General features: G+C 42.7%; 7 protein-coding genes and 1 long non-coding RNA gene across 13 annotated transcripts in view; 6 read left to right on the top strand and 2 right to left on the bottom strand.

Moving 5' to 3' along the window:
* Positions 1-17,359: 17,359 nt before the first annotated feature.
* Positions 17,360-24,686, top strand: LOC121539412 (heterogeneous nuclear ribonucleoprotein Q). Of its 3 annotated transcripts, none has more exons than XM_041847892.2 (12): positions 17,360-17,503; positions 19,054-19,213; positions 20,022-20,140; positions 20,507-20,614; positions 20,740-20,853; positions 21,103-21,279; positions 21,394-21,529; positions 22,353-22,558; positions 22,772-22,921; positions 23,023-23,144; positions 23,338-23,672; positions 24,459-24,686. In XM_041847892.2, the coding sequence occupies exons 2-12, from the start codon at positions 19,066-19,068 to the stop codon at positions 24,482-24,484; spliced, it is 1,641 nt and encodes a 546-aa protein (XP_041703826.1). In that variant the 5' UTR covers positions 17,360-17,503; positions 19,054-19,065; the 3' UTR covers positions 24,485-24,686. The 3 variants fall into 3 exon arrangements, with proteins under 3 accessions (XP_041703826.1, XP_041703828.1, XP_041703827.1); XM_041847893.2 differs by lacking the exon at positions 17,360-17,503 and adding an exon at positions 17,622-17,725; XM_041847894.2 differs by lacking the exon at positions 19,054-19,213.
* Positions 24,687-57,097: 32,411 nt separating this feature from the next.
* Positions 57,098-66,238, bottom strand: LOC121538837 (snake venom 5'-nucleotidase-like). Its single transcript, XM_041847007.1, has 9 exons — positions 65,893-66,238; positions 65,402-65,624; positions 65,081-65,269; positions 64,561-64,758; positions 63,874-64,028; positions 63,596-63,704; positions 63,226-63,375; positions 62,768-62,968; positions 57,098-57,708 (listed from the first exon to the last, which is right to left on the bottom strand). The coding sequence occupies exons 1-9, from the start codon at positions 66,232-66,234 to the stop codon at positions 57,542-57,544; spliced, it is 1,734 nt and encodes a 577-aa protein (XP_041702941.1). The 5' UTR covers positions 66,235-66,238; the 3' UTR covers positions 57,098-57,541.
* A 33,347-nt stretch (positions 66,239-99,585) lies between these two features.
* LOC121538836 (5-hydroxytryptamine receptor 1B-like) lies at positions 99,586-101,238 on the top strand. The gene has a single exon (XM_045207448.1). It carries the CDS (start codon positions 99,997-99,999, stop codon positions 101,149-101,151), a length of 1,155 nt encoding a protein of 384 aa, XP_045063383.1. The 5' UTR covers positions 99,586-99,996; the 3' UTR covers positions 101,152-101,238.
* Positions 101,239-131,289: 30,051 nt separating this feature from the next.
* impg1b (interphotoreceptor matrix proteoglycan 1b) lies at positions 131,290-154,286 on the top strand. The gene is made up of 16 exons (XM_045207423.1): positions 131,290-131,554; positions 134,560-134,781; positions 135,784-135,950; positions 136,080-136,114; positions 136,898-136,938; positions 137,023-137,072; positions 137,184-137,342; positions 138,475-138,548; positions 138,805-139,007; positions 139,084-140,703; positions 140,829-141,622; positions 148,323-148,542; positions 149,071-149,281; positions 149,565-149,750; positions 152,740-152,823; positions 153,892-154,286. Exons 1-15 carry the CDS (start codon positions 131,488-131,490, stop codon positions 152,777-152,779), a joined length of 4,089 nt encoding a protein of 1,362 aa, XP_045063358.1. The 5' UTR covers positions 131,290-131,487; the 3' UTR covers positions 152,780-152,823; positions 153,892-154,286.
* A 5,131-nt stretch (positions 154,287-159,417) lies between these two features.
* On the bottom strand, positions 159,418-256,939 carry LOC121539410 (unconventional myosin-VI-like). Its single transcript, XM_041847890.1, has 32 exons — positions 256,807-256,939; positions 240,894-241,036; positions 235,489-235,558; positions 235,102-235,175; positions 234,609-234,738; positions 234,336-234,441; positions 230,203-230,258; positions 230,003-230,100; positions 229,637-229,801; positions 227,906-227,986; positions 221,050-221,230; positions 215,856-216,000; positions 204,272-204,429; positions 203,975-204,066; positions 201,742-201,814; positions 196,190-196,317; positions 194,936-195,031; positions 194,460-194,630; positions 191,004-191,042; positions 190,809-190,902; positions 190,498-190,628; positions 190,308-190,385; positions 190,071-190,200; positions 189,092-189,182; positions 188,560-188,710; positions 183,642-183,850; positions 183,169-183,247; positions 175,392-175,552; positions 167,428-167,528; positions 162,760-162,891; positions 160,060-160,272; positions 159,418-159,783 (listed from the first exon to the last, which is right to left on the bottom strand). Exons 2-32 carry the CDS (start codon positions 241,008-241,010, stop codon positions 159,584-159,586), a joined length of 3,750 nt encoding a protein of 1,249 aa, XP_041703824.1. The 5' UTR covers positions 241,011-241,036; positions 256,807-256,939; the 3' UTR covers positions 159,418-159,583.
* LOC121539411 lies at positions 256,453-257,456 on the top strand. Its single transcript, XR_005995365.1, has 3 exons — positions 256,453-256,550; positions 256,933-257,052; positions 257,273-257,456. It is a non-coding gene; the product is annotated as an uncharacterized LOC121539411 (long non-coding RNA).
* Positions 257,457-272,969: 15,513 nt separating this feature from the next.
* On the top strand, positions 272,970-278,282 carry colec11 (collectin sub-family member 11). 2 transcript variants are annotated; one of them, XM_041847888.2, is made up of 7 exons: positions 272,970-273,148; positions 273,649-273,803; positions 275,240-275,311; positions 276,043-276,114; positions 276,209-276,262; positions 276,358-276,453; positions 276,659-278,282. In XM_041847888.2, exons 2-7 carry the CDS (start codon positions 273,674-273,676, stop codon positions 277,066-277,068), a joined length of 834 nt encoding a protein of 277 aa, XP_041703822.1. In that variant the 5' UTR covers positions 272,970-273,148; positions 273,649-273,673; the 3' UTR covers positions 277,069-278,282. The 2 variants fall into 2 exon arrangements, with proteins under 2 accessions (XP_041703822.1, XP_041703823.1); XM_041847889.2 differs by having other exon boundaries at positions 272,971-273,148; positions 276,677-278,282.
* Positions 278,283-283,507: 5,225 nt separating this feature from the next.
* LOC121538833 (doublecortin domain-containing protein 2C) overlaps positions 283,508-288,358 on the top strand; it is a 27,003-nt gene continuing 22,152 nt past the window's right edge. For all 3 annotated transcript variants that reach the window (XM_041847004.1, XM_041847005.1, XM_041847003.1), the window contains exons 1-6: positions 283,508-284,067; positions 284,259-284,307; positions 284,569-284,645; positions 285,126-285,257; positions 285,596-285,748; positions 285,870-285,927. In XM_041847004.1, coding sequence (XP_041702938.1) covers positions 283,772-284,067; positions 284,259-284,307; positions 284,569-284,645; positions 285,126-285,257; positions 285,596-285,748; positions 285,870-285,927 — 765 coding nt within the window. In that variant the 5' untranslated portion in view covers positions 283,508-283,771. The remainder of the gene's footprint in view (positions 284,068-284,258; positions 284,308-284,568; positions 284,646-285,125; positions 285,258-285,595; positions 285,749-285,869; positions 285,928-288,358) is intronic.

Raw genomic sequence — 288,358 nt, 5'->3', positions numbered from 1 at the left:
GAAACAAAGAAAGACTATTGGGGGAATGATTATTTTAATAGTTAAAGTCAGTTTAGGACAAGATGGGGGATTCAAGATACCATTCGACTTCTCCCATGAAGAGATAGGAGGTTTTGGGGGCTTTGGTAAGACGGGGGCATGTACAAGAAAGTTAGGTCCTAGAAGGTATGGTAAATACATTTGCACTGGGGAACGCTCATGTCCTTGGGCAAGGGTGTTTAAACATACCTGGGGAACATTCTATGAGAATGGAATGGATGCAGTACACCCGATGGGGAATTAAACAAACTGGTGATAACGGTAAAGTCAATTATGCAAGATGACATAGCAAGGAACTATTGGGTCTGTGTTGATGATGTCGGGGCAAATACATGTGTGAGGCTCATTTTTCAGGAGAGAAATGAATCTTCCACCACTGAGACAGAACAGCAGGTAGATCTAATGTTATCACCAGAGGTACCAAAAACTAGTCTAATACCCCTTGGAAGGCCCTCAGAAGGAATCCTAAATAGCACTAAACCACCAAGGGTAGAATATTTCCTCTTGCAGGAAATGAACCAAGGAGAAGTAGAAGGAATTTCAAATGAGAACTTCTGGGTAAGGTGGATGAACTACACAGCTAGTGTGTTGGGTCAAACTAATTGTTATGCCTGTTCAACAGGTAGGCCAACCCTTCTAACTGCACCTATGCCTCTGACCATGTTCTCTTGTGTGATAGATTTGGGATCAAACCAAACCTCACCTAATTGTTCTGATATTAAAATAACCACTCTTAAAAAGGATAATACTAAGGCACCCCAATTCACCATGAAACCCGGAGATTATCAGTGTTATAGACACCAAAGTAATGCGAATCACAGATCAAATTGGAGAAGGGTTTACAACAAAGTTTTTCTGGTGGGTTACAATTGATAAAAATGTTGACTGGATTAATTACATCTACAAATGTTTGTTAATTACACAAGGGATGCAGTGAAGAGAATCTCAGGCCAACTATCCGCCACCTCACTCATGACCTGCAGAATAGTTTGGTTCTTGAAATGCTTTTAGCAGAGAAGGGCGGATTTGCAAGATGGTGGGAGGTCATTGTTGTATGTTTATCCCCAACAATACAGCCACAGATGGTACAGTAACTAGAGCACTGGCAGGTCTCACTGCATTAAGTAAAGAATGGGCTGAGAACTGGAATGTGAATACATAAATGACTGGTTGGTTTGATCAAATGTTTGGTAAATGGAAAACTATTGTTGTAACTATTTTAGGCGCAGCAATCGCGTCTATGGGTATGCTTGTTCTTTGTGGATGTTGTCTTATTCCCTGTGTCCGAGGATTGGTGAACAAGGCGTTGGAGCATGCAATATCACAGCAGATGGTGAGCTACGTCCCAATCCCGAACTCCGACCAACCGAATGAAGAATTTGACCCACCAGGCTTGGTGGAGGATGACGACTATTCAGATAGTTTGAGACTGGATTAAACTTTTCTTAGTTCTAATGTGTGAAGGTTGCAGTGAAAATCTGACGAAGAACTGTGACTGGATGTTTTCCTAGAACTATAAATCTCTAGTTTAAAAGTTATTGTAATGATCTTTTGTGTATTAAAGTCTTGTTTTAAGTATGATGTACTAGTTAACCGATGTTGCAGGATGTGATGAAGCAAATGTTCTTCACTATAGGCTTAGATTGTTGTTTCCAGATAGTGGGTAAACAGGTTAGGTACCATTGCTAAAGAGTAACGTTACACTTTTAATCATGGGGTAACCCTGATTAACCTGTATTGAATGAAACCATTTTTAATGTTTTTATATGCAAATCAACTTATATGCTTCAATGTGTGTGATTCATTTCTATAACAACATATATTTTGTGAGTATGTGTGTAATATTTAGTCAAAGGGTGGATTGATAGATTAATTATTAATGACTAATTATTACACCCTGAAACTGTGTGAAATAGGTTAGAATGTGTGAGTGTAGGACCAGTAAAGACTATGACATTGAGCTACTATTTAGCAATGTGAGTAAGAGTTAGACCAGACAACAAAGGACAAGGAGAACTGTCTACAGACAACTGAGAAACCAAGATAAAGGGGCCTCCCAATTTATGGAGGAGAGAAACTGTTAGGCTTTTTAAGGAGTATGCAGGATATTGTGAGGACGGCGATAACTAAGGAATGCATGTGTGTGTGTGTATGTATGTGTGTGTGTATGCATGTGTGTGTGTGTGTATGTATGTGTGTGTGTATGTATGTGTGTGTATGCATGTGTGTGTGTGTGTATGTATGTGTGTGTATGTATGTATGTGTGTATGCATGTGTGTTTGTGTGTGTGTGTGTGTGTGTGTGTGTGTGTGTGTGTGTGTGTGTGTGTGTGTGTGTGTGTGTGTGTGTGTGTGTGTGTGTGTGTGTGTGTGTGTGTGTGTGTGTGTGTGTGTGTGTGTGTGTGTGTGTGTGAACTGATGGTCAGGAGAGCAGTTTTAAAGTGGAAAACTACAGCCCGCCTAAAGAGGGGAGGGATTTTTGTATGACGTATGAGTATAAAAGATGGACTCTGAAATTGTGATGGCAGAATTCTCAATGAATAAATCTCTGACTACGCAGACCGGGACTCTGTCCGTTCCTTCATTTTGTGAGACGCACAGAGACACTGAAATAGTTTGTTAAATAATTCCCATAACAGCTATCCTCAGACGATATCAGCACTATCCTCAGACAATATCAGCACCATCCTCAGACAATATCAGCACCATCCTCAGACGATATCAGCACTATCCTCAGACAATATCAGCACCATCCTCAGATAATATCAGCACCATCCTCAGATCATATCAGCACTATCCTCAGACGATATCAGCACTATCCTCAGACAATATCAGCACTATCCTCAGACAATATCAGCACCATCCTCAGATGATATAAGCACTATCCTCAGACGATATCAGCACTATCCTCAGATAATATAAGCACTATCCTCAGACGATATCAGCACTATCCTCAGATAATATCAGCACCATCCTCAGACGATATCAGCACTATCCTCAGACGATATCAGCGCTATCCTCAGACGATATGAGAGTTTGTCAATGGAGCCATGAGCGTACCTTGCCGGGAAATGATGCTGGAGTTAGTATTTTTATTGTAGGCAAGGCCTAAATAATTGAAATCAGAATTGTTTGTTATCATCGCTATTGAACACACCTGTCCAAGAAGTGGCAAACCTGATTTGGGAGATTCCAAGGACATTAGTAGGCTAGATGGGTTTCTGCTTACCTGCAGGGTTCAAAGTTCAAACCAAGTATGGTGGAGTATGGACTTAGGCCGTGTTTGTAACCAAGTGGGAGATGGCAGTTGGATGCATTCACATGCTTTGAACTCGTTGAGAAACGCCAATTGGCTAATGGCCAACAAGCTGCTTAAACCATTAACTAAAAGTACAGCTATCATGCTTGTAAACAAATTATAGTGTCCAAAAACCATATTAACAGATAGCTTTTTATAAATAATGTTTTGTTGTTGCATTTAACTGCCGAAAATACTGTTATCGAGGTCATTTCTTTATTAGGTGACGTCAGAGGTCAGCATGTGGGAGAAGTGTGAGCTCAGGATGATAGAGGAGTTTCCCACTAGTAATTACCAGTTGGAGCAGCCAGTTCAATTGGATTTTTCCCAGTCGTATGTGGTAAATTCCCACTTCCCACTTGGTAACAAACGCAGCACATTGCCGCTTTCATGTCATGTCAGAAACTCAGACCTCCGAGTTTAAATTGATCAAAAGTTATTTGAGTATAGCTTCCTATTGGTTGATTCTTCCCAAGTGGGAAACTCGGGTATCATCTTTTTACAACGAGTAAGCAAGTCGGAAATGTAGGGGTTTCTGACATGACCTGAACACGGTAGAACAGTTTGGAACTTATCGTATTTTACTATGAATTATTTTCATTATAATTTAGTTTGATTCATTTATGGTACCTTATATTATGTTTTGGAGTTTGGCTTGTCTTGGTATGAAGAGGCGGAGCTAAGGCTACAAAAGTACTCACGGTAGACCAGACCATGAGAAGAAACCCTGTGTGTGTCACGTCAACGGTTTTGGAATATACTGACAGTAGCATGCTACTGTATGGAAGTGTAATGGGCATAAGCATAGTTTAAGACAAAGTTCATGCCTAGCCTAATGTTTTTCAAGTTTGTAATGTTTCATTTTGTTTCATCCTGTAGTAATACCTGGAACTCCAAATTTTTTGGGGGGAAATAAACCAATGGTGACTTGCTTTTAAGCCTCCTACCTACTGGGCCAACCTTGCAGGCAACAAAAAAAACATCAAACTTTACATTTGAAATATTACAGATATTTTCCCCATCAAGTATGCATGCCATTATTTATAATGTATATGTAGGAGAGTTAAAATTGTTATTCCATCAAACTTCAAATTACTAGAATAGTACACAACGCAGAACAGAACATCCAGGTTCAGGGTCAGTGGCCCAAGCCTGCGAACAGGAATGTTCCAAGTTCAGACAGAAGGGGGGGAATCAGATCACTATGATCGCCAGGAACTTAACTTTTGGTTTATATTTTCATTTGTTGCGCTACTACTACTGCCTGTTGATGTTAAGGAGGCAGCTACAGTAGCTGGAAGATATTAACATCTTCAGGTTTTTTTTTCATTGAATGTATTTTATTTCATCTGGGTGCTTACATCACCTGCTAACACCCTGGTACTACGCATAGCTCCCGTTCTCCCCAGTCAGTGAAAACACTGAGAGAGAAAGGACAAATTGTCAGATGGTCAAATCAATTTTTATTTGCCACATGCGCCAAATACAACAGGTGTAGACCTTACAGTGAAATGCTTACTTACAAGCCCTTCACCAACAATGCAGTTTTAAGAAAAGAAAAAGAAAGTGTTAAGTAAAAAAATAGATAAGTAAAAAATAAAAATAGCAAATAATTAAAGAGCAGCAATAAAATAAAATAACAGTAGGGAGGCTATATACATGGGGTACCGGTACAGAGTCAATGTGCGGGGGCACTGGTTAGTCGAGGTAATTGAGGTAATATGTACATGTGGGTAGAGTTAAAGTGACTATGCATAGTCAGAGTAGCCATGCAAATAGTCTGGGTAGCCATGATTAGCTGTTCAGGAGTCTTATGGCTTGGGGTAGAAGCTATTAAGAAGTCTTTTGGACCTAGACTTGGTGCTCCGGTACCCAGTGGCGGCTCCTGAAAAAATTCTCAGGGGGGGCAATTTTTCTGATGATTTAGGTGACCTACACACATTTTAAAAAAGATATGTCCAGCAACAACATGAAGACAGGGGCAGCATATAAGTCAATACCAGAAGCATTTATTGACTGATCTCAAAAGTGTTGGCTTACCAGGGTTGGTGGAGCCCTCAGTTTCATCTTTGCCTCGCAAAGCTAACTCAAACACTCCGCAAAACTTCACACACTGGATTAGCCGGCTGAGGATGTGGCGGTTCTTGCTAATGTCGTAGTAAATATATTTGTTATAGTGAATATGGAATATGATATGTTGAGTAAAATGTTGTGCTAAGATCTATTTAGGTCAGGAGCTGGTTATAAGTTCTGTTCCTATCCAATAACAATGGACAAAAGGGTCCTATCTTGTCAGCCTTGTCAGCAGGTGGCCAAGGACAACACCCACGCCATAGGCCTCTCAGTTCTTCCAACTCACGAGTTCTTGCTCTGAGGACACACACACACACACACACAACACACACACACACACATCATCACTGTTAAACACACACACACACACACACACACACACACACATCATCACTGTTAAACACACACACACACACACAAAAATCCCCTCTCTTAGGCTGAACATTTGAAGACAGAGAACCCGACTCAGAGCCAATGCAACAGTGACAGTAGCCTGGAGGGGACCTCGCCCAACTCATCAGGACCAATCAGAAGATCAGAACTACTAGATTCAACCTACTTCATTTATTGCATAAAATGTCTGCACACAATGTTTCGGGGCTCTCTTCAGATAATAATAATAATAATAATAATAATAATAATAATAATAATAATGCCATTTAGCAGACGCTTTTATCCAAAGCGACTTACAGTCATGCGTGCATACATTTTTGTGTATGGGTGGTCCCGGGATCGAACCCACTACCTTGGCGTTACAAGCGCAGTGCTCTACCAGCTGAGCTACAGAAAGTGGATACTCATGGATGCGCATCGCAATTGTAAAATGTCAACACAATTGGAGACACCACGTCATTTTTGGAGACATGTTATTGACAGTAAACTATTGTAGATGCGACTGCTAACTAAATAAAACATTTTAGCTGGCTAGCTAATCATCTTAGCTAAATGTGGGGCAAACAATTCAGTTATTTACCGTTAATTTGAGGGATTGGGGTGAAAGAAATCGAGTTACATAGTGATACTTTACGATATACTGTATTGACAATATCGCAATATTTTAGCGCTAGTTGGCTGTACCTGCACCAAAACACCATTATTGTTCCTTCATAGCTTGTTCTCAATCTTTTCACATTGGGAGCCAATTTGTTTTCAGCACTTTTATTTCCATGACTGATCAAAACTCGTTCTCATGGCTTTCTGATCCCTCTGCAACAGACATATGGTGCGCAATAAAATCACAGTATCGAATCGCAATACGTATAGAATCATGAGACTCGCAATGCATATATCTTATCGTGAGGTCCCTGGCAATTCCCAGCCCAAGTTCATTTGCCACAACAAATCTCTTCGCTTAGCAAACGCGATGTCTTCTCCAAAACGGCAATGTGTCTCCAGCAATGTTTACTTTTTTGACGTTCTATGGCATCTCCACTTTCCAAGCATATATGACCACATGTAATATTTTGGTAAGTGATGCAAATAGTGAACTATGTAGGCCAGGATGTAAAATATATGTAGCTGCAGCAATTTCTCTTATCTGATATGGTAAGTAATGGGGCTTAATGTAAGAGTTTGACTTAACGGGTCCGTGCACGCGATTCCAGATATCTTTACCTCTGAATAAACTGCCTTTATTATACCATATCCACCCTGTCCAAAGTCTCTACTTGGTCTCAGTTCTCCAGTAAACTTGTGATTATCAACACTAACCTCATCGTTGTGGCGGCGGACAGCTAGCCTGTATCCCTCATCCAGTTGAGTGGCAATGTCTTTTTCGTTCGTACCAATTTTTGGAAAATCCTCGGGTGTAGGACTTTCCGCCTTTAGTAGAAACCTGTTGAATTATTAAATTTGGTCTGGGAGGTCCTAATTGTTTCGTTGCCAATTTATCTTCATTTGTTCGCCGACAAAAAAGGAACTTCTTTCAAAGACACAATCCGCTCTTTTCTTAGTTACGTTCATGGTTACGTTACGTATGACGAAAGCGCGTAAGTGCAAGCCCTCAGACACCCATAGAGATTGTATTGAAAGCTCTGAAATTTGAAAAAAATAGATTTTACATGGGAGTCTATGACAGACTTCTGGGCGATTTTCAACCTGACTGAAATCGCCCCAAAAGGGGGGGGAGCCATTTGAAGCACGACTTTAGCCTGATTCGACATTTAGTGGCAGTGTGGCACTGTGGCAGATCAGACGTATAGATTACAACACTGATAACTACTGTTGCCGTGATATAATTGATTAGAAAAAAAATCCCTTCCTTTTCCCGTTTGGCAGTGCGTCGCCCATATCGCCCTATTGAACAGGCCGCCCCTGCTCTAATGGTCAACCCTGTTACAGTCAACCCTGTAATGGTCAACCCTGTCACTTTATTGTCACTTTTATAGTCATTTTTCGTAATTTAACCTCTTGAGTTTGTTATTAAGTTGAACGTGCTCTTTATGACAGAATGTTCAAATTAAGTGAAATAAAGAATTACTAGCGGCACCCCGCCCTTCCGTGTGGTAAATAATTGGAAATGTATTATTTGATTAAATGTAATTCCCCCTCCTGCAAATCAAATATGTGTTTATCTGTTCAGCTTTTTGGTCTCTGGATAGGCTACCAACATTCCATATTTCCTGTGGGATCATGGCACCTCTGGATAGGCTACCAACATTCCATATTTCCTGTGGGATGATGGCACCTCTGGATAGGCTTCCAACATTCCATATTTCCTGTGGGATCATGGCACCTCTGGATAGGCTACCAACATTCCATATTTCCTGTGGGATCATGGCACCTCTGGATAGGCTTCCAACATTCCATATTTCCTGTGGGATCATGGCACCTCTGGATAGGCTACCAACATTCCATATTTCCTGTGGGATCATGGCACCTCTGGATAGGCTTCCAACATTCCATATTTCCTGTGGGATCATGGCACCTCTGGATAGGCTACCAACATTCCATATTTCCTGTGGGATCATGGCACCTCTGGATAGGCTTCCAACATTCCATATTTCCTGTGGGATCATGGCACTTTCTGGACCGTTACTAAGGTTAGCGAGATGTGTAATATCTCATGGACAGACTACGTAAACATAAATGGTACCGTAGATCTGTCGTGATGCATCAGGATGCGTGAGATAACGAGCAGCATTAGTTCCGGTGCATTGGACAAATCACGATTTCACAGGTGTTAGCATGTGGCCCCGTGTAGCTCAGTTGGTAGAGCATGGCGCTTGCAACGCCAGGCTTGTGTGTTTGATTCCCACGGGGGGCCAGTATGAAAAATGTATGCACTCACTAACTGTAAGTCGCTCTGGATAAGAGCAATTGCTAAATGACAAAAATGTAAAAAATAAGTACAGTTGTGGTTAATTCAATTAAGGGAAGCTTTTGTCCCCTATATCACAGCTTCCACTAAGCTCAATGATAGTGTCTACTCATGTTTCACCTCATTGGGTCTGAATGAAATTAGTAATTACATGTATGGATTATTGGTATTTGGCCCAAAGTCATGGAGAAGAAATACTCTATATCCTATAACTGTGAAGTGGATGTTAGCATGACCACACATCTTGTATCTTAAAAAGGCTTTCATCGCCTAACCGAGGTATGCTCTAACTTGGTTGCTTGCTAATGTTGTGCTTGGAGAAGGATACAAAGACAGCCCAACTCACAGGGACATCATCAGAGGTGTGAACGTAATGCTAGATGAATGGATCTGGTTTTGCTTCGTTCTGTTGAATACATGGGTCCCTAAATCCCAAATGTAAGTCTGAGTACTGGTGGAGGAGACACAGTATAGAGTTATGAGATGGCCTATCATTCTGCCAGCACATGGAGAGCCGCTTCAGATAAAGAAGAGAATATGCTTCCCTTGCTTGTTCCTGATGAAATCCAGTTTGAGTTGTGTTCGTACCGTAAAGTCAGGTGCCATTAATAGTGGATGGCAGTTGGCCATTACATCGACATCAAAGTTCCAGGAGCTTTCATTCGAAGGTCACCTGGGATGAAATTCGAAGGTCACCTGTGATTACCCAAGTGCCCCCCCTGGGACTCGCCATCAGCAAGGGTAAATGTCTGGTCCTGACATGGAGACAACAGCACTGCCTCTGGCTCTCAGACTTCCAAAGACTTTCTTTGATCAGTGAGGTACTGCCAGTATTAGGCAGGACAGGCTCTGTCATCCCTCAACTTAGTATGCCCACCAGTAGGCGGAGCTTTTTGAATTGCTGGAACTAAACCCTGATGTCTTTCGATCACCGTTAGAGGTCTTCTTTGCATCATTGACCATGGTCCAGGGTTCTTTCACCTTAGATAACTCCTCCTCCGTCGTGTTCCCAGTCTAACAGCTCTGTAATGTAAATGACCCCACGGAGCCTCAGAAGGCAGCAGACAGCTTGGGGTTGGTGATTCATACAACTGCCTTGTATCTGGTCCATAACACATGCAATGGGCTATATTCAGGGGTGGACTGGGACAAAAAATTGGCCCTACACCGGCTAATTTTTTTCCTTGAGGCCCCCACACAGCCCATTTATTTCCTTGAGACCCCCATTATTAGCCAGATAATGATCATTTTGCGCAAAAACCCAAGTTAGACAGGACCACTAGGCTTAAAATGGACCAACCCATCTGGCATTTGCCGAAATGTTGTCATTATGTTGTCATTATGCAAAATCCTAGATGCACTCTCCCCATAATTGCATGTGATTATTATTTTGCTCCAGACATTAATTCGTTTTCGACTGGTTGATACATTTCTATTCCAAATATATTCCATATTATAATCTCATGCTCCAAAAATGGGTTCCCCTTCCCTGGCCAAATGAACTCATGACTGGATTATGTTTTATCAGCCAGGCATTTAACTTCTCAATATTGGCCTACGTTTTGTTTATACACCAGGCATTCAGTGAGTTTGCCTCTGTGCCACAAATGTCCTCAGTATTGCCCTGGATCTCAGCTATTTCCTCAATAATGATGTTTGAAAGGAACACCATTTCAAAGGAGATTCACACATAAGAGGCTGGCATCAGGTGAAATTGAAAATTGATTAATATGGTTATCAAGACAGGTAAAGGAATTGTATTATTTGGGAGAGGACTGCACCACTAGAATGCATAAAATGTGAATGGACTAAGGTTTTGTGTAGTGTATTCATCATGAAGCCACGTCATGAAACAGAATCAGTGGTTATGATCAGCCTAATCTATGTCTGTGTCTTTTGACTAGCCCAGACTAGAGCTCAAATTCATGTGACCATTAACACGTAGCTAGTGACCTGAGACTGTAACTAGACCTAACACTTAGTCCCCTACAATGTAAAGGAAATTTTTATCACACAGAAGAAGAAAAAAGTTAACTTTCCTGAAATACGTAAAACATTAATGACACGAGTCAACAACATGCAAATTTTACTCCTTACTTGGATACATTTATGATATGTCATGCAGCATTAGGCCTAAGTATGGCCTGGGTGGTATCTGTGGGCTGTCCTTCAATGTTGTTTCTCAGTTGGATCTTATTGATTGGTAGAAAAACTGTGAATGTCAAATGGAATGCAAAAAAAATTGATGTTTTAAATGCAGCACAGTACATACAGTGCATTATAAAATGGGCCAAAAGGTAAAGCTGAAGTAATGCTTTTATCGGAGCCAGTGGTGTAAAGTACTTAAATAGTTTTTTGGGTTATCTGTACTTTACTTTACTATTTATGATTTGGACAACTTTTACTTCACTTCACAGAAAATAATGTACTTTTTGCTCCATACATTTTCCCTGACACTCAAAAGTACTTGTTACAGATGTAACGTAGACACAGGGGGTCAGGAAGGAGGTGCAGTTAGTGAGTTTAATAACAACTAACATGGAACGATACAAACCAAGAAATGCGTCTGACATGGAAACATAAGCAATACTACCTGATGACTGATAACAAAAGAGTGCTAAATAAAGGGTAGGTAATCAAGGGAGTAATGAAATCCAGGTGTGACTGATGATGAGACGCAGGTGTGCGTAAAGATGGGTTTCCAGGACCGGTGGTTAGTAGACCGGTGACGTCAAGCGCCGGAGCGAGGGAGCGGGAGTGGACGTGACAGAACCCCCCCGACGTGCGGCTCCAGCCGCAGGACAATACCGGCCAGGAGGACAGCCCCGAGAGCGAGGAGCGGGTCGGTCCGGACGACGAAGGTGGAAATCTCGGATGATGTTGGGATCTAGAACGTCGTCCACCGGAACCCAACACCGCTCCTCTGGACTGTATGACTCCCAGTCCACCAGGTACTGGAGCCGACCCCCACGACGTCGGGAGTCCAGGAGTGATCTGACGGCATAGGCGGGGCTCCCCTCGATGTCCAAGGGAGGTGGAGGGGTGTCGTGGGGGACGGCATCAGCCAGGGGACCAGGAACCACCGGCCTAAGGGAAACATGAGAATATGGTGAGATCCGGTAGTTAGTGGGGAGTTGTAATCTGCATGTTACCTCGTTGACCGTCCGGAGGACCTTGAACGGCCCCACAAACCGGGGACTCAGCTTCTTACAGGGAAGGCGGAACGGGAGGTTCCTGGTGGAGAGCCAGACGCGATCACCAGGATGGAACACGGGAGCTTCACTGCGGTGGCGATCTGCCTGCTCTTTCTGACAGCGGACGGCGTGCTGGAGTCTCACATTGGCATCGCTCCATGCCTCTTCTGCGCGCCTGAACCATTCGTCCACTGCAAGAGCTTCGGTCTGGCTCGGAGTCCACTGAGCCATGGCTGGCTGATAACCCAGAACACACTGCAAGGGAGTCAGCCCGGTGGAGGAGTGTCACAATGAATTCTGGGTGTATTCAGTGGCAATGTCAATGGACAGATGAGACCAGGAACGCTGAGGAACGGGAAGGGGAAGGAGTTTCCCTGCTGAATGGAGCGTTCCGGGGGGATTGGGCACATACGGAACAGGAGTTGACATATCGAGTGACGTCCTGCACCAAGGTGGGCCACCAGTACTTTCCAAAGATGGACTGAATGATGCGGGTAATCCCTGGATGTCCAGCGACGACAGCTGTGTGCGCCCAGGTCAATAGCCGATCCCTTATCCCTGTGGGAACATAGGTGCGCTCAGGAGAACAGGTGGCATGTGCGGATTCCCTCTCCAGGGCATGGCGAATGTCCACATCTACGTCCTAGAGCACGGGGGCTATGACTCGAGAGGGCGGGATTATGGGTGCACTCAAGACAATAACCTCTCCCGAATCGTTGATGTTTTTTTAACCTGCCGATATGTATGAAATCTATTCTGGTGAAGAAAAGGGCCCGCTTGTTGCGGGCTCAGTCGCCTCGCTGTCCTTATGTTTCCAGGATGAGAAATGGGTCCTGGGCGCCCTCCAGCCAGTGTCTCCACTCCTCTAATGCCAACTTCACCGCCAGGAGCTCCTGATTGCCAACATCATAGTTCCTCTCTGCAGGAGACAGCTTTTTTGAGTAATATGCACATGTATACAATTTCTGTGGATTACCTTGACATTACAACAGGAAAATGTTCTAACACACTTATCAAAAGAATATCCCTGGTCATCCCTACTGCCTCTTATCTGGCGGACTCACTAAACACAAATGTTTAATTTGTTATTTATGTCTGAGTGTTGGAGTGTGGCCATGGCTATCTGTAAATAAAAATAAATTTAAAATGGTGCCGTCTGGTTGGCTTAATATAAGCAATTTCAAATTATTTATACTTTTACTTTTACTTTTGATCCTTAAGTATATTTTTGCAATTACATTTACTTTTGATACTTAAGTATATTTAAAACCAAATACTTTTCGACATTTACCAAAGTATTATTTTACTGGGTGACTTTCACTTTTACTTGAGTCACGGGGGGCCAGTATGAAAAATGTATGCACTCACTAACTGTAAGTCGCTCTGGATAAGAGCGTCTGCTAAATGACTAAAATGTAAAATGTACTTTTCCTCAAGTATGACTTTTGGGTACTTTTTCCACCACTGATCAGAGCCAACACATTCATTCAACATAATAGAGCTGAGCTCTTTTACTTTTATGCTATTATGATTTTGAATGTAATGTAAAAGTTCAAAGGGCACTTGAACAGAAACCAAAAGAACTAGCTAGATCCCTTCTTCCAAATATTCATTTAATTTACAAATGCACAGCCTAATCTGTGGGAGAGTAATGATCTAGCTAGCCATTAGCACAGAATAGCATGTTTTTTGGAAGGAAACATATTAATCAAATCTACTTATCCTACAATACTTTAAAATAGTGAATCTCTCACTTTCTCTATACAAATGACTAGTTCATAGGTACCAATGATTTGTAATAACTAGAGTTTAAAACATTAGAAACTCCTTCCAAACACCCCTTCAAGCTACGCTAATTGATTATGAGAAATCCATGGGTGACATATGCAGAAAAAATAGCATATTTTACAATGATGGCTTGTTTAATTCATGCAGCATGTCCGGCTTCCGTCTGCCAAGTGAATTAATTAGTTGCAAACCTATCATTCTTAGGGTCCCGTCTTATGGTTAGCCTAGAGCTCATAAATGACAAGGGCCCTGCACAATTACATTGGTCATGCCCTTTGCTCAGGCTCCATACCTTTTGAATAAGCAAAGAGCATGCTCAAATGGCTCTGGCAAAATATGGAACTCTCTGGGCATTCAAGTCAACTCCTCATGGTTAGTGATCAGCTTGTGGTGGAGGATGTGATCATGACAGTATATAGAGGCTATGATAAAAATGTGATACAGCCAGCCATTAGCCTACTGAGAAAAGGTCTCAGCCAGAGGATTTAAAAGCATAAGTGTGCTCACAAGTGCCAGTTTAGCAGCACAATCTTAAAATAAATAAATAACACAAAAAAAAATGTATGCACGCATGACTGTAAGTCGCTTTGGATAAAAGCGTCTGCTAAATGGCATATTATTATTTATTATTACAAGTTGGCTTGATTGACTTGTGTCAGAAGAATAGCAACTTTTGTGTTTCCTATTTTTTAAGGGCCAATGACTATCACAGCTATTTATCAGCAAATCTAATTAAATAGTCAAACTATACAGGATTTCGTGATAAGAGTGGCGGTCTCTGGAGTGAACACTGTCTGCTCGCTTGTTTGGTTGAAGTTCTTTGTTCACATCAGATGTGTATGAGAACAAGCCAATGAAGAGGGTGACATGCAGTGGTGGAAAAGGGAATTTTCAAGGATGTTTTACTACTGTTCTCTCTCCTGTCAACCAAGGATGATTTCAACTCCTCCCTCGAAGCAGGATCATAATTCATTAGGCACCAAACAGAAGAAAACAGACTGAAACCAGGAGGTATCTACCTGAACTTGTCCAATAAGAATCACTTGTTTTTTATTTTCTGTTGCGAAACATTTTTGAAACGTTTCGCACTAGTGAATACAACGCCTCATTACCAGGACAGTTAGACTGAGACAACAACCTCGGCCTCTACACCTCAGAGGTTTGGACAAATCAGTCTGCCTGATTATTTTTCTGAAAAACATTGAGTGGAATTAAATAGGATCTGAACTGTGTAGCTTAAAAACATGACTGACACATACTAGTTGCTATGATGTCAAAACAATGGTCATGAAGGTGAAAATAGCACATCCCAATGGTCTCAAGCACAGCCAACTAGTTTTTAAAAGATATTGAAAAGGATTGAGGTTAATTCCATTTAAATTCAGGCATTTCAGGAATGGGATTGGTCAACATACTGTTGATAATCGGTCATGTCTAGATAACACACACACACACATACACAGACACACACACATACACACTATATATATGCTGCTGCTACTGTGTATTATCTATCCTGTTGCCTAGTTACCCATATCTATATGTACATAGCTACCTCAATTACCTCGTACCCCTGCACATCGACTCGGTATTGGTGCTCCCTGTATATAGCCATTTTATTTTTTACTCATTATTGTTATTTGTTATTCACTGTGTATTTGTTCCTAGCTCACTTTTTCAACTTTTTTCTATCTTTATCTTTAACTCTGCATGGTTGGAAAAGGACTTGTAAGTAAGCATTTCACTTTTCATCTACACCTATTGTTTACGAAGCATGTGACAAATAACATTTTATTTTATTTGGATTTGGGGTACAGATTTTGCCCAATTGACGTCAAAAGTAGATTATTTTGGCTTTTAGCTAACCCTAACCCTTTTCCTAACCTTAACCAAATCTGTTACGTTAATTCTCCTAACCTGCTGCGTAAATTCTCCTAAACCTGCTACGAAAAGTCAATTTTGACAAAAGCTGCATCCCTTTTAGACAAAACTATGGAAGCCCATTCCGCCACTCAAGGACCATGGTTGGGAAACACTGCTCTAAAGTATATGTATTGATTTCATATTTTTTTACTCAACAGAACAAAAGTGCCTTTCTTTGTGGAGTTATGAAGACATAAAGACAGAGGGAGAAACAGGGGACCAAAGTCTCAGACTCCAACAAAGGACCAGATGAGGCCAAAGTACGGTTTTAACAAACATTCTTGATATAAGCGATCGTAGAGATTTATAAAAGTATCATGCTTATATAATGTGCAGTTGTTCTCTGGAAGGTGTTTGATACGTGAGTCAAGATTTCGAGATACTATCTCAAAACGTTGAGATACTAAATTGAAATTTCGAGATCGTAGAACAGGGGTATTCAACTCTTACACTACCAGGGCCGGAGCCTGCTGGTTTTCTGTTTTACCTGATAATGAATTTCACCCACCTGTTGTCCCAGGTCTAAATCAGTCCCTGATTAGTGGGGTACAATGAAAAAAACCCAGTGGAACTGGTTTCGAGGTCCAGAGTTGAATTTGATGGTGGTAGAGCATACTTATAGGATATGTTTCTTCATTTGTAACATTGTGTGATTTCAGAGCTGGCACCACAGGTCCAAGATGTGGTGGGGTGGGGGAGGGGAGGCGGTATTTCAATAAACAGTCAGGATACATCATCTCACATTTCATAGTTCCCTGCAATATGTGTTGTGCAGACAGGGGGGTTCCTGGGGCCCAGAGTTTTTCCTGATCTGGTAGGCTAACCCAGTGGTTCTCAAACCTCTCCAGTCAATACTTTTGGATTGATAAGGTCTAGGTAGCCTAGCCACCCTAAGTTTGAATATAAACCAAATTTGATCACATTCACATTTTCTCTTAACACAAATAAATAGGCCGATTTTAGGCTATAAATACATCGTTTGGGCTATGAATACATGACGTTCCCGCTTTGTTTACCCTGGCCAGAGGCAATCAGAGCGCACCTGCAGCTTTGGTTGTTCTCAGTAGGCTACAGTTGATCAGACTGAAGCACAGATTAATTGTGCACGAGTTGACAAATCATTAGGCAAATCAGTCTAAACAACAGTACTTTGTCCCTATATTCAACGCTTGTCAATATTCTTTATTAAACCGAATCAAAAGTGTTGGGGCAAATGCCAGCTTGTTTGCTGGCAGCCTTGCTGTGCTGACCTCTGCAAAACGGATAGATGGTAATCGCCACATAATGCTACTTATTTAAAAAACTATCTCTAAATGTTAAGTTAGTATCTCGACATTTTGGCTTAGTATATCGAAATGTTTAGATAGTAGCTATCGACGTAAAAATTAATCGTGGCGGGAAAGGCCTTCCATACAAAACCTTGATCATCTGCCACTACTGTAAAGGCAAGCCCGTGCATGGGTGTCTAAGAAACCCCATCGATGAGACAAAACTCGCGGCGTGAACGGGTCGTCACTAGTTACCACTGCCACAAAGTCATAAACCCCGCCTATTTCTACAATTTATCTTCTTAAAATGTTATTTTAAACCTAAACGTAACCACACTACTAATCGGATGCCTAACCCTAACCTTAAATTAAGACCAAAAAGCAAAAATATGTTTTCATTAATGTTCACGATAGGCAATTTTGTGACTTTGTAGCTGTGGTAACTAGTGGAAACCGCATGAACGTGGCAGCCATTTTACATCCTCAAGAGTGAATGAGTGGAGCCGGACCAGTGCCGGGAGTTTTACACTTTTTCCTCTTTTAATTCTCACATTTTCCTTCCGAAATAATCAACACCATACAAGTTGGTGATCCATCGGCAGGTATGATGAATACTACTAACTGGTCACGTGATCATAGTACAATGTATAGCTAAAGTGTGTGAGCTTGTGGTGTTTCAAACAATGTGGAAACTGGTGGTTGGGACGGGTTCTCCAGACCGGCTTTTTGAAAATGGACTCTCCCTATGTGGCGGCACGTTGACAAACCACGAAGATAGCTAGTTAGCATACTACAAGAAGGCCTGTGTTCAACCAAAGATACTGGTAACATCAACCTATGAAATTCGAGCCAAATTATGTCAACCAGCAAGCTACATATGAGCTATCATTGTTTTAATGATGATGTCGCTAGTTAGCGAATTTAGCCAAGGGAGCTAATTCTGACAGATCAGGAATGACACATGTTCATTGTCACGGGCTAGCTAGCTAACCCAGCCAGCTAAGGAGCGATCAGCAGCGCGTGAACGTGTAAACTTCAAGAGTATTGCCTTTTGCCAGAGTTTTGACGCAACTCGTGAGCTAACGTAGTTATTTAGCTAACCAACGCTTGTTAATAAAACATGTATCATTCCGTTAACGTAGCACACTGGCATGCACAGCTAGTAAGGTTTGTTATTGCGACTTGACAGTGGGAGGACTATAATTACCTAACGAGTAACGCATGCTATTATTTGGCTAACGTTGAGTAGTTGGGCTATATATATGGATAACGCAGCTAGCTAGATGACGTTGGCTAACGTTAGGCCACAACACTAACTATGAGTATGTGGTTGATATAGGTAAGTAGTTAGCAACTCAGCTTTCATATCTAACTAATCAATTAAGCTAACTTGCTATGTTGGTTTTCAAGTTTTGCTTGAATTGGCTATTTTCGGTAGTTAGCAAACGTTCACGTTAGTTGGCTGCAATGAAGACTTGACGAAATGAAATAATGGGAGTTCAATTTGACTGCTACATTTACGCTCGCTAAGTTGGCTTACTAGTTAATACAATATCACTGTCTTGAGACAACGTATCAAACGTTTGTTATAACCATTGTTAGATGTAGGAGTTAGTCGACCACGTAGTTTGCTCCTGTACACATGCTTACTGACCGGCTTGCTAGCTACCGGAAACTGGTGGTAGTTACTCTCTGCCGAAGGAACACGTGTATCAACTATCTAGTTAGTTGGTGCTGAAGTCAGCAATCAGTAGGCTAATTTATAATTTAGCAGTCAGGCCAAGCCCTTTGTACATGTTAGCTAGCGTGTTGTGCAAAGGTGTTCTTCCAACCCAGACAAAGGCGGGAAATGTGTAATCGCGTGTACACATTTTACCATGTAGCCTAGCTAACTGTCCTCACAAGTTGCACATGTATACGAAATGTTAAGGTATGCAGTTATCATTAAAACGCATTGGTATTTATAAGTGTCAGCATTATCAAAATTGATACAGACATGCAAATTCAAATATTGTAATTAAAATGTGACATGATTAAACTGTAAGGGACCACATGGACCCACGTGTGTGCCTGTTGCACATGACACCCCCCAAAAGCTCTCAACAGCCTTGCACTTGATCCAGCATTAATTTGGCTCATTGCATTTGCACAGATTTCTGGAGACATGGCCACAGAACATATTAATGGAAATGGTCCAGAAGAACCAATGGATACCACTGCTGCAGTTACCCATTCTGAAAACTTCCAGACTTTATTAGAAGCTGGTTTACCACAGAAAGTTGCTGAAAAACTAGATGAAATTTACATAGCAGGTAAGGCACATTGAATATCCAGCATATTTGTACACACAATTTTAATTTTTGCTATTGCATGTGCTGTCATGTATTACATTACCTTTGAATGTGGGAATTGGGATCATCAAGCAACTTTTTGTGGTTTCCTACCAAAATGGGTACTGCAGTGTTATGGGGGGGGGAATAGAGAATTCAGACACCACCAATATTGGTGTGAAATAAATGTAATGTCTACATTTCCATTGTCTTAGAGGTACATCTGGGCTGAGACCACTGGCGACAGGGCCAGTGTTGTGTTCTTAAGAATTCAAGTGTAGCAGCACAGATGAGCGGAGAGTTAGGCCGCAGTTCAGCGGAGGTCTCTCTGTACAGTCTCAGGCAGAGAATGCAGCCAGATGGGCACATGCAGGAACAATGGCAGCAGCTGTCGGTGGCTGGGACAGGTGATGGGTCTTCCAAGAGCAGAATGTGGACAAGCTCATTAGGAGCACACCGTGCAGAGGACTGCCATATCAAGTTACATCACATCTGTTGTGATTAGTTCTGCAAAGGTTGAAGAAGGTGCTGTTACTCAATGCACTTTGTCAATTTTAAAATATTGGTCTCAGAGATGTTTTCTCTTATCTGAAGTATGATTGCAGTATTCCAATTTCAGAGATCCCCCAATGAAGTTATCGCCACAAAAATAAGAGAACTTTGATACCTCAACATGCGTTGTGGCTTGATCCGTTTGAGAAGATATCATCCTGTAGTTCTGTTCCTGCTAATAACAGATGTTTTCTCGTGTCCCTCCTAGTAACGGATGTTTTCTGGTGACCCTCCTCAGGTTTAGTATCTCACAGTGACTTAGATGATAGAGCGATCGAGGCTCTGAAAGAGTTCAACGAAGAAGGTGCTCTGCAAGTTCTGTTGCAGTTCAAGGACAGCGACCTCTCACATGTCCAGGTATGTATGGAGGGGGAGGTGTAGTAGAAGTTGGGTCAACGGCATGATTAGTATGACTAAAATGTAAATGATTAGACCGCATTGTGTGATGTGTCTTTAAATGAAATGCTACCATTTCACCCTCTAAAGCAGTGTTTCCCAACCCTGGTTCTTGAGTATCCCCAACGGTACACATTATTATTGTAACCCTGAAGTAGCACACCTCATTCAACTTGTCAGCTAATCATCAAGCCCTCAATGAGTTGAATGAGATGTTTGTACAGGGCTACAACAAAAATGTGTATTGTTGGGGGTACTGGAGGACCAGGGTTGGGAAGCACTGCTCTAAAGTATATGTATTGATTTCATTTTTTTCTTACTCAACAGAACAAAAGTGCCTTTCTTTGTGGAGTTATGAAGACATACAGACAGAGGGAGAAACAGGGGACCAAAGTCTCAGACTCCAACAAAGGACCAGATGAGGCCAAAATCAAAGTACGGCTTTAACAAACATTCTTGATATAAGTGATCGTAGAGATTTATAAAAGTATCATGCTTTTATAATGTGCAGTTGTTCTCTGGAAGGTGTTTGACCTGAATTCTGTTATTTAAATGAACAGGCCCTACTGGAGAGAACTGGCTACACGCTTGACGTGACAACAGGTCAGCGGAAGTATGGAGGCCCCCCTCCGGAGTCGGCTCACTCAGGGGCGCAGCCCACGATCGGTACAGAGGTATGTCTCTACAATAATTCAATGGTGTGTTTGATTAGTGTGTAATAGTTTTCCTCAGTGCGTGATGGTGTTTCTGCATTCTGTGTCCAAATGATGAAATCATGTACTTTTTCCTAGAGTGACTTCGGTTACACTGATGGTTTACCGCTAAGATCTGACTGGACACGCGTTAATTCTGTATTTTGGAGAATTATTTTGTAACAATGTTCCTTTCACACCAAGATAACCTCCATTTTGCTTTCATCTTAGATTTTTGTTGGCAAGATCCCCAGAGATCTATTTGAGGATGAGCTGGTCCCTCTGTTTGAGAAAGCTGGGCCCATTTGGGACCTGCGTCTGATGATGGACCCCCTCAGTGGCCTCAACAGAGGTTACGCCTTTGTCACTTTCTGCACTAAAGAGGCGGCGCAGGAGGCTGTCAAGCTGGTATGTACCACTTGTGGTAAACTTCTCTCCTGACAGAACAATAGGAATGGATAATTTAGCCTGCCTAACCATGACATGTCATGAACTCTGTTACCCGCTCCCCTCTCTCCACAGTGTAACAACAATGAAATTAGACCCGGCAAACACATTGGCGTGTGCATCTCCGTGGCCAATAATAGACTGTTCGTTGGTTCCATCCCCAAGAGTAAAACAAAAGATCAGATTGTGGAAGAGTTTGCTAAAGTCACAGGTAAGGTTGAACGATCCTCTGGGACAAATTGACATTTTGATGGGCCAGTCATATTCTGTCTTGACAGAGATTTATGTTCTGTCTTTGCAAAAGTGATCGTTTCCTTGGCTTGGCAGTAATTTTGACAACAGTGTGTAAACGTTGCTGTACTATTACTGAATGCAATAGTGCAGGGCTGCCCAATCCTGGTGCTGGAGGGCTGAAACACTTCTGTTTTTCGTCTCTACCTGGTAGTTAATTGCACTCACCTGGTGTCCCAGGTCTGAATCTGTCCCTGATTAGAAGGACAGGATGAAAAACAGTGTTTCGGCCCTCCCAGACCAGGATTGGCAACCCTGCACTACTAGTGTTCGATTGCATTTAGTCTGAGTTAAGGCTTATGTAAGGTATGCTTTTGTCATTTAATAGTTAATTCCCAATGTGAGGGTTCAGTGTCCAAATGATGAAATACATAAATTCTATCCTGGAGTAACTCTGGTTACGCTGATAGTTTACCGCTAAGATCTGACTGGACACTTAACTGGGCACAAATCAATGGTCTCTGGAGACTGATGTCCAAAGAGAAACAGCTGTGTCAAATAAAGGAGACACTACATGTTTTGAGTAAACCGAAGGGAACATTCCTTGATTGCATAAAATCTTGAATGTGAAATATTCTGTTCTGGTGCCAACTATGTTATCTGCATTTCAGTAAGGTACTCAAGAGTTCCATTCTTTTTAACTTCACGTTGCATATGGATCTAGAGCGAGCTGTCTAGTGCACTGCTCACTGTTCAGCCAGGATACCCTTTATGCCGTTCTCCTTCTGCCCCTCTTTCAACAGAGGGTCTTAACGATGTCATACTGTACCATCAGCCAGATGACAAGAAAAAGAACAGAGGCTTTTGCTTCTTGGAATACGAAGACCACAAAACTGCGGCTCAGGCCCGCCGCAGGCTGATGAGTGGCAAGGTCAAGGTGTGGGGGAACGTGGTGACGGTGGAGTGGGCCGACCCCATAGAAGATCCTGATCCTGAAGTCATGGCCAAGGTATGGGGAGCAAAGTTAACGGGACTCATTTTGCATGTGAATAAATTGTGATTTGGTCTTTGTTCTGTCTATCCATAAACTTGTAGAATAACACTGATTTGTGTTGGAGGCTGTTCACCAGGGAGTAAGAATAGAGGTAATCACCAGTGTCTGAGGGAGCCAGAAACAGAGATTTGTGGGATTGATAACCCGCCACTACTTTTCCCCTCCCAGGTGAAAGTGCTGTTTGTCCGGAACCTTGCAAGTACTGTAACGGAGGAAATACTTGAAAAGGCCTTCAGTCAGTTTGGCAAGTTGGAGCGGGTGAAGAAGCTGAAAGACTATGCCTTTATCCACTTTGAGGAGAGAGACGGAGCAGTCAAGGTACAGGCTGGAATCTTTATATTTCTCTAACGAGAGTATCACAAAATTGTGGTAACAATGGTCAATTTTTGTGTAGTTATTAAACTTGCCTCTTTTGACAGGCCTTGGCCGACCTGAATGGGAAAGACCTGGAGGGAGAGCACATTGAAATAGTCTTTGCCAAGCCACCTGATCAGAAGAGGAAAGAACGCAAAGCACAGAGGCAAGCGGCTAAAACACAAATGTAAGCAGACAATTGATATGCAGTTATTTGAGACCTTCATTATAGTTGCATTGTTGGGTGGCCTTTCATCATTGAGTTCTCTTGAATGATTGAACAGAGAAGTTAAAAACATGATATAACTAGAGCAAATTATCACGTGTCCTGTATGGTTACTAAACAAGTGCATATCCTCTCGCCTACCCATTATCCCCAGGTATGATGATTACTATTACTACGGCCCACCCCAGATGCCACCTCCCACAAGAGGCAGAGGACGAGGTGGTGGCCGTGGAGGCTATTCCTACCCCCCTGACTACTATGGCTATGAGGATTACTACGATTACTATGGCTACGACTACCACAACTACCGGGGCGGCTATGAGGATCCCTACTACGGCTATGAGGACTTCCAATCTCCCGGCCGAGGACGAGCCAGAGGCGGAGCCCGTGGTGGTGCCCTATCCTCCCGGGGCCGTGGAGCGGTCACGCCCAGGGGCAGACTAGGGGGTTTCTCCCAGCGAGGAGGAAGTGGCCCTGGATCAAGCAGAGGTGTGTAGGGGACCAAAGGGGCACTGGGTAAATAGGAACTAGCTGTGTAAGCAATGGTCAAAGCAAATGTCAGCTATACATTAAATGCAAACATATACTATTTGGACAGGTCTTTTCCCCCTTACTTGAATAACCTTTTTAAACAAATATTATTATTTTTAACCTGCATTTATGGCTACCTTATTTGGCATAAATTGACCCAAGTCCTGCATCCACCTTTTTTATAATATAAAGGCCCTAGAAAGTAAGGAATGGGTCATACAGATGGCCCCATTTTATTTTTACTTTTGAAAGCTGGGCTGATGTCCCTCATACATTGAACTGGTGATTTTTTTATGTAAGCAAATGTATTTAGCTTTGTGTCCAAATGATGAAATACATATATTCTATCCTGGAGTAACCCTGGTTACGCTGATAGTTTACCGCTAAGATCTGACTGGACATTTTAGGTTATTATATACATGACTTTATACTTCCATAAATTTGTGTCCAGTGATGGGAAAGTATGCTTATTCTCAACATTTGAAATGACAACTGCCTTTTAGCCTCAAGTCCTTGACCGGTGTCACCTTTCAGAGCACCAACTCTGAAAGGTCTGCTCCTCTGCAGATTTAGATTAGCATATATGTAGATTTAGATCTGCATATATGATATTAGGATCACCCTAAACTAGTTTTGTATCATGTTACATGATTGAATGTCATTAGTGATGTTTATATTCTGTCTCTGTTGCTGTTTTTGTTTTTGAATTCCATTCTAATTCTGTCTCTGTTGCTTGGCCAACAGGGAAAAGGGCTCGAGGCCGGTCCTGACCTGTCACTATGAAGACTGACCTACTGTGTTGGGTTACACCGGAAGCGGCAACGGATACAGATGGAAAAGTCAGCGAAATGGTCCAATATTCCAGCCTTACAGAAGCATCTCCCCCAAACTGCCACCTAAACAATCACCAGATTATTTAGATAAACTCGTCACCCCTGTATGCGCCCCCCTCCCCCTTACACCCAGTGTATTCCCCCAATGCCATTTTAGATAAATATTGAAGAATTTGCACTTTTTAAGTTTGTTAGTTTGAAGTGGCTCAAAGGAGCTTGATGCTATTGTATATTTTTGTGCTAATCGCAATTTTTATTGTCGGAATATCCATGTTAATCTTAATCGTTTGATTTGGATGTTTGAAGAGAACATCTGCAGGTTTTGGGTGTAACCACCAGGCATGGATAAGTCAGGCATTCCAGGAAAGTGGTTCTTTTCAGAACTTGTCTTTAAAGGGTTGGTTAACTACCTCAGTACAGAGGATTAAACTACCCTGCCTGTACTGTAAATAGGGAAACTATATTGATGAAAGCAGGGCTTGTTTCCTACAAAATATGCACAAGAGCAGCAGAACAACCGAAAGTACTTAATGTAATATAGTAATTTTGTTGCATTTCTGACACTGCAAACAGTCAAACTGGCCATGCAAAATAATCGCATATGATGAGTCTGAACAAGCCCTGCTTTTATCCTATTTTCAACTGAATTAGCCACCTTGCTTCTTCAGATTATTGTAGTGACTGGTTGTATAGTTTGGAAAATGTTACTTTTGTAAAGGCTTGAACATCAACAAAGGCATCAACTGCCTTTGAAAAAGCCCTGCAGTGTCCCTTTGCCACACCAATGGATTTTTTAAAAGAATGGAACATAATTATGTTCAGTACCACCCCCCCCCCCCCTTAGTGTAAAAGAAATGTCCCAATCATGTGAAATCTTGAATGGTCCCTCTAACTCTAAGCCAGCTACTATTTAGTCAAGCCTCTTGATTGAAATGAGTTGCCATAATGCCCAGCCAGCGAGCATGTGTGCCTGTAGCTGTTTCGAGGGGGGGAGGGATCGTGGTCTTAGTGGTTAAAGGGATACTAAAGCTATGATTTGTATTCCATGTATAGCAAAAAGGATACCGAACTATTCATCCGGTTTTGTACACAGTTTACTCCCTCTCAATAAAATCATTACAACCACCTTTTGAAAAGATGTTAGCCGTTTTAAACCATTGTTGGTGGCCAACAACGTTTTTTGCATTCCTGCAAATAAATTGTTTTATACTGTAAAATGGAGGTGAGTGTAACTTATTTTTGTAATAAAGTTTTTGATTTCTATCTGTCTTACTCTCTGTATGACTTCCTGTTGAACCATCTCACAAAGTTATGCACTGATTATAGCATTGAATTGTAACATGATATCCTTTCTGATTCACACCACACACAGTAAGCGCTACTTTCTCAATCCCAGGGAGTCTTCAACCAGAGGTGCATGTGTACTGTCCTGTGATTTCAATTGAATCATAACGTTCATCAGTACTTGGCATTGACTCACATTGCTTTTGTCGTCAGCCTGCTACAACATGAAATGAGCATTGTAGAGATATGATTTTCTTTTGGAATACTGTGTGTCTTCATCGTTATGATGGCAGGGCAGGTGATATCTACATATAGGCTATAAAAAATAAAATAACAGGCAACAATGTTGCATGATCCCATAATGAACCGGATGTGACAAGCCTGACGAAGACAGACCGTCCCGTTAAGTCAATGATGAAAACATGCAGGTTGGGTGTATGATTGATATTCATAAATATAAAGACAGTGAATGCATGGGAAGCCATTGTCGATGCAACCAAGTCTTCATTAAGACATTTAAGCATGTTAACCCCCGCGAGGCTGCCGGCCCAGACGGCATCCCTAGCTGCGTCCTCAGAGCATGTGCAGACCAGCTGGCTAGTGTGTTTACGGGACATATTCAATCTCCCTTTCCCAGTCTGCTGTTCCCACATGCTTCAGGATGACCACCATTGTTCCACACTGCCCTATCCCATCTGGACAAGAGGAATACCTATGTAAGAATGCTGTTAATTGACTATAGCTCAGCATTCAACACCATAGTACCCTCCAAGCTCATCATTAAGCTCGAGGCCCTGGGTCTGAACCCCGGCCTGTGCAACTGGGTCCTGGACTTCCTGACGGGCCGCCCCCAGGTGGTGAAGGTAGGAAACAACATCTCCACTTCGCTGATCCTCAACACTGGGGCCCCACAAGGGTGCGTGCTCAGCCCCCTCCTGTACTCCCTGTTCACCCATGACTGCGTTGCCAAGCACGCCTCCAACTCAATCATCAAGTTTGCAGACGACACAACAGTAGTAGGCTTGATTACCAACAATGACGAGATCGCCTACAGGGAGGAGGTGAGGGCTCTGTGAGTGTGGTGCCAGGAAAATAACCTCTCACTTAACGTCAACAAAACAAAGGAGATGATCGTGGACTTCAGGAAACAGCAGAGGGTGCACCCCCCTATCCACATCGACAGGACCGCAGTGGAGAAGGTGGAAAGCTACAAGTTCCTTGGCGTACACATCACTGACAAACTGAAATTGTATATATTCTTAAATTCCATTCCTTACTAGATTTGTGTGTATTGGGTATATGTTGTGAAATTGTTAGATATTACTTATTAGATATTACTGCACTGTCGGAGCTAGAAGCACAAGAATTTCGCTACACACGCAATAACATCTGCTAAACACCTGTATGTGACAAATATTTTGATTTGATTTATTTCTGCTAAGGGACAGATTTAAATGTAATATAGGGGGAGGGGTGTCAAAAAATGTTTTGCTTTGGGGAGGGTTGTCTTTTTTTGGGGTGGCAAAGGGGAGGGTTGTCTTTTTTTGGGGTGGCAGAGGGGAGGGTCGTGCGTTTTCCCCCTGGTTTAAATTTCACTCCTCTGCTCATATTTTCCCTTTAAACAATGGCTTCACTTACTTTTGATATTACCCTAATAAAGTTTAGAAACGTTTGTGAAGGTTTGGTGTGGTGTGGCTGTTTTTAAGCTCTCCAACTGACTCCGACAGTTGAACTTGAGGTGAGGAAGACTGTTGCAGGCCTGACAGAGTTACTCCTATAATCTAACAATATATAATGCTTATCTTTATACAAAATATTCGGATCAAAAGTTAACGAATTACCCTCCTTCTGTATGTCTATATCTGACAAGAAATGCATGTCGGTGTTGTAGCATGCCACTGGCGTATCTATATCTCTCTGGGGTTAGGCCTAAGCTTCTCTTCCTTATATATATATATATATTAAAATATGAATATCATACAGTGGACACCTAAGCCTGATACATTTAGTGCTTAAATCTCTGACCGCTGAACCGTGAGGTGGACAATTATTGTTTTAGGAAAATAGCCTCACCCCCCAAAAAAAAATAGGCTATAAAGTTTTGCATATGCTACACATTGAAACACAAGAAAAAGCGTTTTTGTAATTTGTTATAGGCTGTTTTTAAGGACACGTAAATGTGGCTCATTTGGCCAACATCCCGCGTTTATTGATGGTGCTGGCTGTGCCAGGTTGGATCTGTATGCATATGGATGTCCGTAGAATTTCTCAAATGTCCGGTAAATTAAAATCTTCCCTGTCATGTTGTCTGGTGCCACATTTTCCTAAAGGAAACTCTGAAATGGCATATCGTTTTAGAATATTCACATGAAAATCTGTCGCCATTTGGATGGAAACCTAGACACCCTAAAGACTGGCAAGTGCGCTAGTCCAGTGTCACTTTGATTATGCCTGCACATCATGGTTCACCAGCAGCCCCAAACATCTAAAGAATAAGCTACCAGCCAAACAAGGTTGGAAGAATTGTACTTAAACTCCCCCCTCGTACTCATCTGGAGGTTGAGCATTTTTTCCTCTCTATCTCTGTAATGTGTCTGTATCTATGTAATTGTATACTGAACAAAAATATAAATGCAACATGTAAAGTGTTGGTCCTATGTTTCATGAGCTGAAATAAAAGATCCCAGAAATGTTCCATATGCACAAAAAACGTATTTGTAAAAAATTGTTGTGCACAAATTTGGTTACATCCTTGTTAGTGAGCATTTTCTCCTTTGCCAAGATAATCCATCCACCTGCAACAGGTGTGGCATATCAAGAAGTTGATTAAACAGGACGATCATTACATCGATGCACCTTGTGCAGTTTTGTCACACAACACAATGCCACAGATGTCTCAAGTTTTGAGGGAGCATGCAATTGGCATGCTGACTAGAGGAATGTCCACCAGAGCTGTTGCCAGATAATTGAATGTTCATTTCTCTACCATAAGCTGCCTCCAAAGTCGTTTTAGAGAATTTGGTAGTACGTCCAACCGGCCTCACAACCGCAGACCACGTGTAACCACGCCAGCCCAGGACCTCCACATCATCCGGCTTCTTCACCTGTGGAATCGTCTGAGACCAGCCACCCGGACAGCTGATGAAACTGAGGAGTATTTCTGTCTGTAATAAAGCCCTTTTGTGGGGGAAAAAACTCATTCTGATTGGCTGGGCCTGCCTCCCCAGTGGGTGGGCCTATGCCCTCCCAGTCCCACCCATGGCTGCGCCCCTGCCCAGTCATGTGAAATCCATAGATTAGGACCTAATGAATTAATTTCAATTGACTGATTTCCTTATGTGAACTGTAATTCAGTAAAATTGTTGAAATTGTTGCATGTTGCGTTTATATTTTTGTTCAGTATATATGTTTTAAAAAATAGGGACCACAATGGAAATAAATCCCCAACTTTATTGTGCAATCTCAGTCACAGATTTCTTTTTTTGTGTATATATTTTTTTAAACTGACAAATAATCAATCAATCCATGCTGTGCAGCGGCCAATTGATGAATGGAAAGAGACATCTGTTACAAAACACCAAAAAGTTGAATGACATTCAGAGAATGTCAAGCCAAGCCTTCGATACTGGGTAAACCTATAACGTAGGGAGGGATGTATTTTCTGTTTGTCGAGATTGACATAGTCTATTTATTGTGGTGTTGAAAACGCAAACCATGATATTGTAGTGCCCAAAGTTGGTATGCTTTGTTTATTGGTTGTGTAGTGCACTGGCACAGAAACCTGTTAGTGGAAAACTTCTTGCATATATTTTATATAATTATAGATATCGTATCAAAATATTGAAAATCTGATTTCCCTCTAGCTGATCATTGTCTGCAGCCGGCTCTGATCATAGTGTAATAAAACAGGCAGGGAGAGTGAGCTTGTGGCATCAACTGTGCCACAAAAGCAAAGTGGCAAAGTCGATGTCCACGTTTATAAACACAGGGTCGCTAGACGTATTGTTATTTGTGGTCATAAACATTATTTTTAGTTAATTCTATGAGGGGAAGGGTGTTCAATTTATTTTACATTACAAGGGGAGGGTCATGTAAAAATATTTTTTACGTTGGAGAGGGGCGGTGCATTTTTTAAAATGACACCTTGAGTTGGATCAGCCCCTCTCCAAGTGAATTTTGATCTGTCCCTAATATTAATCAGACAGGCATAAGCCCGCAGACGTGCGCATATTCCATGATCGTGCTGCGTTTGTCTCCCTGTGTAAACAGGGGACAGACACACTCTTTCCACGCCACTTCGATACAAAGTGATTTTCGTAGCAGGTTGGGAGAGCATTTTTGCTAACTCTTTCCCTAACCTTAACCTCCTAACCTGCTAAGTTAATTATCCTAACCTGCAACAAAAAAGTCACTTCGGTATCGAAGCGGTGTGAAAATAAATCAAATCAAATCAAATGTTATTGGTCACATACACATATTTAGCAGATGTTATTGCTGGTGTAGCGAAATGCTTGTGTTCCTAGCTCCAACAGTGCAGTACTATCGAACAATTCACAACAATACACAAATCTAAAAGAATGGAATTAAGAAATATATAAATATTAGGACGAGCAATATCGGAGTGGCATTGACTAAAATACAGTAGAATAGAATACAGTATATACATATGAGATGAGTAAAGCAGTATGTAAATATTATTAAAGTGACTAGTGTTCCATTATTAAAGTGGCCAGTGATTCCATGTCTATGTACAGTTGAAGTCGGAAGTTTACATACACTTAGGTTGGAGTCATTAAAACTCGTTTTTCAACCACTCCACAAATGTATTGTTAACAACCTATAGTTTTGGCAAGTCGGTTAGGACATCTACTTTGTGCATGACACAAGTAATTTTTCTAACAATTGTTTACAGACAGATTATTTCACTTATTATTCACTGTATCACAATTCCAGTGGGTCAGAAGTTTACATACACTAAGTTGACTGTGCCTTTAAACAGCTTGGAAAATTCCAGAAAATGATGTCATGGCTTTAAAAGCTTCTGATAGGCTAATTGACATCATTTTAGTCAATTGGAGGTGTACCTGTGGATGTATTTCAAGGCCTACCTTTAAACTCAGTGTCTCTTTGCTTGACATCATGGGAAAATCAAAATAAATCAGCCAAGACCTCAGAAAAAACAATTGTAGACCTCCACATGTCTGGTTCACCCTTGGGAGCAATTTCCAAACGCCTGAAGGTCCCACGTTCATCTGTACAAACAATAGTACGCAAGTACACTGCTCAAAAAAATTAAGGGAACACTTAAACAACACAATGTAACTCCAAGTCAATCACACTTCTGTGAAATCAAACTGTCCACTTAGGAAGCAACACTGATTGACAATAAATTTCACATGCTGTTGTGCAAATGGAATAGACAACAGGTGGAAATTATAGGCAATTAGCAAGACACCCCCAATAAAGGACTGGTTTTGCAGGTGGTGACCACAGACCAATTCTCAGTTCCTATGCTTCCTGGCTGATGTTTTGGTCACTTTTGAATGCTGGCAGTGCTTTCACTCTAGTGGTAGCATGAGACGGAGTCTACAACCCACACAAGTGGCTCAGGTAGTGCAGCTCATCCAGGATGGCACATCAATGCGAGCTGTGGCAAGAAGGTTTGCTGTGTCTGTCAGCGTAGTGTCCAGAGCATGGAGGTGCTACCAGGAGACAGGCCAGTACATCAGGAGACGTGGAGGAGGCCGTAGGAGGGCAACAACCCAGCAGCAGGACTGCTACCTCCGCCTTTGTGCAAGGAGGAGCAGGAGGAGCACTGCCAGAGCCCTGCAAAATGACCTCCAGCAGGCCACAAATGTGCATGTGTCTGCTCAAACGGTCAGAAACAGACTCCATGAGGGTGGTATGAGGGCCCGACGTCCACAGGTGGGGGTTGTGCTTACAGCCCAACACCGTACAGGACGTTTGGCATTTGCCAGAGAACACCAAGATTGGCAAATTCGCCACTGGTGCCCTGTGCTCTTCACAGATGAAAGCAGGTTCACACTGAGCACATGTGACAGACGTGACAGAGTCTGGAGACGCCGTGGAGAACATTCTGCTGCCTGCAACATCCTCCAGCATGACCGGTTTGGCGGTGGGTCAGTCATGGTGTGGGGTGGCATTTCTTTGGGGGGCCGCACAGCCCTCCATGTGCTCGCCAGAGGTAGCCTGACTGCCATTAGGTACCGAGATGAGATCCTCAGACCCCTTGTGAGACCATATGCTGGTGCGGTTGGCCCTGGGTTCCTCCTAATGCAAGACAATGCTAGACCTCATGTGGCTGGAGTGTGTCAGCAGTTCCTGCAAGAGGAAGGCATTGATGCTATGGACTGGCCCGCCTGTTCCCCAGACCTGAATCCAATTGAGCACATCTGGGACATCATGTCTCGCTCCATCCACCAACGCCACGTTGCACCACAGACTGTCCAGGAGTTGGCAGATGCTTTAGTCCAGGTCTGGGAGGAGATTCCTCAGGAGAACATCCGCCACCTCATCAGGAGCATGCCCAGGCGTTGTAGGGAGGTCATACAGGCACGTGGAGGCCACACACACTACTGAGCCTCATTTTGACTTGTTTTAAGGTCATTACATCAAAGTTGGATCAGCCTATAGTGTGGTTTTCCACTTTAATTTTGAGGGTGACTCCAAATCCAGACCTCCATGGGTTGATACATTTGATTTCCATTGATAATTTTTGTGTGATTTTGTTGTCAGCACATTCAACTATGTAAAGAAAAAAGTATTTAATAAGATTATTTCATTCATTCCGATCTAGGATGTGTTATTTTAGTGTTCCCTTTATTTTTTTGAGCAGTGTATAAACACTATGGGACCATGCAGCCGTCATACCGCTCAGGAAGGAGACGCGTTCTGTCTCTGAGAGATGAACGTACTTTGGTTGCGAAAAGTGCAAATCAATCCCAGAACAACAGCAAAGGACCTTGTGAAGATGCTGGAGGAAACAGGTACAACATTATCTATATCCACAGTAGAACGAGTCCTATATCGACATAACCTGAAAGGCCGCTCAGCAAGGAAGAAGCCACTGCTCCAAAACCGCCATAAAAAGACAGATTACGGTTCGCAACTGCACATGGGGACAAAGATCATACTTTTTGGAGAAATGTCCTCTGGTCTGATGAAACAAAAATAGAACTGTTTGGCCATAATGACCATTGTTATGTTTGGAGGAAAAAGGGGGTTGTTTGCAAGCCGAAGAACACCATCCCAACCGTGAAGCACAGGGGTGGCAGCATCATGATGTGGGGGTGCTTTGCTGCAGGAGGGACTGGTGCACTTCACAAAATAGATGGCATCATGAGGAAGGAAAATTATGTGGATATATTGAAGCAACATCTCAAGACATCAGTCACGAAGTTAAAGCTTGATGGCAAATGGGTCTTCCAAATGGACAATGACCCCAAGCATACTTCCAAAATTGTGGAAAAATGGCTTAAGGACAACAAAGTCAAGGTATTGGAGTGGCCATCACAAAGCCCTGACCTCAATCCTATAGAACATTTGTGGGCAGAACTGAAAAAGCGTGTGCGAGCAAGGAGGCCTACAACCTGACTCAGTTACACCAGATCTGTCAGGAGGAATGGGCCAAAATTCACCCAACTTATTGTGGGAAGCTTGTGGAAGGCTACCCGAAACGTTTGACCCAAGTTAAACAATTTAAAGGCAATGCTACCAAATACTAATTGAGTTTATGTAAACTTCTGACCCACTGGGAATGTGATGAAAGAAATAAAAGCTGAAATAAATAATTCTCTCTACAATTATTCTGACATTTCACATTCTTAAAATAAAGTGGTGATCCTAACTGACCTAAGACAGGGAATATTTACAAGGATTAAATGTCAGGAATTGTGAAAAATTGAGTTTAAATGTATTTGGCTAAGGTGTATGTAAACTTCCGACTTCAACTGTATATAGGGCAGCAGCCTCTAAGGTGCAGGGTTGAGTAGCCGGGTGGTAGCCAGCTAGTGATGGCTATTTAACAGTCTGCTGGCCTTGAGATAGAAGCTATGTTTCAGTCTCTCGGTCCCAGCTTTGATGCACCTGTACTGACCTTGCCTTCTGGATGATAGCGGGGTGAACAGGCAGTGGCTCGGGTGGTTGATGTCCTTGATGATCTTTTGGCCTTCCTGTGACATCGGGTGGTGTAGGTGTCCTGGAGGGCAGGCAGTGTGCCCCCAGTGATGCGTTGGGCAGACCGCACCACCCTCTGGAGAGCCCTGCTGTGATACATGCTCTCAATTGTGCATCTATAAAAGTTTGTGAGGGTCTTAGGGGCCAAGCCAAATTTCTTCAGCCTCCTGAGGTTGAAGAGGCACCGTTACGCCTTCACCACACTGTCTATGTGGGTGGACCATTTCAGATTGTCAGTGATGTGTACGCCGAGGAACTTGAAGCTTTCCACCCTCTCCACTGCGGTCCAGTCGATGTGGATAGGGGCGTGCTCCTTCTGCTGTTTCCTGAAGTCCACGATCAGCTATAGTGTTTCCACGAGGGGATGTTGACATTTGGCTATCATGATAAGTAGGTATTCCTCCATCAACTAGCTTGACTCTTCCTGCAGCTTTAATTGTGGTAAGTATAGACAACAAATTATCAATTTGCACCTTTATCCTGCTTAACCTTGGGCTGCAACCTGATCTCAGAGCATTTCTTATTATTCTGTATGTAAATCCGAGACACTCCATTTAGTATGATATGTTATGTTTCGTATGGTATGTATTAATTTGTGGATGTCCATCAACCATTTCGTATCATATGTTATTACAATTCATATTATATGTTACTAATTTGCTAAACATATTATATGTTATGAATTCTAGCTAGGTGGCTAAAGTTAGCTAGCTGGCTAACGTTAGCTAGGCTAAGGGGTTAGGGGTTAAGGGTTAAGGTTAGGTTTAGGAGTTAGGTTAAAAATGAAGGTTAGGGTTAGGGGAAGGGTTAACTAACATGCTAAGTAGTTGCAAAGTAGATAAAATGTAGTAAGTAGAAGTGTGAGTGTGGTTTTCTATTTGTCTTTACAGCAGAACCAGCAGTTGTTTCCCTTGGGTCACAGCTGTGCAGTCTGCGGGAAAATATAGTGTAAAAGGCACAGGTGAGACCACTGCTACAAAAGTACTGTGTGAATGAATGTTTATTAGGATGTTGGTCATATTATATTTCTGTGAGTTTGAGAATGAAGAATGTACTGTTCCTACTCTTAGGCCTGTGAGTTTACGGTTCATTTGAATAGATTCTCACAATACAGTAATACATAAATAAAGATTCCCCAGTCTTATGTTTTACTGCCTCCCAATGGCCAAATAGTATACTGGCGCACTTCATGTCCCACATGAGCACTTTTAGTAATTTGGCTATATGTGACAACAGGGTGGACTAATGGTTTTATCAATATTTAACAGACTAATTAAAAAAACAGAAAGTAGAGTTAATTGGCATTATTTATCTAAATTATTATCTATTGACAGAACAACATGACTATTGGAGAACTATCAACCATGGCTGGACTTGAAAGTTCCCTCAAGTGGATGCCTCTCTTTCAGAGGTATGGGACATTGAAAAAAATCTCCTTTCTTTTGTGCATTCTTAAAAGTGCTTCTATCATTCTAAGATGTAATATGTTTTTGCTCTGTTTCAATGTTCTGGAACTGGTTCTTGAAAACGTTGCGTATCCCTGGTACAGAGGCGAGTTAAACAAGGCTTCTGTTTGCAGCGAATGAACATATTGCCAGAGTAACAGTTTCAGTTGAACGATTTGAATGAACATTCCAACATGTTAAGGTGAAACGTCAAACAGCTACTTTTTGTAAGGATTACTGTGGCTTTTTAGCGACAATATTCAAACTGAAAAACGACTTTAGCTATTGCTACAAAATATAGTAGAAAGTCTACATGGCCACTTTATTATTTTTAGCGGCAGTTTAGACCTGAAACAGACACTTAGGGTGTGTTCGTAAATTCACTCTGGCTATCTATTCCGATATCAGATGACTCAAGTCTGAGTGTGCAAGAGTGCAGAATAACTGATGAATTTACGAACATCAACACCCGTTGAATATGACCGGTGTCAGTAAACTTCGGCAAAAAAAAAGTAATGACATTGTTGCCAGCAGCACAGTTACAGTCACCAATGCATTAGATAACATGAAAACAGCCTAACCAGCTCTGCTAGGGAGAGAAAATGGTCAGAGTGAGGTGTTCTCATTTAACATGGTCAGAGTGAGGTGTTCTCTCATTTATGTCTGGAAGTAGCTAGCAAGCTAGCTAACTTTAGCCAGTTAACTTGGTTGCCGTTGTGAGGTCAGAACGCTCGGATCAACCCTACTCCTCCGCTAGAGGGTCCAGTGTGCATTCTGAACGCTCAGCGAACGAAACGCTCTGAATTTACGAACGGACAATCTGACAACGCTGTGAATTTCCGACCCCTCTGAATGTTATGTGACACTCCATAGTGAATTTACGAACACACCGTTATTTTGGCGCAGACTATCTTCTTCTCTGCACTTGAGACAGTTCGCTAACGTTAGCGACTAACACAAAACAAATGGAATATGTTAGCTAACGTTAGCGAACTATTTACCTTGTTGAACACCTCAGGTGTGTTACTGTATTCCTCGCAAATAGTGCTTCATGTTGCATTAAATACCTGTTGTGACATATGTATGTGCAGACATATGACCTGGTTGTTTTCTGCTGTGAAGGGATATTACAGATGAGGCGTTTGTGGATGAGCTGAGTGACACTGCGTTTCGGTTGCCGCTGTGCTTGTATGCCGAACTCAAAAGATAAAATAGGCTTTAGACTATTCTAGTCATCAGATCTTTGAAACCTTCATATTATTTAATATGTAAAATGTTTCATTGACACATCAGAGATCATTTATATTATGATTCATATAGAAAAATGTTGTTTTCAGTCTTGATTCGATTTGCTGTTTCTCCCAGGACATAAACAAGCCAAAATTGACATAGATGTTCAATTGTAAATCAATGCTCATTCCCATTTTAGGACACCGTGAACCGTTTGCTTCTCATATTCAACTCTCCTCCAGAGGCCGCTATGGAACCAAGCTCAACCTTGGTTCCCTTCCTGCACAAGTACTGTGACGTTTGCAACAAGAAGCCCTCTGTAAGTAGCCTAGTAACTTTCCCTCTTCTCCCTTATACTGCCCTTCCCTACAACTCATTTCCTCCTAGGTCTGATAACCCCCTCTCTCTCCCACTCAAGTGCTGAAGCTAGAGCTGAAGAAGATCAGGGAGCAGCAGGACATGCTCTTCTGCTTCATGAACTTCCTCACGCAGGAGGGGGCGGTGCATGTGCTTCAGTTCTGCCTCACTATGGGTAAGCAGGCTTTGGCCATTCACCATTATCCCAGATAAAGATACAATACAGACCGACAACTATGTCCTGTCCCAGAAACAACCCCCCTAGCCTCTATTCTTCCGTGTTTGGAAATCTGGAGGAAATGGATAAGTGTAAGTAATATGGCAGAAGCTCTCCAAAGTCAAATTGGAAGGCTTAAGATCTGCAATCACAGAAAGGGAAGGGGTTGTTTCTGGACCAGGTCCAGGTCTTGATTCCACTCCCCTCTGCCCTTCATTACACAGGAAATAAGGCAATGAGTCCACCTAGCCCTCTAATAGGCTAATTAAAGATGTATTTATTTCACACTGTATACACATTCCTTAATTAGCTATTACACTGGTTGTAGTTCCTCCCTCTCATTCACTACTCTTGTCTTCCTCTGTCTGTGGTGACTTACTTATCACCAAGTGACACTTATGGAAATGTAAATTGGTGTCAAGTGGCACTGCGAGCACGTCTGCGAAGTTGAATGGTTTACATGGTGCAAGAAGTCTGCTAGAGCAGCCTGTCTGCTGCTGGTGAAACCATGTTTATTTAAACTGTTATGCAACTGCTAGCAAAAAACAAGGGGTTTTGAAGTCCAGGTACTCATATGAACAGTTTTTTCTAAGCAGAATGTTCATTATTACAAATGGCAGCTTGGTTAAGTCATGCTGATATGATGTGTTTCTCTCCCCAGTTGCTGAGGGCCTCATGCCGGGGTGGTGAAGCTGCAGACCATGCGCTGCCTGTTCTTGTTCGAGGCCTTCGAGCACTTCCTGTTCCTGCTGGACAACGTCTTCACCCCCATGTTCTGCCACAGCGATGAGGTCAGGACACACACACCCTAGCACACAGCTGATTAAAATAATAAAAGTTTGATGATGAGTTGGTTAGTGCTAGGGCAAAAACCAAAACGTGCAGCCAGGGGTGGCCTCCGGGCCGAGTTTGGGAAACCCTGTTCTAGACCACCACCATGGAGGGAGAGGACGACATGGTGGGGTGTACAGTGTGTGGCCCTGGGTGGCAGTGTGGAGCCAAGATTAGTTAGGAAGGCACACTGTTGATGTACTGGCCTATACATTTGCTTATTCAATACCATGATTTGTTTCTTTCTTTGTACAAAGATTAATGGGGAAAATATTAAGAAATATCCATTCAAAGAGCCCTGAGCCTAACTCCTTTCAAGATCATTAGTGAACGTACAAAGTTGTCAAAGTTACTGGGTTTGCTGTTATTCATCTCAAGTAGGAATATCATTTAAGGGTATCTGCTAAGAAAATATGTAATGTTGAACTAGTGTAAAAATGGTTCATGATCATGTGTGATTCACTTGGAGAGACCACTGCCCTGCTTCCTCTGACTATGTATCATCATCATCATCATTCCCACAGCATTGCACAGCAGACTTGAATCTCAGTATGTTCCTCTTCTTCTTCTTCTTCTTCTCCCAGAGTCTTCCGTAGCTGACCCACTAGATACTTCCCACTCTGTATTTTACCCCTACTAGAGCTGCTGTCAGTGAATACATATCCTATGTTTGATCCTGTACTAGATTTCCTTTGTTTATTACAGTACTTCCTGTATATGTCACTCAATCACAGTGGACCTTTGCAGTGTGTTTCCCCTTTTACCTTCCTGCAGTTCTGTGCCGTTCCACACAAGCCTGGGCCTGTATTCACAAGAGTGTCGGAGTAGGAATGCTGATATAGGATCAGATTGTAATGATTAAGATTAAATGGAGAGGGTGAACCTGATCCTAGATCAGCACTCCTACTCTCGAGATCCTTTGTGAATACGGGCCCAGATTTCATTCTCTGTCAGATGGAAGAGGCCATGATAGTTCTGAAAGATTACTCCCCCATGGAGGCCGTCAGTAATCACCCCCCAACCTCTCAGCCTGGACCCCTACATAGACTTGTACGACGACGACATCAACAGGGAGAGGATCCCGTGTTCTGTATCGACTATGTGGTCTACAGGTGAAACCAGGCCCAGGGGCTTTACGAAGATGCTTTTAATGTCTTAACCAAATGTTGTTTTGTTTTTATGATGTGAAGCACATTGTTACTTGTATAGTTATACAAATAAAGTTATTATTATTAAGTATTACCTATAGGCTGCTCTGGGATCAGTGTGATTTACAGGTGAAACCAGGCCCAGGGGCTTAAGTATTACCTATAGCAGGGATGGGCAACTGGCGGCCGCGTCCCCCCTTTTGTAGGCCCAATCAAAGTTGCCCATCCCTGACCTACAGTATACAGTGGGGAAAAAAAGTATTTAGCCAGCCACCAATTGTGCAAGTTCTCCCACTTAAAAAGATGAGAGAGGCCTGTAATTTTCATCATAGGTACACGTCAACTATGACAGACAAATTGAGAAAAAAAAATCCAGAAAATCACATTGTAGGATTTTTTTAAAATTTATTTGCAAATTATGGTGGAAAATAAGTATTTGGTCACCTACAAACAAGCAAGATTTCTGGCTCTCACAGACCTGTAACTTTTTCTTTAAGAGGCTCCTCTGTCCTCCACTCGTTACCTGTATTAATGGCACCTGTTTGAACTTGTTATCAGTATAAAAGACACCTGTCCACAACCTCAAACAGTCACACTCCAAACTCCACTATGGCCAAGACCAAAGAGCTGTCAAAGGACACCAGAAACAAAATTGTAGACCTGCACCAGGCTGGGAAGACTGAATCTGCAATAGGTAAGCAGCTTGGTTTGAAGAAATCAACTGTGGGAGCAATTATTAGGAAATGGAAGACATACAAGACCACTGATAATCTCCCTCGATCTGGGGCTCCACGCAAGATCTCACCCCGTGGGGTCAAAATGATCACAAGAATGGTGAGCAAAAATCCCAGAACCACACGGGGGGACCTAGTGAATGACCTGCAGAGAGCTGGGACCAAAGTAACAAAGCCTACCATCAGTAACACACTACGCCGCCAGGGACTCAAATCCTGCAGTGACAGACGTGTCCCCCTGCTTAAGCCAGTACATGTCCAGGCCCATCTGAAGTTTGCTAAAATGCATTTGGATGATCCAGAAGAGGATTGGGAGAATGTCAGATGAAACCAAAATATAACTTTTTGGTAAAAACTCAACTTGTCGTGTTTGGAGGACAAAGAATGCTGAGTTGCATCCAAAGAACACCATACCTACTGTGAAGCATGGGGGTGGAAACATCATGCTTTGGAGCTGTTTTTCTGCAAAGGGACCAGGATGACTGATCCGTGTAAAGGAAAGAATGAATGGGGCCATGTATCGTGAGATTTTGAGTGAAAACCTCCTTCCATCAGCAAGGGCATTGAAGATGAAACGTGGCTGGGTCTTTCAGCATGACAATGATCCCAAACACACCGCCCGGGCAACGAAGGAGTGGCTTCGTAAGAAGCATTTCAAGGTCCTGGAGTGGCCTAGCCAGTCTCCAGATCTCAACCCCATAGAAAATCTTTGGAGGGAGTTGAAAGTCTGTGTTGCCCAGCGACAGCCCCAAAACATCACTGCTCTAGAGGAGATCTGCATGGAGGAATGGGCCAAAATACCAGCAACAGTGTGTGAAAACCTTGTGAAGACTTACAGAAAACGTTTGACCTGTGTCATTGCCAACAAAGGGTATATAACAAAGTATTGAGAAACTTTTGTTATTGACCAAATACTTATTTTCCACCATAAATTGCAAATAAATTCATTAAAAATCCTACAATGTGATTTTTCTGGATTTTTTTTCTCATTTTGTCTGTCATGGTTGACGTGTACCTATGATGAAAATTACAGGCCTCTCTCATCTTTTTAAGTGGGAGAACTTGCACAATTGGTGGCTGACTAAATACTTTTTTTCCCCACTGTAGGCTGCTCTGGGATCAGTGTGGTCTGCAGGTGAAACCAATACTACTAATACTGTATATGATGGTCTAAAATGCTTTTTTGAATAGGTTCAAATCTACAATAGGTAAACAAAGCTGTTCTTCACTCCATTAGTGCTGGATGAAATTCGTCTTCGTGATCTATTATCATGCTGACTGAGCTAAACGTCACATAATGACAATGCTTTGCTTCTCTTATCAGTGTTCTGTCAGGCTTTATTTCCATCAAATGGTTCAGATACCATATGCAGTGCCTTCAGAAAGCATTCACACTCATTTACTTTTTCCACATTTTGTTGTGTTACAGCCTGAATTTAAAATGGTTTACATTGAGATGTTTTGTCACTGGCCTACACACAATACCCCATAACGTCAAAGTGGAATTATGTAAAAAAAATGTTTTACTAATTCATTAAAAAGGAAAAACCGAAATGTCTTGTGTCAATAAGTATTCAATAAGTATTTAACCCCTTTGTTATGGCAAGCCTAAATAAGTTCAGGAGTAAAAATGTGCTTAAAAAGTCACATTAAGTTGCATGGACTGTGCAACTTAATGTTTAACAGGATTTTTTAATTACTGTCTCATCTCTGTACCTCAAACATACAGTTATCTCCAATTCAGATTCAACCACAAAGACCAGGCAGGTTTTCCAATGGCTCGCAAAGAAGTGCAGCTATTGGTAGATAAAACATTATACATTTGTTTTTTATGGCACTGAATATCCCTTTGAGCATGGTGAAGTTATTAATTACACTTTGGATGGTGTATCAATACACCCAGTCACTACAAAGATACAGGCGTCCTTCCTACCTTAGTTGCCGGAGAGGAAGAAACCGCTCAGGGATTTAACTGAGGCTAATGGTGACTTTAAAACAGTTACAGAGTTTAACCTCATGGTCATACCATGGATCATTTAGCTATTTGATTTTGAATTTTAGGACACCTTTACAGACGTTTTCGTGAGAAGACCGATTTTCGGGATGTCTCATGGTCTGAGAAGCACCGCTCTCACCATAGTTAACAGAACTGTGGGAAAACAGTGGCGACAGGCAGGGTCGAAGGACACTACGGGTGTGTACTAGCTATAACTAGCTACCGTTGTCGCCCCCGGCCTCTTCTTCTTCTGTGTGGTTTATCGGTGGTTGGCATCCAATATTATGGTGCATTACCGCCACCTACTGTACTGGAGCACCCCTGCCTCCCGCCTATGTTCTGGAGTCATAGTAAAAAAAAAAATGTACCAATAGAAGTATAAGGTACAGCAGATGCAGGAATGCCCACATGCAGTAACACCCCGAGTTGCGGGCTGCAGTTGCTTCTACTTCTCGCCAAGACAGGCCTTTCGCAATATTTCAAATACAATTGCGGGAAAACAAAGGTTGGAAAGCAAATGGCTCCTGCTGAAAAGGGAAGACTCTAATCTGTCTGTAGAGGCTACCAAAATATTCGATCAACTTTCAAATAGGTCTATTGAGCGAACAGCATTGTTTTATAAAGTAAAACAAGAGAGAGATAGGCTTTTGGCACCAGTGCACTGGGAATCGCCGGTGAGTGAGCTGCACATCATTGGGTGAGTCAGTGAAACTGGAAAGCTTTTCTAGGATTAATTTCCTCCTCATATTGTACAATATGTGTGTTTGCACACACCAAGACCTAGGCAATTGATGGATTCAAAACAAGGTCGTTTTTATTGATCTCAGTTTGTCAGCATCAAAGTAGCCAGTCATTTCGATCATTTGTGCGGTATAAAAAAATATTATGCTAAAGTCTCCAGTGATTTAAAATGACGTAGCATTGCATGAAGTACGTTTATAAAAGGCAACATTTTTCCCAGACCCTAGGCTACAAAAAGATTTCCCCATGTGTGCAACTTCTACAAGCACCTCTACTCTACTGCTGTATGCCACTACGCAAATGCGATGATATGCATGCAATACTTTATTATAGCGTTTTTTCTTTTTATGCGTTCTGGTACCTCAGAGCCCCCCAGCTCTTAGAGATTTACCCAGAAAGACTCACAGCTGTAATCGCTGCCTAATATGTTTCTACAAAGTATTTACTCAGGAGTGTGAATACTTATGTAAATTAAATATTTCTGTATTATATTTTCAATAAATTAGCAAAATGTTCTAAAAACATGTTTTCACTTTGTCATTAAGGGGTATTGTGTGTCAATGGGGGGAAAAATATATTTAATCCATTTTGAATTCAGGCTGTAACAAAGCAAAATGTGGAAAAAGTCATTTGGTATTAATACTTTCTGAAAGCACTGTATGCTTCCCACTTATATCAACACAGATACACGAGGGATGATTTTGCAGAGATATTCAGAGTATATACTGTATGTCCACTTTTAAATGTAATAGTGATGTATTTTTCCCCTTCCTATTTGGCAGTTGGTCATGAGACCGAGCACTGGTCTGTGTACAGAAGATATCAGGAATTTTTCCATGGTAAGTATTATGCTTTTGTGATTTCTTCATGTTTCAGTTCCTGTAACCACTCACCATCCATTGTATTTTGATAGCCAGAACATAAGAGAACATTAATCTCGTACATTGGCCAAATGGTTCTTCTCACAAATAGTAACAATTAATAATTCCACCCATGAGAGTTGGTGTTGTGTTCATTTCTAAGAATAGCTATAACCATATTTTCACATTGTTTGATTCATTGTCTGAGATCCTCCTCATCTAGGAAATGTTGTTTATTTGCTCTTCTGTCACAACAGGCCAGAAGCCCAGCTCCCTTACAAAATAATCCTCAACCCCAAGAACTATGTAGCTACACCCTAAGCCCTGTGTAGCTCAGTTGGTAGAGCATGGCGTTTGCAACACCAGGGTTGTGGGTTCGTTTCCCACGGGTGGCCAGTATGAAAAAATGTATGCACTCACTAACCGTAAGTCGCTCTGGATAAGAGCGTCTGATAAATGACTAAAATGTAAAATGTAAAAAATGTAACTATGAGCTCCTGACCTCCAAGCGGGAGGAGTTCCAGGAGTACCTCCAGGTAGTCATTATGGAGTAAACAAGCTCTGGGGTGAAGTTTCCCTTAGGTACAGATCTAGGATCAGCTTCCCTCCCCCAATCATAACCTTAACCATTAGTAAGGAAAATGCTAAACTGACCCAAGATCAGCTTCTAGGGGCAACTTCACCCTACACAAGTAAAACAACAGAGGTCTTACTTCAGAAATAGCTTTGTGGTCTGTCACCATATGAATACATGTCAGCTTATGTAGTGGCTGCAGTAAGTGTAGAGGTTAGAGAGGCGGATTAGTAACCAAAGGGTTGATGGTTCAAATCCTAGGGCTGGTGGGGTCAGAATCTACCACTGAACCCCAAATATAGGGTTACTGTGGTTTACCCTGCATTGCTTCCAGTCTCTCAAGTGTGTGTGCTGTCTCAAGGGGGTTGGGAGCCAAAGACACATTTCCATTGTTCTAAATAAATAACAAAAAGCTGTTCTGTCAGCCCTCTATGAATCTGTAAACAAAGTAAATATTGTTGGCTATCAGTCTATCTTCCAGAAACTGCTCCAGCACCCTGAGCTGAGCAACAGTCAGCTGCTGGCAGACTTCCCATCTCCTCGCGGTCTGGCCTCTCAGTTCGTGGACAAGATGCTGCCTGATGTCAATCTAGGTATGCAACACTGGCCAAGTAGCCTGGTCCCAGATCTGTTTGTGCTGTTCTATGTTAATAACATCTCACACAACCTGCTCTCCTGTTGAAGTCATTTGCGTTTTACATTGTTTATTTTCCCACATGGAAAATCATCAACTCAGTGCCCAGCAAACTGAGAAAATAAGTATGTCATGCTTTTTTGACTTGGGTGGGGAAAGAATGTTGTGGGGGCATCATGGTAAAATAATTCCTGCCACAGGCGGCCGGTGGCACCTTAATTGGGGAGGACGGGCTCATAGTAATGGCTGGAACAGAATTAATGGAATGGTATCGAACACATCAAACACATGGTTTCCATACGTTTGATACCATTCCATTTACTCCATTCCAGCCAATATTATGATCTGTCTGATCTCAGCAGCCTCCTGTGAATTCCGGGATAGTCCTTTAGGAATGTAAGCCCAACATGCCTGTGGAATCCACATATAACTCATGTCAGCTATGTTATTATTGTATGCCAGTTGAAATAAATGGGATCAGCAGGGATCCATTGTCTCCAATGTAACATAACTAATGTAACTGTTTCAGTTCAAACTATCTCAGTTTGAGAGTGCAGTTTATGTGGTACACCACCCCGTTCACGAAAATGGATTGCTCCTACAGACACGCACGACAGTGTCTAGGGTTTACCAAGAATGGTGCGACAAACTAAAATCATCCAGTCAGCGACAGTCCTGTTGGTGAAAACAGCTCGTTGATGAGAGAAATCGAAGGAAAATGGCAAGAATTGTGCAAGCTAACAGGTGGGCCACAAACAGACAAATAACGGCGAATTACAACAGTGGTGCGCAGAACGACATCTCGGAACACACAACTCATCGATCCTTGTCACTGATGGGCTATTGCAGCAGACGACCACACCGGGTTCCATTTCTATCAGCTAAAAACAAGAAGAAGCGGCTCCAGTGGGCACACGATCACCCACACTGGACAATTGAGGAGTGGAAAAAAATCGCCTGGAACATGACAGCGAGTTCAGTTTGAGTGGCCTGTGCAGTCCCCAGACCTCAACAAAATAGAGCATCTTTGGGATGAAATGGAACGGGCTGTTCGCAGCATCAATGTACCGCCGTCCAATCTGCAGCAACTGTGTGATGCCACCGCTTCAGCATGGACCAACATCCCTGTGGAACATTTCCGAATAAACTGGCAGGTGATGTATAAGGAATCTCCTCTATGTTTTTGCCATCTCAGAAAGTGCAGCATTTGGAGCCATTCCTCCAGTCCTTTGTGAATCGCCCAAGCCCCAAACCCAGCCAGCCAGAGCTGACCATCCTCAGTCCCACGTCAGAGAATGACAAGAAGGTGGTCACAGACACACACCACACCTGGATCTAAATGTATTTGTTTACTTTCAAATATTTTAGGTGCACTTGATTTGGCTTACCTAGCCTGCTAGGTTGGGGTGGGGGGCTGGGAGTTTTGACTTTGCACTATTCCATTGGTTCCATTAGACTGGGGAAGCTAAATCAAATGCACATTAAATATTTGAAAGAGAAACTAATACTTTTCCGACCTGTGTCTGGCACACACAGACTGCCACACTCTCACAGGCTTACCTCAGCTGACAAGTGTTTTTAGTTAGGAGAGCCTAGAAATATAACACCACTGCTGGAAGTGTTCTTTCATGTTGTTATGTTCTCTGCTGCATTTTAAAGTGATGTTGATATTTGTTTTGAACTCCCTAGCTCTTCAATGACCTGTTCAAGAACAACGCCAACCGACTGGAGAGCACAGAGAAGAAACACAACCAGAACTACTTCATGGAGATGATCACTGTGGAAGGGGTCTACATCCATGTACAGTTTGTGAAAAGTTAAAGACGCACAAATATCATACCCCCCCAAAAATGCTAACCTCCCCTGTTATTGTAATGGTGAGAGGTTAGCATGTCTTGGGGGTATGATATTTGTGCGTCTGTAACTTTCTCACTCATCATTATTCACGGTTACTTCAGGATTATCTGTAATCATAGTAGCATCCAAATTAATATAGAAGTGTTTAGAAACATATTATATTCTTATTTACAATAATAATGACTCCAGAAATGACACTACATTATTTACCATTAATTTCTATTTGGCACAAAATAATCCGAAACACAACCAAAACAAACAGCAAATGCATCCAACAAATTTGTAGTGTCACCCGCTTGATGTAGTCATTGCGTGCTATGAATATGTGACCAAATACTTAACCTTTTACTACTTTAGTACACATACAAGTGAATTTGTTCCAATACTTTTGGTCCCTTAAAATGGGGGGACTATGTACAAAAGTGCTGTAATTTCTCAACGGTTCACCCGATATGGATGAAAATACCCTAAAATTAAAGCTGACAATCTGCACTTTACCCTCACCAGTCATTGTATCATTTCAAATCCAAAGTGCTGGAATACAGAGCCAAAACAACAAAATATGTGTCACTGTCCCAATACTTTTGGAGCTCACTGTATTTTGTTATCATAGCTCAAGTTTTGAAATATAATATGGTCTGAGAAGAACAATATTGACAGGCCAAGCATATAGCCAATATGCTGTGATAATGTATTAGGCCTACTGCACAAACCTCATTCCAGAACTGTTTTTATTAGGTTAATGTTGCATAAGCTTAAATTTTTTAAATCATGTATTTTGTACAAGTTTTTTGGGTAGATCTCAGCTTGGCTTTTGACTCCAAAAGTGATCTTGACTCAGAAAAGGTTGGTGACCACTGCTCTAAGATGACATGAGTGTTTTCCCATCGGAATTCCTGGGCAAGTGTGTTGGAAAAGAGGTCAGGTTCGAGGGGGTCCGCCTGCTCTTCGATGGACTAAAAACAGTCTCCTTTAGACTCTCACAGGTGTCAGCATTTTAGTGGCTAAGAGAATCTCTTTTAGACTCTCACAAGAGAATCTCATTTAGACTCTCACAGGTGTCAGCATTTTAGTGGCTAAGAGAATCTCTTTCAGACTCTCACTGGTGTCAGCATTTTAGTGGCTAAAATAATCTCTTTCAGACTCTCACTGGTGTCAGCATTTTAGTGTCTAAGAGAATCTCTTTTAGACTCTCACAAGAGAATTTCTTTTAGACTCTCACAAGTGTCAGCATTTTAGTGGCTAAGAGAATCTCGTTCAGATATCGTTTTTACAGCTGTTTGATGCTGGTGGACCAAAACCGAAAGTAAAAGGCTCAATTCGCTCTTGGGGCTTTTACTTTCGGTTTTGGTCCACCAGCTTCAAACAGCTGTAAAAACGATATTTGTTGTTATTGAAAATATATTTCAGAGCGATTTAGATGGTACAATGATTCCCTACACTATTCAGTGCTCGTTTTCTCACATACATTGAAATTGAGCGAACAGTGTAGAATTTTAGCAACCACGAAATTACAGAGCAATTTCCACTAGATAACACAGCCACAATGTCAGAAGCGCTTTCCCATTTTGACAACAAATAATACAATATATAATAAAACATTTTGACAAGGGAATAAAAAAATGTTTTATTTAACCTTTATTTAACCAGGTAAGCCAGTTGAGAACAAATTCTCATTTAAAACTGCGACCTGGCCAAGATAAAGCAAAGCAGTGCGATTAGAACAACAACACAGAGTTACATATGGGGTAAACAAAACATAAAGTCAAAAATACAACAGAAAATATATATACAGTGTGTGCGAATGTAGTAAGTTATGGAGGTAAGGCAATAAATAAATAGGCCATAGTGCAAAAATAGTTACAATTTCGTAATTAACACTGGAATGATAGATGTGCAAAAGATGATGTGCAAATAGAGATACTGGGGTGCAAATTAGCAAAATAAATAACAATATGGGGATGAGGTAGTTGGGTGGGCTAATTTCAGAATGGCTGTGTACAGGTGCAGTGATCGGTAAGCTGCTCTGACAACTGACGCTTAAAGTTAATGAGGGAGATAAGAGACTCCAGCTTCAGAGATTTTTGTAGTTCGTTCCAGTCATTGGCAGCAGAGAACTGGAAGGAATGGCGGCCAAAGGAGGTGTTGGCTTTGGGGATGACCAGTGAGATATACCTGCTGGAGCGCATACTACGGGTGGGTGTTGCTATGGTGACCAGTGAGCTAAGATAAGACGGGGATTTGCCTAGCAGTGATTCATAGATGACCTGGAGCCAGTGGGTTTGGCGACGAATATGTAGTGAGGGCCAGCCAACAAGAGCGTACAGGTCACAATGATGGGTAGAATATGGGGCTTTGGTGACAAAACGGATGGCACTGTGATAGACTACATCCAATTTGCTGAGTAGAGGGTTGGAGGCTATTTTGTAAATGACATCGCCGAAGTCAAGGATCGGTAGGATAGTCAGTTTTACGAGGGCATGTTTGGCAGCATGAGTGAAGGAGGATTTGTTGCAAAATAGGAAGCCGATTCTAGATCTAACTTTTGATTGGAGATGCTTAATGTGAGTCTGGAAGGAGAGTTTACAGTCTAACCAGACACCTAGGTATTTGTAGTTGTCCACATACTCTAGGTCAGACCCGCCAAGAGTAGTGATTCTAGTCGGGTGGGCGGGTGCAAGCAGCGTTCGGTTGAAGAGCATGCATTTAGTTTTACTAGTGTTTAAGAGCAGTTGGAGGCTATGGAACGAGTGTTGTATGGCGTTGAAGCTCGTTTGGAGGTTTGTTAACACAGTGTCCAATGAAGGGCCAGATGTATACAAAATGGTGTCATCCGCATAGAGGTGGATCCGAGCGTCACCAGCAGCAAGAGCGACATCATTGATATACACAGAGAATAGAGTCGGCCCGAGAATTGAACCCTGTGGCACCCCCATAGAGACGGCCAGAGGTCCAGACAACAGGCCCTCCGATTTGACACATTGAACTCTATCTGAGAAGTAGTTGGTGAACCAGGTGAGGCAGTCATTAGAGAAACCAAGGCTATTTAGTCTGCCAATAAGAATGCGGTGGTTGACAAAGTCGAAAGCTTTGGCCATGTCGATGAAGATGGCTGCGCAGTACTGTCTTTTATCGATCGCAGTTATAATATCGTTTAGGACCTTGAGCGTGGCTGAGGTGCACCCATGACCAGCTCGGAAACCGGATTGCATAGCGGAAAAGGTACGGTGGGATTCGAAATGGTCGGTGATCTGTTTGTTAACTTGGCTTTCAAATACTTTCGAAAGGCAGGGCAGGATGGATATAGGTCTGTAACAGTTTGGATCTAGAGTGTCACCCCCTTTGAAGAGGGGGATGACCGCGGCAGCTTTCCAATCTCTGGGGATCTCAGACGTTACAAAAGAGAGGTTGAACAGGCTAGCAGTAGGGGTTGCGACAATTTCGACGGCTAATTTTAGAAAGAAAGGGTCCAGATTGTCTACCCCAGCTGATTTGTAGGGGTCCAGATTTTTCAGCTCTTTCAGAACATCAGCTGTCTGAATTTGTGTGAAGGAGAAGCGGGGGGCATGGGCAAGTTGCAGCGGAGGGTGCAGAGCTGGTGGCCGGAGTAGTGGTAGCCAGGTGGAAAGCATGGCCAGCCGTAGCAAAATGCTTGTTGAAATTCTCGATTATTGTAGATTTATCGGTGGTGACAGTGTTTCCTAGCCTCAGTGCAGTGGGCAGTTGGGAGGAGGTGCTCTTATTTTCCATGGACTTTACAGTGTCCCAAAACGTTTTGGAGTTAGTGCTACAGGATGCGAATAGGCGAATATCACAGCCAATCACAACACTGGCGGGTAAGTAATACTGTGAAACACGTCCATTCCGTCCACAGATATAGTATGGACATTTTCTGAAATTACAATGCAAAAAGTAAAAAAAAATCCTTTGTGTAGTACATTTAAGGGGAATCATAGAAAGGTTATGGAGGCACCTGTACTGGAAACTGAAATCATATCTGCCATTAGAGTCCTCTCCGCTGGAAAAACCCCAGGCGATGGGTACAGTATAGAATTTTACAAATGTTTCCAGAACACATTGTCTCCACTCCATGTTTTACCATACAATTACATAAATGATAATCAGTCAATGCCGGTGAGTATACGTTCTGCTACCAAAGCCAGGCAAGGATCATATGCAAATTAGCAAAAGTGAAAGTCACCCAGTAAAATACTACTTCAATAAAATTCTAAAAGTATTTGGTTTTAAATATAGTTAAGCATCAAAAGTAAATGTAATTGCTAAAATATACTTAAGTATCAAAGTAAAAGTATAAATCATGTCAAATTCCTTATATTAAGCAAACCAGACGACATAAAAGGTTATCTATCAATGGAACATCCTTCATGTCCAATATGGAATAACCCCTTGTTTACTGCAGGTGGTAAGACACTGGCTAATGGTACCTGGCAACGTCAAAACATCAGTCAGGTCGGGACGAAGATATCATTCCATTTAAAGAGTTGATAGCAGAGTTTGGCCTGAATTATATGGCATTTCTACTGTATTTGCAGCTCAAATCAATTTTTTAAAAGTATTTTCTCAAAGCGTATTGATGAGGAATCTAAAAGTGTGATGGACAACAAACTGAGGGGTGCTGCTAATGGGAAAGGAACAGTTTACACCTTATACAAGCTGGTTGGCCTCTCCTCCCCAAACAGCAACATTTCTACAGGATTGGGTGTGTCTCACCGCAGCACAGTGGGATGCAATATGGAAAAACACAACATCAATAGCCAACTGTGTAAGGTATCAAATTACACAGGGCTTGTATCACACCTCACAGGTTGAAAAAGACGGATCAAAGCCTTTCAGATTTGTGTTGGCATGGCTGCGGTGAGGTTGGCACACTAATGCATTTGTTCTGGAAATGTCCAGCCGTCAAAAGATTTTGGACTGAGGTAGATTATATTTTGTCTGGTATTTTGTATGTATGTATCCCACTTTGTCCTGTAGTGTGCCTGTTAGGAAGTAGGGTGAACAATATCCAACCTAGAACCACACAATGCATCATTGCATTGGCCTTCCTATCAGTCAAATCGACAATACTTATAAATTGGAAAGTGCGTAACCACAGTGCTTCAGCATGGACATTTGGTTAAGGGAATTCATGGACTTATTGACTATGGAACGAGCGGCATCGGCCCTCTAGGGCTATGCCAATGGACTAGAGCAGGGGTAGGCAACCCTGTTCCTGGAGTGCCGCAGGTACTGCAGGGTTTTGTTCCAACTAGGCACCACATCTGAGCAGCTGAGCTAATTGATCAGTTCAGGGATTGCCTAAATTCAACACACCTGGTCTTCCAGGTCAGTTAAACCAAACCCCTGGACTAGAGGGTATTTGGGGCTGTTAGACTGTGTGGCTGTACTGTATGATTTAAACAGAAGTAAACACATTTTAGATCAGTGATTAAAAGGCCAGGATGTGTCACAGAGTTTGTATTCATTTGCATCTATTTTTCTCAGTTGACTGGACCTGGTTCTTCTAGAACTGTTTCCTGAACTGAACAAGGTAAATTGATGAGTAATGTTATGTTTATTTCAATGTAACTTTTCCGGGCAATACTTGAAATGTTTAATTCACTTTATTGAAATGCTAATGTTTTGGTCTACCGACTGACAAAGCCGAACATTCATCCTATAATTGTTAATACAAACATAAAGGTGTAATGGGTCCGCAATCAAAAAGATGTTGCATAAAGCTTACTTCCTTATTCAATGTTTTTAATTATTTTCACTGCATCAGGGATAGCATACACAGACATTTCGGCTTCATAGCCTTCTTCAGTGTTTATACATACATTGAACACGTGGATTTGATGTATTTTTTCACCAGCAGTAGGGACAGCAGGAGACTGCTACTAACGTGGCTCCATGGACATAGCAAGCGGGTGGACTAGCTTTAGTCTCTGCTTCATCTGCTGCATGTTGTTGCAATAGACTGTACATACTGCACTTAATCCACTCATACCGCCGAACTTGTGATCATTTTTACTGATTCATAAAATAATTATACTGTAAAAGAGGATGTGACTGAATATACCCATGATTGTGATAATAAAATATTTGATAAAAGAAAAACGTCCTAATGTTTTATAATCAAGAAGACTTACTTTATTAATCCGACGACACTTGTCAAACTTGGTCACTGCTTTTGTAAACCTCCCCACATCGTTTTTCATTTCTTGTCTGGCCTATAATTATCATGAACTAAACATGTACATTTTCAGAACCATGACTCATTTTAGTCTGCACTCTGCCGCTGTCATTGGCAGCTTGCAGTCCTCCCTTCTCGGAAAGACTTGTAAATAATGAAGTTTCCAAATCTGATGCGGCTTGCCTTAAAGTTCAATGGTGAGGATTCTTTAGAGTCCTTCATCGGTCTGTCAACATTTCAGTGGAAACACAAAAGCTCCCCCGAACACACATACAGTGCCTTCAGAAAGTATTCATACCCCTTGACTTATTCCACATTTTGTTGTGTTACAACCTGAATTCAAAATGAATTAAATTGATTTTTTCTCTCTCACACATCTACACACAATACGCCATAATGACAAAGTCAAAACATGTTTTTAGAAATTTTAGCAAATTTTTTGAAAATAAAATACAGAAATATCTCATTTACATAAGTATTCACACCACTGAGTCAATACATGTTAGAATCACCTTTGTCAGCAATTACAGCTGTGAGTCTTTCTGGGTACGTTTCTAAGAGCTTTGCACACTTGGATTGTACAATATTTGCACATTATTATTTTTTAAATTCCTCAAGCTCTTTCAAGTTGGTTGTTGATCATTGCTAGACAGCCATTTTCAAGTCTTGCCATAGATTTTCAAGCCGATTTAAGTCAAAACTGTAACTAGGCCCTCCGGGGTGCGTGTATGTACCCACCAGTGTCCGTGACCGCCTGCTGATCTGGGCGCACACCACCCTTACGTCTTCAAGACATCAGAAGCCAAGGTGGGCCACCAGTATTTTTGGGCTAGAGAGTGCAGGGTGCGTGTAATAACAGAGTGCCCTGCTGTAAGGGTGGTATGCGCCCAGATCAGCAGGCGGTCACGGACACTGGTGGGTACATACACGCACCCCGGAGGGGCGTTGTCAGGCACTGGGTCCTCCTGAGCCGCCAGGCGGATGTCTTCGTCCACATCCCAAACGACAGGAGCAACGATGAGAGACGAGGGCAGGATAGGACCCCTCAGATCCTTCCTTTCTCCCGTATGGTGCATCCTGGAGAGTGCGTCGGCCTTCACATTCTGGGATCCTGGGCGGTAGGACAGAATGAATTGGAAGCGAGTGAGAAATTGGGCCCACCTGGCTTGACGAGAGTTCATACCTTTCGCTGCCCGTATGTGCTCCAAATTCCGGTGGTCAGTAAGAATCCCTAAAGGATGACTGCACCCTCCAGCCAGTGTCTCCATTCCTCCCGAGCGAGGACCACCGCCAACAGCTCCCTGTCTCCAACTCTATAGTTCCTCTCTGCGGGGGTAAGCTTTTTAGAGACAACGGCACAGGGAAAGATTTTCTCTGGCTTACTGTGCCGCTGGGAGAGGACCGCACCCACACCCTCCTCCGATGCGTCCACTTCCAGGATGAAAGGACGAGATGGATCTGGATGTTTTAGGATGGATGCTGTGGTGAACCTCTCCTTCATTTGAAGGCAGCGTCAGCCTCAGGGTTCCAGGCCAGCTTCTGAGGCCCATCCTTAAGGAGAGAGGTGAGCGGGGCGGCTATGGAGCTGAAGGACCTGATGAAACGCCGGTAGAAATTAGCAAAGCCCAGGAAGCTCTGTAGGCCCTTGATGGTGGTGGGAACTGGCCATGACCTGATGGCGTCCGTCTTCAATCCTTCCATGAACACCCCCTGAGGACTGATCCGGTATCCCAGGAAGGAGATGGCCTGTTGGTGGAATTCGCATTTCTCCCCCTTCACCAACAGGCTGTGTTCCCGGAAGCGGAGTAGGACAGCTCGGACATCCCTGACGTGCTCCTCAAACTTAGCTGAGTAGATCAGGATATCGTCGATGTACACCACCACCTGTCTACTCAGCATGTCCCAGAACACGTCATTGACGAAGGACTGGAACACAGATGGTGCGTTGGCGAGGCCGTAGGGCATGACGCAGTATTCATAGTGGCCTGAGGTAGTGCTGAATGCCGTCTTCCACTCGTCTCCTTCCCGGATTCGGATCAGGTTGTAGGCACTCCTCAGATCCAACTTGGTAAAGTACCAGGCCCCTCGTAGCTGCTCGATGGCCGACGGAACCAGAGGGAGGGGGTACCGGTACTTGGTGGTGACTGCGTTCAGCCCCCTGTAGTCAATGCATGGTCTCAGTCCTCCGTCTTTTTTGGCTATGAAGTAGAAGCTGGCGGAGGCAGGAGAGGTAGAGCGTCTGATGAACCCCTGTTTCAGGGTCTCCGCCACATACTTCTCCATGGCCTCAGTCTCCACCATGGAAAGGGGGTAAATGCGACTCTTCGGTCCCTCCAGCAGGTCAATGGCACAGTCCCAGGGCCTGTGAGGAGGGAGACACGTAGCCTTTAATGAAGAGAAGACATCGGAGAGATCTGCGTACTCACGTGGAATGTTGGGCTGGAGGGCGGACTCCGGACTCTCCACTGACGTGGAACAACAAACCACCGGCAGGCAGGTCTTCCGGCATGAGGTGGACCAGGCTGTGATCCTCTTGGTGCTCCAATGGTGGGGTTGTGTAGTCTGAGCCAGGGCAATCCCAAGACGATCCGGTGAAGGGGTGACGTGACGATGTGGAATGACAGCTCCTCGTGGTGCTCCGGTAGTGGGGGAATGGTGATGGTGAGAGTGACATGCGTAATGGTGCCTGATCCAAGGGGTTTATTGTCCAGTGAGGTGATGTGTAGCGGAGATGGCAGTGGCACGGTGGACAACCCCCATTCAGAGACCAGCTCCCTATCTATAAGGTTCCCCGCTGATCCGGAATCTATCATTGCGGTAGAAATGGAAGAGAAGGAATAACCAGTCACCGTTATGAGAACTAAAAACAATGGTTTTGTGATAGGAGCTGACGTAACAAACACGGAGCGGCGACGGGAGTCATACCGCCTAGATAGGGAGCCGCCAGAAGATCTGTGGTCCGTGGTGGTGTAGGGGGTGCTGCCCACCTCCATGGGTGAGGACTCGGAAACAAGGCGGCTTCCATAGCTCAGATGGGGTGAGCGTCGAAGCTCCGGGAGGTGTTGGGAACACCCTCTCTCTCTCTCAACATGGACGGGGTGATGAAGGTATCAAGGTCCATCTCGTCGTCCCGAAATGCGAGTTCCTTCTTGATATCCTCCCGTATGCCTCTCCTGAAGGCCGTGCGCAGAGCACGCTCATTCCAGCCGGAAGACATCGCCAGCGTGCGAAAGCTCAGAGCGTACTCGGACACGGGCCTTTCTCTCTGTTGTAGATGGAGGAGACGCTCACCCCCATCCTTTCCCTCCGTGGGGTAGGGAAGTGCCACTGCCTCCTCTCCTTCCCAGACTGCCGTGGCCCAATCCAGCGCCTTTCCTTTAAGAAGCGAAATCACCAGCGCTATCCTGGCTTGGTCAGATGGATATGCCCCAGGCTGACGCGCCAGATAAAGGGAAACCTGTAGCAGGAAGCCGCTACATTTAGTAGTTTTACCGTCATAGCGCTCCGGTAGGGCGAGGGTTCCCGCAGGAGTGGGTGATAGCACGGGAACAGGTGGATTGGGGGCACTCGCCGCTCCCTGAGGTGGAACCGGAGCGCTAGGCAGATTATGCAGAGTTTGGAGCACTTCCTGCATGGCGGTGTTCAACTGGGCAAGCTGCTGCTAGTGCTGGTTGAGGCACTGGGAAACTCCTGCTGCATCCATTTTCGTTTGGTGTGTGATTCTGTGACGCGTACGGAGTATACGAAGAGGCAGGACGCAGACGCAGGAATTAACAAGGTCAAGGTTTACTTAATAATAAACAAGAGAAATAACAAAGATAGAGTAAACGACACGAAGCTTAACAATCCCACACAGCATCATCCAGAACAGTCCAGGGCTAAATAGGGGTGGTGATGAGATGATGAGGTGCAGGTGCGCTGGAGGTGATTAGGGTGCGTTGGGTTTCCATTCCGGTGTTGCCGAGGTGGTGTGCTCAGACCGGTGGCTCAGTAGACCGGCGAATCAGAGTGCCGGAGGGGAGCAACGGGAGGAGACGTGACATTGTGACTTTTTAAGCACATTTTTACTTCTGAACTTATTTAGGCTTGCCATAACAAAGGGGTTGTAAACTGATTGACTCAAGACATTTCAGCTTTACATTTTTTATTTTTTTTTTGTCAAAATTTCTAAAAACATAGTTCCCCTTTGACATTATGGGGTACTGTGTGTGGTCTAGTGACACAAAATCTCAATTTAATCAATTTTAAATTCAGGCTGTAACGCAACAAAATGTGGAAAAAGTCAAGGGGTGTGAATGCTTTCTGAAGGCACTGTGATGTATGCATGCAAAAGACACATTTGACATGTACCAGTTCTTTATCTACTAAATCTTTGAATGTTCTGAGCGTATCAAAAGGTTTTAACCAGAAATATTTCACTTTCATGAACTTTCACAAACATGTCAATCAATATGACTAGATTGCAACAACAATAAAATACTAATATACATGGCTCTATAAAAGTGACATAACAAAGTAATTGGCACTTTTCGTGCCACTTACCTGCATATAGTAAAATATATAGTAATGCAAATATAAATACATTATTTCTTGATATAGTATACTTCTCTTTCTCATAAACAGCAGCCGTTTTAGAGAAATATGACACATCACCACAGAAAGCTGCAATATTGTGATCTTCTGGAAAGCGTCTCTCATAGGCTTGTGGACAGGGCCCACAGCAGGCCTAGCAGTAACAAAGTCAGACAGTTGGCCCCAGCCGCCACGGCTGAGTTAATGAACTTGATGCGGCCCTCCACGGTTGGGTACACCCGCTTCATCTCCTTGATGTAGTTGGAGAAAACCGAGATGTCCAGATTACCTATAGGCGAGAGTATAGAAAATATTACTTTAATCCTCTTTTGCTATAGCAGGGTTATAGCATTATTTTATTTTTTTACTTACAGTACAGTATTCACTCACTGTATGGCTTGGGGTAAGGCATCAAGGTTGCCACAACCAATATTAGCTAAAACCATGTTCATTAACAAGATCATTTGAACCTGCTGTGAATATGTTTACTGCGTTGTAATGGCATATTTTCTAAGCCTGTATGACATGCCATCTTTCGGTGCAATATGCCGCCATAAGCAAAGTCAACAAGTATTTTAAGCCTGTACTCGTGAAGCAATAACGGGTCTCTTCAAGTGCTTAAGCGTTTCTATAACTAGGAGACTTTATTTACAAGTCCCTTCACAGATATTTACTGTAAATTGAAGGCCATTCATTTTGATCTTCTCTGTAATGTCATGTCATATATAGTACTGAAGTCTTACAACAGCAGAGCCAATGCCTTCATCTGTGCAGTGTTGTAGCCTTTAGAGGACCAATACAGAAGTATTTTTTCATGTGTGAAAAATGTTTAAGGAAAGGTTGTTTAGATTGTACGTACAGTAATATGTTTCTGTCAAAGACTTGCTTTGGGACTGGGAAACAACTCTGAAGTGTTTGACAGACCCAGAGTACCCACAATGCATTGTAACACCATCTGTTACTCGAGTGACACTCACTGGTCCAACATACACCAGACCCTGTAAGTGAACGTTTTCTAATGTAACACTGAATGGCGACCAATTCTAATGTAACGCTGAATGTAACTTTAAAGGTTGTTTGTTGCTCATAAAGAAAATTAGTATTTTGCTCATAGGGATTTTGCTAGTCAAATCGAGGAGGATGACACCATGGTCTCATAAACTAGTGTGTTGTCATAACCTTGACACAGATGCTCACAAGATGAGACAGCCACGTCCAAAGGCCCATTAAATTGAGGTTACTACACCTCAAAGGCATTTTCTGAAAACAGAGAGAATTGTATTCTCATTTGGGACTTTTCATTTGGATGTTTGTCTTCCAAAATAGTTACTACATGAACCTATTTGTCATTTGTAATGAGGCACAGGGGTTATTTCTTATTTTTTTCCATTCAATTTCACTACCAACAGGGCCTCAGTACATACATACAGTGCATTCGGAAAGTATTCAGATACCTTGACCTTTTCCATATTTTGTTACGTTACAGCCATATTCTAAAATGGATTAACTTGTTTTTTCCCCCCTCATCAATCTACACGCAGTACACCATAATGACAAAGCAAAAACAGGTTTTTAGGAATTGTTGCACATTTATTAAAAATAAAAAAACGGAAATATCACATTTACATAAGTATTTACGCATTTACTCAGTCTTTGTTGAAGCACCTTTGGCAGCGATTACAGCCTTGAGTCTTCTTGGGTATGATGCTACAAGCTTGGCACACCTGTATTTGGGGAGTTTCTCCTATTCTTCTCTGCAGATCCTCTTAAGTTCTGTCAGGTTGGATGGGGAGCATCGCTGCACAGCTATTTTCAGGTCTCTCCAGAGATGTTCGATTGGGTTCAAGTCCGGGCTCTGGCTGGGCCACTCAAGGACATTCAGAGACTTGTCCTGAAGCCACTCCTGCGTTGTCTTGGCTGTGTGCTTAGGGTCGTTGTCTTGTTGGAAGGTGAACCTTCGCCCCAGACTGAGGTCCTGAGCGCTCTGGAGCAGGTTTTCATGAAGGATCTCTCTGTACTTTGCTCCGTTAATCTTTCCCTCAATCCTGACTAGTCTCCCAGTCCCTGCTGCTGAAAAACATCCCCACAGCATGATGCTGCCACCACCATGCTTCACCATAGGGATGGTGCCAGGTTTCCTCCAGACGTGACGCTTAGCATTCAGCCCAAAGAGTTCAATCTTGGTTTCATCAGACCAGAGAATCTTGCTTCTCATGGTCTGAAAGTCCTTTAGGTACCTCCCTGACCAAGGCCCTTCTCCCCCGATTGCTCAGTTTGGCCGGGCGGCCCGCTCTAGGAAGAGTATTGGTGGTTCCAAACTTCTTCTATTTAAGATTGATGGAGACCTTCAATGCTGCAGACATTTTTTGGTACCCTTCCCCAGATCTGTGCCTCGACACAATCTTGTCTCGGAGCTCTACGGACAATTCCTTCGACCTCATGGCTTGGTTTTTGCTCTGACATGCACTGTCAACTCTGGGACCTTATATAGACAGGTGTGTGCCTTTCCAAATCATGTCCAATCAGTTGAATTGACCACAGGTAGACTCCAATCAAGTTGTAGAAACATCTCAAGGATGATCAATGGAAACAGGATGCACCTGAGCTCAATTTCGAGTCTCATAGCAAATGGTCTGAATACTTACGTAAATAAAATTAGCAAACATTTCTAAGAACCAGTTTTTGCTTTGTCATTATGGGGTATTGTGTCTAGATTGATAAAACAATAAAATATTTAATTCATTTTAGAATAAGGCTGTAACGTAACAAAATGTGGAAATAGTCAGGGGGTCTGAATACTTTCCGAATGCACTGTATACAATTTTGTTTCTCGAGTATATTCAGTGAGGTGTAATGTAATGATTAGAGCTCACATAATTAAGCAATAAGGCACACCAGGCAGTGCTGTATCATGAATGCAGTCACAGGTAAATGGCGTTGTTAGGGTTCCACCAGAAGATATAGTCTGGACAAAAATCTGATTGTTAGTTCTTTTGGTCATGTTGCTACAGACACGACCCAGTCGTTAATTATTTTTGCATAGTTGATATGCAAATGACTGGTCGTCCGTTCTAAACAAAATGGTTTCTTATCTTGACTTTTTTTGTATATAAAGTTCATATTATTATCACATATGACCATCAAGCACTTCAAGACATCAGGTTGACAGTTACCAACCTTGATTTCGACTTCAAATCAAATCACATTTTATTGGTCACATACACATATTTAGTAGATGTTATTGCGGGTGTAGCAAAATGCTTCTGTAGCGAAATACTACTTAAACTTAGACTCAGCTGTTCCACTGTTCATACCGGACCCTATTCCTTTGTTACATGGGCTACCTAAATCCCGCAGGCGTAAAAGCGGGAGACGTGGTGGAGTCCTAGTGAATTTTAGCGAAGAGAAAACCGAACGGCGCTCCCCTTTTTTCTATTGGCAAATAAGATGGATGAGCTTCGTTCGAGAGTCTCCTATCATAGAGACTTGAAAAGCTGCAATATATGAAAAATGTATGAAAAAGGTATGCACTCACTAATTGTAAGTCGCTCTGGATAAGAGCGTCTGCTAAATGACAAAAAAATTACTACTAATAATAATAATATTATGTCTTACTGAAACGTGGCTGGAAGATAACGCTATGCACGTAGTACTCGGTGGATTCCCCATGCAGCGGCAGGATCGGACGGCGGCTTCAGGGAAAATGAAAGGAGGCGGTGTGTTTTTTCATAAATAACAACTGGTGTGCTGCTTCAAGTGTGAAGGAAATCTGGACCTAATATAGAATACCTCAGAGAGTTCTCATCCGTAATTATCACGGCTGTTTACATTCCTCCACAGGCCAACTAATTTAATGTGGGGAGACTTAAAACCGTCCTACCTCACTTCTACCAACAAGTCTCCTACACCACTAGTGCGCTAAAACTCTAGACCACTTTTATTCTACCCACAGAAACACATACAAGGCCCTCCCTCATCCTTTATTCAGCAAATCTGACCATGACTCCATTATCCTGCCTTCTGTTTACAAAGAAAAGCTCAGACAGGAAGCACCAGTGATGCACTCAATACAGAAGTGGTCGGACGAAACAGACACAAGGCTACAAGACTGTTTTGCTAGCACAGACTGGGATATGTTCCGGGATTCAGCAGATACATTTGAGGAGTTTAGCCAGACTGCTAAATAGTAAATTAATGTTACCCAAACTATCTGCACTGACTCTACGCACACTTAGTAGACTTTACACACACCATATACACACTCACTCACACACACTCTACACTGTCACTCCCACACAAATCCCTCACACATTCAAGCACTATGGACGCACACACACGCTTACCGACACAACACAAACAAACATACATACGACACACTCACACACTTTTACAATCATCATTTGCTGCTGCTACTCTGTTCTTTATTTTACTCTTATTATTATCTGTCCTGATGCCTAGTCACTTTACCCTGCCTTCATGTACATATCTACCTCAAGTACCTCGTACCGCTGCACATTGATCTGGTACTGGTACTCCCTGTATAGAGCTCCATTCTTGTGTATTTTATTTGATTCCTCTTGTGTTAGTTACAAATTTTTTTTTAACTCTGCATCGTTGGGAAAGGTTCATAAGCAAGCATTTCACTGTAAAGTCTACACCAGTTGTATTCGGCGCATGTAATAAATACAATTTGATTTGATTTGCTATGCATGCTGGATAGCCAACTTCAGCTAACTCAGTCATGTCAAACATTGAACCTGGAATAACAGTACACTAGCTGCATGTTTGTTTGTTAGAGATTTTTTTCTATTGGCATTTACTTGGATATGTCCATGATAATGACGTTGATGCGTAATTTCGACTGGCTCAGAAAAAGTTGTCTCGTTTGGGCACTGTTCACTCTCCATGATGTATAGTACAGAGATCGAAATTCAAAAGTGAAATATTGTTTTTGAGGTCGGACAGGCAGACAGTGAGGCTTATATTAACCCCCGCTGTACCAAACTATATGCTAGGCTGGAAGCAAAGGGAAATAATGTGCGAGTTGAGATAAATACAAGAGATCTTTCGACAGCAACATGAACATGATATTCTTATGAGGCACAGTGATCATTTTCAGATGGAACTGTTAGCAAGCATAGTGTGCCTGTGAAAACCAATACAGCAGGGCTTGGATCGCTGCTTGTCCAATCAGCATCTAGGATCCAAACAACCAGTTTTATAATTCCCTATCCTCCATGACAGACAGTCATTTCTATGTGAAAGTTCCGTATCTTTGCACCTACCTGAACAGGCCCCTGTTCTGTTCAAACCTCACTTCAACCATCCCAACCTGCCCAATGGCTCACCAGTGTCATGTTTCAGTTTCTCCTCCTTGATCATGGTAAAACCATCTCCTCCGTCTGCGATGTAGGATGGTAGGACCAGCTTGTACAGCCTGTCTGGATCCAGGGATTCGTATCTGGGCACACGGCACTGAGAGCAGCGGAGGCTCAAGGACGTCACACGCTCCCCCACCGGCCGTGACAGGTCGTATTCAACATGGATTCCTGGGAAGTTGAAGCAGCCACAAAGGGATTCAGTATCAATCTTTTGGTGGCAGCAGTGGGATCCAAAAATACAATTTGTTGGTCAATACACTGCATACAAAAAGTACAGGAAGGAAATAAGTAAAATCTATAAAGACCATAGTGAATGTATTACAGGAGTGGCGTTTCTTTCAAAGGGATGTAAAAGAGAAATATAATGTACAGTATATCCTCCAATTAGATTTTCAACTACATTGCCCAAAATAATCACTTGGTACCTGAAACTTGAAGAAATTCTCCTCTGCTGCTCCCGTATCTTCGGACAGAGTTTTCAAAGGCCTTTTTCAACGTTGATCCCTTCAACTGCACCAGATCAAAAGTGCCCCCAAATGGTAAGACTGATAGAACTTCCTCCATGGTGATGGTGCCTTGAGAAAACAATGTAGAATAAATGTATGGTGTCCATATTAGGACGGCCTCACACTGTAGAAGTGAGACCCTTCATTTTCCGAAGTCATGAATGGCATTACTGTAAAGTGGCTGCTTTTTTCCACTTTAAAGTAACTGTTTAGTTAGTAGTATAAGGAGTTCTTAAATGAGTCGGCAGTACTTTCAAACACTTTATGAACCCATTATGAGTTAACATACCATTGTTGTGACGTTCATCTATCCCTGTCCTTATGCCTCCACTATTCAGGATGCATAAACTGACGTGATTCCACTGGATCTCATCTGCATACTTGATATTGTGATGAATCTAGAAGAGTCAGTGGAAACACAATGGTCACACACTTTTCAGCATAGGGGAAAGCCCTCAATCTGGGATAAGTCCACCTGTACTGGACAGCCCCTCATGAAGACTGAGATACTTCCACCTGGGCTGAGAATGATATTCACCATGATGAAAGCATCTGCCACTTACTCACCATTGCGTCACAGATGAGGTTCCCCAGGTTGCACTCTCGGAACCGACACTCCTTAAAGGTTCCATTGAGATACACCAGGGTTTTCCCCACGTACTGAGACGAGTACTTGGCCAAGTTCTTCTTCCAGTCCTCAACGTCAGCAAGGATACCTGGGTCTGAGAGAAAGAGATAGGAGTCATGTTGTTTTGTGTGAAAACATGGCTTTGAATGAATGTTCAACAAAAGAAAAAGGAAAGCAATGACTGCAGTTAGGCCTCGATGCAAACAGTGGATGTTTTGGCGGTGTTGGAGATGTAACTGCGGTATGAGCTGACAAATCGGTGAGCGGCTGCTCTTGTATGTCAAAAAACACTCTCTTCCTATTATCCCTTCTGTGTTAGAAGTTCAGACCGGCGATAGAAAGTGTAGGCTCAAGCGATGATATAAATTAGGTCAAATCGATGTGTTGACAATAGTACATCACGCATTCGAGTGTTTGAATTTGTCGGATATAAAGTCGCATGTGGTTTTGTTGCATCCAATGGCAGTGTCCGCGATAAGGTAACGCAATGAGCTGCTTCTGGTTTGACAGCTCTAACGCAGTTCCACTTCAGACACCGCCAAAACAACCGCTGTGTTGGCTAGCGCATATTGATGTCTATTGTTATCAGTCAGATCCAGATAGTCAAGACTCTTCCAGTAGTTTACCCTGGGCTACGCTGCTGTCCAGCAGGATGGGGTTTCCAGTCGCCTTCACCACGTTCCCAGCTTTATCGAAGACCACCTTCAGGTATCCCAGGTACTTCCCAAAGGCAAAGGCTTGTACCACAGGGACATCTCTCCCGTCCTCAGACCTCACCATGAAGGGATAGGGACCCGTCGGCACCTCTGAAGATGGGACACTCCCTACAACAACAAACAGGGCTCTTATCTTCTTCCCACTTCACTATTTCCCATTTGAACTCTATCATTGTGTCTTAACATTGACAAACTACTTTGACACTTGACAGTGTGTGCTTCATTCAAATTATGCCAATAACATATTTTCTTGCTGAACAAGAAACTCACAAAAATGTCACTGATATGATAAAACCCAAGAGGGTACTTATGAAAGGCTGACATGGTGAACATTGACCCTGTTTACACATCCAAATAGTTCAACTTTCTTTATGATCTAGAGCTGTAAATCACAGAGCTATGACAATGTAACAGCTGAATAATTGGGCACCCGTGTAGAGGAACGTATTGGTGTGTCCTCCAATGACCAGGTCCACCCCTCTCACTCGCTTGGCGATGTCTATATCCACATCAAATCCAGAGTGACCAAGGGCGATGATCTTATTGTAACCAAGAGTGATCAGTTTATCCACCTGGACCTGCAAGGCTTTGATCTCATCCTCAAAGATCAAGTGTGGACCTGGGGTGTACACAATAAAAAAGTTTAATGTCAGTCACACAACTGAGTGACTTGATCTGAAATTCCTTGAATAAGCTAGTTAGTAAGCGAGCAACCCATCAAATGATCCATCAATCAAACAATCTATTTTACCTGGTAAGGATAAGACTGGAGTTTCCGCTGAGGTGTAACCTACCACAGCCACTATTTCAGGGCCCATCGTGAATGTTGTGTAGGGTTGATAGTAGCCACTGATAGTTGGGGCGAGTGTTGCATCTGCCTTGATGTTGGCACTGAGAACAGTGAAGTTCACCTTCTGCAGAAAAGGGCGGAGCAGGCCCTCCACTCCATTGTCAAACTCATGGTTTCCAAATGCCTGAAAGCCATGGAAAGATAACTATGATCTGTCTCACTACATGATTATGTGAATTATTATATCAGATCATGCTCTTTGTCTGTGTGTGTGTGCGTGTGCTTGTACGCGCGTGCATGTGCTTGTACGCGCGTGCATGAGCGTGTGTGTGCGTGCGCGTGTATGTGTGTGTGCGTGTGCGTGTGTGTGAGAGATACTGAGAGAGATAAAGTGTGATAAAATGTACAATACCTAATTCACTATGTCATCAAGGTTGATGGAAATGTCTTACCATCGCATCATATCCAAGCTTGTTCATGAAATACGCAGCTTCTTCCCCTTTGTAGTAGTTGAACCAGACAGTACCCTGAAACTGATCGCCAGCATCAAGCAATAACACATTCCGTTCCTTGCTCCGGATGTCTGCTATTGTAGTGAACCTCCTGGCCACTCCGCCAAAACAAGGACTACCTGGGCTACATTTCCCCGACTCTCTACTAATCTCCTCTATCCGAGCGTGAGCATCGTTGGTGTGTAGCAATGTAAGCTCGAACGTTGACACACTTTCAAAATGCATGAAGAAAAAGAGCGAAGCCAAACGCATGCTCGGAGGCAGAGTCCTCCACACACCCATTTCACTCACCTAAAAGCGCGTACTGTGCAATAGGCTCTGTGCCTAGACTCTAGTTCCAAATGAAACTAATTTAGTAGGCGTGTACTTGGGTAGTTAATTGTTAGCACATGTTTAATTACATGGCTTCTCAGATGTTGTTGCTGTTGTCGTCTGTCCCTGTAATGTTCTCCACAAAGAACAATTGCAGGTTTAGTTGAAGAGTTAAGAGCACATGAATACCCATTCATGTTTTCCACGCAGTGCCTCACTATAATACCATCTGGCTACCCTGGCTTTATATGCCAAATATATGCAGACCTTTAATCAGTTTCATTAGCAACATCTTCAATGCATTCTGTTATCAGTGTCAATTTGACCTATCTCTGCCATGCCCAGATGTACGATATACATTTACACCCTCTTCAATGAATAGACTACATATCTGTCAATGTAACTTAATGTTAATGTGGCTCTGATTCAGAGAGGTTGGGTTAAATGTGGAAGACACCTTTCAGTTGAATGCATTCAGTTGTACAACTGACTAGGTATCCCCTTTCCTTTCCCTATACTTTCATGATGATGCTATGATTCTATACATTATATAAATACACTCATAATGAGTTACAATGCAGTCATTATGTAGTACGTAATAGCAGTTATAAACACACATAACAATACTATAAGTATCATAATACTGTCTCTGACACTTATTTGTGGCAAGGGTAGTGTATTATTAAACCCATGGGTATAATGCAACGTCAATGTTTTAGATAATGAGCTGCACAACATTTATAATGCATTATAATCACTGTGATTATGTCACCATCACATGGACCTGATCAAATTAAGGGCAGGATTCAATCCGTATCGCAGGAGTATCGCAGAAGGTCCTTTTAAAGGCATATGTCGGCTCAATCGGAAAATTACCTTTAAAATGACCTTAAAAGACATCGCCATGCCACACTTGGAATTCAATGAATGCAAACAAGGCATTGTGGAAATAAATGTAACAGCAGACCAGAGCAAAGCATCCGTAAGAGCAAACAGCCAGTGATGAGTTTTGAGTGGGTGTTAGCTTTTTTGCCATTTTATTGGAGTAGAGGCAGCCATCAAATATGTAGAATGTGTAGATGAATGAATTTCAGGAAAAAGCTTAAAGTGGCAATCTACAGTTGCTACATCTATTTTTGTACGTATAAATGATTGATATATACCCATTGTTTCTTGAAGAATATAATTTATGAATGCATCATTAACATAGTTCAGCTGTCGTAGCCCATCAGAACCACAAATATAAGATGGTTTTAGTCCAATGTTTGTAAACAAAGTAAATATAAACAAACACTGTATATCCTCTAAGCATGGTTAAAACTATAATTTTGATATCATGGATGGTCTGTCCTTAGCTCTGTCTATGAATTTGAGAGTGGTTACATTTCTCCAGGCCCCATCCCTTTACATTTTTTACATTTACATTTTAGTCATTTAGCATATATATATATATATATTTTTTTTTTAAATCATACTGGTCCCCCGTGGGAATCGAACCCACAACCCTGGCGTTGCAAACGCCATGCTCTATCAACTGAGCTACATCCCTGCCGGCCATTCCCTCCCCTACCCTGGACAACGCTAGGCCAATTGTGCGCCGCCCATGAGTCTCCCAGTCGCGGCCGGCTGCGACAGAGCCTGGATTCGAACCAGGATCTCTAGTGGCACAGCTAGCACTGCGATGCAGTGCCTTAGACCACTGCGCCACTCAGGAGATTGATCCACACTCCAGTAATCCAGTGAACCTGATATTCCTGACTACTACAGGCTTTACTATGAGCTTTACGGATGACTGTCTATGGAGTCTATGGAATTGTGCTTTATGCTTCAGCAGGTCTCTAATTCTGGTTTGTTAACAATAAACTCTGATGAATATGCACATATGCTATGATCCAGCATATCGGTGTCACAGGGTAGACACCAGCATAATGAGAAATGTCCAAAATACATGGACTCTTGGGGGTGTCCTAAAAATAGGGTTGCCCTCATTTGTTATGGGAGACCACTACAAAGGCAATGTGTTATTCTATTTGTGAGGTTGTAAAATGGACAGACCACATGAACTTCAGACCAACAGACCAGATAGATATCTCTATTCCACCCTTGCTTGATTTAACCTGCTAGGCTCCCTGACTGAGAACACTATGTAACAGTACCCTCTAGTGAATATTTAAGGTGAATTGAATCCTTCCATGAAGTACAGCTCCCTTTCAAATATGTTTTTCAGTGAAATCCTGATTCACTTCATCAATTTCAATGCAAGTTTCAGTTCTCTTTTATCTCTTTAGGGAGGCTGTTGTTATGGACTCTATTTTGGAGAATTTTTGGCTATCATGTTGCCTGCAGCAAAAATTTTTTGGGGGCCTTTGATTTATTTCCTTTGTGTGTGTGATGTGTCACAACAACACTGTGATACTTCAATGGGAAACCTGCACATTTATAATGAAGTAGTTAAATGAACATTTGATTAAAGAGTTAAAAACATCAACATTAAGCTATTGCAAGTTTATCAAGGGGTGGCAAGATCAATGCATAAAAACAAAAGGTAGAAAAATAGCTTTCAAGAAGAGCAAAATATAATATAATTAATAGGACCAAAATAAATTACAAAGTAATAGGAATATCTCACTGGTAGGTTTCAAACAAATGTGATGGGCGCAACATGAATGTTTGCAGAGTTTTTAAAGTCATATCAAAGTCTGTGCCACTTTAATGGCTCACCACAAAATTAACTGGTTGCAATTTTGGCATTTCCAGAGTTCACATCCTGAGAGATAAGGGACATACTTTTCTAATTTTGTCTTTGGGGTTAGGTGGGGATCCCAAAGGAATGGTGGCACACTGCCAGTTTATTAATCAAGTCCAGAGAGACTTCATAGCAGACTTCGAATGGAAGCATCAGTCATATTTTCAAGGCGTTCCTTGTGATCACAACTAATAGATACAGATACTAAAACTTGATCACGTTAGCAATTTTGGCATTTCCAGAGTTCACATCCTGAGAGATAAGGGACATACTTTTCTAATTTTGTCTTTGGGGTTAGGTGGGGATCCCAAAGGAATGGTGGCACACTGCCAGTTTATTAATCAAGTCCAGAGAGACTTCATAGCAGACTTCGAATGGAAGCATCAGTCATATTTTCAAGGCTTTCCTTGTGATCACAACTAATAGATACAGATACTAAAACTTGATCACGTTAGGAATTTAACCCCCCCCCCCCCATTAATCATCTGAACTGATGCCATTGCTTATATCCCGACAAAGATGGAATGCCTTTAAACACAGTCACATCCTTATCATCAGAGTTTCAGAAATATACCGTATATGACTTCTGTCAACACTGTCAACACTGTCAACAGTATAGACGCCGTGCCTCATTAGAAGTGAAGCGGAAATGTGATGTGAAGACTGCACGGCAGGTGGTGACACGTAACACTTCAAACACTCAAAGGTTCCACTGCAATACAACACAGGAGCTGACAGAGATAAACAGAGAACTTCTCTATGATGAGATCACTGGAATCAGTCTCAACTCGGAGGGTTTTCTATAAAATTACTTCCTTTACTTTTTTGTTTGTAGTGCTTAACAAAGCTTATTATTGCCTTACAAGGGTGTGCACAGTCCCAAAGTGGGAAAACTACCCTGAAGCCATAACTGTCAAACTATAATGAAGAACTTGGTGGACTGTAAATTCCTAGGCTTTACTTCATGTGTTCGCTCCCAGGTGCTGGTTAGCCGCCGCACAGCTCCACAAAGTAGCACCATCATCCACACGCAACTGCCTGAAACAATTCACAATAAGATAACCACATAAACTATACAGAAGTTACCTAGCTATGTAATTACAGGAAATATAACAAGGCACTGGAGGACATTGTACTATACAATTCCTAGTCTACATGTCCGAAATGAAAGCAGAATCGCATTAGTGGAAACCAAGAATCTTCTCAGGGCAGGCCTGGTTGAAGCTAGATATGTTTGAGTCGCGTCGGGGACAATTTTAGCATTTTAGCTAACCCTAACCTTTTTCCTAACCTTAACCTAATTCTCCTAACCTGTCACGTTAATACTCCTAACTTGCTGCGTAAGTTCTCCTAACCTGCTACGAAAAGTCACTTATGCTAGTCAAAACCAGCAGACCTGCCCTGAGAGCAGTCTGAGTATCCACCACAGGAGGTTGGTGGCACCTTAATTGGGGAGAACAGGCTCGTGGTAATGACAGGAGAGGAATATGTGGAATGGTATCAAATACACCAAACACATGGTTTCCAGGTGTTTGATGCCATTCCATTTGCTCTGTTAAGGCCATTACAGTGAGGGAAAAAAGTATTTGATCCCCTGCTGATTTTGTACGTTTGCCCACTGACAAAGACATGATCAGTCTATAATTTTAATGGTAGGTTTATTTGAACAGTGAGAGACAGAATGACAACAACAAAATCCAGAAAAACGCATGTCAAAAATGTTATCAATTGATTTGCATTTTAATGAGGGAAATAAGTATTTGACCCCTCTGCAAAACATGATTTAGTACTTGGTGGCAAAACCCTTGTTGGCAATCACAGAGGTCAGACGTTTCTTGTAGTTGGCCACCAGGTTTGCACACATCTCAGGAGGGATTATGTCCCACTCCTCTTTGCAGATCTTCTCCAAGTCATTAAGGTTTCGAGGCTGACGTTTGGCAACTTGAACCTTCAGCTCCCTCCACAGATGTTCTATGGGATTAAGGTCTGGAGACTGGCTAGGCCACTCCAGGACCTTAATGTGCTTCTTCTTGAGCCACTCCTTTGTTGCCTTGGCCGTGTGTTTTGGGTCATTGTCATGCTGGAATACCCATCCACGACCCATTTTCAATGCCCTGGCTGAGGGAAGGAGGTTCTCACCCAGGATTTGACGGTACATGGCGCCGTCCATCGTCCCTTTGATGCGGTGAAGTTGTCCTGTCCCCTTAGCAGAAAAACACCCCCAAAGCATGTTTCCACCTCCATGTTTGATGGTGGGGATGGTGTTCTTGGGGTCATAGGCAACATTCCTCCTCCTCCAAACACGGCGAGTTGAGTTGATGCCAAAGAGCTCCATTTTGGTCTCATCTGACCACAACACTTTCACCCAGTTCTCTGAATCTTTCAGATGTTCATTGGCAAACTTCAGACGGGCCTGTATATGTGCTTTCTTGAGCAGGGGGACCTTGCGTGCGCTGCAGGATTTCAGTCCTTCACGGCGTAGTGTGTTACCAATTGTTTTCTTGGTGACTATGGTCCCAGATGCCTTGAGATCATTGACAAGATCCTTCCGTGTAGTTCTGGGCTGATTCCTCACCGTTCTCATGATCATTGCAACTCCACGAGGTGAGATCTTGCATGGAGCCCCAGGCCGAGGGAGATTGACAGTTATTTTGTGTTTCTTCCATTTGCGAATAATAGCACCAACTGTTGTCACCTTCTCACCAAGCTGCTTGGCGATGGTCTTGTAGCCCATTCCAGCCTTGTGTAGGTCTACAATCTTGTTCCTGACATCCTTGGAGAGCTCTTTGGTCTTGGCCATGGTGGAGAGTTTGGAATCTGATTGATTGATTGCTTCTGTGGACAGGTGTCTTTTATACAGATAACAAGCTGAGATTAGGAGCACTCCCTTTAAGAGTGTGCTCTTAATCTCAGCTCGTTACCTGTCTAAAAGACACCTGGGAGCCAGAAATCTTTCTGATTGAGAGGGGGTCAAATACTTATTTCCCTCATTAAAATGCAAATCAATTTATAACATTTTTGACATGCGTTTTTCTGGATTTTTGTTGTTGTTATTCTGTCTCTCACTGTTCAAATAAACCTACCATTAAAATTATAGACTGATCATTTCTTTGTCAGTGGGCAAACGTACAAAATCAGCAGGGGATGAAATACTTTTTTCCCTCACTGTATTATGAGCTCCCCTCAGCAGCCTCCTGTGGATCCACTAATGCGATACAGCTAAATTAAATGACAGGAGAGACGGAGCTAGCTACAGTTGCTAGCTAGCTCACGGTCACTCATGGTAAAAAACGGCTGGCTAATTAGCATAACAAATACATATGATATTGTCGTAGTCCAGTGCGTCCACAAACATAAAAACTTCTGAATAGTAAGAAACATGCATTTCTGAAGGACGCATACTGTCGTTGGCTAAATCAAAGAATGATACTTAATAGGATCTCTATGACTGGAACTCTCTTGCTTGACTTCATTTTTTTCTCTTGTTTCTTCTGGTCGTCACTAGTTACCACAGTCACAAAGTCTTAAAATGTGATTTTAAACTTAACCCTAACATTAACCCTAACCTTAACGACTCTGCTAAACTTATTTCTAACTCTAAGCTTAAATTAAGCCCAAAAAGCTAATTTTTACGATATAGCCGTTTTGACTTTGTGGCTGTGATAACTAGTGAAAACCTTTATTTTCCTCCTGAGCTGGAGATCACTGCACTGTTCATCACTGATGTGCGGAGCTACAGATCTCTAATGATGAGACACTATTTATTAATATGATTAACTACAAATTCTTCACAGCCTTTCATACACAAACGGAACTCAATGCTGATTTCATAAGAAAATCTGATAAAATGGAAAGGATTGACACCATCTACAAAACAGCTGGTGTGGAAATAGGTTCCAGACAAACGTTTTAGCTATTGATAAGTTGGTATATTGGTATGCCAACTTTTGATGTTGAGTAGACTATCCCTTTAAAAGACACTTAAAGATGCACTATGCAGAAATCGCTCCGCCATTTCCTGGTTACTAAAATTATAATAGTTCGCCTAATTTCAGTTTATGTGACAAAACAAGCTAGTATAGTGTAGAGAATCATTGTACCATCTAAACCGCTGTGAAATATATTTTCCAAAACCAAAAATATTGTATTTTCAGCTGTTTGAAGCTGGTGTACAAAACCGAAAGCAAAAGATGCAAAAACTAAACCTAAAAAATGGGAAACATAGAAATAGTGCACATAGAACAGATGTACCACTTCTTATACTTGCTTTCAATGGGAATGACAGATCTATAACTAACATTTCTATGTGAATTTTGTTGGGTTGCCCAAAAAGTTACGTATTGCAGCTTTAAAGGTTCACTTCATATGGGTCAGAGTAGTAAATGTTGACCTCCCACTGACTATAATGTATTTGATATTACCCTCAGCATATAGTCTCTTCTAAGTGGACAGACTCTGTGGTCTCTACATGATCACTGTGAGTATCTTAGTTTGATTAGAAAGGAAATCGTGACCTCTCTGTAAGTCAGATCAAATATGGGAATGTGTGCTTCAAAAAGACGGATAATGGCATCACATTAAAAGCTCCTTTCATTGTCAGTTGGCATTTATCTTAGTTAAGTGCAAAAGAGAGCTAGAAAAGACAGGGAGAGAGGAATAAAGAAACGAGAGACTGAGAAATGGAAAGAGAGACAGATTAACATACAAAGGGATAGAAATTGATAGAGAAAAACAGAAACAGATAGAGAGAGTGAAACAGATAGAGAGAGTGAAACTGATAGAGAGAGTGAAACTGATAGAGAGAGTGAAACAGATAGAGAGTGAAACAGATAGAGAGAGTGAAACAGATAGAGAGAGTGAAACAGATAGAGAGAGTGAAACAGATAGAGAGAGTGAAACAGATAGAGAAAGTGAAACAGATAAACAGAGAAAGAGAAACAGAGAAATAGAAACAGATAGAGAGAGTGAAACAGATAGAGAGAGTGAAACTGATAGAGAGAGTGAAACTGATAGAGAGAGTGAAACAGATAGAGTGAAACAGATAGAGTGAAACAGATAAACAGAGAAAGAGAAACAGATAGAGAGAATGAAACAGATAGAGAGAGTGAAACTGATAGAGAGAGTGAAACTGATAGAGAGAGTGAAACAGATAGAGTGAAACAGATAGAGTGAAACAGATAAACAGAGAAAGAGAAACAGAGAAAGAGAAACAGATAGAGAGAGTGAAACAGATAGAGAAACAGATAGAGAAAGAGAAACAGAGAAACAGACAGAGAAAGAGGAAGAGAAACAGAGAAAGAGAAACAGATAGAGAAAGTGACAGATAAACATACCAAGTCATAGACAAAGACATAGCCAGATGGGTAGAGATAGAAAGTGACGAGATAGACAGAGGGTGAGAGCAAAATGGAGGAAAGAAGGGGGGGGAACATGCACACATCTCTGTACAATAATAAAGCCACCACCACCACCACCACCACCACCACCGCCACCACCACCACCACCACCACCGCCACCACCACCACCACAACCACCACCACCACCACCACCATCACCACCACCACCACTACCACCACCACCACCACCACCACCACCACCACCACCATCACCACCACCACCACCACCACCACCACCATCACCACCACTACCACCGCCACCACCACCACCACCACCACCACAACCACCACCACCACCACCACTACCACCACCACCACCACCATCACCCCCTATGTGTGTTATTAGCACTTCGCTATCCACCAAGGATTATACACCCACCCATCACTCACACACACACACACTGCTTGATATTCTCTCCATTTATGTTTTTGTGTGTTATCTCAGCATTAGAAAATCCCCAAAGATAATATTATCCTTTTTTAAAGTATTTATCTGCTTTTGTGTAATCTTGAAAAGTGAGGTTGAACCACTGGGGCAGAACTTTCAAAATGGCCACCCATGCCCATGATCATAATGTTTTAAAGATGAAAGGAGCATGACTAACCAGAGAACAACAACACCTACAACATCCACAATGGTAAAGACTCTAGGGTACACGTGTCAAACTCATTCCAGGGAGGTCTGCAGGTTTTCGCTCCTCCCTTGTACTTGATTAATGAATTAAGATCATTGATTAGTTTGGAACTCCCCTCACCTGGTTGTCTAGGTCTTAATTTAAAGGAATAACCAAAAACCAGCAGACACTAGGTCCTCCATGGAATGAGTTTGACACCCCTGCTCTAGGGCATCATCAAAGTATTCAAACAGAGTAAACCCCCATGTCTTGATATATCATCATACGCCTTATCCTCAACAAAGTGTGGAACAGTTCCACTTCCGACACTTAATGAGTACTGATGGAGTGAGGGAGGCTCATTGATGTTTTGTGGCGAGGAAGTTACCCGCCATTCATTCACCTCCTAAATGGACCCTTCAACAATCTATTATCATCACATACCATGATCTCCCTGTGACATCTTCCATTCCAGGAAATAAAACACTGCTCACGAAAGTGCACTTAGTAAATGGTCCCCTGATGCATTCTGGGTAAGGCATTATGAGTCACCTACCCTGTAGAGCTGCTGTAATAGGAGTCCACTTTCCTTTTCCTCTGTATGCTGTGCAAGTGAACTTCAGCCACTGGCGAGTAGAACTCTTAAAATCTTAAAAGTTACTTTGCTCCTCAGGGCCACCGTACTAGCCTACCATGTAGAGCTGCATAGAACGACACAGCAGACAAACTGGGCAGCTTCAACTCCCTAGTCCTGTCATTAGTTTTGGGAAACTTAAAAAGGGACCAGTTGAAAATGGTCCCCTTCTCCCTCCTGTCACATTTTTAACAGGAAGCTTTGGAGAAGGATCTGACTAGAGTAACCAGCACCATATGGCATCCTACAACTGAGACTTCAATCAGAGTCACATGGATTTGAAGCTCAGCATGTGGCCTACATTTGATCCTCCCTGCAATGTTTTTGGATACTGCATGCCTTCAAATTTAGTATTTGACAAGCAGATGATTGTTCGAACTTGAAATGACATGAAGTCTTTCCTGTTTAGCCCATGTCGTATCGGGTGAATGGTGGCAATTATTGCTGATGAACAAAGGAGTCCGCTCATACTGAATCTTTGATCATAAGTTTATTCGTATCACAAGCTTTCAGCATGAGTGACAGATGTTATGACATCCGGAGAACGGCGCCTCAGATTGGAATGGCCGCTCTAACTTCTTATTCGTTTAACCCCTACTTATAAACAATGCAAAAAGATGGGCTCCCTCTTCTGGCCAATCACCAGTCTCCCCTGTCTACAACACACTTCCTGTCTGTTGTATGTGGCGTTACACTAAAACATTCCCTCTTGATACTAAAATCAACATTCTTTCAGTTCCACTTAAAAACATTAACAACGTCATAATCTCAATACACGACACCCATTCAGGACATCATGGTCAACACTGCACAGGTGAATCAGAGTTCCCCATGAGTTCCAGTCAGCTATAGAGTCCACTCTCTCACTGACTCCCTGTACTGTGTGCATCCTGTTTATTGTGTTAGCCATGTAGCGTGACCCCAGGCGTTATTGACCCATCTCAGCTTTGTCAATCTTCCGTGTTTCACATCATAAACTGGGGTTGGAATAAACCATTCCCCACAGCGATTATTCCAGGGGGTGTCTCATATCCACACATCCAGTGGTCTGAATTTGTGATTTTCCTTATTCGGTGCGAACCAGGAAGTACGTGAGCCAGTAACAAAACAAAAAAAGTTCTCCCAAATATAAAAACCCCGCCTGGAGACGTGAGTGACAAAATGAAAGTAATATGATATTTTCAACAATCTCATGCAAATATATACAGCAATCTAGACAAGGGCCATGAAGATGTAATTTCCCTAAAAAAATTACATTAAATAAAAGTTAAGAAATGTTTTAGAAAAAATAGTCCACTTAGTTTGTATGGGGTCTAATATCCCGAGTTTGATGTTGGATACCTTATTGCCTGCTTAAAATGTATTTTTTTTAAATGCCTGAGATTGGATGCTACTGCTCTGCCTCTGCTGTGCTCTAATGTATTTAGTGAGCCCAAATAGCTGAAGTCATCGTGATTCTACTCTGCTCAGTGCAGCAGCTGAAGTGTGTCACTGTCCCTAAGGCCGACTTTCCAACTGAGGTAGGTAAACACACAGAAAATGCTTTTTGATTCATGGATACTTGAGTTATTAGATGGTAAAACATTAAATTCATCCTTGATATTTTAAACAAAACAACACCAGAGAGATAGTATTTGTAGGTACATTTTTGTGTATATTACTTAAAGAAAGATAGGACAGAGAAGACAATATAGTATGCTTACTTACTTTCTTGTGTTCTCATTTACTTATTTGTATTTCTCGTGTGTTTTTGTTCCACCTTGTTATTTTTAGTTTTACATTGTTATTGATTACTGCATTGTTGGGTTTAGAGCTTGCAAGAAAAGCATTTCACTGTACTTGTGCACGTGACATTAAAACTTGAAACTTGAAACAAGCAGTGATTGAATATAATGTACACCTACAGTATGTGTCCTTTGACACGGCTGGCTGAGGCTAACAGTAACAGACAAGATGTTATATTAAATTCAAAATAAATAAGAAGTTATATATAGGAAAGACACCAAGAGACACAAAAATACTATTTACACCCTATTCATATTCTTACATAAGGTACAGCTAAATTAGATCTTTAGAAAGTAGAGAGGCGCTGTGATACAACATGTTTTTTTGCCTGAGTAACCTCTGGTGGCAGAGCATTCCACGAAGACATGGCTCTATACATAACTGAGCGACGCATTACATCTGTTTTTGGTTTGGGTGCTGTGAAGAAACCCATAGTGGCGTGTCTGGTGGGGTATGTATGTCTGTTTGAAGTGTATGCAAATAGATTATACAAGTGGTTAGGCATTTTCAACACACAAATGTTTCTTAAAAAGAGTACAAGAGAAGTAGTCAATTTCTCCTCAACCCTCAACCATTAAACACTATTATGCAGTGGTGGAAAAAGGACTCAATTGTCATACTTGAGTAAAAGTAAAGGTCACCCAGGAAAATCCTACTTGAGTAAAAGTCTAAAAGTATTTAAAGTATTTGGTTTAAAATATACTTACGTATCAAAAGTAAATGAAATTAATGAAATATACTTAAGTATCAAAAGTAAATGAAATTAATAAAAATATACTTAAGTATCAAAAGTAAAAGTAAAAGTATAAATCATTTCAAATTCCTTATATTAAGCCAACCAGATGCCACCATTTTCTTATTATTTTCATGTACGGATAGCCAGGGGCACACTCCAACATTCACACATCATTTACAAACCAAGCATGTGTGTTTAGTGAGTCCGCCAGATCAGAGGCAGCATGGATGACTAGGGATGTTCTGTTGATAAGTGCGTGAATTGGACCATTTTCCTGTCCTGCTAAGCATTCAAAATGTAATGGAGTAAAAAGTAAAATATTTTCTTAAGGAATGTAGTGAAGTAAAAGTAAAAGTAGTAAAAAATATAAATAGCAAAGTAAAGTACAGATACCCCAAAAAAGTACTTAAGTAGTAATTTAAAGTATTTTTACTTAAGTACTTTACACCACTGCTATTATGCATGTTGCTAATGTTAATTCTGTGTGTGCAGTTAAGGGCAAGGAGTGCTGATTTGTTTTGAGCCAGCTGCAGCTTTGCTGTCTTTCTTTGCTGCACCTGACCATATTACCAGACAGTAATCAAGATGGGACAAGATCAAAGCCTGATCAACTAGTACAGTTGACTTTTGTGTCAAAAACGCAGAACATCTTTTTAGAACAGACATACCTCTCCCCATCTTCACAACTTTGTCAATATGACTCGACCATAACTGACCATCCAATGTTACTCCTAGAAGTTCAGCTTCCTCAACTTGTTCAATGGTCACACCCTTTATGCACAACTCCAGTTGAGGTTTAGGTCTAAGAGAATGCTTTGAACCAAATACAATACCTTTAGTTTTAGCTGTATTTAAGATTGTTAATTGTTAATGACCTATTCTGACACTGACTGTAACTCCTTGCTAAGAGTCTCAGTGAGCTCACTGGCTTTAGGTGCTGACGTGTAGAGTATGCAATCATCAGCATACATCTTATTTCTATTACAGCATATTGGATGACTGTCATTCATATTCCATTCACCCAGCTCAATGTAACATCAATAGGTTTAGGCTACTACATGATACTCACATTTTCCCTATACCCATCATGAGGTTGCTACAACCTAGCCTATGAATGAAAAACAAATTCAGGTATGTTTATCCCTGTTTCGTTCCGTTTGATTCCATTTAATAATTTTTTTTCAACAGAATCGGCAGAATGAATACACCCCTGATCATAGCAAACACAGTTCACTTTCATAGCAGCCACAAACAGCATGATAATTTTGCTCGTTGTATAATTCCTTCTCGCATCTACACGCTCTCCTCCTCTCACCTTTTCCCTTCATTTGCGGACTTCAGTGCACAACACTTCAGCTGTCTGTAACCAGGCGAAAAAAACCTTTCCAAGCCAAACCTTCATATCATAACCACTAACTGCTACACACAGCCTACATCATTGTCACCATATTAACTAGCTAACGTCATAGTCAACATAGCTACTAGAACTAACGCGTTACTAAACCTACTACAATCATGCAGTACAGTGTACAGTCAGCAAGCAGATTAGCAGTTACACCGGCTGGCCCCGATAGCAATAAATGAATACAACCTTGACTTGGAAGAGTTCCAGTGTTGTATAGCCTTAGCCAGCTAGCTAACATAGCATCCCTCTCTTTTTGAGACAGGGGTGTTTGAGTAGGCTAAACTAGCTAGCTGCATTCACTAGCTAAGTGAAAGTGAAACAAAAAATACAACGAACTATAGCTAGCTCTCTCTCTCTCTTGCTTCTCCTTCATTTTTAAATAAATACATTTGTTCATAACTGTGCAAATAGTCCGGGTAGCCATTTGATTAGCTGTTCAGTAGTGTTTCACTATTTGTATTTTTATGAGATTCACTAAGGAGGATGTTCCTCCAATTCCTCCTCTGAGGAGCCTCCACTGCTCTGAATATATTCAGCAACACATTCCTGTCTTTTCTATAGATGTTATATCCTTGTATTCCTACTGCTGTATTATCAAAGGTGCTGTCTAAGTTAATCTCAGAAATGGCTAATACATTAAGATGATCTAAAATGAGCAAATTACTAATCTCATGAACTTTGTTTCTGAAGCTACATATATTTATATGAGCTAACTTTAACCATTTCCTGGGTAGCTTATATAAAACTGAACTCATAATGATAATAGGTTCTATTTCTAATAATTCTGTTTCTGATAATAACAAAGAAGGAATTCATGGAGTTTTGAGCAGATGCCTTATCTAGTTTACCTCGGCTGCAGCAAGGTGCTCTATTCTTTGTGCCACTTCTGCATAGCTGTCTTGCTGGACTGTTGGTCTCTTCTGATTGGGGTGTTGTCCTGTTAGCATGGTGGGTAGTGGGGTGGGGTGGGTGCTGTCCACTCTGGAAGGGTTCCGATGTTGCAGGGCGGAGCTGGCGTCTCTGGAAGGGGCCCGATGGTGTAGGGTAGAGCTGGCCTCTCTGGATGGGGCCTGGTGGTGTAGGGTGGTGCTGTTCTCTCTGGATGTGGCCCGGTGGTGTAGGGTGGTGCTATTCTCTCTGGATGTGGCCCGGTGGTGTAGGGTGGTGCTGGTCTCATTGGATGTGGCCCGGTGGTGTAGGGTGGTGCTGCTCTCTCTGGATGTGGCCCGGTGGTGTAGGGTGGTGCTGGTCTCATTGGATGTGGCCCGGTGGTGTATGGTGGTGCTGTTCTCTCTGGATGTGGCCCGGTGGTGTAGGGTGGGGTTGTTATCCTGGCACCACACGGCCAGGTCTCTGACCTCCTCCCTATAGGCTGTCTCATCGTTGTCGGTGATCAGGCCTACCACTGTTGTGTCGTCGGCAAACTTAATGATGGTGTTGGAGTCGTGCCTGGCCATGCAGTCATGGGTGAACAGGGAGTACAGGAGGGGACTGAGCACGCACCCCTGAGGGGCCCCCGTGTTGAGGATCAGTGTGGCAGATGTGTTGTTACCTACCCTTACCACCTGGGGGCGGCCCGTCAGGAAGTCCAGGATCCAGTTGCAGAGGGAGGTGTTTAGTCCCAGGATCCTTAGCTTAGTGATGAGCTTTGAGGGCAGTATGGTGTTGAATGCTGAGCTGTAGTCAATGAATAGCATTCTACGGTAGATGTTCCTCTTGTCTAGGTGGGAAAGGGCAGTGTGGAATGCAATAGAGATTGCATAATCTGTGGATCTGTTCGGGCGGTATGCAAATTGGAGTGGGTCTAGGGTTTCTGGGATAATGTTGTTGATGTGAGCCATGACCAGCCTTTCAAAGAACTTCATGGCTACAGACGTCAGTGCTACGGGTCGGTAGTCATTTAGGCAGGTTATCTTAGAGTCCTTGGGCACGGGGACTATGGTGGTCTGCTTGAAACATGTTGGTATTACAGACTCAGTCAGGGACATGTTGAAAATGTCAGTGATGACACTTGCCAGTTGGTCAGCACATGCTCGGAGTACACGTCCTGGTAATCCGTCTGGCCCTGCGGCCTTGTAAATGTTGACCTGCTTAAAAGTCTTACTCACATCGGCTACGGAGAGCGTGATCACATAGTCATCCGGAACAGCTGGTGCTCTCATGCATGCTTCAGTGTTGCTTGCCTCGAAGCGAGCATAGAAGTGGTTTAGCTCGTCTGGAAGTCTTGTGTCACTGGGCAGCTCGCGGCTGTGCTTCCCTTTGTAGTCTGTAATAGTTTTCAAGCCCTGCCATATCCGACGAGCATCAGAGCCGGTGTAGTACGATTCAATCTTAGTCCTTTATTGACTCTTTGCCTGTTTGATGGTTCGTCGGAGGGCATAGCGGGATTTCTTATAAGCGTCCGGGTTAGAGTCCCGCTCCTTGAAAGCGGCAGCTCTACCCTTTAGCTCAGTGTGGATGTTTCCTGTAATCCATGGCTTCTGGTTGGGGTATGTACGTACGGTCACTGTGGGGACGACATCATCGATGCACTTATTGATGAAGCCAGTGCTATCTGAAGAATCACGGAACATGTTCCAGTCTGTGCTAGCAAAACAGTCCTGTAGCTTAGCATCTGCGTCATCTGACCACTTTTTTTATTAACCGAGTTACTGGTGCTTCCTGCTTTAGTTTTTGCTTACAAGCAGGAATCAGGAGGATAGAGTTATGGTCAGATTTGCCAAATGGAGGGCGAGGGAGAGCTTTGTATGCGTCTCTGTGTGTGGAGTAAAGGTGGTCTAGAGTTTTTTTTTCCTCTGGTTGCACATTTAACATGCTGGTAGAAATTAGGTAGAACGGATTTAAGTTTCCCTGCATTAAAGTCCCTGGCCACTAGGAGTGCTGCCTCTGGATAAGCGTTTTCCTGTTGACTTATGGCCTTATACAGCTCATTCAGTGCAATCTTAATGCCAGCATTGGTTTGTGGTGGTAAATAGACAGCTATGAAAAATATAGATGAAAACTCTCTTGGTAAATAGTGTGGTCTACAGCTTATCATAAGGCGAGCAAAACCTTGAGACTTCCTTAGTATTTGATTTTGTGCACCAGCTGTTGTTTACAAATATACACAGACTGCCACCCCTTGTCTTACCGGAGTCAGCCGTTCTATCCTGCCGATGTAGCGTATAGCCCGCTAGCTGTATGTTGTCCATGTCGTCGTTCAGCCACGACTCATAAGATATTACAGTTTTTAATGTCCCGTTGGTAGGATAACCATAATCTTAGGTCATCCAATTTATTCTCCAATGATTGAAGATTGGCTAATAGGATTGATGGGAGCGGCTGTTTACTCGCTCGCCGTCGGATCCTTACAAGGCACCCCTACCTACGTCAACGATATCTCCGTCTCTTCCTCATGCGAATGACGGGGATTTGGGCCTTGTCGGGTGTCTGTAGGATATCCTTTGCGGCCGCGTCGTTGAAGAAAAAATCTTCGTCCAATACGAGGTGAGTAATCGCTGTCCTGATATCCAGAAGCTTTTTTTTGTTATAAGAGACGATGGCAGAAACATTATGTACAACATAAATTACAAATAACGTGGAAAAACACACATAATAGTACAATTGGTTAGAGGGCTGTAAAACGGCAGCCATCTTCTCCGGCGCCAAATCTATTGAACTCGTGCTGAGTCTGTGTGAGTTCCGGAGGTTCACTGTGAGAAGCAGTGGTACTGCCGATGAGGGGATGTGAGAGTGTGGTAGTGAGGGTTGTTGTAGACTCCAGTTCTCTTCGAGTGTGGATGGTGGTGTCCCTGTGTTCAGCAATTCTATGAATGCTGACAACTCCCTTTGTAGCTCCTCCCTCTGTAGCTACCTCTCTCCTCATGATGCTCTCAACCGTTGCCAGTTTCTCTCTCAGCTCCTCCTTATCCTGCCACAGAACTGTCACCTCACCACCAAGCTCATTCACCTCTACCTCCAGTAGGGAAATACTCCCAAAGGCTTGGGACAGCTGGGCCAGGTTTCACTCTCCATGTCTGCTAGGGTGGCTTGGTTAGATATGAGGGCGGGGGGACTTTTGGAATGAACTGATTTGTCATCAGGTCTGTAGCAGTTAGAGTGCCATTCTCTTTCAGGGTGTCTGCTAGCTCTTTCACTGATGTAAACTCATGTACTCTATATAGAGGATAAGTGCAGCTTCTAGGCCTTGAATCATTACGGTGCAGTTGTTGTAGGTGTGAATGGTGAAGAGTCGATTATCAGGCTCCATCAAATACCAAGATATGTCGACCATGTCCAAAGTGCCTACATCCAGTAGAATACGAAGCAGCAGTATGCTCTATATAGAAGACCAGGTCAGAGATTGTATTATTGTCTCCAATTTGGGTATAATCAGCAAACAATGTCTCTGGATTTTCCCTCAGTAGCTTTTGTTTGTGATGCTGTTTAAAATGTTCAGAGTTATTTTCAAATCAAATTTTATTGGTCGCATACACATATTCAGCAGATGTTATTGCGGGTGTAGCGAAATGCTTGTGTTCCTAGCTCCAACAGTGCACTGATATCTAACAATACACAACAATACACACAAATCTAAAAAAAATATTATAAATATTAAATATTAGGATGAGAATTGTCAGAGTCCGGAGTATATATACCTGTCAAAAGTTTGGACACACCTACTCATTCAAGGGTTTTTCTTTATTTCTACTATTTTCTACATTGTAGAATAATAGTGAAGACATCAAAACTATGAAATAACACATATGGAATCATGTAGTAACCAAAAAAGTTAAACAAATCAAAATATATTTTATATTTTAGATTCTTCAAAATAGCCACCCTTTGCCTTGATGACAGCTTTGCACACTCTTGGCATTCTCTCAACCATCTTCATGAGGAATGCTTTTCCAACAGTCTTGAAGGAGTTCCCACATATGCTGAGCACTTGTTGGCTGCTTTTCCTTCACTCTATGGTCCAACTCATCCTAAACCATCTCAATTGGGTTGAGGTCGGGTGATTGTGGAGGCCAGTTCATCTGATGCAGCACTCCAGCACTCTCCTTGGTCAAATAGCCCTTACACAGCCTGGAGGTGTGTTTTAGGTCACTGTCCTGTTGAAAAACAAATGATAGTCCCAGTAAGCGCAAACCAGATGGGATGGCGTATCGCTGCAGAATGCTGGGGTAGCCATGCTGGTTAAGTGTGCCTTGAATTCTAAATAAATCACAGACAGCGTCACCAGCAAAGCACCCCCCACACCATCACACCTCCTCCTCCATGCTTCACGGTGGGACCCACACATCACATCATCCGTTCACCTACTCTGCGTCTCACAAAGACGCGGCGGTTAGAACCAAAAATCTCACATTTGGACTCGTCATACCAAAGGACAGATTTCCACAAGTCTAATGTCCATTGCTCATGTTTCTTGGCCCAAGCAAGTCTCTTCTTCTTATTGGTGTCCATTAATAGTGGTTTCTTTGCAGCAATTCAACCATGAAGGACTGATTCACGCAGACTCCTCTGAAAAGTTGATGTTGAGATGTGTCTGTGACTTGAACTCTGTGAAGTATTTATTTGGGCTGCAATCTGAGGTACAGTTAACTCTAATGAGGGAGTACAGGAGGGGACTGAGCACACACCCTTGTGGGGCCCCCGTGTTGAGGATCAGCGTGGCAGAGGTGTTGTTGCCTACCTTCACCACCTGGGGGTGGCCCGTCAGGAAGTCCAGGACCCAGTCGCACAGGGCGGGGTTCAGACCCAGGGCCCTGAGCTTAATGATGAACTTGGAGGGTACTATGGTGTTGAAGGCTGAGCTATAGTCAATGAACAGCATTCTTACATAGGTATTCCTCTTGTCAAGATGGGATAGGGCAGTGTGCAGTGCGATGGCAATTGCGATATCCGTGGATCTATTGGAGCAATATGCAAATTGCAGTGGGTCTAGGGTGTCGGGTAAGGTGGAGGTGATATGATCCTTCTGCTGGTAGATCAAATGGAATGGGCCAAGCTCCTGCTACTGTTGCCATTGTTATTTTTAGAATTTGAGCATTGATGCATGCAACTTTTTAAATAATGCACTTTTATATTGAAAATATACTGAACAAAAATATAAACGCAATATGTAAAGTGTTGGCCCCATGTTTCTTGAGCTGAAGAAAAAAAATCTCATACATTTTCCAAATGCACAAAAAGCTTATTTCTCTCAAATGCACACATTTGTTTACATCCCTGTTAGTGAGCATTTCTCCTTTGCCAAGATAATCCATCCACCTGACAGGTGTGGCATTTCAAGAAGCTGATTAAACAGCATGATCATTACACAGGTGAACCATGTGCTGGGGACAATAAAAGGCCAATTTAAAATGTGAAGTTTTGTCAACACAACACAATGCCACAGATGTCTCAGGTTTTGAGGGCACAATCACTATGCAGCACACAGAGAGGCTTATACACTGTGGAACCCTGCTGGGAGCTGGATCAGGGTGCAAAACTGGATGTAGACTACGTGTTCCAGGCTGGCAGGGGAGTCAGATGAGGAAGAACAGTCAATTATTTATCTTGGTTCACTCTTGAAACTTAAATCAAAATCTTTCAGACATTAGATGAATTTGCCGATTTCTCTGTGATTGTATAGACATCTTTAGTCGGCTATAGTTGCATGTATCCATGAATAAGACATTTATATTTTCTCAGATATAATGGTACCATTAAACAAGTAATTTTTGTAGTAAACACCACATTTATCCCTCACTAAATAATGTCAAAGAAGCACTTCTTTTTCAGCCAATTATCAAACGCACCATAACAAATCAGAGCACTATTGAAGAAATTATCGATATTCTCTATTTAATTTTCTATGATTAGAGGTCAGACACAGAGCCACATTTTTCCATTGGATAAAGAGAGGCAATAGAACAAGAGCGATGAATGCAACATTTCCCTCAGGGTACATCATATATTGTCTTGGAAATTAGTCTGAGTAATTCATTTTTTTTAACAAAATCAATGATTACATTTTAAAAGCCAGTCTTTCCCTCATGAATACATCCCTAGTTGGTGTAAAATATCACCATATTCCTACTTCAGATGAAAAATGTCACACAAGGAAACCTTTCTTTCTCTGATGTTTTCTAGCAAACCAAATCACCTCCATTGGTGCCATTTACAAACAGAATTTGTCATTGAAACGTACTGCGCAATGACCTACATTGGAACAACATGCTAGATACTCAGAAGTACAAATGACATCTATTGCATTCTCCCCTTTTAGAAAAACAACAACTCTTTTCTCTCCTGAAAGCAATTCCTCCCACACCAGTCTCCTTGGATTGGAACACTGTCTGTCACGGGTGTGGGGACGAATGGTTAAAATCTCATCTATCAGATGCTAATGGAGAATATTGATTGTATCAACCTTTTCTGTCACAGAGTAGGAAGAGACACCTGAGGAACAGTTGTGATCATGCCCGTAGTCTACCCAGAGGGCAAAGCAATGACAGACTCATCTCACTTCGACCATGGGGACGAGACAAGTTCCCTCTCTCAACATCCAATTGACGTTTGTCTGTAGGGGCTCTCTGTCATGTCCAAGGTACAGTCGCTGCCTGGACCCCCTGGGTTTTACATTTGATGTGATCGAGGATTGAAAGCATGATAAGAAATGGTTTCATGGGTGGAAACATTGCAAGCATATGTTATGTATCACATTGATCTACATTGTGTATCCATTGTATGGATGGATTCCATGAATTAGTGACAATCTGGTCACAGGTTAACATATTTTATGCGGTATAACATCTACAATTTGATCCTGGCCGCAACCAATTTGTTCAATCTACAGTGTAAAGCAGTACAGTACCTTCACAGAGAGAATAATACAACACTCAGAACCTCACACACAAGGGGCCATACATTCCCTAAAGCCATAACTTCTTCTAAAAATGCTACTGACATAACCTCAATCAGGGAAACTCTAACAAGCATAATCAATCAAGAGGGTTTAAATATATTTTCCAGGATAGCCATGTCTCTTAGGGGGCTACAATACCGGTAAGGCTTTGGTTTCCCACTCAAGGAGACACCGCTCTTGATAATGTCACTTTGAAAGGGTGTCAGTGCTACTTCTAGAGTGTGCTACCCCATAAATCTTAGGGTGCTTAATTAATTAATCTGCATCTAGCTCCCATTTACAGTCAGTCGACCTTGACATTGCCTGGAAGCAGCATTTATGTACGTCACAACCAAATTATATTGTTTGATGAAAAGGGTTGAGGTCCTCATAAGAATGTGTATAGAGTGATCGTTTTAGACAAAATAGTTAAACATTGGATAACAGAGTCTATGACCTCATCGCTGAGTCAGCAATAATCCAAATACCCCTGTTTATTACATTGTGTTGACAGTTATGACGCACCACAGACAGTCCAACAAGTGTGAAAAATCTAACGTTAAGTTCTCCACACTGAGCCAGCGTCTAAATGCTTATGAATCGATAACCCATCGAGGTTCCTCATTGAAATGGGACAACTAAGCCGGACAAACTATGTCTTCCTTGAACAACCCCAAAAACATTTTCCCTTTGGATTGTTTGCCATGATAAAAATTTGTTTTGTTAGAGGTCAAACCAGAGTTTGAACAGATGATTAGACTAAAGGAAATTAAAATGAGCTCTGAACCTTCGAACAAAAAGTTAAGAAATAGAAAAATAATTTCCTGCCTTGACAGACAGTTAAGAACAGAGAAATTGGTCTTGTTAAATAAGCACTGCTTGAAAGAGCAGATCAATCCATCCTTTTGCCATTTGAGAACTTAGGCTACCCAGTACCCTTCAAAGTTGGCCTACAATCGACAAATGTCAATTAACAAAGTTTGACTTTAACAAACTTTAAAGTTTCAACTTTTAAGTTTGACTCAAGCAATTGAGCATTGATTGAGCTCCTGGAGTGCTGTAATGAATACTCAGGTAGAAAATGGTGTAGATTCACGCGCAGAGCACGACAGGTGTTTATTACGCCTTCGCAGAAGGCAGGAATCATGGTCACAGGCAGGCAATGGTCATACACAGGTAGGCAAACAGGCAAGTGAAACAAAACCAGGAGTGAAGGCTAAAACTGGTTCTCACAAACGAGCTAGGAAAAGGCTTAGTAGAGTCAAAACGAACAATACCTCACAAGGCACAAACAGAATGAACTGAACTAAATAAGGAGCTGATGAGACCAGGTGAGCATCTAACACAGGTGAAATCAATGAACAAAAATGAAAGACAGGGCTACATTCAAGAACACAAAGAAACAGGGCTACGTTCAAGAACACAAGGTGAACTAAGAAAATAAATACAGAACCTTACAAGTGCCAGGTGGTTGGGGTAATAGGTTTGCACTTCTGGGACTATTCCATTGGTTCCATTGCGTCAAATAAGCTCAATCAAGTGCAGGAAAAGTATTTGAAATAAAACACATTCTATTTGAACCCAGGTCTGCTACACAATATGGCTAACATGCTGCCTCTTGAGCCAACACTACCGTTCAAAAATGTGTGGTCACTTAGAAATGTCCTTGTTTTCGAAAGAAAAGCAATTTTTTTGTCCATTAAAATAACATCAAATTGATCAGAAATACAGTGTAGACATGGTTAACATTGTAAATGGCTATTGTAGCTGGAAATGGCAGATTTTTTATGGAATATCTACATAGGTGTACAGAGGCCCATTATCAGCAACCATCACTCCTGTGTTCCAATGGCACACTGTGTTTGCTAATCCAAGTTTATCATTTTAAAAGGCTAGAGACTAGTTGAGTATCTGGAGCATCAGCAATTGTGGGATTGATTACAGGCTCAAAATGGCCAGAAACAAATAACTTTCTTCTGAAAGTCATCAGTCTATTCTTGTTCTGAGAAATGAAGGCTATTCCATGCGAGAAAATGCCAAGAAACTGAAGATCTCGTACAACGCTGTGTACTACTCCCTTCACAGCCAGCGCAAACTGTCTCTAACCAGAATAGAAAGAGGAGTGGGAGGCCCCGGTGCACAACTGAGCAAGAGGACAAATACATTAGAGTGTCTAGTTTGAGAAACAGACGCCTCACAGGTCCTCAACTGGAAGCTTCATTAAATAGTACCCGCAAAACACCAGTCTCAACGTCAACAGTGAAGAGGCGACTCCGAGATGCTGACCTTCTAGGCAGAGTTGGAAAGAAAAAGCCATATCTCAGACTGGCCAATAAAAAGAAAAGATTAAGATGGGCAAAAGAACACAGACACTGGACAGAGGAAGATTGGGAAAAAGTGTTATGGACAGACCAAATGAAAAGATGCTGTAGGAGTGCTTGATGCCATCTGTCAAGCATGGTGGAGGCAATGTGATGGTCTGGGGGTGCTTTGGTGGTGGTAAAGTGGGAGATTTGTACAGTGTAAAAGGGATCTTGAAGAAGGAAGGCTATCACTCCATTTTGCAACGCCATGCCATACCCTGTGGACGGCGCTTGATTGGAGCCAATTTCCTCCTACAACAGGACAATGACCCAAAGCACAGTTCCAAACAAATCAAATTTTATTTGTCACATACACGTGTTTAGCAGATGTTATAGCGGGTGTAGCGAAATGCTTGTGCTTCTAGCTCCGACAGTGCAGTAATATCTAACAATTTCACAACATATACCCAATACACACAAAACTAGTAAGGAATGGGATTTAAGAATATATACATATATGGACAAGCAATGACAGAGCGGCATGGACTAAGATACAGTAGAATATTATAGAATAGAATGCAGTATATACATGTGAGATGAGTAGTGCAAGATATGTAAACATTATTAAAGTGACTAGTGTTCCATTTCTTAAAGTGGCCAGTGATTTCAATAGGCAGCAGCAGCCTCTAATGTGCTAGTGATGGCTATTTAACAGTCTGATGGCCTTGAGATAGAAGCTGTTTTTAATTCTCTCGGTCCCAGCTTTGATGCACCTGTACTGACCTCGCCTTCTGGATGATAGCGGGGTGAACAGGCAGTGGCTCGGGTGGTTGATGTCCTTGATGATCTTTTTGGCCTTCCTGTGACATCGGGTGTTGTATGTGTCTTGGAGGGCGAGTAGTTTGCCCCCAGTAATGCGTTCGGCAGACCGCACCACCCTCTGGAGAGCCCTGCGGTTGTGGGCGGTGCAGTTGCCGTACCAGGCGGTGATACAGCCCGACAGGATGCTCTCAATTGCGCATCTGTAAAAGTTTGTGAGGGTTTTAGGTGCTAAGCCGAATTTCTTCAGCCTCCTGAGGTTGAAGAGGCTCTGTTGCGCCTTCTTCACCACATTGTCTGCGTGGGTGGACCATTTCAGTTTGTCAGTGATGTGTACGCCAAGGAACTTGAAGCTTTCCACCTTCTCCACTGCGGTCCTGTCGATGTGGATAGGGGGGTGCACCCTCTGCTGTTTCCTGAAGTGAGAGGTTATTTTCCTGGCACCACACTCCCAGAGCCCTCACCTCCTCCCTGTAGGCGGTCTCGTCATGAATAGGGATAGGGCAGTGTGCAGTGTGATGGCGATTGCATTGTCTGTGGATATATTGTTGCGGTAAGCAAATTGAAGTGGGTCTAGGGTGACAGGTAAGGTAGAGGTGATATGATCCTTGAATAGCTCTCAAAGCACTTCATGATGACAGAGGTGAGTGCTCCAGGGCGATAGTCATTTAGTTCAGTTACCTTTGCTTTCTTGGTACAGGATCAATGGTGGCCATCTTGAAGCATATGGGAACAGCAGACTGGGAAAGGGAGAGATTAAATATGTCCATAAACACACCAGCCAGCTGGTCTGCGCATGCTCTGAGGACGTGGCTAGGGATGCCGTCTGGGCTGGCAGCCTTGCGGGGGTTAACATGCTTAAATGTCTTAATCACGTTGGCCATGGAGAAGGAGAGGCCACAGTCCTTGGTAGTGGGCCTCGTCAGTGGCAAGAACTATTTAGGGAAGAAGCAGTCAGCTGGTATTCTCTCGATAATGAATGGCCTGCACAGTCACCGGATCTCAACCCTATTGAGCTGTTGTGGGAGCAGCTTGACCGTATGGTACATAAGAAGTGCCCATAAAGCCAATCCAACTTGTGGGAGGTGCTTCAGGAAGCATGGGGTGAAATCTCTTTAAATCAAATCAAATCCAATTTTATTTGCCATATGCGCCGAATACAATAGGTGTAGACATTACAGTGAAATGTTTACTTACAAGCCCTTAACCAACAATGCGGTTTTTAAGAAAAAATTAATAATTGCAAATAATTAAAGAGCAGCAGTAAAATAAAGAAGAGTGGTTATATACAGGGGGTACCGGTACAGAGTCAATGTGCGGGGGCACCGGTTAGTCGAGGTAATTGAGGTAATATGTACATGTGGGTGGAGTTAATGTGACCACGCATAAATAATAAACAGAGTAGCATTAACGTAAAAGAGGGGAGGGGGGTGGGGTGGGGTGGGGGGGGGGGGCAATGCAAATAGTCCGGGTAGCCATGATTAGCTGTTCAGGAGTCTTATGGCTTGGGGCTAGAAGCTGTTAAGAAGCCTTTTGGACCTAGACTTGGCGCTCCGGTACCGCTTGCCATGTGGTAGCAGAGAGAACAGTCTATGACTAGGGTGACTGGAGTCTTTGATAATTATTAGGGCCTTCCTCTGACAGAGTTCTGAAACTGCCCATCTTAATCTTTTATTTTTATTGGCCAGTCTGAGATATGGCTTTTTCTTTGCAACTCTGCCTAGAAGGTCAGCATCCCGGAGTCGCCTCTTCACTGTTGACGTTGAGACTGGTGTTTTGCGGGTACTATTTAATGAATCTGTCAGTTGAGGACCTATGAGGCGTCTGTTTCTCAAACTAGACACTCTAATGTATTTGTCCTCTTGCTCAGTTGTGCACCGGGGCCTCCCACTCTTTCTATTCTGGTTAGAGCCAATTTACGCTGTTCTGCGAAGGGAGTAGTACACAGCGTTGTGTTATGATTTAACTGGATAGAACCCAAATGCAGACAAGTACACCAAGCCAGAGAAGTTTTAACAGGTTTATTATAATGTTCAATAGTCCAGGTTTCCAATAAATGGGGAAGAGCAAGTCCAGGTTACAGGGAGGGTACAGATCCAGGTCAGGGCAGGTGTGGTACCGTAATGTCCTAGTGTCCGTGGTGAGTCCAAAGGAGAGGCCCGATAGTGGAGAGCAGGATGGTGGTGGCAGGAGTGAAGCGGAGGCAGGAGTCAGGTTCCAAATATATGGTTGTCTTGACTATGATCTGACGATGAGTGGAAAGTTTGACCGGGTCTTAAAGGCTGAGGTGATTATGGTGAATGAGCTGCAGCTGGAACCCTGACTCCCGCACACCAGACTTCACTCCTGCAATCAAGGACAGACAGAGGGGAGGGGAGAGCAGAGAGAGAGCTACCTAGCAGCAGTAGGCCTAACAGTACCCCCCCTCTACGGACGCCACCTGGCGGCCGACAGGGTTTATCAGGATGTAACCTATGAAACTCACGAACCAGAGCAGGATCCACAATGAAGCTCCTGGGCACCCAGGAACGTTCCTCAGGACCATAACCCTCCCAATCCACCAGGTACTGGAAACCACGACCCCGGCGGCGAACATCCAGAAGTCGCCGGACAGTGTAGACCGGACCCCCACCCACGATCTTGGGTGGAGGAGGGGGACGAGAGGGCGGGCACAAAGGGCTAACCGACACAGGCTTAATCTGGGAAACATGAAAGGTGGAATGAACCCGTAGGGAGGCAGGAAGCTGTAGCTTAACCGCGCAGGGGTTAACAATAGACAGTATCTTGAACGGTCCTATAAAACGAGGCGCCATCTTCTTCGACTCCACCTTCAATGGAAGGTCCCGTGACTTCAGCCATACCTCTTGACCAGGAGAGTAACCGGGAGCCTGGGACCGGTGACGGTTGGCTTGCCTCTGCATGTACGCCGAAGCTCGGGACAGAGCTACCCTGGCCTTCCTCCAGACCTTGCAGCAGCGGCGCATGTGGGACTGCACCGAGGGTACCGCAAGTTCCCTCTCTTGGGAAGGGAACAGGGGAGGTTGATAACCCAGAGCACACAGAAAAGGAGACAAACCAGAGGAAGCGTTAGTCAAGGTGTTATGAGCATATTCCACCCAGGGGAGCATGGAGCTCCATGACCCAGGGTTAGACCCAGTGACACAGCGAAGTGCGGTCTCCATCTCCTGGTTCGCTCTCTCGGCTTGCCCGTTGGTCTGGGGGTGATATCCAGAGGACAGGCTGGATGTAATGCCCAAAGCTTTACAGAAAGCTTTCCACACCTGGGAGACAAACTGGGGACCCCTGTCAGAGACAATATCCGTGGGTAGACCATGAGAGCGGAACACATGTTCAACCAAAATATCAGCCGTCTCTCTGGCAGTGGGCAGTTTAGGTAGGGCCAAAAAATGAGCGAACTTAGAAAAACGATCAATCACCGTAAGAATGACAGTCTTACCAGATGAGGGGCTGTTGTTCAAACACTAACGAGCATTGAGTCAAAAAATCGCCACAGGTTCCCATGTTCCCGTCATAGCGCTCTGGAGCAGGAACAAAAGGCTCTCTGATCTGGGCTGAAGGGGTAGTAAGAGCAGACACTTGATTGGTGAGTAATTGAACCTGATTAAGCAGCACCTGACTGTCCTCAGCAATCATCTTAAACAGGGTATCATGTTGGCCAAGTAAAATGCCCTGATTGGCTATGGCAGTCCAAATTTGAGTGCACTCTGGGGTGGTATCCGAGCTACTGTCTGCTGGGTTCATGTTGGTCAGATCATACTGTTATGATTTAACTGGATAGAACCCAAATGCAGACAAGTACACCAAGCCAGAGAAGTTTTAACAGGTTTATTATAATGTTCAATAGTCCAGGTTTCCAATAAATGGGGAAGAGCAAGTCCAGGTTACAGGGAGGGTACAGATCCAGGTCAGGGCAGGTGTGGTACCGTAATGTCCTAGTGTCCGTGGTGAGTCCAAAGGAGAGGCCCGATAGTGGAGAGCAGGATGGTGGTGGCAGGAGTGAAGCGGAGGCAGGAGTCAGGTTCCAAATATATGGTTGTCTTGACTATGATCTGACGATGAGTGGAAAGTTTGACCGGGTCTTAAAGGCTGAGGTGATTATGGTGAATGAGCTGCAGCTGGAACCCTGACTCCCGCACACCAGACTTCACTCCTGCAATCAAGGACAGACAGAGGGGAGGGGGAGAGCAGAGAGAGAGCTACCTAGCAGCAGTAGGCCTAACACGTTGTACGAGAACAATTTCTCAGAACAAGAATAGACTGACGAGTTTTAGAAGAAAGTTATTTGTTTCTGGCCATTTTGATCCTGTAATCGAACCCACAATTGCTGATGCTCCAGATACTCAACTAGTCTCAAGGCCAGTTTTATTGCTTCTTTAATCAGCACAACAGTTTTCAGCTGTGCTAACATAATTGCAAAAGGGTTTTCTAATGATCAATTAGCCTTTTAAAATGATAAACTTGGATTAGCAAACACAACGTGCCATTGGAACACAGGACTGATGGTTGCTGATATTGGGCCTCTGTACGCCTATGTAGATATTCCATAAAAAATCAGCCGCTTCCAGCTACAATAGCCGTTTACAACATTAACAATGTCTACACTGTATTTCTGATCAATTTGATGTTATTTTAATGGACAAAAAAATTGCTTTTCTTTCGAAAACAAGGACATTTCTAAGTGACCCCAAACTTTTGAATAGTAGAGTACAGTCTGTCCTTCATCTCTCCAATTGCATGAATGATTTATATAATTCATATTCATGGGTCATAAATGTGCTGGATGGAATTGATCTTCAGATCATCGTCTGCAGCACTGGCAGGCAGTGGCGTGTGAAAAATATAAATAATGTATCTTAATAAAATACCATATGTCAATAATATCCATCCTAAACCATAATTTAAAAGCTGATTGCTGTCATTTATGGAGATATTTACTTAGCAAAAAAGTCAATTAGTTATGCCTCAGTCGATTAGATATGCCCCCTATCAAAAATACATTACAGGCACTATAAATATTTGTTGCAGGCCCAACGTTCCATATCGTATTGGAAGAAATGCAATATAAAAATGTCAAATAGTTTGATTCCAGACCTTTTTTTTTCATGACATGGTGTTTTATGTCTCCACAAATGATTAAGCAAATATAACTAAACTGTAATATGAATCCATTTTATCGGTTCTAAAAGGGCACAGCGATCCCTGGGGCATGTTTATTATTACCAGCGTGATCGTTGTTATTACACTTAACATTTTGAATTATGGAGAAACTGACCAAAACACTCAGAAAAGCATTCGTATATAAAATTACTCTGAAAGTAAGGAAAGTGTGCAATGGTGAGCAATTTCAATCTGACAACAAGTGTAGAGTCAATGTGCGGGGGCACCGGCTAGTTGAGGTAGTTGAATATGTATTACTTTAGAAGCTTCTGATAGGCTAATTGACATCATTTGAGTCAATTGGAGGTGTACCTGTGGATGTATTTCAAGGCCTACCTTCAAACTCAGTGCCTCTTTGCTTGACATCATGGGAAAATCAAAATAAATCAGCCAAGACCTCAGAAAACAAATTGTAGACCTCCACAAGTCTGGTTCATCCTTGGGAGCAATTTCCAAATGCCTGAAGGTACCACGTTCATCTGTACAAACAATAGTGCGCAAGTATAAACACCATGGGACCACGCAGCCGTCATACTGCGCAGGAAGGAGACACGTTCTGTCTCCTAGATATGAACGTACTTTGGTGCGAAAAGTGCTAATCAATCCCAGAACAACAGCAAAGGACCTTGTGAAGATGCTGGAGGAAATAGGTACAAAATTATCTATATCCACAGTAAAACGAGCCCTATATCGACATAACCTGAAAGGCCGCTCAGCAAGGAAGAAGCCACTGCTCCAAAACCGCCATAAAAAAACCAGACTACGGTTTGCAACTGCACATGGGGACAAAGATCGTACTTTTTGGAGAAATGTCCTCTGGTCTGATGAAGCAAAAATAGAACTGTTTGGCCATAATGACCATCGTTATGTTTGTAGGAGAAACGGGGATGCTTGCAAACCGAAGAACACCATCCCAACCGTGAAGCACGGTGGTGGCAGAATCCTGCTGTGGGGTTGCTTTGCTGCAGGAGGGACTGGTGCACTTCACAAAATAGATGGCATCATGAGGAAGGAAAATTATGTGGATATATTGAAGCAACATCTCAAGACATCAGTCAGGAAGTTAAAGCTTGGTCGCAAATTGATCTACCAAATGGACAATGCAAGCATACTTCCAAAGTTGTGGCAAAATGGCTTAAGGACAACAAAGTCAAGGTATTGGAGTGGCCATCACAAAGCCCTGACCTCAATCCTATAGAAAATGTGTGGGCAGAACTGAAAAAGCGTGTGCGAGCAAGGAGGCCTACAAACCTGACTCAGTTACAGCAGCTCTGTCAGGAGGAATGGGCCAAAATTCACTCAACTTATTGTGGGAAGCTTGTGGAAGGCTACCTGAAACGTTTGACCCAAGTTAAACAATTTAAAGGCAATGCTACCAAATACTAATTGAGTGTATGTAAACTTCTGACCCAGTGGGAATGTGACGAAATAAATAAAAGCTTGAAGAAATCATTATTTCTACTATTATTCTGACATCTCACGTTATTAAAATATAGTGGTGATCCTAACTGACCTAAGACAGGGAATATTTACTAGGAGTAAATGTCAGGAATTGTGAAAAACTGAGTTATTTGGCTAAGGTGTATGTAAACTTCCGACTTCAACTGTATTTTTGACCAACAGATGCATATCTGTATCCCCAGTCATGTGAAAGCCATAGATTAGGGCTTAATTTATTTATTTCAATTGACTGATTTCCTTAAATGAACTGTAACTCAGTAAAATCTTTGAAATTGTTGCATGTTGCGTTTATATTTTTGTTCAGTGTAGTATCATCAATGCTGGTCAATGATGGTCTCTACCTGTCCTTATGTAGGTACAGCACATATCCAAATGACCAGCATGTGTCTCATTTGCCAAACAATATTTTGTATCTAGTTTCTGTCCTGACACACACTGGAAAGACACCATGACAATAATTTTGTTTTGTGATATAACAATTTTTCTTATCCACTCTACATTTTGCCTGACTCAAGCTGCAAAAGCTCCTATAGGATCCAACCAAGACAAGCTTAAAGTAAAAACTGCAAACTCATGATACCATGGAGGAGATTAACTTCACCTTCACATATGCCTGTACCTGGGGAAACTGTCACACCTCTACCCTCCCTGCCATGTAAATGACTACACTTTCACACACTGTAAAAAGTAACTGTCTAACTCATAAAATAAATTGAGTAGTGGCTACATCTCCAACAGTCAGTAGAACTCAAATCATAAAAGTAGTACTAACTCAGATGTCAATAATATTTCTTATCACTTAATGTTTTTGAGTACTGTTAACAAGTATTAGGTTATTGAGTAAGTATAACTATTTATTTGTGTTCTGCTAATCTAAAGTTATTGAGTTTTTACAAGTTATGATTACTTAATATTTTAAAGTCAATTTAACATTTATTATATACGTTGTTCTTACTTGATTCTATTGTTTTAGGTCTTTACTTAAAATAATAAAGTAGTATTCAGACACATTGACATTTGAGTAAAAAACACTTGATTTGTCTGTGTTGTGCTGGTATAGAATTATTCTGTTTTTGCAAGTCATGAATCCTTAATAGTGCCATGTGTCTCTATTTTTAGAGGATTGTGGGTAATTCAACATTTGTAGGCTTTATGATACTTTTACACAATGTTCTATGCATGTTTGAAGAAAGCAAAGTATATTTCTAAAATAGTATTAAGCAGTTTGTTGTGCTATGAGGTGTAACTGATCATGATGAACGGATATCAAAACCGTTGGGCAAAATTGACGTTCAATAATGAGACAAGCCATTCCCACCATCAACAAGGTCATGCACACCACGCTTAATGACAGAGGCATCATGTAATACTCACAGATCTACCTAGAGTTACTGCTGGAGGAATGAGAACTGTGCTCAACAATGCCTGCTAAGTTGGGTTAAAATGACAAACCATCAAATACAGAAAACAAACATTAAGACACGACCACTGAAAATTACAAATCAAAACTACTTACACTTGAAGAAATGTGTAATGAAGGTTAATAATTTAAGTACAAGGGACCATAAATGGTACGTTCACTACAACAAATATGTAGTGTTCAAGTAACTTCAATCTTTATAGTTCAGAATACATAATGCAATTTAGTGTCAAAGTCAATAAAACACAAAACAGATAAGTATTTACAACAAAAAATATATAACCATATTGGTTGTGATGTCACTTTATTACTGTAGGTATTGACAGTTGGGTTACTCGAATGGTTCTATGCAATGGGTTTCCACATAAAAATTGAGTTAGCGGAACTAATTACTTTTTACAGTGCACATTAGTGGAGGAACCTTCTCCTCTTTCATTGGAGAACATTAAACATTTTTATATAAAAAATGTCTCTGCAGTCTCCCAATCCATAATATCTTACCACAACCTTGGAAGATTGCTCAAGGACCAATGTAGCATAATATATATGTTGGAAATTAAATGAATGATTGATGTATTGTCTAAATGCAAAATAGTTCTACAATGCCTTTGACAATGTATTTTACTTAGACCATGAGTAGCCAACGATTTGACAGACATAGGAAATGTTTTGATCTCCAATAGCTTATTTTTTATGTATTGTTCAGGTTCAATATATGTCTTGTAACATGGATATTAATGATATAAAGTGAATACATGACTCATATTGACAGGTAGGAAACAGAGCACTATGGCCCTGTGGAGATGTGCTCTCCTCTCCAGTAGAACCATTGTGATCAATGCTGCATGTTTGCTGTCACGCCTGTCAGAGGCAGGCAGCAGCAGCAGCGGTATAAAACCAAGGGTGGAGGTCTACTCACCATTCAACTAGAGAAGGGCTGAAGCAGCCTGCAAGACAACTCCAGGAGGGAAGGATTACACTGCAAATGGGAAGCTAGCAGTTGCAACATTTGACAGATGTCTGAAAGTCATTGTTTTTTCATTGGTCTCAATATTTATTTTGATATCAACTTTCTATATACCATTTGTTTTGTTTAGATAGCTAAACTGTTAAACCAATTGAGGACAGACGTTGCTATACATTTCCCAGAGAACACAATGGATATTTACTTCAAAATCAACTATTTTACATCAAACATTATAATGGGGTGGTTTCTGCAATGAATGAACATGAAGAAGAAAGAGAAATACATTTTTTCCTCTCCCAAAATATTTTACCAGATCGATTGAAATGAATTGAGAAAAGGTTGGAGACTTGGCGATATAAGAACTGACCACACTGTTTCAAAGTGATAAATCAGTGATGGAGAAACACGCCTCAGGTGACCTCGAGCCAACTCCGGCATTATATGGACTAATAATGAATTTCACCAACGATACCTTTGTGACAGAGTCTTCAGAGCTGGAGGAAAATGAAAAGAGTCTAGCTTATCAAACCAGTTTGGCAGTGATTCTTTTCGTTTTCACACTCGCCACTACTTTATCCAACGCATTTGTCATTGCAACGATTTATCAGTCGAAAAAACTGCACACTCCAGCAAACTTTCTCATAGCATCTCTAGCTGTCACCGACCTCTTGGTGTCCATTTTGGTGATGCCAATATGCGTCTTGTACACCGTGAGTCACACCTGGACTTTGGGACAAGTTATATGTGACATTTGGTTATCCTCAGATATAACATGTTGCACTGCTTCTATCCTTCACTTATGCGTAATCGCTTTGGATCGATACTGGGCAATAACAGACGCCGTTGAGTACTCCAAAAAGCGCACGCCAGCGCGCGCGGCGGGGATGATCGCGATTGCCTGGGTCATCGCTATCTCCATCTCCCTGCCTCCGCTTTTCTGGCGGCAGGTGAAGGCAGAGGAGTTAACTGAATGTAATGTCAACAAGGACCACATTTTCTACACTATTTACTCCACGTTTGGAGCATTCTACATCCCCACTTTGCTGCTTATTGTGCTTTATGGAAGAATATACGTTGAAGCCCGCAAGATAATTTTGAAACAATCCCCCAAAAAGGTAGGGAAGAGACTTACTTCAGCGCGCCTGGTCACAAACTCCCCTGGATCTGTGGCGTCGATATCACCTTTGCAGTGTGGAAGACATGATACCCACTCCTGTGACACGGGTTTCTTGGCAAATGAGAACCATGTGAAAGTAACCGTGTCTGACGCACTTTTGGAGAAAAAAAGAATCTCAGCCGCTAGGGAGAGGAAAGCGACCAAAACATTGGGAATAATATTAGGCGCATACATTATATGCTGGTTGCCGTTTTTCATATACACCCTGGTGGTGGCTACCTGTGAATCTTGTTTTTACCCCGAGTTGTTCGACTTTTTCACTTGGCTTGGTTATCTTAACTCGTTAATCAATCCAATTATATATACCATGTCCAATGATGACTTTAAAAAAGCTTTCCATAAACTCTTGCGCTTCAGATGTTGCAGATCCTGAAAATATGTCTTCCATGCCCTATTTTGTTTGCATTATTGTTCTATAGAATACAAAAAATATATATTGAACAGCTTTATCACACCAGTATCCCTGCACATTGTAAATATGGTACTGGAACTGACCCTGTATATAGTATGCACACTTACTTCTCGGGTTCTTCTTATTTCTTATTTTTTTCTCGTGTTTTTGTCCTACCTTATGTTATTTTTAGTATTTTCATTGATAAATGCATTGTTGGGTTTAAAGCTTGCGATAAACGTTTGCGTAATGATGGCCTTTTGGGGACCTACATTTTTAAGCAGTAGCCAACGTTGCGCAATTCTCAAATTCAGGTTTAATATGTAATATAGCTATACTTAATCAGATTATAATAGATTATAATAAATGGTGAATAAAACTGGACAAAAAAATCACAGTTGGAAAATTCAGATTTGTTGTTTGTGTTTTGCAAGGGCTCCAATTTGGGTAATATGTTGGCGCGCGGCGCATTACGCGTTATTCCCAGAGTGACTGACCCTAATGTGTTTCAGATCCGCTGCACCATTAGTTGGCCTAAGAGCTCTCCAAACCACACTGGACTAAAATCATTATTTCTGTACATTGGCTGGCTATGACATTAGTCAATCATATCATAAATCTAATTTATTTGACATTGTGTTTTTTTGTTTTGTTTTGCATACACTTGTGTGTACATAGGCCGAATTATCATTTTGTTTGTTATGGAGATAAGGGATGTTACTGTATTTATTCTATCAGGATAAGTGATTGAAAGGATTGAGATATGATCAAACTGTATTGGTTCACTATTGGTTCACTATTAGCATGTTATAGATCAACTGATGACACATTGCTCAACCTTGGCTCATGAACAATCTTGAATTAGAAGGTGACCAATGTTTTTTATAACTTTTAAATGAGCCTGTAAAAGCGGAATCCCTGGGATAGTCACAAAGTTAATTGCTTGACTGGGTGTGGAAATCTTTTATTGGGGTTTCAAGGGAGAAAGCCAGGTTTCATACAACGTGACCCAGACTGGTTTTATTGTGGGTGATATTTATCCAATAGACATGACAGCTGATGAATGCATTCAATTTTACTGAACAAACATGCAGTGTTTAACAGTGTATGTCTGTATGTGTTGGTGTGTTTGAACTGTATGTTCATACGTTTAAGTGTATACATGTCTCTGTTTGTTCCGCCTAGCATCCGCTACAAAATAATTTATTGCCTTGAGAATTACATAAGAGAACCCTATCAAGACACAGACAACAACCAAACCTTTGTCCAAATGAATCAAACCTATCTCTTGGCATCTTGTGTTCACAATAAGGCGTAGGGCTTACCATACATGTGAATATGTGGAAATCATTTTTCGCATTGTGAAATGCTGTAAAATAAAAGCTTCTGCAATGAAATACTGTTCCATGAGAGTAAAATTAATTTGAAAATGGAATCTACAAATATGAGGTATCATATGGTGTTATTACCGTGTAGAGTCCACCATCTGAGTACACCATTTGATGTGGTGATCACAGTCATGCACACACACAAATGCCGCTATCACCCGCCTCACCTTGCCACCCCTTGACCTCTGACCTCACGAGTCTGCCAAACACCTGATTTGCTACAGCGCAGAGCAGCACCGCTGTCAGTGGATGTGCTCCGCTGATGCCTCGTCTGTCATGCACCAATAGCCAAACACAGAGCAGAGCAGAGCAGCACAGCAGAGCAGCACAGCAGAGCACCACAGCAGAGCACCACAGCAGACAACCACAGCAGACAACCACAGCAGACAACCACAGCAGACAACCACAGCAGACAGCAGAGCAGCACACTCATGGATTTTCACCAGGCTCATCACACATGACCGATGAACGTGTCCTGGGAGGATAAGCACTGAATGCAAATATTTCCCTTTATGGTTCAATGCAAATGTTTTCCCATAGGGTTTTCGCTGAGAAGTTCATTATGGATCTACCTTATGTAGGTTAAGTTGTAATGATTTCAGGTTGAATAAATCAGTGTGTTGTTGCCTGCCAATACAATGCAGGGTTGGGCTAACATTATAATGATGTGCCATGCAAAATGTAGTGTGCCCTTCAGAAATTGGAAATCAGAATAAATTTTTCTGCTGGCCTGGCAATGACATCAACAGGAGTGGGTCACAGCTGTTCAAATAGATACGTCTCTGGGCAATACAACCAGGAGCATGTTTGTATTGCCAAGGATGTGACATGAATAGGAGGACTTACAAGGCCTGAGGCCAATGTTTTTCAAGGCAGAAGGACAAACACATGGACTCTCTTGGGCTGTCGTCTCCATTTGTGTTTCAACTCAATCCCCCGAATAACTGCAGAAAGCTCTTACTCCAGAAGAGCAGAAACAAATGTGATTAGGCAATAAAAGTGATTGGTTAAGATTGGTTAGGGTTGGGGAGGAATTCAAAACCAGTGACCTTCTGTATGGAAAACCACATGTTAGCCCATTTTACACACTATGAATATATTCGGAATGAACATGAATTCAACCAAATGATATCTTAAGGGGAACATGCCTGTCACAAAGCTCAGAAACTGAATGGGATGAGAGCTGATCTAGAAAGGGTAAAGCTCTGATGCTCTAGTCTTGTTGTCCAGTAAGATTGAAGGTTTAAAGACATGTTATACTTCCACATGCAAATTCGTTTTTTAAAGTAACACAGTACATCACATTGTTATTGACGGCCAATGATAATACTGTTAGGCCTACTGCTGCTAGGTAGCTCTCTCTCTGCTCTCTCCCTCCCCTCTGTCTGTCCTTGATTGCAGGAGTGAAGTCTGGTGTGCGGGAGTCAGGGTTCCAGCTGCAGCTCATTCACCATAATCACCTCAGCCTTTAAGACCCGGTCAAACTTACCACTCATCGTCAGATCATAGTCAAGACGACCATATATTTGGAACCTGACTCCTGCCTCCGCTTCACTCCTGCCACCACCATCCTGCTCTCCACTACCGGACCTCTCTTTTGGACTCACCACGGACACTAGGACATTACGGTACCACACCTGCCCTGACCTGGATCTGTTACCCTCCCTGTAACCTGGACTTGCTCTTCCCCTATTATTGGAAACCTGGACTATTGAACATTTTAAATAAACCTGTTAAACCTTCTCTGGCTTGGTGTACTTGTCTGCATTTGGGTTCTAATACTGGTAAATCATAACAGTATGATCTGACCAAACGATGAACCCAGCAGACAGTAGCTTGGATACCACCCCAGAGTGCACTCAAATTTGGACTGCCATAGCCAATCAGGGCATTTTACTTGGCCAACATGATACCCTGTTTAAGACGATTGCTGAGGACAGTCAGGTGCTGCTTAATCAGGTTCAATTACTCACCAATCAAGTGTCTGCCCTTACTACCCCTTCAGCCCAGATCAGAGAGCCTTTTGTTCCTGCTCCAGAGCGCTATGACGGGAACATGGGAACCTGTGGCGATTTTTTGACTCAATGCTCGTTAGTGTTTGAACAACAGCCCCTCACCTACGCCTCAGAAAGAGCCCGTGTTGCCTACCTTATCAACTCTACTAGCGGTTCCGCTCGTGCCTGGGGATCCGCGGTCTGGGAGAGTCAGTCGGACATTTGCAACGCTTACGTTGCCTTCACCACTGAGATGAGGAAGGTTTTTGACCACCCCGTCACGAGGCAAGGAGGCTGCGAAACGGTTGTTTTCTCTTCGGCAGGGGGCTCGCAGTGTGGCGGAGATGGCAGTGGAGTTTCGGACTTTAGCAGCAGTGAGTGGTTGGAATGACGAGGCATTACAAGGAGTGTTCATCAATGCTTTGTCTGAGACTTTAAAAAGATGAATTGGTGTCATATGATGAATCGCCTACGCTGGATAATCTTATTTCACTCACCATCAGGTTGGATAATCGGATTCGGGAGCGCCGCCGGGAGAGGAGTGTTAGTTCCAAGCAACCTGTCTGTCATCAACAAACTCCTCCCCGCATCTTCCCCTACGGAGAAAGCCGTGTCTTCCCGAGTCGATACGAGGAGCACTGAACCCGAAGCCATGGAGGTGGGTCGTGCACGGTTGTCCTCAGAGGAGCGTGCACGTCGCATTCAGGCTCGGGCCTGCCTGTATTGTGGAGAAGCTGGTCATTTCGTTCCTTCCTGCCCAGTTCGTCCGGTAAAAGGGCCGGCTCATCATTAATGGGAGAAGTTTTGGTGAGCCGAGCAGCGGATTCTTCCTCTTCTCCCCGCATTCTGCTCCAGGCATCCCTCCAGTGGCAGTTCCAGAATCTCTCTGTTAGTGCGCTGATTGACTCTGGTGCAGACGAAAGCTTTTTGGATAGAGAGTGGGCTCAACAAATGGATTTGGAGACTGTTCCTATGGACTGTCCGCTGCAGGCTAAGGGTCTGAATGGACAATTGTTGACCCATATTACCCATCAGACTGTTCCTGTTTGTCTTAGAGTGTCGGGAAATCATCAGGAGAACATTCAATTCCATATTATCGACTGCCCACAGACCCCTCTGGTCCTTGGTATCCCCTGGCTCATAAGACACAATCCACACATTGATTGGGTGACAGGTAGAATTGTTTCATGGAGCACATTTTGTCATGTGAATTGTTTGTGTTCTGCTCTGACTCCTGCCAGTACTGTGCCTCGACCTCCACTGGAGTCCATGGATCTTTCTAATGTTCCTGACGTGTATCATGACCTGGCATCCGTTTTCTGCAAACACAGAGCTACTTCTCTTCCTCCTCACCGGCCTTACGACTGTGCCATTGACCTCCAGCCAGGAGCCCCGCTCCCCAGCAGTCGCCTGTACAATCTCTCCCGGCCGGAGACGGAGGCTATGGAGAACTACATTCGGGACTCCTTGGCGGCAGGTATTATGCGTCCTTCCTCGTCACCTGTAGGAGCGGGATTCTTTTTGTTGCTAAGAAGGATAAGACCCTCAGACCCTGTATTGATTACCGTGGACTTAACAACATCACCATTAAGAACAAGTATTCTCTGCCTTTGATTAATTCTGCTTTTCCCCTCCTTCATGGTGCTACCATCTTTACGAAACTGGATCTACGAAATGCGTATCACCTGGTGCGCATTCGTAAAGGTGATGAATGGAAGACTGCCTTCAACACACCCTTGGGACATTTTGAGTATCTGGTTATGCCTTTTGGGTTGTCTAATGCCCCTGCTGTTTTTCAGGCACTAGTCAATGATGTCCTTCGGGACATGTTGAATCGGTTTGTTTTTGTCTATCTGGATGATATCTTGATTTTCTCAGAGTCCTCCCAGGAACATGAACTGCATGTGCGCCAGGTGTTGCAAAGGTTGTTGGAGAACAAACTGTTTGTGAAGATGGAGAAATGTGAATTTCATGTGTCTGAGACCTCTTTTTTGGGTTACATCATCGCTCAGGGGGAGTTGCGGATGGACCCAGCTAAGATCTCTGCTGTCACGGACTGGCCAGCCCCCTCTACCCGCAAACAACTTCAACGATTTCTGGGGTTTGCGAACTTCTATAGGAGGTTCATCAAGGACTACAGCCGCATTGCGGCGCCACTCACCGCTCTTACCTCCATCTCACGACCGTTCGCTTGGAATGAAGGGGGCCGAATCAGCGTTCGAAGAACTGAAACATCGCTTCGCCTCGGCTCCCATTCTGATGCAGCCGGACCCCGACCGCCAGTTTGTCGTGGAGGTGGATGCATCCGACACTGGGGTAGGTGCGGTGTTGTCACAGCGTTCTCCTGAAGATAACAAACTGCATCCCTGTGCTTTTCTCTCAAGGAAACTTTCTCAGGCAGAGAGGAATTATGATGTTGGCAATCGTGAACTGCTCGCCGTTAAGCTGGCTCTCGAGGAGTGGCGACATTGGTTGGAGGGGGCGGAACAACCCTTCATCGTTTGGACGGATCATAAGAATCTGGCTTACCTCCAGTCAGCGAAGCAGCTCAACCCCCGTCAAGCCAGGTGGGCACTATTTTTTTTTTTTTTTTTTTTTTCTCTGTCTTACCGTCCTGGGTCACGCAACGTCAAGCCTGACGCCCTGTCTCGTGTTCATTCGGCTGTTGATACTGGTAGTAACCCTGAACCCATTTTGCCTCCTACCTGCAGTATTGCGGTCGTCACATGTGACATCGAGGGGATTGTTAGACAGGCTCAACATCATCAAGCTGACCCTGGGAGGGGTCCTCCTAACCGGATGTTTGTCCCTGAGTCTGCTCGCTCCCAGGTACTTCAGTGGGCTCACTCGTCTCCCCTTACCTGTCACCCTGGAGTTTCGCGGACCCTTGACTTTGTGCGACGGAAGTTCTGGTGGGCCACGATGGAGGCGGACACTCGAGCCTTCATTGCTGCTTGTACGGTATGTGCACGAAGTAAGAACTCCACCCAGGCCAGCGCTGGTCATCTACGACCTCTACCTATACCCAGCCGGCCCTGGTCGCATATCGCTATGGATTTTGTCACTGGACTTCCCCCTCGTCTGGAAAGACTGTAATTCTTACGGTGATTGATCGTTTTTCTAAGTTCGCTCATTTTTTGGCCCTACCTAAACTGCCCACTGCCAGAGAGACGGCTGATATTTTGGTTGAACATGTGTTCCGCTCTCATGGTCTACCCACGGATATTGTCTCTGACAGGGGTCCCCAGTTTGTCTCCCAGGTGTGGAAAGCTTTCTGTAAAGCTTTGGGCATTACATCCAGCCTGTCCTCTGGATATCACCCCCAGACCAACGGGCAAGCCGAGAGAGCGAACCAGGAGATGGAGACCGCTCTTCGCTGTGTCACAGGGTCTAACCCTGGGTCATGGAGCTCCATGCTCCCCTGGGTGGAATATGCTCATAACACCTTGACTAACGCTTCCTCTGGTTTGTCTCCTTTTCTGTGTGCTCTGGGTTATCAACCTCCCCTGTTCCCTTCTCAAGAGAGGGAACTGGCGGTACCCTCGGTGCAGTCCCACATGCGCCGCTGCTTCAAGGTCTGGAGGAAGGCCAGGGTAGCTCTGTCCCGAGCTTCGGCGTACATGCAGAGGCAAGCCAACCGTCACCGGTCCCAGGCTCCCGGTTACTCTCCTGGTCAAGAGGTATGGCTGAAGTCACGGGACCTTCCATTGAAGGTGGAGTCTAAGAAGATGGCGCCTCGTTTTATAGGACCGTTCAAGATACTGTCTATTGTTAACCCCTGCGCGGTTAAGCTACAGCTTCCTGCCTCCCTACGGGTTCATTCCACCTTTCATGTTTCCCAGATTAAGCCTGTGTCGGTTAGCCCTCTGTGCCCGCCCTCTCGTCCCCCTCCTCCGCCCAGGATCGTGGGTGGGGGTCCGGTCTACACTGTCCGGCGACTTCTGGATGTTCGCCGCGGGGTCGTGGTTTCCAGTACCTGGTGGATTGGGAGGGTTATGGTCCTGAGGAACGTTCCTGGGTGCCCAGGAGCTTCATTGTGGATCCTGCTCTGGTCCGAGAGTTTCATAGGTTACATCCCGATAAACCCCGTCGGCCGCCAGGTGGCGTCCGTAGAGGGGGGGTACTGTTAGGCCTACTGCTGCTAGGTAGCTCTCTCTCTGCTCTCTCCCTCCCCTCTGTCTGTCCTTGATTGCAGGAGTGAAGTCTGGTGTGCGGGAGTCAGGGTTCCAGCTGCAGCTCATTCACCATAATCACCTCAGCCTTTAAGACCCGGTCAAACTTACCACTCATCGTCAGATCATAGTCAAGACGACCATATATTTGGAACCTGACTCCTGCCTCCGCTTCACTCCTGCCACCACCATCCTGCTCTCCACTACCGGACCTCTCTTTTGGACTCACCACGGACACTAGGACATTACGGTACCACACCTGCCCTGACCTGGATCTGTTACCCTCCCTGTAACCTGGACTTGCTCTTCCCCTATTATTGGAAACCTGGACTATTGAACATTTTAAATAAACCTGTTAAACCTTCTCTGGCTTGGTGTACTTGTCTGCATTTGGGTTCTAATACTGGTAAATCATAACAAATACCTTACAGCTAGGTATAGGTAATAATGGATGTTCTATAGCTCAGTGTTCTGGTTCAGTGCTTCAATAGAAAACGAGTCATATGCATAGAGGTTACGGTGGAAATGAAGCCATAAAATATTATTATCTTGTATGCAGCTTTATTAACAGTTAATTGTTACACCCTCTTTGTCCTCTGAGGACTAGGCATTCATCACCCCACAATGGCCTAGCAAAGCTACTGTTGCCTTGCAAAGCTATTGTTGTCAAAAATTAACTTCTGGCTCTAATAACCATTCACCTTGACTAAATCTAGTAAATAATTGACCCATGACATTAAAGGGGAAATCTGCTGTTCAAACAATACCCAAGCAAACGCCCCCGGCACTGATGTGGTAAATAGCTGAAGGATGGAACCACTCTAAAATGTATAGACAGAGCTATGGATGTAAGGACTGACCATCCATGATATAACAAATATAGTTTCAACCATGTTTTAAGGCTATAAAGTGTTTGTTTACATTGTTACAATTACTTGTTTACAAACAATATAATAAAACAAGCTTATATTCTTCAAGAATGAATGGGTATATATCATGAATTTGGATGAATTTGGATGTAGCAATCACAGATTGACCCTTTAAAGCAGGGAATACTAGGTTTATAATGTGGATACAAGTAATGTCCAAATGGCAATGACAGAGAATGACAAAAGAAATGACATCACATGAAAGTCACTGCAACAAAACAATGTTCTAGATATAATACTCTGTGGAATGATTCATAGAACATCAAAATAACTATTTGTGACTTGTTTGGGGCCACCATTAAGTCACATAAATCACATGAGTAGTCAATAGCTAACATCTTGCAAGAGAAAAGCACATATATTACACAGCGTCAATAGCCGGGTTTGATGCTGCTGAGACTCCAATCATGGGCTTATTTATTTCCATTTTCTACCCAGGAGAAACCAGATACCACACAAAAACTCCAAATTGGGTCTCTTTCGCAACCAAATAGTGACAAATGGACTCCTGGTGTGATTTCAGGCTTTCTTTCTCATTCATTAGTGTTGTATACGTGCCTCATGGCAGAGCTACACCTCATAACCCACCTCGGAGGTGCTTTGTTGGGCTTGGAAAACATAATATATAATGCATTATGGTCCAAGATGTAAACGTTATGGCTGAGAGCGCTCTGGTGCATTTCACGATTTGTTTTTATCTTATAGCTCACCATTTATTTTACATTTTAGATTTACTTTATATATTGTTTAGAGGATAGCGGAACCATTTCAGGTTTAGTCAACAGCAAACAGTTGGAAAATGACCCTAAGGAATCTAATTTCATAAGCTCCTGTCACGGATTCTGCCGAGGCTGCCCCTCCTCCTTGCTCGGGCAGGCTTCGGCGTTCGTCGTCACCGGAATACTAGCGACTGCCGATCTATGTTCTATGTTTCTATGTTCTACCTGTTGTCTGATTGTTACACACCTGTTGCCCATTATGTGATTACTCCTTCCCTATTTAACCCGGTGGCTCCCAATGTGTTTTGTGCGTGTTTGTTTTTCATTTCGTGTGTCGTCGGTGAGCGGGTTTGTTCCTCCCTGTGTGGAGGTATCTTGTATTGATTTCTTTACTTATTCAGTAAAGTACGTTTCATAGAGTTCTGTGTCCTGCGCCTGACTTCGATCCACCGCATTACACTGACACTCGTGACAGCTCCTGACGGTGATATACACTGAGAGTACAAAACATTAAGAACACCTGCTTTCCATGACATAGACTGACCAGGTGAATCCAGGTGAAAACTATGATCCCTTATCGATGTCACTTGTTAAATCCACTTCAATCAGTGTAGATGAAGGGGAGGAGACAGGTTAAAGAAGGATTTTTAAGCCTTGAGACATGGATTGTGTATGTGTGCCATTCAGAGAGTAAATGGGCAAGACAAAAATATTTAAGTGCCTTTGAACGGGGTATGGTAGTAGGTGCCAGGCACACCGGTTTGGGTCAAGAACGGCAATGCTGTTGGATTCTTCACGCTCAACAATTTTCTGTGTGTATTAAGAATGGTCCATCACCCAAAGGACATCTAGAGAACTTGACACAACTGTGGGAAGCATTGGAGTCAACATGGGCCAGCATCCCTGCTTTCAACACCTTGCAAAGTCAATACCCCGACGAATTGAGGCTGTTCTCAGGGCAAGGTGTTCTTAATGTTTTGTGTACACTCTTAGAAAAAAAGGTGCTATCTAGAACCTAAAATGATTCTTCGGCTGTCCCCATTGGAGAACCCTTTTTGGTTCCAGGCAGAACCCTTTTGGGTTCCATGTAAAACTATTTCCACAGAGGGTTCTGCATGGAACCCAAAAGGGTTCTACCTGGAACCAAGAAGGGTTCAGCCGAAGAACCCTTTTGAAACCCTGTAGAGTGCTTACACATGAATCAAAGCCTAGGTCAGATGTGAAACCCATACCTTTCATTATCTTGAAAATATAACATGCATACAGGTCTACATAGGATCATTCTTATCCTTTGATTTGATATCTCTGTGCTCGGTTGGCATCTTTTATCGCATATGTGTTAAGAAAGCTTAAAATAGTTTGAATCACCTTGTTTACAATTATTATTATATTATACAGTATTATAGCCTGCGAATAAGGAATAGTTAAGCCCACAAACCTCTCAATGTTCACATTCAATAAGTGAAGCAGACTTTTCTCCTCAAACAGCATATTCTACAGTTTATTTTTCAACTGCTGTCCAGGGACAAAAATGGCAACTGGCAAATATAAGGTATAGCCTACGCTCTCTGGCGTGAATGTCTCACTCTAATCCTGGTAAGTGGGATATGACCCAGTGAGTGGAGCTGTGGCCCCTTGCTGAAATTTGCACCGCAGCTGGCCCCCATGGTGAGCACCCTTTCACGTTCAATCTCATTCAGCCCTGGTTCACACACCGACACTGCACCAGTCCAGCCTTGTCCCCAAATTCCCCTTGCCTTGGGCTTCTTTTCAGCCTAGAATGCTGCTTCTGTCCTGGGAAGCCCTTTGCAGCCCCCCCGCCCCAGACAGAATATTTATTTGACAGAACAGAACATTTCTCTCTGAGGCAGTAATGATCACCTTTCTGCAACAGTGCACATGCAGTATCATGCTCCTACGGCATGCTATGTGAGACACACTGTGAATTGATATTGTTTTGGCAGTAACTTTGGTGTTTCAGGACAGTGTTCTTCGAATCCTGATCTTCGGGACCAAAAAGGATGCATGCTTTTGTTTTAACCTGGCACTAACATACCTGATTCAACTAATCAAGGGGTAGATGATTAGTTAATCAGGTGTGTTGTTCCTGGGCTACAACAAAGTGTACATCTCTGTAGGTCCTCAGGATTGAAATATACTGTTGTAGGACAGGAGATAATGGCTCTATAAACACAAATTATTGTACGATAGATGCCATGTTGAATGAGTAAACATTTACAAAGCCCAATATGACATTGAACGAGGTGATTACAGATAAGTCTGTGATAGCTGATGATTGTATGTACTTGCAACTTGTATGTACTTATCATTTCAATATCATCATGCTCTGCATAAGAATGAAAACACCCCATAGAGGACAAACAAATCTTGGACCATGATGACATTTTGGATCAATGAGAGCCTTGAGGAATTTAAATGAGGGTTTTCTTCACATCGCTGATGATTCACATATTGTCCATTAACCTTTTGATATAAACCCCAAGAAATGTATTAAACCAGGAACTTGTCTCGCATGGTTTTAATGCTCTCATTGTGATAATAGCACAAATGTCACGGAAGCTATTAGAGCAGAATTAGCAACAGACAAAAAGTAATTTTACCCTTTTTAGATGCAGATGGGACCCGTTTCAATAAACAAGGTTACACTCTGTTTGCTATCTTCCAACTGGTATTTGGATAAATTGGTGTTTGTTAAAACATCAAAACATTTAAAAGGGATCCTTGTAAGCTATAACTTTCCCTGAGTGTAACACTTATTCATTCAAGCTAACATAGTGTGTATGAAAAATGTTCATAATTTATGTGAAGATATGTGGACTAACATATTTCATTGGAGATGAAGGCTATGCAGTGTTGATTAATGAGTTCAAGGCCATCAGTAACAGCAAGAAATTTAACTTGTCGGTTTTTAATAAATGTTCAACCATAAACTGATCCCTTGCAACTCCAGCTTCAATAATGGATGTGTGCAGTTATGCTGTGTGACACTTAATCAAAAGTCTAGCCTAGTCTTTACTAATCAGCCGGAGTTCTTCCAGAAATGTGTTCACGACTGACTTGACACAAAATGAAGTATCTGTGATTGTCAAGAAATGACAGTTTAGATAAATAACAGAAATGATTGCAGTCGTTGGGCACAATTTGTGCATGATGAGTGTTTGACGGCTTGATAAGCTCCAACTGCTGTCACGCTGCCACTCTCCTGTCCCCATTCCATCAGACAAGCTCTTAATATGCCAGCCCCCCCTCCCTCCACATGCACACGCACACGCACGCACGCACACACACACACACACACACACACACACACACACACACACACACACACACACACACACACACACACACACACACACACACACACACACACACACACACACACACACACACACACACACACACACACACACACACACACACACACACACACACACACACACACACACACACACACACACACACACACACACACACACACACACACACACACACACACACACACACACACACACACACACACACACACACTCCAGGCTGGTCCCTAGAAACACATGTCATTTTCGGACGTTTGAAAAGGTCCTGAGGACATCGATATATGCCGTCCTCGGGCCTCACAAAAAAAAAAAAAACGCAGGCTACACTCACAATTTTAAGTGGCAATTGGCCAGATTACTTCCACTAGCTAGCTCAGTTCAGGGTTAAGAAACTGTGCAATTTCCGTCGACTGTCCCCCATTCAAGGTCATGCTTCAGGGAGCTAGCTAACAGGTCCCTGAATATCTCCCAAGCAACTCTGAACACCTCTCCAACCTAGAGTGAAACCCATTGAATAAATGTAACTTCAACAGCACCTTGTGAGAGATGAAGGAAGGCTAAACGAGAATGAAAGTATCACACTTCTATAAGAGTATGGCTAAGAGTGTTGTCTATACTGACGCAGCCATGTATCCAACAGCCATACTGTACTGATACACAGTAGAGCAGTTAGCCGTGCTCCTTGTGTCTCTCTTAGACTGTGTGCCGCTCCCCTGTGGGTTGAAGCTGGTCTGAAGCCGTCGAGCCCCAGTGCCTCGGAGCATGTCTGTCTTCTGGGAGAGAACCAAAACCATGGCCCTGATGGGCTGTCAGCTGTCTGGCGCCTGCCTCCCCCTGCCCCCCTGCCTGCTGGGTAAATTAGTCCTGCCTGTGGGGAACATGATAAATGGGCTCCATTTTTGCTGGGTTACCAGCACCACACTCACCCGTCTTAGAAACACAGTACCTCTCTACATTTTAGAGTACCTCTGCTTACCAGCCAGGGTGGAAAGTTAAAGGAACAGCCATGGGCATGAGTTTGGCCACATTTAGTGCGAGATGTCCTATTAATCTCTTGGATTTCATTGTCAACAAACCAAGATCTTTGAATATAAAAAGGTATTTATTTCCTGGGCAAGCCAGCATCACACTCCCATCTCCCAGCACTGACACATCCTTTTACCTCAGCTCACCAGAGCAGCAAGGTACTGCCATGGGCAAAGAGTTGGGCCACATTTAAGATGAATCCTATTAATCTCTTGGATTTCATTATCAACAAATATGTTTGAATATAAATACCGGTAGGTATCATGATGCTGAAGGCTTTGCGGTACTGTGCACTTTGCTTCTTTACAACTGTATCAAATACAACAATAAATAGCTTGCAACATTTGCTGCTGTTCACATCACTCTGACAATCATTACAAACCAATACTCTGTTACTGATTACTGGTGATCACAAATAAATAGAATACCTCAACTTCTCAGTCAGGACAACATTTCAGTTCTAACAGTTCTGAATAAGATTTATTCTACAGACAGAGTTGATTTACTCTGTTTAATATCCCCATCACCAGGGGCAGATAGACTAGGAGGCTAGACTATTTCTCTATACACGGTCTGCCAGCAACATTACTATGAGAGCTGTTATCAAGTTATCTTGGTCAGAGGCCCATTCATCTAACTCTTTAGTGGTACTGTATAATGGGCTCAATCTCTCTCCCACTGTTTTGATTGGCCTTATTATGGAGAATAATTGTCCTTTTGCACTCCCTCTCTTTAAACCACTTTATCTTAATGGGACATTGATGCAATTTTTCAGCATGAGGGTTAACCACATTTTTGGGGTCATATTATGTTATGTAACATAAATGTCATACATTTATAATGCACTTAGTGTTTATAATGCACTTAGTGTTTATAATGCACTTAGTGTTTATAATGCACTTAGTGTATATGTTTGCATGTTTTAGCATGCCGAACATGAGGAGACATCAGAGAAATACTGTTTTGGAAGTCAGGTTGAAGATTGTGTTTTTGCCCCATCTTCGAGAGAATACATTATTTAGATGTCTTTTTCTCTCTCTGCAGGGGTTCTGGTGTTCTGATTTCATAGAGCTGCTCTTTAAAAAAAAAAAAAAAGTGTTTTATTTTCTTCACAATGATCCCAAAATCCTTCTTTGAAGACTATATTTTAAACAAATATAAGAACTTGTGAAAAGACTGGTATGTCTATAGTAAGTTAGTTGAGGGTAGATTGAGAGGATGTGTACAGGTCTATAGTAAGTTAGTTGAGGGTAGATTGAGAGGAAGTGTAAAGGTCTATAGTAAATTAGTTGAGGGTCGATTGAGAGGATGTGTAAAGGTCTATAGTAAATGAGTTGAGGGTAGATTGAGAGGAAGTGTAAAGGTAGGCTGATAACATCATCACTGAATATCAAACTTGAGCACAGCCATACCATTATCACACACTAACTTGTCTATCCTTTACTGGCCATATACTCATAGAGATATTTAATGTGCAATTCTCACTGCCATTTTGATATGATGCAGTCCCATATGTAAAGATTAAAGTATGGTGATATTGCTAAGCATGCTTTCCGTGTAATTGTGGTGGTATATTCAATTTGTGAGACACCCCACATAACCGCTATTGAGGCAAACATAACTTAATTTTTCTCATTAGTTTTAACACTCTAAAAATAATAAAAAAATCAGAATGAGTTGTTGAGTGAACTCTTCATATCATGGACAAGGATGCAAAAGAGAGTGTCGGCATTATGACAAACAATCAACACCAATAATATGTAGTCTTTTTCAGGAAGTAGGCTAGACCCATTACTGTAAAAGAGACTGTTTTTGTTTACCAAAACAAAACAAAATGGCCGACATGTAACAGGTGCCAATGCTCACATACAGATGCCGGAATCTTAATTTGATCACGTCAAATTTTCCTGTGCATCACGAAATCATGATTGAGATACAGTGGCTTGCGAAAGTATTCACCCCCCCTTGGCATTTTTCCTATTTTGTTGCCTTACAACCTGGAATTAAAATTGATTTTTGGGGGGGTTTGTATCATTTGATTTACACAACATGCCTACCATTTTGAAGATGCTAAATACTTTTAAGTATTTAACAAATAGGACAAAAAAAAACCAGAAAAGTTCAGCGTGCATAACTATTCACCCCCCCAAAGTTAATACTTTGTAGAGCCACCTTTTGCAGCAATTACAGCTGCAAGTCTCTTGGGGTATGTCTCTATAAACTTGGCACATCTAGCTACTGGGATTTTTGCCCATTCTTCAAGGCAAAACTGCTCCAGCTCCTTCAAGTTGGATGGGTGCCGCTGGTGTACAGCAATCTATAAGTCATACCACAGATTCTCAATTGGATTGAGGTCTGGGCTTTGACCAGGCCATTCCAAGACATTTAAATGTTTCCCCTTAAACCACTCGAGTGTTGCTTTAGCAATATGCTTAGGGTTATCCTGCTGGAAGGTGAACCTCCGTCCCAGTCTCAAATCTATGGAAGACTGAAACAGATTTCCCTCAAGAATGTCCCTGTATTTAGCGCCATCCATCATTCCTTCAATTCTGACCAGTTTCCCAGTCCCTGCCGATGAAAAACATCCCCACAGCATGATGCTGTCACCACCATGCTTCACTGTGGGGATGGTGTTCTCGGGGTGATGAGAGGTGTTGGGTTTGCGCCAGACATAGCGTTTTCCTTGATGTACCTTCTTCCATATGTTTGGGGAGTCTCCCACATGCCTTTTGGCGAACACCAAACGTGTTTGCTTATTTTCTTCTTTAAGCAATGGCTTTTTTTCTGGCCACTCTTCCGTAAAGCCCAGCTCTGTGGAGTGTACGGCTTAAAGTGGTCCTATGGACAGATACTCCAATCTCCGCTGTTGAGCTTTGCAGCTCCTTCAGGGTTATCTTTGGTCTCTTTGTTGCCTCTCTGATGAATGCCCTCCTTGCCAGGTCCGTGAGTTTTGGTGGGCGGCCCTCTCTTGGCAGGTTTGTTATGGTGCCATATTCTTTCCGTTTTATAATAATGGATTTAATGGTGCTCCGTGGGATGTTCAAAGTTTTGGATATTTTTTTATAACCCAACCCTGATCTGTACTTCTCCACAACTTTGTTCAAAGTTTTGGATATTTTTTTATAACCCAACCCTGATCTGTACTTCTCCACAACTTTGTCCCTGACCTGTTTGGAGAGCTCCTTGGTCTTCATGGTGCCGCTTGCTTGGTGGTGCCCCTTGCTTAGTGCTGTTGCATACTCTGGGGCCTTTCAGAACAGGTGTATATATACTGAGATCATGTGACAGATCATGTGACACTTAGATTGCACACAGGTGGACTTTACTTAACTCATTATGTGACTTATAAAGGTAATTGGTTGCACCAGATCTTATTTAGGGGCTTCATAGCAAAGGGGGTGAATACATATGCACGCACCACTTTTCCGTTATTTTTTTGTTCTAATTTTTTGAAACAAGTTATTTTTTTCATTTCACTTCACCAATTTCGACTATTTTGTGTATGTCCATTACATGAAATCCAAATTGATAAAAATCAATTTAAATTACAGGTTGTAATGAAACAAAATATGAAAAACGCTAAGGAGGATGAATACTTTTGCAAGGCACTGTAAGTTCACTAAAAACCTGCAGTTCTCTTTCTCTCCATGCAAGGGCAGTTGAGCCATTTGGACCAGTGCCAGCTATCAAAATCATCCTCACTATTTTGCTTGCTCAAGCGCTAAAGCACCAGACAGAATATGAATAAATGTCCTACTGCAACTGTAGGCCTATAGATCCTATTACTGCAACATTCAAATGTACACAAATGTATCTGAAATGCATCCATACCCATCATTTGATATAGCTTAATAACACAAGATAGATATTGGTCTCCACTAGACATACAGTTGAAGTCGGAAGTTTACATACACTTAGGTTGGAGTCATTACAACTCGTTTTTCAACTACTCCACAAATGTCTTGTTAACAAATTATAGTTTTGGCAAGTCGGTTAGGACATCTACTTTGTGCATGACACAAGTAATTTTTCCAACAATTTTTTACAGACAGATTATTTCACTTATAATTCACTGTATCACAATTCCAGTGGGTCGGAAGTTTACATACACTAAGTTGACTGTGCCTTTAAACAGCTTGGAAAATTCCAGTGAATGATGTCATGGCTTTAGAAGCTTCTGATTGGCTAATTGACATCATTTGAGTCAATTGGAGGTGTACCTGTGGATGTATTTCAAGGCATACCTTCAAACTCAGTGCCACTTTGCTTGACATCATGGGAAAATCAAAATAAATCAGCCAAGACCTCAGAAAATAAATTGTAGACCTCCACAAGTCTGGTTCATCCTTGGGAGCAATTTCCCAACGCCTGAAGGTACCACGTTCATCTGTACAAACAATAGTACGTAAGTATAAACACCATGGGACCACGCAGCCATCATACCGCTGAGGAAGGATACGCGTTCTGTCTCCCAGAACAACAGCAAAGGACCTTGTAAAGATGCTGGAGGAAACAGGTGCAAAAGTATCTATATCCACAGTAAAACGAGTCCTATATCGACATAACCTGAAAGGCCGCTCAGCAAGTAAGAAGCCACTGCTCCAAAACCGCCATAAAAAAGCCAGACTACGGTTTGCAACTGCACATGGGGACAAAGATCGTACTTTTTGGAGAAATGTCCTCTGGTCTGATGAAACAAAAATAGAACTGTTTGGCCATAATGACCATCGTTATGTTTGGAGGAAAAAGGGGGTTGCTTGCAAGCCGAAAAACACCATCCAACTGAGTTTAAATGTATTTGGCTAAGGTGTATGTTAACTTCCGACTTCAATTGTATAAGTGTCAAGTGTATCTGAAATGCAACCGTACAGTAGGCTACACCTAAGCTATAACCTACTGTAGCCTATCAAAACTAATTGCACACATAGGCCTATAAAATCAGATGTAAAGACCAGATGAAATTGAGAAAAGTGAGGTAGGCAATGGAATGGACCGCAATGGCGCATTAAAAAGAGTGACAGTCCATGATTTTTTAAATCTATAGTATATATTATCGAAAAAGAAGACATCTTAAGATTTCTAGTGAACCTAAGGTTATGAATGAACTGTCAAAATGTAGTTCAATCGTGGTCTGGGGTGGTCTAGCGGTTAATCGCCTTTCTGGCACAAATAACTAAATCCCCCCCGATTGACTTGACTTAGTTACACATTTCAAATGTTTTGTTTACCCCATATGTAACTCTGTGTTGTTGTTTTTTATCGCACTGCTTTGCTTTATCTTGGCCAGGTCGCAGTTGTAAATGAGAACTTGTTCTCAACTGGTTTACCTGGTTGAATAAAGGTGAAATAAAATAAAATAAAAATATGGACAGTCCAGGGATATTTTACCCCCGATCTTGATAAATGACCATACCAGACACTTTTTGTTGTTGTATTTTACCCCCTTTTTCGATCTCGTCTCATCGCTGCAACTCCCCAACGGGCTCGGGAGGTGAAGGTCAAGTTATGCGTCCTCTGAAACATGACCCGCCATAACCACGCTTCTTAACACACACCCGCTTAACCCAGAAGCCAGCCGCACCAATGTGTCAGAAGAAACACCGTTCACCTGACGACGAGGTCAGCCTGCAGAAACCTGGCCTGCCACAAGGAGTCACTAGAGCGCAATGAGCCAAGTAAAGCCCCCCGGCCAAACCCTCACTACGCTGGGCCAATAGTGCGCAGCCCTATGGGACTCCCAATCACGGCCGGTTGTGATACAGCCCAGAATCGAACTAGGGTCTGTAGTGACGCATCTAGCACTGCGATGCAGTGCCTTAGACTGCTGCGCCACTCAGGAGGCCTGACACTTTTGTTTAAATATAGTTGTATTTAATGGGATAACATAAATAGGAAACAAATACAAGTATAACAGTAGGCTACACCAACATTAGTTTCCATTCATACAGTGTTGGGTAAATTGCCACTGAAGGTTTTGCCATTGTAAACTAGGAAATACTTTATTTCAATTGTACAGAATGCGTGTCAGATAGATAAATCGTCCTTAGTCTGTTCAAAAAGGACTATGTTGTTCTGATGATAATACCAACCAGAGGGCGAACATATCTTTGGTTGCAAGCAGTACTAAGGTAACACTGACATCGTTTAGGGAGCGGTAATGAGGTGACCAATAATGGTTGCAATTGAGATCAGCTGTGCTGGTGAATTTAGCACATATTGATGGTTTAACGACACATCAGCTGGCGATAATCTAGTGCCATCAATGTTTGCAATAGGCCCCTTGTTTTTTTATTATATTTCAATACATTCTGTCGGCCATGCATTAGCCTATCCATTCTCACATAATGAAAGATGTGAAAACCCATAATAGGCTAATGTTTGTGTTTCCCTGGCTGAGTTAATGAGCTCATTTGGGCCATCAGTTGATTGACAGATGTGGACCTCCTGAAGATCAATAAACTTTCCTCCAGTGTGGATGCTTGCCCATGTTTTATAGTTAGGCTGTGTATAATTGGTGCATTTGAAAAGTATTCAGACCCCTGTACTTTTTCCACATTTTGTTACGTTATAGCCTTATTCTAAAATGGATTAAATTGTTTTTCAATCTACACACAATACCCCATAATGACAAAGTAAAAACAGGTTTTTAAAATTGTAAAAAAAAAAAAAAAAACTGGAATATCACATTTACATAAGTATTCAGACCCTTTGTTGAATCACCTTTGGCAGCAATTACAACATTGAGTCTTCTTGGGTATGACACTACAAGCTTGGCACAACTGTATTTGGGGAGTTTCTCCCATTCTTCTCTGCAGATCCTCTCAAGCTCTGTCAGGTTGGATGGGGAGCGTCGCTGCACAGCTATTTACAGGTCTCTCCAGAGATGCTTGATTGGGTTCAAATCCGGGCTCTGGCTGGGCCACTCAAGGCCATTCAGAGACTTGTCCCGAAGCCACTCCTGCATTGTCTTGGCTGTGTGCTTGGGGTCGTTGTCCTGTTGGAAGGTGAAACTTCACCCCAGTCTGAGGCTCTGCAGCAGGTTTTCATCAAGGATCTCTCTGTACTTTGCTCCGTTCATCTTTCCCTCAAGCCTGACGTGTCTCCCAGTCCCTGCTGCTAAAAAACATCCCCACAGCGTGATGCTGCCACCACCATGCTTCACCGTAGGGATGGTGCCAGGTTTCCTCCAGACGTGACGCTTGGCATTCAGCCCAAAGAGTACAATCTTTGTTTCATCAGACCAGAGAATCTTGTTTCTCATTGTCTGAGTCCTTTAAGCGCCTTTTGGCAAACTCCAAGCCGGCTGTCATGTGCCTTTTACTGAGGAGTGGCTTCCGTCTGGCAACTCTACCATACAGGCCTGATTGGTGGAGTGCTGTAGAGATTGTTGTCCTTCTGGAAGATTATCCCATCTCCACAGAGGAACTCTGGAGCTCTGTCAGAGTGACCATCAGGTTCTTGGTCACCTCCCAGACCAAGGCCCTTCTCCCCCGAATGCTTAGTTTGGCCGGGTGACCAGCTCTAGGAAGAGTCTTGGTGGTTCCAAACTTCTTCCATTTAAGAATGATGGAGGCCACTGTGTTCTTGGGGACCTTCAATGCTGCAGACATTTTTTGGTACCCTTCCCCAGATCTGTGCCTCGACACAATCCTGTCTCTGAGCTCTACGGACAATTCCTTCAACCTCATGGCTTGGTTTTTGCTCTGACATGCACTGTCAACTGTGGGACCTTATACAAACAGGTGCGTGACTTTCCAAATCATGTCCAATCAATTGAATTTACCACAGGTGGACTCCAATGAAGTTGTAGAAACATCTCAAGGATGCTCAATGGAAACAGGATGCACCTGAGCTCAATTTCGAGTCTCATAGCAAAGGGTCTGAATACTTATGTAAATAAGGTATTTCAGATTTTTTTTTTTATAAAGGTGCTAACATTTCTAAAAACCTGTTTTCGCTTTGTGATTATGGGGTATTGTGTGTAGATTTATGAGGAAAACCATTTATTTAATAAATTTTAGAATATGGCTGTAACGTAACAAAATGTGGAAAAAGTCAAAGGGTCTGAATGCTTTCCGAATGCACTGTATGAGTCAATTTAGCCTATTGTACCTTGTATTATTTCTGATCATGTATTATGTTGGATGTGCGCTCACAATCTAATTGTTATTTGTCCAATGATTTTTGTAATTTCTGAACTTTAATTGAAGAGATAGAACAGTGTTGGAAAGACGGGGAAGATAGACGGAGGGTGAGTCAAAGGGCAGTGGGCTGGATTCAAACCCATTGTACAGTAAGTGTCTGCACCACACAGGCACTGAGGCCACCAATCATTTATTCTGCCTATTGCTTGCCTTGAACATATAGTAAAACAATTGATCTAAAAAAAACTGATTTTCCCTAACGGAAAATACATCTACCCCCGACAAATATGTCAATTTATTATAATCCACATAAGAATTCACACGAGACGCATTGTAGACTGCACTAAACCTAAGGCTACTTCAACTGGCACTCAGTGGACCTGCAGTAAAGGTACAAAGTAGGTACGGTACTGCACTGTATATAAACACCGCTTCCATCTGCCCCCTGGCAGCGATTATAAATATTTATTTAGATTTTCAAATCCTCCTGCTTCAGGATTACTTTCCTCCTGCAATGAAATGGGTCAACTTAAGATCCGACAGCTGTAGGAAATGCAATCCCTAAAAGGGAAACGTATTCTTCATTCACCCACAAAGTCCTCCTCTATCAGTGCCATAGACAGTGGCCGGTCCTTAGTAGCCTACATTTCCACCGAACAACCCTGGACATCAGCATTCAGTGGAGGAGTATGCAGCCGGCCCAGACAGGGACAACGTGGATGGAAATTTCACAGCCATTTCCATGACACAGCGTCAACTAGAACTCTGTGCCTGACAGTATGTTACTCATTTACAGAGCAGCTACCCTTATCCAAAGCAATTTCCATTGCGTACAATTTTCATACCGTACATTTTCAGGACAGATGGATGTTTAGTGCAGTAATCAAAGTGAATTGCTTCTCCCCTGGGTAAACCAGAAGTGATCCCTCTGGGGCCCTGAGCTTTGAGACTTCAGACTACAGTCTTGACAAAGCACAACATGGCTCATTGAAACTGCTGTATCTCAAGGTTACCGTATTGACGCACATACAGTGGGGTCTGAAATTATTGACACCCTTTTCATGTCATCTGACCAAAGCACTGGTTCCAATCCAAGTGCCAATGCTGTTTAGCAAACTCCAGGCGTTTACATTTGTTGGATGACATGACAATAGAGCTCTTTGGCCACGCATGCCAGTGGTGGGTTTGGCGTTCAAACCTGGATGCCTCTGCCAGGAGGCTGAAACCTGGATGCCTCTGCCAGGAGGCTAAAAACCTGGATGCCTCTGCCAGGAGGCTGAAACCTGGATGCCTCTGCCAGGAGGCTGAAACCTGGATGACTCTGCCAGGAGGCTGAAACCTGGATGCCTCTGCCAGGAGGGTGAAACCTGGATGCCTCTGCCAGGAGGGTGAAACCTGGATGCCTCTGCCAGGAGGCTGAAACTTGGCCGCAAGGTTATCTTCCAGCAAGACTATAACCCCAAGCACACCATAAAATTAACATTTTGCCACCTCAGTCTCTGGAGCTGAAACCCATTGAAAACTGAAAACAGCAGTTTGAATTGAAGAGGGCAGTCCATAAGTGCATATGAATGATATCAAGGATCTGGAAGGATTCTAGATGGAGGAGTGGTCTAAGATCCTTCTCAAGGTGTTCTCCAACATTTTAGATTAAGGGTCAGTGCCATTACCCTCACAAGGTAAGGTATTGAAAGGTATTGAAAACTTTTTGAGATTTTATTTTATTACTTGTTAAACAAAATCTCTTTCTCTGAGAAATTGTATTCCTATAAAATAATATAATTTCCCAATTTGTTTGAGCATTCAATATAACTAAAATGTTTTTATTTTATACAGTCATTTTTGCTCATCTTTATCAAGGGTGTCAATCATTTTGGACCCCATAATACATTGACGTAATACATAATACATTGACGTAAATTAGTACATAGACACAATATAGGCTTCTATGATAGACATCAAATGCAATAGTAATCTATACCTAGACTGCAGGCTCAGAAAGGATGCAAATAGTCCAGGTAGCCATTTGATTAATTGTTCAGAAGTCTTATGGCTAGGGGGTAGAAGCTGTTGGGAAGCCTTATAGACTTAGCGTTCCGGGTACCGCTTGCCGTGCGTTAGCAGAGAGAACAGTCTATGACTTGGGTGGCTAGAGTCTTTGACAATTTTTTGGGCCTAATTAAGATCTTAATGGTGGATTCTCATGTTTTATTAGTGTTGATGTGATCAAAGACTTCATCAACTTCAAAGGCTTCAACTACTGAATTGGAGGCAGTCAGTGGGTCAATTGGGGGAATCATTGTCTTCCGCACCTGCAGCGTGAAACAAATAAGCTTTACATGAGCAATCGTTACACTCTGAGAATAATAATCATATATGGGTTTTTCACAATGTCAAAAGTAAGGGATCAGATACTAAAAGAGGTTTATTTCTGTGAGTTATTTGTTTATCCTCCACATCCAATGTATAGGCAACTTAGTTCACCATTAACTTCTAACAGCTCTAGGTTTACTGTACACACTGACCACTATGAAGACTGTAATGTACACTGATACTATGCCCTCTGGTGGCCACTGGGCACACCTTAGCGCTGACCATCATAATGGCTCCAGTGCAATGAGTAGTGGAAGGAGTCATTGTAATGACTGTAGAACGTGGAATAAAGGGCAGTTGCAAGTAGGCCTAGATTATTGTAGACATTAACATAAAAAACAAAAAACTAATAATTTCTCACCATGATAGACATACTGAAATGGCTTCAAATAAAATCATGCAATTTTAAAGCTTTATGGAGATAGACCTATCTACTGTCAACCAATACCCCTATCTGCCAAGCAAAACACTCCATACATTATAAGTCCTAGAATATATTGAAAATTGACTACAAAATGTACTTGAAAGGCTTCTTTTCAAAAAGTACTTGAAAGGCTTATTTTCAAAGAATACTTGAAATGCTTCTTTTCAAAAAGTACTTGAAAGGCTTCTTTTCAAAAAGTACTTGAAAGGTGTTCTACTACAAGGATTTCAAGGAAAGTCTGTCAGTTCCGATGAGGTCAACAAACCGTTAAACTGTATGGTGACAACGGTGGCTGACCAGCTGCCTTATTGGAAAACATCCAACGTCTGGCCGAATTCCAGAATAGGTGCCGAGCTGGGCTGGTGCTGGTTCAGCAGAGTGGCCTAGCCTCACTGGAGGAGCCTGTTAATTGGAGCTGAGAGGATTGTCTTCAAATGGAAAGTTACGACAGAAGCCGCTGTCCATCTCTCTAATATTAGACCTCAGAGGAGCCTACCTACACAAGCAACCAGCAAAGAGGTAGTGCGGTGGTCATCTTATCCAGAAGGTTCATGGTAGAGAAATAGGCTTAACTTCAACAAACAAGATAAAGTACTAACGGCAGCCATGTTGGTATGGTATGGTACAGTATCTGGCCCCGTGTAGCTCAGTTGGTAGAGCATGGCGCTTGCAACGCCAGGGTTGTGGGTTTGTTTCCATGAAAAAAAAAAAAAAAAATTATGCACTCACTAACTGTAAGTCGCTCTGGATAAGAGCGTCTGCTAAATGACTCAAATGTAAATATACAGTGGGGAAAAAAAGTATTTAGTCAGCCACCAATTGTGCAAGTTCTCCCACTTAAAAAGATGAGAGAGGCCTGTAATTTTCATCATAGGTACACGTCAACTATGACAGACAAAATGAGAAAAGAAAATCCAGAAAATCACATTGTAGGATTTTTTATTAATTTGCAAATTATGATGGAAAATAAGAATTTGGTCAATAACAAAAGTTTCTCAATACTTTGTTATATACCCTTTGTTGGCAATGACACAGGTCAAACGTTTTCTGTAAGTCTTCACAAGGTTTTCACACACTGTTGCTGGTATTTTGGCCCATTCCTCCATGCAGATCTGCTCTAGAGCAGTGATGTTTTGGGGCTGTCGCTGGGCAACACGGACTTTCAACTCCCTCCAAAGATTTTCTATGGGGTTGAGATCTGGAGACTGGCTAGGCAACTCCAGGACCTTGAAATGCTTCTTACGAAGCCACTCCTTCGTTGCCCGGGCGGTGTGTTTGGGATCATTGTCATGCTGAAAGACCCAGCCACGTTTCATCTTCAATGCCCTTGCTAATGGAAGGAGGTTTTCACTCAAAATCTCACGATACATGGCCCCATTCATTCTTTCCTTTACACGGATCAGTCGTCCTAGTCCCTTTGCAGAAAAACAGCCCCAAAGCATGATGATTCCACCCCCATGCTTCACAGTAGGTATGGTGTTCTTTGGATGCAACTCAGCATTCTTTGTCCTCCAAACACGACGAGTTGAGTTTTTACCAAAAAGTTCTATTTTGGTTTCATCTGACCATATGACATTCTCCCAATCCTCTTCTGGATCATCCAAATGCACTCTAGCAAACTTCAGACGGGCCTGGACATGTACTGGCTTAAGCAGGGGGACACGTCTGGCACTGCAGGATTTGAGTCCCTGGCGGCGTAGTGTGTTACTGATGGTAGGCTTTGTTACTTTGGTCCCAGCTCTCTGCAGGTCATTCACTAGGTCCCCCCCGTGTGGTTCTGGGATTTTTGCTCACCGTTCTTGTGATCATTTTGACCCCATGGGGTGAGATCTTGCGTGGAGCCCCAGATCGAGGGAGATTATCAGTGGTCTTGTATGTCTTCCATTTCCTAATAATTGCTCCCACAGTTGATTTCTTCAAACCAAGCTGCTTACCTATTGCAGATTCAGTCTTCCCAGCCTGGTGCATGTCTACAATTGTGTTTCTGGTGTCCTTTGACAGCTCTTTGGTCTTGGCCATAGTGGAGTTTGGAGTGTGACTGAGGTTGTGGACAGGTGTCTTTTATACTGATAACAAGTTCAAACAGGTGCCATTAATACAGGTAGCGAGTGGAGGACAGAGGAGCCTCTTAAAGAAGAAGTTACAGTTCTGTGAGAGCCAGAAATCTTGCTTGTTTGTAGGTGACCAAATACTTATTTTCCACCATAATTTGCAAATAAATTCATTAAAAATCCTACAATGTGATGTTCTGGAGAAAAAAAATCTCAATTTGTCTGTCATAGTTGACGTGTACCTATGATGAAAATTACAGGCCTCTCTCATCTTTTTAAGTGGGAGAACTTGCACAATTGGTGGCTGACTAAATACTTTTTTCCCCCACTGTATCTCTATCTGGGATCCATTCACATGTTTAGCTGCTAATGTTTAGCTGATCATGTATGTTTTTGCAGTGCCGTAGAGGGTCTTTATCGGGAAAGAAACAGCTTCAGAGCATCAGTATGAGAGAGCATTCCTTTCCTTTGATTTCACTGTATAGTCACGTTGCTATGATCAAGTCTATTTCTCTATTTACACAGAAAGCGAGCGCGCACGCCCGCACGCACGGACACACACACGGTTAATATGCAGTGTGGTCAGTCATTCCTTTATTATAGTGCCAGCGGCCTCACAAAAAGGCCTCAAGTCTGGTAAAGTAATCACTCCTGACAGCTGGTCAGAGTGATGCTTCCTCCTTGCCGTAATTAAAGCAGACCCCTGTAATTGGGCAATGATTTAAGTCATCGTCCCGTTAGGAGGTCAAGCAGGACATGGAAGGATTCATTGCTCTACAGTGTAACATCTCAGTCACTTTTTGTTCAACATTACAGCTCAGTCAACCAGGTGTGTTTTGTCTCTATTTTACAACCTAATACTGTTCCTGATTTAGAGCCGAAAGAGGATGAACTCTTCAGTTTCCATGGGCGTTATGACATTTCATATTTCAACATGTCCGTTTCTCCGGGTAGGGTTTTAGGTTAGGCACAAACACACCTTGGCCCTAACCCAACAACCCTAACCTTCACCTTAATCCTAAACCTAACCTTAAACCTGCTCTTAACTATGAACCTTATCTCTATCTCAAAACGTAACCCAAAGGAGAGGTGAATGGGTGAATCCAGTGGGGTTAAATGGGTGAATCCAGTGGGTGAATGGGTGAATCCAGTGAGGTGAATAGGTGAATCCAGTGGATGAATGGGTGAATCCAGTGAGGTGAATGGGTGAATTGGTGAATCCAGTGTGTGAATGACTGAATCCAGTGAGGTGAATTGGTGAATGGGTGAATCCAGTGGGTGAATGGGTGAATCCAGTGAGGTGAATCCAGTGGGTGCATGGGTGAATCCAGTGGGTGAATGGGTGAATCCAGTGGGTGAATGGGTGAATGCTGTGCTGAATGTAGCTGATCACTCATCCTCTGTGATGGACAGTGAGCCTCCCCTGGAGCTTTCTCATCCCACTGTCACACGACAATGGATGTTCACTTTAACTAGGTGATACCTGCTAGAGCCTGCTTACCCCACAGGCAGTAAGGGTGATCGGCAGCACACTCAGCATGCTTTCTACCAAAGCACTTTGTACTTAGAGTTCATTTCAGACTAAAGCCAATGTACTATACTAAACTTGACATGCTATGATATTTTGGATGATTGCAAGATATGTAATGACTAGGTGAAAAATCTGTCATGTGCACTTGAGCAAAGCAAGTGCACTGCTCCTGTAAGTCGCTCTGGATAAGAGCGTCTGCAAAATGAAAAAAATATGTAAATGTAATAAAGCACGTACAATTGATTGTTAATGGTAAATACATGTGTAAGATCTGTGAAATTGCATTTTGGTAACAATTTCCCAAAGCATATCCTGACAAAAAACATAATCATATTATGTGAAGCTTCTATAAATGGCTTGTAGCTGTAATATTGGTTATGAATGTTGTAGGTTTTCATAAAGTTACGATTATATTATAAATGTCTGCTCTGAATTTAAAAACAATAATTAAATTACAATTTGATAGAGTTATCTCTAGGTCCATCATTACAGTGTACTTGAGAGGTGTTCTCTATACGTCCATATAATATCCTTTCATTACAGTGTACTTGAATGGCGTTCTCTGTAGGTCCATGTAATGTCCTTTCATTACAGTGTACTTGAGGTGTGTTCTCAGAAACAACGCAGCAGGATGCGACACCTATTCTGACTTATTGACAGTTAAAAAGCAATGTAAATTGTCGAAAGTGCCTCAAGGTCAAAGTTCAGTGTTCCCCTGGATGGATTTGTCCTGAAGAGGCTTATTTATGGCAGTAAAAATGTATAACATGCTAGGGCTGGTAATCCTCTTGTCAGCTTGGGGAGCTGAGTGGAAACCACCACAGAACAGTTCAGGGTTCAGGTCCACACCAGCCCTTTAACAGGAAGGAGGAGGAAGCAACAATAAGAGAGCTGCTCTACCACCCACCCAGAGCATGGATAAAGCACATTGTGTCAGTCTGGGAGTTGGACGTCCAGTAGGCCAGTGCTTGTGCCCATAGAAATGAACATGGCACGTGCGCGCAGGGGGGGCGCGGGATGTTCCCCAATGCTAGAAGGGGGTTCCAGAGTGAAAAGGTTTCATTGTTACGTGTTCCCAAACCTTTTCACTCTGGAACCCCTTCTAGCATTGGGGAACATCCCGCGGAGAGAATTTTGCACGTTTAAAGCTTATTTCCTACAATTCTACAGATTTTGTCATGGGCAAATTTTTTTGCAAATCTATACATTTTGCCATGTCTAACATGTACTAGTGATATTTGAGTGACTAAAAAATTAGAACAAAATCTATGGGCTAAAAAACCTAAATAAAAAACAGCTGACATGGGCTAGTTGATCTGGAATTTTATAAATAACTCTCTAAGGTATGCAATGACTAACATGACAAGAGGAACTGATTATGCACTATCCAATTTCGAAATTCTACTATTACAACTTTCAAGAGTATGTTTAAAGCCAGACGGAGTAAATAAAATAAATAACAATAGCCTTGCTTGGCAGACTGTGCGTGTGGCGCTTCAAAGAGGATCTGGTGTGAGCTAGCCTGAACAGAGTGAGCATTGTGTGGACGGCACAGAAAATCTAGCCTCGTCTGGGAGCTGAGAGACTGAGGATCAGGGTAACACGGACACTGACTGGACACTATAGGGCCGTAGGTCGACGGGCCCCGCTGACTGACTGACAGATGAGGCTCCAGAAGGGCCCTAATAGGATGAGGCTAGGCCCCCACCACGTGGCCAGGGAGGGATTACGCTGAGCGAGCAGAAGGTAAACAGATTATTCCCGAAACTGAACTTGCTTTTTGAACCTCGTCACCGTTGTCACACTTATACCGACAGTGGAGTAACTTGGAGTTCCTTTCCATGCCCCCTCACCTTGGCACCTTTTTCAATCCTTCGTCCAGGTCTGCAGGGATCATTGACTGACTCAAAGATCAAACCAGGATTCTAACTCCAGGATTCTAACTCCATGATTCTAACTCCAGGATTCTAACTCCAGGATTCTAACTCCAGGATCTAACTCCAGGATTCTAACTCCAGGATTCTAACTCCAGGATTCTAACTCCATCTGCTAAACCCTAACTGGAGCCAAGACAATAGTGCACTTCACCTCTTTTGGATCTAGAGCCTAGAGACTTTGTCACCAGCGACAATATATTTTTCCTCATGGACTCGAGATAAAGGTTTTGAGTGACTTTCCTTTGGTTTCCAAATGAAAACTTTTTGGCTCTGAAAGGACCTAAACTAGTCCATCATGCATTTGAGAACGGGACTGTTCCTCACCCTATTTCTCTTTACCCTTGCAGCCCCACGAATCAAAGGTAAGCTCTTACTCCAGGGACCTGTCTGGCTTGTTGTTTTGTTTCCTGTCGCACAGTGTAATTGAAGTTAAATTATGCTGTGTTCTTTCACAATGAGGGAGATATGGTGTGCATGCTTGAGTACAGTACATTCTTGAAGGGTCTGATCAGAGGGCAGAACCATTGTGGTATGACAAATTGACTATTCGCAAATCTCTCATTAAAAGTTTTCACAAAGGTTGTGACCTGCTTGCTGCATTACGTAAGAGGACTTCCACAGAGAGCAGTGTGATCCACTTGACTTCGACCTACTCTCAATCAAGGGCCACAGCATTTACAGCTGCTTTAGCCAGCAAATACAGCATCAGCTCATCCTACCTGTCAAACTTGAATCCATGTATTTTTTTGCATTGATTTGAATATACATTCCTATAGAAATGTAATAAACCTGGAGGGAAAACTGTTAGGCCACATTACACAAGTCACTATTGGTTACATTGAGCTAGTTGATCCCCATGAACACATTTTCTAAAATTCTGCAAAACCTTTGCATTAGCCGACCTCTGTTGGGTCCAGATTCTGGCTGGATTGTGTCTTCGGTCCGTTCATTATCCCAAAAGAAACAAAGGCATTCTGTTCTCAGTGGTGCTCGACACTAATCTTTTCTGGCTTGTAGCTCTGCTCTGTGAGGCCCTCAATGTAGTGTTCCACATTAGGGGCCATTTCCCCTGCAGGCCCTCATGCTAGCCCATGTGCATGTCAGAATCTTCATTCCTCACTGAGCACATTTCACATTGTGTCTTATTTGTTTGTCAATATGTTCTCTAATTGGAGAATAAGTCTGGGTTTTGCGGCTAATAGTCCCCATTCTGAACCTAGCATTTGATCTTTGAGGTTTATTGCTGTCTAGTTGGGGTTGAGTGTTTGGGTGGTTGTGGTGGGGGCAAATGTCTTTGGCATTGGGCAGCGACTGCCCCACTTTGAATCAAACAATGGATCACAGATCACCCACACATTATTGGCATAGATTTCTCTGTAACGGGCCAAATTGGGACCGGCAGCACCTTTGATCAAAATAAATATTGATCCTTATTACGGTTGGTATGTGTATGATATCACACTTCAATTAACCCAATGTTTCTGTGACAATGGGAACTGGATATCCTGGTACTGGACAGTGAGAGACACAGACTATAATGTTCTGACTAAACAAGCTAGTTTTGTGAATTACCATATCAGACAGCCTGGATTAGCAGTGTCTGTCTACCAACCATCTCATCTACTGAGTTTATACATTGTAATCTCTCAAACAAGGCACTTTCTGGCCACCTCTCCGTGGTCAAAGTATATAAATCGTTTTCACTGATTTCTTTGTGGCCTCTACTGTCTAATCCCCCTAGCCTCTGTTAGGAACTCATTGAGCCAGGGGCTTAATGTCTTAAATGTCCAATGCAACCGTTTTTTTCCAATTTCTGGGTAACAATTAAGTACCTTACTGTGATTGTGTTCAATAGTCCAAAATAAACAAAAATAGCTTCTTAGCAAAAAGCTATTTCTCAAGCAAGAATTTAGTTAGGACTGTCTGGGAGTGGTCTGAATGAGGGACCTAATTGGAGGAGCCAAATGGGAGGGATATGTAACCTGAAAACTAGCTATTATTGGCAGAGAGGTTTGAAACTCTCTTTGTTATTGGTCTATTAACTTATACCGCTTGGTGATGTCGCCAGGCAGGCCAAAACTCCACCCCTGCAAAACTAGCAGATATTTTAGGCGGTCTTTTCAAACAGCTCTTACACTATTATTCCAACTTCGTAGAAATAGATATATAAAACACAAGAAAATCCCATTTTTGACTGCAATTCCCCTTTAAGAAAGCCTCTGGAGTTTACCACCTGGTTCCTGTAAAGCATGCCTTAAAAAATTAGCTCACTTTGAATGGAGTGACTGTATTCACTGGCCTAATTGTCGTTCATAACACCATGGCACTACCTTGCTGCGACGGACAAGACTGTGAAATGGGGGAAGTGGAGATCTTGTGTTTCCTGAATAAAGTAAAGCCAGCTAGGTCTGACTCTAATACGGCACTGGTCTGAAGGACTTTGAAATAACATTGGTCAGTCATAATTGTTACAGTTAAGGTGATCTAACCTGTTATTGTCCTACTATGTCATTCACAAACAACCACTGACAAATTGTATTTGTCACATGCGCCGAATACAACATGTGTAGACCTTACAGTGAAATGCTTACTTACATGCCCTTAAACAACAATGCAATTTTGTAAAAAATGTATAACAAAATTATTAAAATAACAAATAATTAAAGAGCAGCAGTAAAATAACAGTAGCGAGGCTATATACAGCGGGTACCGGTACAGAGTCAATGTGCGGAGGCACAGGTTAATCGAGGCTATAGCTTTATGAAGAGTCATTGTACAAGGATATGATGTCATTCGAAACAAATGCTGAGCATTGATGACTTTCAATCAAACACTTGCTCTTGAATCCCTTTGGAGATGCTCAACATGAACTAGTTTCATTGTGCTTCCAAAATTAGACTTAGTATCCCCTCAGTGACAGTGAGGGACAGTGAGGGACAGTAGTCCACTTAGAACGCTGGACAGTGGCCATTAGGTACAGTAAAGTCTTGACTGTTTTAGTAGCTACCATTTTAAATACTCTTCTGAGTCAGTTCAGGTTAGCCTGAGACACTGTTTGGGAAAGAAAGCAGCATACATCTTCTGCATCTTATATTGCCAAATGACAAAAAATATATACACGGATAGGTGCAGTGAAATGTGTTGTTTTACAGGGTCAGCCATAGCAGTACGGCGCCCCTGGAGCAAATTAGGGTTAAGTGCCTTGCTCAAGGGCACAGACAGATTTTTCACCTTGTCGGCTCTGGTATTTGATCCAGCGACCTTTGGGTTACTGGCCCAACACTCTAACTGCTAGGCTACACTATATTTAGGCATATTTGGCCAAAAAGGTATGGTAAGATAACCATTTCTAATATGTATTTTGTAGACCTACAGGTCCAAGATTTGTCTGGAATCCGAGATGTCAAATACAGACACTTCCTAGAGAGTATAAGACCAGTCAAACACACCACCGATGTCAAAATGATAAAGGACCTGGACAGGCACCGGACGAAGAGGTCGACGTTCTTCACCACAGGGGTGAAAATATGTCCTCAAGAGAAGATGAAGGAGGTCATCTCCAGCCATCGGGCCTACTACAAACTTAGAGGTAAGGGCATGGTGCTAGCGGCGCAAAGGTTGTGGGTTCAATTCCTGCTGGGGTCACATACGCAAAAAATGTATGCACTCCCAGTACTGTCGCGTCGGATAAAAGTGTCTGCTAAATGGCATATATAAGGGCGTGGATCTAATGAGAACAGGAAAATATCATATAAATCCTTAATATTCATATTGCACTAACTGTAAGTCGCTCTGGATAAGAGCATCTTCTAAATGACTAAAATGTAAATAGTCATGGGACACCTTCAGACAGTGGGATGATTAAGCTAGTCTAAAAACAGTGGCTCTGAACTATGTCCTATTTTCCTAGAGAGATAAAGGAGTTAAACAGAAAATCTCTCACTAAATTTAACAGTTTAATAAATAATTGCTGGCTTTTAAGTTATGGTTGAGACTTTACAATGTGGGAGAAGTTTAACTTCTTAATCACACAATAATATAGATGTTCACTTAAATCCTTTCATAAGCCCTCGGAAAGTCATGTTATGCAGATTTTATGCATAGATTCTGTTGAGTGACTGGCTAAATTCAGGGACGGAGTGACATTGAGGTGAGGGTATTCAAACAGTGAATATATCGTGGAAATAATAACTTGCGAAATGCAAGAGAATGTCTCGCAGGCGTAAACATATTGGATCATTCAAGTAGTTTGTTGCTCCTCATAACAGAAGTAAACACAACAAAAGCTTTAGGGCTTTTTGTGATTCATGTTTCTAACATTCCCGACCATCAGGGACGAGTACATTTCGTTCCCGCATTGGGAAGTGACATTTAACTGATACATTATTCAAAGCTGTCCAATCATATTAACGGTATGCGTCAAAATAGTTAGTCCAAACCTAGGCCATAATGAATCCATTATTGAGTCTTGTCTTACACGTATGCGGTAATGAGATGCAAATACATTGACTTGCCATTTAGTCTATATGCTAAGAGTTGTTCTCACACAGGTCTTTATTCAGCATTCTGATATGTTTGACTATACTTTTAGTTTGTCAGGAAGCGATATGGGAGGCTTTCCGTATCTTCTTGGACAGGGTTCCTAACTCCGAGGAGTACAAACACTGGACCTACGCCTGCCAGCATGGCTCTCTCTGTCTGGACGAGGTGGCCAGGAACTTCAGCAGTACCCAGGAACACATTGACATGGTGGCCAGAGTGAGTAATAAAACCTTCATGCATTTCCATGCATCATAGTAATAAGAGTAACATTGAGGGGTAATAACAGTGATGAAGATATAGTATGTTATTCTATATTTTGAATTTGAGTGTCGGTTTGTTTTTTAGAGAGTTGCTGAACAGGAGAAGATCCAGAAAGAAAGGTAGGTAGAGCAAATGTTGGAGAAATTGTAGATGTTATTTAGAGATATCACAAGAAGTAGGCCTGCAATGTTTAAATCAAACTGATGCTCAACACCCTTCCGGCATGAATTTTCAACTGACTACCTTATTTTATCAATTGTATTCTAATTTAATATGGTGTTTGAAAACAAAATAGATGTTAAAAAATCTTAAATCAATGTTTCATACCCCATTGTTATTTTAGCTTTCACTACAAAGTTCTAAAATGGCTAGCAACCATCTCCAGAGACAAACTTCTCTAAACAGTTGTTCAGAAAGGTTTAAATTATAATAGTAAAAAGTAATCATGACCAAAAACACTCACTCGCTGTTGCAGCAAGGATCATTATTGTTATTTTATTGTGTTACTTTTGATTTATATTGTTTTATTGTATTTTTTGAAAATATTTTCTTACTTTAGGGTTTGTAAGTAAACATTTCACGGTAAGCTCTACACCTGTTGCATTCAGCGCATGTGACAAATACAATTTGATTTGATTTGATTTAATTGGTAGAAGGCAAAAACAGGTCAACTCAAATAACCCTCCTCAGCTCTCTAAACTGATGGAGCCTGTACACCTGGTGGTCTGAGTTAACATACAACTCTGACCTGACCCACCTTCTCTGTGGATCACAGCCCAAACAACTTGGGTGACAGGATGATCATGGTAGGATTCTGGACCAAGGCCTAGAGAGCAAGAAACCACCTTTTGACCTTTTGTACATTTTGTAATTGTTGTAAAATTTGTATTCTTGATTTCCAGCAGTGAAGTACCAAGAGCTGGAGGAACTGAGATCGAGAAATGTAAGTACTCCACATTCATCCATACATTATGCTAAATGTAATAATACAACATCCCGGAATTAATGCACAACGCTTACTTTGTAGGCTCAAAAACTCCATCAGAACTGTTTAGCATTCCGAATGAAGCAGGGGACGTAAGTTCAATCATATTTTCTGAGGGCTACCTTGCCTTGGCTTTATAATCTTGGTTGAACGTTGACAGTCTCGTTGATTGAAAATGACATCGCTGCTTTTGCTTTCCACAGATAACAGAGATTCCAAACATTGTACCAGAGGAGGCGGTTATTGAGGAGCAGATAGTGGAGTTCTGTGTCACCATAGCAGACCCTGGCTACAGTGAACTTCTTCTGAGAGACCCTGCAGCTCCCCAGTACCATGACATCACACGCGATCTCCACGATACGGTGAGGCGAACTGGGAGGATTTGTCCTTGAAAAGTCTTAATAACTATGAACAAATAAATTAGCCTTTGTTGCAGAGATGGGTTTAGTGAACTACACAATGACTAACCTTGACTGAGGCCTGTTGACTCATTTTAGCTCCCAGAGCTAATGCCTAGGCTTTAGCTCAATGGGCTAACATAGGTGGGCGGCGCACAATTGGCCCAGCGTCGTCCAGGGTAGGGGAGGGAATGGCCGGCAGGGATGTAGCTCAGTTGATAGAGCATGGCGTTTGCAACGCCAGGGTTGTGGGTTCGATTCCCACGGGGGGCCAGTATAAAACAAATACAAAAATAAAAACATGTATTCACTAACTGTAAGTCGCTCTGGATAAGAGCGTCTGCTAAATGACTACAATGTCATGTAAATGAGTCACCCAGATGACTCAGGTATGATACCTGGTGTGTTAGATTACTAAGACATTCACATATGTAAGAATTTATTATATCACACTCTTTAAGGTAATACCTTTATTGAAGAACTGATTGTTGGCCACATAATTAGGTAGGCCTTGTGTGGGACAATCCTTATAATTGTCATTGTATATTGCTTCCATAGGCATAGATAGCCATTACACAGAGGGAAATGTGAGCAGTGATTTGAGATAATCACAAGCTCCTTCAGCAAAAGAGTTTTGCAAAGGATTGCAAATGTCTCAAGTCTTTTGCAGGCATACAATATTTGTGAATTATTATTTATTTCCACCATGAATGCCTTTTCCTAGTCTAGAATTTCTAACATCCCAAATGAGCTTGTGCTTTTTAAGAAGCTTATGATAACGGTAAATCCAGCAGTGTATTGGGCAACATCAAAAGACTGAATTGGATTTGTAACCCCAGCTCATGAATGATTCCTAGAGAAAATGCATGCCTTCCGGATAAAGAAGAAATTCACAAAGGTCTGTTGACGGCACATAGATTATTCTACAGTGAGAGATCCATATTATAATGCAAGCTATTTCTCTGTGTTGGTTATATATTTTCCATTTGTGTGATGTTATTTTGTTTAGAATGATTATTGCCCCAGAGAGAATGCTGCATAAATCTAAGAAAGATGTGTTACGTAAACATAACCATCAAATGTCTCTTTTCCACAGATGGTTCACGTTTTTGACAAACTTCCTGGGTATAAAGATCTTCGTGTTTTGGGATTTCGGTTGGTTGAATTTAGGTAGGTTGTTCAAGGAACTGTGAAGGTACTAACAAGTCAGCCAAATATTTCATTCCATTGAACAGGCTCCATTTGACATACATACTCGCTGCGCAGAGTGATGCTGTCTCATTAGCAAAGGAATAACAAAACAGTGTTCCATTAGTCAGAGGTCTTTCAAACTTTGGCATTTGCTATATTTGCTCAAATGCTTAGATAAGAAATGCTGTGAGAAATACATACTATTTCCCTAATATAAGCTCTGCTTTGTTGACAGATCTGATGGTGTGTCAGTCCGCTATGCTGTGGTGTTTGAGACGAGTGGAGAAGACCATGACAAAGAATCTAGAACCACTCAAGAACCAGGCACAGGGACAGTTGTTTACACAAACGGGCACAGACTGAAGGATCTGGTTTCCAAGGCCTTGAGCGAGGAGACGTCCCTGCCTGTTGACATACAAACACTCAGTTTTGAACCTGGTAAGCTTAATTTAAAGCTCAGGTCAACTGGGATATAATCTTTGAAGAGATGCTAACTTTAATATTTTCCCCTCAGATCCCACTTTTTCTCTACGCGAGGAGTTGGAGTCGACCACCTTGGAGACCTTGCTAGAGGAGTTTGTCGGGCACACCGAAGGTTTCTTACCAACTGTTGCTGTCGGAGAGGACTATCTTGAGGCTTTTACAGACACACCTGAGGAACTCACTGTTGTGCCTTTAAGTGACTCAGTTACTGTTCTTCTCACTGAGGCTACCACTGCCTCCCATGCCATTGAAGTAACCCCCAATACTCCCCCAGAGGGACTTAGTGAGAGTCCTCCCTCAGTAGAAGTAGAGGAGCCTCCAGTGGCGGCTACAGAGGAGATGCTTGAGGTAGAGGAGCCTCCAGTGGATATTACAGAGGAGACGATTGAGGTAGAGGGGCCTCCAGTGGATGTTACAGAGGAGACGATTGAGGTAGAGGAGCCTCCAGTGGATGTTACAGAGGAGATGATTGAGGTAGAGGAGCCTCCAATGGATGTTACAGAGGAGACGATTGAGGTAGAGGAGCCTCCAGTGGATGTTACAGAGGAAACGATTGAGGTAGAGGGGCCTGCAGTGGATGTTACAGAGGAGACGATTGAGGTAGAGGAGCCTCCAGTGGATGTTACAGAGGAGATGATTGAGGTAGAGGAGCCTCCAGTGGATGTTACAGAGGAGACGATTGAGGTAGAGGAGCCTCCAGTGGATGTTACAGAGGAAACGATTGAGGTAGAGGGGCCTGCAGTGGATGTTACAGAGAAGACGATTGCGGTCAAGGAGCCTCCAGTGGATGTTACAGAGGATACGTTTAAAGTAGAGGAGCCACCAGTGGATGTTACAGAGGAGACGATTGAGGTAGAGGAGCCTCCAGTGGATGTTACAGAGGAGACGATTGAGATAGAGGGGCCTGCAGTGGATGTTACAGAGAAGACGATTGCGGTCAAGGAGCCTCCAGTGGATGTTACAGAGGAGACGTTTGAGGTAGAGGAGCATCCAGTGGATGTTACAGAGGAGATGATTGAGGTAGAGGCTACAGAGGGGATGCTTGACATAGAGGAACCTACAGTGGATGTTACAGAGGATACGTTTAAAGTAGAGGAGCCGGCAGTGGATGTTACAGAGGAGACGTTTAAAGTAGAGGAGCCGGCAGTGGATGTTACAGAGGAGACGTTTGAGGTAGAGGAGCCTCCAGTGGATGTTACAGAGGAGACGATTGAGGTAGAGGAGCCGGCAGTGGATGTTACAGAGGAGACGTTTGAGGTAGAGGAGCCTCCAGTGGATGTTACAGAGGAGATGATTGAGGTAGAGGAGCCTCCAGTGGATGTTACAGAGGAGACGATTGAGGTAGAGCAGCCTCTAGTGGATGCTACAGAGCAGACGGTTGATATAGAGGAGACTGTGGATACGACAGAGGCCTACCTTTGGGTTAAGCCACCATTTACAACTCTGGCGGCCATTACTGAACAGCCTGCCACTAAGGAGACACTTGGTCTAGAGGAGACTGTAGATGCGACAGAGGCCTACCTTTGGGTTTGGCCACCAGTTACAAGAACGGTCGTTACAGAACAGCCTACCACCGAAATGATTACTCTCTTTCCCCCTGAGGAAGATGCTGAGGAGACCCTCCCAACTGTTGAACCTAAGGAAGATGAAGGTAATGTTCTGCTTATAAACCAAGTGGCAAAATTTATGGAAGCATTTTTTGATTTCAATTTCAATCTTTTTGATTGAAATGGATTTGTATGTCATTTTCTGATATTTTAAATTTTCTTTAAAAAGGACCCACAACTACTGAGGCAGCTTTAGAGGAGCAACCAGATGGAGACAATCAAATGATCACCACTACAGCATCTCTAGATGTAGAACCTGCATCCATCCAAACATTCACCACTACAGCATCTCTAGATGTAGAACCTGCATCCATCCAAACATTCACCACTACAGCATCTCTAGATGTAGAACCTGCATCCATCCAAACATTCACCACTACAGCATCTCTAGATGTAGAACCTGCATCCATCCAAACATTCACCACTACAGCATCTCTGGATGTAGAACCTGCATCCATCCAAACATTCACCACTACAGCATCTCTAGATGTAGAACCTGCATCCATCCAAACATTCACCACTGCGACACAATCACCAAACATGGCTTTATTTGAGGATGATGTCAACCAAGCAGAGCCTGAGGAAGTCCCCTCAGCATATATTCCCCCCGGACCTTCAAAAGGAGGGGACACCCCCCAAGAAGAGGAACCACTTGAGATGGACGTGGATATCTCTAATGATGACTCGGACATGCAGGAGGATGTAGATGTAGAAAAGGTAGAGGACGGTACACAAGCCGCCGATAAGCTGGACGAGTTTGGCAGTGGATTGGAAGGTCCATTTGAGTCCACTGCACCGCCAGCACTCACACACATGAACACTCCTTTAATGGCCAGTACTGGAAAAGCCAAAGAAATGGTGGTGTTCTTTAGTTTGCGAGTCACTAACATGATGTTTTCAGAGGACCTGTTCAACAAAAGCTCTCCTGAGTACAGGTCATTGGAGAATACCTTTCTTCAGCTGGTAGGTAAACACATTTTTGTGCTCGATATTATGTTTCTGCATGCCTTGTTGTCATACCTATATTTTTAGCTCCAAGATCTTGTTTCAAACTGTTTGATAAGCTAATTGTGCAGTAAGTAATGGTTGGATGTTTGAAGTGAAGTGAACATTTAAGTATCCCCAAGTGAGTAGGGGCTATTTTTTAACCTAGACAAGTGATGATGTAAACCTGATTTAATTAATTAATTAATTACATTAATTAATTAATCCATACTGGTGCTATATGTTAACAGCCAAGTACATTGGGGTAGAGTTCTCAGAGTTCATCAGAAGACCTGTTCATATAAAAAACTGGCTACATTTTGTTTTACTTAGAACCAGTTCTCTGAGCCCAGAGACTCGCCATATCCTGGAGCCAGTAAATCTGGGACTGGGAGACAGAGGACGTTAGCTTCAATACCGGTATTTCCATATTGGAACTATTTCTTTCATGCCTCAGAGAGAGCATGGCCTATTTCTTTTCTAACTTTTCTGTACATATCTCAAACATTTATTAGAATCTATCTTAGAATTTACTTTCATTGACTAACATTTGCCTGCGAGTAGCACTTGACAAAAAGTAACATCTCTACAACCACTGACTCATTTGTCAATGGTGCTTGGCTAAATGATACATACCTGCAGTTTCTGAAATGCACTTTTAGTAATCAATCTAAAGATATTACGATTTCTTTCCTGTCTGTTCGTCTGAGTCTTTCAATTATTTTATCTTCTATGTTATTTGTTTTGTCAAAGACAGTTACATTTGCCTTAATCCTGTGCATTCTGCTCAAGTTTTGGTTTCTCAGGGTCTCATTTGGTGTTAAGAGCTAGCTAATGGCAAAGAGGTTTGTTCATAATGAACCATGTCTACGGATGTGTATAGAATTTGTAAGTCTGTCCACCAAGATTTACCTAAGGCTTATAAGGTATAAAAGCTAGGAATAGCTGTTTCAGGTACAAAATGGTGTATAGGTATATATCCAGATGGGTAGCGTTTGTGCTCTCTTTTCACTTTTGCAAGAACACGAGAGATAAGATGTTGTCGATATTAATATCCTGGTTTTTATCTGTAAGTCTTTAAAAAAAACACAGAGCGAGACAAATATTTACATCCATTGGTTTTTAGGAACATCCAACTATTGTGGACAGCTTAGACGTGCTTGGAATGATTTTGATCTTGTGCTCTGTTGCTTTTTATTCTCTATATATACACACAGTGCTGCTTGAAAGTATGTGAACCCTACAGAGCTGGTCAATATTTTTGCTATAAAATAAACATAAAATCCTTATCTAAACCCCAATTCGTAATAAAGACATTCCAAGTAAAATATATATTTACATTGTTCAGTTAACAAAAGTGGTTTATTGAACAGAAACTCAGATTTGATGTGTGCAAAAATATGTAAACCCCTTCAGTCAATAGCTTGTGGCACCTCCATTAGCAGCAATAACTATAGCCAGTAATCAGTCTCTGACATCTGTTTTGAGGAATTTTTGCCCACTCCTCCTTACAGAACTCAGCCAATTGAGTGAGGTTTGAGGGGTGTCTGACATGAACTGCCCGCTTCAGGTCCTGCCACAGCATCTCGATTGGATTTAGGTCAGGACTTTGACTTGGCCAATCCAAAACACAAATCTTCTTTCTCCTGAGCCATTCTTTGGTAGATTTGCTTGAATGCTTTGGGTCTTTGTTTTGTTGGAAGACCCATTTTTAGCCCAGCTTTAGCTCCTTGACTGATGGCCTGACGTTCTGTTCAAGAATCTCCTGGTATACCTCAGAATTCATGGTTCCCTTAATGATGTGGAGTCGTCCAGGTCCAGAGGAGGAAAAGCAGCCCCAGATATTGATATTCCCACCACCATGCTTGACTGTTGGGAAAAGGTTATTTTGGTGGTAGGTAGTTGGGTTTTCGCCAAACATAGCAGTGCTAATTCTGACCAAAAAGGTCCATTTTGGACTCATCGGTCCAGAGAATGGACTTCCAGAAAACTTCAGGTTTGTCCAGGTGGTCTCTGACAAAGTTAAGATGGGCAGTTTGGTTCTTTTTTGACAGCAGAGGCTTCTTCCTAGCAACCCTCCCACGAATGGCATTTCGATTCAGTTTTCTTCTTATTGTTGAAGCATGCACAGTTACCTGAGATGCTCTCTAGATGTTCTGTTTGGGTTGGCTTTTACCTGATTTATTATTGTTCTTGTGGCTCTTGGGGATATTTTGGAAGGGCGCCCACTTCTAGGCCAAGTTGCTGTCATGTTAAATGCACTCCATTTGTACATTATTTGCCTCACAATGGACTGATGGAGCTCAAATCTTTTTTTGATTATTTTATAGCCTTCCCCAGATGTGCTCTCACTACCCTCATCCTGATGTCCTCTGAGATCTCCTTTCCTCTCGGCATGGTGTGCTTTGCATTCACCTGAATGGGTAACACCAAATGGACCAGGTTTCTTATCTCTATTTATCAGAGTCCCGCCCAAAAACGTTCCTCTCCTTTGATTGGTTCATTTGGTAGCTAATTATTTACCCACCTGATTCTACTTACCTACTTGATTTAATCAACGCAACTTGGGGTTCACTTATTTTTGCACCTGCACTAATTCCTTTTTAATTTTGTTTTTCTACTACACGCATGATTTCCTCTATACCAGGACTGCCCAACCCTGTTCCTGGAGAGCTACCGTCCTGTAGGTTTTTGCTCCAACCCTAATCTAGCACACTTGATTCTTATAATTAGCAGGTTGATAAGATGAATCAGGTTAGTAACACCTGGGATTGGAGTGAAAACCTACAGGAGGGTAGCTCTCCAGGAACAGGGTTGGGCAACCCTGCTCTACACCAATATATGGTGTTGGTAAATATAAACCTGTTATGTCAGATCAAAAAGACTGGTTTTGATTAAATGAAGATTTCATGGTAAAAACTGAAAAAATCGAATTGCACAAGGGGTTCACATACTTTCAAGCAGCACTGTATGCATTACAATGATTGTATTACATTCTGACTAGTGTGCATGCTTGCTTTAGCTTGCTACATCAATTTGAAAGAGGCATTGTGGTAAAGGAACGTTTGGTCATTTTGGGTATTTATTAAAAAAACACAAGCCACATTAAAACAATATTTTTATATGCTGGCTACTTATGTGTGCGCGTGTGTGAGTAGGACTGTAGAGGTGAATGAATTGTGCCAATGGTTAGATAAACTGAATGTGGCTGATATTGCTAAAAGCAGGAAAGTCTCTGTTTTTTGTACAGTGATGGGAGTGAGACTTGCTAAACTCCCTCCTAGCTAACTCTATGTGGACAGCCCCGGGTGATCTGGATCATAGGACCCAATAGACTACTATAGCCAATGTTTACCTCGGGGGGGGTTCTAACTGAGTAAGAGCCTTTAGGTAATGCTGGTTAGCACAAGCACCACACACATTTTACAAGGGTACTTTTTTTGTGGTCTAAATCAGCCTAGTTCAACATCAGTCAATTGTGTTTTTGTGTGCACAAACATGCATGTACAGTGTGAGATTTCAGGTACATCTTTACAGGATATAGGCAGGATTACAGCTAATAGCATGGGTAATACAATTGGTTCAAGTGCACAAGAGAGAACAAGCTTTCCTCCCAATACAAATAGGTTGTAAGGAATTGGTACGTTGTCACACTGTTTACGTTCAGCATTGCTATTTTGGACAGCCCTGCCTCCTCAAGTACAAACCATAATCACTTAAGGCCAACAAAGATAAACAGAGCTTTCTTTTAGAGATCCGCATTCATACCAATTGCAATTGCAGCTAATGTTACAAAACTCGTCCAACTTGCCCTCATTTAATTGATATACATCAGACGTCTATATTTGGTTTTAAGGCTTAGCTTGAGTTTGGCAGTGGGAAATATACTTGAATTTCACAGAAGTGCCTTAACTTTGTGTTATGTAACATCCTCAGCCTTTAACTGGGGATGGATATCAATACAAATTGGATTGCCTGCTCTTACTAACAGGGATCCAGTCACTGCATAGTAGAACGGAATCTACAGTACTGGAGGACAGAAAGCTACTGGTGCAGTCTTGAAATGGAACGTTGTTTAAGTCAATCAAATTGATTTATAAAGCCCTTTTTACATCAGCAGATTTCACAAAGTGCTATACAGAAACCCAGCCTAAAACCCCAAACAGCAAGCAATGCAGATGTAGAAGTAACATTTACTTTATATTGTGATATAAAATACATGAAAACATAAGCCAGTCAGCTCATTCTAATTCACAGCAGTTGTCAATCGATGAAGAGAACCAAAAGTTTGGAATACTATAGGACAAACTCGTTTCATAATCACTTTCTACTACACAGGACAAAATGCATGGCAATCCCTGGACTTTCAGCTGCATTACTAGAATGTTTAATTTAATTTAACTAGGCAAGTCAGTTAATTGACTATTTCATTATTTTATCATTTGATAAAAAGGTAGTTACACAGCTGCATCCAATAAAGTTAACCAGACATCTTATTTTAATCAGCTACATATCTAATAAAAAAAATCCATACTCCATCTCCAATTTTAAGTGGTTGCCCAAACCAGGGATTCAACATTATCCAGTGTGTCCAATTATTCTGCAATAGAAAGTTTTCTGCCAAAAACGAATGTGATCAGAAGTTTGAATTGGTAAGTATTCACAATAGTTTTTGTAAGTATAGTTACTACTGTATGTTTTCATAATAGCTTAACTGTCCTTTAAATGGGCTATCAAGACAATGGTCCACAAATGTTTCATTTATTTCAATACAAAGCAACACTTGGTCAATCAATGTAAATGCCAGTTATGGCAAGTTCAGACTAATTTCATTAGGTATTTCCATTTCAGGCCCATTTAAACGAAAAATCTATTTTCTGTTAAACGTCATACCCCATTTGTGATGTATCCTAGAGCCCCCTGCTTCCCTGTTGTCATACTACTTATTTACTCCTGTCTCTACTGGTTTGTGTAGCAACCAATAACATTGGAAATTGAGGTTTAAGTAACTTCATGCAAAAATACTACCCATTTGTTTGATTCAAAATGTTTAACTGCAAAACATTTTCAATAATTGAGAATATGATGTGGTGGTTTCACCAGAAAATCAAAAAAAGAACCAGTAGATACACGTGTAACATCTGGAGAAGTATGAGCGAGTTTGTCATGCATACTGTAGGTTTGTGTACACAATTTAATAAACTCAATATTAAGAAAAACTGTATTTTGATGACATAATATACTCTAAATAGTATTCTGTTATTTTCTCAAACAAACATTGCAAGGTTCTTGCTATACAGACCTAGCTTGTGCAAAGCAGGGCATTAAGACTACAGCACAGTGAGGATTGCTAACTTGTTGGATTTGAAATGCTGAGGCATATGGATGTATTTGAGCAATACCCCTGCTAGCAGCCTGTTTGCTGGGAGCCTTACTATAGTATGAAGCATGGTGCTCTGCGAGGTGAATGAGGTTGTATGAGGCCCATAGGCTGCGTTTAGACAGGCAGCCCAATTCTGATATTTTTTCACACTAGTTGGTCTTTTGACCAATCACGTCAGATCTTTTCACATCAGATCTTTTTGCCCTCGGCCTGCCGGTGATAAGTGGAGTAACCCAATCTGATTCAGCTCCATAATGCCTCTTATCTCTTGGTATACAGGCATTGAACAGCTGCGTTAAAGCGCCATCATCTTCCCTTCTCACAGTATTTGGTTCTCCTGCAGTTCTCCCTTGTCTAAATGCAGGTACCTTACTCTTGAAGACGGAGAGAGCAGCTATAATAGCAAATGCTCAGTCTATTATTCTTGCTGGCAGTCAGGGCCATTTTTAAAATTGCCAATCAGAAACTTTCAATGGACTTGGTAAATGGAGAGATGCCATAGATTTGGCTAGAATAGAGAACTTGACGGATTTGAAGATTGTTCTGGTGGATTTGAAAACTGTTGTATTGTTGGTTTTTGTATTTGTTTCATGGACAGATTTTTGTTGTCAGATTTGTCGTCGTACAGGTCTCAATGGCCTGGCTTCTCGGTTTCTTACATTTGAACCTTTTCTATTTTTACGTGGAACTAACTCAGCCATAACACCTTACAGAAGGGATGCTAACTAATGCATGGTTTTGTGCTACATTTAGTAATGTTGATCATTTCAAACCTGCAATTAGCACGGTTTTATTATTGTGATGAATGAGATTATATATGCATACATTTTATCAGTAAATAAAATGTGCACTTTTGTTTAAATGACTCCAAACTCACAGTGAGATGAGAGACAAATATGGGAACTTTTTCATAAAACATTAATTTGAACTCTCTTTTTCCTACCAGGACCCAGATTAATTCACTAGTCCTTCATGGGGACGGCATTGGTGATGCTTTTAAGATGACTTTCATGTAAAATACTGTATGCCAAATTGGCGTACTCTGTCCCAAATTACCATAATAATGACCATTACATGGTTTTCTAAATTTGCCATAATGCTCTCTTGAAGACCACCAAGCCAACCATTTCCTCCTTAAAACTAAAAGCAAATCAAATCAGATAGTTTTGAATGTTAACAGAATTACTAGTCAAATTACCCTTAGAGTGGAATCCCAAATGTGAATAAAAGGGAAGTGCTGAAGCATCAAATGTGTCCTCTACACACATTCATTTAGTTCTCTCCCCTCTTTTCCAGCTTCTCCCATATCTGCAATCTAATTTGACAGGATTTAAGCAATTAGAAATCCTCAACTTCAGGAATGGTAGTGTTGTGGTAAACAGCAAGATGAAGGTAGAAAAAGATGTGCCACATAACCTGACACAGGCCGTGCATTGTGTGCTCGAAGACTTCTGCAACGCTGCATCCAAACGACTAGACATTGAGATTGACAGTCGCTACCTGGACATAGAACCTGGTAAGCGATCTCTATATTGGCCTCAGAAAGTTCTCACTGTCCTATGTGATTGGGGTGGGGGGAATCATAGACAGAAACAGCTCCTATCTAAATGATGGGGGCCCAGAGGATTAATTATACTTCTAGAATGATCAATCTGGAAAGGTCAAAAGAATGCATGCCACAGCAGCATTACTGCATTGTCCTCTGCAGATGAAAATCATTACTCTCTAGTCTCACAAGCACTTCCCTGGCTAAAACCTCATTACATGCACCTTATTTAAAACAGACACCTTCATTCACATCAATCAATGTGCCCTCCAGTTTCTCCTTGACCAGTGCTATCTGGGTTCCTTGGGACGTCCCTACACTAACCCCTAACCTTAACCCTTAAATGTAAACTTCAATGGGGGGTAGGACGTCCCAAGGATCTCGGATAGCACGGACCATTTCTCCTTTGCATTCGAGGACAATGAAGGAACAAATCAGGGTGAGAGAGGTGAAAAGCATTTAATTAATGCTAATGAATTATCCTCGTACTCGTTTCAGCTGACCAAGCAGATCCCTGCAAGTTCTTGGCGTGCAATGAGTTCTCCCAATGTGTGGTAAACAGTTGGACCGAGGAGGCTGAGTGTTTGTGCGACCCTGGCTATAGCACTACGGACGGCCTGCCCTGCCAGAGCATTTGTAACCTGGAGGAAGACTACTGCTTCAACGGGGGCCTTTGTGACATCATCCAGGGTCATGGAGCCACCTGCAGGTACCCACGAGCTAACCGACCAAACAGAGAGCTACGGTCCTCACTTTCCACAAACTGAAATACTGGCAACATATAAGCTCTTCTTGATGTTGTCCTGCAGAATTTACATAGACCTTTTATACTGCAAAAGCCCTTAGGATTCAACAATGCTCCAGCACGTGCCATGGGGCATTGTTGAATCCGAAAGGCATTTTTGACGTATTAAGATACATTTGTTACTGTAGTAGAATAAACTATAGCCGATGGGGTTGACACTAATCCTGTTTTTTCTCGAACATTTTAGATGTCCTGTAGGGAAATACTGGCACTATCACGGAGAGCGCTGCAATGAGCTGGTGTCGCTGCCTGTAGACCCAACCATTTTCATAGCCTGCCTGGTGGGAAGCCTCACCTTGGTTTGTGCCATCATAGGCATCTTGGTATTCATAAACAAGAAATGTTTCGGGACCCGAAAGACTGTGACTTTGGTGTAAGCAGGCCTTTAACCTTTTTGCGCCAATAGCTTTACCAATTGTTGTTTTACAGCTTGGTTATTACAATCTTATTATCTCCTCTGTATTATAGGCATACAATTACTCCTTATGCCTTTGACAACACATTGAGAGTGAACCCAGTTTTTGAAAATGACGATGGTGTCTTGACTCAAGTATCCAGCATAAGTACAACACCACCCTTGAGTAGTGGTGCTGGTTCTTCCCAAACATCAGAGCAAGAAGCTTTTTGCTCTATTGAAAATATACATCTAAGTATTAAGGTAATCTGTTTAACTCAATTGGCCCCATATTCTAAACAAACTAATACCACTAATCCAAACCTTAAGCAGTCATCACCTAATATCTACTAATTCCGCTTATGACAAATAATCATTACGAGTCCCAAGAAACAAGCTTCTATCCTTCTATCCTGGCTATAATAAGAACAGAGCTGACAAAATAAGAAAAAGGAGAGATTTTGTGAGTAAAAGTAAAGCTTTAATGAAGTAAAGTACTCACATACAGTACCAGTCAAAAGTTTGGACACACCTACTCATTCAAGGGTTTTTCTTTCTTTTTATTATTTTCTACATTGTAGAATAATAGTGAAGACATCAAAACTATGAAATAACACATATGGAATCATGTAGTTACCAAAAAAGTGTTAAACAACAGTCTTGAAGGAGTTTCAACATATGCTGAGCACTTGTTGGCTGCTTTTCCTTCACTCTGCCGTCTGACTCATTCCAAACCATCTCAATTGGGTTGAGGTCGGGGGATTGTGGAGACCAGGTCATCTGATGCAGCACTCAATCACTCTCCTTCTTGGTAAAATAGCCCTTACACAGCCTGGAGGTGTGTTGGGTCATTGTCCTGTTGAAAAACAAATGATAGTCCCACTAAGCCCAAACCAGATGGGATGGCGTATTGCTGCAGAATGCTGTGGTAGCCATGCTGGTTAAGTGTGCCTTGAATTCTAAATAAATAAGACAGTGTCACCAGCAAAGCACCCCTACACTATAACACCTCCTCCTCCATGCTTTACGGTGGGAAATACACATGCGGAGAGCATCCGTTCACCCACACCGCGTCTCCCAAAGCCACGGAGGTTGGAACCAAAAATCTCCAATTTGGACTCCAGAACAAAGGACACATTTACACCGGTCTAATGTCCATTGCTCGTGTTTCTTGGCCCAAGCAAGTCTCTTCTTCTTATTGGTGTCCTTTAGTAGTGGTTTCTTTGCAGAAATTCGACCATGAAGGCCTGATTCACACAGTCTCCTCTGAACAGTTGATGTTGAGATGTGTCTGTGACTTGAACTCTGTGAGACATTTATTTGGGCTGCAATTTCTGAGGCTGGTAACTCTAATGAACTTATCCTCTGCAGCAGAGGTAAATCTGGGTCTTCCATTCCTGTGGCATTCCTCATGAGAGCCAGTTTCTTCATAGCGCTTGATGGTTTTTGCAACTGCACTTGAAGAAACTTTCAAAGTTCTTGAGACTTTCAGTATTGACTGACATTCATGTCTTAAAGTAATGATGGACTGTTGTTTCTCTTTGCTTATTTGAGCTGTTCTTGCCATAATATGGACTTGGTCTTTTACCAAATAGGGCTATCTTCTGTATAACCCCCCTACCTTGTCACAACACAACTGATTGGCTGAAACGCATTAAGAAGGAAAGAAATTACACAAATTAACTTTAAAGAAGGCACACCTGTTAATTGAAATGCATTCCAGGTGACTACCTCATGAAGCTGGTTGAGAGGATGCCAAGCGTGTGCAAAGCCATCATCAAGGCAAAGGGTGGCTACTTTGAAGAATCTCAAATATAAAATATATTTGATTTGTTTAACACTTTTTTGGTTACTACATGATTCCATATGTGTTATTTCATAGTTTTGATGTCTTCACTATTTTTCTACAACGTAAAAAAATAGTAAAAATAAAGAATGAGTAGGTGTGTCCAAACCTTTGACTGGTAGTGTAGATTCCGTGGTACATCTTGAAAACTTCCAGAACAGATCACATAACAAAAGCTTAAAACACTCAGAGAGCACGATGCATTGCCTGAGGAAGACCAGTAGGCTGAAATGTGGTGCGTGTTCCGAGTAGTTCTTCTATGATCTGTCCTGTTATTGTTTGAAGACGCACCACAGGTATATCACAGAGTACTTTTCTTCATTCCATCTTTATTTCGAATCGCCAAAGAAGCTCTCGTCGCTCATACTTTGCACGATCAGCTCTTTTGCGCTCCTTTTATTTTCTTTCCACTTATGGGATGGCTAGTTCCTTCAACAAACTCTGAAGGAACGCATTTCTGCTCCATAGTACAGTGAGATATACTTTCATACACTAAACCCATTCTATAGTATCCTCATTATTCAGTATCCATGAAATTGGTTGAACCCTCAAATGATATTGTAAAGAGATTAAAATGTCTGTCTATTTATCAATTCCTAAAATATATCTACGTGAATGCATTTCAATTCCCCTGCACATATTGGCCAGATAATATATTTATTGTATTGAAGTGATTTTTTTCGTAGAGATGTATTGTGGTGAGTCATGATCAATATACCCCAAAACATCCAAGCCTTGGTTAATTTGAAGTCAGACATTTGAAGACTATTACGGTAGATGACAGTGTCAAGAGGATACTCCATGTCAAACCATGCTGGTGAATGAGTAATGGTATACGGTCTGATATACCACGGCTTTCAGCCAATCAGCATTCAGGGCTTGAACCACCCAGTTTATAATGAGTAATAAAACCTTGTAGATGTCCCATCTAAAACTCATCTTCTCTGGAACATTAATATTACCCAACCTTCACCCTCTATGATGTCTCCCCTTGAAATTATATTTTGTGCCAAACGCATGCCTGAACAACCCTTTGCTCACCCCCTTTTAAAGCGCTTCCTAGTGTGTTCCTTGCGACCTATGAACAGTGTAAAGCTTTGTTTCTCTGATACTTTTCTACAGATCCCCAGACAGCTCTACACAACTAGACCCGACAAGCTAGTCTCTGAAATGGTCGATTTCCATCACTGTATACCACACAACGAGGTAGGGTCGAAATTCTGATCTTGGGCTCAGTTTGAATGTGTCATATTGACTTAGGGTAGACCCAGGGTTGGGTAGGTTACATTCTAAATGTAATCCGTTTCAGTTACTGGTTACGTTGTCCAAAATTGTAACCATTAACATAAAAGTAATCAAAGTCTGTAATCTGATTAAATTTTTTTTGCTGGTAACACAACTGATTTCAGTTACTGTTTTTTTGTAATCAGTTACTCCCCAACCCTTGGTAGACCTCAGTTGGCCAATATGTTTATATATTGTATTAAATACTTTCTAGGAAAAGCATTTAAAAGCATTAGAAGGTAAGACATTAGTTGATAAGGTTGATTCTGATTCATTACTAAACCAAATCATAGTTTCTAAAGCTGTTGAGTGTTCCATTTAATTTCTTCAAATAAAAAAGTATGATTCAGAAAATGTCACAGTAAATCACTGGCAGTGACATTGTCCATCTAACATAATAATAATAATAATAATAATAATATGCCATTTAGCAGACGCTTTTATCCAAAGCGACTTACAGTCATGCGTGCATACATTTTTGTGTATGGGTGATCCCGGGGATCGAACCCACTACCTTGGCGTTACAAGCGCCGTGCTCTACCAGCTGAGCTACAGAGGACCACAACATGAGCATAATTACTTATTAGTAGGAATAAAAATGATAATTGCAATATCACTGCATGCTAAAATGGAATTATTCACCAAATTATTGTTTGCAAGAACCTATAAACATTCATTATAACATTTATTGTTTGTAATATATTTAAATAATGTCATTAATCTGGATTCTATAATCAGCAGCTTGAAAGTCATTAAGGGATAATTTCACATCAACATTTAGCACTTATGAATTAATCTCTTTTAAAGTTGGTGTTAATAATGACATACCGGTAAGTATGTACCGTTCAACTATTTTAATTGCGTTATATTTATATAATTTATCACTATTTTGGGTATATTTCACGTGTCAATATTATTACAAATGTTATGTGCAATTTCTGACATGAAATAACATTTGGTATACCCTTTTTTCACTTGTCCCCTTTTCAGACGTGGCGGCCACCAAATGAGTACCGAACCTGTTGCCTGTTAAGGGCATCAGATAACGAATGCTTTGAGGTAACTGTTCTTTGATGGCAAATTTCTTGGCACCAAGAGTATTGGTTGCTTTGAACTTGAGCGGTATACTCAAAATATATCTTGTCTCTTGGAAATTCACATCATGGCAGTGGACTCATCTAGTACTGGAATTACTGCATACATTACATGGAGAAGTGTACCTAGGATTGGATGCATATTGCCAGACGGCGTGTGGATATTATATGCTGGACTAGAAGGTTGTGTTAAGGTATACCCATCTATTTATACACGGAGTAAACCAAACATTAGCAACACCTTCCTAATATTGAGTTGCACCCCCCCTTTTGCCCTCAGAACAGCCTCAATTCGTCGGGGCATGGACTCTACAAGGTGTCGAAGGCGTTCCACAGGGATGCTGACCCATGTTGACTCCAATGCTTCCCACAGTTGTGTCAAGTTGGCTGGATGTCCTTTGGGTGGTGGACCATTCTTGATACACACAGGAAACTGTTGAGCATGAAAAACACAGCAGCATTGCAGTTCTTGACACAAACTGGTGCGCCTGGCACTACCATACCCCGTTCAAAGGCACTTTAATATTTTCTCTTGTCCATTCACCCTCTGAATGGCACACACACACAACCCATGTCTCAATTGTCTCAAGGCTTAAAAATCCTTCTTTAACCGGTCTCCTCCCCTTCATCTACACTGATTGAAGTGGATTTAACAAGTGCCATCAATACAGGATCATAGCTTTGACCTGGATTCACCTGGTCAGTCTATGTCATGGAAAGAGCAGATGGTCTTAATGTTTTGTATACTCAGTGTATATTGAAGGATAGGAATGTTTTTCAGATACTGTAAATCCTTGACAAAGGTTGTTTTCTTTCCTCACAATGAGGTATTTATTTACAAATTGATACACATGGTGATATCATGACCTTAGATGAGATATTGTTTTAAATGTTATTCTAACCTGTGTTCAGTGTCCCAAAAAATAAAATGAATGTAAATGTAAACGCTTTTGACTTCAGTCATGTTGTTTAAAGCAATACTCCTATGATTTTAGCACAGTGTTGTTTAGATGCAAAATGTAGCAATACATCTGTGTGGAGAAAGTCAGTACTATACTGCCGTACAACACATTTCCACCAATCATGTGTGTTTTGAGTACAGGATCAAAAGCGTTTTTTATTTTTATTTTTTAACACTCTTTTACATTTTATAGTTAAGAAAATAAAGTATTTTCCTACAATAACGTCATTTTTTGGGGTCAATTGGTTATTTCATTAAATTGCTCACAATCACAATGCATTTCAATGAGTTTTCCATCAACATTGTCGAAGGATTGTTATTTTATGATGATAATATCCATTCAAAGTTTTCGGCTTTTTACTGCCCTTCATTTGGATCAATCATAGAACATGAAGACCACAAAGTACATGAATAATTAATTCTTAATCACTCGTAATCAGTCATCTTGTTAAAAACTGTTAGTAATAAGCTAGTCTATGCCGTTTAGGAAATACAAATAGAAGTCGTCTTGCTATTAACTACAGTATACAGAATGATAAAAGCTAGAATACATTTATTTCCTATATTGCAGCGCAATAATCAGCATACAATTTAAGTTAAATCTGAAATGGAAAAAAGCTACAAAGATTGCACTGAGGAATGTGTAATGTCAACATTATTATTTAATTATACAGATAAGAATAAACAATGATATCCCTGTCATGATCAAATTATTAATAAATTATACCTGCTGGTCCACAATGAGATGACGGACTCATAAGAATGTCATATCAGCAAAAGGAGTCAAGTAATCTAGATATCAAACCTGAAGGACAAAATAACACAATCACACTTACAAACTTTCAACATTGTTATAGATGGGTTAGCAGCTAGCTGACATCGTCACGAAAACGATGTACGCGCGCTTCCATGGGGCAGAAGTCAGCGATGTTTGTTGTGATTCTGGATGGCCAGATTGCTAGCAAGAATGACAAAAACTGACGTGGGAAATTGTAAGTGACTCGTTTAATCTTGTTGAGATTATGTCTTGTTTTGAGGTGTTTTGACAGATTTCATGTCAATACTAATATGGTTAGAATTCGCTAGCTAGCTAAACAACAACTGTAACGATGTATTTGAGAGACAAGTGGTCATTGTGCAAATTTATTTGTTTTCAATAAACATTGGAGATTAAATATAGTTTACATGTTGTCAACAATTTAAACCAACACAGTCTGTTTCGTCCCATAGTTGCACACACGTCAGTTTTGTTGCTAAACAACCAACCCATCTATTAAAATAGTTGGACAATTACATTTATTGTATTTTATATTAGTGGTGAACAGAAAGTGCTTGGGAGTTCCCTCTATGAAAATACATTTAAAAATGCCTACAAATCCTATGATTTAAAAAATTTATACACTTCTTTTAAAGGTCCAATTAAGCTGTTTTTGTCTCAATATTAAATCATTTCTGGGTAACACTTAAGTACCTTACTGTGATTGTTTTCAATTAAAACTGTCAGAAACAAAAATAGCTTCTTAGCAAAGAGCAATTTCTCAAGCAAGAATTTAGCTAGGACTGTCTGGGAGTGTGGGGAGGGGAAAACTGAAAATGTGCTGTTATTGGCAGAGAGGTTTGGAACTCTTTCTTATTGGTCTATTAACTCATTTACCACATGGTGATGTCACCATGGAAGGCAAAACTCCATCCCACCAAAACAGGCTGAAGTTTCAGGCGGTCTTTTCAAACATCTCTTACACATTATCCTCATTTTCACAATATTATTCCAACCGCATAGCTTTGAAATATAAAACACAGGAAAATGAAGGTTTTGACTACACTGGGCCTTTTAAATGAGAAGTTCTTAGATGAGAATACATTCTGTCACTATGGCCTACAAATATAGTGCTTGAGGTTTCTTTCACTATGACATATTCATAGATAACAGGTAGAATCTACCGCTGTGTGGCCTTCTCTGTCCCACTACTGTTTGTGGAGATATGCTCTGATGAAGGTCGACTGCTCGAAAGCTCAGCTATAATTAAAAAACATTTGCATCTGACTGGATGTGTGCAGAGACTTTTTCCTGTTTCTCCAACTATGACATATTAAGAAATAGAAGATATTCAGAAAGTTTCTATTTTCACAGCACCCCAAAGGTTTGTGCTCCAATTAATCTAATCTATGATAATTCAGTATTAGCAAAAATTAAGATGTTATTGTAGATATAGTATAAAAAATACAAAGAAAGTGTAGTAACTAAATGTAACATGTCCCAGCATCACTGCAGCAACGACAAATCTGTTCTATTTGGACAATAACACTACTTATGACCTGCCTTATGCTGAAAAGGTAAACCCTAAATCCTAATTTTACAAGATAAAATGTGTTGACACAATCAGTTATTCCTAGAGCTCTCAAGTCATAAAGCCAAATACTTGCAACATTTCTTCAAATCATATATAACAGTTCCAACAGTGCTTCGTTTTCTTTAGCAACTAAACAGGAATATACAAGAATGTCTTGAGGAAGTGCAGTTTTAAACTTGTCTCAATAATATCAAATAGTTTTAAGGCCTCGTAGTAAAAATTGCATTTAAGCGTAGGCCATTGCTTGAGGACGGGATGTACAGTGGGGAGAACAAGTATTTGATACACCGCCGATTTTGCAGGTTTTCCTACTTACAAAGCATGTAGAGGTCTGTAATTTTTATCCTAGGTACACTTCAACTGTGAGAGACGGAATTTTTTTTTTCTCGAGAAAATCACATTGTATGATTTTAAAGTAATTAATTTGCATTTTATTGCATGACATAAGTATTTGAACACCTACCAACCAGTAAGAATTTCGGCTCTCACAGACCTGTTAGTTTTTCTGTAAGAAGCCCTCCTGTTCTCCACACATTACCTGTATTAACTGCACCTGTTTGAAATCGTTACCTGTATAAAAGACACCTGTCCACACACTCAATCAAACAGACTCCAACCTCTCCACAATGGCCAAGACCAGAGAGCTGTGTAAGGACATCAGGGATAAAATTGTAGACCGGCACAAGGCTGGGATGGGCTACAGGACAATAGGCAAGCAGCTTGGTGAGAAAGCAACAACTGTTGGCGCAATTATTAGAAAATGGAAGAAGTTCAAGATGACGGTCAATCATCCTCGGTCTGGTGCTCCATGCAAGATCTCACCTCGTGGGGCATCAATGATCATGAGGAAGGTGAGGGATCAGCCCAGAACTACACGGCAGGACCTGGTCAATGACCTGAAAAGACCTGGGACCACAGTCTCAAAGAAAACCATTAGTAACACACTACGCCGTCATGGATTAAAATCCTGCAGCGCACGCAAGGTCCCCCTGCTCAAGCCAGCGCATGTCCAGGGCCGTCTGAAGTTTGCCAATGACCATCTGGATGATCCAGAGGAGGAATGGGAGAAGGTCATGTGGTCTGATGAGACAAAAATAGAGCTATTTGGTCTAAACTCCACTCGCCGTGTTTGGAGGAAGAAGAAGGATGAGTACAACCCCAAGAACACCATCCCAACCGTGAAGCATGGAGGTGGAAACATAATTCTTTGGGGATGCTTTTCTGCAAAGGGGACAGGACAACTGCACCGTATTGAGGGGAGGATGGATGGGGCCATGTATCACGAGATCTTGGCCAACAACCTCCTTCCCTCAGTAAGAGTATTGAAGATGGGTCGTGGCTGGGTCTTCCAGCATGACAACGACCCGAAACACACAGCCAGGGCAACTAAGGAGTGGCTCCGTAAGAAGCATCTCAAGGTCCTGGAGTGGCCTAGCCAGTCTCCAGACCTGAACCCAATAGAAAATCTTTGGAGGGAGCTGAAAGTCCGTATTGCCCAGCGACAGCCCCAAAACCTGAAGAATCTGGAGAAGGTCTGTATGGAGGAGTGGGCCAAAATCCCTGCTGCAGTGTGTGCAAACCTGGTCAAGACCTACAGGAAACGTATGATCTCTGTAATTGCAAACAAAGGTTTCTGTACCAAATATTAAGTTCTGCTTTTCTGATGTATCAAATACTTATGTCATGCAATAAAATGCAAATTAATTATTTAAAAATCATACAATGTGATTTTCTGGATTTTTGTTTTAGATTCCGTCTCTCACAGTTGAAGTGTACCTATGATAAAAATTACAGACCTCTACATGCTTTGTAAGTAGGAAAACCTGCAAAATCAACCTGTATCAAATACTTGTTCTCCCCACTGTATATTGGTCTTTATTTTCACACAGCAAAATAACAAAGAAACATAAACAACAAAAATGACAGAAATCTACTTTTAAAAAACACAACAAAGATCTAAGTAAAATGCCCTCAGTGAGATAACTAACCGTTAGCCCAGCGTTTCCCAAACTCGGTCATCGGTGCACGTTTTGGTTTTTGCCATAACATTACACAGCTGATTAAAATGATCAAAGTTTGATGATTAGTTGATTATTCGAATCAGCTGTGTAGTGCTAGGGCAAAAACCAAAAGGTGCATCCCTTGGGGTCCCGAGGGCAGAGTTTGGGAAACCCTGCGTTAGCCTGAAAGGCTGCTATGATAGGGGGGGCTTTTCCTCTTTTCCCTTTGTTTACTCCATCCATATTGAGCCTACGGACATGGGTGGTCCCTCTGGTTCACTGGAGGAGGTTCTGCAGCATGGCTGTGGCATACGTGGGCCTGGCCTGCTTGCTTTCGATGGCGTTTCGCAGGTACGTGATCCCGTCGCAGCGTTCCCAGATCTCCTCAAACTGCCGAGGCAGGATCTCAGCCCCCCTCTTCCGGGTCAGGCCCGTCTCTTCCAGGCTTAGCTCACACATCTCCATGTCGTCTTTCCCTGAGGATAGATACATGGATGGATAGATGGATGGATGAGAGAGAGAGACTGACAGTCAAAACAGGATTTAATAGGGTAGGGAGAATGCACACACAGGGATATTTTCAGGATACAGGTGTACAAAACCATCTACCTGACACACTCATAATTACTGACCAACTAAATGTAATAACTAAAACATGCACTATTACATACTGCGCTTAGAGTTTCATATTACAAACACATCAATGTACATATCCAGAAGATATCAAAGCTGATCTAGCTGGAGGGACTCACCTGCCACCAGCAGGATGGGCTGCTTGTCTGGGTGCAGTTCCATCTGCCTGGCGATCCAGGGCCCGTCAAAGTGGGCGTACCACCAGCCCTTCTTCTTGTTCTGGGGGTCTTTGTACTGGTCCCCGGGCCGGATGAAGGGGATGCGGAAGTATCGCTGCTGGCGGTTCATGGCTATCTCCTGCTGCTGGGTGACCATGGCCGGGTTCTGTTGGGCTGTGTGTGGCAGGTTTCATGTCATTATACTGCCAGACTATGATATCATGTGATTACATTTGGAATTAGGGGTGTTTTTGTTTCGTAAGAGGAGCAATCCTGTGTTCGTCCTGTGTAGCTCAGTTGGTAGAGCATGGCGCTTGCAAAGCCAGGGTTGTGGGTTCGATTCCCATGGGGGACCAGTATGGAAAAAAAGTTTGAAAATGTATGCACTCACTACTGTAAGTCGCTCTGAATAAGAGTGTCTGCTGAATAACTAAATTGTAAAATGTTTATACAGAGAAGAGTCCATTAATGTTTAAAGCAATTTCCTCTCTGAAGTTAAGAGCATGACTGAGTTGAAGGGGTGAATCATAGGGAGGTGGAAGTAAGCGAAAATATGAAACTCTGAAAATATGAGATATCAAAGACGGTATAAAATACACAAACACATGCCATGGGGGGAAGCCAGGTAAGCTGCTTACAAGGCATACTTTCAAAAACTTGCTTCCTGAAGCCAAGGCAAACTAAATGGGACCTTCTAGAAAGCTTTCACATCAATAGAGACAGATGAAAATACAGGGAAAGCAACTAAATCTGTCTGTTCTTGGGATGAAAAATAAATGAAGAGCAAACAAAGGAGACCGTAGCTTTCATGTGCGTAAATAATACATTTACTTTAAACGTGTGTTTTCCAACTGCCCGTTTTCTGGGTCTGAGGTGAATACATCATGCTTGGCTGGTTGGAGCAGGTGGTCATGGTAACGCACCACTAAATACTTTTGACACGGACAGGAGCTAGGTTTTGGAGCCGGGCTTTTTAGAATACTAATTGAATGTCCGAACAGGCGGGCTATTTATAAAGTGTGCATTAATCCTCCTCCATCATCATGAGGAGAAGAGACGCCAGGACAGCGGAGTCACTGACTACCTTCCGGAGACACTTGAAACCCTACCTCTTTAAGGAATGTAAATGTAAAGAGACGATGGAGCCATACCAGTTTTTACCGTCTTGGCTCACTGGAGAGTTGCTGCTTTTTCTTGCTTCTATTCCATGTTAATACGACAGGAATGCAAATGTGTGACTTTTTCCCTTTTGAAAAGCTTGCCAGGTACATTGTCAAGTAGTGTTGTCACGATACCAGAATTTTGACTTCGATACCGATACAGTTTTAGTATCACGATACTGGATACCATCATGATACTCGATACCAAACTGACACTGAAATGATACCACAGCAAAAAAAAGAAGGCATATTAACCAAAGTTACAGAATGGCACTTGATCCAGACAGATAAAATCACCTCCTACTCTGTTCAATCGTTGGGCATCTTTTGAGTTCAATATCATTACATTTGAAAAAGGTTACATCAACATGTTTTAGAGACAGCAATGTATGCATTAATCAATCAACTTTACAATCAATTTGACTTTGTTTTTACCAATCTAACTACATAACAGTAATCATTTATTTGAATGGTAAATCTCTATTGATAAACTGGGTAAATCAAGGCCTATACACAGTTCAGGTGAATGCATATTCAATAGGAGTCTGTGCATGCATTGAGTTATTGAGCTTGTTTTGGCTGATTTCATGGGGCTACAGATGACAAACAATCTGTTTCCCTTCCATTTGGGACTTATTGTACTGATCAACATTTGCATAGAAGTAGCTTATTTTTATAAAAGTGTGCACTGTCTCTTTAACCTGTAAGGACGTCATTCACGAGGCCAGAGGAGGCCTCCCCGTCAGGGCCCTATTCACACACACAGTCAGTTCAATAGATATCTTTGGAAGAGTCGTGATAGAGACCGATTAAGTGAATTAATAAAGTTTTGGTGGCAATCAGCTTTGAAATCAGCATATTTTTTGCATTATGGTTTGCATATTATCACAAACAAAGTACTAGGGTAGTGAATTGATGTTCAAGTAAGGAAAGTTAGCCTACAAAGCTGGAAGCTAACGGTATTTTCTTGCATTGTTTTGCCAACTGCAATGAAAAGTTTCAACAGTTCTACATGCCGTGTTAACTTCTGTGCAGCGTGAGTGCAGCGCTAACATGATGTAGCCCAGACTCCCAGTGCATGCTAGGTGGAGCAGGCACGGTGCTTTTCGCCCTATAAGGAGGACATCGGCTGCGCTGGTAGACAGACTTGGTCCGTGAGACACATTTGACAAAAGTATAGTTTTTCATGTTCTAGTATTGAAAAAGTAGCGAAGTTTCGGTATATTGTGCAACACTATTGTCAAGTATTCAAATGAGTACCGTTCTAGCAAAAGAGGTGCTCTGTGTGGATGTAACAACTTCCAAGGTCAGACATGGTCACAGAAAGAAAAACTGATGAATGAAAGAAACTGATGAAAAAAGGATGCTACTGTAGAAAACGTGGAGTCGATAATGGACACAAATAGTGATAGCGGGGTTAAGCCAGAACGCGTTAATGTCTGAACACAATCCTGGGTTGAGGAGGGCAGCACAACATCCCAGGATGGGGAATCTCACTCACCGTAGTCAGTGATAGATTTGGGGGCCCTCTGCTCTGCAGCTGTGTCGCGTTTCTTGTTCTTGGATTTCCAGGCGTGGTAGACCTTCAGACGGCGATGGAACTCCTCCCTGCATGCCGCCAGCAGCTCAATATCTACACAGGGATGACAACAGTACAGTTGAAGTCAGAAGATAACATACAGTTTTTCAACCTCTCCACAAATTTCTTGTTAACAAACTATAGTTTTGGCAAGTCGGTTAGGACATCTACTTTGTGCATGACACAAGTACTTTTTTCAACAATTGTTTACAGACAGATTATTTCACTTAGAATTCACTGTATCACAATTCCAGTGGGTCAGAAGTTTACATACACTAAGTTGACTGTGCCTTTAAACAGCTTAGAAAATTCCAGAAAATGATGTCATGGCTTTAGAAGCTTCTGATAGGCTAATTGACATCATTTGAGTCAATTGGAGGTGTACCTGTGGATGTCTTTCAAGGCCTACCTTCAAACTCAGTGCCTCTTTGCTTGACATCATGGGAAAATAAAAAATAAAATCAGCCAAGACCTCAGATTTTTTTTTTGTAAACCTCCACAAGTCTAGTTCATCCTTGGGAGTAATTTCCAAACGCCTGAAGGTACCACGTTCATCTGTACAAACGTATAAACACCATGGGACCACGCAGCCGTCATACCGCTCAGGAAGGAGACGCGTTCTGTCTCCTAGAGATTAACGTACTTTGGTGCGAAAAGTGCAAATCAATCCCAGAACAACAGCAAAGGACCTTGTAAAGATGCTGGAGGAAACAGGTACAAAAGTATCTATATCCACAATAAAACGAGTCCTATATCGACATAACCTGAAAAAACTGCTCCAAAACCGCCAAAAAAAGACAGACTACGGTTTGCAACTGCACATGGGAACGAAGATCGTACTTTTTGGAGAAATGTCCTCTGGTCTGATGAAACAAAAATATAACTGTTTGGCCATTATGACCATCGTTATGTTTGGAGGAAAAAGGGGGTTGCTTGCAAGCCGCAGAACACCATCCCAACCGTGAAGCACGGGGGTGGCAGCATCATGCTGTGGGGGTGCTTTGCTGCAGGAGGGACTGGTGCACTTCACAAAATAGATGGCATCATTAGGAAGGAAAATTATGTGGATATATTGAAGCAACATCTCAAGACATCAGTCAGGAAGTTAAAGCTTGGTCGCAAATGGATCTACCAAATGGACAATGACCCCAATCATACTTCCAAAGTTGTGGCAAAATGGCTTAAGGACAACAAAGTCAAGGTATTGGAGTGGCCATCACAAAGCCCTGACCTCAATCCTATAGAAAATGTGTGGGCAGAACTGAAAAAGCGTGTGCGAGCAAGGAGGCCTACAAACCTGACTCAGTTACACCAGCTCTGTCAGGAGGAATGGGCCAAAATTCACCCAACTTATTGTGGAAAACTTGTGAAAGGTTACCCGAAACGTTTGACCCAAGTTAAACAATTTAAAGGCAATGCTATCAAATACTAATTGAGTGTATGTAAACTTCTGAACCACTGGGAATGTGATGAAAGAAATAAAAGCTAAAATAAATCATTCTCTACTATTATTCTGACATTTCACATTCTTAAAATAAAGTGGGGATCCTAACTGACCTAAGACAGGGGATTTTAACTAGGATTAAATGTCAGGAATTGTCAAAAACTGAGTTTAAATGTATTTGGCTAAGGTGTATGTAAACATTTTACTTCAACTGTAAATGAAATGTGCTTAAGGTTATAGGAGTAGGCTCTTCTCTATTATGCCTCAGTAACCGAAAGGTAGCTGGATCGAATCCCCAAGCTAACAAGGTAAAAATCTGTCATTCTGTCCTTGATCAAGGCAGTTAACCCACTGTTCTCCGGGCACCTATGACGTGGATGTCGATTAAGGCAGCCCCCCGCACCTCTCTGATTCGGAGGGCTTGGGTTAAATGGGGAAGACACATTTCAGTTGAATGCATTCAGTTGTACAACTGACTAGGTATCCCCCTTTTCCTTTCCCTTTCCAGTAATGTAATTTCTGTGAAACAAATGTGGAGTATTTCCTATACCTCCTTTACCAATAAAATATATACTGAACAAAAATATAAACGCAACATGTAAAGTGTTGGTCCCATGTTTCATGCGCTGAAATAAAATATCCCATACATTTTCCTTACACACAAAAAGCTTATTTCTCTTAAATTGTGTGCACAAATTTGTTTACATCCCTGTTAGTGAGCATTTCTCCTTTGCCAAGATAATCCATCCACCTGACAGGTGTGGCGTATCAAGAAGCTGATTAAACAGCATAATCATTACACAGGTGCACCTTGTGCTGGGTACAATAAAAGGCCAGTCTAAAATGTGCAGTTTTGTCAACACAATGCAATGCCTCAGGTTGATGGAGCATGCAATTGGCATGCTGACTGCAGGAATGTCCACCAGAGCTGTTGCCAAATAATTGAATGTTCATTTCTCTACCATAAGGCACCTCAAACGTCGTTTTAGAAAATTTTAGAAAATTGGGCAATACATCCAACAGGCTTCACAACCGCAGACCACGTGTAACCATGCCAGCCCAGGACCGCCACATCCGGCTTCTTCACCCAGCTACCCGGACAGCTGATTAAACTGTGGGTTTGCACAACCAAAGATTTTCTGCACAAACTGTCAGAAACCATCTCAGGGAAGCTCATCTGCATGCTCGTCGTCCTCACCAGGGTCTTGACCTGACTGCAGTTCGGCGTCAATGGGCAAATGCTCACCTTCATTGGAATGCTGGAGAAGTGTGCTCTTCACAGATGAATCACAGTTTCAACTGTACCGGGCAGATGGCAGACAGCATGTATGGTGTCGTGTGGACGAGTGTTTATTTGGTGTCAACGTTGTGAACAGAGTGCCCCATGGTGGCGGTGGGGTTATGGTATGGGCAGGCACAAGCTACGGACAACGAACACAATTGCATTTGATCTATGGCAATTTGAATGCACAGAGATACCGTGACAAGATCCTGAGGCCCATTGTGGTGCCATTCATCTGCCGCCATCACCTCATGTTTCAGCATGATAATGCACGGCCCCATGTCGCAAGGTCCCAGTTCTTCCATGGCCTGCATCTTCCACTCACCAGACGTCATGCATTGAGCATGTTTGGGAAGCTCTGGATCGATGCGTATGACAGCGTGTTCCAGTTCCCGCCATTATCCAGCAACTTCCCATAGCCATTGAAGAGGAGCGGGACAACATTCCATAGGCCACAATCAACAGTCTGATAAACTCTATGCGAAGGAGATGTGTTGCGCTGCATGAGGCAAATGGTGGTCACACCAGATACTGACTGGTTTTCTGATCCACGCCCCTACCAGGTATCTGACCAACAGAATGTATTTCAATTGACTAATTTCCTTATATGAACTGTAACTCAGTAAAATCTTTGAAATTGTTGCATGTTGCGATTATATTTTTGTTCTGTGTAATTTCTGTGAAACAAATGTGGTGTATTTTCTATACCTCCTTTACCAATAAAATGTTGGGAGGTGGGCACCAATATCAATAATTTGATATCGATATAGTTTGACCATTCACACTTGGCCCAATGGACAGTGAACAGATAAGTCTACACTCACATACAGTCGTTGAAATATTTTTTATAAAACCAATATGATATTGATATGGAAAAATGCAACTGATATCGATACAGATTTTCCATTTCGGTGCCCATCACTAGGTACACATATAATATTATTTAAGGTAATACTCAAGTTTTAATCTGCACCGGTCAGGAAACGACAAACACATAAAATTGGGGGTTGTGGACATAGGTCACACAATTCAGTTTTCCTCACTGAAAATGCAAGGAGAGAAAGCTGCAACTGGATGGGTGTAAATAATTCAAAAGGGCCATGGAGAATGTAACAAAGTCGTTACAACCCTCCAGATTTAATTTCCATCACAATTAATGCATTAGACAATTAGCCAGCTTCCCATCCACTCATATAGGGGACTTGAGAGCCACGAACACTGAGCACAACTAAATGAATCAGGCAATCAGCAGAACTGTTGGTCCGGAGCGCTCCCTAACTGCCAGCTGGCCTATTCATCTGTTTACATGTGGATTCAGACTGCGGCAGTAGACTCTCCTCCATGTTTTACTATTGAAACTGCTACAGAGGGCAAAACACTGTAATCCACCATAATGGTAATCATTTATCCTCTGCCACCGGACTGTATCCTCATTAACGTAGCAGCTGCGCGTACACTCTCCCGTCAGCCCTTAGTTTTATACCCTGGTCGAAATAGAATTCCCCTGTCAGTTTTGCCCAGCTGCAATCTCCCCGAAATTACCCTTAGTTTATCCCTGAAAATTATAGGAGAAATCACGCCTAGGCAGGACACTCTAGAGCGGGGCGGAAAAAAAACATACCACACTTTTGAAATGGTTGCGTTACTGAAAACACAGCCGATGTTCAATTATTAACAGAGGGGCTGAATTAATGATGGCGTGAGAGATAGAGGTGCACAGAGCAGGATCAAGAACCTCCCTGAGAGCTCACCACCTTGCCTGTGTTTCCCAGGGCTTTTTCAGTGTAGCGTAGTGATCATGCTGATAGTAGAGCTTCAGGCCTGGTAGAGGTAGTGGTGAGAGGGGTTGGGGGGAAAGTCTTACCGCACGAGGTGTTGATGACGTCCCGCAGCTCGGCGTATTTCCACTTGCTCAGGTCGTACTTCTTCACGCCAGCAGCTTTGAGTGCCTGCACCTGTGAACCCCTGCAGTCTCGGCAAGCAAGGGAGAGAAGAGAGAAAGTCAATTTAATCGTAATTCAACATCTGACAGGTCCGAGCAGTGGGACGTCTCGGAATCCCCGCTCGGATTGGCGCACCATAGTGCTGTGGTGGTCATGTTCAGAGACTAAACTACTGGTAACAGAGAAGTTATCAAGTGCTAAGTGGGGCAAAACCTGGGAAATCTGTGTCTGCCATCACTCCCACTAGGAGGTGGATGAAGCAGACAGTAGGGGAGCCGGACTGCATGCATGGGCTCCCGAGTGGCGCAGTGGTCTAAGGCACTGCATCTCAGTGCTTGAGGCGTCACTACAGACCCCCTGGTTCGATTCCAGGCTGTATCACAACCTGCCGTGATTGTGAGTCCCATAGGGCGGCGCACAATTGGCCCAGCGTCGTCCGGGTTTGGTCGGTGTAGGCCGTCATTGTAAATAAGAATTTGTTCTTAACTGACTTGCCTAGTTAAATAAAAGGTCAAATAAAAAAAATAAAAAAATGAATGTGCCCTACTCCCTTGTCCCCATCCACTAGGGCTGTCCCCGACCCCAAAAATATATTGGTAGACCGAAAGTATGTTCTTTCGACCAGTGAGCTCGGGACAAACACAGCTGTAGGCTATTTGTAGGCCGCATGGCCAAACTGAGCAATCGGGGGAGAAGGGTCTTGGTCAGGGAGGTGCCCAAGAACCTGATGGTCACTCTGACAGAGCTCCAGAGTTCCTCTGTGGAGATGGGATAACCTTCCAGAAGGACAACCATCTCTGCAGCACTCCATCAATCAGGCCTTTATGGTAGAGTGGCTAGACAGAAGCCACTCCTCAGTAAAAGGCACATGACAGCTCACTTGGAGTTTGCCAAAAGGCACCTAAAGGTCTCTCAGACCATGAGAAACGAGATTCTCTGGTCTGATGAAACCAAGATTTAACTATTTGGCCTTAATGCCAAGCGTCACGTCTGGAGGAAACCTGGCACCATCCCTACGGTGACGCATGGTGGTGGCAGCATCATGCTGTAGGGATGTTTTTCAGCGGCAGGGACTGGGAGACTAGTCAGGATCGAGGCAAATATGAACGGAGCAAAGTACAGAGAGATCCTTGATGAAAACCTGCTCCAGAGCACACTAAGCACACAGCCAAGACAACGCAGGCGTGGCTTCGGGACAAGTCTCAATGTCCTTGAGTGGCCCAGCCAGAGCCCAGACTTCAACCCGATCAAACATCTCTGGAGACACCTGATAATAGACGTGCAGCGACGCTCCCTATCCAACCTGACAGAGCTTGAGAGGATCTGCAGGGAAGAATGGGAGAAACTCCCCAAATACAGGTGTGCCAAGTTTGTAGCGTCATCCCCAAGAAGACTCGAGGTTGTAATCGTTGCCAAAGGTGCTTCACAAAGTACTAAGTAAAGGGTCTGAATACTTATGTAAATATGATATTTCCGTTTTTTATACATTTAAAATTTGCAAAAATTTCTACAAACCTGTTTTTGCTTTGTCATTATGGGGTATTGTGTGTAGATTGATTTAGGGAAAAAATCTATTGAATCCATTTTAGAATAAGGCTGTAACGTAACAAAATGTGGAAAAAGTCAAGGGGTCTGAATACTTTCCAAATGCACTGTCTGTAATGGGGAATTGATAGACTAACAATCAAACGCAAACAATTCACTCAATGAAGTTATGAAACAATGAATGTGCACAAATTTGCGTGAGCGCATTCTGGAGAGAGACGTGCATTGTGCATCTTAGCCACGCTCCCCTTCTTCTTGGACGGTGCCATCCCCGCGGCCTCCACAATGGATTAGTCTCGGCCTCCGCAATGGATTAGTTCACAGAGATGGGTGCAAATAAGACAGGTGTCGCGTGTGCAAAACAAAACAAAAATCATATTAATACAAAAAAATTAAATACTATATATTTGCTACTGCTCGACCAAAAAAATATCTCAGTCGGCCAACAGTCTATCAACCAAACAATCGACCAGTCAACTAATTGGGGTCAGCCCTACCACCCACCCACCCTGAATCAGTGTGTTCCTGGGCTTACGTAAGCACCGTCTGCAGCCCTTCCCCGCCCTCCTGCAGTGCTCTGCTGAGACCTCTAATTCAATAACCCGGCAGGCAGGATTTGGCCCCTATTTACGGGTGGCCCTCCAGGTCTGTATGGGTCTGTAAGGGTGTCTATGAGCCAAGGCTTTGGGCCGCTGTAGAGGGATCCTTGGGTCTGCTGGGGCTAATCCAATAGCGGACGTTAAGCTCCCCCATGGGAGGAGGGCCAGCCTGGGCAGATACCAGAGTGACAGAAAGATGACAGGGAGAGACAGTGGCGCGTGTGGTGGTGACAGCTTGTGTGACCTTTGGGGCTGAGTGCTGGATAATTGACATGTCACCCCCTCAAAGTGCGACAGGGGTAACAGGGATTGAGAGTGAGATAGACACAGAGACTCTGAGGTGCGCTGGCCAACATTGGAGGGATTAAGAGCTAACTAGGGCTTACAAAAGAGTGCCTACTAAAGACGAGGCGAGCAACTCTGATGCCTTTAAGGAAGTTAGCTGTTGTCAAACCACAGCTGCACACAATCAGATTTCATCCCAAAATAAACACACACACACAAACTGATTTCAAGATTCAATACACTTAACAAGATAACACCCTTGGTAAAAATGTCTTCATTTCCTATTGCTCACTAGGATTTTTAACTATTTTATAACAAACAAAACAATGAATGTCGGAAATGATTTGATTGATTAATTTTAGTGATTCAGGTGATCGTTGATCCGGCAACAAACCATATATCCCCATTACCACCAAGACAGAACATTTCCAGGGCCATTTCCTCCCTATAAACACAATAATACCAGTATACAAAAATAACTGAACAGAATGATAAATCATTTTCTCTGAATCATACACATTCATATACAGGTAACTGCCGAAATAAAGGAAACACTTGAGTAAATGAGGGATACAATGTACATAGGTCGTTGTCAATAAAACATCACAATACGGTGCAGAGCGTTCGATTTGGCTGCAGGGGGGCAACGAGATCCCCAGCTCCGCTAAAACTACATGCCGTTTTCAAGGGATTGTTAAATAAATATGAACTATTTGGTTGTAATATCATCACCTCTTGAAGAGAATAGTCAGAATTACACGTCTGATTATTCCATGCATAACAATTGCGCACATTTAGCTCTATCATCAGAGTTCTACAGCAACTAACTGCATGCTTTTCATGATCAGTAAACATCAATTGATCGTGTAATTTCAGATGTGAGGATAGCCTCACAATCTCTTAATATTGACCACCATATAATTTGATATTTAAGTGATATAAAATAAAAGTGAACTAACTATACCTGACAAGTGTGAGTGGTTTAGGTTAATTTCCCATCCTTTGTGTGCTCTGCCTGTCATGCAGCAAAAGGGACCATTTGCAGATGTACTATAAGCTGATAATGTTTACTTTGCAAGCTACCGGTATAAACGTTGTACAGTTGGCTAAACATAGTGGGTAAGTAGACCTAATGTACTTAATCTCCAACCAATGTAGGCCTACCTAGCAAAGTTACCTAATATCCCCTGTTCAACATTGTTTTTAAGAGTGTTTAATCACGATTGCTGCTGACAGACATGATAAGCTACGTTGATTGATGGACCACGCCAAATTTGCTAGCTAGCCAATAACAGACCACGTCAATATGGCTAGGTAACAAGCTAACTTTCAGGGGATAAACGAGATGGCTCTATTTGCTTGCCATCTATAGCGGTGATGACAGTAGTCCAACTGACAACTTTACCAGGACAAGGACTATCAAACTCTTTCCAAAAAGCTAATCTCTGATGAAGCAAGCTAAATTATGTTGGTTGCTTAGCTAGCTACATGCCAAATGGATAGGTACCCTCACGTATCTGAAATTACATGACCAATTGACATTTACTGATCATGAAAAGCATGCAGTTACTTGCTGTATAACTCTGATGATAGAGCTAAATGTGTGCAATTGTTTTGCATGGAATAATAAAAAATATATATCTGACTATGCTCTTCAAGAGGTGATGATAATAAACTCAAATAGTTATAACATTAAACAATCCCTTGAATAACAGAACGTAGTTGTCAATAGGTTTAGCGGAGCTGGGGGCTCATTGTCCCCCAGCAGCCAAATGGAATGTATTGTGATGTTTTATTGATAACGACCTATTGCAAGCAGGTGCTTCCACACTGGTGGAGTTAAATAAGCAATTAACATCCCATCATGCTTAGGGTCATGTATAAACATGCCCAGTTGCCCATTATTTTGGCTACCATGGCTAGAAGAAGAGATCTCAGTCACTTTGAAAGAGGGGTCTCAAAGGAGCATAGGGGGTTTAAAGGGTATATGTGTGTCTCAGTCACCAGATTTTAACCCAATAGAACACTTATGGAAGATTCTGGAGCGGCGCCTGAGACAGCGTTTTCCACCACCATCAACAAAACACAGAATTTCTCTTGGAAGAATGGTGTCGCATCCCTCTAAAAGAGTTCCAGACACTTCTAGAATCTATAACAAGGCACATTGAAGCTGTTCGCCATATTAAGACACTATGTTTGTCACGATCGTCTAATGAGGGAGACCAAAGCGCAGCGCGTTGAGCGAACATGACTTTATTAAATTAAAGTACTCACTGAAAAAACAACAAACAACGACGAATCGTGAAGTCCTCAGTTACAATGACTGACAAGGAACAAAAACCCACAACACTAAGGTGAACACTGACAGTTTAAATATGGCTCCCAATCAGAGATAATGAGCCGACAGCTGACACTCGTTACCACTGATTGGGAGTCACACGACCAAACAAGGAAACACAACCAAAATGAACACACCCTGGCTCAAAATACACAGTCCCGGAGCCAGAGCGTGACAGTACCCCCCCCTAAAGGCGCGGACTCCGACCGCGCCTACACCCCAAATAGGGAAGGGCTGGGTGGGTATTGCTCCTCGGAGGCGGCTCCGGCTCCGGGCTTGACCACCACCCTACTACAATCCCCCCGTAGTGACCCCAGTCCGATCTGACCCAGTTAGCTGGATCAGGACTGCCGACGCGCACCCTGGCTTGGCGCGTGAGGCAGGAATGGACCGGACCTGGCAGACGATACGCACCTTTGCATGGTGCGTGGAGCCGGAACAGGCCTCACCAGGCTGAAGACTCGCATCCCTGGCTTGGTGCGAGTAGCAGGAATGGGCTGAATCGCTGACGACTCGCACCCTTGGCTTGGTGCGAGTAGCAGGAATGGGCTGAATCTGCTGACGACTCGCACCTTTGGCTTGGTGCGAGTAGCAGGAATGGGCTGAATCAGCTGACGACTCGCACCTTGACTTGGTGCGAGTGGCAGGAACAGGCTGAATCCGGCTGACGACTCGCACCCTTGTCTTGGTGCGGGGAGCAGGACTGAGCCGGACCGGGCTGGACGACGCGCACCACTGACCTGGTGCGGGAGCTTGGATGGGCCGGACTGGGTTGGCGACGCGCACCACAGACTTGGTGCGGAGAGCAGGAACGGGCCGGACAGGGCTGACGACGCACACCACTGGCTTGTGCGGGAGCTTGGATGGGCCGGACTGTACTGGGGACACACACCACTGGCCCTACACCGGGATCTGGAACGGGCCGGACCGGACTGGCAACACACGCCAGTACCTCTCGCCGTGCCTCTACTTCCTCCATCCCCTCTTCGACCAGTGGCCCCCGAACCCGGCGGCCTCCTCCGGCAACCCACTGGACCGCTCTATCGCGGCCTCCTGCTGGTCCGACGTCGCGAGCCCCCCTAAAAATTTTTCTGGGGTTCTCTCCTCTTCGTGGACCAGGCCTCCATCGTTCTCGCCAGACTATCACCCCCACTGCTCCAACGTCCAACCTCTCTCCTCTTCTCTTGGCTTGGCCCAGTCGAGACTCCTACTCAACCGCTCCCAAGTCCATCCTCTCTCTTCTTCATGCTGCTTGATCTGGTTAAGGTGGGTTTTTCTGTCACGATCGTCTAATGAGGGAGACCAAAGCGCAGCGCGTTGAGCGAACATGACTTTATTAAATTAAAGTACTCACTGAAAAAACAACAAACAACGACGAATCGTGAAGTCCTCAGTTACAATGACTGACAAGGAACAAAAACCCACAACACTAAGGTGAACACTGACAGTTTAAATATGGCTCCCAATCAGAGATAACGAGCCGACAGCTGACACTCGTTACCACTGATTGGGAGTCACACGACCAAACAAGGAAACACAACCAAAATGAACACACCCTGGCTCAAAATACACAGTCCCGGAGCCAGAGCGTGACAATGTTGGTGTTTAACTTATTTTGGCAGTTACCTGTATCTGTATCCCCATTAGTCACGGAGACCAGGGTGGCTTCCACAAAGAGCTGTGTGTTCAGCCATCCGATACATTGACGTCAGCGTGTGTTGTGACAGTCACACACTGTTGTGAGACTTGTGGCGTGTTGACACCTGTGAGCGGTGGAAGCTGCTTAACTGTATCCCTCAGTGACAAGTCGTGAAGAAGTCACCTGACGGGTGAACAGGTACCTGTAGGCCAGGTGTTCAGGAAACCCAAATACAATCCTACTCATTTTTTTTACATTTTAGAATCGGAATCAGAATCGAACCCACAACCCTGGCGTTGCAAACACCATGCTCTACCAACTGAGCTACATCCCTGCCGGCCATTCCCTCCCCTACCCTGGACGACGCTGGGCCAATTGTGCGCCGCACCATGGGTCTCCCGGTCGCGGCCGGTTACGACAGAGCCTACTCTGTTCCAACTATGACTAAACCGATTTATTCTATAACGGTAGTAGCTACTGATATCATTACTGGAGTGTTAAGATTGAGTCCTAACTAGTTATTAAGTTCTGTCACCAACGGTGGTTAGGAGTTAGGTCTACAGTACATCTCGACTGTGTAGTAGATTAGTTTACAGAGGGGGAGGAGCTTTGTGTGTTTGTTCAAGTAATTATGCAAAGCTATCAGAGAAGATACAATAGGAATGGAATATCAATGTTTTCCATATCAATAAGAACACATACAATATATGAAAAAAGCCAGAGAATATACACTGTGAATGCCTTGAGTTGTTGATGTCCACCAGCACTGCAAACAGAGGATACAGTATGAATAGACTGGGGCAACAGAAGAACCAGCAGAAGCTGATTGGAATGTCCTGTTATACATTCCTGTTTAGATTTGGCACACAGTGGTCATCTGTTTGCGACAGGCTAATTATCAGACGTGCTTATCCCCTGGCCCTGTTGATTCATGCCCCGGGCGGGGAACACAACGGCGGATTGAATGCAGTGTTATTGGGTTCTATCCAATGTGAATAATTAGATAACTAGCGTATTGTTTATGATGGCTTTGCATGGGCTGGTAAAATCATGGATCTAGGTTGATGAAAGATTAGATGAGGTTGAGATGAAGGATTACTGGGTTGTGTTAGGTTACTGGAAGCAGGAGGCTAAGCTAATGGCTAATGTCTTACATGGCTCTCACTGTGTTTGGATAGAGACCTGAGAAAGCCCCATTGCTGGGAGAGGAGGAGAAAAGAGGTTCCACATGCATGCAGTGGACAGGCGTGGTCTCCTTATGGACCTAAATAAAGAAATACAACAGCTATTTTTATTTGACTTCTTGAATCGTTTCAGCTCCTATTAAACAATTTCTGGGTTAAACAACAACCTTGTCTGCTTAGTCAACCTTGGGTAGGCCCAGTAAAAACCTAATCTAGGGCTTGTGTATTGAGACATGACAATATAATCATACTAACATATAGAGGGACAGATAAGTGTGTATATCCGTGTGTGTACCTGCGCAGGCTGGGGTCCACCTGGGCCTCGTCGGTGATGAGTTCTGCTTCGCTCTGGGCGATCCTCATGGCCAGCTCTCTGTCTCTCCTCTCCTGCTCCAACATGGCCGACCGCTGGACGTCCTCCTCCCGCTCCAGCGCTATCTGGATGTCCATCTCCGCCTGAACACAAACACACATCTTCATCATCGTCACTGCATCATAATTCTCAATATCACATATGAGTGGTTCATCTACAGGGCATACACTTCATTTATGATAACCGTTATCGATGTGAAGCATCACTAGAGCAAAGAACAGACTATCATTATGATTGGACTCAACTTTCAGAAAGTTTACCTTTAAAAAGTTAGTAAGAGTATTTATTAAATGCCATAGATTCCCATTTTCATAGTGATTGACCGAACACCTCACTTTTAATCTTCAAACACAGCCAGTAAACTCGGATGTTGTTCTTCTCACACTTCTCGGGGGAAAAGCCAGAGACCTCTGGAGTCAGAGATTAGAGCAGGGCCAGCGGCTGAGGGGCTGTGCCGGGCCAACTCTACCCCATCAGACTGTCTGTCCTGGGGAGCGATGGAGCCTCAGAGTGGCAGGAGGAGAACTTAGGCAATAACATGGCCTGCTGTGTGGTAAGGCCTGATTAGACATATTATCGTGGTTCTAGCAGCTGCTAATGTGTCTGTCCCTGTGATTGCGCATCTAGACGACGCAGAACTGCACCCAGCAGACAACCGCAAAAACAACTTGGCAGCCTAATCAGAGACGTAGGTCAGAGGGAACGCTTAAGACGTTGTGAGGAAGTTGGAGGGCTGTTTATCGGAGGGCTGTTCAACAACGCGCTATTTATCGGAGGGCTGTGTATCGGAGGGCTGTTTTGGTAGGTAGCAAAGAAAGTTGGAGAGGGAGAAATAGAGGGCAAGGTGAAAAAAATATTTTGCAGTTCTACACAAACTCTGAGAAGTTGCAGAGGAAACCACAGAAAAGGTGTATTTCCACAGTTCTAAAGCTTTGAGGTAGGTTGAGCTGAGGCTATTGTGGACCTAAGAAAGAGGCTTCAGAAACTCATAACCGATGAAACGGACCGCTAAAAGCAACGGGTGGCGATATGTGAATATCAATGCTGGGCTGGGGTGAGCTGAAAAGGGCAGACGTGAGTGCTTCTGCTTGCGGTCCATTCATTGAACTAGCGTCGGTACTCCTAGGATTCCTAGACTAGCAGGAAAGCTTTGATCAGGCCTGGGCCTCTACCCCTGGTAGATTATAGACAGTGTAGTGGTGGTGACCTCCAGGAGAGAATCACCAAGGAGATAATAGGAGGGTAGAGAAAGATGTAAAGGGGGGTAGAGGGGGAAAGAATAGGAGGGCAGGGAAAAGGGAGGGCTGGTGGGTTGAGAGGGAGAGAACAGGATTGCAGAGGAAGAGGGAGGGCTGGTGGGTTGAGAGGGAGAGAACAGGATTGCAGAGGAAGAGGGAGGGCTGGTGGGTTGAGAGGGAGAGAACAGGATTGCAGAGGAAGAGGGAGGGCTGGTGGGTTGAGAGGGAGAGAACAGGATTGCAGGGGAAGAGGGAGGGCTGGTGGGTTGAGAGGGAGAGAACAGGATTGCAGAGGAAGAGGGAGGGGCTGGTGGGTTGAGAGGGAGAGAACAGGATTGCAGAGGGAGAGGGAGGGCTGGTGGGTTGAGAGGGAGAGAACAGGATTGCAGAGGAAGAGGGAGGGCTGGTGGGTTGAGAGGGAGAGAACAGGATTGCAGAGGAAGAGGGAGGGCTGGTGGGTTGAGAGGGAGAGAACAGGATTGCAGAGGAAGAGGGAGGGCTGGTGGGTTGAGAGGGAGAGAACAGGATTGCAGAGGAAGAGGGAGGGCTGGTGGGTTGAGAGGGAGAGAACAGGATTGCAGAGGAAGAGGGAGGGCTGGTGGGTTGAGAGGGAGAGAACAGGATTGCAGAGGAAGAGGGAGGGCTGGTGGGTTGAGAGGGAGAGAACAGGATTGCAGAGGGAGAGGGAGGGCTGGTGGGTTGAGAGGGAGAGAACAGGATTGCAGAGGAAGAGGGAGGGCTGGTGGGTTGAGAGGGAGAGAACAGGATTGCAGGGGGAGAGGGAGGGCTGGTGGGTTGAGAGGGAGAGAACAGGATTGCAGGGGAAGAGGGAGGGCTGGTGGGTTGAGAGGGAGAGAACAGGATTGCAGAGGAAGAGGGAGGGCTGGTGGGTTGAGAGGGAGAGAACAGGATTGCAGAGGGAGAGGGAGGGCTGGTGGGTTGAGAGGGAGAGAACAGGATTGCAGAGGAAGAGGGAGGGCTGGTGGGTTGAGAGGGAGAGAACAGGATTGCAGGGGGAGAGGGAGGGCTGGTGGGTTGAGAGGGAGAGAACAGGATTGCAGGGGAAGAGGGAGGGCTGGTGGGTTGAGAGGGAGAGAACAGGATTGCAGGGGAAGAGGGAGGTAGGGACTAGAGAGAGAAGAGAACAGTAGAGCAGGAAAAGAGAAGAGTGGCTAGAGAGAGAGAGAGAGAGAGGACTAAGGATGAAAGAGGAACAAAATAAGAGGAGGGTCAGAGACAGGGGGTTGGTAAGAGGAAGGAGAGCAGTAGTGAAGGAAAAGAGGAGTGACCAGTGTTTTCCAATAGCGCCTGCTGTCGACTAAATCAGCCGGTTGTTTACAGGCTCATTTTCAGCCGGCTACATTTTTCACTTCATATTTACAGTAACTAGGCTACTTTTCGTTTAAAAGTTTTAATTGGCCCTCTCTCGCTATAATGAACGATATGCATCTTCTAGCAATCTGTTGATAGGATAGGCTCCTGTCAGTCACAAAGCGAGTGATGACAAGGAAAACGCAGCAGAGAGGAAGCTAGAGTTTTCACTCTTGCCAAAGATCTGTCCAAAAAAGTCCAATGGGCGTATTCTTGACCTAAGCTTGTCGCCTGCCTTCCTGCCTTTGGGACAATGACTCCCATTGTTAGAGTGGAGACATTAGCATCTCGTCATACAGATCTCTGATTGCAGTCGCATTTCTTTACATGGAGGAGGGAGAGAGCATGATGCTTGTGAATTAGCACGTCCCATGTAATGTAGGGTGAATTCAGAAAAAACTGGGAAAGCTTAATCCTCGTTTATTTCTTGGTCTGCCAAGTGAAAATCAAAACTATTGTTACTACGCTGTTGCAGAGAAACCACATTATCAAAATCACATCACTTCATTGGTGTGATGTCAGAGGGGGCAGAGCAAGCTTCTAACAGGAAGCTCAACCCCCAAGCACACCATAAGATCAGTGACAGATTTCTTTCTGTTTTGACGTTAAGGTTATAAAACGGTCATAAATAATGCACTGTGCAAAATTGTGATGTAAATGTGCATACTATGTACTGGTGCATCAAAATAAAATAAAAAAGTTGCCAATATGTTAAAATGTTATAATTTTTTTAGTCCTGCTTTATCAACCATAGCTAGCTAAAGTAAGACAATCTTATAGGCTTTTCCAATGGAGGAAAGAGATCCAGTTTACATTAGGGACCCTGTATTTAGATTAGGCAAGGCTCTGGTTCTTGTAATACTGTTAACATGCACCAAGCAGGTAGTAGGGTGACACTTTTTACATTTCTGTCTTCTGTAACCTCTTTCAACATATATCCAACATATTAGACCAACACATTAAACATTTCTCAAATCCTCAAGCTGTTTCCTAATCGCACAAATGAATTGTCATTCGGGTACAGTTTATCTAACCTGCTGTTCCTGAAAATATGGTTTTGGCTCAGTGTACACAAATGGGTGTGTCATGGCTCCTGTGAATATGATATCAACATTTGTCATTTTTGTGTAATTAGGAAACATCTTGAGGATTTCAGAAATGTATCATGTGTTGGGCTAATATGTTGGATAGATGTTGAAAGAGGTTACAGAAGACAGAAATGTAAAAAATGTCACCCTACTACCTGCTTGGTGCAGACGGAAATTAATTACTTAAAAATCATACAATGTGATTTTCTGGATTTTTGTTTTAGATTCCGTCTCTCACAGTTGAAGTGTACCTATGATAAAAATTACAGACCTCTACATGCTTTGTAAGTAGGAAAACCTGCAAAATCGGCAGTGTATCAAATACTTGTTCTCCCCACTGTATACCTGTCAGCAACGGGTGTGGCTGAAATAGCCGAATCCACTAATTTTAGGGGGTGTCCACACACACTATATATACAAAAGTATCTCCCAACCTCATAACTAGCTACCAAGAAGCCATTTCAGGCTATCAATCAAGTTAGAGTAGCTAGATTGTCTAACTATCTCAGCTGGCATGCCTGCTGGCAAGGTTGGTAGAAAAGCAAGCAATTACAAAATGTACTTAATAAGACTCACATTCCTTTCAAATCTTTTACCCAGATTTTACAGAGATGCATAGAAGCACATTTAGTTTCTTAAAAAAAAGGAAGATACAGCATAATGATTATGGCTCTGAAAAATGCATTCTCCAACTTTGGGACAGGGGGCCCAGCCACCCTTCAGACCACTGCCCAGCCATCCTCCCGTACTTTGTGTCCCCATTTTTTTTTTTCTTCTATGTATCAGATTTTTCCCAGACGTCAAAAGTGGTCTCCTGATGTGGTTTAAGCATTGTTGTGGACTTACAACATCCAATTTTGTTGTTTTTCTATATAAAAAAAAGTGTGATTGAGAACGAAACACTTTCTGTTTTAATAAAATACATAATTTGGTAAACAAACATCAGTGGCAATACATATCTTGCAGTAAAACTGTAAATAAGACTTTAACTTCAAGAGAAGACAGGTTAAATGTTTAAAATGTTTCATGTTTTCTTACTTAGATAATAGTCCGGAACATATAGTCCTAGACAAGATCCAAAACAACTAACAGACTGAATTCATTCATTTTCAGTCATTTAAATTGTAAAGTCATGTCTTTCTATACAATACCACAACTATTCTTTCCAATCTCGGAGGTAAACTCAATAAAGTTTTCAATCATCTCACTGTGTATTTCAGAGGGAATCAAGGCTTTAGAATGTACCAGAGGCCACCAAAATACAGCTAATTCGGCAAAACATGTCGAATCCCCAGCCCGGGGGTGCCTGGAGGGCTACTTTTTCTATTTGGCTGGCTACTCTATGTACTTGTGGAAAACTGTGATGAATAAGGAAGGAAAATGATTGATGGAGATGGAGGGTTGAGAACAGAAGAAGAAGAATGAGAGGAAATAGGAAAAAATAAAGGGGGAAAGGGGGCCTGAGGCTGGGAATAGAGGGCAGAGGAGGAGAGAAAGAGGGAACTGCATTATGGTAATACAGGGCAGGAGAGGGCAGGAGGGGGAATATAGGACAGGAGGGGGAATACAGGGCAGGAGAGGGCAGGAGGGGGAATACAGGGCAGGAGAGGGCAGGAGGGGGAATACAGGGCAGGAGGGGAATACAGGGCAGGAGAGGGCAGGAGGGGGAATACAGGGCAGGAGAGGATAGGAGGGGGAATACAGGGCAGGAGAGGATAGGAGGGGGAATACAGGGCAGGAGAGGGCAGGAGGGGGAATACAGGGCAGGAGGGGGAATACAGAGCAGGAGAGGGCAGGAGGGGGAATATAGGACAGGAGAGGGCAGGAGGGGGAATACAGGGCAGAAGAGGGCAGGAGGGGGAATATAGGACAGGAGAGGGCAGGAGGGGGAATATAGGACAGGAGGGGGAATACAGAGCAGGAGAGGATAGGAGGGGGAATACAGGGCAGGAGAGGATAGGAGGGGGAATACAGGGCAGGAGAGGGCAGGAGGGGGAATACAGGGCAGGAGAGGATAGGAGGGGGAATACAGGGCAGGAGAGGATAGGAGGGGGAATACAGGGCAGGAGAGGGCAGGAGGGGGAATATAGGACAGGAGGGGGAATACAGGGCAGGAGAGGATAGGAGGGGGAATACAGGGCAGGAGGGGGAATACAGGGCAGAAGAGGGCAGGAGGGGGAATATAGGGCAGGAGGGGAAATACAGAGCAGGAGAGGATAGGAGGGGGAATACAGGGCAGGAGAGGATAGGAGGGGGAATACAGGGCAGGAGAGGATAGGAGGGGGAATACAGGGCAGGAGAGGATAGGAGGGGGAATACAGGGCAGGAGAGGATAGGAGGGGGAATACAGGGCAGGAGAGGACAGGAGGGGGAATACAGGGCAGAAGAGGATAGGAGGGGGAATACAGGGCAGAAGAGGATAGGAGGGGGAATACAGGGCAGAAGAGGATAGGAGGGGGAATACAGGGCAGAAGAGGACAGGAGGGGGAATACAGGGCAGGAGAAAATAAGGGAACTGGTAAATGGTAATGGAGGGCAGGGTGGAAAGCAGAGGACTAAGCACAGAGGGAGCAGGGTAGTTCTGGGAAGGAGAAAGTCGGCAGGAGTGATCCATCATCAGCCAGGGACGGCCCACTGGGGAATCTGACGAATGCCAAGACACTGGCCGTCTCCCTGTGAGACGGGGGAGCCAATGACTTTCACTCAGTGGGAACAGTAGTGTAGCTCAGTTGGTAGAGCATGGCGCTTGCAACGCCAGGGTTGTGGTTTCGATTCTCATGACTAAGTCACTTTGGATAAAAGCGTCTGCTAAATGGCACATATATATTTTATTAGGTTGAAAGAAAAAAATATTCTTATATATATACACAGATTAAATATATAGAGATCTCAGTACAACAATTACGACTGGTAAGAAATCAAAACCATGCTGCTCCATAGTAAGAGATTACAGGCTACTCCATAGAAAGAGATTACAGGCTACTCCGTAGTAAGAGATTACAAGATACTCCATAGTAAGAGATTACAGGCTACTCCATAGTAAGAGACTACATGCTACTCCATAGTAAGAGACTACATGCTACTCCATAGTAAGAGATTACAGGCTACTCCATAGTTAGAGATTACAGGCTACTCCATAGTAAGAGATTACAGGCTATTCCATATTAAGAGATTACAGGCTACTCCATAGTAAGGAATTACAGGCTACATAGTAAGAGACTGCATGCTACTCCATTGTAAGAGACTACAGGCTACTCCATAGTAAGAGATTACAGGCTACTCCGTAGTAAGAGATTACAGGCTACTCCGTAGTAAGAGATTACAGGCTACTCCATAGTAAGAGATTACAGGCTACTCCATAGTAAGAGATTACAGGCTACTCCGTAGTAAGAGATTACAGGCTACTCCGTAGTAAGAGATTACAGGCTACTCCGTAGTAAGAGATTACAGGCTACTCCGTAGTAAGAGATTACAGGCTACTCCGTAGTAAGAGATTACAGGCTACTCCGTAGTAAAAGATTACAGGCTACTCCATAGTAAGAGATTACAGGCTACTCCATAGTAAGAGACTACAGGTTACTCCGTAGTAAGAGACTACAGGCTACTCCGTAGTAAGAGATTACAGGCTACTCCATAGTAAGAGACTACAGGCTACTCTGTAGTAAGAGATTACAGGCTACATAGTAAGAGATTATAGGCTACTCCATAGTAAGAGATTACAGGCTACATAGTAAGATATTACAGGCTACTCCATAGTAAGAGACTACAGGCTACTCCGTAGTAAGAGATTACAGGCTACATAGTAAGAGATTACAGGCTACTCCATAGTAAGAGATTACAGGCTACATAGTAAGAGATTACAGGCTACATAGTAAGAGTTTACAGGCTACTATCAGGCAATAGGGTCAATATGTGATAAAGTGTTTGGTGTGTCTTGTAGGAGGGGAAGGGTAACAAAGCTCTCCTTTTCCACAAAAATATCACTTCAGTGGGGTCACAAACCTGCATAATCCTCTTTTCTTCCTCCCTCCTCTTCCTCTCCTCCTCCTCATGCTTCCTCTTATGCTCCATCTCTGATTTCCTAATGAGAGGGGGCAGGGACGACAGAGGTGGTTAATGCTCTTATATGGCAAAACGCCATGTTACTTTAGATCACAGATGGACATGCCTCCTGCTGATCAATGTTCTCAATGACATGATCGAACGATGAACCATGTATAAACTCAATCTCTGAGCATCAACTCTGGACATATCCTGTTGGGGGTTTCTTTAAAATTGAGAGGTCATGTCAATGACTTCAACCAAAACACGGAGGGCTGCTGTGGGTGCACTGTGCAGGCTTTTATTCCAGCCCAGCACTAACACACTAGATCCAAAAGCCTGCACACAGTGCAGCCCTCCACTACTGAAATAACCCACCCTAGTGCTAGCCCATTTATGTCTGTCTTGTATACATCCGATACCCCTCCACTTACTTCTTTCTGTCGCTCTCGTCCTGCTGCCGTTGCTGGTCCTCCTCCTCCCTCCTCTTCCTCTCTCTCTCCATCTCCTCTTCGATGAGCCGCAGCCGCTCCAGCTCCTCTTCCTCCTGCTTCTTCTTCTGCATGGAGGAGAGCAGCTGCTCCGAGCTCTTCACCAGCCCCTGGTACTCCTGGTTAATCTCCTTCCGGGTCATCACCGTGGCCTATAGGAGGGGGCATAGGTCAAAGGAGTGGTGTCATAGTTCAAGGTCATTGGCATCAACATATAGGCCTATTACAAAAAAAATGTATAGGCTAAAACCAGAATTATTTGGACTTGAGTTGTCACACAGTATGTCATGGTCAGTATTATAAACATATAGACAACATACGCCTTCATAGACTAAACCCTGTTTATCGTTGGTTATGATACCCAATATGTGCTACTACTGTCCCCATTAGCACTGCTGCAGATGGAGCGCACCGACTTTAACATAGGTATATGAGATACACTGAAAAGACTATGGGGAATATGCTAAAAGTATCATCCAATTCTCAATATCCCAGAATCTAATTTAATCCTTGTTTCCTATATAAGTGGTGTAATTAAAACTGTCCAATTCCAGGAAGTGAGAGATGCAGCCCTCCGCAGTGAGCCTGGCTGACTCTGCACAAATCCCCTTGACTGTTTAGGGTTGTGACACCCTCCAGATGTATTCAATAAGCTAACCAGAGACACAACGACTGAGAGCCCCACCACCACCTGCTACTTCTACCACTGGTGCCCTGGTCACTTCAGTGTCACATCCTGTCTGTCAGCCTATCAGTGGGGGGTATAGGGTGGATTGATTTTCCTGACATGGTTCAGACAGACACCGCAGCAGGGAAATTACAAGCTGACTGAATGACAGCCATTGTTTATGGTTCTTGTATAATTCAGCTAGCGATGCTACGCTAGGGCCTTAGCGATGCTACGCTAGGCCCTTAGTGATGCTACGCTAGGTGCGTCATAAAGGGCTGGGAATTGTGTTGGGCGCTGGTGAACACAGAGCAGATGCCAATGGGCTAACAGAGGAGCGTAGGGTTGGGCAGAGGCACAGAGGTGACTGAACTAGGGCGCTAGGGAGGAGAGAAAGAGAGTGGACCAGAGACATTTGCTCATTGCTCATGTGGATGCAAATGTTCTGCTCGGATGTCAGTCATCTAGTCTCTGGGATAACTAACCAGCTAACACACATCCGGTTCCAAAGTCAAAATTTACTGACAACACTAAAATAATTAGGGAATCAATTACACAACTCAGAGTCTGGATAGCATGTGGCCCCGTGTAGCTCAGTTGGTAGAGCATGGCGCTTGCAACGCCAGGGTTGTGGGTTCGATTCCCACAGGGGGCCAGTATGAAAAATAAATGTACGCACTCACTAACTGTAAGTCGCTCTGGATAAGAGCGTCTGCTAAATGAATAAAATGTTTTTTAAAATGTGGGTTGGGTTGATGTGTCACCCACTCAGAGGCCCTAAATAAGACTGGTGTTTCTAGCAGAGGGAGAGAGTGGAGATCCCTAACCATATTTAGACTGGTGTTCTAGCAGAGGGAGAGAGGGGAGATCCCTAACCATATTTAGACTGGTGTTTCTAGCAGAGGGAGAGAGGGGAGATCCCTAACCATATTTAGACTGGTGTTTCTAGCAGAGGGAGAGAGGGGAGATCCCTAACCATATTTAGACTGGTGTTTCTAGCAGAGGGAGAGAGGGGAGATCCCTAACCATATTTAGACTGGTGTTTCTAGCAGAGGGAGAGAGGGGAGATCCCTAACCATATTTAGACTGGTGTATCTAGCAGAGGGAGAGAGGGGAGATCCCTAACCATATCTAGACTGGTGTTTCTAGCAGAGGGATAGAGGGGAGATCCCTAACCATATCTAGACTGGTGTTTCTAGCAGAGGGAGAGAGTGGAGATCCCTAACCATATTTAGACTGGTGTTTCTAGCAGAAGGAGAGAGGGGAGATCCCTAACCATATTTAGACTGGTGTTTCTAGCAGAAGGAAAGAGGAGAGATCCCTAACCATATTTAGACTGGTGTTTCTAGCAGAAGGAAAGAGGGGAGATCCCTAACCATATTTAGACTGGTGTTTCTAGCAGAAGGAGAGAGGGGAGATCCCTAACCATATTTAGACTGGTGTTTCTAGCAGAAGGAGAGAGGGGAGATCCCTAACCATATTTAGACTGGTGTTTCTAGCAGAAGGAAAGAGGAGAGATCCCTAACCATATTTAGACTGGTGTTTCTAGCAGAAGGAAAGAGGGGAGATCCCTAACCATATTTAGACTGGTGTTTCTAGCAGAAGGAGAGAGGGGAGATCCCTAACCATATTTAGACTGGTGTTTCTAGCAGAAGGAAAGAGGGGCGATCCCTAACCATATTTAGACTGGTGTTTCTAGCAGAAGGAAAGAGGGGAGATCCCTAACCATATTTAGACTGGTGTTTCTAGCAGAAGGAAAGAGGGGTGATCCCTTACCATATTTAGACTGGTGTTTCTAGCAGAAGGAGAGAGGGGAGATCCCTAACCATATTTAGACTGGTGTTTCTAGCAGAAGGAAAGGGGGGAGTTCCCTTACCATATTTAGACTGGTGTTTCTAGCAGAAGGAGAGAGGGGAGATCCCTAACCATATTTAGACTGGTGTTTCTAGCAGAAGGAAAGAGGGGAGATCCCTAACCATATTTAGACTGGTGTTCTAGCAGAAGGAAAGAGGGGTGATCCCTTACCATATTTAGACTGGTGTTTCTAGCAGAAGGAGAGAGGGGAGATCCCTAACCATATTTAGACTGGTGTTTCTAGCAGAAGGAAAGAGGGGAGATCCCTAACCATATTTAGACTGGTGTTTCTAGCAGAAGGAAAGAGGGGAGATCCCTAACCATATTTAGACTGGTGTTTCTAGCAGAAGGAAAGAGGGGTGATCCCTTACCATATTTAGACTGGTGTTCTAGCAGAAGGAAAGAGGGGTGATCCCTTACCATATTTAGACTGGTGTTCTAGCAGAAGGAAAGAGGGGTGATCCCTTACCATATTTAGACTGGTGTTTCTAGCAGAAGGAAAGAGGGGTGATCCCTTACCATATTTAGACTGATGTTTCTAGCAGAAGGAAAGAGGGGTGATCCCTTACCATATTTAGACTGGTGTTTCTAGCAGAAGGAGAGAGGGGAGATCCCTAACCATATTTAGACTGGTGTTTCTAGCAGAAGGAAAGGGGGGAGTTCCCTTACCATATTTAGACTGGTGTTTCTAGCAGAAGGAGAGAGGGGAGATCCCTAACCATATTTAGACTGGTGTTTCTAGCAGAAGGAAAGAGGGGAGATCCCTAACCATATTTAGACTGGTGTTCTAGCAGAAGGAAAGAGGGGTGATCCCTTACCATATTTAGACTGGTGTTTCTAGCAGAAGGAGAGAGGGGAGATCCCTAACCATATTTAGACTGGTGTTTCTAGCAGAAGGAAAGAGGGGAGATCCCTAACCATATTTAGACTGGTGTTTCTAGCAGAAGGAAAGAGGGGAGATCCCTAACCATATTTAGACTGGTGTTTCTAGCAGAAGGAAAGAGGGGTGATCCCTTACCATATTTAGACTGGTGTTCTAGCAGAAGGAAAGAGGGGTGATCCCTTACCATATTTAGACTGGTGTTCTAGCAGAAGGAAAGAGGGGTGATCCCTTACCATATTTAGACTGGTGTTCTAGCAGAAGGAAAGAGGGGTGATCACTTACCATATTTAGACTGGTGTTTCTAGCAGAAGGAAAGAGGGGTGATCCCTTACCATATTTAGACTGATGTTTCTAGCAGAAGGAAAGAGGGGTGATCCCTTACCATATATAGATTGGTGTTTATGGCAGAGGAATAGAGGGGAGATCCCTTACCATATTTAGCCATTTTAAAGGATTACAGATCAAAACAACCCCAGGAAATGGCTTCCTGATGAGATGAAATGAGATTAGAGAGAGATGCAATGAGATCAGCGGGATTAGATTAGAAAGTTAAGACATGTGAGTCACCCTGGCCTCCTCTGTGTAGGGTGAAGATGGCCCTAGACCAGGTTTCCTCAACTGGAGGGGTGATTTTATTTGCCCCCCAAGTTTTCTGAGCAATTTTTATTGTTGGACATATTAGACTGTAAAAACACAAGAAAATCAGTTCCAAGTGATTTTAATTTTGGAAATCTTTTCCAAAGTATTCCCACACATAACTGAGAGATATATATGTATACAAATGTAAGCCATGTTTGAAATTATGTTTTAGTCAAATATCTTTTTGGGCTTCTTGTGGTCAATTTTCAGTCTACAAATTATTTGTAATTATGTTCTGGACCCCTGACCATCCACTCAACAAAAAAATCTTCCTGCAGCTGGATCTAGTTGATGATCCCTGCCATAGACTCTGGGTCTGTTTTGTGTTTTCCCCACTAATGGTTAAAGGCCAAGTACATCAAAAAACACAATTTTCCTGTGTTTTATATACATTTACACACTATGAGGTTGGAATAATACTGAAATTGTGAAAATTATGATCATGCCCTTTTAGTGTAAGAGTTGTTTGAAAAGACCGTTTGACATTTTAGCCTGTTTTGGCCTGCCTGGTGACATCACCAGGCGGTAAATTAGTTAATAAACCAAGAAGAAAAGCCTCTCTGCCAATAACAGCTAGTTTTCAGTTTTCCCCACTCAGACAACTCCCAGACAGTCCTAGCTAAATTCTTGATTTTTGCTAAGAAGCAATTTTTGTTTATTTTTGACCATTTTAATTGAAAAGAAATCACAGTAAGGTACTTCATTGTTACCCAGAAATGATTTGATATTGAGATAAAACAGCTGCATTGGACCTTTAAGGTTAGGATTGGGGCAGGGGAAGCTGATCCTAGATCTGTGCCTAGGAGAGCCCTCCTCACCTTGATCTTGGCCATGAAGGTGTCGATGGAGGCCCCCAGCTCCTGCACCAGCTGGGCCATCTCCTGCTTTCCCTCCTTCAGAGCACCCACCACCTCGTTGAAGCGTTCCATCCGCATCTTCAGGTTCCGCACCTTCACCATGCCGTCGATGCTGTGGCCGTATGAGCGCACACACACACGTGTAAGAGCACATAAAAGTGCATGTGCACACACACGTGAGTACATGTGCACCCACGCACGCACGCACGCAAACATAAGTGTGAGCACGCTCGCACGTGCACATACACACAAGACAATTCAAAAAGCCATCACCCGGATGGATGCATTCACCAAAGCAATATATATCTTCTATATGCAATAGGGTGACAGAGAGTGCCATGAGTCACGGCTGAGCTCTCCAGATTGATTTGAACTTCTAACTGCACAATGTGGAGAAGCCATCAAAAGGCACAGAGTGTGAAGCACTTTTAAACAAAGATAATGTGTCTGTGTGCGCACTTGTGTGTGTGTGTGTGTGTGTGTGTACACCCACCGTGGCTTATGTTTCCTCTTACAGAGCCACATGCGGATGGTCTTCTGAATCTTAATAAGGGCAGAGGCACGATACTTCATCTTCTCCTTTACTGTGGGGGGAGGGGGGGAGAGAAAGAAAGGGAGAGAGAGGCAAATAAATCGTCAAATCTAATCAACATAGTACTGGGCCAATTCACACAGAGATAAAGCCACACACAACTCCCTAAGATCTGTTAACTGAACTAGGGATATTAAGTTGGAGTTTTTTTTGTGAAAAATAAATGGAAGAGCAGCCAGCCGTCACAGTGCATACATCCTCAGATATTAGATATCCTGATGGTGAAATATGCAGGCAACTGGTGGGCCGAGGCAGTCTACAGTTATTACTTACGTGATATCATTGATTTGACGCTTTACCCTAATAAGCACTGCCGGTGCCTCACTTTGTTAAATGGGGGGAAAATCAATACAACTTGGCACGGAGGCTAATGGTTCAAGGAACTGCTTTTAGTGTGCAAGATTGCCTCGAGCATTCGAAACAAATAGCAAAATGCAATAGAAATGTGAAACATAAGAAATATGATAGTGGAACACAGCTGTCAGAGTGTGGTAATCAGTGTTCGACTAAATGGAGGGGAAAAACACAGTATCTCTCAAACTCTTGCAAAATGATGTAAAGTTATGAGAAGTTTGGCAACTCCTGAATCATTTGAACCCTTTTCATTATATTGGCTGTTTTGTTTGACAAGTTAGATTTCTTTCTTGTCTTTTATTTTCCACCATTTTAAAGCCCCTGTACGGACTGACGCTGCAAATTAGCTCAACCTAAAGCAAGAGGGTGCAATGCAGCTGAATGTGGATGATTCAATGTGTTAATATTTTCATTGTATCGGTCCCTAACAACTAAATCCATTATTACTGTTAACTAGGAGGAGTGCTATTGTTCTCCAGTGCGTTGTCCAGCTCAGTGAGAGTATGAGTCAGGGGTGTTGACGTACGTTTGATGACAGAGAGGGAGCACCACTGGACCTTCTTCCAACGGCTGACGACCAGCCACTGGTTGACCTTCTTCACCAGCTCTGCCAGGTGGTCCGGGTCCGACTTCATGATCTGGTCAAACTCCGCAAACTGACCCCGAAACAGGACATCAAGAGAATTACTCAAGGTAATTTGGCCCAATGACATTCATGCACAGACTGTAGAGCATTAAAAAGAGAGCTGAAATCAGTGCTTACCTTCCCAGGGCGGAAGAACACTCTGGTCAAGCCAAACTTGTAGTCATTCTCATTCAGCCCCAGTGCTTTGAACAAAGCCTGCAGAGGAGCAAGAACAAAAACCACCAGTCAAAGTCTTATAAAAGTATTAACATCTGAATAATGCAAGGTTTATATGATATGGAATGCTGCTTTTGGGGGAGCCCCCCACCTTGCAGAAGAGCCTGGGGTCCAGTCGTGTGAGCTTGTCAGGCATATACTGTTTGTACATGTTGTAGAGCTCATGGAAGGGGGCTCTGGAGGGGAAGCCTCCCTGCATCAGGTCCAGAACTGACACCATGCCTGGTGAGGAAAGGGGAGAGAATGTCTTGAAAAGGAACCGAAACCAAAAGTGGTGTGTGTTCGTGTATGTGTGTGTATCCGTCGTAATCTTTAGAACTGATAATGAACTACAGTTTTTTTTAATTCCGTGATGTGTTAATAATAGTTTTGAGAGTATATTCTTACTCTCCTAGCCAATACCTGAACACTGCAGCTGAGACAGAATCTGGGCTCCTTCAAACTGGTGGCTAACCATCTTCAAGTTGGGTTTCACACAGCGAATAAAGCTGGAACCCTTTGAAAGACATGTCAATCATATCTATCACATGCAATCTGAGGCCAGCTTCTGACTACCAGTGTGAGATAGAGGACATCAGATATGGCAAAGATACTCACAGTGCTGCGAAGCTTCTCCAGCAGTAAGTTCAACTGGGTCTGTGAAGGCAGGCAGAGAAAGAAGCGTGTTTAATACTTAGTCTGAGTCCCACCACACCACACAAGAAGGTGGTTTGGAGCACTTACAAACAAATTGGGAATATATTTGACGTTGCACATTTACAACTGAAAAAGAGCATTAGTTATAATGCTGACACACCCAAAAGAAAGTAAGACATGCTTCCATGTGAACAGGTGAGGGATAACAGCACACAGAAACACAAAGAACCCTGCATGACTCAGGAGGATTCTCATTGTTCTCAATATGATTTGCTTTCAACAGTCCTAAATTACTTTGAATGTTTTCGCAAGATATATACAACATTTACTGAAACTGTGCCATGTAGATACTTTTATGCAACACAAGAGAATGACTGTATGCAGGAACCAACTTGGCAACTGCTGATAGTACACTTCTGGTCAAAAGTTTTATAACACCTACTCATTCAAGGATTTTTCTGTATTTTTACTATTTTCTACATTGTAGAATAATAGTGAAGACATCAAAACGATGAAATAACACATATGGAATCATGTAGTAACCAAAAAAGTGTTAAACCAATCAAAATATATTTTATATTTGAGATTCTTCAAATGCCACCCTTTGCCTTGATGACAGATTTGCACACTCTTGGCATTCTCTCAACCACCTTAACCTGGAATGCTTTTCCAACAGTCTTGAAGGAGTTCCCACATATGCTGAGCACTTGTTGGCTGCTTTTCCTTCACTCTGCGGTACGACTCATCCCAAACCATCTCAATTTGGTTGAGGTCGGGGGATTGTGGAGGCCAGGTCATCTGATGCAGCACTCCATCACTCTCCTTCTTGGTAAAATAGCCCTTACACAGCCTGGAGGTGTGTTGGGTCATTGTCCTGTTGAAAAACAAATGATAGTCCCACTAAGCCCAAACCAGATGGGATGGCGTATCGCTGCAGAATGCTGTGGTAGCCATGCTGGTTAAGTGTGCCTTGAATTCTAAATAAATCCCAGACAGTGTCACCAGCAAAGCACCCCCACACCATAACACCTCCTCCTCCATGCTTTACCGTGGGAAATACACATGCGGAGATCATCCGTTCACCCACAATGCGTCTCACAAAGACATGGCGGTTGGAACCAAAAATCTCAAATTTGGACTCCATACCAAAGGACAAATCTCCACCGGTCTAATGTCCATTGCTCGTGTTTCTTGGCCCAAGCAAGTCTCTTCTTCTTATTGGTGTCCTTTAGTAGTGGTTTCTTTGCATCTATTCGATGATGAAGGCCTCATTCACACAGTCTCCTCTGAACAGTTGATGTTGAGATGTGTCTGTTACCTGAACTTTGTGAAGCATTTATTTGGGCTGCAATTTCTGAGGCTGGTAAATCTAATGAACTTATCCTCTGAAGCAGAGGTAACTCTGGGTCTTCCATTGCTGTGGCGGTCCTCATGAGAGCCAGTTTCATCATAGCGCTTGATGGTTTTTGAGACTGCACTTCAAAGTTCTTGAAAATGTCCGTATTGACTGACCTTCATGTCTTAAAGTAATGATGGACTGTCGTTTCTCTTTGCTTATTTGAGCTGTTCTTGCCATAATATGGACTTGGTCTTTTACCAAATAGGACTATCTTCTGTATACCCCCCTTACCTTGTCACAACACAACTGATGGACTCAAATGCGTTAAGAAGGAAAGAAATTCCACAAATTAACTTTTAAGAAGGCACACCTGTTTATTGAAATGCTTCCAGGTGAATACCTCATGAAGCTGGTTGAGAGAATGCCAAGAGTGTGCAAACCTGTCATCAAGACAAATGGTGGCTATTTGAAGAATCTCAAATCTCAAATATATTTTACTACATGATTCCATATGTGTTATTTCATAGTTTGGATGTCTTCACTATTATTCTACAATGTAGAAAATAGTAAAAATAAAGAAAAACCCTTGAATGAGTAGGTGTTCTAAAACTTTTGACCGGTAGTGTGGAGATAAATATTTTAAACATATTAAAATAAAAAATATAACTTAACTATGTTCCCTTCCTCAAACCATTGCATTTCAATAGATTGCCTCACATTGCCTAACTTTTCAAATTTGATTTGATGTTTTATTAAAGCACATCTGTGTGTCATCAAACGGAATAGATCCCATCTTGCTCTTTTCTCTACAATGCTACACTCAGGTCTTTGTGTCCATGTCTTATGTGATGAATTAGTGATAAAAGCGTCAACTCAAGCATCACCACACACAAACAGACCATAGAGGAAGACAGGTGGAGGAGGAGTATGATAGGAAAACAGTGATGGGTGCTCTGTGTGCATCTGCTGACGCAGTACAGGGTTATTGAAAAAATCAACAGTGAGACAAATGACCTTCTGTCCCTGGCTGACGCTATGCTTCTTCCTGACTGACTTTTAGCCCTGCTGCTACTTTCTCTCGCTGACTTTATCATACCCTTTCTCTAGCTGACTTTATCCACCTTTTTCCACAAAGGAAGGATTTCTCAGGAAAAGAGGTGGGGGACTGGAAGAGGCCTACAGAGGAAAGGAGGGATGGAGGGATGGAAGAACAGTGGCAAGGAGAGGAAAGGCGTTAGAAGTTCAAAGGTCAAAGTTGGAAAATGGTACACAGTTTTCTCTAACATTGTGTCAGAAAACATCTGAAATAAGCAATAGGAAAAAATGATTAGACTACAAACTAAACACCAGGGTTTGTTTCCGGATCAAAAAGGGGCGTAGGGCGTGGCAGGGGGCGAGGCGACGCGTCTGAATTTGAGACAATTTTAGAGGCCCCTATCTTGGCAGTGTAGAGATTGTATTCTTTTTTTATTTATTTTTTGCAAATTTCCTGCAATTCTTCAAATTTCTCAATGTAGCTGAGATACATTTTTGCAGTTTAAAAGCAAATTTCCTGCAGTTCTACATATTCTTCAATGGCGCTGAGAGAAAATGTTGCAGTTTTAAAGCAAATTTCCTGCAATTCTATGCATTTTAACATGGCTAATGCTGTGTTATTTTGCGCAAACATAATAACAAAACCTATACTGCTAAATTCATTGTTTTTAGAATTTTCAATTCTCCCTCACTGTCTTTTATTTCGGTGATTTTCAGTTCTCAAAGATTATATTCTTACAAAATATTTACAGTAGGTCCATTATCTTTTCTAAGTTTACACTGAAAGCGTTTTTTCCAACCCGAAAATGTATTTTCACTGTTTGGACTTGGGTGACCCGAAAAAAACGCTTGGGCGGCTCGCCCAAGTATTTCAATGGCAGAAAAATGAACACACTACTCACTTCAACAGCGAAAGCATTGTGTGATACAATATCAAAACGAGTAAGAATTTCAGGTTTACACAAATTAACTTGAACTAGAAGAATGTATTCCAATCAAAGTGACATCTCAGAGCCAGGTGCTGCTACATTCTCCTTCCTCACCTTGAATTTGTTGCCCACACTGATGAAGCTGAGTTTGCCAGCCTTTTGTTTGGATTCCTTGCTGTTGTTGGAGTTCTCAAAAAGCTCCCTCACAAACTTGTCCTTGGACTCACACACCAGGCTCTCCAAGGACATGTGGAGAGCATCATTATTCTTCTCTACAAACTGGGTCTGCAGACACACACACACACACACACACACACGTACGTACATGCACACACACACACACGTACGTACATGCACACACACGTACGTACACACAAACATATACACACGCATACACAAAACATTGAATAAATAGACTTTGCCATGTGTCCTACTGCTAAGAAGACTATTACCAGCAGCAGCTGTATATTGTACTGAAAAATGTATAAAACACCATGTTTCAGATATAACGGAGTGTTAACAACCAATCATCCAAGGTTAATCATACAAGAGCAAATCAACATATAACCATCGATGTGCGTAACGGTTACCGTCTCGTAGCACACGGCTCCGGCAAAGTGTCTGACGATGAATCCTTCATCATCTCTGACGTTCCTGTGGACAGCCAGCTTGGACTTCCTAGGGACCTGAAGAGACAGCAGCAACATATTACATTAGACCCTCTTTACATAATACACAGTGTCTGTGTATATGTGTTGGTGTGTGTGTATGTGTTGGTGTGTGTCTGCGTGTGAGTGTGTATGAGTGTATGTGTGTGTATGTGTTGGTGTGTGTAGGTGTTGGTATGCAATAAAATGCAAATTAATTACTTAAAAATGATACAATGTGATTTTTGTTTTAGATTCCGTCTCTCACAGTTGAAGTGTACCTATGATAAAAATGTGTAGGAAAACCTGCAAAATCGGCAGTGTATCAAATACTTGTTCTCCCCACTGTATGTGTTGGTGTGTATCTGTTGCTGTGTGTATGTGTTGGTGTGTATGAGTGTTGGTGTATGTATGAGTGTGAGTGTGTATGAGTATGTGTTGGTGTGTGTGTTGGTGTGTATGTGTTGGTGTGTGTATGAGTGTTGGTGTGTGTCTGCGTGTGAGTGTGTATGAGTTGGTGTGTGTGTATATGTTGGTGTGTGTGTATGTGTTGGTGTGTGTATGAGTGTTGGTGTGTGTGTGTGTTAATCCGTGTGTGTGTGTTGGTGTGTGTGTTGGTGTGTGTGTATGTGTTGGTGTGTGTCTATAAGACCCTCAACAATTTGCATGACCAGCGCTAACAGTATGATTTTACATTGTGTGTGGATACGATTTATAAAAGAATACGCACCTAGCTCTGGTGGTATGGTATCGTGGTTAATATTATATGGCCATAAACAACTGAGAGAATATTCTTCATTTCAATATGAAAGTGATGATTAATATCACATAAAAACCATCTGCAGCCGGCCCAGTCTAATCCTTTGGTCTGAATTGATACCAATGCAGCATTTCAAACAGGATTCTACGCCTGTTAAAACGTATAGAAAGAGGAACAAAGGTTCCTTAAGGTACTGGGGCTGCTGGTTCACAATAGCTCTAGAGTTTCACATAGAAAAGGTAGCAGAACGTCTATTAGGATACCATTCTGACCCCTCAGCATGAAGGTCTGGTTAGACAAGGCATTATCAATTGACTAAAAGCTGACCTAAGGTCAGTTTAGCATTTTTCAATACAAAATGGTTCAAGTTAGGATCCAGGGTTGGTAAGCTGATCCCAGATCTGTGCCTGCAGACATCTTCCACCCAAAGCTCTCACCGTCAGTCTGAAGTGGTCTTTGTGCTTGCTGTGGACGGCCTCTGCAAAGTGCTGGTCGCTGGGCAGTGGTAGGCGGTTCTCTTCATCCAGAATGTCCAGGATGCCTACAAGCTTGGCTTCCACCAGGTCTATGGGAATAAATAAGATGCATTTTTACGGATGCAGTCAGCAGCACGTTCAGTTCAAGTCCAATTATTGAGATAAGAAAGTTATTTATTGATCCCCAAGAGGGAAACTAAATTTAAAAGTCCTGTGCTCCTAATGTTGTAATGCCATCAGTGTTTTTAAAGTTTGTCAATGTCACTGTGTGAAGCCATATGCAAAATGTCCACACTGTGTAGACAGTAAAGTTATATTCTATCCTATTGCAGAGAGGAGCGGCCGGTGACTCAATGTTCCCTTTCCCGGAACATTGACAACCTTTGTATCTTTCACTGTGCGGCGTGGTCTGAGGCGTCTGGTGTTCAAATTGGAGGCACAATGCCTTGTTGATCCAGATGTTCATCATAATATCTCCCAGTGAATTATTCATTCAGGACATGATGTTTGGAATAGGATCTGACGGAGGCACACCAATACATTTGCATTATTAGGCAACTGTGCATAACTTGGGGGGAGAATGATTATATATTTAAATGGACATCCAGCAGGTCATTTGCAAGTCATATAAACGTTATTCATGGCTGCCAGTTAACCTGGCAGCTGAATAATCATAACTCTGTTTGATATACAAATCTAAATGGTTCACCTTGTCACCAACAGGATGTTTTTTTGTTGTTGTTGTAATTCTCTTTTTATTAGAATGTTATTTTCTTTTAACAGGGGTTACGTAGACAACCAAACAAAGACCACCACACAGACTAACTACAAAGACCACCACACAGACTGAGTACCATAAAAGGAATAAGGATACAGCAAAACATTATACAAAAAGGCAGTCATAGAATGGAGGAATGCATTTATGGGAGGTTTTCTACATAGGACCACAATGGAGATCAGATGTATCAGACTTCTGGTGTAAATCAAAAGGTAGGTTTCTCTAGGGGTAGAATAGCAGGAGCTTGAGTAAGCCACATTCTGGTAGATGGTACTTCAGGTGTGGACCATAATAACAATATGGCTAAGTAAACAAGGGTATTGAACAGACGTTCAGAGTCAGGGTCGAACACAACTGTACAATCAAAGTAGAGCAAATATAAATTCAGTGAAAAAGCAAATAAACCCATTTTGGGTTTCCAACCATTTTATCTGGCCATTTTTATTCTTCAGAAATGTGGTGGGTACTCCCTTCGTTCGCAGGACTTTATCCTGCTAACTGTTCCAAATGTCCGAACTGAATTTGGTAAAATAGCTTTTATGTACTCTGTGCCATCGGCTTGGAACGCCTTACAACATACTTTTAAGCTGGAAGAACTTGTCCCGATTGGTGTTTTTAAATCATTGATGAAGGATTAAGGCTGATTCCTTGATCTGTCAATGTTTTTAAATTGCAGTTTTATGATTTTGTTATGCGCCTGTGATTTCTATGGATGTTTACTAGATTACTTGTAGTTTTTCATGTTGTCTGTCTGTAATTGTGTAATGACTTGGTGCTGCCTATCTTGGCCAGGACGCTCTTGAAAAAGAGATTTCAAATCTCAATTAGCCTTTCCTGGTTAAATAAAGGTTAAATAAAATTTAAAAAATTGTCTACCCAAGATCTTCTGGATGTGTAAATGAATATCATTCCAGTAAGACTGGATTCTGCTACAGTACCAAAAAACATGCATGAAGGTGCCAGTATCCTGTTTACATTTTAAACATAAATGTGATGCATTGGAAAACATTCTGTGAAGGCGGACAGGTGTAAAGTAGGTTCTATAAAAAAAAATTACATGTAGTTATTGTATACTTATGGAGGTGCATTTGGGGTAGACCCTTTCACAGATAGAAGACCAGTCTTCCTCACTGAATGCATGTCCAATGTCTCTCTCCCAAACATGTCTCAACGCATCATAGGATGAGGCACTTATGTTCAATAAAATAGAATACATGTCAGAGATTAAACCTCTCTGAACAGTAGTTTTTCAACTTCAGTTATAATGAAAATGTCATTTATCGACTTTCTTCTGACCCGCAGTAGGGAATGAGTCCAAACGGTTTCAGACAATCTCCGTTTCTGGAAAGTGCGAGTGCTCAGTGGAGGGCTACATCGCCGCCAGTCTGCACCTCTGTCAGTCTCTCTCTATCAGTCTCTCTCTGTCAGTCTCTCTCTGTCAGTCTCTCTCTGTCAGTCTCTCTCTGTCAGTCTCTCTCTGTCAGTCTCTCTCTCTCTGTCAGTTTGTATCTCATCATGTATTGTGTGAGCCTTAAACACACAGGGATTCAAGTTCATCATATATTTCTATATATTACTCCAAGTCCTCCTGCTGCTGGAGATTTCCACTCCAATCTCTGCAACGCACGCACACACACACACACACACACACACAATTCTCCTTGCCTCTCCTTCTGTTTGGTTCTTAGAGGCCACCCCTAGTCAGACCCAAAAAGAGATCTCATCTCTTTCCTTCTAAAGCCAGGCCAGAAACAGATCCCATCTCTTTCCTTCTAAAGCCAGGCCAGAAACAGATCCCATCTCTTTCCTTCTAAAGCCAGGCCAGAAACAGATCCCATCTCTTTCCTTCTAAAGCCAGGCCAGAAACAGATCCCATCTCTTTCCTTCTAAAGCCAGGCCAGAAACAGATCCCATCTCTTTCCTTCTAAAGCCAGGCCAGAAACAGATCCCATCTCTTTCCTTCTATAGCCAGTCCTTGCCTTATGTTTGACCTTGCAGCTTACAGTACAGGTACGCATCACCTAGAGACTTGTTGTCAGTGTGCTGTCCCACATATTAAAACAGCCAAATAGTTTAGGAGCTGCTCTTGGGGAGTTAAACTTTCCACCCTGATGAGTTGAGATATTGATTGTGTGAGAACCAGGCTCTGGGAAATGTCCTGGCTTCTATGTAGATATACTGTAAGATTTTGGGGTTATGTAAGAGCTCCACCATAGAATGAAATATAGCATAGAAATCTCTATGGGCTTCACAGCCTACTGCAGAAGAAATACACAACAAGATCTGTCTAATAATATATAGACCCATTTCCCTCCCAGCTGTGTCATGAAAGGTTGTGAGCGCAGTTCTGCCCCAGAAAGGGGCTTGTTTATGGAGTCAATACAATAACATCCAACTTCAAATGCAGTTCAAGTTATCAAAACACGTAATCGCAGATGTCTTCGGAGGATTGAACACCTAGCAAACTACCAAACTTAATGGTTGTGAAATCTGTTGTGAAATGTAATCTGAAATTAAATCTGTTTTGAAATGTAATCCGAAATGAAATCTGTTGTGAAATGTAATGTAATGTATACAGTGGGGAGAACAGGTATTTGATACACAGCCGATTTTGCAGGTTTTCCTACTTACAAAGCATGTAGAGGTCTGTAATTTTTATCATAGGTACACTTCAACTGTGAGAGACGGAATCTAAAACAGAAATCCAGAAAATCACATTGTATGATTTTTAAGTAATTAATTTGCATTTTATTGCATGACATAAGTATTTGATACATCAGAAAAGCAGAACTTAATATTTGGTACAGAAACCTTTGTTTGCAATTACAGAGATCATATGTTTCCTGTAGGTCTTGACCAGGTTTGCACACACTGCAGCAGGGATTTTGGCCCACTCCTCCATACAGACCTTCTCCAGATCCTTCAGGTTTCGGGGCTGTCGCTGGGCAATACGGACTTTCAGCTCCCTCCAAAGATGTTCTATTGGGTTCAGGTCTGGAGACTGGCTGGGCTACTCCAGGACCTTGAGATGCTTCTTACGGAGCCACTCCTTAGTTGCCCTGACTGTGTGTTTCGGGTCGTTGTCATGCTGGAAGACCCAGCCACGACCCATCTTCAATGCTCTTACTGAGGGAAGGAGGTTGTTGGCCAAGATCTCGCGATACATGGCCCCATCCATCCTCCCCTCAATACGGTGCAGTCGTCCTGTCCCCTTTGCAGAAAAGCATCCCCAAAGAATGATGTTTCCACCTCCATGCTTCACGGTTGGGATGGTGTTCTTGGGGTTGTACTCATCCTTCTTCTTCCTCCAAACACGGCGAGTGGAGTTTAGACCAAAAAGCTCTATTTTTGTCTCATCAGACCACATGACCTTCTCCCATTCCTCCTCTGGATCATCCAGATGGTCATTGGCAAACTTCAGACAGGCCTGGACATGCGCTGGCTTGAGCAGGGGGACCTTGTGTGCGCTGCAGGATTTTAATCCATGACGGCGTAGTGTGTTACTAATGGTTTTCTTTGAGACTGTGGTCCCAGCTCTCTTCAGGTCATTGACCAGGTCCTGCCGTGTAGTTCTGGGCTGATCCCTCACCTTCCTCATGATCATTGATGCCCCACGAGGTGAGATCTTGCATGGAGCCCCAGACCGAGGGTGATTGACCCTCATCTTGAACTTCTTCCATTTTCTAATAATTGCGCCAACAGTTGTTGCCTTCTCACCAAGCTGCTTGCCTATTGTCCTGTAGCCCATCCCAGCCTTGTGCAGGTCTACCATTTTATCCCTGATGTCCTTACACAGCTCTCTGGTCTTGGCCATTGTGGAGAGGTTGGAGTCTGTTTGATTGTGTGTGGACAGGTGTCTTTTATACAGGTAACGAGTGCAAACAGGTGCAGTTAATACAGGTAATGAGTGGAGAACAGGAGGGCTTCTTAAAGAAAAATTAACAGGTCTGTGAGAGCTGGAATTCTTACTGGTTGGTAGGTGATCAAATACTTATGTCATGCAATAAAATGCAAATTAATTACTTAGAAATCATACAATGTCATTTTCTGGATTTTTGTTTTAGATTCCGTCTCTCACAGTTGAAGTGTACCTATGATAAAAATTACAGACCTCTACATGCTTTGTAAGTAGGAAAACCTGCAAAATCGGCAGTGTATCAAATACTTGTTCTCCCCACTGTATATATCCAGGCTCTGTCATAGCCGGCCGCGACCAGGAGACCCATGAGGCGGCGCACAATTGGCCCAGCGTCGTCCAGGGTAGGGGAGGGAATGGCCGGCAGGGATGTAGCTCAGCTGGTAGAGCATGGCGTTTGCAACGCCAGGTTTGTGGGTTCGATTCCCACGGGGGGCCAGTATGAAAAAATAAAAAAATAATGTATGCACTCACTAACTGTAAGTCGCTCTGGATAAGAGCGTCTGCTAAATGACTAAAATGTAAATGTAAATGTATATAACTGCCTTAATTTTGCTGGACCCCAGGAAGATAATGGGGATAATAAATACAAATACCGAGCCAGCAAGGCAAGGTCAAATATCCCAAATAGAGCTAGATAAAGCCAGAAGAATAATATACTTGTTGATCACAGCTATAGCCATCAGTCTTGTGTTTTCATGGTCATCACTCATTCACTGATAAATTTGTCAAGGTCCCATCACTCGAACGTGATGTCTGCTTGTAAACAAAAAATGGCTCTATGGAGTAAGGTGAACATGGTTTGGCAGTGGCACCCACCTATGCAGTCCTGGTTGTCGACATAATGAACTTCACGGACTCCCAGTCCCTCCTTCTGATACAGCTCTTGCTCCTGCAGAAAGAATGGCAAGTCAACACTGAAGTAGGAAGATGTTGCTCCTAAGCACTGGTGCTGGGTAAGATCTTTTTTAATCCTCCTAATACACTGCTAAAAAAAATAAAGGGAACACTTAAACAACACAATATAACTCCAAGTCAATCACACTTCTGTGAAATCAAACTGTCCACTTAGGAATCAACACTGATTGACAATACATTTCACATGCTGTTGTGCAAATGGAATAGACAACAGGTGGAAATTATAGGCAATTAGCAAGACACCCCCCAATAAAGGACTGGTTTTGCAGGTGGTGACCACAGACCACTTCTCAGTTCCTATGCTTCCTGGCTGATGTTTTGGTCACTTTTGAATGCTGGCGGTGCTTTCACTCTAGTGGTAGCATGAGACGGAGTCTACAATCCACACAAGTGGCTCAGGTAGTGCAGCTCATCCAGGATGGCACATCAATGCGAGCTGTGGCAAGAAGGTTTGCTGTGTCTGTCAGCGTAGTGTCCAGAGCATGGAGGCCCTACCAGGAGACAGGCCAGTACATCAGGAGACGTGGAGGAGGCCGTAGGAGGGCAACAACCCAGCAGCAGGACTGCTACCTCCGCCTTTGTGCAAGGAGGAGCAGGAGGAGCACTGCCAGAGCCCTGCAAAATGACCTCCAGCAGGCCACAAATGTGCATGTGTCTGCTCAAACGGTCAGAAACAGACTCCATGAGGGTGGTATGAGGGCCCGACATCCACAGGTGGGGGTTGTGCTTACAGCCCAACACCGTGCAGGACGTTTGGCATTTGCCAGAGAACACCAAGATTGGCAAATTCGCCACTGGCGCCCTGTGCTCTTCACAGATGAAAGCAGGTTCACACTGAGCACATGTGACAGACGTGACAGTGTCTGGAGACGCCGTGGAGAACGTTCTGCTGCCTGCAACATCCTACAGCATGACCGGTTTGGCGGTGGGTCAGTCATGGTGTGGGGTGGCATTTCTTTGGGGGCCGCACAGCCCTCCATGTGCTCGCCAGAGGTAGCCTGACTGCCATTAGGTACCGAGATGAGATCCTCAGACCCCTTGTGAGACCATATGCTGGTGCGGTTGGCCCTGGGTTCCTCCTAATGCAAGACAATGCTAGACCTCATGTGGCTGGAGTGTGTCAGCAGTTCCTGCAAGAGGAAGGCATTGATGCTATGGATTGGCCCGCCCGTTCCCCAGACCTGAATCCAATTGAGCACATCTGGGACATCATGTTTCGCTCCATCCACCGACGCCACGTTGCACCACAGACTGTCCAGGAGTTGGCGGATGCTTTAGTCCAGGTCTGGGAGGAGATCCCTCAGGAGACCATCCGCCACCTCATCAGGAGCATGCCCAGGCGTTGTAGGGAGGTCATACAGGCACGTGGAGGCCACACACACTACTGAGCCTCATTTTGACTTGTTTTAATGACATTACATCAAAGTTGGATCAGCCTGTAGTGTGGTTTTCCACTTTAATCTTGAGGGTGACTCCAAATCCAGACCTCCATGGGTTGATACATTTGATTTCCATTGATAATTTTTGTGTGATTTTGTTGTCAGCACATTCAACTATGTAAAGAAAAAAGTATTTAATAAGATTATTTCATTCATTCAGATCTAGGATGTGTTATTTTAGTGTTCCCTTTATTTTTTTGAGCAGTGTTTTTAAGGTTAGAATTGGGGGTAGTGTAGATCTGTCAACACTCATTACTTACTGAATCAAGTACAACCCCTTCTGAAAATTGCATTTTATTTCTTGAAAACATTTTTATATTTCTGGATCATTTCAGGCCAACAAACACAAATATCTCTGTTTGATCTAGTTCAAACGCTGTGAAAATGCCTTAAAATTCGATTTTTGATTGTAATTGGAGACCTTTGCAAATCAATGAATAAAACAGGAGGCTCCAGTAGAGAAGAAAAAACCCTGTCATCTCCACAGACAAAAATATGACCATTCTAATAAATGTAATGTAAGAGTGACTCTTCTATGGAGAGATCACACAGGCTGTGTGTGTCTATGTGTTGCGTGTCACACATTATTAGCTTGTTGACCGACATCCTCCTGGGTCTTCAGTGGGAGTCCAGAGCTTAAAGAACACTAGCAACACACCTCCGCGCCCCCAACAACTCTCTCTCAAATCACTCACCTCTTTCAGTATTCGCTCATTGAAGAACTGCTGCAGCTTCTCGTTGCAGTAGTTGATGCAGAACTGCTCAAAGCTGTTGTGCTCAAAATACTCTGGGGGGGGGGAATGAAGAACGCTCATCTTCAGGCTGTTACTGGTACTCAATATATCCAATTATGTCAGTTAGTCAAGTTTTTAGAAAGAGAAGAGATAAGAGGCCATGCAGATAAATGAATGGTTAGATGGCTAGATAGAAAGACAGACTCACAGAGAAACAATCAGACAGAGAAACTCACTGCTCTAGAACTACATACTTACCGAAGCCAGCGATATCCAGCACCCCAATGAAGTTAGAGGTGGTGTTGAAGGGGAAGCACTGGTTGACCCTCCTGACCACGTGATCGAAGAGGCAGCTGTACACGGCCTTGGCCAGGGCGTCCCGGGCGTTGTTAGCCTGTTCCACCTTCAGAGGCACCCTGGGGGGAAAAGACAGTGGGGCACTGAGAGGCCAAAACTGTGACAAGGCAACTCCTTAATAAAAATACACCTTTTTAATCAATGCAGCCATTTCTCACTCCAGGTTTATGTGCAAAGAAAGTTGGAGTTGTTTCTTAATTAGTATTTACAGGATGGTATAAGTGGGGGTTTTTCTAAGACAAGGAGGTCACAGGTCAAAAGAGACACCATTAGAAGTGACTGTACTAGCTGAACCCTGGCTCACCATCATTACCATAGCACTCTCCAACACCATTTGGCTTCAATTATTCAAAGTGGTTGATGACTATGAAAAAACTGGAGTTCTTCTGAACTGAACAAGTTCAGCTATGGTGTAGCACCCCCCATCCTGCACCCAGTCTCATGGCTGGTATCTAACATGGTGGACTGGAATACTATTCAAAATGTAAACATTCTCTTCTGGACAGGCTTAGGGCTGAAGCAGCAGGTTCAGAGCAAACCTTTGACCTGTTGAAGTCAGGCCTAGGAACCATTTCTGCTCACTTCCCACCCCTCAACATATTCTCATCAATAATCTAGTCACGATCAGCCTTCTTAAATGGGTCTCCCCATAGACCTTAGCCACTCCACTTCAGATCCAGAGACACCAGCCACACACCCCCACACCTCCCCAGGATAAGGCAAAGTGTCTGGGCCCCTAATGACATGGCCCAGCCCCCCTTTCCAGCTGCTTTCAAGGCACCAGGCTCCAGGCTACCTCCCCTCCCCCCTCAGATACAGCTGCATTATTCATGGTGAGAAAAGACTCTGAGGCCAGGCTGCATCTGGGCCTGTTGAAATATTCATCCAGCCCTGCCCTGTCACTCTTGGATGGTATGGATACAGCACCATTGGGATGTTTCCTTTTAGGACCTCTGCTTTGAAACATCCTTCTAGGAACACTGTGAGCTCTATTCAATTCAAATCAAATCAAATGTTATTGGCCACATGCGCCGAATACAACAGGTGCAGACATTACAGTGAAATGCTTACTTACAGCCCTTAACAAACAGTGCATTAATTTTTTTATAAAAAAGTAGAATAAAACAACAAAAAAGTGTTGAGACAAAAAGAGCAGAAGTAAAATACAATAACAGTAGGGAGGCTATATACAGTGGGGAGAACAAGTATTTGATACACTGCCGATTTTGCAGGTTTTCCTACTTACAAAGCATGTAGAGGTCTGTAATTTTTATCATAGGTACACTTCAACTGTGAGAGACGGAATCTAAAACAAAAATCCAGAAAATCATATTTTATGATTTCTAAGTAATTAATTTGCATTTTATTGCATGAAATAAGTATTTGATACATCAGAAAAGCAGAACTTAATATTTGGTACAGAAACCTTTGTTTGCAATTACAGAGATCATACGTTTCCTGTTGGTCTTGACCAGGTTTGCACACACTGCAGCAGGGATTTTGGCCCACTCCTCCATAGACCTTCTCCAGATCCTTCAGGTTTCGGGGCTGTCGCTGGGCAATACGGACTTTCAGCTCCCTCCAAAGATTTTCTATTGGGTTCAGGTCTGGAGACTGGCTAGGCCACTCCAGGACCTTGAGATGCTTCTTACGGAGCCACTCCTTAGTTGCCCTGGCTGTGTGTTTCGGGTCGTTGTCATGCTGGAAGACCCAGCCACGACCCATCTTCAATGCTCTTACTGAGGGAAGGAGGTTGTTGGCCAAGATCTCGCGATACATGGCCCTATCCATCCTCCCCTCAATACGGTGCAGTTGTCCTGTACCCTTTGCAGAAAAGCATCCCCAAAGAATGATGTTTCCACCTCCATGCTTCATGGTTGGGATGGTGTTCTTGGGGTTGTACTCATCCTTCTTCTTCCTCCAAACACGGCGGATGGAGTTTAGACCAAAAAGCTATATTTTTGTCTCATCAGACCACATGACCTTCTCCCATTCCTCCTCTGGATCATCCAGATGGTCATTGGCAAACTTCAGACGGGCCTGGACATGCGCTGGCTTGAGCAGGGGGACCTTGCGTGTGCTGCAGGATTTTAATCCATGACGGCGTAGTGTGTTACTGATGGTTTTCTTTGAGACTGTGGTCCCAGCTCTCTTTAGGTCATTGACCAGTTCCTGCCGTGTAGTTCTGGGCGGATCCCTCACCTTCCTCATAATCATTGATGCCCCACGAGGTGAGATCTTGCATGGAGCCCCAGACCGAGGGTGATTAACCATCATCTTGAACTTCTTCCATTTTCTAATAATTGCGCCAACAGTTGTTGCCTTCTCACCAAGCTGCTTGCCTATTGTCCTGTAGCCCATCCCAGCCTTGTGCAGGTCTACCATTTTATCCCTGATGTCCTTACACAGCTCTCTGGTCTTGGCCATTGTGGAGAGGTTGGAGTCTGTTTGATTGAGTGTGTGGACAGGTGTCTTTTATACAGGTAACGAGTTCAAACAGGTGCAGTTAATACAGGTAATGAGTGGAGAACAGGAGGGCTTCTTAAAGAAAAACTAACAGGTCTGTGAGAGCCGGAATTCTTACTGGTTGGTAGGTGATCAAATACTTATGTCATGCAATAAAATGCTAATTAATTACTTAAAAATCATACAATGTGATTTTCTGGATTTTTGTTTTAGATTCCGTCTCTCACAGTTGAAGTGTACCTATGATAAAAATTACAGACGTCTACATGCTTTGTAAGTAGGAAAACCTGCAAAATCGGCAGTGTATCAAATACTTGTTCTCCCCACTGTATACAGGGGGGTACCGGTGCAGAGTCAATGTGCGGGGGCACCGGCTAGTTGAGGTAGTTGAAGTAATATGTACATGTGGGTAGAGTTAAAATGACTATGCATACATCCTTAACAGAGTAGCAGCAGCGTAAAAAGGATGGGGTGGGGGGGCAGTGCAAATAGTCCGGGTAGCCATGATTAGCTGTTCAGGAGTCTTATGGCTTGGGGGTAGAAACTGTTGAGAAGTCTTTTGGACCTAGACTTGGCATTCCGGTACCGCTTGCCGTGCGGTAGCAGAGAGAACAGTCTATGACTAGGGTGGCTGGAGTCTTTGACAATTTTGAGGGCCTTCCTCTGACACCGCCTGGTATAGAGGTCCTGGATGGCAGGAAGCTTGGCCCCAGTGATGTACTGGGCCGTACGCACTACCCTCTGTAGTGCCTTGGGGTCGGAGGCCAAGCAGTTGCCATACCAGGCGGTGATGCAACCAGTCAGGATGCTCTCGATGGTGCAGCTGTAGAATTTTTTGAGGATCTGAGGACCCAAGCCAAATCTTTTCAGTCTCCTGAGGGGGAATAGGCTTTGTCGTGCCCTCTGCACGACTGCCTTTGTGTGTTTGGACCATGATAGTTCGTTGGTGATGTGGACACCAAGGAACTTGAAGCTCTCAACCTGTTCCACTACAGCCCCGTCGATGAGAATGGGGGCGTGCTCAGTCCTCTTTTTTTCCCCTGTAGTCCACAATCATCTCCTTTGTCTTGGTCACGTTGAGGGAGAGGTTGTTATCCTGGCACCACACGGCCAGGTCTCTGACCTCCCCCCTATAGGCTGTCTCATCGTTGTCAGTGATCAGGTCTACCACTGTTGTGTCGTCGGCAAACTTAATGATGGTGTTGGAGTCGTGCCTGGCCATGCAGTCATGGGTGAACAAGGAGTACAGGAGGGGACTGAGCATGCACCCCTGAGGGGCCCCCGTGTTGAGGATCAGTGTGGCAGATGTGTTGTTACCTACCCTTACCACCTAGGGGCGGCCCGTCAGGAAGTCCAGGATCCAGTTGCAGAGGGAGGTGTTTAGTCCCAGGATCCTTAGCTTAGTGATGAGCTTTGAGGGCACTATGGTGTTGAATGCTGAGCTGTAGTCAATGAATAGCATTCTCACGTAGGTGTTCCTCTTGTCCAGGTGGGAATGGGCAGTGTGGAGTGCAATAGAGATTGCATCATCTATGGATCTGTTGGGGCGGTATGCAAATTGGAGTGGGTCTAGGGTTTCTGGGATAATGGTGTTGATGTGAGCCATGACCAGCCTTTCAAAGCACTTCATGGCTACAGACGTCAGTGCTACAGGTCGGTAGTCATTTAGGCAGGTTATCTTAGAGTCCTTGGGCACGGGGACTATGGTGGTCTGCTTGAAACATGTTGGTATTACAGACTCAGTCAGGGACATGTTGAAAATGTCAGTGAAGACACTTGTCAGTTGGTCAGCACATGGTCGGAGTACACGTCCTGGTTCTCCGTCTGGCCCTGCGGCCTTGTGAATGTTGACCTGCTTAAAAGTCTTACTCACATCGGCTACGGCGAGCGTGATCACGTAGTCATCCGGAACAGCTGGTGCTCTCATGCATGCTTCAGTGTTGCTTGCCTCGAAGCGAGCATAGAAGTGGTTTAGCTCGTCTGGAAGTCTTGTGTCACTGGGCAGCTCGCGGCTGTGCTTCCCTTTGTAGTCTGTAATAGTTTTCAAGCCCTGCCACATCCGACAAGCGTCAGAGCCAGTGTAGTACGATTCAATCTTAGTCCTGTATTGACTCTTTGCCTGTTTGATGGTTCGTCGGAGGGCATAGCGGGATTTCTTATAAGCGTCCGGGTTAGAGTCCCGCTCCTTGAAAGCGGCAGCTCTACCCTTTAGCTCAGTGCGGATGTTTCCTGTAATCCATGGCTTCTGGTTGGGGTATCAATCAATCAATTTTATTTTATATAGCCCTTCTTACATCAGCTAATATCTCGAAGTGCTGTACAGAAACCCAGCCTAAAACCCCAAACAGCTAGTAATGCAGGTGTAGAAGCACGGTGGCTGCTAGGAGAAACTCCCTAGAAAGGCAGAAACCTAGGGAAGAAACCTAGAGGAGAACCAGGCTATGAGGGGTGGCCAGTCCTCTTCTGGCTGTGCCGGGTTGGAGGTTATAACAGAACCATGCCAAGATGTTCAAAAATGTTCATTAGTGACAAGCATGGTCAAATAATAATCAGGAATAAATCTCAGTTGGCTTTTCCTAGCCGATCATTAGAGTTTAAAACAGCAGGTCTGGGACAGGTAGGGGTCCCATAACCGCAGGCAGAACAGTTTAAACTGGAATAGCAGCAAGGCCAGGCGGACTGGGGACAGCAAGGAGTCACCACGGCCGGTAGTCCCGGCACGTATGGTCCTAGGGCTCAGGTCTCTCAGTTGGCTTTTCATAGCCGATCATTTAGAGTTGAAAACAGCAGGTCTGGGACAGGTAGGGGTTTCGTAGCCGCAGGCAGAACAGTTGAAACTGGAATAGCAGCAAGGCCAGGCGGACTGGGGACAGCAAGGTGTCATCATGCCCGGTAGTCCTGACGTATGGTCCTAGGGGCTCAGGTTCTCAGAGAGAAAGAGAGAAAACGAGAGAATTAGAGAGAGCATACTTAAATTCACACAGGACACTGGATAAGACAGGAAAGTACTCCAGGTATAACCAACTAACCCCAGCCCCCGACACATAAACTACTGCAGCATAAATACTGGAGGCTGAGACAGGAGCGGTCCCGGAGACACTGTGGCCCCATCCAGAAGAAACCCCGGACAGGGCCAAACAGGAAGGATATAAACCCCACCCACTCCGCCAAAGCACAGCCCCCGCACCACTAGAGGGATATCCCCAACCACCAACTTACAATCCTGAGACAAGGCGAGTATAGCCCACAGAGGTCTCCACCACAGCACAAACCAAGGGGGGGCGCCAACCCAGACAGGAAGATCACGTCAGTAACTCAACCCACTCAAGTGACGCACCCCTCCCAGGGACGGCATGAAAGAGCACCAGCAAGCCAGTGACTCAGCCCCTGCAACAGGGTTAGAGGCAGAGAACCCCAGTGGAGAGGGGAACCGGCCCGGCAGAGACAGCAAAGGCTGTTCGTTGCCAGCCTTTCCGTTCACCCTTCACACTCCTGGGCCAGACTACACTCAATCATATGACCTACTGAAGAGATAAGTCTTCAGTAAAGACTTAAAGGTTGAGACCGAGTCTGCGTCTCTCACACATGGGTAGGCAGACTGTTCCATAAAAATGGAGATCTATAGGAGAAAGCCCTGCCTCCCGCTGTTTGCTTAGAAATTCTAGGGACAATTAGGGGCCTCGTCTTGTGACCGTAGCGTACGTATTGGTATGTACGGCAGGACCAACTCGGAAAGATAGGTAGGAGCAAGCCCATGTAACGCTTTATAGGTTAACAGCAGAAACCTTGAAATCAGCCCTTGCCTTAACAGGAAGCCAGTGTAGGGAAGCTAGCACTGGAGTAATATGATCAAATTTCTTGGTTCTAGTCAGGATTCTAGCAGCCGTATTTAGCACTAACTGAAGTTTATTTAGTGCTTTATCCGGGGTAGCCGGAAAATAGAGCATTGCAGTAGTCTAATCTAGAAGTAACAAATGCATGGATTAATTTTTCTGCATCATTTTTGGACAGAAAATTTCTGATTTTTGCAATGTTACGTAGATGGAAAAAAGCTGTCCTTGAAACAGTCTTGATATGTTCGTCAAAAAGAGAGATCAGGGTCAAGAGTAACGCCTAGGTCCTTCACAGTTTTATTTGAGACGACTTTACAACCATCAAGATGAATTGTCAGATTTAACAGAAGATCTCTTTGTTTCTTGGGACCTAGTACAAGCATCTCTGTTTTGTCCGAGTTTAAAAGTAAAAAGTTTTCAGCCATCCACTTCCTTATGTCTGAAACACAGGCTTCTAGCGAGGCGCATTTTGGGGCTTCACCATGCTTCATTGAAATGTACAGCTGTGTGTCATCCGCATAGCAGTGAAAGTTAACATTATGTTTTCGAATAACATCCCCAAGAGGTAAAATATATAGTGAAAACAATAGTGGTCCTAAAACGGAACCTTGAGGAACACCGAAATGTACAGTTGATTTGTCGGAGGACAGACCATTCACAGAGACAAACTGATATCTTTCCGACAGGTAGGATCTAAACCAGGCCAGAACTTGTCCGTGTAGACCAATTTGGGTTTCCAGTCTCTCCAAAAGAATGTGGTGATCGATGGTGTCAAAGGCAGCACTAAGGTCTAGTAGCACGAGGACAGATGCAGAGCCTCGGTCTGACGCCATTAAAAGGTCATTTACCACCTTCACAAGTGCAGTCTCAGTGCTATGATGGGGTCTAAAACCAGCTGAAGCATTTCGTATACATTGTTTGTCTTCAGAAAGGCAGTGAGTTGCTCCGCGCAACAGCTTTTTCTAAAATTTTTGAGAGGAATGGAAGATTCGATATAGGCCGATAGTTTTTTATATTTTCCGGGTCAAGGTTTGGCTTTTTCAAGAGAGGCTTTATCACTGCCACTTTTAGTGAGTTTGGTACACATCCGGTGGATAGAGAGCTGTTTATTATGTTCAACATAGGAGGGCCAAGCACAGGAAGCAGCTCCTTCAGCAGTTTAGTAGGAATAGGATCCAGTATGCAGCTTGAAGGTTTAGAGGCCATGATTATTTTCATCATTGTGTCAAGAGATATAGTACTAAAACACTTAAGTGTCTCTCCCGATCCCAGGCCCTCGCAGATCGTGCAGATCCAGGACAGCTAAGCCCTGGAGGAATACGCAGATTCAAAGAGGAGTCCGTAATTTGCTTTCTAATGGTCATGATCTTTTCCTCAAAGAAGTTCATGAATTTATCACTGCTGAAGTGAAAACCATCCTCTCTTGGGGAATGCTGCTTTTTAGTTAGCTTTGCAACAGTATCAAAAAGAAATTTTGGATTGTTCTTATTTTCCTCGATTAATTTGGAAAAGTAGGATGATCGAGCAGCAGTGAGGGCTCTTCGGTACTGCACGGTACTGTCTTTCCAAGCTAGTCGGAAGACTTCCAGTTTGGTGTGGCGCCATTTCCGTTCCAATTTCCTGGAAGCTTGCTTCAAAGCTCGGGTATTTTCTGTATACCAGGGAGCTAGTTTCTTATGACAAATGTTTTTCGTTTTTAGGGGTGCAACTGCATCTAGGGTATTGCGCAAGGTTAAATTGAGTTCCTCAGTTAAGTGGTTAACTGATTTTTTGTCCTCTGACGTCCTTGGGTAGGCAGAAGGAGTCTGGAAGGGCATCAATGAATTTTTGTGTTGTCTGAGAATTTATAGCACGACTTTTGATGCTCCTTGGTTGGGGTCTGAGCAGATTATTTGTTGCGATTGCAAACGTAATAAAATGGTGGTCCGATAGTCCAGGATTTTGTGGAAAAACATTAAGATCTACAACATTTATTCCATGGGACAAAACTAGGTCCAGAGTATGACTGTGGCAGTGAGTAGGTCCAGAGACATGTTGGACAAAACCCACTGAGTCGATAATGGCTCCGGGTATGTATGTACGGTCACTGTGGGGACGACATCATCGATGCACTTATTGATGAAGCCAGTGACTGATGTGGTGTACTCCTCAATGCTATCTGAAGAATCCCGGAACATGTTCCAGTCTGTGCTAGCAAAACAGTCCTGTAGCTTAGCATCTGCGTCATCTGACCACTTTTTTATTAACCGAGTCACTGGTGCTTCCTGCTTTAGTTTTTGCTTATAAGCAGGAATCAGGAGGATAGAGTTATGGTCAGATTTGCCAAATGGAGGGCGAGGGAGAGCTTTGTATGCGTCTCTGTGTGTGGAGTAAAGGTGGTCTAGAGTTTTTTTTCTCTGGTTGCACATTTAACATGCTGGTAGAAATTAGGTAGAACAGATTTAAGTTTCCCTGCATTAAAGTCCCCGGCCACTAGGAGCGCTGCCTCTGGATGAGCGTTTTCCTGTTGACTTATGGCCTTCTACAGCTCATTCAGTGCAATCATAATGCCAGCATTGGTTTGTGGTGGTAAATAGACAGCTATGAAAAATATAGATGAAAACTCTCTTGGTAAATAGTGTGGTCTACAGCTTATCATAAGATACTCTACCTCAGGCGAGCAAAACCTTGAGACTTCCTTAGTATTTGATTTAGTGCACCAGCTGTTGTTTACAAATATACACAGACTGCCACCCCTTGTCTTACCGGAGTCAGCCGTTCTATCCTGCCGATGTAGCGTATAGCCCGCTAGCTGTATGTTGTCCATGTCATCGTTCAGCCACGACTCGGTGAAACATAAGATATTACAGTTTTGAATGTCCCGTTGGTAGGATAACAGTAATCTTAGGTCATCCAATTTATTCTCCAATGATTGAAGATTGGCTAATAGGATTGATGGGAGTGGCTGTTTACTCGCTCGCCGTCGGATCCTTACAAGGCACCCCGACCTACGTCCACGATATCTCCGTCTCTTCCTCACGCGAATGACGGGGATTTGGGCCTTGTCGGGTGTCTGTAGGCACACCCGACAACTGTCAAATGCACGTTAGTTTGCAATTTCGTCATGTAAAAACTGTCATTTTCCATCCTTTACTCCAGGTTCGTTACCTGTCTAACATCAGCTAGCTTGCGCTGAGGTGGGAGGAGTGGAAATATTTGAGGTGTGTCCTTACTAACATTTGTCAATATGCCAATCTCAGTGAGCGCAACTAGGGATATTTAAGAACGACCAAAAGCTGGTCTTAGCAGTAACGCAATTGGTTGTGGAATTGATTTTGCTAGCGGAGGCACACACACAGTAGCCTTATGTACATCACCAATGTTTTATAAAAATATCTTGAGCAGCAAAACATTCAGACTTTCCTATTTCTTATTTATATTGGACATGATTTTTGTCCAGCTTCTGTGAAACATTTTGACTCATTATGTGTGATTCCCATTGCATGAAAGGTGTCAGTGACTGTAGGGAGCATGTTAAGGAACATCAAGTTATTTGAAAATACTTCTTATAGTTTCTCCATTTATGCATCTTCCACTTTCCTCTGTTGGACCCAACTGTCAAATCGCAGGAATTTTACAGTTCTCGTGGCAAAGTCACTGGGCTCCCGAGTGGCGCAGCGGTCTAAGGCACTGCATCTCAGTGCTTGAGGCGTCACTACAGACCCCCTGGTTCGATTCCAGGCTGTATCACAACCGGCCGTGATTGGGAGTCCCATAGGGCAGTGCACAATTGGCCCAGCATCGTCCGGGTTTGGCCGGTGTAGGCCATCATTGTAAATAAGAATTTGTTCTTAACTGACTTGCCTAGTTACATAAAGGTTAAATAAATAAAAAACTGGCTACATCAACGGTGATGGTAGGCTACAGCTATATATATTTGGGAGCCTCCTTCCTTCTCTTTATATTGCCTCTTTTTCCAGCTCCTGTGAAAGGTTTGGATGTGTAAAACCCTACATAGTCTACGCCTAATATTATATGCCTACAGGGCGCAAGTATGGTGCCTGTAATCATTTAGACAAAGCCTATTTAAAACAAGTTGTTTCTTTTTATTAGAATCATTCACTGTCTTTTTAGGTCTTATCAATAGTGAATTTAATCTTGCTTATTGACAACGTTTGGCATGTCTATGGCTCAGACATAATGCATTTTACAGCAGCTCTATATCACTGTGAATGCTATGTTAAAAATATATTTCCATATTGAAGCCATGCAATTACTGTTCAAAAACACATTCAGCATATTTAGCAGAACCTATAGCGCTACCGCCATCGCTTAGATTTTCCATTGCGTTAGGTTTGTTGAGCCCTGAGTGTATAAGAATTAATCAAAATTAATCGTAATTTGTGAATGGCCAGAGATTAGTATTGAGTAAGATAAATGATTGAGTGCTCATTCCACATGCACTTGAATGGAGGATTTAATTGTGTGTATGGGTTACGTCACATAAACAGCTTTATAGCATACTCAAGACTAGATCCACAATGTACCAGTCTTAGTTAAGTTTTAAGCCTTTCCCTCTTATGCAATCCATCTATATAAATAAGGGCTGCTAAGCATGGCACAAATGGGTTTAAATGCCAACAGGACTATTAATGTCAGCCAGTGCCACAGTTGATTAAACAGTATAGATGTAGCCTATAAGATTAGCCTCTTTACTGACTGTGTCCATCGCAATCAGAGTTGAAATGGGGAGACGCCAACAGACAGAGCATTACCCCTCACAGTCACTGTATGGGCATACGTTTTTTTACGGCTGGCCAACGAAAAGTGTAATCTTTCCTCTTTTCACAAGTCTTTAAGTCTCAGCTCCCCATACCAGAGTCCTGCACTGAATTCTGAAAGATATGAAACTCCCTCTGGCCCATGCCCTCAATGCTTTGAAACCCTTGAGGGGAGTGAAGTGTACTCATGGGGGAAAAGGGTATAAAATCGGAATTCAGCGCGCGTCTTCTTCACCACTAAAGCACAACGTTGACCCTGGCCTAGACCGTTAGATAAGGGCATGATGCTAAGTGCAGCAGTAGTAGATTTACAATCAATTAGGATTTTACAATTTGATGATCTATGATTGTAAATTGGTGTACAATTCAGTCTATGACTGCGAGAAACCAATAATACCTACTAATCTAATTTAGAGGTTTTCTTACTTGATAACTGTTCCTTTGGTGCCTCCTGCTGTGGTGAGCATGACCCTGGTGGTGAGGCTGACTCTCAGGTCTTCCTGGTCCAACCCCAGCAGGTCAGCACAGTAGGCTAGTGTCGGACTGGACTGGTTCATCAGGATGCAGCCGCCTGGAAACACACACACAGGCACAAGTAGACGCGCATATGCACCATGTAATCTCACACACAAATGATTGGTGCGCACACAAAGAAACGGGCAACTTCCATCATGCATCTTCAACTGGATTTTGGATGGATTTTACTTATTTATTTCTGATGCCTAGTGCTTGAATACAGCATCACACGGTGAATACATGCCACACATTCTGCAGAAGTAACGGCTTCATTGCAGGCAGTGAAGTCGGCCTAGATAATGTCCTGCAGAGGCAGGAAGATGGTCTGATGGAGGGAATTGTTGGTAGTCTCGGTCTCGTCATTGTTGGTAATCAAGCCTACTACTGTTGTGTTGTCTGCAAACATGCTGAGGACGCAGCTAGGGATGCCGTCTGGGCCGGTAGCCTTGCGGGGATTAACATGCTTAAACGTCTTACTCACGTCGGCCACGGAGAAGGAGAGCTCACAGTCCTTGGTAGTGGGCTGCGTCGGTGGCACTGTGTTATCTTCAAAGCGGGCGAAGAAGGTGTTTAGCTTGTCCGGAAGCAAGATGTCGGTGTCGGCGACGTGGCTGGTTTTCCTTTTGTAGTCCGTGATTGTCTGTAGACCCTGCCACATACGTCTCGTGTCTGAGCCGTTGAATTGCGACTCCACTTCGTCTCTATACTGATGTTCTGCCTGTTTAATTGCCTTGCGGAGTGAGTAGCTACACTGTTTGTATTCTGCCATATTCCCAGTCACCTTGCCATGGTTAAATGCGGTGGTTCGCGCTTTCAGTTTTGTGCGAATGCTGCCATCAATCCACGGTTTCTCGTTAGGGTAGGTTTTAATAGTCACAGTGGGCACAACATCTCCTATACACTTCCTGATAAACTCAGTCACCGTTTCAGTATATTCGTCAAAATTATTTTCGCAAGCTACCCGGAACATATCCCAGTCCGCGTGATCAAAACAATATTGAAGCGTGTATTCCGATTGGTCAGACCAGCGTTGAATAGTCCTTAGCACGGGTAATTCCTGTTTGAGTTTCTGCTATAGGAAGGGAGGAGCAAAATGGAGTTGTGGTCAGATTTGCCGAAAGGAGGGCGTGGGAGGGCCTTATAACCATCCCAGAAGTTCGAATAGCAATGGTCGAGAATTTTAGCAGCCCGTGTACAACAGTCAATGTGTTGATAGAACTTCGGCAGCCTAGTCCTCAAATTTGCATTGTTAAAATCCCCGGCTACAATAAATGCAGCCTCAGGATATGTGGTTTCCAGTTTGCATAAAGTCCAGTGAAGTTCTTTGAGGGCTGTCGTGGTATCGGCTTGAGGGGGGATATACATGGCCGTGACTATAACCGAAGAAAATTATCTTGGGAGATAATACGGTCGGCATTTGATTGTGAGGTATTCTAGGTCGGGTGAACAGAAGGACTTGAGTTCCTGCATGTTACTACAATTACATCATGAGTCGTTAATCATGAAACAACCACCTACGCCCTTCTGCTTCCCGGAGAGATATTTATTTCTGTCTGCGCGATGAACTGAGAACCCATCTGGTTGGACCGATTTCAACAGAATATCCCGAGAGACCCATGTTTCTGTGAAACAATGTATGTTACAGGCCCTGATGTCTCTCTGGAAAGAAATCCTTTCCGAGCTCGTCGACCTTGTTATCCAAAGACTGAACATTAGCGACTAATATACTTGGAAGCGGTGGGTGGTGTGCGCGCCTCCTATGTCGAACCAGCAGGCCGCTCAGAGTGCCTCTCCTCAGACGGCGATGTTTTGGGTCAGCCGCTGGAATCAGTTCAATTGCCCTGGGGAGAGCAAACAAAGGACCTGTTTCGGGAAAGTCGTATTCCTGGTCGTAATGCTGGTGAGTTACCGCCGCTCTGATATCCAATAGTTTTTCCCGGCTATATGTAATGATACAAACCACTTTCTGAGCTAATAATGAAAAAATAAAAAAATAAAAAAATAAAATACCTCAAAGTTTCCTAAGAGCTAGTCGCGAGGCCGCCATCTTCGTCGGCGCAAGGACCCATCGCACCGTGCGATGTTCCAGGTAATATCTGCTCTCCAGGCTGTACTCTAGTACATCATCCATCTTAAGCTTGAATCATGACTTTTCCCATCTGTCAGATGCATTTCAGCACTGGGTCTGAGGTATATTATAGGAGAGTGGTTTCAGATGAGCATGTCCTTTTTAATGGGTCTACTTCCAAAGTGGGACAGTGAGACCCTACAGAGAATGTGTCAGCAAGGGGTGGGGAGTAGAGGAGAGGAGACGAGAGTAGTGTAGACGAGAGGAGAGGAGACGAGAGTAGTGTAGACGAGAGGAGACGAGAGTAGTGTAGACGAGAGGAGACGAGAGTAGTGTAGACGAGAGGAGACGAGAGTAGTGTAGACGAGAGCAGAGGAGACGAGAGTAGTGTAGACGAGAGGAGAGGAGACTAGAGGTGAGGAGAGTAGTGGAGAGGAGACGAGAGTAGTGTAGACGAGAGGAGAGTAGTGTAGACGAGAGGAGAGGAGACCAGAGGAGAGGAGAGGAGAGTAGTGGAGAGGAGACGAGAGTAGTGTAGACGAGAGGAGAGTAGTGTAGACGAGAGGAGAGGAGACCAGAGGAGAGTAGTGGAGAGGAGAGGAGAGGAGAGGAGAGGAGAGGAGAGGAGACGAGACGAGACGAGAGTAGTGTAGACGAGAGGAGAGTAGTGTAGACGAGAGGAGAGGAGACCAGAGGAGAGTAGTGGTGAGGAGAGGAGAGGAGAGGAGACCAGAGGAGAGGAGAGGAGAGGAGAGTAGTGGAGAGGAGAGGAGACGAGAGTAGTGTAGATGAGAGGAGAGTAGTGTAGACGAGAGGAGACCAGAGGAGAGTAGTGGAGACGAGACGAGACGAGACGAGACGAGAGTAGTGTAGATGAGAGGAGAGTAGTGTAGACGAGAGGAGAGGAGACCAGAGGAGAGGAGAGGAGAGGAGACGAGAGTAGTGTAGACGAGAGGAGTGTAGTGTAGACGAGAGGAGACGAGAGGAGAGGAGACCAGAGGAGAGTAGTGGAGAGGAGAGGAGACTAGAGTAGAGGAGACTAGAGGAGAGGAGACTAGAGAAAAGGAGAGGACACTAGAGTAGAGGAGAGGAGACTAGAGTAGAGGAGACTAGAGTAGAGGAGACTAGAGGAGAGGAGACTAGAGGAGAGGAGAGGAGAGGAGAGGAGAGGAGAGGAGAGGAGAGGAGAGGAGAGTAGTGTAGACGAGAGGAGAGTAGTGTAGACGAGAGGAGAGGAGAGGAGAGTAGTGGAGAGGAGAGGAGAGGAGAGGAAACTAGAGTAGAGGAGAGGAGACTAGAGTAGAGGAGACTAGAGAAAAGGAGAGGACACTAGAGTAGAGGAGACTAGAGTAGAGGAGAGGAGACTAGAGTAGAGTAGAGGAGACTAGAGTAGAGGAGACTAGAGGAGAGGAGACTAGAGGAGAGGAGAGGAGAGGAGAGGAGAGGAGAGGAGAGGAGAGGAGAGAGGAGAGGAGAGAGGAGAGGAGAGGAGAGGAGAGGAGAGTAGTGTAGACGAGAGGAGAGGAGAGGAGAGTAGTGGAGAGGAGAGGAGAGGAAACTAGAGTAGAGGAGAGGAGACTAGAGTAGAGGAGACTAGAGAAAAGGAGAGGACACTCGAGTAGAGGAGACTAGAGTAGAGGAGAGGAGACTAGAGTAGAGGAGACTAGAGGAGAGGAGAGGAGACTAGAGGTGAGGAGAGGAGAGGAGAGGTGACTAGAGGAGAGGTGACTAGAGGAGAGGAGACTAGAGGAGAGGTGACTAGAGGAGAGGTGACTAGAGGAGAGGTGACTAGAGGAGAGGAGACTAGAGGAGAGGAGAGGAGACTAGAGGTGAGGAGAGGAGACTAGAGGTGAGGAGAGGAGACTAGAGCAGAGGAGACTAGAGGAGACCTCCTGCCACATTAGAGAAACTAAACTAATCAAGGGATTCAGTTCTGGTGTAAAGGACGTCAAACTGGCAGCACAATAACAGGACTAATAAGCACCATTAAGCGCCTCACGGTTCTCCCCAGGATTTTTTAACAAGGTGCTGCCGAGTATGGCTGCGGTGGGAGGCCCGGAGGGGGGCAGTGCCCCCCATTGGACGCAGTGATTGTTGCGTTTTTTTAACACCTGTAACTGCCATTTCCTGCAATCTAGAGCCCCAAAATACAATATTAGGGTGTGGTGCCTGGCCTTAAAGGATAACAAAACCCCAAAGGTATTTGTTTTAAAATGTTAAAAATATGTCTTTATTACATAGAGGCACAGCCAGTCTACAAAGTGGCACAATGCAACTTACATTCTTTGGGGAGAACCCTGCACCTGTATGTGTATCTGCGTAAGTGTGTGGACATTCTAATATTCCAGAGAGCTACACCAAGAGGGTTTTCACACCAAACTGGTTTGGAGCGGTTTACCGAACTCTGGTGCGTTTCCCTCCTCATTTTGGTTTGGTTGGACTGGTGTGAACACACTATCCACACTTGGGAGTGCACTAAACAACGCACAATGGTTCGCTCAAAAGGGTGGTCTCGGTATGATTCAATTCGTACCGCGGTTCGCTGCAGGTGAGAATGCGGTCCGTAAAAAACACAGGAAAATAACCAGAGTCGCACAGTATTATTGGTTGTTTGACTACGAGCATTTGATTAAATGCACACAGCATCATAACTTGATATGGCTGAAACATTCTGAGTATAGCAGCACATTTATGAGCGGATTCGGGGGATATAGGCTACTGAATATAGCCTATTCATGTCCCATGTTGTTGGAAGACCAAAGCGAAAGTAATATGATGTTTGGGACACACAAGTGATTCTTCTTGATAATCATAGATGGATTTAACTTGAGCATTTTGGGACAATAAACAAATTACTAGCATGGACAAGTGGTTTTGTTTAGGTGTTTTAGTTCGTTTGACATTTGGCAATGTGAAATCAACCGAACCAAATGAAAAAAATGTAATGTAACAAATAATCAAACTGATTCGAACTATACCTTAGAACTATGTGAGAAAACTCCTTAACAGAGAGGTTGTGTATGTAACTTTATTTACCCGATGTGCTCCCAGTCTCCTCAAAGTCGATGTTGCCCAGGTGCAGCACCCCGGCCACCACCCTGAACAGGTCCAGCTTCTCCGTGTCATCAAGGCCAATCTTCTTCATGGCCCCGCACATCCTGTTGAAGTCTCCCTGGTCGTCCAGCAGAGGGTCCTTCAGGGCGCCCAGCTTCACATGCTGGAAGAAGGAGAGACCGGAGAGTCAGGAGACTGCACCTGGGCTCGTATTCACAAAGAGTCTCAGAGTAGGAGTGCTGGGGACCTGATCCTAGATCACCACTCATTAAAATAGCTCGATCCATTTCCCTTATTCATTTTGCCGTTTCTTTCTAGAAGCATTATACTGCACAACTATATTATTATTTAGCTCCTTTGTTAGCAGAAAGCTACAGTTTACGGTTCTTTTTTTAGCAGTAAGCTACAGTTTACAGTTCTTTGTTAGCAGTAAGCTACAGTTTACAGTTCTTTGTTAGCAGTAAGCTACAGTTTACAGTTCTTTGTTAGCAGTAAGCTACAGTTTATAGTTCTTTGTTAGCAGAAAACTACAGTTTATACACTGAGTGTACAAAACATTAGGAACACCTTCCTAATATTGAGCTGCACCCACTTTTGCCCTCAAACAGCCTCAATTTGTTGGTTCATGGACTCTACAAGGTGTCGAAAGCATTCCACGGGGATGCTGGCCCATGTTGACTCCAATGCTTCCCACAGATGTGTCAAGTTAGCTGGATGTCCTTTGGGTGGTGGACCATTCTTGATACACACAGAAACTGTTGAGTGTGAAACACTCAGCAGCGTTGCAGTTATTGACACACTTAAACCGGTGCGCCTGCCACCTACTATCATACCCCGTTCAAAGGCACTTAAATATTTTGTCTTTCCCATTCACCCTCTGAATGGCACACATACAGTCATGGTCAAACGTTTTGAGAATTACACAAATATTAATTTTCACAAAGTCTGCTGCCTCAGTTTTTATGATGGCAATTTGCATATACTCCAGAATGTTATGAAGAGTGATCAGATTAATAGCAATTAATTGCAAAGTCCCTCTTTACCACGAAAATGAACTTAATCCCAAAAAAACATTTCCACTGCATTTCAGCCCTTCCACAAAAGGACCAGCTGACATCATGTCAGTGATTCTCTCGTTAACACAGGTGAGAGTGTTGACGAGGACAAGGCTGGAGATCACTGTCATGCTGATTGAGTTAGAATAACAGACTGGAAACTTTAAAAGGAGGGTGGTGCTTGAAATCATTGTTCATCCTGTTAACATTTAAGTCATTTAGCAGACGCTTTTATCCAGAGCGACTTACAAATTGGTGCATTCAACTTAGGATAGCCAGTGGGACAACCACCCTTTTATTTTTGTTTATATTTTAATTTTTGGGGTTACCTGCAAGGAAACACGCGCCGTCATCATTGCTTTGCACAAAAAGGGCTTCACAGGCAAGGATATTGCTGCTAGTAATATTGCACCTAAATCAACCATTTATCGGATCATCAAGAACTTCAAGGAGAGATGTTCAATTGTTGTGAAGGCCTCAGGGCGCCCAAGAAAGTCCAGCAAGCGCCAGGACCGTCTCCTAAAGTTGATTCAGCTGCGGGATCGGGGCACCACCAGTGCAGAGATTGCTCAGGAATGGAAGCAGGCAGGTGTGAGTGCATCTGCATGCACAGTGAGGCGAAGACTTTTGGAGGATGGCCTGGTGTCAAGAAGGGCAGCGAGGAAGCCACTTCTATCCAGGAAAAACATCAGGGACAGACTGATATTCTGCAAAAAGTACAGGGATTGGACTACTGAGGACTGGGGTAAAGTCATTTTCTCTGATGAATCCCCTTTCCAATTGTTTGGGGCATCCGGAAAAAGGCTTGTCCGGAGAAGACAAGGTGAGCGCTACCATCGGTCCTGTGTCATGCCAACAGTAAAGCTTCCTGAGACCATTCATGCGTGGGGTTGCTTCTCAGCCAAGGGAGTGGGCTCACTCACAATTTTGCCTAAGAACACAGCCATGAATAAAGAATGGTACCAACACATCCTCTGAGAGCAACTTCTACCAACCATCCAAGAACAGTTTGGTGACGAACAATGCCTTTTCCAGCATGATGGAGCACCTTGCCATAAGGCAAAAGTGATAACTAAGTGGCTCGGGGAACAAAACATTGAAAGTTTGGGTCCATGGCCAGGAAACTCCCCAGACCTTAATCCCATTGAGAACTTGTGGTCAATCCTCAAGAGGCGGGTGAACAAACAAAAACCCACAAATTCTGACAAACTCCAAGCATTGATTATGCAAGAATGGGCTGCCATCAGTCAGGATGTGGCCCAGAAGTAAATTGACAGCATGCCAGAGCAGATTGCAGAGGTCTTGAAAAAGAAGGGTCAACACTGCAAATATTGACTCTTTGCATAAACTTAATGTAATTGACAATAAAAGCCTTTGACACTTATGGAATGCTTGTAATTATACTTCAGTATACCATAGTAACATCTAAAAATATCTAAAAACACTGAAGCAGCAAACTTTGTGAAGACCAATACTTGTGTCATTCTCAAAACTTTTGACCACGACTGTACACAATCCATGTCTCGATTGTCTTAAGGCTTAAAAATCCTTCTTTAACCGGTCTCCTCCCCTTCATCTACACTGATTGAAGTGGATTTAACAAGTGACGTCAATAAGGGATCCTAGCCTTCACCTGGATTCACCTAGTCAGTCTGTCATGGAAAGAGCAAGTGTTCCTAATGTTTTGTACACTCAGTGTACCATACATATTGGTATGTACACTACCAGTCAAAGGTTTGGACACACCTACTCATTCAAGGGTTTTTCTTTATTTTTAAAATCTTTTACATTGTAGATTAATAGTGAAGACATCAAAACTATGAAAAAACACATATGGAATCATGTAGTAACCAAAAAAGTGTTAAAATATATTTTATATTTGAGATCCTTCAAATAGCCACCCTTTGCCTTGATGACAGCGTTGCACACTCTTGGCATTCTCTCAACCAGCTTCATGAGGTAGTCACCTGGAATGCATTTCAATTAACAGGTGTGCCTTCTTTAAAGTTAATTTGTGGAATTTCTTTCCTTCTTAATACGTTTGAGCCAATCAGTTGTGTTGTGACAAGGTAGGGGGGTATACAGAAGATAGCCCTATTTGGTAAAAGACCAAGTCCGTATTGTGGCAAGAACAGCTGAAATAAGCGAAGAGAAACGGCAGTCCTTCATTACTTTAAAGACATGAAGATCAGTCAATAGGAAACATTTCAAGAACTTTGAAAGTTTCTGCAAGTGCAGTCGCAAAAACCATCAAGCGCTATGATGAAACTGGCTCTCATGAGGACCGCCACAGGAATGGAAGACCCAGAGTTACTTCTGCTGCAGAGGATAAGTTAATTAGAGTTACCAGCCTCAGAAATTGCAGCCCAAATAAATGCTTCACAGAGTTCAAGTTACAGACACATCAACATCAACTGTTCAGAGGAGTCTGCGTGAATCAGGCCTTCATGGTCGAATTGCTGCAAAGAAACCACTACTAAAGGACACCAATAAGAAGAGACCTGCTTGGGCCAAGAAACACGAGCAATGGACATTAGGACATGACTCCCGAGTGGTGCAGTGGTATAAGGCACTGCATCGCAGTGCTCGCTGTGCCACTAAAGATCCTGGTTCGAATCCAGGCTCTGTCGTAGCCGGCCGCGACCGGGAGACCCATGGAGCGGCGCACAATTCGTCCAGGGTAGGGGAGGGAATGGCCGGCAGGGATGTAGCTCAGTTGGTAGAGCATGGCGTTTGCAACGCCAGGGTTGTGGGTTCGATTCCCACGGGGGGCCAGTATGTAAAATAAAAATAATATGGCACTCACTAACTGTAAGTCGCTCTGGATAAGAGCATCTGCTAAATGACTAAAATGTAAATGTAAATGTAATATGTCCTTTGGTCAGGAGTCCAAATTGGAGATTTTTGGTTCCAACCACCGTGTCTTTGTGAGATGCGGTGTGGGTGAACGGATGATCTCTGCATGTGTATTTCCCACCGTAAAGCATGGAGGAGGAGGTGTTATGGTGTTGGGATGCTATGCTGGTGACACTGTCTGTGATTTATTTAGAATTCAAGGCACAATTAACCAGCATGGCTACCACAGCATTCTGCAGCGATACGCCATCCCATCTGGTTTGGGCTTAGGTGGGACTATCATTTGTTTTTCAACAGGACAATGACCCAACACACTTCCAGGCTGTGTAAGGGCTATTTGACCAAGAAGGAGAGTGATGGAGTGCTGCATCAGATGACCTGGCTTCCACAATCCCCCGACCTCAACCCAACTTAGATGGTTTGGGATGAGTCAGACGGCAGAGTGAAGGAAAAGCAGCCAACAGGTGCTCAGCATATGTGGGAACTCCTTCAAGACTGTTGGAAAAGCATTCCAGGTGAAGCTGGTTGAGAGAATGCCAAGAGTGTGCAAAACTGTCATCAAGGCAAAGGGTGGCTATTTGAAGAATATCAAATATAAAATATATTTTTATTTGTTTAACACTTTCTTGGTTACTACATGATTCCATATGTGTTATTTTATAGTTTTGATGTCTTCACTATTATTCTACAATGTAAAAAAATAGTACAAATAAAGAAAAACCCTTGAATGAGTAGGTGTGTCCAAACTTTTGACAGGTACTGTATATATATGGGCTTGTTTTGGAGAGTAATTCAGTTCTGTTTTAGAATTCAACTGGGTAGGTTCCTTGAGCCAGGTACACCCCCAGCCTGTAAGAGCTATAGAAGCTACAGGGTAAGCCCGTTTTAAGCTTTTTGCAGTTTATTTTGTTTGAGAAGTAATTCTATTGTCTACCTGTTTGTCTTGTAAATATTCATCGGTGGCTATCACTATTGAACACCTTCGGCCTCCTTCTGAATATCTGCCCTTAAGACCGTATCTCTACGTTACCTACCTCACACTGGCATAGCATCAAATACTCCCTCTCACCCTTTAATATCAGAAATTACAAATCCACCACTGACAGATATAAGCAGAGGCATAGAAAAGTACAGTGGATTTGTGATTTCTGGTTTGAAGGAGGGCTGGCAGACTTCAAAGCAGAAAACAGAGGCACACCAAAGCGAATGTCACAGTATTATGTTGTTCAATACTATTACACCAAGGATTTTCCTGCTATTGAAATCCTTGGGCGGGCCGCCTAAGTGATTTTTCGGGACACTTAAGTCCAAATAGTCACCAAAAATATATATTCAGGATGGAAAAACACTTTCAGTGTAAACTTAAGACTAAAACCAGATAAAGTATGTAGAAAAGGTAATGGAGCTATATATTTTATAAATAATATAATCTTTCAGAACAAGCCATCACCAAAATAAAAGCTAGACAGTCGGGGAGAATTGAACATTTCTAAAATAACGAATTTAGCAGTATTGATTTTGTTATTATGTTTGAGCAAAAGAACACAGCATTAGCCATGGCAAAATGCATAGAATTGCAGAAAATTAGCTTTAAAACTGCAACATTTTCTCTCAGCTCCATGGAAGAATAATAGATTTGCAGGACATTTTCAGTTTTAAAGCTAATGTCCTGCAATTCTAGACATTTTGCCATGGAGCTGAGAGAAATTGTTTCAGTTAAAGCTATTTCTCTCAGCGCCATGGAGAAATGTGTAGAATTGCAGGAAATTGGCTTAAATATGTAATAATTCTGTGCCCCCTGCCACATCCCTTGCCACGCCCATCTCCTAAGCCCCTTTTTGATACAGGAAAACCCCTGTAAACTACCGTGAGATTTTGGTTATTGAATTTCAACTGACCTGTCATAAGTGTGTATCTGTAACAATGTCTCTTTAGGCTGATAATACACTACACTGTGACATTCTGAACCTGATAGAAGCTAGACAAAAAAAAGAAATAGCCAAGCCCCATCCATGCACACTGATAAAGAAACATGCTCGGTATAAGGTCCTGTTTGCACTCCAATCCCATGCATGTGAAGCTGAGTCTCTCCCCACCTTATTATCCTGCATTACATTGACCCGAGGCAGGGCAAAGAGACGCACAACAAGCTTGATTAGTAACACCCCAAGTGTTATGAGATCATTGCTCTCTCAACACACTGAATAGAAGCTGTGAAAAGGTACACTTGGTTAATTGTCAAAATGGTAGAGACATAGGCCTGTTTGATTTTGTCTATACAGGAATATAACAATTCACACATAGCCTACAAGAGATCGGCGGGACTTTCACCTGTGCCAAGGTTTCTATCTATTTTCCTTTTTTGTGCACAATAAATGTTTTATCAGCAAACAATTATACATGTTCCTACTTCACACAGTGAGCAGTCACATTTATGTATTGGCAATACACCCGAGGAACAAAAATGGTGCGTTAACAACTAAATTAATTACACATTTCCAGCATTGGCAAAATTTCACATCTTACATACCGTAATTTATCAAAAACACAGACCTCAACTCATTCTGAAACAAAACAAATTGTCATTTGATTTGGATTTTTTTTAGCCCAATATATCTGCAATAATTTATACTTAGAGTTTTCTCTCATGTCAATGTTTAGTGAGCATACAGTATAATAACGTTTTGCACCGCAAGTTGTTTATTTCTAAAGACAAATCCTGATACAGTTTTGCATGAATACCTGTACCAATAACTCAATACATTTATATGACTAAATAAATGACTACTCAGTCCTTAAAGTTCATATTCAAATTAAATTCAAAGCCACTTGTGACCAGGAGGATTTGGAATAAATCAAGCACTACCAGCTGTGAAGGCCTTCACTGGTCAGAGAGGTAAAACAGAATAGGCTGAAAGGTACCATACCTCAGGACTCTTGCGATTCTGCATGATCTGTTTGTCTGTGTCCTTGCTGGCAAAGTATCTGGTGCATCCTCGGTTCAAATACTTCGAAGACAAAAGAGAACACACACAAACAATTAGCATTCAAGAAATAACCTAAGTGTAGACAAACCGTATAAGCTAAACTATGTTGGATATGTTTATGATCGAGAGATATAGACGTCGGCAGAAGATATGACTAGAATGAGACTGACGACGGCGACTTGGAACAAGAGACTAACAGTGGCTTATGTGCAAAGTGAATGAGGTAGCATTATTGATAACACTGCTTTTACATTGCAGGTCTGGTTGTGAAAATACAGTATCCTATCCTCAGCCAATATCTCTGTTCTCTCAACTCCAGTATTGATGCTAATAAATAACTTGTATAATTTAGTATTTAATACATTTTGTAGGGTTACAATGAATGCAAGAAAAGTGGCATTGCTTTTAGCCATGTTCCAAGATTAACTATCTATTATGTAAATGTGGCTTCACAGTTGGCTTGGTTTTAATTGCATTGGAATTAATTGCCTCTGTTGATGTGACTGTCTCCGTGGAGACTCGATATAATCATACTGTGAAAAATACCCAAAACAACAACTATAGTTGTTGAAGCATTGTTATAGCGTTGTTTAGAGCGCAGGTGAAATGAACCAAGGAATTTAGCTAATCCCCTAACACCTTTAGTGTGTTAGTTCTAGAACACACACCGATCGTACTTCTATTCCATCACAAATCCCACATTCACCAACGTGCGCTTAGTTACACTCGGGGCACAGCCAAAACAGAGAAATGCCTAACAAATACTAAGTATGTGCAGAATCTCTCCACTTTCAAACACAAGTAACAGACTTTAGTTCATTAGATATAGCACACATGACATCTAGTGGTCATGTAGAGAATAGCGTAACTCCTGTCCAGACGTAGGCCTGTAACTGGTTCAGTTGAGAACATCGTGGAAAGCCTTTGTTGTCTAGGACTACTTTTACATTACTTGGCAGCAAGATTATGGAAAAATGAAGAAGGCACAGTGATGACGAAACGTTGGTGGTTTATCCAATAAATTACTGGGAGCTTGTATATAGTGTGCAACTTATTATTTTTATAGCATACAGTTGACTCGCCGTCAGTCAGCACCTCTACCAACTGTTTTGGGGTGTGCGTCAGCTCATGCTTTTTAGTGGAAGATGCCCAACTAAAATAGAAAAGACAATGGAAAATGTCCACCAATGACACGACTGACGATTCAATTGAGTTTTCCATTTACACAATTTACTTCATGGTGGAAAAATTTGGCAGGAGGATCTGTGTTGCTTCATTAGGCAGGGAGAGGGACAGACGACCATTAGGCAGGGAGAGGGACAGTTGACCTCCCCCTCTCAAAGAACACAGTCAGGCATGGGGGACAGGGCTATTTGCAGCTTTCTTTCAAAGGACTCAGCCATCCATTCTCTCAACTTGGTATGCAAAGACTTGACACTCTCTGGAAACACCCTTCAGTGATACACAGGTCCTCTATATGGTCCTCTGTAGCTCAGCCGGTAGAGCACGGCGCTTGTAACGCCAAGGTAGTGGGTTCGATCCCCGGGACCACCCATACACAAAAAAAATTATGCACGCATGACTGTAAGTCGCTTTGGATAAAAGCGTCTGCTAAATGGCATATTATTATTATTATAGGTTGCGCTCTGTGTATGCATGTGTGAGACTGACCCTGAAGCTGTCAGGGGAGTCAAGGTGCAGCTTCTGTCTGATGTCCTCAGAGGCTCCAGCACACAGCCTGTAGAAGATGTGGTAGTTCCTCTCCTCTTTACTCTGCATGCAGATCCTTGACTTCTCCAGCAGGTAGTGGGACACAAAGCCACCTACCACATTATTCTGTTACACACACACACACACACACACACACACACACACACACACAGGTGCAGGATGCATACACACAGAACATTTGGGCCGATGAAGCAACAATGAAACAGACCAATACACTGAAATGCCTTACGTACATAGAATTTTACCAAAATACTGAAATTCCTTATCATGACGAAATTGTATTCGCCACAGAAAATGATGGCTAACCTTTTCATTGAAGTGGATTTCCACAAATTTCCCAAAACGACTGCTGTTGTTATTCCTGACTGTCTTGGCGTTTCCAAAGGCCTCAAGCAGGGGGTTTGCTGAAATTCACAGGCACAAAATAAGTATTTGAGATCTCTTCAACTATAGATGGCCTAAGTATGATTAGGAAGTTATTAGTGAAGTTATATGTTAAATCCTACCCTCAACAATTCTCTCATCAATATCTTCACCGGTGCCGTATGACGTTGTTAAATATCTATGGGATGAAAGTCAGATGAAGACTAACAACGATGCTATATTATATTAAGTTCATCTTTGGACATGAGGTATACTACAGAAACCATGGCTTATGCATTGACGACCAATGTCATTATACACAACACAAGTTTGGTTAAAGATAGACTCAACTAGATGACATCACAAAGAACAGCACTGCTTCTCTCACACAGTCACACACATTATTATGTGCATGTGCTCTTCATGCTGTTTCAAAGTGGTAGCTACGAGACTAGGGCTGTTATGGTGACCCTATTACCGCCACACTGGATGTCATGATTCATGACCACAGTCAAATTCCACCGGAACGTTGAGGCACATTCATCTCCTCCTATGCGCACTGTAGGCTACATTAATAGCTCTGATACGTTGGTAGTACCCAACTAGCTAACAACCGTCAGGTCGCTAATGGCCTGGTACTCAGCACTCCATTGTCGCTCTAATCACTCTGACATCAATGCAAATGCAATCGAAAATCACATCAAACAATCATATCAAAACAGTATTATGCTTTTGAAATTCACCGTTAGGCTACATTGTTTGACCTCACTGTGATCAATCAACTTGAAGAAAGAAGTGCTACTTCAGGTTGAAACTGAGTGGGAAAAAAGGTTGTGGTGGATCTTATTTCGATTCCAAACACAACGAAAATGGAGAGCTTTTTCTAAAGGTGATTATTAATTCAAAACATTTAAGACGCCGCATACAACCAGACCCATATTAGCGCTGATGCATACGCCTATAGCCCAAGCCCGAAAAAAAGCCTGAATTAAAATAAAGATTGTGCCATTATACAATACAAAGACTAATATCCTACCGCATATTACGCAATGCAGAAAAACATATTTAAGATGTCTTTGGTACATTTGGTCTAGCCTATACAGTGCATTCGGAAAGTATTCAGACCCCTTGACTTTTTCCACATTTTGTTACGTTACAGCCTTATTCCAAAATTGATTGTTTTTCCCCCCCTCATTAATCTACACACAATACCCCATAATGACAAAGCAAAAACAGGTTTTTAGAAATGTTTGCAAATGTATTAAAAATAGAAAATAAAGAAATATCACATTTACATAAGTATTCAGACCCTTTACTCAGTACTTTGTTGAAGCACCTTTGGCAGCAATTACAACCTTGACTCTTCTTGGGTATAACGCTATAAGCTCGGCACACCTGTATTTTGGGAGTTTCTCCCATTCTTGTCTGCAGATCCTCTCAAGCTCTGTCAGGTTGGATGGGGAGCGTCGCTGCACAGCTATTTTCAGATCTCTCCAGAGATGTTAGATTGGGTTAAAGTCCGGGCTCTGGCTGGGCCACTCAAAGACATTTAGAGACTTGTCCCAAAGCCACTCCTGCATTGTCTTGGCTGTGTGCTTAGGGTCGTTGTGCTGTTGGAAGGTGAAACTTTGCCACAGTCTGAGGTCCTAAAGTGCTCTGGAGCAGGTTTTCATCTAGGATCTCTCTGTACTTTGCTCCGTTCATCTTTGCCTCGATCCTGACTAGTCTCCCAGTCCGTACTGCTGAAAAACATCCCCACAGCATGATGCTGCCACGACCATGCTTCACCGATGGGATGGTGCCAGGTTTCCTCCAGACGTGACGCTTGGAATTCAGGCCAAAGAGTTATCAGACCAAATAATCTTGTTTCTCATGGTCTGAGAGTCCTTTAGGTTCCTTTTGGCAAATGCCAAGCGGGCTGTCATGTGCCTTTTACTGAGGAGTGGCTTCCGTCTGGCCACTCTACCGTAAAGGCCTAATTGATGGAGTGCTGCAGAGATGGTTGTCCTTCTGGAAGGTTCTCCCATCTCCACAGAGGAACTCTGGAGCTCTAACCAAGTGACCATAGGGTTTTTGGTCACCTCCCTGACCAAGGCCCTTCTCCCCCGATTGCTCAGTTTGGCCGGGCGGCCAGCTCTAGGAAGAGTCTTGGTGGTTCCAAACTTTTTCCATTCATGAATGATGGCGGCCACTGTGTTCTTGGGGACCTTCAATGCTGCAGACATCTTTTGGTACCCTTCCCCAGATCTGTGCCTCGACACAATCCTGTCTCGGAGCTCTACGGACAATTCCTTCGACCTCATGGCTTGGTTTTTGCTCTGACATGCACTGTCAACTGTGGGACCTTATATAGACAGGTCTGTGCCTTTCCAAATCATGTCCAATCAATTGAATTTACCACAGGTGGACTCCAATCAAGTTGTAGAAACATCAAGGATGATCAATGGACACAGGATGCACTTGAGCTCAATTTCGAGTATCATAGCAATGTTTTTTTGGGTAATACATTTGCAAACATTTCTAAAAACCTGTTTTTGATTTGTCATTATAGTATATTGTGTATAGATTGATGAGGACTTTTTTTATTTAATCAATTTTAGAATAAGGCTGTAACGTAACAAAATGTGGAAAAAGGGAAGGTGTCTGAATATTTTACGAATGCACTGTACTACAAAAATTAAACAAACTCAAGTAATCGCCTTTGAGTATGGACTGTATTATTATGCATACTGGATGGACTGGGTACCGTATGCTACGCTCCAAACTTTTATCCATGAGTCTGGGGGAGAGAGCCTATAAGGCCTAGGCGATGCTGTTGGTTCATTGACTGTGCAGGGCGGCTTACTGAGTAGGCTAGTTAGCCTACAATTATAGTGAATTTGTATTTGATTTTGAATAGTCTAGTAATAAGGCATTTTTTATATTTTCATAATTAATAGGCTGACATTCCATTTAGCTACAGACTATCTCACCATCGTGCAATTCCATCTCCTCCTCTCTCTCCTTCATTCCTTTCCTCGCTCGAGCGTGCAGAGAGGGGCTGTCAACAGTTTAATGACATTTGTTTCGTTGTGAAAACATGTTACTATCGATGTTCCCAAATAGATTTAACTTGGTGGCTGCAGGAACAGGGTTGGAGAGCCCATGGCATGCAGAGTTTGGGCAGAATATCACCTGTCGCGCAGTGAGAGGCTGGCTGCTCCTCAAACAGTGGTTGATGCGTGGAGTGAAATAAGTGTTCTTATAAGCCCAGACATTTCTATATGCAATCCTGTGTGAAAGCAGAGTTTTGATGGTTGCCACTAAAAAGAGGGTGGACCCCAGCTTTCTCAGCTGCTAATATTAAGCACATTGCTCCACTGTAAAACCGGAGTAGGCTACCCGACATGATTGAAAAAGGAACTGGGAAAGCGGCCTCCATTCACTATTCAAATACACATGTCTTCTTTCCCCTGCCCCTGTTCCTGCCCATTGGATAATGGCCCATTCTAAATCTAAATACATTTCACATATTAGTCAAGACAAGATTAAATTGAGAATAGTTTGATGGGTGAGAATATGATCACTTGAGAGAACAACAGCGTGTGCAGCCTGAGGCAAGCTTTTTTGCAACTTTTTCAAAAAATAAATATAGTCGCATCATGCAGCCCATATGTTTTGATTTCTAAGATATTCTAAGGTTTGTATCATTCACAACTAAAGTTGCCAAATAACTAAATCTAGCATATAGGACCTGTTTTAAATAGCCACTTCACTCGTTCGGGAATGGTAAAAATATCCATTCTATGTCATTCAGCTAAGATCAATTATATTCTTCTTACTACAAAATCATAATATAAAATAATGGAATGGGATTTATAAGCAGATCTTGTCTGCTAAATGAACTAGATAATGGATTTATTGTGAAAGTGTATGTTAAATATATATTTTTGTCTATATTTAAATGTAGATGTTCCAAAGGCGTGCATCAGCTGCTTGTATGTGTGGAGGCCTGGAGATGCTAAACATGTTTATGTTAATTAACGGTCAATTACAGTGAGACCGGCAGTCATTTGCATGACAGTTACCGGCTGAAAAAATTTCATGACCGCCACATCCCTATACAGGACCAGAACAGAGGAGAAGTTTAGCCTTGAGCTTAAGCGCTCTTAGTTGTTGCGGAAATTGACCCAGTGTTTACTTTGTGCATGCAACGTCATCTCGCTGAGTCTACCTTTAAGATTAGTATGATTGTCTGTAACAACTAACAAGATTATAGTGGTCCTTTAGGCCAGACCTGAGGACAAACTTGGTGTTTTCTGTCTTCCCAGCCCCAGATTCTCCAGACACTATGATGGACTGGCTCATCTTCAGGACCCTCATGTCCCGGTAGGCCTTGTCCGCTGAAAAACCACATCATCAATCATGTAATGGATATGATGCTTTGACAACACCTAGCCTTAATTCAAATGTTACTCAAATATAGCCATTGCTTTAAACACACTGTATTAATCTCCAGTAACCAGGCAGTATAGCAGCCATTGTTGTAATAAGAGATATGTGCTCTCACCGATGGCGTAGACGTGAGGTGGTAGAGTGCCCAGGGACCGGCCCCGATAAGACTTGATGGTCTCTGGAGCGTACAGTTTGGGGATGTCATAGTAAGGGTTCACCGCAATCAAGATGTTGGCCACATATGTCTGTGTTGCAAAAAGTCATTAAAAAAATAAGTTGTTACAAAAAAATAATCACATTAGATAGAGCAGTGGTTCTCAACCTTTTTCGGTTGCTGTACCACCAACTACATTTTGCTCTCCCTGGAGTAACCCTGAAGTACCCCCTCATGTGCATTTTACCAATCTATGGTCTCACGAGTCTTCTCAAGTACCCCTTGCGGATAGGCAAAGTACCCCAAGGGTCCTAGTTCCCCTAGTTGAGAACCACCAACATTTTCACAACTTGATGAGCAACTAGGCCTATGACCACCAGATGTCTCTCACAGGAAGAGAATGGTCCATCTTCGAGGCCTAGGATTAATGTACCATTGATCTGGAATGTCTTACATATATCTTGTCTTTACTATACCGCACTCGGACGTTGTTTAAGAGCGTGCCTTCATTCAGGTACATAAGAGAACCTGAAAGAGAGAATAAACAAAAGTCGCTTGTGAGGAAGCATTCTTTAAAAATGTCTGCGCATTAAGTTACATACACAAACATTAAGTCCATATCAACTTGAGGATAAAGGTAAGTTCTTTACATTTTAGTTATTTATCTGACACACTTATCCAGAGTGACTTACAGGAGCAATTACGGTTAAGTGCCTTGCTCAAGGGCACAGACAGATTTTTCACCTAGTTGGCTCAGGGATTCAAACCAACAACCTTTGAGTTACTGGCCCAACGCTCTTAACCGCTAGGCTACTAGGCTAAGTTGAGAGTGTGAACTTACAGTTGTCCTCCATATGTTTGTTGACATCTTCCTCAGCAGGGAACACTTGATTCATAGGAGCCAGAAAGGTCTGCAACATCAAAAGCACTTATTTTACTAACATTAACACCATCTAAACATTCTCATGAGAAGGCCTCCACCAGTTGTGGTGTATATGAAGAGCCTGTCCATTTACTAATGTCTCATAAGGGACTCCTGAAAATGTTCTACTTCAACCTGGAAAGGACTAAAATGTTTATATATTTCTTCATTAACATTGCATTAACATACTAACACAAATCAATGTTTGAGTGTTTGTTGTCAAGTTCATCAACTAAGTCTCTGATATTCTCCCAGTAGGCTACTATAGAGTCTGAGGTAATGGCAATACATTGAAAGGAACAAGCTGATTGTGAGAGAAACTCTATTATTCTCCCAGTACTATACAGAGTCTGAGGTAATGGCAAAACATTGAAAGGAACAAGCTGCTTGTGAGAGAAACTCTGTTATTCTCCCAGTACTATACAGAGTCTGAGGTAATGGCAAAACATTGAAAGGAACAAGCTGCTTGTGAGAGAAACTCTGTTATTCTCCCAGTACTATACAGAGTCTGAGGTAATGGCAAAACATTGAAAGGAACAAGCTGCTTGTGAGAGAAACTCTGTTATTCTCCCAGTACTATACAGAGTCTGAGGTAATGGCAAAACATTGAAAGGAACAAGCTGCTTGTGAGAGAAACTCTGTTATTCTCCCAGTACTATACAGAGTCTGAGGTAATGGCAAAACATTGAAAGGAACAAGCTGCTTGTGAGAGAAACAAGGGGAAGGACATGGCAGGCTGATAAATAATTTGGTGGGAGGGAAACAGGATATGAGCTGTGTGTGTGTGTGTGTGTGTGTGTCTGGCTAGTACTATGAGTTTAGATACGGCTCTGTACTGTTACTGTGGGAACCCAGCCGTGTGGATACCGCACATTATTTACAACACCCTATACACACTTTGACAGGCCTCAACACACACTCCTGCCCAGTTAATTGTATGAGCGCTACGAGTGTGTGTGTGTGTCCCACTGGCACAAACAGCACGTACGCGAAAATAATGAGCTTTGTGCGCCACGGCACCTAGCTGCCAGCCCCAACAAAAATGGGTGCAAAACTTCCTGCTAACAAGACATAGCCAGGATACTGCTCTGACAGAGAATCATGCTGGGCAGAGCTTTGGCTTTAATGAGCTCAGTGAAAGACGCTCAATGAGCCCCTGTATCCGTTAGTGACCGGTCCAGGGCCTGGAGCCGATGTCCGCGCCCCCACTGAAATATAATTAGCATAATAAAAAACATTCCCATAAAAATCTGTTAGTTTAAGCTAGAGATATCAGGTTTTTTGCATTGGAGGAGTCTCAATCCACCACATCTGTCAATGTCGCACTTCCGCATCTGTGGTGAAAGGTGACAGAGCGGTGTTTGTCAGACCATGAGACATCCCGAAAATCGGTATTCTCACAAAATTGTCTGTAGCGCCCGAACAGTTTGGCCTACAAGATATTATGACCCCTTTATGGAAAGATGAGACTCTCACGAACACGATTTGCTCTATGACCCCCACAAGCTTCTTGGGAGTCGTCTGAAGTCGGTACAGCCGATCTGCCAACTTCTGTCTGTAACGTCCGAACAGTTTGGGCTACACACTAATTCCTCTGTGGAGAGGTGAGACTCTCACGAATACGTACGTCAGTTATTTTTGCTCTAGGACGTCCACAGGCCTCACAAGACTCGTCTGAAGGTCCCCCAGTACCAGTTGAAAAAAATTAATGGAAGTATATATTATGGAGACTGTAAAAAATAAATACATTCCTGCTCTTTCTTATATCTCTCAGATACAGACACTCAGATTATTATTATTAGATTATTTGGGGGGGGGGGCTATCTGTTGTTCCATGAGGTGAATCTGATATTCAATGCGTTTGTATGGGCTAATAGCAGTAAGGCCAAATAAACATTTATTTTTTATACTTCAAGGGATCGTAAAATTCTAAATCAAACAGCAAAAATTATCCTTGGTATGACCTTCTTAAAACAATTCCATACAACTTAGCAGAATCACTCTGCTGTTAGCTTGCTATATACACAGGCTTTTGTTGTTGTGAATATCAAACTCATTCAGTGAAAGCAACGCACTGGGGAGTGACCTAAGGGCAACAGGTGGCTCTTTTTACTCTAATGATCTTTCCCTCCCGGTAACACAATCACCACACCTGCTGTTGCTGCTCACATGACTTATTGATTGCCTCTGTTAGTGACACTGGTACAGCGCTGGGCTGTTTTACATGCTCTCATATTTCTCAAGGCAAAGGGTGGCTACTTTGAAGAATCTAAAATCTAAAATACATTTTGATTTGTTTTACACTTTTTTGGTTACTACATGATTCCATATGTGTTATCTCATAGTTTTGATGTCTTCACTATTATTCTACAATGTAGAAAATAGTAAAAATAAAGAAAAACCCTTGAATGAGTAGGTGTGTCCAAACATTTGACTGGTACTGTACACTGAGGGGCAGTTTCGCGGACAAAGATTAAGCCTGATCCTAGACTAAATTCCACTTTTAAACTGGATTAACTGAAATTGCATTTCTCAGACATGGTTTAAAATAGTCTCAGACTTGCCCTAGTCTAGGACGATTAGAGTTAATCTAGATCTAAGTGAAGGCTTAAATTAAACCTGGCCAGAGGCAGGCTTAACTTCAGATTAAAGGATGTTGGCCCCCAGGTTGACCTTGGTAATGGAGGAAAATGGATTACCTGGACTATTTCAATGATGATCAAAGAGCACCACCAAGGACAGACAGAAGGGCAGTTATAGACAGGAGAAACCCACTGAATTATTTTGATTAAATCAATTTGTAGTTCTCCAACATAACTGCACGTTGGAAAGGTGCAACTCATGACTGAAGGATTTTCCAAAACTCCTCTGTGTGCTCAGCATGAAGGAGGACAACAGTGGAATCATACTTGGTGACAGTGGGTATGCACAGACCAACTTCATCTTCATGCAATAGGACCTGAGCAACAACAGTACAACCAAGCTCATATCCGCACCAGAGGTGTAGTGGAGTTGTTTCCAGTGTCTCAGAAACACACTGCGCATTCAACCAAGAAGATGCTGCGTTGTCATAATTTCAATAGCAGTGCTTCACAATTCCCTCAAACAGTATGGCTGCCCAGATCCTCGCATTGAAGATGAGGATGGCCCAGGTGTTCCCATGGTTGAGGCAGACAATGACAGAAATGGACTAGCCAGCAGAGATGCTTTTGCTATGCTGCACTTCTCACAACAAAGACAGCTCAAGTGATTGAAGCAAACAATAGCCATGGATCGGTAACAAAAAGGTTTTTAATTCACAAATGGAAATATCAGGACCCAGAACTGGTGCTGGTTTGAGAAGAACATTGGTACTGCTGCTGCTTCCTGTTTCTCTCCTCCTCCTTCATAGCCAACTCAACACAAAGGATTTGCATCTTCATATAGTGCTCTTCTTTTAAATACATTAGTTTGTCACGCATGCTCAGCCTCCGTCTTTGTCCTCTGGCCCAGGTTAGTGACACAACCTTCCCTCCTGGCTGCTGCAGATGTTGCGGGCTGACCTTCATCCTGCTAAGACAAGTCCCCTTCAAGCTATGGTTATCATCTGCCTCTAGAAAATGATTACATTGCTGCATTAGAGAACATTATTTCTTCAAGAGTTGAGTTCATTACATACTTTTTATTATGGGAGTGCAAGAGATGACTGACAACATTGCATATCGCCTGCAGTCCTGGGATGGCACATGTTGAATGAACGTGTCCAACCAAATGAGGATTGGAACGGTCCCCCATCTGAACTGTCCAAATGGTCATCATCGGGGATACCTTCCAGGGGTTGCTGGTTATCAATGACCCCGGTCAACAAGTCCCCCTGCTCATCTGTCTCTGGTCTAACTGGGGTACCTCCACCAGTCTTGAAACGCTACCTACAAGCAACAGCATTTGTCTTCTTTAAGTAGATTTTTATGTTTTTCCACAGGAACTTAGAAAGACAAAATAATACAGGAATTATATTAGTAATTATGTATGATATTGTTTGTTATATTTCTGTCTCACAAATACAATTAGGCCCCACTGTGTTGTGTTACACAAGAAAACAGACATTTCAAAGTGACTGATTTGTAAAAGTGGGCCAACAATACAGCATCTTACCTCAAGTTGTTGTAGCGTCCTTTTGTTTACTTTTTCATTTGAGTTGAATTCATTACACATGGTAGTCTAGGCATTATTTTTCTTGTTTTCGGTTGATGAATCATGCTGTTTTTTCTCGATCATTTGTTGGTTTGACAATTTGCTTCAAGAGGATTTTTTCAAAGTTCCTGAAATTATTGAAATGTTTTCTTTTACCTCTGTCCATTGTTTGGTTTAGGTGACTTGCTCCAATTCCACACAATGCTTATGTATTAGCGTCCCATCCCTGTTTCTTTAAGCATCCTCAGGTCAGCACCAAGTGCACATCGTTAATCTAATCAGGCTACCTTAGTCTGGGACTTCCTAAGACATTTTTTAAATCTAAATTAATTTAAGTAGAATTAGCCTAGTCCTGATTTAAATTAAACACTGTCCGCGAAACTGCCCCTGAGATTACAAAACATTAGGAACACCTTCCTAATATTGAGTTGTACCACATTTTGCCCTCAGAACAGCCTCAATTCGTCAGGGCATGGACTCTACAAGGTGTCGAAAGCGTTCCACAGGGATGCTGGCCAATGCTGACTCCAAAGCTTCCCACAGTTGGGTCAAGTTGGCTGGATGTCCTTTGGGTGGTGGACCATTCTTGATACACACGGGAAATTGTTGAGCGTGAAAAACCCAGCAGCGTTGCAGTTCTTGACACATTCTGGCACCTACTACCATACCCCGTTCAAAGGCACTTCAATATTTTCTCTTGTCCATTCAACCTCTGAATGACACACAATCATTGTCTCAATTGTCTCAAGGCTTAAAAATCCTTATTTAACCTGTCTCCTCCCTTTCATCTACACTGATTGAAGTGGATTTAACAAGTGACATCAATAAGGGTTCATAGCTTTCACCTGGATTCACCTGGTCAGTCTATATCATGGAAAGAGCAGTCCTAATGTTTTGTACACTCAAGTGTATATCGTGATACAAAACATAAACAGACAGACTCATTCCACGGGGTCGAGTGTGTTGGTTTTTGTTATTTCCTTTGAATTTGTGTCCAATTAAGACCTAGACAACCAGACGAGTTCCTAACTAATCAAATGACCTTAAATGATCAATCTAATACAAGGGAGAAGAGGAAAAAAACAGCAGGCACTCTGCCCTCCATGGAACGGGTTTGACACGTGTTCAAAACTGTGCCAAGTCTGACTGACCTTGCCCTTCTGGTTGAGTGATTCGATGGTGAGGGTGTCAGCTCCGATGTCCACGATCATGCCCAGCTGGAACCCATCGGTGGGGTGGGGCGCCCATACTGGCTTCCCATCCTCCATGGCTAACCACAGCTACCCTGTGGGCTCTGCACAACATGAAGAGAGGAGAAGAGTCAGGAGGTAGAAGCCTGATAATATGCATGCCAACAACAAAATACTACTACTGAGTTTACCCATTGTGGGTTAGGCCTAGTTTAATAAAGTATGAAGCTATCCATCTATATACAGGTCTACCTTCTGTATATCCCTTATCGAATAAATATGCTATGCTCCATACTTCCTCCAGATAAATAAGTAGCCTATAAACACAATTGTATGACAGCATTCATCCAACCATGTCAGTACGTGCAACCCTAGTGTGTGCTTTGCTTTCCATTATCTTGTTATTCCCTTCATGAATGACTGATCCTGTAAATGAGGATTTTCCATTGGAAGAGGACAGGACCTAGGCATCTCTCCAAAATGAGGATTTGCCATTTGGAGAGGACAGGACTAGGGTTGAATATTTTCCTGGTGTTATACAAATGTTCCATCCCGAGAATAAATTGCTTCTCTCCTTGTTAACCCGGTATTTCCTGTCAAGACCGGAAGTGTCATTCTAAAGCATATAAATGTCTGGATGTGATTCGAGTTTTGATCGGCATGGAAATTAAATCCTGATACTACATAAGCCTGATGAGCCATACGTTAAAGACATTTTATGAGCCCAAGCCAAAAAAAGCCCAAATGATTGTGCCCAATACATAGCCTACGATATATAGGCTACCGCATATTATGCATGACAGAAAAATATATAAAAGCCCATAGATGTAGCAAAGCTCTCTTGGGTAAATAAATGAAACAAGTTCCAGTAGGCTAATCTTTTTGAGTGTGCACTGCATTACTGTATTGTATAATACTGTTTTATATGGACTGGAAATACACACCTCTTTCAAACCATGAACCTGTGAGAGAACAAGTGATGATGGTGCAGGACATGCGGCCTACAAAGTTGCAATTATAGGCTAGCGAATTTGATTTACATTTTGAAATATAAAACTGTCATCAAGGCAAAGGGTGGCTACTTTGAAGAATCTAAAACAAAATATATTTTGATTTGTGGAACACTTTGATTCCATATGTGTTATTTCATTGTTTTGATGTCTTCACTATTGTTCTACAATGTAACAAATAGTAAAAAAAAATAAAGAAAGACCCTTGAATGAGTAGGTGTGTCCAAACCTTTGACTGGTACTGTATGTCCAGCAAGCTATTCTAATCTAGCTTTTCCTGGGCCTTGAAGAGCAGGTGCGTATTGCGCAAGAGACCGAGGCTTGAACAGGATTATCTACACTGAACAAAAATATAAAACGCAACAATTTCAAAGATTTTACTGAGTTACAGTTCATATAAAGAAATCAGTGAATTTAAATAAAATAATTTGGCCCTAATCTATGGATTTCACATGACTGGGAATAAAGATATGCATCTGTTGGTCACAGATACCTTAAAAAAAAAAAAAAGTAGGGGTGTGGATCAGAAAACCAGTCAGTATCTGGTGTGACCACCATTTGCCTCATGCAGCGCGACATCTACTTCGCATTGAGTTTATCAGGATATTGATTGTGGCCTGTGGAATGTTGTCCCACTCATTTTAATGTTTTAAATTTTAGTCATTTAGCAGACGCTCTTATCCAGAGCGACTTACAGGAGCAATTAGGGTTAAGTGCCTTGCTCAAGGGCACAGACAGATTTTTCACCTAGTCGGCTCGGGGATTAGAACCAGCGACCTTTCGGTTACTGGCACAACGCTCTTAACCACTAAGCTACCTGCCGCTATGCGAAGTCGCTGGATATTGGCGGGAACTGGAACACGCTGTCATACACGTCGATCCAGAGCATCCCAAACATGATCAATGGGTGACATGTCTGGTGAGTATGCAGGCCATGGAAGAACTGGGACATTTTCAGCTTCCAGGAATTGTGTACAGATCCCTGCGACATGGCGCCGTGCATTATCATGCTGAAACATGAGGTGATGGCGGCGGATGAATGGCGCAACAATGTGCCTCAGGATCTCATCACGGTATCTCTGTTCATTCAAAAAGCCATTGATAAAATGCAATTGTTAGTTGTCCATAGCTTATGCCTAACCATACCATAACCCCACCATGAGGCACTCTGTTCATGGGGCACTCTGACATCAGAAAACCGCTCACCCACACAACGCCATACACGTGGTCTGCAGTTGTGAGGTCTGTTGGACGTACTGCCAAATTCTCTAAAACGACGTTAGAGGAAGCTTATGGTAGAGCAATGAACATTACATTCTCTGGCAACAGCTCTGGTGGACATTCCTGCAGTCAGCATGCCAATTGCACACTCCCTTGTTTGACAAAACATACAAAATCATGAATGACTCGTATGCTGTGTGATGATATGAACGAATAAATGATTGACTGATACTAAGACTGACACAAATTAGTCGACTGGTCGATTGTTTGGTCGGTAGGCTGATGGTCGACATTTTTCTTTGTCAAGCAGTAGCAAATATATACAGTACCAGTCGAAATTCTGGACACGCCTACTCATTCAAGGGTTTTTCTTTATTTTTACTATTTTCTACATTGTAGAATAATAGTGAAAACATCAAAACTACACTGCTCAAAAAAATTAAGGGAACACTAAAATAACACATCCTAGATCTGAATGAATGAAATAATCTTATTAAATACTTTTTTCTTTACATAGTTGAATGTGCTGACAACAAAATCACACAAAAATTATCAATGGAAATCATATTTATCAACCCATGGAGGTCTGGATTTGGAGCCACCCTCAAAATTAAAGTGGAAAACCACACTACAGGCTGATCCAACTTTGATGTAATGTCCTTAAAACAAGTCAAAATGAGGCTCAGTAGTGTGTGTGGCCTCCACGTACCTGTATGACCTCCCTACAACGCCTGGGCATGCTCTTGATGAGGTGCCGGATGGTCTCCTGAGGGATCTCCTCCCAGACCTGGACTAAAGCATCCGCCAACTCCTGGCCTCCAGTCTGTGGTGCAAAGTGGCGTTGGTGGATGGAGCGAGACATGATGTCCCAGATGTGCTCAATTGGATTCAGGTCTGGGGAACGGGCGGGCCAGTCCATAGCATCAATGCCTTCCTCTTGCAGGAACTGCTGACATATTCCAGCCACATGAGGTCTAGCATTGTCTTGCATTAGGAGGAACCCAGGGCCAACCGCACCAGCATGTGGTCTCACAAGGGGTCTGAGGATCTCATCTCGGTACCTAATGGCAGTCAGGCTACCTCTGGCGAGCACATGGAGGGCTGTGCGGCCCCCCAAAGAAATGCCACCCCACACCATGACTGACCCATCTGTGAAGAGCACAGGGCGCCTGTGGCGAATTTGCCAATCTTGGTGTTCTCTGGCAAATGCCAAACGTCCTGCATGGTGTTGGGCTGTAAGCACAACCCCCACCTGTGGACGCCGGGCCCTCATACCACCCTCATGGAGTCTGTTTCTGACCGTTTGAGCAGACACATGCACATTTGTGGCCTGCTGGAGGTCATTTTGCAGGGCTCTGGCAGTGCTCCTCCTGCTCCTCCTTGCACAAAGGCGGAGGTAGCAGTCCTGCTGCTGGGTTGTTGCCCTCCTACGGCCTCCTCCACGTCTCCTGATGTACTGGCCTGTCTCCTGGTAGTGCCTCCATGCTCTGGACACTACGCTGACAGACACAGCAAACCTTCTTGCCACAGCTCGCATTGATGTGCCATCCTGGATGAGCTGCACTACCTGAGCCACTTGTGTGGGTTGTAGACTCCGTCTCATGCTACCACTAGAGTGAAAGCACCGCCAGCATTCAAAAGTGACCAAAACATCAGCCAGGAAGCATAGGAACTGAGAAGTGGTCTGTGGTCACCACCTGCAAAACCAGTCCTTTATTGGGGGTGTCTTGCTAATTGCCTATAATTTCCACCTGTTGTCTATTCCATTTGCACAACAGCATGTGAAATGTATTGTCAATCAGTGTTGCTTCCTAAGTGGACAGTTTGATTTCACAGAAGTGTGATTGACTTGGAGTTACATTGTGTTGTTTAAGTGTTCCCTTTATTTTTTTGAGTAGTGTATGAAATAACACATATGGAATCATGTAGTAACCAAAAAAGTGTTAAACAAATCAAAATGTATTTTATATTTGAGATTCTTCAAAGTAGCCACCCTTTGCCTTGATGACAGCTTTGCACACTCTTGGCATTCTCTCAACCAGCTACATGAGATAATCAACTGGAATGCATTTCAATTAACAAGTGTGCCTTGTTCAAAATTAATTTGTGGAATTTCGTTCCTTCTTAATGCGTTTGAGCCAATCAGTTGTGTTGTGACAAGGTAGGGGGTATACAGAAGATAGCCCTATTTGGTAAAAGACCAAGTCCAGATTATGGCAAGAACAGCTCAAATAAGCAAAGAGAAACGACAGTCCTTCATTACTTTAAGACATGAAGGTCAGTCAAAGCGGAACATTAAGAACTTTGGAAGTTTCTTCCAAGTGCAGTCGCAAAAACCATCAAGCGCTAAGATGAAACTGGCTCTCATGAGGACCGCCACAGGAAAGGAAGACCAAGTTACCTCTGCTGCAGAGGATAAATTCATTAGAGTTAACTGCACCTCTGATCGCAGCCCAAATAAATGCTTCACAGAGTTGAAGTAACAGACACATCTCAACATCAACTGTTCAGAGGAGACTGCGTGAATCAGGCCTTCATGGTCGAATTGCTCCAAAGAAACCACTACTAAAGGACACTAATAAGAAGACTTGCTTGGGCCAAGAAACACGAGCAATGGACATTAGACTGGTGGAAATCTGTCCTTTGGTCTGATTAGTCCAAATTTGGTTCCCACCGTGAAGCATGGAGGAGGTGTGATGGTGTGGGGCTGCTTTGCTGGTAACACCGTCTGTGATTTATTTAGAATTCAAGGCACACTTAACCAGCATGGCTACCACAGCATTCTGCAGCGATACGCCATCCCATCTGGTTTACGCTTAGTGGGACTATCATTTGTTTTTCAACATGACAATGACCCAAAACACACCTCCAGGCTGTGTAAGGGCTATGGGTGACCAAGAAGGAGAGTGATGGAGTGCTGCATCAGATGACCTGGCCTCCACAATCACCCGACCTCAACCCAATTGAGATGGTTTGGGATGAGTTGGACCGCAGAGTGAAGGAAAAGCAGCCAAAAGTGCTCAGCATATGTGGGAACTCCTTCAAGACTGTTGGAAAAGCATTCCAGATGACTACCTCATGAAGCTGGTTGAGAGAATGCCAAGTGTGCAAAGCTGTCATCAAGGCAAAGGGTGGCTACTTTGAAGAATCTCAAATATAAAATATATTTGTTTAACGCATTTTTGGTTACTACATGATTCCATTTGTGTTATTTCATAGTTATGATGTCTTCACTATTATTCTACCATGTAGAAAATAGTAAAAAATAAAGAAAAACCCTTGAATGAGTCGGTGTGTCCAAACTTTTGACTGGTACTGCACATGGATGATTTATGACATCAGGCAACTGATTATAGACCTAATTAAGTTGGAGTTTCCTCGCTCCTCACTTTTCTTAGACTATTAAGGCAAGGGCTGTTTTCTAATTTCCTCACTCTGCTGCTGCCTCCGCCGCATTGTTCTCAACACCAAAACGCTGGTTAACTTTGCCATTATGCACATAGCAACATGGTCTAGGAAAAGGCGGCAAAATTCAACAGTGCACTGATGTTTCAGAACTGCGGGTAGTGACCGCTATCCAACGCGGGAGAAAGCGCATGTTATAAAATAATATTTTTTAAAATTAGTGTTGCACCATTGTACTTACATAATATAACCATACAGTGCATTCGGAAAGTATTCGACCCCCTGACTTTTTCCACATTTTGTTACGTTACAGCCTTATTCTAAAATTGATTAAAATTGTTCCCCCCCTCATCAATCTACACACAATACACCATAATGACAAAGCAAAAACAGTTTCTTTTTGTGCTAATTTACAACAACCAAAAAACGGAAATAACACATTTACATAATTATTCAGACCCTTTACCCAGTTCTTTGTTGAAGTACCTTTCGCAGCAATTACAGCCTGGAGTCTTCTTGGGTATGACGCTACAAGCTTGGCACAACTGTATTTGGGGAGTTTCTCTCATTCTTCTCTACAGATCCTCACAAACTCTGTCAGGTTGGATGGGGAGCGTCGCTGCACAGCTATTTTCAGGTTTTTCCAGAGATGTTCGATCGGGTTCAAGTCCGGGCTCTGGCTGGGCCAAACAAGGACATTCAGAGACTTGTCCCGAAGCCACTCCTGTGTTGTCTTGGCTGTGTGCTTAGGGTCATTGTCCTGTTGGAAGGTGAACCTTCGCCCCAGTCTGAGGTCCTGAGCACTCTGGAGTAGGTTTTCATCAAGGAGCTCTCTGTACATTGCTTCGTTCATCTTTCCCTCGATCCTGACTAGTCTCCCAGTCCCTGCCGCTGAAAAACATCCCCACAGCATGATGCTGCCACCACCATGCTTCACCGTAGGGATGGTGCCAGGTTTCCTCCAGACGTGATGCTTGGTATTCAGGCCAAAGAGTTCAACCTTGGTTTCACAACACCAGAGAATCTTGTTTCTCATGGTCGGAGAGTCCTTTAGGTGCTTTTTGGCAAACTCCAAGCGGGCTGTCATGTGCCTTTTACTAAGGAGTGGTTTCCGTCTGGCCACTCTACCATAAAGCCCTGATTGGTGGAGTGCTGCAGAGATGGTTGTCCTTCTGGAAGGTTCTCCTATCTCCACAGCGGAACTCTGGAGCTCTGTCAGAGTGAACATGGGGTTCTTGGTCACCTCCCTGACCAAGGCCATTCTCCCAAGATTGCTCAGTTTGGCCGGGCGGCCAGCTCTCGGAAAACTCTTGGTGGTTCCAAACTTCTTCCATTTAAGAATGATGGAGGCCACTGTGTTATTGGGGACCTTCAATACTGCAGAAATATTTTGGTACCCTTCCCCAGATTTGTGCGTCGACACAATCCTGTCTCGGATCTCTAAGGACAACTCCTTTGACCTCATGGCTTGGTTTTTGCTCTGACATGCACTTTGGGACCTTAAATAAAACAGGTGTGTGCCTTTCCAAATCATGTCCAATCAATTGAATTTACCACAGGTGGACTCCAATCAAGTTGTAGAAACATCTCAAGGATGATCAATAGAAACAGGATGCACCTGAGCTCAATTTCAAGTCTCATAACAAAAGGTCTGAATACTTATGTAAATAAGGTATTTCTGTTCTTTATTGGTAATACATTTGCAAACATTTTCGCTTTGTCATTATGGGGTATTATGTGTAGATTGATGAGGAAAAATAAATAATTGTATCAATTTTTTCGAATAAGGCTGTAATGTAACAAAATGTGGAAAAAGGGAAGAGGTCCCAATACTTCCCGAATGCACTGTATATAATTTCAGTAGCATGTCTTAGAGTGATGGACTATGCCATCCCCACAGCCTCCGCGATGGATTAGTCCACTCAGACAGGCACGAATCAGACAGGTGTCTTGTGCACCATGATTTTTTGTTTTTACAATTTGCTACTGACTGCTCGATTAAAGAAATCTCGATCTACCAAACAATCGACCAGTCAACTAAATGGGGTCAGCCCTATAGCTAGCTAAGCTAACTGAGGCCACATTTTGTGCTCTCTCTCCAACTCCATCCAAATAAAACAGCCTACCTGTTGGTTGCTTGTTGTAGCCTACTCCTTCTCGTTTCACAAACTTTAATTCTGTAACTTATTCCATCTTGCATTGCATTAGTGAACTCTCACTCCACTTGCTACACATTGAGCCTCTTTGCCACTTTGATTGGCCAACATAAACAACAAGCTACACCTTTAAAAGGCTACCGGATGGCTACCGGTATTTTTTAATGAGGAGCTTGTCATAAACAATACATTGAAAATATAGTTTTATTAAATAATTTGAAATGTCATGGTATATCCTTGTATGAAACAATGTAACATGGATATTTTAATTTAGAAAAAGCCTGTGTTAAAATAGGCCAATAAATGTTTTTGCGCAAAAGATTAACTCACTAGTATTTTAATACTAGTCTACGTTCTGATATTTTTGAATAACCGTGCACATCCCTAATCACCGAGTGATCAGATCAACAACGCCCTGTTAGCTTAGCCAATCACTTAGGTGATCAGATCAACAACGCCCTGATGGCTTGGGCATGGAACTGAACTCAAAAGCAGACTCTCCAAAGTTTAGGCCTACAGTAAATCTAATGCAGGTACTATGAGTAAGTGGACCATATAAGGTCAGTTCTGTATTTGGTTTGGCACAGGCAAAATAAATGTTGTTCCCAACATAGTCCTACAATGTGGCATCATTTGGAAGTGGCACCATGCAGAGGCTTACAATGACAGCGTAAGGAACCACTGCGTGCACTACAGCATAACTTGACCATGGCAGTGTGAATGGTGGCCATTCATCAGAACTAGAACGCAAAACATCCAAACATGACAAGACCCTCGACATTCATACTCCATGCAAAACATCAACAAGCACACCCAACACTAGTGATAGTGCTGACAGCTTTACTTTACACTTTGCAAGCCTTTAAGTGGTAGGCCTAATCCTATGGCGCAGGGTGTACATACAGAACTGACTCTTGGCTCGGCTATCCAATTAGTTTGTGGGATTGAGGTGCAATGTCAGAGGCGGGGATTGCAAAGTGCTGAGATGACTGGTTCATTTACTCAGCAACTTCTCTTCCTGGTACTCCTGTTAGTGAATGGCCAAAGAGGATTTCAAACCAATTACCTTATTGAAAGAGGAGCTGGCCAGATGAGGCATAATATACTGAATAAAAACAAACGCAACATGCAAGAATTTCAAAGATTTTACTGAGTTACAGTTCATTTAAGGAAATCAGTCAATTGAAATAAATTCATTAGGCCCTATTCTATGGATTTCACATCAACGGCAATACAGATATGCATCTGTTGGTCACAGATACAGTAACTTAAAAAAAAAGCTAGGGGTGTGAATCCGAAAAACAGTCAGTATCTGTTGTGACCACCATTTGCCTCATGCAGCGCGGCACATCTCCTTCACATAGAGTTGATCAGGCTGTTGATTGTGGCCTATGGAATGTTGTCCCATTCCTCTTCAATGGCTCTTCAATCGGTGCACAGATCCTTGCGACATGGGGCCGTGCATTATCATGCTGAAACATGAGGTGATGCCGGCAGATGAATGGCACGACAAATGGGCCTTAATGCAGTCAGCATGCCAATTGCACGCTCCCTCAAAACTTGAGACATCTGTGGCATTGTGTTGTGTGACAACATTTTAGAGAAATAAGCTTTTTGTGCATATGGAACATTTCTGGGATCTTTTATTTTAGCTCAAGAAACATGGGACCAACACTTCACATGTTGCATTCATATTTTTGTTCAGTTACTGTAGCATTACTAGGCCTAATCATATTTCAAAGCCATAGGCCTACATGTACAATATGGAGACATAGGCTACTATTTATTCTGATCCGATGGCCTGAGTTTCCCCTTTTCCAGATATCGGCCTGCCTAGGCCTATTCTAATGAGCAGCTTTGAAAAACCACTAACTAAGACTAGTTCCTTGTTCTCTGAGAACACGAGGTCATTGGCACAACCACATCATTATTTCCAGAACACTAGATATGCCATGTTTGATGACCTCAACAGGAAATATCACCAATAACTAACTAAAAAGACATCTAACTAACATACTTTGTGCTCTTTAAAGATTGACAAAACAAAAATCAAATCAAATGTCACATACACATTTCTTAGCCACAAGCAGACTTCAACATCAAAAGGTGCAGTAGAGGAGCATTTGTATGAATCATAAAAAATATATTTTAAAAAATGGGCACAATGTTTAAAATCAGAGATTCTACGCTACAGCATTAAAACATCTATATAATCAGTGCATTTTTTTTTATGTCCTTTGCTTATGACATTTTGATAGTGACCGTTACACCAAAGTAACAGACACCGCTTATCAAATTAATCGTCACAACAAACCAGCCTCCTAATACAGGTCCCATGTGGTTAGCTTCGACTCGAACATGTAATCCTCTTATGGCTCCTAAACCCCAACGGAAGTGAGATATTTGTCAGGACTGTTGAAGTGCAATAAGGTGTGGTCAGCGGTCAGCCCTCAGACCATGAAAAGAAAAACAGTCTGAGGGGAGATGCACAGACGTAGACACCAGTGCGGTCATGGAGGAGACCAGGGTTCATAGGTTAAGGCAGGTTTCCTGGAACACACATACACACAGAACCTCCTGCCTGCCTCTAGCTTCCTGTTCCCTCTATAGAACAGAGGATATGGAAAATACATTGGGATATGTGCTCTGCTGCAGTCTGACAGGATGTAGGGAGGAGTACAGTGGTGCCGGGTGTGTCAGCGGCCAAGCAAGCATTACAACCTAAAGGAGGCCATTCAGGGCTCGTCAGAGAACAACTAATAGCAAAAGCTATTATTGTCCAGAACAGAGAGCATTCATTAAGCACATTATAAATTAGCCTAGTGCAGTGTTTCTCAAACTCGGTCCTGGGGACCCCAAGGGGTGCACATTTTGTTTTTTGCCCTAGCAATACACAGCTGATTCAAATAATCAAAGTTCATTGCGGTCCTCAGAACAGAGCTTGGGAAACGCTGGCCTGGTGCATGAGGACATAGGTCTTCAAGCGTAAATATTTTGATGGTTCTAGACACAGACTGCTGTTGATAGCAAGCCAGAATTATGCCACTTGAATTTTTTTGTGATGCTTATTTTATGGTAAGTGAAGCATCATGGCATGCACATTACTTTAGTTCAACAGTTAGCTAGCTAACTTCATAGCTTTGTCCAACAACCATTGGCTGAAACTAGCTAGCTATATAAGTGTTTAATAAATTGATTATATACATATACATAATTCTTACCTGACAGCTTTAGTCACATGTTGACATTATAGTGTTGGATATTTAGCCACATTTTGGAGCATTTATCAATCCAATACTAGCTACATTTATCAAATAACAGCAGGCAAGCTCGAGCTAGATAGCTCAGGGCTAAAGGTAACGTTATCACTAAACAGCCCTATAATAACCTAGCTAAACAAATGGCAGGCTTAGGCTATACAGCTAGCTTCTGTAGTTAGAAAGCCAGCTATAGCATTGTGAGACACTTCAGGTCAGTTTATACTTGGTCTAACGACATGTCTGTAGACAATTAGAATGCGACAAGTGTCGCTGGTCAAAACAACATTTAATTTCTACTCCGGTGGAATGTCTTTAGACAGTCGCTGCAACTGTCGGTTTCCTTCTCACACAGACATGAAATAAGTTAATGTCACTGCGACTGTCGCAACTAGAGAATGACCAATAATCGTCCGAGCTGCTATATCGGGCCGATATTGGCCTTTTCTAGTCTACCGGCCCTTCTCTATCGGCTTTGCTGATAGTTCCTCCACATAGCAAAGCTGCTGCTACGCCAGCCGCCACTCACCGCCTGAGCACTGCACAATGATGAGGAATGTCTAGCTGGGAAAATCAGCAGCAAGCTAGATCATTCTCCAACAGAAAGATGCAGTATTGAGAAATTGATTAATTTCAGTGACCAAACTCAAACTCCTGTTGCAAATATTAGTTTAGTTAATTCACTAACAATAAGGCTAGTGTCGACGTGCCCGGACATGCATGCAATAAGCAAACTAGCTAAGCAGATAGCTATGTGACCTGTTAGCAAAGATCACGATAACTAACCCTTTCATCTGTGGTGCTAGCTATATTAGCTACTATGCCAGCTAGCTGGCTAGATAAACATGGTGCTAAAATATCAGATAGGAGCTAATAGCCAACGTAGCTAGCTAACGTTAGCTGGTTATTTTGAACATGCACCATTTTCCGCAACGAGCCATCTGACTTGCGGTGTAATGTTCGCTATTAACTGGTGTGCTGATCTAACCAACCACAATCGTATCCGTAAATTGGCAGTTGATAGTCGGATTAGATGATTGTCGTGATAGTGAAAGAAGGTGTTTTAAAATGCCAAAATAAAGGTTGGCAATATGTTTAGCTACGTAAGAATCTTCCTGCATCTTTATGGACCAAGAAAGCTGTAGATCAGCGTGCGTGTGTTCTCACTTCTCAAACTATGGGCAGATCTGAGTCATGCAGACAGAACAGCCTCATCGTTTCATATTTTTTCCTACCCTTGCTCTCCATGTCAGATATTATGCACATTTATGGCTTAGTAGCAAATGTCATCGCCTTTGAGCTAATTCTCATAGTAGCTTCAGCAAGTGATAATAGTGATGGATAGAGATGTGAGGAGAAGTGAAAAGGAGTGGCGTTACAGCCTCGTTCTATCCAATCGTAGCAGCAGGATCAAGTTACAACGCGCCTATTTCTTGGCAGATAGTTGAACTAGCCAATTGAGTCGTCCTGGCAGCTAAGGTGTTTAGCGATGTGTCCTGACAGCTGAAAAATACATACACTGAACAAAGACATAAAAATGCAACATGTAAAGTGTCTCATGTTTCATGAGCAAAAATAATAATTCCACACGCACAAAAAGCTTATTTCTCTCAAAGTTTGTGCATACATTTGTTTACATCCCTGTTAGTGAGCATTTCTCCTTTGCCAAGATAATCCATCCACCTGACAGGTGTGGCATATCAAGAAGCTGATTAAACAACATGATCATTACACAGGTGCACCTTGTGCTGGGGACAATAAAAGGCCACTTTAAAATGTGCAGTTTTGTCACACTATACAATGCCACAGATGTCAAGTTGAGGGAGCATGCAATTGGCATGCTGACTACAGGAATGTCCACCAGAGCTGTTGCCAGAGAATTTAATGTTCATTTCTCTACCATAAGCTGCCTCCAATGTCATTTTAGAGAATTTGGCAGTACGTCCAACCTGCCTCACAACCGCAGACCATGCGTAACCACGCCAGCCCGGTACCTCCACTTCCGGCTTCTTCACCTGCAGGATCGTCTGAAGGGGGTGGGGAGTGCTGAGGAGCATTTCTGTCTGTAATAAAGCACTTTTGTTGGGGGAAAAAAATCATTCTGATTGGCTGGGCCTGGCTCCCCAGTGGGTGCACTTCTGCCCAGTCATGTGAAATCCATAGATTAGGCCTAATGAATTTCAATTGACTGATTTCCTTATATGATCTGTATCAGTAAAATCTTTGAAATTGTTGCATGTTGCGTTTATAATTTTGTTCAGTATATATTCTCGTTCACGGATAATTGCTAAAAATACTAGTTTCATAAGCATCCGTGATCACAAATCATGACGTTACATTGGAGACATTTGCATTGAATAGATGTAATTTTATATTCTCAAACTAACAGCAGTGCCTATATGATGTCCTTCCACACAGGCGTGACATGCTGGAGTGATGCTTCTATGCAAATGTTGATGATCAGTAGGCTAATATCCCAAATGGAAGGCAACCAGATTGTTTGTCATCGGTAGCACCATAGACTCAAGCTCAATGCCTTAATGCATGCGCACACTCCTATTGAATATGCATTCAACTGGCCTACTGTAGCTCAGTTGGTAGAGCATGGCGCTTGCAACGCCAGGGTTGTGGGTTCGTTTCCCATGGGGGGCCAGTATGAAAAATGTATGCACTCACTAACTGTAAGTCGCTCTGGATAAGAGCGTCTGCTAAATGACTAAAATGTAAAATGTAAACAGTATTGTGAGTAGGCCTATGCCATCTTAAATTTACCCAATATCTCAAGAGATTTAACATTCAAATAAAATTATGACCATTATGTTGTTATGTAGTTAGATTGGTAAAAACTAAGTCAAATGTATTGTTTGATTAAAAAATGTATGCATTAATGACCAAATCCATCTGTGATGAGACGGAGTTCTAAAATGTTCAGATAGAATGACCTACTTTTATTTCGTCACACTCATAACCGTGAGTTATTTTCTGAAGGCGAGGTCAGTACAGGTGCATCAAACCTGGGACCGAGAGACTGAAAAACAGCTTCTACCTGAAGGTTATCAGACACTTAAACAGCCATCACTAGCCGGCTACCCCCCAGTTCCTCAACCCAGCACCTTACAGGCTGCTGCCCTATATACATAAACATGGGATCACTGGTCACTTTAATAATGGAACACTAGCCACTTTAATAATGTTTACATACTGCTTTACTAATCTCATATGTATATACTGTATTCTATTCTACTGTATTTTAGTCAATGCCACTCTGACATTACTCGTCTTAATATTTATATATTTCTTAATTCCATTATTTTACTTTTAGATTTGTGTGTATTGTTGTGAATTGTTAGATACTACTGCACTGTTGTTGCTAGGAACTCAAGCATTTTGCTACACCTGCAATAACATCCGCTAAATATGTGTATGTGACCAATAACATTTGATTTGTTGTGGGTTTATTTTCCTGTAATAATTAATAAAAAGTAGTTAAAGTTAAGACATTGTCAGATATACTCGCCATTATTTGAACTGGCTAGCCAGTTCGAACCAAAACATTGTTTAGAAAGTTGCTTTTAGTTGCCTGGCTTGCTAGGATAATATATACAAAATTCATTTTTAAGCAGATGGGTTTATTGGTGTTAAAGATCAATAATCCACTTGGTTAGAGAGAAAAATTGTAATCAGCTTTGAATAAAGTAGTAAAATGTAATGTGAGTATGTTTGGGGAAGAACGTCCCCCCCTCCAGTGGGGCAAAAAAGGGCCGTACATCAAAACCTCATCATAGCGAGGATATTCATAGTGAGATGTGCAATGTAATTTGGTTCCGATATTTGATTTATTTAATTAAAATAAGATACCTAGACTTTAGCTTTTAAGAGTCAGTTACTCAAATGTCAAAATTAAATGCATTTTTGCCCCATAGAAGGGGGCGTTTTGCCCCAATAGTGGGTCAAACCACCCCCTTTCTAATTAATGAATTCATTCTACCCACATATTTCCCTTCAAAATCTGTTTGCATAAGGATAGCCAGTATGCACATATCAAAATCATACCAAACATTGCTTATTTCTGTCAGTAAATAGACAAGGGCTCTCCATCCCTGTTCCTGGAGAGCTACCCTCCTGTAGGTTTCCGCTCCAACCCCAGTTATAACTAACCTGATTCAGCTTATCAATCAGTTAATTATTAGAATTAGGTGCGCTATATTAGGGTTGGAGCGAAAAACCTACAGGACGTTCGTCTCCAGGAACAGGATTGGAGAGCACCTGAAATACATTTCCCCCAAGTTACCCTAGAGCAGGGTTCTTCAATTCCGGTCCTGGAGGGCCGAAACACTTCTGTTTTTTATTTCTACCTGGTAGTTAATTGCACTCACCTGGTGTCCCAGGTCTGAATTAGCCCCTGATTAGAAGGAGAGGATGAAAAACAGAGGTGTTTCGGCCCTCCAGGACCGGAATTGAAGAACCCTGCCCTACAGTATGATATTTAGAGCACTTACAAGTGTGCTCTCGGCCGGCAATAGAATGAATGTTCATGATGTCACTGCGACAACTACAGACATGTCAATTGTAAAGTAGCCTTTTCACTTCGATAATTTGTTTTAGCCAATGCAAAGCGAAATACAAATGAATGCACATTGTAACACTATTTCGACTAATAGTTTCTGTAGCTAGCTAACGTTATTCATCTCATTGTGTTAGCAAACTGTGCTCGCTCCATCATCACATATAACTAGCTCCCCCTTCCAGCTAGCCACGAGCTAACAAGTGTAGCCTACTAGTTAGCTAAATGGTTTGCAAGATAACTAAAAAGTGAGGAACTTACAACAACGTATCCCTCAAATGTTACGTCTGTGTTCTTAATGTGGCTCAACGAAAACTGGTTCAAATTCCCGCATACAGAATATCCTTGAGACTATATCGGAGCTTTTCCTTTTGGTACTCTATCCAGCACTTAAGCACAGCAGCAGACAGCCTCCCCAGAGCGCAGCAGACTGAAGTCCAGGCCAGCTGGGAGGCAGAGATGACGTCACTGGGAATGAACTTGGCTTCCAAGTGCAGGTGCAGCCAGGTACAGCAACAACCATCATCACACTGCTCATCATACCTGTAGCATAAAGGTATAAGTTGTATTAGTTGTAACATGACTTGATTGTATTTGAATACGAATGCAGATTGATGATTATCTATGTTGAAGGATATTTATTTGCACTTGATAACAGTAAAAGTAATGCATGTCATTGTTTAATGTTTATATAGGATTGCTTTTAAATTATTGTACTTTTCACCAGATGATCATGGAACTAAAGCACCGAGGGCAGATTATAGACTGAAGCAAATTGGCATACAACATCACAATGGTTTCAACAAAGGTGTGTAACATACCAACTTCAGCCCCATAAATATTTGAGAGGCTAGTCATTTAAAACTTTTTGAAGACATCACCTGAAGAAGACATCCTATCCCCAATTGAAAGCCAACACTGGGTTTGTAAATCTAATTAGGACATCTGATACACATTGTATCACATTTCCCACAGGGAGAACTCATGTAAAGATGACATGAAATGTTCATATGTTGTTTACTTTCTTTGCTAATGCTATAGTCCTGTCCTCAGTGTCCAGTTCACACATAAAAGATAACTGCACACCTAATGCAGCACAATGCCAGCCAAACAGTTGTTTAGGCCTATATTTTTTGTAAGTCACATTTTCTGGGTAACTGACCACAAGGGTAAACCATTGGAGGAATGAACCTTCATACAATTGATTGAGGTCAGTGAGAACATATTATTGACCACAACCTGAGGTAGAGTGGCAGGGAAGAGGGGGTATGTCAAAAGAGGCTGAGGAGAATAGAAGGAAAGGAAAGCATAGTCTTTCAGGGAGGGACTGTGACATAACTGGAGAGCTGAGCTGTTACACGGAGGCTGAGCCAGAGGAACAATTTAATCAGATTAATAGAGCAGTACATCTGAGGCTGAGCTCTGTTGAGCCCACAGACCTTCATGCAAGCGAGGCTAGACTGGGGAATCCCCCAGCCAGAGATGGGCGTGACTAAGGGACTAGACAGAGCACATTATGAAACTGCAGTTAAATCAATAACCCTCCTAAAGTGGGTTGGTCGATAGGAACTCAATAACGTACCAAAAGTCTTGTTTTTGCATAGGCAACTACCCATTTCCTGAAAATATCTGCATCATAAAAGGACCACGAAACAAAATGTGGTACTTAAACATTCACTTTATTTTTCACTTTAATACTTTCTTACACTTCAAATGTAATCTAAACAATGCTCACTGATCATCTTTGAGTGTTTTTAGGACATTTAATCTAAAGTTAACATACATTATTAATTCACTCCAGATGCTAGGCTTCTTGCTCAACAGATTGGCAATCCAACAAAGTGTCCCTCACAAATAATTCACAAGTGCTAGAAGAATTTAAAGCTAAAGGTTCCCTCTATGAAGAAACATTCAAAAATGTACAAAACATGTTATAATTCAATAGTCTCATATGTCTGACATATTTTCAAACAGGACATTAAGAATAAACCAGAGCCATTTATAGAACAAAGCTCCATTTAACAATGCGCCATCTGCACTGAAATTCTCCTTTTAAGTGATTTTACTGTGACACGACAACTAAGGGAAGAATCCTATCACCGTCCTATCAACCAATTAACATTGAGTAACACAGATACTTAACAGTCACAAGTGCAGCCCAAAAAACTAAACAGAAATGACTTAAAAATATGACAAAGTTGGCATATGTACAGTAACAGTGAAATCCGTAGTGAGACACGAACGGAAGGTGCTACAGTGCCTCCAGAAAGTATTCAAACCCCTTGACATTTTCCACATTGTTGTTACAGCCTGAATTTAAAATTGATAAAATGTTGATTTTGTATCACTGATTTACACTCAATACCCCATAATGTCAAAGTGGAATTATGTTTTTTAGAAATGTTTACAAATTAATAACAAATGAAAAGCTGAAATGTCTTGAGTCAATAAGTATTGAACCCCTTTGTTATGGCAAGCCTAAATAAGTTCAGGAGTAGAAATGTGCTTAACAAGTCAGATAATAAATTGCATTGCTCTGTGTGCAATAATAGTGTTTAACATGATTTTTTAACGACTACCTCATCTCTGTACCCCCACACATACAATTATCTGTAAGGTCCCTCAGTCGAGCAGTGAATTTCAAGCACAGATTCAAGCACAAAGACCAGGGAGGTTTTCCAATGCCTCGCAAAGAAGGACACCTATTGCTAGATGGGTAAAAAATAAAAATAAAGCAGACATTGAATATCCCTTTGAGCAAGGTGAAGTTATTAATTACACTTTGGATGATGTATCAATACACCCAGTCACTACAAAGATACAATTGTCCTTCCTAACTCAGTTGACGGCGAGGAAGGAAACCAGGTGATTTTAAAGCAGTTACAGAGTTTAATGGCTGTGATAGGAGAAAACTGAGGATGGCTCAACAACATGATAGTTAACATTGTAGTTACTCCACAAAGAAGGCTGTACAGAATACAAATATTCAAAATAAGGCACTAAAGTAATACTGCAAAAAAATGGCTAAGAAATTAACTTTATGTCCTGAATACAAACCATTATGTTTGGGGCAAATCCAACACAACACATCACTGAGTACCACTTCATATTTTCAAGCATGGTGGTGGCTGCATCATGTTATGGCTATGCTTGTCATCGGCAAGGACTAGGGAGTTTTTTGGGATGTAGAGCTAAGCACAGGCAAAGTCCTAGAGGAAAACCTGGTTCAGTCTGCTTTCCAACAGACACTGGGACCTTTCAGCAGGACAATAACCTAAAACACAAAGTCAATTATACACTGGATTTGCTTACCAAGAAGACAATGTTTGAGTGGCCGAGTTAGTTTTGACTGAAATCAGCTTGAAAATCTATGGCAATACTTGAAAATGGCGGTCTACCAATGATCAACAACCAACTTGACAGAACTTGAAGAATTTAAAAAATAATAAATGGGCAAATATTGTACAATCCAGGTTTGCAAAGCTCTTAGAGACTTACCCAGAAAGACTCACAGATGTAATCACTGCCAAAAGTGATTCTAACATATATTGACTCAGGGGGTCAATATATTATATTTTATTCTTCCACTTTGACATTAGAGTATTTTGTTTAGATCATTGACAAAAAATGACAATTAAATCCATTTTAATCCCACTTTGAAACACAACATCATGTGGATAAAGTCAAGGGGTTGTGAACACTTTCTGCTAGGTCCATTCAATCCGCATCGCAGAAGTTCAGCATTAGTGTGATTGAAATTTAAAGGCAATGTTCCCGCGTTAGCAGATTGCATTCACGGTAAACGCTGCATATGTCAGCTAAATCAGAAATTACCTTTACATTTCTATCGCGGAATCTGTAACATTTCAATTTTACAGATTGAATAGAGCCCTAAATAACCCCATTAAATCAAATGACTGAACTTGATCGTACTGAATAGTATACCCATTTAATGGAGGTTACAAGTAATTTGTGTCCTCTTGTTGCTGTTGAATTTTGAGGACAAGCTCCCTGATATCTGCTCGCTTGCTCTTCACACGCTTCAGTGGAAACCATTTCTTCAGATCCTTGGGCGGCTCAAAATCCTGTGGGGGATTCTAAAGTAAAAAATAAAGGCTTCATTACAAATCCCAGCAATATTAGCATTGATCAGGTTACAAGGGGGGGATGCAGCGCAACAAATGTCTCACAAGATCAATGATTCATTACGCAATTTAGATAATTTAACGTTACTGTTACACCAAAAACACCTAATTTCTAATAAGATTTTAGGATGGTTAGCTGAAGCTGAATATAAAAACTATAGGCAGGATATGTGCTTTGATTGAAACAAAATACAAAAAAGGCTAATAGTTTGTTAACATCATCTGCTCTAATTCGCTCACGAAACAGTAATTCAAGATGATAGAAATGCATAGGCTATTCCCGTGAAACTGATTGCGATCAATCAAATGATTGGCATGCAGATGGTGTTTCACAGGTAAATCGTGAATAATTATAATTCATGATTGACAGTGATGATGGCCTATAGGTATGCCTAACTTGGTGTTTGAGGGAATTAAAAGTAGAACATTTTCTTGAGACAATGTGTGTGGACATAGGCAGACGTTGCAATTGGAGGATGCATTTTATATAACAGGGATCTCGAACCCTGTTCCTGGAGAGCTAACATCCTGTAGGTTTTCATTCCAACCCTAATCTAGCGCACCTGATTCTAATAATTAGCTGGTTTATAAGATGAATGGGGTTAGTTACAACTGGGGTTGGAGTGAAACCATACTGGAGCAGGGTTGGAGAGCTCTGTAATGATAGGCTATTTAATCAGTGGCATCTGTCGGTTCAAACTTTGAGGAATATTTTTTTGCGCTCCCTCATCTAAAGGAAAATAGCACTACACCACTGCAAGTCAGATCTGTGGTAGGTCTGTAACCGTGGTGTCTGTGTGCTGCATGTGTTCCCCGCTGGCTTCATCAATCTGAGCAGAAGCCAAAATGCAACCTTCCTGTGCTCATTATGAACAGGGTAAATAAAGGACCTTGAATGACAGCACCATGGACAACTCCTCCATTCACCCGGAGACTTCATGCCTACCGCTGTTGTGTCGTCGGCAAACTTAATGATGGTGTTGGAGTCGTGCCTGGCCACGCAGTCATGGGTGAATAGGGAGTACAGGAGGGGACTGAGCACGCACCTCTGAGGGGCCCCCCGAGTTGAGGATAAGCGTGGCAGATGTGTTGTTACCTACCCTTACCACCTGGGGGCGGCCCGTCAGGAAGTCCAGGATCCAGTTGCAGAGGGAGGTGTTTAGTCCCAGGGTCCTTAGCTTAGTGATGGGCTTTGAGGGCACTATGGTGTTGAACGCTGAGCTGTAGTCAATTAATAGCATTCTCACGTAGGTGTTCCTTTTGTCCAGGTGGGAAAGGGCAGTGTGGAGTGCAATAGAGATTGCATTATCTGTGGATATGTTGGGGCGGTATGCAAATTGGAGTGGGTCTAGGGTTTGTGGTGTTGATGTTAGCTAGCCAATTCAAAGCACTTCAAGGCTACATATGTGAGTGCTACGGGTCGGTAGTCATTTAGGCAGGTTACCTTAGTGTTCTTGGGCACAGGGACTATGGTGGTCTGCTTGAAACATGTTGGTATTAGAGACTTAGTCAGGGACAGGTTGAAAATGTCAGTGAAGACACTTGCCAGTTGGTCAGCGCATGCTCAGAGTACACTTCCTGGTAATCCGTCTGGCCCTGCGGCCTTGTGAATGTTGACCTGTTTAAAGGTCTTACTCACATCGGCTACGGAGAGCGTGATCACACAGTCGTCCGGAACAGCTGGTGCTCTCATGCATGCTTCAGTGTTGCTTGCCTTGACGTTGGCATAGAAGTAATTTAGCTCGTCTGGTAGGCTCATGTCCCTGGGCAGCTCGCGGCTGTGCTTCCCTTTGTAGTCTGTAATAGTTTGCAAGCCCTGCCACATCCGACGAGCGTCAGAGCCGGTGTAGTATGATTGAATCTTAGTCCTGTATTGACGCTTTGCCTGTTGGATGGTTCGTCGGATGGCACAGCTTGATTTCTTATAAGCGTCCGTGTTAGAGTCCCGTTCCTTGAAAGTGGCAGCTCTACTCTTTAGCTCAGTGCGGATGTTGCCTGTAATCCATGGCTTCTGGTTGGGGTATGTACACTACCGGTGAAACGTTTTAGAACACCTACTCATTCATATGTTTTTCTTTATTTTTACTGTTTTCTACATTGTAGAATAATAGTGGAGACATCAAAACTATGAAATAACACATACGGAATCATATAGTAACCAAAAAAGTGTTAAACAAATCAAAATATATTTTATATTTGAGATTCTTCAAATAGCCACCTTTTGCCTTGATGACAGCTTTGCACACTCTTGGCATTCTCTCAACCAGCTTCACCTGGAATGCTTTTCCAAAAGTCTTGAAAGAATTCCCACATATGCTGAGCACTTGTTGGCTGCTTTTTCTTCACTCGGCGGTCCGACTCATCCCAAACCATCTCAATTTGGTCGAGGTCGGGGGATTGTGAAGGCCACGTCATCTGATGCAGCACTCCATCGATCTCCTTCTTGGTAAAATAGCCCTTACACAGCCTGGAGGTGTGTTGGGTCATTGTGGTCCTCTGTAGCTCAGCTGGTAGAGCACGGCGCTTGTAACGCCAAGGTAGTGGGTTCGATCCCCGGGACCACCCATACAGTCATGCGTGCATACATTTTTTTTTTTGTGTAAGTCGCTTTGGATAAAAGCCCAAATCAGATGGGACGGCGTATCGCTGCAGAATGCTGTGGTAGCCATGCTGTTTAAATGTGCCTTGAATTCTAAATAAATCACAGAGTGTCACCAGCATAGCACCATAACACCTCCTCCTCCATGCTTTACGGTGGGAAATACACATGCGGAGATCATCCGTTCACCCACACCACGTCTCACAAAGACACGGCGGTTGGAACCAAAGATCTCCAATTTGGACTCCAGACAGATTTCCACCGGTCTAATGTCCATTGCTCATTTTTCTTGGCCCAAGCAAGTCTCTTCTTCTTATTGGTGATCTTTAGTAGTGGTTTCTTTGCATGAATTCAACCATGAAGACCTGATTCACACAGTCTCCTCTGAACAGTTGATGTTGAGATGTCCGTTTATATATTTTTTTAATTTTTGGGGGGAGTAGATCAGCTTTAATATTGCAGATAGTTTGTAACTTCCATCAATGTAATTGTCTGCATCACTTCCAATCCCCCATATGTTTTTTTTTTGTCTTTCAAAGATAATTCGTAAAAATCCAAATAACTTCACAGATCTTCATTGTAAAGGGTTTAAACACTGTTTCCCATGCTTGTTCAATGAACCATAAACAATTAATGAACATGCATCTGTGGAACGGTCGTTAAGACACTAACAGCTTACAGACAGTAGGCAATTAAGGTCACAATTAGGAAAACGTAGTATACTAATGAGGCCTTTCTACTGACTCTGATAAACACCAAAAGAAAGATGCCCAGGGTCCCTGCTCATCTGCGTTAACGTGCCTTTGGCATGCTGCAAGGAGGCATGAGGACTGCAGATGTGGCCAGGGCAAGAAATTGCAATGTCCGTACTGTGAGACGCCTAAGACAGTGCTACAGGGAGACAGGACGGACAGCTGATCGTCCTCGCAGTGGCAGACCACGTGTAACAACACCTGCACAGGATCGCTACATCCAAACATTACACCTGCAGGACATGTACAGGATGGCAACAACAACTGCCCGAGTTACACCAGGAACGCACAATCCCTCCATCAGTGCTCAGACTGTCCGCAATAGGCTGAGAGAGAGGCTGGACTGAGGGCTTGTAGGCCTGTTGTAAGGCAGGTCCTCACCAGACATCACCGGCAACAACGTCGCCTATGGGCACAAACCCACCGTCGCTGGACCCCCCATCAGTGCTCTTCACTGACGAGTCGCGGTTTTGTCTCACCAGGGGTGATGGTCGGATTCGCGTTTATTGTCGAAGGAATGAGCGTTACAGCGAGGCCTGTACTCTGGAGCGGGATCGATTTGGAGGTGGAGGGTCCGTCATGGTCTGGAGCGGTGTGTCACAGCATCATCGGACTGAGCTTGTTGTCATTGTAGGCAAGCTCAACGCTATGCGTTACAGGGAAGACATCCTCCTCCCTCATGTGGTACCCTTCCTCCAGGCTCATCCTGACATGACCCTCCAGCATGACAATGCCACCAGCCATACGGCTCGTTCTTTGCGTGATTTACTGAAAGACAGGAATGATAGTGTTCTGCCATGGCCAGCGAAGAACCAGGATCTCAATCCCATTGAACATGTCTGGGACCTGTTGGATCGGAGGGTGAGGGCTAGGGCCGTTTCCCCCAGAAATGCCCTGGAACTTGCAGGTGCCTTGGTGGAAGAGTGGGGTAACATCTCACAGCAAGAACTGGCAAATCTGGTGCAGTCCATGAGGAGGAGATGCACTGCAGTACTTAATGCAGCTGGTGGCCACACCAGATACTGACTGCTACTATTGATTTGACCCCCCCCTTTGTTTAGGGACACATTATTAAATTTTTGTTAGTCACATGTCTGTGGAACTTGTTCAGTTTATATCTCAATTGTTGAATCTTGTTATGTTCATGCAAATATTTACACATGTTAAGTTTGCTGAAAATAAACGCAGTTGACAGTGAGAGGATGTTTCTTTTTTTTTGTTACTTGAACTCTGTGAAGCATTTATTTGGGCTGCAATTTCTGAGGCTGGTAACTCCTCTCCAGCAGAGGTAACTCTGGGTCTTCCATTTCTGTGGCGGTCCTCATGATAGCCAGTTTCATCATAGCACTTGATGGTTTTTGAAATGTTCTGTATTGACTGACCTTCATGTCTTAAAGTAATGTCGTTCATCTTTAGTTATTTGAGCTGTTCTTGCCATAATCTGGACTTGGTCTTTTACCAAATAGGGCTATATTCTGTATAACCCCCCTACCTTGTCACAACACAACTGATTGGCTCAAACACATTAAGAAGGAAAGAAATTCCACAAATTAACTTTTAAGAAGGCACAACACTATTTGAAGAATCTTAAATATTAAATATATTTTGATTTAACACTTTTTTGGTTAATACATGATTCCATATGTGTTATTCCATAGTTTTGATGTCTTCACTATTATTCTAAAATGCAGAAAATAGTAAAAATAAAGAAAAACCCTTGAATGAGTAGGTGTGTCCAAACATTTGACTTATTATGGATCCCATTTACTCTTCCTGGGGTCCAGCAAAATTAAGGCAGTTATACATTTTAAAAACATTACAATATTTCACAACATATTAAGTGTGTGCCCCCAGCCTTCTACTCTACTACCACATATCTATAACACACAATCCATGTGTACATGTGTGTACAGTGGCTAGCGAAAGTATTCACCCCCCTTGGCATTTTTCCTATTTTGTTGCCTTACAACCTGGAATTAAAATGGATTTTTTGGAGGTTTGTATCATTTCATTTACACAACATGCCTACCACTTTGAAGATGATGCAAAATATTGTTTCATTTTATTGTGAAACAAACAAGAAATAAGACAAAAAAACAGACAACTTCTTCAAGGCAAAACTGCTCCAGCTCCTTCAAGTTGGATGGGTTCCGCTGGTGTACAGCAATCTTTAAGTCATACCACAGATTCTCAATTGGATTGAGGTGTGGGCTTTGACTAGGCCATTCTAAGACATTTAAATGTTTCCCCTTAAACCACTCGAGTGTTGCTTTAGCAGTATGCTTAGGGTCATTGTCCTGCTGGAAGGTGAACCTCCATCCCAGTCTCAAATCTCTGGAAGACTGAAACCGGTTTCCCTGAAGAATTTCCCTGTATTTAGCGCCATCCATCATTCCTTCAATTCTGACCAGTTTCCCAGTCCCTGCCGATGAAAACCATCAGTGTTCTCGGGGTGATGAGAGGTGTTGGGTTTGCGCCAGACATAGCGTTTTCCTTAATGGCCAAAAAGCTCAATTTTAGTCTCATCTGACCAGAGTACCTTCTTCCATATGTTTGGGGTGTCTCCCACATGCCTTTTGGCGAACACCAAATGTGTTTGCTTATTTTCTTCTTTAAGCAATGGCTTTGTTTCTGGCCACTCTTCCATAAAGCCCAGCTCTGTGGAGTGTACGGCTTAAAGTGGTCCTATGGACAGATACTCCAATCTCCGCTGTTGAGCTTTGCAGCTCCTTCAGGGTTATCTTTGGTCTCTTTGTTGCCTCTCTGATTAATGCCCTCCTTGCCTGGTCTGTGAGTTTTGGTGTGCGGCCCTCTCTTGGCCGGTTTGTTGTGGTGCCATATTCTTTCAATTTTTTAATAATGGATTTAACGGTGCTCCGTGGGATGTTCAAAGTTTCTGATATTTTTTTATAACCCAACACTGATCTGTACTTCTCCACAACTTTGTCCCTGACCTGTTTGGAGAGCTCCTTGGTCTTCATGATGCCGCTTGCTTGGTGGTGCCCCTTGCTTAGTGGTGTTGCAGAGTCTGGGGCCTTTCAGAACTGGCGTATATATACTGAGATCATGTGACACTTAGATTGCACACAGGTGGACTTTATTTAACTAATTATGTGACTTCTGAAGGTAATTGGTTGCCCCAGATCTTATTTAGGAATCATAGCAAAGGGGGTGAATAATTTTATTCGTTATTAATTTTTTAGAATTCTTTGAAACAAGTGATTTTTTTCATTTCACTTCACCAATTTGGACTATTTTGTGTATTTCCATGACATGAAATCCAAATAAAAATCAATTTAAATTACAGGTTGTAATGCAACAAAATAGGAAAAACGCCAAGGGGGATGAATACTTTGCAAGGCACTGTGTAGTGCGTATGTTATTGTGTGTTTGTATGCATATGTCTATGTTTATGTTGCTTCAAAGTCTCCGCTGTTTCATAAGGTGTATTTTTATCTGTTTTTTAAATCTAATTTTACTGCTGGCTTGAGTTACTTGATGTGGAATAGAGTTCCATGTAGTCATGGCTCTATGTAGTACTGTGTGCCTCCCATAGTCTGTTCTTGACTTGTGAAGAGACCTCTGGTGGCATGTCTTGTGGGGTATGCATGGGTGTCTGAGCTGTGTGCCAGTAGTTCAAACAGACAGCTTGATTCATTCAACATGTCAATACCTCTCACAAATACAAGTAGTGATGAAGTCAATCTCTCCTCCACTTTGAGCCAGGAGAGATTGACATGCATATTATTAATGTTAGCTCTCTGTGTACATCCAAGGGCCAGCCGTGCTGCCCTGTTCTGAGCCAATTGCAATTTTCTTAAATCCCTCTTTGTGGCACCTGACCACACAACTGAACAGTTGTCCAGGTGCGACAAAACTAGGGCCTGTAGGACCTGCCTTGTTGATAGTGCTGTTGAGAATGCAGAGCAGCGCTTTATTATAGACAGACTTCTCCCCATCTTAGCTACTGTTGTATCAACATGTTTTGACCATGACAGTTTACAGTCATGGGTTACTCCAAGCAATTTAGTCTCCTCAACTTGCTCAATTTCCACATTATTCATTACAAGATTTAGTTGTGGTTTAGGGTTTAGTAAATTATTTGTCCCAAATACAATGCTTTTAGTTTTTGAAATATTTAGGACTAACTTATTCCTTGCCACCCATTCTGAAACTAACTGCAGCTCTTTGTTAAGTGTTGCTATCATTTCAGTCGCTGTGGTAGCTGACGTGTATAGTGTTGAGTCATCCGCATACATAGACACAGTGCCAGTGGCATGTCGTTAGTAAAAATTGAAAAAAGTAAGGGTCCTAGACAGCTGCCCTGGGGAATTCCTGATTCTACCTGGATTTTGTTGGAGAGGCTTCCATTAAAGAACACCCTCTGTGTTCTGTTAAGACGGGTAACTCTTTATCCACAATATAGCAGGGGGTGTAAAGCCATGACACATATTGGGAGCTGGTAAAGTAAAGTTGTCATACTACAGTACTTACGGCAGGTCCACAGTGCCTGGGGTCTTCCCCTGCTCTGTCTGGGTGAGGCGCTTGTAAATGAAGGAGCTGAACATGTGACTCAAATCAAATTTTATTTGCCACATGCGCCGAATACAACAGATAGACAACAGGTAGACCTTACAGTGAAATGCTTACTTACAAGCCCTTAACCAACAATGCAGTTTTAAGAAAATAAAAAAAAGTGAAGTAAAATATAGATAAGTAAAAATGCAATGCAATGCAAATAGTCCGGGTAGCCATGATTAGCTGTTCAGGAGTCTTATGGCTTTGGGGTAGAAGCTGTTAAGACTCCTGCTGGCATCCTCATCTTTCAGCATTGCCGAGACCAAGAACCTTTACAAACAATGAAGAATATCGCAAAATTAAGCAACTTCATTCCATACGAATGTGGACACTGAACATACTCCAATGTTAACCCACTACCCACTGGGAGCAATGTAAAAACAGATTTTACAGATTTCACTCACTTCAGGTAAAAGTCAATGATGACATCATTCAAGAACTCTCACTCGTTCAGACAGTGGAGGTCTTCATTGCTGACGCAGATCCCCCCCTCTGGCTGGAGGAGGGGGGTACAGTGTTAACCTAGCAAGATGACAACCCAAACATCACAATGGGTTTAGCATAAATCATCTTTATCAGTATAGCAAGACCAATAGCCCTAAGATGGGAATTCTCATTCACCTCTTGACTGGCCCTTTGAACGTTGCCTCAATCTCCACTATTTCGTCATCATCCAGGACTTGTATTGGGGCAGCAGATATGCATGTTGGGGAGAAGAGATTAATGTCGGGCGGGAGAGATGCATGTTGGGGGAGAAGAGGTGCATGTTGGGGGAGAAGAGGTGCATGTAGTGGGAGTAGAGCTCTGTGGTGGGGCAAGAGAGATTTGTGGTGGGGCAGGTGCAATCCATCTTGGGACAAGAGGCTTGGAAGAAGGGGTCTGTGTCCTTGAGCCACAAATGGAATAAAGAAACTGCTGCTGAAACACAGAGGGCTGAGGTTTAGGTGGGCCTGAAATAGCCTGGGATACCTTCTGCAGAAATTATGAAGCTGGGTGAGGAGGATATTTAGGTGGGCATGCAACGGGCTCTGAAACCTACTGCAGTGAGAAAGACAAGCAGAGGACACACCAGGTTTGGTGACACGTCAATGGACTTTACGTCATCGGTGGATGATGCTCCATTAAATGCCTACAACTAACAGTGCAACATGTTCAACATGGCTTACCTTCTCTGGGGTTGGTTTGGAAGAGTGCATGAGTATTTGGTTAGCTTCCACAAATGACAATTGCACTGAGAAATCCTCCGGAGTAGCTTTATTTGCTCTGTCAATCTCTCTGAAGATTTTGTCCAGTTCAACTTTCTCCAAGTCAGACAGTGTATTTTCAAGCACTAGGATGATGTAGTTCTCGCCGAGATCTGTCGAAAGATTACAACAAACATCAGATTGATAGACAGAGGGATTAAGTTTGATTAAATTGGCACATACTTAATTTACATTGGTGAAACAGGGGTATCTACTGATTAAATTCATACAGTATAGTGCTGTATGCAAACCATCTACAGTAGGAGAGTTCCCTGAGTCAGGCCTTTGACATGTGTTTTGTAATATTCATGTTGGCCCTTGCTGTCATACCAGGCGCCCCCCTTGGCTCGGGACATCTTGAGCAAGAGGCGGAGGCGCTGGCTCTCTCCTGGAGTGTTCTTGAGGAAGGGGGCAGGCATGCTTCGGACATGGCACCAGGCACAGCTGGCCAGGCTGTATGACCACAGCCACACTGATATTAACACTTAACAGCTTCATGTCATCTCATGGCTGTTCATCCCAATAAGGCACCAGTTCAGACTTTGAAGGGATTCTTACCTTGTCCATTGATCTGAATGTACTCTGCTGTAAACTGAAACAGAGTCAAATAAACTGAGTCAGTGTAATACTGGAATATCTGTGTTGTGTTGTCTACTGGCAAAGAGTTTCAGTTTTAAATACTGTTTTCAGTTGTATCCAAAACAAACAAAACAATTACTGTGACATGCTTTGGAGGGGTCCTGTGCATTGTTCCCACTCTTACACATCTGCAGAACACTTTGATCCCCTCAGAAATATCAACAGATGGGTGTTTAGGATGAGGTGATGTGGGAGGATCCTGTTTGACTCTTCGCCGTTTGGTGGTGGGTTGGTCAGGGACTAACTTCCCAAACTGTGAAAGGAAGCATTAAAGTCAATAAAAATGTGACATAACAGAGACTGTGTCAATAGGTGTAAACAAAATCACATACATAAGGTTGTATTTGGCAGGAACAGAAATGAGGGAACTCAAATGTTTTCATTTTCCTTTCAATCGTTTTAACCGGTCTTCCAGAATCCGATGACATTTGATCACGGACAATTGTCCTTGGTAGTCCGGTTTTGGAGTTGGCAAAGTCATTGCTTTTAAAGTGATCATCATCAACTGTCTCTTCAATGCCACTAGAGGGCATTGGTGAGGACTGGCTGGTCCCTGATGTTGGAGTTACAGAACGGACAGAGGTATCTTCCTCATCATCACTGCACAACACAACTACATCAAAACATCAACACAATAAGCATTATGTCAAGGATAGGATTGACTCTGTACAGTAGGCTTCTTCTGAAACGGCAGTGAAGTAACAATTTACCTGCGTTTTCTAGGAGAGAAGGATTTTTGGGCGATTCCTCTGTTTGAAGATGTAGCACACGGTCATTCCTATAATACATTACAGACATGAGATTGACAAATGTTTGAAACCCTTAATTATATTTTAAATATGGGAATATTTCACCATTGGGCATTATTCTGAGAAACTACAGCAGGGGCAAATCCATGTTGGAAGATTCTGCTTTGGACAACCACTCCTGGAGAGGGTACCTGGCTCACAAAGAAGTAATCACCGCTGTCAATGACTTGGCTGTAACTGCATTACTCCAGATTATCCTAAAGAAAGATCATTGTTAAACACATTGACATGAGTTTGTAAGCGAGAAAGCAAGAAACACATACCTTGACAGCTTGCCAAATCCCAGCATATTGAGTCTGATGACATTTCCTATTGTCAAAGGTTTATTTGCACAAAGTTCTGTCAGTCAACACTACAGGCAGAAACAGTTGGGAATGAAAACACATCTTCAATTGAGGAAATCCAAATCCATTACGGCTACCACACTAGATTTTTTCACACACACACAAACAATAACCCAACAAAAATGTTCACTGGATTAACAATCCATGTTAGCGCTCTAGCTAACGTTTAGTTAACGCAAACGTGGCTAGCCAGTTCGCTCGCTAACTGGGTTGGGTTGCGTTACATACACAGATATTATTGCTGGATGACGTAACTTTTACATTTCATTCATCTAGCGAAATACTAGCCTTGTTTGATCCCAGAACATATCAGCAATGCTGATGATGACCGATATGATTTGCACGCACACATGTGACCATCTGTCCGTGTACTAGTGGTGTCAACAAAAATGGTGGAGTTCGTATTGCATGGCCCGGTGCCCCGGGTGAGTGGAGATTCCAATGGAACGATCTAAAATGAACAACTCCACTCATCCGGAGCACCGGGCCATGCAAAATGAACTCAAATATAGTAAACGTTCAACGTTGATTCTAGGCTGGGCCAATCAACACCTTAGATGCTGGGTCATTACGTTGCAACAACCAATCGCAACGATGAGCGTGGAAAGCGATGCACCCCCACCGCCTAATTTATTGTTGTGTTGTGCGTTACTAGCTAGATCATACCTATTCACAGAAAATACATTTTGTGTGAAAATCAATGGACCTTGTAGTTTAAATCAATCCCCCTGAAGTTTATGGTGCTTTCAAGAAAACTGGGAACCCGGAAAAAACGAGTTCAAACCACGACGTCAGTGAACTTTAGGTCGGAAAGTCGGAGTTCTAGAAAGATGCCAGAGTTTCCGACAGAAAGAGTTGGATGACTGTTCAAACTGATTTTTCCCAGTCTGAGCTCATTTTTCTCAGAGTTCCCAGTTGTCTTGAACGCGCAGAAGTCGGATATTTCCATGTTCCCAGTTGTTTTGAACGCAGCATTAGTTTGTGTGTTATCAGGGGTGTATTCATTAGTCGGAATCCGTTGCAAAACGTTTGGTCGGTAGTAAAACGTGTAGCAACGGAAACGGTTTACTCCAACGGAAAACGTTTTGCAACGAAGACAAGATTCTCTATTGGACAAATTCAGGTAGGTCCCTCCCCGTTTCGTTCCATTTGCTCTGCTTGCTTCCGTTTGTTTCCTAGAGTAAACGGTAAATGGTTTCCGTTGCAAAATGTTTTGAATCCGACTAATGAATACACCCCAGACGTGGATGCTGTCAGTGACCCCCTCGCTTTCCCATCCAATTATCTCTGAGACGCCAGCTGCCCCTGGCTTTATCTGTGAAACTGTTTATGGAAGACCTATCACACACATTCTACGGTCCTGAGGAGGAAAAATGAAATCCTTTGAAAAGACCACCAGTGTGCAAACCCCTGTTAACTCAAGAGGATAATTTGGGAAAATCCTCAAGCTGAAGCTAGTTGCTGCTTTGGGGATCTGGAAAACTCCACAAAAGGTAGGTTACATTTAGAACTATTGATGTGACTCCAGACCCATATGATATGCTCTGTGTATGCCATGATGAAGCAAGCTTGGTTGGTTTGTCTTTGGATGTTTGTCTGTATGCGATCCGTCACAGCACATTGTCTTGTTTCATCTGGAATGTCCCAAGGCACTTTAAGGGAATTTAAGCCAGAGAAGAACATTTGGTCTTCGGTCAGGAAACTTCTGGCCTAGGCTACTAAGTTTTAGTCAATCACATTGTTTTGTATTGAGTGATGTGATAGTTGATTTGAGGTCTAAAATCAGTTGTTCTGATGTACTGTATAAAAGCAAACTATCACATAGGACTGAAGAATCATTGCTCATATCTGCGTTAATTGTACAACGGTGCCAACCATGACATTGTATTTTCTTAATTGTCTGCCAATCAGTCTTACCTCAGCTCTCTTAGTGTATCTATTTGTGTGTGTGTGTATTTGCCATTCAGTGAATATCTAATTAAATGTCTTCCAGTCCATCAACCCGTCCATGTTGCAGGATGAGAGCAGAGGAGCTGATGCCTTGTGTACTTATCACTCTACTGGGGCTGACCCTGATGGAGTCAGCTCACGGACAGCACATCTCAGACGAACCCTGCTCTGTCCAGATCCTCGTCCCAGGACTCAAAGGCATATACACTGAGTGTACAAAACATTAGGAACACCTTCCTAATATTGAGTCGCACCCCCTTTTCCCCTCAGAACAGCCTCAATTCATCGGGGCATGGAATGTACAAGGTGTCAAAAACATTCCATAGGGATGCTGGCCCATGTTGACTACAATGCTTTACACAGTTGTGTCAAGTTGGCTGGATGTCCTTTGGTTGGTGGACCATTCTTGATACACATGGGAAACTGTTGAGCATGAAAAACCCTGCAGTGTTGCAGTTCTTGACACACTCAAACCGGTGTGCCTGTCACCTACTACCATACCCTATTTAAAGGCACTTATCTAAATATTTTATCTTGCCCGTTCACCCTCTGAATGGCACACATACACAATCCATGTCTTAATTGTCTCAAGGCTTAGAAATCCTTATTTAACCTGTCTCCTCCCCTTCATCTACACTGATTGAAGTGGATTTAACAGGTGACATCAAAAAGGGATCCAGTTCCTAATGTTTTGTACACTCAGTGTAATTCACACACAATAGAGCCCCACAGTGGATGTGTCATAATACCCATAAAACCTAGCGGTCAAACATTCCAATCGTTTATCCACCATTTTTCCCATAGGGAGTTTAGAAACACTTAAAATAAGGGCTGTGTTTTGTGTAGGCTTACCCTGGCGAGACGTTTTGATAACCATGTAAATCTCTCTCGGACAAGGTGACTTATCAATATATTGGGCTCTATTTACTCTGATTCGAAAATGCTATTTAGCGACAAAGTCTACATCATGCAAAACTACAAATCCCTGCAAGCTCCTGCACATCATCTCTATCTGACACCTTTGCTAACAGGTATTGTGTCAATTTAAAACTTGCACAAGACAATTCACAGAATTTGAGCCAATTTATGAATTACTACATTTAGCTAACATTAGATAGTTAATCCAGAGATTCTTACCTTTGTCTCGATTCGGCAGTCTCCTCCAGATCATCATGGCATTTGTAGTTCTTTATGATAGTCACATTAGCAGCTAATTAGCATTTCATTTTTTTGGGGTAAATACAGGCGAATATATCGTATATTGTCCTAGAGAGATTTGCACGGTTATGAAAATGTCACGCCAGGGTAAGACTACACAAAACACAGCCCTTATTTTAAGTCTTTCTAAAATCCCCTGTGGGAAAAATGAATGGTGCAAAAACGATTAGAAATATTTCCCTGTTTGACCGCTAGGTTTTATGGGTATTATGACTCATACTGTGGTACTCTATACACTCACGCCTTCATAAAAAATGAAGGAATATGAAAACATGCTGAGAAAACACATAGGGCTCAGGTCATAGGGTTGCACTGTGCACTATTTATCAACAATAGTAACATAACATTCCAGAGTTGTGAGGTTGTTGATCCATTAAGCTTTTTTTGATTCGTGAAGCTTTCTCTCCATTTGACAGGAGAGCCAGGAGAAAAGGGAGAGAAAGGGACACCTGGGAGACCAGGAAGAGTGGGTCCACTAGGGGAGATAGGTAAGCCTCCATCTTTGAAAACAGAAACAAATACAATGTGCAGTATTCTCTCTGTACAGGTGCTATGCTTCATCCCTCACAATATCACAAAGTGTTGATGACTCCTCTATGGAGGCTTGGGAAACTTGAGAAATATATTGATTGGAAATTTGGCAGTGGCTGTTTTTTCAGCTTCGGAGAATGTTGGGTGTAGTTATCTGCTTGAGAATTTGGTTGTCATGAAAAGCTGTTTAAACATCACTTCTGATTGAGCTTTGGAAAGGTATTTGGATAACCCTTTGGTCTCTCACTATGGTGTCTCACTACACTTGTGGACAAATGTATTTTACAAGAGACGAAAACCATACAGATTTTGTTCAGAATGGTTAAGAACATGATTCTAGAGTTTATTTAATTGGACTGTTATTGTCTATGAACTAGGGTAAAGATCACAGCATGCATTGACAAGAATTTCTCCAAGAGGATGTTGTGCTATGGTTACATCGCTGCTAGGGAGTCCAGAGCAGCAGAATGTTTACTTTAGGTCAGAGGTCGTGTGAGAAACGCTACCCAGAATCCCCTGAATCACTGACCGGTGCTGACTGCAGCTGTTGATGATGGCTGGTGGAGGCTGACATCAAAGACAGATTAAATGCTCACATGGAGGCTTTGTTATTTAACCCAATTATTCATTTGATTCTGAAATCAATCACAGAACACCTCTAGTTACAGTGACACATGTTTCCCTGCAGGACATACTGGAGTTAAAGGACAGAAGGGTATTATGGGACATTATGGGAAAATGGGCCCCTGTGGAGTCAAAGGTAGGAAAAAACCCAGAAGAACATGCGTTTGCACTAGTGTTTTGGGATGCATTACCATATTTTCCACGTACTTTGACAATGTTTCCACGCACAGGTTTAAAAGGAGATATGGGGGATCCTGGGCCAATGGGCCCGAATGGTGATCCAGGTACAACATTTATTTGTTTGGAGTAACATTACAGGTCTAGTTAACAATACGTCAACAAAGAATTAGGAAAATATGTATTCCTTTTGTCTCATCAGGTGTTCCATGTGAATGCACACCCCTGAGGAAGATGATTGGTGAGATGGACATCCTAGTGGCCCAGTTATCCAATGAGATGAAGTTCATCAAAACTGGTACGCTTTTAGGATGTCTGGTTTATAGTAAAGTATGAATGTTGAATTAGGAATTTCCAAAGAGTAACGCAAAGGTAAAGACATCAGTTTATTTTCAGTATCACTCTCATCTATGACCATTTTGCTTTATTTGCTTCCGTGCACAATGTGAATGCTGGGTATATATGTCAGTGTGATTATAGAAATACAAGTGCTCATTTTTCAGCACTGCCCTCCCCTGCAGCTGTCGCCGGCATCAAAGAGACCGACAGTAGGGTCTATCTGCTAGTCAAGGAGGAGAAGCGTTACACAGATGCTGAGGTCTATTGTCAGGGAAGGGGTGGACACCTGGCCATGCCCAAGGACGAGGGGGCCAACGCGGCCATCGCTGGGTACATCACTGAGGCGGGCCTGAGCCGGGTGTACATTGGCATCAACGACATAGACCGCGAGGGCCATTTCACCTACGTGGATCGCTCCCCCATGAGCACCTTCAGCAAGTGGAGGGAAGGGGAACCCAACAATGCCTACAGGGATGAGGACTGTGCTGAGATGGTGGCGGCGGGGGACTGGACAGATGTGGCCTGCCATCCCACCATGTACTTTGTGTGTGAGTTTGACAAGGACAGTGTCTGAGGGGCATTTTGTTGAGAGTGGTAGTGAGTTGGAAGGGAGGGCAAAGGACTTCATTGGAGCTGCATGACAGAGAGAGGCTTCAATTATAGAGAAGCCTTTTATAGAGTTATACAGATGTTGTTCAGTGTGTAGAATTATTTTGACACAGCTGCATTTGTTTAATCACCCACCAGTGCTAAATATCATTGTACATTATAGAATACTGTGTATAGAATACTGTGTATTGACGTACATTTTTCCAGGATTCTTCTTTTTTGACTTGAAAGTTTGATTTGAATGGATGCTGTTTTTATAAACCTTTGCATTGAATGGCTATATCAACTTTCCCTTTGATCTCTTAATCTGATTGTTTTCAACAACAACAAGAAATATATAACTCATTCTTTTTTGGGGTCTGTTTCTTGTCATGTTTATGTGAGTTATGTTAGATGTTAGGTCAGATACTGTATCTTGAAGTATACTAATTATATGTATTACTTTAGTTTATTAGCCATTACTTTACTATCTTTTGTTAAAGTAATTAGTTAAAAACATTTGAAGTTATTTATTTAGTCTTTTTTTTATTTCTTTTTTAAAAATGTATTCACAGTACTGAATATTGGACGTGAAAAATACTATATTGCTTTAATATGGACCATGCAAACTCAACAAAGTAGTGAGTTACTGTAGATGCTAAATGTATTTACTATTACCTAATACATGTTGGAAAATACACAACCATGTCTTGTAGTATGTTCATATTGTTGGTCCGTTATCTTTTTATGAAAGTAGTTTATTGGAATGCACACTTACAGGAAGTACAGACAAGCTAGCTAGGTAGGTTGGCATAGAGTAGTTGGGGATGGGCTTGAAAGTGCATGTGAGGTCTTCATTTACATTTACGTCATTTAGCAGACGCTCTTATCCAGAGCGACTTACAAATTGGAGGTCTGTCAGATGTCTTGACTTCTGCCGTGTGCCTTGACTTCAATGATGGTGCAGAGGTTATGTAGCTGAAATTAGTCAGATAATTAATGGTTTCTGGTAAATTATGGGATATTCATCAGCAAAAACAGAAACAAATAAAATGTCTGTTTTACCAATAGGCTTTCAAGGACTGAATGAAGTATCTCTATTATAAAATATGGAACAGTGTCCTCAGGGATGCAGATGGTGAAATATTTGGTTTGGTATTGCTCATTTGCCTGTAATGTACAAAATAAACACTGATACTAATAGTAGTTTATTTATATTTTATGATTTTTTAATTTACAAGTTGGTAAACGCTATATAACTCTCCTACTGGTGTATTCTGTAGGCTACTGCCACCTAGTGGTTAATAGTGAAACACTCCTACCACTGTTCACTGTTGATCTCCTCACATAGAGCTATCGGGAATGTTTTCCAATGTGTTACCAAATTAAAATGATGTTCACAATTTATAATGGAAAGATAAGAAAGACACAAACCAGATGTGGCTATTTCTAGGAAACCAAAATATACTGACAACACATCATTCAATTTCAACCGGCATACCTTGCATGTGAACCTATGAACTTATAGACTAATAGGTTTCTGACCCTTGCAGATCATCTACAATTTCATTAAAACAATTACAGTCCTTAAAATGACATTTTCCTCTCATACCAATGTTTATAAAACAAGTCCCATGTTACTCTATAGGCATACCTCTAATCCGACCAGATACAGAAGCAAAAGGTCTGGATAACTGTCTGCTCACGATGTAACACTAACGTCTTTATTACATCTGGTGAAAACATTTGATGCCATGACCTTTGAAAGGTTAGACACAAAAATGACATGTGATCAGAAAATTGTAACAGTAATCTTTTGCAATGAAGACCAGATCCCAAATCAATTATACTGTAGTTCCATCTAACAACAGATCACCTTATACTGATAGATTATGAGTGAGCAGCATACAGTGCCTTCGGAAAGTGTTCAGACCCATTGACTTTTAACACATTTTGTTATGTTCTAAAATGGATTTAAAAAAATAATAATCCTTAGCAATCTACACACAATACCCAATAAGGACAAAGCGAAAACAGGTTTTTAGAAACTTTTACAAATGTATTAAAAATATAAAACAGAAATACCTTATTTACATAAGTATTCAGATCCTTTGCAATGAGACTCGAAATTGAGCTCCGGTGCATCCTGTTTCCATTGATCATCCTTGAGATATTTCTACAACTTGGTTGGAGTCCACCTGTGGTCAAGTCAATTGATTGGACATGATTTGGAAAGGCACACACCTGTCTATATAAGGTACCACAGTTGACAGTGCATGTCAGAACAAAGCCCAAGCCATGAGGTCGAAGGAATTGTCCATAGAGCTCCGAGACAGGATTGTGTCGAGGCACAGATCTGGGAAAGGGTACCAAAAAATGTCTGCAGCATTGAAGGTCCCAAGAACATAGTGGCCTCCATCATTCATAAATGGAAGACGTTTGGAACCACCAAGACTCTTCCTAGAGCTGGCCGCCCGGCCAAACTGAGCAATCGGGGGAGAAGGGCCTTGGTCAGGGAGGTGACCAAAAACCCCATGGTCACTTGGTTAGAGCTCCAGAGTTCCTCTGTGGAGATGGGAGAACCTTCCAGAAGGACAACCATCTCTGCAGCACTCAACCAATTAGGCCTTTACGGTAGAGTGGCCAGACGGAAGCCACTCCTCAGTAAAAGGTACATGACAGCCCGCTTGGCGTTTGCCAAAAGGAACAAAGTACTGAGTAAAGGGTCTGAATACTTATGTAAATGTGATATTTCAGTTTTTTATTTATTTATAAATTAGCAACAATTTCTTCAAACCTGTTTTTGCTTTGTCATTATGGGGTATTGTGTGTAGATTGATGAGGGGGAAAAGGAATGTAATACATTTTAGAATAAGGCTGTAACGTAACAAAATGTGGAAAAGGTCAAGGGGTCTGAATACTTAACGAAAGGCACTGTAGAGTCACTCCTCCTGTCAGGAGCTGACAGTCTTAATAGGGGAAAATTAATGTTGGCATGGAGCCCCTGACTAGAACTCCATATATGGGCATAGCTGCATCATCTAGAATGAATGTTGGAATGGGGTCCTTGCAGGAACTCCATATATGGGCCCAACAGGAAGTCCTTTTGTGGGCATAGTAATTCGTTTGGTAAATGACTACACCTGAGCTCAATCTGAATCAAGAGTTTTCAGGCTAGCACAGGTTGGTTCTGATCAGGTCGTCAATTGATTATGGATGCTTTGTGCATGGCGCTGTAGCAAAGACATTGCTGCTGCAGATTGGTAGGATTCAATAGAGGGCACTTAGGCTGTGTAATAGTGCTTTTAAGACTGCACCTGTTGAGGCCTTACAAGGGTAACTGTCTCAACAGAGGGTTTTTGGCTTTGGATTGGAAAAATGGTAGCAGAGTAGGGTCTCAGGGATCTGGTAATATGGCGGCGCACAATTGGCACAGCGTCGTCCGGGTTTGGCCGGTGTAGGCCGTCATTGTAAATAAGAATTTGTTCTTAACTGACTTGCCTAGTTAAATAAAGGTAAAATAAAAAATAAAAATCTGTGGCACTGGGGAATGTTCCTCCATAGTTCTTTCCAAGGCCTTATGTGGATTTGAATCTGATTGAGGAAGAGGAGTGGTGTGACGTTGGTAATGTGGGTACACAAGTAGATTTTTGACAGTGTAACAGGGTTAGGAGTTCTGCCAATCCAGCACCTGTTAATTGTTAAGTTCCTGCCTGAGAAAAATAAAGGTGTGGTCATACCTGTGGTCCTGTGTCTCTGTGGTGGTAAACTTGGGGAGATGTTGCCAGAAGATTCCGACCCTACTGTTATGCTTGTTTACGCTGAGCTGCACTGGAGTCGGAACGCAATCATGGTTACATTAAGGCACCTTAGAGCTGGAGCTAGATATGGGTTGGACAATGTACCTCAATGCAGGTATGTGATATGCCACTGTACTCCAAATGTTACCTTTATCCACACTGATACATTGAGATTGAAATACTGCTAGTTTTCCTGAAAACTGCCCTTTTCGTCCTCATGGTAGCTAGTCACCACAGCCATTTTGGAATGGCAGTGTCAGCCAATCGACTCCTTAGTAGTTCAACGCGACGTGCCATTCCATAATGGCTGCAGTGGCTACTGCTATATAGCATGAGGACGAAAAGGGCCGTTTTCTGGGAAAACTAGCAGTATTTCAATTTTGTCATTTTAGCAGATGCTCTTATCCAGAACCATTTACAGTAGTGAGTGCGTACATTTTCACACTGCTCCCCCATGGGAACCAATCCCACAACCCTGCCGTTGCAAGCGCCATGCTCTAGAAACTGAGCCACACAGGACCACAGTGCGCCTGTATCAGTGAGGATAAAGATAACATTTGGAATAAAGTGGCATATCCCATCCCTGCATTGAGCTTAGTTTTCCAAGCCACATCTTGCACTGGCTCTGCTGCGTCTTAATCAACAGTTGCTACATCTATTTTTGGACTTATAAATTGATGATATGAACCCATTGATTCTTGAAGAATATAATTTATAAATGCCTCATGAGTTTAGCTCAACTGTGGTACCCCATCAGAACCCAACATATAGGCTTGTTTTACTCCAAGGTCTGTAAACTAAGTAAATGTAAACAAAAACTATATAGCCTCAAAACATGGTTAAGACTATACTTGTGATATCATGGATGGTCAGTCCTTGCATCCATAGCTCAGCTGGTAGAGCACGGCACGGCGCTTGTAACGCCAAGGTAGTGGGTTCGATCCCGGGACCACCCATACACAAAAAAATAAAAATGTATGCACGCATGACTGTAAGTCGCTTTGGATAAAAGCGTCTGCTAAATGGCATATTATATTATATTATATTATATTATATGAATTTGAGAGTGGTTACATTTCTCCAGCCCCATCCCTCAGCTTTTTACCGAAACAAACGGGGAGTACGCATTATTGTTTCTATTGTTGCTTTAAGGTAAGGGTAAGAGTTAGGGTTAGGTTTAGTGTAGGGACATCCCAAGGATCCCAGATAGCAATACCCAGAAGGATCCTGACTGGAGGAAGGTTACTGGGTTATCACGGACGGTCCAGATTTCAGACTGACAGGTAGGCTCAATAGAGCTGAGTGCAGACTATATGTGATGGAACTGACTCCAGACAAGGTCACCAGATACAGCTTTGGAGTAATCCGCTCATATCTGGTTTCTATCTCACCTTGAAGTCTTAAACGTTGATACTCATTTAACCTCTGGAATCCAGACAAAGGTTTATCATTATTTAATTTGAGATTGTCTCAACAACACTATTTTAAAGATTCAACAGGGCATCCAAAATTAAATCATACTGTAAACCAAACCCAAATTCAGATCAATTTTGTATACGCATGGCACGGTTCTTTTGATAAAGCACAGTATGAGTGGTCCCTTAAGTCATGAATAATGAACACAGAGATGATTAATTATGCATCCCATTGACCAGGAGAGTGTCTGGCAAAAACCAATTAGCTACTGTTGTAGTGGTGAAATCTCTGGTTACATCTGCAGTAAACAATTTGGACAGCACTGACTGAGGGGAGGGAAACATTGGCAGGTTATTCGGGTGGAAAAATTCGTAACCATGTCCATGGGTGATGCTTTGTGGAAAAACTCCCACCTAATAATGTAATTAAGGATTCCATCCACATGCAAGTCTGGAAGAAGTTTAACAGCTAAGATTGCATATGTTTGTAATCTATAATGCAATTCAAACTGGTAGGCTATTTGTGCAGACATTTTGTGATGTCAGGCAGATAGGTCTACTGCTACATCTGATTGGTGAAATGTAGTGTACAGTTAACACTTAGTTTGATCCGAAATACCAAAGTAATAGCAATGACCACATTTGACCACATTATGAACTGAACACTGTAATACAAAAGCTGAACAGTAGCCCCGTGTAGCTCAGTTGGTAGAGCATGGCGTTTGCAATGCCAGGGTTGTTGGTTCGATTCCCATGGGGGGCCAGTATGAAAAATTTATGCACTCACTAACTGTAAGTCGCTCTGGATAAGAGCGTCTGCTAAATGACTAAAATGTACATGTAAATGAACACACAAGTGTTTCAATTTCCTACGGAGGTTGGGGGCCCCAATGTGCCATCCTGGCATGGTTTATATTATTGAGAAATTATCTGTCACACATTTGTTGTTTCTTCTCACCTTTAAATGCCATTGAGCCTTTTCAAGAATAACTTTAGAAATGCAACTTGCAAATTCAAGATTTACAAAATGAATGGATAGTATGAATACTGAAGCATAGCCTTGTTGTGCTTGGTGTGGTCACTTTCGCGGGATCCTATTTGATATACTGTATCATTGCATGTGGCCCGTTGGTCGCCAAGCATTTCTGGAGAACGCGCGCTTTCCCACCACAGGTTTCCTTGGAAACACATTCAACAACATAAATTAGATTGGTGGTAGCCACAAGGCTGGACAGTTTTTGAAAACAGAAACAACACGGGAACAACAGCAAGTTTGTTGACCAGAAACATCTGTAACGAATGATAGGCTTCTTGATAAGATGCGCGCCCAAGTGGACGTCTGTCTCATCTTCAGATATCGATTTCTTTGCGAGAAAAATCGAATTCACTAGCTTACTTTAGCTGGCTAACTACTAGCTAACTCTTGCCATTTTGACCTCGGTTCTGGAACGTTGTCTGTCACCGTTGTGATCAAATGAACATGTCTGGGACTTCAGGTAGAGCGGTACTCCCGCAGCCTCCCACAAAAACTATTGTTGTCTACAGGAATGGGGATGCTTTCTTTCCTGGACGAAAGTTTGTTATAAATCAACGACAGATGTCAACGTTTGACAGCTTTTTGAGCTCTGTCACGCGTGGGGTAGAGGCTCCTTTTGGAGCGGTCCGAAATGTTTACACTCCAAGGGAAGGACACAAAATCCATGACCTCGTCAACTTGCAGCACGGGGAGAGATATGTTGCAGGCGGAGGAGAGCGTTTCAAAAAGCTTGAGTATGTACACTGTAATTAGCCGGGAATGATAAGGCTGATGTTATTGTTAGACTGCATTGTTGTTGTTGGGGGTGCAGCCAGACATAAATAATCCTCTTTAATCTATAAACAAAGTTGCAGGTGTACCTAAAATGACTAGCTAAACCAAGATGTATGGAATTTGTAATGTAATCTACTGTTTTTCATTCTAGTTATTACCATATAACAACGAAGAAACCACAGAAAAAGAAGAATGAACAGGTAAGGCCACTGACTATACCCTCATCTTTAAAAAAAATCTTTTTTGCAAATTACTAATTAGCCTAATTGCTTTCGACTTTAACTGAACTGATATTTGATACCATACTGGCCACACCATGTCTTTGTCAGTAAAGGAATGCATGAGCACCTCTGAAAGATAGGCCTGTTACATTCACACAATCATCTTACAATATTGCAAGGTTCTTGGTAATAACCATGTAATACAATAAAAAATTTTCTTTCTGTTGTTTTAAATCACAGATCCGACCTGTAGTTCACAGTAGAATAGTTGTTTCTGCTCGCTGGAGGAAAATTATAAACGAGTCATGCACTATCAAGTGAGTTTGGGTTTTCAAGTGTCCTACAATCATATTGTGCCGTTGCAAACATTAGGCCTCCTGTAGCTCAGTTGGTAGAGCATGGCGCTTGCAACGCCAGGGTTGTGTGTTCGATTCCCACGGGGGGCCAGTATGAAAAATGTATGCACTCACTAACTGTAAGTCGCTCTGGATCAGAGCGTCTGCTAAATTACTAAAATGTGAAATTAGTGTTTGCAATGGGATATAGGCTATACAAAATATGCATTAACTCTTTTCACTTGTCATGTCATTCTATAAATGCCAAAACTATGTAGGGTTGAAATGTTTCTTGTGTCACGTAATACTTAAGGAGATGTTATTTATTCTACTTTATTAGATTCAATCGATTTATGTAGGCTTACAACATTTCTGATGTTGAAAATGTCAATGATCATAACCATGTTGAAACCACAAGCCCATAAAATGGTACTGAGTTTCATGTGTTTTTGTATTTTGTAGTGTTTTTACCAATGGAGATGTGTTGGTTCCTCCAGCTCGGATACTGATACCAAAGTATACTCTCACAAACTGGGAAAGGGTCTTGGCCATGGTGACCCAGAGGGTGAATCTGCGCACTGGTGCTGTGTACAGGTAGGAAATAACTAATAATAGCTCTTTATGTTATAGATCAATTGTTTTTAAATGAAATGAAAAGTCATCCAACTTGTAGCGTTGACCTCATTTATGATTTACATAATCACATAATCAGTGTTGCCTTTCATACCATTGAAATATGTAGCTCAGCTGGTAGAGCACAGCGCTTGTAACGCCAAGGTAGTGGGTTCGATCCCCGGGACCACCCATACACAAAAATGTATGCACGCATGACTGTAAGTCGCTTTGGATAAAAGCGTCTGCTAAATGGCATATTATTATTAAATATTGAAAGGTTTTCACATGTTAAAAAATACTTTTTCTTTGATAACTAGACTGTGCACATTAGATGGGACTACTTTACTTGGGCCAGTGGAGCTAGAGAACAACCAGTATTATGTTGCTGTGGGAGCTGAGAAGTTCCGCTTCTCGCCATACTTCCAGTGGGTCCCCGGCAGAGGAATCATCCGGGACAACAGTCATCATGCGTAAGAAAAATGATTTATTCCTCTCCAGAAAAAGAAATCATTCAAGTTAATGGAATTGTATGTTCTGTTGGTTTCATTCAGATTATGGTGTTCTTCTTACTAATTACTAGATTTTCCTTAGAGTCAACAATGACAGTCTCCCAGTCCCAGTTCCCACAAGGAAAGGCAAACATGCAAAAGTAAGTAGGCCTACTGTGCGGCAAAAGTATATCAGTATACACCACATACAGTACATGCTTGTATTAACCTCCCCCCATGAAAGCATTATTCTCAGTCCAGGAGGGGCAAGAAATAAAGACCTCCACTAAAGCGTTCCATAAAAAAAATATCATTTTTTATCACCCTGAAGTAGGAAACAGCTGTGATCACAGTTTATCCTACAATCATTTTCTTTCAAGGAGATACTGTACAGTATCACTGTACATTATCTTCACACTTAGAACAGTGAACAGTGTAAAAGTATTCCGTTGCGTACAGCATTTCAATTGTCGTTCATGAGCCTTACCGTGTGTGATTCGTTACGAGACAGTCCTATCATCAATCACTGTCTGGGGGAGGCATTGAGTTACCATTGCCTTCCACTTTGATAGGTAACAGAATGAGCCTGGCCGCTTGATCAAGTAGCAGCGAGTCTCATAGACTGAACAGATTCACCAAGGGACCAAGCTAATTCCTCCAGAACCGGGACAATTTGTATGCTGACAGTGAAATGCATTGCAGTGATATGAGAATTGCACAGGGCCCAAGATGAGCGCCACTTACATACAAACAAGTGAAGAAGAAGAAGAAGAAGAAGAAGAAGAAGAAGAGAACATGCACACTCAGCGGTCTGTTAGAGATCAGGCTGTATGGGGAGAAATCTGACAACAGATTTTTCTAACCATGAACAATGACAGTCACAGCATGGCATGTGTCAATTTTTTCTGATATAGGAAAAGCTCTTCCTTTTTAAAGATGCTCTATGCAGAAATCGCTCCTGGCTGCTAAAATGTTAATAGTTTGCCTAATTTCCATTTATATGACAAAACAAGCAAGTATAGTATATTTATTTATTTAACCTTTATTTAACTAGGCAAGTCAGTTAAGAAGAAATTCTCATTTACAATGACGGCCTACCCCAGCCAAACCCGGACAACGCTGGGCCAATTGTGCACTGCCCTATGGGACTCCCAATCACAGCCGGATTGTGATACAGCCTGGAATCGAACCAGGGTCTGTAGTGACGCCCCTAGCACTGAGATGCAGTGCCTTAGATCATTGTACCATCTAAACCTCTGTGAAATATATTTTCTCTAACCAGAAATATTGTATTCTCAGCTGTTTGAAGCTGGTGTACAAAACCGACAGTAAAAGACTCAAAAACGAAACGTATAAATGGAAACATAGAAATAGCTCACATAGAACAGATTTACCGCTTCTTAGACTTGCTTTCAATGACAGATCTAGAAGTCACATTTCTATGTGAATTTTGTCAGGTCTCCCAAAAAGTTACATATTGCAGCTTTAACACTTGAAGTGCTGTCTTGTCTTCAAACTATAATAATGCTTTATCAACGTGATTGAAATGGCAAGAAAAAAATATCAGTATCAGCAGAAATGTGAATTAAGTTACCAGAGCTCCTTTCGTAATTTTTGTTTTGGAAGCAACATAATTGGTCATGCATGATTGTGTCAATTTTTCAATTTTTACCCCTTTTTCTCCCCAATTGGAAGTTACAGTCTTGTTCCATCGCTGCAACTCCCGTACGGACTCGGGAGAGGCAAAGGTCAAGAGCCACGCGTCCTCCGAAACACGACCCTGCCAATCCACACTGCTTCTTTACACACTGCTCGCTTAACCCGGAAGCCAGCCGCACCAACGTGTCAGAGGAAACACCAGACAACTGGCGATCAAGGTCAGCGTGCATGCGCCCTGCCCGCCACAAGGAGTCGCTAGAGCACAATGGGACAAGGACATCCCGGCCGGCTAAACCCTCCCCTAACCCGGACGACACTGGGCCAATTGTGCGCTGCCTCATGGGTCTCCCGGTCGCAGCTGGCTGCGACACAGCCTGGGATCGAACCCAGGTCTGTAGTGATGCCTCAAGCATTGCGATGCAGTGCCTTAGACTGCTGCGCCACTCGGGAGGCCTTGTGTCAGTTTTTCAATGCAGGATGGAATCCACAAAGAGCAGTTTGCGCTGTTCATTCCACCAACCAGCGTAATACTGTTGTTATTATCTGCCACATTTCATTGACCTACACAGAGGGAGACTGTCATTTTATTATGCACCAGAAGGGGGAAGCAGAGACAGCGTTATGTCCTCTCTATCCCTCAGCCAGGGTTGTCTCCAGTTACCACAGCCACAAAGTCAGAATTGTCTATATATCGTAAAAATTCATGAAAACCAAAATGTGCTTTTTGGTCTTAATTTAAGGTTAAGGTTAGGCATAAGGTTGTCATTGTGTTTACGGTTAGGGTTATGTTTATAATCAGATTTTAAGAAGATACATTTTAGAAATAGGCAGGGTTTAACCATAATTATGACTTTGTGGATGTGGTAACTAGTGACGACCCTCAGCCAGCTCATCCATTATTACTCATTGACTGGAAACGCTACCATACTTTTA

This window comes from Coregonus clupeaformis, chromosome 25, assembly GCF_020615455.1.
Source record: "Coregonus clupeaformis isolate EN_2021a chromosome 25, ASM2061545v1, whole genome shotgun sequence".
NCBI classification, from domain to species: Eukaryota; Metazoa; Chordata; class Actinopteri; order Salmoniformes; family Salmonidae; genus Coregonus; species Coregonus clupeaformis.
This window is presented reverse-complemented; position numbering and strand designations above follow the sequence as displayed.

Coding starts and splice junctions, on each gene's coding strand:
- LOC121539412 (XM_041847892.2), top strand. CDS start 19,066: ATGGCCACAGAACATATTAATGGAAATGGTCCAGAAGAACCAATGGAT. Junction 20,854..21,102: donor AGCCCACGATCGGTACAGAG/GTATGTCTCTAC, acceptor CTTTCATCTTAG/ATTTTTGTTGGCAAGATCCC. Junction 21,530..22,352: donor AGAGTTTGCTAAAGTCACAG/GTAAGGTTGAAC, acceptor CTCTTTCAACAG/AGGGTCTTAACGATGTCATA.
- LOC121539410 (XM_041847890.1), bottom strand. CDS start 241,010: ATGGAGGATGGGAAGCCAGTATGGGCGCCCCACCCCACCGATGGGTTC. Junction 234,442..234,608: donor ACCTCACGTCTACGCCATCG/GTGAGAGCACAT, acceptor GTGGTTTTTCAG/CGGACAAGGCCTACCGGGAC. Junction 195,032..196,189: donor AAGACCACTTCAGACTGACG/GTGAGAGCTTTG, acceptor CTGTCTCTTCAG/GTCCCTAGGAAGTCCAAGCT.
- colec11 (XM_041847888.2), top strand. CDS start 273,674: ATGAGAGCAGAGGAGCTGATGCCTTGTGTACTTATCACTCTACTGGGG. Junction 275,312..276,042: donor GGGTCCACTAGGGGAGATAG/GTAAGCCTCCAT, acceptor GTTTCCCTGCAG/GACATACTGGAGTTAAAGGA. Junction 276,115..276,208: donor GGGCCCCTGTGGAGTCAAAG/GTAGGAAAAAAC, acceptor TTCCACGCACAG/GTTTAAAAGGAGATATGGGG.
- impg1b (XM_045207423.1), top strand. CDS start 131,488: ATGCATTTGAGAACGGGACTGTTCCTCACCCTATTTCTCTTTACCCTT. Junction 148,543..149,070: donor CTACCTGGACATAGAACCTG/GTAAGCGATCTC, acceptor TACTCGTTTCAG/CTGACCAAGCAGATCCCTGC. Junction 149,282..149,564: donor GGTCATGGAGCCACCTGCAG/GTACCCACGAGC, acceptor CGAACATTTTAG/ATGTCCTGTAGGGAAATACT.
- LOC121538836 (XM_045207448.1), top strand. CDS start 99,997: ATGGAGAAACACGCCTCAGGTGACCTCGAGCCAACTCCGGCATTATAT.
- LOC121538837 (XM_041847007.1), bottom strand. CDS start 66,234: ATGGGTGTGTGGAGGACTCTGCCTCCGAGCATGCGTTTGGCTTCGCTC. Junction 64,759..65,080: donor CAATACGTTCCTCTACACGG/GTGCCCAATTAT, acceptor TTGTTGTTGTAG/GGAGTGTCCCATCTTCAGAG. Junction 63,705..63,873: donor ACCTCATCTGTGACGCAATG/GTGAGTAAGTGG, acceptor TGACTCTTCTAG/ATTCATCACAATATCAAGTA.